This window comes from Tympanuchus pallidicinctus, unplaced genomic scaffold, assembly GCF_026119805.1.
Source record: "Tympanuchus pallidicinctus isolate F22 unplaced genomic scaffold, pur_lepc_1.0 scaffold3, whole genome shotgun sequence".
Taxonomy (NCBI): domain Eukaryota; kingdom Metazoa; phylum Chordata; class Aves; order Galliformes; family Phasianidae; genus Tympanuchus; species Tympanuchus pallidicinctus.
The window spans coordinates 50,833,468-51,116,225 of NW_026294747.1; the positions used below are offsets into that span (position 1 = coordinate 50,833,468).

A 282,758-nucleotide genomic window follows, 5' to 3' on the forward strand; every position below is an offset into this window, starting at 1 on the left:
CTTAACACGGTGCAGGTTTTCCCTGCTCCTCATAAATCCTGATTGATTCAATAATGCGGTATCATTTAGAGGATATTTCAGTATCCCTTCCCACAGCAAGCAGGACTGCCTGGGGACTGGGTAGCAATCCAGGCCGTGAATTTAGATGCTGCATCCCAGCCTCCCTGCTGCTTGCTAGGCTGTTCTGCTCTCAGTACACACATCTCATACAATCACAGAATGGCTCCAGTTGGAGGGGACCTCGAAGTCCACCCAACTCCAACCCCATGCCGTGTGCTGATTGCCCCCTACCAGCTCAGGCTGCCCAGGACCCCATCCAGCCTAGCCTTGGGCACCTCCAGCAATGGGGCACCCAGTGCCAGGGCCTCATTGCTCTCTGAGTGAAGAATTGCTTCCTAACATCTAACTTAAATGTCCCCTCCTTTAGTTTAAAGCCATTCCCAAAATGTTACAGATTGCTGCGGCAACAAGAACTATCGCTTGCAGCAGGGCAGTATTTTGTCAGATTTTAAGAGCTGTTCTGCTCTGAAAAATGATGTTGTGGAAATGGCTTTGAAAGATTTATGATTTCTCTGTGCTTCCAGTATCAAAATTTTCCCTGTTTACTCATTAAGGGATTTTGTTTATTTTCTAATTGACACTGCCATAAAATCTAACTGGGCCGTAAGAGTGATTTGATTTGTTCAGAAGCATATGATCACTGATGATCGTGTTTCTGTAATTGGAAGCTCGTTAGAATTTAGAAAATGGCACATCTTCCCACAGCTTTGCACTGTTAACAAAATAAAGGTGCATAAAAAGCATTTACAGAGTAAAGCTGGGGAACACAGCTCTGCATTTACACAGGCAGCAAATCTATTTGATATACTAAGAGATTTTCCCTTTGTGTCATTGTGTACGTTCTTACTGAAATTCACGTTTTATATCCTTCTTCCATTGTAATCAACTAGGAAGTCTGTCCAAATAATCTTATCTGTCACTAATTTTCTGAGCATTCAGTCGATCATCAGATTGTGTGTACATCAGTGCACTAAAGGAGCTTGAAAGAAAAGACTAAGCCCTTCTTCAGGATGGAGGGAAAAAAACCTCTTTTCCCACCAGCAAACAGGCCAGCTCCTTCTGGCAGAATGCTACACCATAGCTCTCCTTTAGGTTCACTGAGGCTTGTTTCAGCATAATTTAAAAAAATATAACATTCAGGCAACTTGGCAGAATGCACAGATCCCCCTGGTGCAGGCCCAATTGCCTGGCATCGGGTCAGATCTGCATCTGCTGTCAGTGGAAGGATTTATACTGGTATCGGAACAGGATGAAATGGCGGATAACTGTCCACACCCTAACGTAATGGAAAAGAAAAATCATATTTCTACATACTATGCATTAAGTTCAGAATATTAAGCATAGAATAAAATGTAGGTAGGTGTCAGAGATAAATTTAAAAGGAAATTGTCAGCATGCAAAGCTCAGAGCTAACAGGGCACATATAGAACTTACAAGTACAAGAAGAATATCCACTTATGAACTAATTTTGAGTCTTTAGCCTGCAATTATGCCTAGCAATAAAGAGCATGTAAGTACTGGACTTTACTGTCTGTGAGATGCTTCTGTATAGGTGGGGGGATCTCTGGTAATAGATCTGATTGCAGGAGAGCTTCTTGCCTTTTTGCCAAACCCAGTCCTGATTAATAAGCTCCCAGACTGCATGGTGATCGAGGTCATTAGGACTTCCCCCTGCAAATGAAGCAGCAGTTTTAAAAATAAGGTCATACAGTAAACACCGTTTTCAGTCCTGAAGAGAAGAAAATAAACCTCTGTTGTTTGCTGAAAAGGAAGTGCAATTAAAAAAAAACAACACAAAGAGATTGTTTAGATTCGCGGACTGTTGATTCACCATGATGAAAGACAGATCCATACTAAGCAGTTTGGATCCCGATGTGGAGCTGATGTTCCCCAAATTTAAGAGGGAAGTTAGATTCAGAGACAGGAGTAAGGCTTGTCTCACACACAGCAACGTACTGCTGATAAAAATATCCAGGTAAAGTAGGAAGTGCCTAGTCTGCAACAAGAGTGACTTTGTATCAGCAATGAACAAAAGCAGGCCTTTTCTTCAATGGGAACAATGAAATCACTCAATAATTGTTATAAATGCAAACAACGCGTGCTTTATCACTCAGTTATCATCAAGGGGATTATAGTCTATAAACCCTAATTTTGAGGGAAGTCCCTAGATTTCCCTGGGTGCGTCCTCAGATTTCATCTGTTTACTCTCATTTCTTACGTGCTTCAGGATAAGGTGCGTCAGGTCTTCCTTGGTATCATATCACCCTAAAATAATGAACGCAGGGGCTAATGGCAGAGAACAGTTGATGCCACACCAAAAGAATAGTTTCCATCCATTTTTAATAATTTGTCACCTTCCAATACTTGAAGGGAGCATGTAAACAGGGGGAGGGGGATCAGCTGTTTACGATGGTGGATAGTGATAGGACAAGGGGAATGGCTTTAAACTAAGAGGGGAGGTTTAGGTTAGATATTAGGAGGAAGTTTTTCACACAGAGGGTGGTGAGGCACTGGAACAGGTTGCCCAAGGAGGCTGTGGATGTCCCATCCCTGGAGGCATTCAAGGCCAGGCTGGATGTGGCTCTGGGCAGCCTGGTCTGCTGGTTGGTGACCCTGCACACAGCAGGGGGTTGAAACTAGATGACCATTGTGGTCCTTTTCAACCCAGGCCATTCTATGGTTCTATGATTCTATGATAGAATTTGATGTAACTGTTAAAGTCATTTTAAAATGTTGAAATTATTCAGCTTCGGATTAAAAAAAAAAAAGTTTTATACCCAACCAGGCATAAAAAGAAGGAATAGCATATTAAGATGAAATGGAATTACTGAATTAACCACCAGTAGAACAAGTTCTGTTCTATGATGCAAGTAGCGGCAGCACATTTATGGGCCATCAGGAAATGTGTTCCTCCCTTTTTAAAAGGTGGGGTGTACTCAAAAGGAAAGACTATGTGACAGCCCCTGGGGTTTTTGAACTAGGTACTGAAGGTTTTTAAATGACCAAATGAGGTTTGGTCTAGGACAAAAATATAGCTTACTGAATATGAAAATTAAGAATGGGTTTAGTAGTGCCAGAAACAGAGTTGTACTTCTAAAATTGAACAAATCCAATTCTTGAAGGTGTATTTCTCAGCAGCAAAACAATAGCAGGCTATCTAGAAAAGAATAGTAATTATAGTCCTATTGAAACACGGTGACTTTGCTTTTTAGAAATTTGTCTTGTCCATATAAGGCTGAGTGTCAGCTAAACGGGCACCTTAATCAGCAGCGGTCTGAATTATGCTGTTTGCTAGGGTGTTTTGGGGAGCTCTTCCTAATAGCTTGCTAAAACCCCTTCAAGAGGAAGGGCAGGAGACCTTTGTTCAGTTGCCAGCTTCTGTTTCCTGGTCACCAGCATGCTGAAGCTGGGGAGCCCTGGGGAGGCAGTGCGCTTCCTCCAGCTGGGGCAGGAGGAAGAAGGTGCATTTCCCAGTCCTGCAGTGAGCCTGTCTGGCTGAGTCAGGAATGGTGTTGACAAACTCCAAAGTGAGAGCTGAGCAGTCCTCTTCGTTTGGAATAATGATAGCCATAACATAGGATGGCAAACACACTGTGGGAAACATAAACAGGAACTGAATTGGTTTGTATAGAAAATGCACTAGTTAGATATAGAGCATATAAAAATAGTGTATGTATCACTTCTGTCCCATACACCACCACAGCTGTTTTTGTTGTTACAGTGATAACCACAAGTCCCACTCTAGATCAGTCATCATTCGGGTCTGCAGAAGCACATCAGAAGACAGAGTTTCTGATGCTGATGAACTGAATTCTACCTCAAACTGTTGATTTCCCCCCTTGTTCGTGAAGTAACATTTCATGAGTACTTAGTTCTGGGAAAATACTTGAGAATGCTGAAATTCCAGTAACCTGTGTGAGGAAACATCACAATTCTAGCTGTATTCAGAAGGGAAAATCCTATGACACTGAAATAGTGAACTTATATACATATATTGGAAAAACAAACAAACAAACAAACAAACCAGAGTAAAAACAGTCAGGTTCCTGTTGCATTCCCATCTCTCACATATCCATCACTGATTATGCTCTTCACTTAAAATTATGCAGTTAAGCTCAATATAGGCATATTAACTTGAGTGCAGTATTAGTGATTGATTGCCCCTGCAGATCTCCACGTGGAAATGCAGAAGGAGCAGCAGCACAGCTGGGCATGAGCACAGCACTGTTGGAACACTGATGTTGGCTGTGCGATGCTCCAGGTGGAACCTATGCAGAGCCAGTCAATCTTTCTTATGATCTTTACAATTTCCTTGAGATCAAGAGCTTTAACAGAGCCGTTAGGGTTTTAGGCATTAGGGCGACAGAGGCTTCAATCCTTTAACATGTACCTGAGACATTTATCCAGAGAAAAAATTCTGTTATTATTTGTATGTTGATGCTAGAAGAGAAGGGATTTTAATTTCCTCAGTGCAATTTAATGGCATCTGCATGCACACGAGAATCTGCTACAATTTGAATCACTTCATCAAAATTTTATAGTTTGAAAACTTTGAAGGGCAGCATCATTCTGGGCTGACCTCCCAGCTCCCGCAGCCATAAAACTGCACTTAGTGTGTCTTCATCTGTATTCACACTCATGGGTAGAAAAGATCACACTACCATGAACCAAGGATTAGCCAGGAAAGAGGAGAAGGATAAATTCATATCTTCATATCATTTCTTTGAAACAGAGCCCTGCCATGTCCTTGTTTGTGCAGTCAGACGCCAGCCAAAAAAACAATGGTTTTGTGAAGCAACAAGAGAGGTGTTTTGACTGTATTTAGAATACATGAAGCTGTCCTGTGAAAGAGAAGCCCTGGTAATATGATACTATATGGTGCAGTAAGTGCAAAACTCTATTCAGAGCATTTTTTTTCTTTTTTTCTTTTTTTCTTTTTTTCTTTTTTTCTTTTTTTCTTTTTTTCCAGTTTAAGCATTTCTCCTGTATTTCCTCAGTGTCTAACTGAGTTTGACCTTATGAGTCGCAGAAATCATAGAAGCATAGAATGGCCTGGGTTGAAAAGGACCATAATGATCATCTAGTTTCAACCCCCCTGCTATGCGCAGGGTTGCCAACCACCAGACCAGACTGCCCAGAGCCACAGCCAGCCTGGATGATACCCCTTGTCTTCTGTGAGATCACTGAGATCTTCTCTTTGGACTGATTTGTTGCAGTCAGAAAATTCTTGAAAGCTCTGACTAGCCTTTGGCTACGTCTTTGCTGTTTTTGTTAGCTGTGCCTACGTTTAGGTTTGTGGCTGTGGCACTCTGCGGCCAGAGCAAGTTACTCCATCCTGCTTATACGGACAGGGCTCCTCTCCAGGCCTGAACCTCTTCCTCTCCCCCCGGCCTGAAGTTTCCTGTGGGTAAGAAAGCAAGATGAGACGGATCTGCTTGAGCAGTCGTGGTCTTTGAGCTGTCTTCTAGTGCAGTGCAATGGTGTGGAGGTCCTGACTCCACACTGTGCGTTGGTGAAGGGTCACGCTTCAGATTAGGTGTAAATGGGTCTCATGGGCTCAATTCCTGGTGGTGGTCAGAGCTTAGAGAAACCATTCTGGAGGACATCTCTGGATTTACTGGAAGGGAGCCCAGCACACATGTTCCAAGGCTGCTCTGTGATATGAACCGAAGTGCAGTGGATTGGCTTTTAACTAAAAGAGGGGAGATTTAAGTTAGATGTTAGGAAGAAATTCTTAGAGGGAGATGAGGCCCTGGCAGCTGCTTCCCAGAGATCCTTCCCAGCTGCTTCCCAGAGTGGGTGCCCCATTCCTGAAGGTGCTCAAGGCCAGGTTGGATGGCACCTCCCCACTGCAGGCGACTTGATCTGGGTGTGCTTTAGGGTCTCTTCCAACACAAACCATTCCATGATTTTATAATTCTGTGAATTGGCGTGATCAAGGGAGTTGCTTCCAAAGCACATTCCCTAATCCAAGATGTTAATGCAGACACAGCCACTGAAAAGGATGCTGCCTCATGAACTGAAACTGATCACAAATTTAAGAAGATATTAGAGAATCAGGCACGTGCAGAAACTCCACAAAATTCAGGCTGAAAACAACTTACATTTCTGCTGCTATAAAAATTACCTGTTTGGATGTTATCCCCCTTCTCAGCTCTTGCCATATTCAGCACATAATGCTGGTGTTACTCTCACTTTGTCCCTATTTAGGAAATCAGGGCTACCCCAGGACATCCTTCTGGATGCATAGAGCTCCCCTGAAATCATTGGGGATTGCTTGAGGACATGCCTGCAGAGAGTCTCTGCTATTCTATATTTACATGGTATCCTGCATAATAGGACGTGAAACTCGATTAAAGCCTCCAAAAGCTCCTGCCATGGAAATCAGTCTTGTTATTGACTGATGACTCAACACGTCTGAATTTAGATGGAAGAGGGCTACTTTCAATTCCCAGCTGTTTTAAAGGCTCTCTGCATAACCTCGCCAAGTCATTTAATCTCTGTACCTCAGACACTCCTGTATTTAATACAGAGAAAGTCAATAATTGATTAATTCCCTTCCCCCAACCCACTCTCTGGTTTTTGTGATGATAGGTTCTTTGGGGGCAGATGCTGCCTCCTGTGAGGTGCCAGGGCACTGCATAGCACAAGGCAGCTTTGGCAATACCGTAAATGATAAAATAATAATCATGTTCTGTAGCACAGAAGCAGCTGTGATTGCCCTAATATTTGTCCTCGCAGAATCAGTTTTAAATTGAAAGCACACCTGGGATGATTCAGTTCCAGAAGAGGCTCAACGTGATCCTGGGATTATGACAGTCACTGAGTAACTGAGCAACAGCATTTCCTCTAGCAAAGTAAGAACAGGTAAAATGAAAAGAGGCATTGATTTTTTAAAAAACTTAATCCATATGGATCCAAATCTTAAATAAAATACCATCAGCCACACAGCTTTCCCTCTTCATGAGAACAGCTGTGGAAAGCTATTATTGTAATTTGCAAATAATGTTACCCCTTTATATGTGCCATCGGAGACTATTTTTTATGGCATGTCTTCAGCTAGACAGTTTCTTACATAACAGCGTTATTTTTTATTCTTTATTTTTTTTTTAATTTCAGACATTTGTTAGGTGATGGTTTTCCATGTATAGGTTCTATTAATGAATAACCATTAGTTACACAGCTAGTTATCTCCGAAAAAATAGCCAGTATTTTGAAATTGGGAAGATGTTATCCGGGTTAGAATATGTGCCAAGAGGAAAACATAAGAACAAGCACATATCCCTGCAGGTATGCCATACAAGTTGGGCAGACTGCTATTATTAATACAAATCGCTTCAATTAAAATTGACACGTGAGATAATTAATAGCATGTTGATTGATAAACAAGTCCTCGCTCATTCCATCCAGGCATTTGTTAATTACCTGCCCGGTGCTGCAGCTGACTGCTGAGGACACACTCCCACAGGGGAATGCTGTGGGGCTTTTTTTGCAGTGCTTTCCAGCTTGCTGGCACCTTAAAAATGATAGTGTTTTTTGAGCTATGGGATATAAAGTTTTGTTCCTATGTGCATCATGGCCAGCATGCAGTATGCTTTATCTCACACCCAATAGGGTAAATACTATTTGCTATGTGATGCTACAGAAAATTCTCGCTTCATTTCCTTGCCATCTTTTTTTCTTCCCTCCCACACATAAGACAGCACTGGTAGCCTCCACTGCGCTCTGTAGCAGCGAGCACACTGCGACACTGTTGCAGGGGTTCCCTACAGCAGTGCTTCCCAGTGCCATTGATCAAGCCACGAACGCTCGTTAAGCGGTGCAAGGTTGCTCTAATTCCCTGACTCATCTCCTGTTCCCCCTGGAAATCATAAACGTGGTTCTGGGAACCAAATTGCAGTCCTCTGACTGCAGCAGGATGGAGGTGCTTGGATTGCTGAGTCATTACGTTGACCCACACGGCTCAGATTTCTGTTTATAGTTAGCAGGAGTCGAAAATGCTCATTGTAATCTTATCACGGTGGAGGTACTAACTGCACATTCTCTGCAAATGTATTCAGCTTGGCTTTCTGCTCAGGGCTCAGATTCCCCAAGTCACAATATGCGTCATGTTTACAAAACCACATTTCACTTTAAGTAGCCTTGAATTATGATATTCTTGGGGTCCTTTATTTTATGCATATGTCATCTTAGAGCTCATCAGCATTCTGGTCTTGTATTTGCAACTGCTGAGAAAGTCAGATCTTAAAAAGCCGTAATTCCCCAACAATTTCTGCTGTCAATAGCTCATATAAGCTGTTCAGACATAGTAAGTAATGTGGAGAAAAACTAAAGATCAAATTATTTTCAGGTATGAACTAAATCTATTTCTTTGAAGCAGCCAACACGTCTCCTTGCTCTGCAGGATGAGATTCTCCTTGTTATGTATGGCATGCTTTACAAACATTGCTATTTTATGAGCACAATGCCCATTCCTCAGTCAGTACTGCACTAAGGTTACATCTCTATATAGTACTTCTGTTAATGTTAGCTAACGAGCCCTACTGTTTAAGATACTTTTTGTTCCAGTCTGGAACGTGACAAGGAATGTGTCTGTCATGTGCTTGAGTGCAGAGACAAATGGAAATGCAGCACTTGAGAGCTGGTTTGTTTATAAAATTGATCTTGACCAGTCAGCATAAAATGCATCATGTCAATGCAATTGCTGTAATGCTCCTTCATTAGCAGAAATGATTCCTCTTGTATGCAGTGCCAGCAGCAGGGATGCTTCAGCCACCCTCTCATGCTGCTAACAGATAAAAGTCTGCTTACAATGCACAGCAAAATATCAAAATAGATCAATGTAAATAAAGATGAAGGAAAAGGAGTCATGTCAGAGAGGACACGGATGAAAAGGCATGTGACCAGTTTAAAATACGAATGAGCTTCTGTTAAAACAGTTCCCTTCAATGACCTTCTTTCCTGCCATGTGACCAAATTCTTCAATCAGGCATTGTAAAGTAAAGGAATGCCAAAGTTGCCTCTATTTTCATTTCAGATCTGGCAGATCTTAGCATATACTTGCCGTATTCATCTACTGCCCAAATCATTTCACTTTCTGCTGAAGTCAAAGTTCTTCCAGCCGCCCTCCTGGCTCTGCTCCGCACCGCAGTGCTGTGGCTGCCCTTTAAAACCCTAGGGCCTGGGGCCAGCAAGCTCCGTGCCGTTATCTGACCCATCTGGGAAGGCAGCACGTATTCTGCAAGCCAGCAAGTGGCTGAGGAAGAAAGCATGGCTCTGAAAGCTCCTGCTCTGAAGGGCAAACCTTTCTGAAAACAGCCAGCCCAAGCTGCACAGAGGGACCATCTCCTATTTTTTAACCAAATGCCTTGCATCGGGCATAGAGGGGTACCCAGGGAGCTGCCCACCTCTATGCAGCCCCTCTTGTTTCTCAAAACCCTCACTGAATCGCAGCACCAGTGCCAAAGGCAGCAATCTGGCAACTCCTTCCTCACTGCCCCCCCTGCACTCACACTTCCAAGGATTGCAGAAGAATTTCTGACGTGCTCCAACATTGAACAAAGCAATCTCTGATCTTAAGAAAGAAAGAAAAAAAAAAGGGTTCAGTTTAATACAGGCAACTGGCAAAGATTCAAACTGCATCTTGCTGTAGCCAAAGCAGTTCACCAATCCTGAGGAGAGAAGCAAATCTTCAGCTCAAGTCAGATGCCTCGTTATTCATTTCTCCTTATCTCGCTTTTCAAATCTTGCCAAGACTGCACCCATCCCTCTATCTCTAGGCACTTGAACACCACCCCAGCAGCACTGAGCCCTTCGGCAGCAGCCCTGCTCTCAGGTCACCAGGTAACCCGGTGAGGATGGCTGCATGCTGGCAACATGCACCTCACTCAGGAGCAGCACCTGAAAGCACCCCTTGGATGGATCTCACCAGGCAAGCTTGTCCCGTTGCAGGGAATCTGTAAGAAGAGCTATGGCATGTGGCAAATAATGTCATCCTTTTTGCTTTAGGCAAAGCTTGAGATTGAATACTCAATCTGTTGCTGACTGCACAGCAGGGGCTTCCTCAAATTGCTGAGGCCAAAATGAGAGTACACTGGAGGGAGAGTAAAGCATGTAGAGTGTGCAGCATGAAGGTAGGCATTTCAAACACCATTTTGCTTCCAGTTTTGTTTTCCTCTCATATTTTTTCCCAGCACATCTTCTTCATCCTCCCTTGACTCCCCACCCATGTTTCCTTCAAAGATGCCTTTTGGATGCACTTTGTACTTGTTTCCTTCAGAGATGGCTTCAGTCCTGCTGAAGTCCATTGCAGCCCTGAAGGACTCAGACCGTGTTAGAGAAGCTCACATTTGAGCCCTGGAGAACACCTTTGTTTCTAGCAGGGCATCAATTCTAAAAGCAAACCAGATTTTTTATTTTTATTTTTATTTTTATTTATCACTTAGCTTGTTTCACTGCCTGGGAGGAGTGACCTAAATGATGGTTATTATTTTATATGTCTTCCACAGGGCCAGCTTCACCCCAGCTGAGAGTTAGTCCCACTTGCAGAAGGCACTGACAGCTGGTATGGCCTCAGACAAGGGTTGTACAAGGGTTAGGGCTGGCTTCTTGGTATGTCATTATGGTTCCCGCATCATCTCCCACTTATAGATTTTCTTATAGAACCACAGAATCATTTGAGTTGGAAAGAACTATTACAAGCCATCCAGTCCAACTCCCCTGCAGTGAATAGGGACACCCACAGCTCCATCAGGTGCTCAGAATACAGCCTGGCCTTGGGTTTCTAGAGGGACAGGGCATCCGCCACCTCTGGGCAACCTGTACCAGTGCTTCACCACCTTTATTGTAAAAAGTTTCTTCCTTAAATCCAATCTAAAATTCCTCTCTTTTAGTTTGTAACCATTCCTCCTTGTGCTATCACAACAAGTCCTGCTAAAGAGTGTGTCCCCTTCTTTTTTACAGCCTCTCTTTAGATACTGAAAGGCTGCTCTCAGGTCTTTCCAATTTGGAGAGAAGGATGTTGTAGGGTCTATGTAAAAGGCTTTACTGAAGTCCAGATAGATGACAGTGGCTCTGCCCTTGGTGAAGCCATGCTGGTTATCCCTTACCACCTCCCACTCATCCATGTCTTAACATATCTTTCAGAAGGATCTATTCCATGACGTTCCCCAGCACAGAGGTGAGGCTGGTGGGAGTCATCCTTTCTACCGTTCTTAAAAATAAGTGTGACAGTGTCTTTTTTTCCAGTCACCAGGGACTTTACCTGACCACCATGACTTTTCAAATACCATCAAGAGTGGCCAGTTCCCTCAAGACTCTGGGATGCATCTCATAGGGACTTCTGGATGTTCAGGTTCCTCAGGTGGTCATGAACCTGATCTTTTCTTGCACCAGGATGAGCATTACCCTTCCAGGTCCTGCTTTCCAACCCACCTACTTGAGAGGTGTATCACTTATCAAAGTGTTTCTTCATTACCATTGGCTTCAAATGTGGCCGCTTGCAGCTTTGGGGTACAGGACAGGTTGAGGATGAATTTTGTTTCAGCGCTCTCTGTTTTAGCGGTGGCTTTGTGCATGAGCTTCAGGTTTGGGTGAGAAGTGCTTAAATGAAAACTCAGACTGTTAATGCAAAATCAAGTGAATTTTTTTTAAACCTTGCAGACCTTTTTAAACTGCAGCATTTTGTGTGACCCCTGGAGAATGTGTAGCACCAAAGCCTCTCTCTAAACAGCCTGGCTGTGCTTCTCTCACACTGTAGAGAGAACAGGCATCACTGACATTGATACATAATTTAGTCACCACCTTCAGGGTATGTTAATTTAGCAAATTTGCTAGGAATTCACATAGATGAATTGATGATTAAATAGGCGATTGAACCAAAGAGCCCAAACGAAGCAGTTTGTTGCTAATTTAAATGCTCTCTGTGTCTAGACCACTCTCCTTGTTACATTTTAATTGACCTAATTATTTCCAAAAACACTCTTTTTGTCGCTGCTTTAACATTTAGATCATTCTGTATGGGGGCTGGATGTGGGAGGAGAGCTGTTCTGGTGTATTCCAACAGCAGAGAGTATTTTAAGCAACAACTTTGGATAGCAGCAGCAGTCACTGGTTATGAAGCTGCAGAGCTTCCTGTAGGGGAGAAGGCTGTGGGCTACCTGCTAGAGCTTCTTCACTGTACAACCACATCCACTGTTAGCACGTCTTAAGAATGAACGTGTCCTCAAGGAGGTCTTTTCAGCGAGGTTTCACTATTAGTGCTCAGACACTTCACCGAGCTACTGCGATTTGACGAGCTAGCACTTGTCAGCTGAATCAAGCTGTTACAACCATGTGCACGCTGTAAGTGCAGGGGAATGGCACTTCTCGTGGTGGGGAAGGCAGAGCTGAAATTGTGCACACTTGCTGTAAGGAGCTATTGTTATTGCTTGTGGGAGTAAGTACCCATGTAGATACCCCATCTCAGCTGATGTGAGGTAGCTTGTTCACTACCTGGATCCTGCAACTGAGCTCTATAGAGACCTCGCTCCCCCACATCATACTATTAGCTTTAGTTTGTGGTAACAAGGTGGTCAGGTGTTGGATGAAGGAAAACCAAATGTTAAAGCGTGGTTCTAGTCCTCTAGAACCTGTACTTTTTAATGCCGGACTTCCTGTAGATATTCTGCATGGAGAATCCACTGTGGCCAATGATAAGTTCGAGCAAGTGGCCCTCATCTGCCCTGAACACATGCACATGCATTTAGGTTGAACTGTGATAAGTTTCCCCTTCCAGCTCCTAGTCCTATTTTCCCTTTGGCTGTGGGACTGTCACCAAAGCTACAGACAGTCATAAATGGAAGTGGAATGGCTCCATAACTGTGATTAACTTGTCTATATGCACTGACAGATATCAATGTGACCAGAACTGTCTCTTTCCTCATTTTGAGAGAGAAACTGGGGGAAAAAAAAACGACTTGAACCAGAGCCACGCACCAAACCAGTGATGGTACAAACAGGAGAACCTGGATGGGCCAACTGAGTGCTTTGAGCATAAGGCAGTGATGCTTTTACCAACACTCATACTGTCTTTTAGCCTGTCTCTCCCTGACTTTGCCTGAATTACCCTTGGCTTATCTCTAGTGGCTGTGAGAAGAAAATTAGGCCTAAGATGCCTAAGATGGCATTTTGTTATCCCTGGTGGCTGCTTTGATATTTCTCAGTTTTCTGTAGCTGTCAGTCAGATGCTGTGCCAGATGTTTCCCACAAACTGTCACAAAATGCAATAGCTGTAGCAACACAGGGACGAGCTCAGCTACCAGCCTGGCCAACATGCCCATGGAGCCACAACCTGTGGGACAAAACAGCTCAAGCTTTGGGCCATACTACCTCTTCCCTCACTCTCTAGAGATTGGGATGCATTAACAAGAGTGATTGCACAGCCTTCAGCAAGAAGTAGCCCAAAGCTAGTTGGTGCGAATGGTTCTGCACCAAAAAAAACCTTTCCCATATCTTTCTTAGTCGAGTTTCCCTTCCACATCAGGAGTGCAGGACATGTGTCTTCTCCAGACAGGGCTGTACCTGAATCTGGGGCTTTACGGGACTTCTTAATCACACAAAGCACAGGACACTTTTAGTTGCATCAAGCCATCAGAAATTTCTGTCGTGCGCTCACTTCTCAAATTAAGTACATAAAAACATCACACAGGCAGCCAAGTCTCACACAGATCCAGCTACGCACTGCCAAACTGTTGCAGACCGCCACTGACCAACGCAACAGGAGCCAACAGCAGCGTGCTAAATTCAGCAGCCTCCTCCAGAGCTGGAGCACGATCCACAGATGCAGAACTTCTCACCTCTCCCAAGCACCACACGGCCACAGGGCTCTGCAGCCTGACACCCACATTTCCTTAATTCACTGTGTTATGCCAAAGGCAGAGCAATGGGCTTTTTCCTTTCCTTGCTGCCTTCTCTCCCTTCCTGCCCTTGGATGCCCCAATCCTTGTGGATTTCATCCAAGACCTAAACTGTGGCTTAGAGAATTTAAAGAGGAAATTTGGTGTCAAAGCAGCTGTCCTCCCAGTGCTCTGCACATTATTATTCTATACCTTATAACATCCTGTAGAAAGTTTGTGATTTAGAAAATCAGCTGTCACTTGAAACGATATCCCGCGTAAACCTTCTGGCTGCATCTGTGACCTCTGCACTGCCGATTACAAAACCCTCTCCGTCTTTCAGCCCTTTGCTTTCCCACAGATGTTCTGCGTTCGTCCCGTGCTCATCTGCTATGATCAAATTGCCAAAACGATTGCTGGAGGCCTTTGCAGATAACAATTATTGGTTTTTTACTTACAAGATGATTTTTCATTTTTGGTTTTCCTGAACTTTTATGTGTGCACAGTGCTTTTCTCGGAGCAATCCCATTGACACATGGTGCTCCTCAGGGGTTGGTATTGGGACTGGTGCTGTTTTAGCATCTTTGTCACGGGCAGTGCAGCACCTACCCTCTGCAAGTTTGCCAATGGCACCGATCTAATTTTGTTCGGACAGTAAAGATCTGCTACCAGCTATTTCATCAGTAGTGTGTGTAAAGATAAACCAGCAAGATTTCTTACTCGAAAGTTAGGTTTTTAACAAGGAAAAGCATTCCTGGGAAATGTCGGTTTTATTCATTCTGTCACTGTTTTAATTAGGGAACGGCACACTTAAAATCTCTCACAAAAAAACCCTATTCAAACAACACGTAGGGTTTGGGCACATTGAAAAAACATATTTTTTGGTTTCAGTCAAAACCTGCCAACAACAGAGGACATCTTTTAATTAAAAATCAAACATTTGTCTTGCTATTCTTTTGTTTTCGGGCAAAAACTGCTGAAGGATATTTTCTTGGCAGTTCCTGTGAAAATAACCTCTCTCCAGGTTCTGACAACTTCCTTGGGATTATGCTGCTCCATTTCAAGTTCTTGTTTTCTTTCCTTTACCTTAATGCCAGCATTGGCACTGTAGCTTCTCTTAATGATGACATATGTTCCTCACTCATTCAGAATATGATCTAACTCTTTATATAGAGCATCTGTTTATTTATCTGTGGGACATGTGGCTAGAACATAAACTTGAATGAGCTGTGGGAAAGGCCAATTTTAAATATGAAAACAGACTATCATTTGTACAGTTAAGGACGCTTTCAACTCCCTGATTTGGTTAGCAGTCACAGGAATGGCTCGGACATTCTCATGACAATATAAACATTATCCTTTCCATCGCAAAAAAACATTGCCGTAGCTGGAGAAGTAAACTGACCCACAACGTGAAAATGAATGTCACTTCAGAATTGCCTGTGAAAGCGTAATTCAGGAGTGGTACTTAATATTCTCAGCTGTCACCGACGGTGCGCTAATTAGTTTCAGTTCTAATGAATACGTATTAATATGCACAAAGTATAAGCATTGCAAATATCATATGTATTTGACCACAGTTTATGATGATGATATTGTACGATTGCATATATGTATTCATTACTATTGCATGAATATTTTATGGATCGGTGTAAAATGTAATTATACCCTAGTATGTTTGCTTAATGTCAGTGTCAACAGTTGGATCAAGATCAGCATAAGACATTTTGTCAAAGCAAGCTTACATTTCTCGTCTCTGGTATCAGGACCAAGATTTGGGGACCATAAATCACATTCATGTTTTTGAGGCAGTTGACATTTTCTCCAGCTTAAGTCACTCCAATGAAAACTTTTCAGGTCAAACATAGGAGAGGGGGCCAAAAGGACGTTTAGTTTTCTTGAATGCTTAATCCTAGAAGAATCAGTTTCAAAGAGACAGAGCTATTCAGAGTGATGCAAAGACCTGCAGTTCTTTTAAATAGAGAATTCTTGCTGGTTTAGAGTAGAGTTCTAAGTACAAGAAATCTTTGTATCCTGCTGTCAGTAAAAAGAAGATACGATTTCATTGTACGATAACATCTGAACTCTCTATTATTTCACTTCCTTAAAAATCTCCCTTTTGTCTGAAGTGTTGGAAGTTCTCCTTAATCACAAATATCACCAAAATGAAAGATCAGAGAGAAAATAAACCTTGCTTTCTATTTTTATCAGTGTTTACTTTGTTCAGTTGCTCGCATGTAAACCCATTTCTGTTTCCTCTGTCAAGAGTTTCTCTTACAGTTTCGCTGTCTTTCTCATAAAGCAAGAAGCAGAGACAACATGTTTTAAAAATAGGAAAATGTGATTGTGAAACCACAAACTTGTGTTTTGTGCAGGGGAGAGGTGAAGGTGGTCAGAGAAGGGTCCTGCACAGAAATCCCTGTCATCTAAGTTTTGAATTGACAAAGTCTTACTGAATGTGAAACTCTTCACTTTTATGCTCACACCAACTTTGGTATCAGAACCTGTGTACATTTTCGTGTGGGAGATGGCTTCACAATATTATTCAGCTGCATAATTTCCCTTTTTTTCTCGTGTGATTCCCCATTTTCAGCACTTTTCATTTGATGCTTTTGCTGCCCAAAATTGTCAACAATCATTTCTGAAATATTATCTTGAGATTCTAACTTGTGGAGATTTCACTTTGATAATCCTTCTGTGCTGCTTTTGTGTGTTTCTTTATTTTTTAAATGATGATGGGACAGGAGGGAAAGCAAGACAGGATGATGTCACAGACTGGGAGCCTTTCTGAGCCCCTTAATTACAAGCATGTGCTGACATCTTCTGCTGGTTGATCTCATAGAAATTTGACAGTCTCTGATTTATGTATACGGTTTTGCTTTAGGCTTTACACTTCATAGCCTTCCATGTGTGTAATGCAGAATGCTGCGTTCTGCAAGGGGCATAATCCCAATAGCAAAACCTGCCTGTGTTACTCCACGTAACATTGGTCCTTCTGAGCCAATCTCATGAGGCTGAGATGATTCCTAAGTATTTGGACTGAAGTTACCAGTCAAGGCGACGACACAGCATGCACAGAGCCTGGCATACTGCAACACATCGCGGAATCATAGAAACTTAGAATCATTAAGGTTGCCAAGACCTCTAAGATCATCTAGTTCAACCCATCCCCATTCTTGAATACCTCCAGGAGCAGTGACTCCACCACCTCCCTGGACAGCTGTGCCAATACCACACCATGCCTTCTGAGGAGGAATCTTTCCAAATGTGAAACCTGAACCTTCCTTGGTGCAACTTAAAGCTGTTACCTCTTGTCCTATCACTAGTTACCTGGGAAAAGGTCCAATCCCCACCACTGATCTGTGCTAAGAGAGCACCCAAACCCAGTGTCCCCAACACATCCCTCCAACAGGCCAGCAGCTAGCAGAGACTTGAAAAGTGTTTGGCAGAGGGGTGATGAGAGACTTCCAGGCACCACTGGCCTTGGAGTTGTGCTAGCATGCCATGCTTCATGTCGTGTGGGCTGCTTGTCTTGGTGCAACAGGTTGATCTCAGCACTTTGTTACCTTGCTGCTATCAGCTGCAAAACCACTGCGCAGCTAACACCACTGTAACCTCAGTTGCTCAGCACTTGGCTCCTCTTGATTTTAATTTACCCATTCTTTTCCTCATTTCAATCACCAAGTTTTTGTCCTTGGAAAGAACGGCCTTTTTCTCATTGTGAGGCTGTTCGGCAGCTGAATCTTTCTGAGATGTTTCCCTGCTGCTTTACTTCTCAGGCACAATACAAAGAAATGAAATGCAATGTGCTCCCTCCTTATTATTATAGATTGATGTTGAAAGGAGTGCTGCATGTAAGATTTTAATCAAGAAACTGCAGCAAGTTTATGAGCAATATATATCTCTTTTAATTTGGCCAGCAATGAAAATATGGTTGGCAAGGGGAAAAAAGAAAACTCCCTCTCTCTCACCAGTGTACTTTCCAACACGAAAAAAAAGGATTTTGAATAAAGTGGCAATATGGATGCATTTGAAACTGTGAAATGTGATTCTTAATTGTTCTTGATTGTCTCTCAAACAACTGGTAGGTTAACCACGGCAGGCTGACAGCCTGTAAGAACCGACAATCAATATTGTTGAAATGCAGAACCTTTGCCTGCAAGACACAAAAACATTTCATTTTCAAACGCTACAGGACATCTGCTTCTGGAGAGAAAAAGTTGCTTCTCCTCAGCAATATGCACCAACTTGTAACTTATTTTTTCTCCTTGCTTGAAGGAAACAAAAGTCTTCTTTATACCATATCCTTTCCACTAATCTGGCAGCTATCCAGCATGGGTTTAAACAGATGTTCTGGAAAAAAAAAAAAAAAAAATATGGCATATACAAATGAGATGGAATCCAGCAACACAGTCATGGATTATTACAGATATAAAATACTAAGGGCTAAATTCTTCCCAGATACGCGATCTCCATAATATTTGGCACTAGATGTAAGTGCAGCGCACAAACAAATCATTAATATACTCACTATAATAATTATTATATATTTAGCACAAAGACCCCAGGCTGGATCAAACCTTTTGCATTAAATACTATGCAGATGCATGTTCAGGCTGAGGAGTTTACATTCAAATGGCTGCATTCAGCAAAGACTTGGATTGTAAGTAACTTTACTTCATGTGTTTACAGGATTAAGCCTCACGTGATTGTATTATTGGCAACAACGGGCATTTCTTACTTTCCATGCTACAGCCTTTGAATAAATCACACAGTAATGAATGAATGGCTTGATGTTAGAAGGAAAGAATTTGAGTCTTGCTGCATGCAAGTCTACTAAGCCTATGGGCTGCCACAAAGTTATAGACTCATTGGTAGGAAATATATGGACATGTACAATCCCTAAATATATGTAATGCAGTGAAATTGATAAAATTTAGACCTAGGAAGAAACATTTCCTACCAGCTGAAAAACACCTCCTCGCCTTCTGCTCCTCAGCTGTGCCGTATGTGTGCTGCAGCACAGCTTAATCCAGAAGTCAAAGCTGAGATGCATCCCACGGTCTCCTGAATCAACTTCTGGAACCAAGAGCTCTGCTAATGCTGCTGGGTCAACCTGTAAAAGGAGGAGAGCTCGGGCTGCACTGTGGGTCAAGCAGAAGATGGGAATGAAGCGTATGGCTTACCTTGGGAAACACACAAAAATTACTTTCAGCTTCTACTGATATCATAGAACACGATCTCTTGGGTAGAATAACATCTAAAAGCAAGTATATCCACAAGGCCAGTGGAATCTTCCCACAAACTGGATGAGCTCCTTGTCTTTCACACCAGCTCCTGGGGGCTGCAACTGCCCTTGCCAGGATGTCTGTCTGAACACGCTTGTCTCCAGAGCTTTTATTTTTAACTTTTTCAATTTTTCTCCCATTACTGTTCCCCTTCCTTCACCTTATTTCTTCTGAATTTGAAATTTAATTTGCTTCAAGCACTCTGGTGTCTTTTCTGCTGCCAGAAAACAAAACCTATTTTTAATAGTCCTGAGACTGTACAGCAACGAAGGCCAACACACAAATAATCCAAACATTCACTTTTCAAAGCATTGCAAAGGACATCTGGTTACTTGATAAAAACTTCTGTTTCCTATTGTTGCTAGTGCTAAACAAAATAAAGTGAAAGGTACTGGGGAAATGCCAGGTGAGGATTAAAAAGGATCCATTTGTCCCCTTTCTCCCCACTGCTTTTGTTTTCAGTCTCCGACTTGTCATCATTTCATCAGCTTGGGAAAAGTTACAGAGAGTTGAAAGAATGGCCAACTCCAGCTTTTCTACTCCAGTACTTTGTAATAAGGGTTCACATGATGGCTTACAATAGAAAAGTATTGAGAAAGTGTAAATGAGGAACACGAAGAATTGGGCAGGTTTCTTCTTTCCCCTGGAGTCAAGGTGAAATTTGGTAAATCCAACAATAATGGAAAAATAGAAGATGACAGAAAATTCTGTCTAGAAACCATCACAAAAACTCATGGAAAAGCTGCTGCAGCTGGAACACTGTGAAGGAAAACCAGCCTGCACTTCTCCCTCCAGAAACATGACAAGCGTGCTCTTCCCTGTGCTGCTGTCGCCACAAAGTGAATTTTTGCATGATGCTGCAAGGAACCAGCTCCTCTCCAAGTGAGTGCTTGGGTTATTTGACGACATGTGACTCTCCTTATATATGAAGAACATCTGCAAATACGCAGAGAGTCTTTGGAATTGTTTCTGGTTTAAAATAATCTGTTGTTTAGAGCATTTCAACCAGTCACTCCCCTCCTTGCTGTTATGTCTTGTCACGATGTCACGTCCGAGCCTTTGCACTTCTTGCCTCAAAACATATTCTTCTTATAACAATCAGGTGCTTGCATCCCGAAGCCATTCCAAAGGAATGATGATGCTTGGTCTTCTGTGCGTAGCTGCTGACCTTCTTCAGACCAGTTCAGTCACAGGAAGGAGTTATAAGAATGATATGAGAAATATCAGTGACTACCTCACTTACCTCCTTGGACATGATGATCTTTGTGGGTCTCTTCCAATTTGGATTATTCTGTGATTATCTCCACCATATGTCTAGATGGCTTCTCTCACTCCCACCTGGAGCTGAGCGACATCAACCTTTCTTCCTTATCTTTATCCAGAGATAATAATACAACAAAGGCCACCTCAGGTCAGACCAAAGACACACATTACCTAGTATTTTCTCTCTATCAAAGAACAGCAGTGACATGGAGGGCTGAGCACAAAAATAGGGTGATCAAACCGTGACAGTTCCCTAGAACACTCTGCGCTGCCAGCACTGTGTGGCTCTCCCAGTCAAAACCAATGCCTTGTGACATTGCCTTTCAACGAGTTTATTGACTATATTTTTTCTAGCAGCCAGTTTTGGCACCCAGAAGGTATTGTGTCAAGGGAATCTGCAGTCCCATCAGGGATGCTCTCCTTAAGCCATCCTTCTAAGTTTATCTGATTTGTTTTGTTTTTATATCGGAGGAAAGAGGGAGGTGTGCGACCACTCTCTCTGTGCTTAGACAGCAAGCAATGCTTTGTAATAACAATTTTCCCCCAATTCGCCCAGCTGTACTGCCACACTCCCTCACAGGCTTTAAGGAGAGCAGCTCCAGAGGTGTGCAAGGACCAGAGGAGATGTTCCAGAGCAGACATCTGCATAGCACGAGGCAGGAGGGAGGCACACGGCTGTGCGCGCCGTCACCAGGCTGCCTGAGCAGAGAACTAATATCATTTGTGTGGGATTTTCCTCCCCCTCCCGCAGATCAAAAGGACAGCAGCAATGCAATCTGCTGTTTGTGTAGGAAATGTGTCAGAAGAGGGAAGGAGGGGATACACATGGGAACATCTGCTCTAAGAAGCCACTTGGAAATTAACTCTTTAGGTCCCGGGCTAGCCAGCACCTGCCTGGCACTAAGCACAGGAGGGGCTCCCAGCACATCAGGGCCGCATGCACTCACAGCCCTTCTTCAAAATGCTGGAGGGACGTCAGGTGCCGGCTGCTGCTGAGGAGCAATTCCTCCCCTGACTTCCTTGGGGAAGGACTGAGCTATTCCAGTGCTGGTGCTCCAGGGCCATCAGCAGCAGGGTGACTCCACCAGCTACACGGTGTAGGAATTGCTACGCACGGCCAGACCCACACCCATGCAACCCCTGGATGAGTGCGGGATTTGCAGTTTGGCTCCCTCAGTCACTAGCACTAAAAGTGAGTAGGACTTTTTATCGCATTTATCAATCAAGCCCCTGAAAGCTTCGTTCTGTTGCCCTCTCAGAAAGGTTGCTGTAGCCTTTCAACAGCCTGTTGCAGAAAAATAAAAGTTTGGGACACACTCCGTGGGTTTGTTCTGGTGTCCGTGGCTGTTGCAGGTGCCCTGCTCAACCACAGCTGCCTCTTGTGCCCTTTGCGCGTACACTTGTCGCCAGGACAAAATATGTGCTGACCTGGCTTTGTACCAGACCACGCACAGAAATGAGTACAGCAGAGAAAAAAATAACTTAAAAACAAAACAAAACAAAAAAAAAACAACGGTTGTATTCCTTCTTCCTTCTGCGTACAAAACTAAAAACTCTCACATTGTTCCAGCTCAAGAGAGTCAGGCACAAAAGGGAAAAAACAGCCCCGTGTTGTTCTAGGCCAGCCGCCAACCCGACTTGTGTAAGTTTGTGCTGGCAGCGGTGTCCCCGAGCAGAGGGGCTGTGCTGGCGACTGCTGGCCCTGCTCCTGGTGTCACCATCCTGCCACCCCGTGTCCCCACACGCTGAGCTGAGGGGCTTTTGATTTATTTGGCAAAACGCGCCCTGCGACTGCCGAGGTGGCAGACGGAAGTCCCTGCGAACACATCGGCCTCAGCCTGCTCCTGGAGGTGGTCCAACAGATCCTTACCCACAGAAATACTTCCACACAAGTATTTCAGTCAACAGGATTCCTTGCGTGAGTAAGGGATTGTGGGGTTTAGCCTTTACCCATCTTATTTTTCCAGTATGTAAAATATACTTTTTATCAGCCTCTCTTGAGAACTTCACCATTTTTGTCCTGCTTTTCTGCCAGGATTTTCCTATTTATCCAGATTTTCCCATCACTTCAAATACCATCTAACTTATGATTTCTTTGCCATCTCTCCTCTGTATAAATCTCTCCACATTTGTCTGCCTTACCTGTAGAGATGAGTTAAATCAGCAATGTGACCTCCTGGTCAGGAGGCAGATAGAGATTGTTCAGATTTCAGTTTTACTTTTAGCACAGTCTGTTTTTCATTTTCTGCAAATGACCGTAGCATCATAAAATCATATTTTCAGTTGGAAGAGACCCATAAAGATCATTGAGTCCAACTCCTAATCATAGAATCACAGAACGGGTTGGGTTGGAAGGGACCTTAAAGCCCACCCAGCTCCAACCCCCAGGTGTGGGCTGGCTGCCTCCACCAGCTCAGGCTGCCCAGAGCCCCATCCAGCCTGGCCTTGGGCACCTCCAGGGATGGGGCGTCCACAGCTTCTCTAAAACTCTCTGCTAACATCTCCCCCATCCTGTATTTCACTCATATCCCACAGACCCAGCCCTGCAACAAGCTTTGAGTAGCCAACATCCACTGAACTCAGCAACCACCTTCTTAATGCTATTCACATATCTCAGCAATTAATTAGAACAGGAGAGTTCTCTCCTACACTGAGAGTCTAATTAAGACCAAAGTTCCACATTCATTTCCAGAGCAGTAAAAAGCAAGTTATGTAAACTCACAGCAAGTATTTCTTCTTTTACCAGAACAGAAAGATAAAAGCATAAAACATCCATAGGCAAAACAGTAAAGGAGGGGAGTGAAGGATTTGGCAGACAGCACGTAAGAGAAGGAAGTCTAGAAAGATATTTTTATTTGCATTTCTTACATTACATTCTCTGGACTTTCCCTCCACCTGGAATACATTAGAAGGAACTAGAGCGACCAGTGGGATGGCTACTGTAAGACAACAGCAGCTCTTTTCGACTAGGAAAATGGTCAGTCTTCCTCTCCCCATTTGCAGCCCCCAGTTCTCAATTCACAGCCCAGTCTGGATCTGGGCTCACAAAGGAGTTGAGCAGAGTTTGGGAGCACAACAAGCCCAGCTTCCTTCTGCACACAGCTCCCACTCCCCCCAAAACCCTTCTTGTCCAGTGCTGTTTCGTCCCATCCTTATCTCTTCTGACCAGATCAGGGAGAATGAGAGCAAAGAGAGGCTGACACGCTGGTAGGAGATGCCCGTGCAGAAGAAGCCTACTACATTTTAAAACTGGTAGTTTATATATTTAGAGACAAAATAGTGAAGAAACATGGATCCTTGAGTAAGGGACACCCACTGAATAGCATAAAAATGATAAAAGGGTGTGAGAGAATGTCCAGCGTGAGTGGGAAAGGGGCTAGGAAATGATGCCAGTGTAAGCACTCCACAAGCAGAAGGTCTTGAAGGTGGGAGCAAGGAGCTTGGTTGTGATTCAGAACTTGAATAAAAAGGGATAAAGAAATAGTGATTTCTGCAACCATCTGTGTGGCTTAGAGAAGGCAGAAATGGTCATCACTAAGGCCAGCTAAGAGTTTGTAGTAATCATGGTGTGAGCTGTGTAGGGCATGAGTGAAGGATTTAGGATGTGAAATGGAGACAAGTGAGACGTACGCATGTATGTTTATTTGGTTGTTTTAACTTGTATGCTTACACTTGTTTATATTTGCTCTGTCTGGTTTAATACAAAACCGCCTTGGAATAGCAAAAATCAAGAGAAGACTAAAATTATATGCCACGCATTTGGGAAAAGATGGAGTCCTTTCACACCTGAGATGGCAGATGTATCAAACCAGGATGACAGTGCTCATTCTAGTATAGTTGGCCAACCCAACAACCTACAACTCATCGCACTTAACAGACCTTTTGCAGGCAGTGAGATGGGCACATCAATCCTCTGCCTCGCAAAGTTCAGGGTAACAGTTGGAGGTGAGGTTGATTTACCCTGGGACAAAGCACTTTCCAAGGAACTGCTGCTCAACTGGCACCCAAACACCACTTGTACTGAGCCTTTTATTCTAGGTTATATTTTTGCTTAGCAAGCGTTTCCATTGTGAGATTTCCCACTTCCAACATAGCAAAACACGTCTGCAATATTTAGCTCTGCTTTCTTCTGGGAGTTACTAAAATAAAGTGCATTGTTAACAAAGAGTACTATTTGCCTACAAATAGAGCAGCACCAGTTAAGAACTTCTCCTTTAGCACGATATTTGTAACTCCACATTGGACCCTACAATGCTGCTTAGCTTATCTGAGAACATATCAGCTGCTGATTTAAAGAGTTTTGCCTGGGCCTGGTGAATTTTATGCCTGGTCCCAAAGCAGACACCAATTTTGTCTCTTACAATCTGCCGTTATTTACAGCCTTCTCATTGTCACCCTCTATATATCCTGCTACAAACTTCCATCCACCTGTTAATTTATAACATGGGCTCCTGGTTTTGCTTCCTGGGGATTGACGGATGGATAAATAAATAAAGCAAATATCAAAAAGGAAGCAAGTTGCTTAATTGTATTAGATAATTCCAAAGTAAATGTATATTAGATTCTGAATGTAAGCAAGCAAATAAGAGCAACATTGAAGTACGGCTGCTAGGGTGATTAGCAAGGACTAAAGAGAAAAATCCTCCCAAAGAGGAGATCGTGCCTTATCAATCCCACACATATTTCCTCCACCTGTACAAGCCCTGTGCATGAAAAAAAACACCAACAGATTTTTACAGGCTGAAAATGTACCTTCGTTTACACTTTCTAGAAATCCAAAACACAGCAGATTGTAACAAGACCAAGCAGAAGTTGAGGGTTCGGCAGGCAGAGTGAAACTGTGAAGGATGAATAATGAGGAGGAAGAAGCTTTCTCCCAGCTGCTGCTGCTGGAGATGCAGTGCAGGTGCGATGGGAAGTGTCTGATGGCTCAGAACCCGCAGAGCCCATTGCACCTCTAATGCTTGTTCCTATATCAGCCTGTCCTTATTGATGCAACAGAAAATATGAGTTAATATGCGATTTATATACGCAGGTTAAGACTAACAGGACATTCTGTAGGATGGCTTGACAGTGGAAATGCAAGGCACTGCAATATATGCTCACCAACAGTCCAGTGCACAAAGGTCTTGTTATCAGGGATGAATCAGCAGGACAGCCATAGAGCTAATAGGATGTACATAAGCACACGGCTCAGGAGCATGTCTGTGATATATACTCAGAGTAATGCCTGGAATGGCAGTAGGAATGGCAGTTGATGCTTCCTTGAGTCCCACAAGATGTGCTAGGACAGGATCTGTGGAAAGTTCACCCCGCTCGTCTATGGCTTGGATATAAACTGGGCAACCCCTGAAAGCTGACCTTGATTCTGACTGCAGGTAAGTGCTGGAACAGATTGCAAAGTGGGGAAGATCCACGGATGCCAGTGGCAGCTCCTTCTCTTAATAGCATGGGTCTATTTCAGAAGACAAGATGAAGCATTTGGTCCTTCTGATGCATGCAAATGTCTGCATGGGACAAGTCAACGTTTGGAAAAGTTGGGAAGAACTTTTGCAAACCACCCTTGCTATGACCAATAGATCTGAAACATCTCCATTGCCTGCAGTGTTACACAGTTCCTGCCTCTCCCCCTGAAATGTGACTAGACTCCCAGAAAGGAGATGCCATGCTAAAGAAAACAAAACAAAACAAAACATAAAAGCACGGAAATCATGTAGGAACAAACAAAAGAGGCTGCTACCCAATGAGGTGAGAAAGAAAACGATTAAACCGCGTGAAAAACCTGTTGCTACCACTTCTGCATTTGGCCAACGAAGAGGGACGGAGAGGCCCCACTGGGTAAACATGCTCTCTCCTGGGATCAAAGGCGAAGGAATGGAAGCCAGTCCTCAGGCTCCATGGACCCAATCCAGTTGGTTTTCTACTAATTTCTGTGGGCTTTGGCAGCATACAGAACAGGGACTGGGGCTGGCAAAGGAAAGCCCTGCCATTACGGCCAAGTTTCCACTCTGCCCTAAAACTGCAGAAGGGTTTTAGCAGAGCCCAGGAATGCATGTGGCACAAAGAGTGCCCAATATGTCAGCTCCCAGCCTTCTCCATCAGTCCCTGCTCCATGCAGCCATCCCCACATCTGGCAATGGGATGATGGTGATGTCCCCTGCTTAGGCCCTTGTCCAAGTGTTTCCTACAGGATATGAGGGCCAGACAGCTCCTTCCCCTCGGGGTAAGGCTGAAAACCGAGCCTGTTCTGAATGGTACGGGGTCCCCAGCTTGGGGCTGGGGCCGGAACCAGTTGCTTGCTTGTGACTTTGTGCTTTCACAAGGGCTTTCAGAACGGAGCAGTTCACAGAATAAAGCTTCTGGGGCAGTTCTTCCTGTTGCCTTGCCTCGAGTAATCGCTCTGGGCCTGTTTACACTAGCAAGTTGTACTACCAGTATTTTATACAGGCGCAGGTAAATCAGCACAACACCTGCATTGTGTGTCTGCTGCTGCCTGGCGTGAAGGCAAGCACAGGGTTTAGGAGCTACTGGAAAGCAAGCCAGCATCGTGCGGAGCACGAGCTAAGAAGGAACAGGCACGGGTGTACGGCATGGCATTTCAACCTGGGTACTGATCACAGGTTTACTACGGAATTGTAACGAGTTTACTAAAAATAGAGCACTGTTAAATTGCAGACAATTACTTGGTTTGCTCAGCCCAGAGCAGAAGGGGGTGAGGGGAGGCCTGATGGCATCTGCAGCTCCTCACAGGGAGCAGGACAGCGCTGGCCACTGCAGGGCCTGAGGGAACGGCATGGAACTGTTACAGGGGAGGGCCAAGTGGGGGTTAGGGAAAGGCTGTGTCCCAGAGGGCGATGGGCACAGAAAAGGCTGCCCAGGGCAGTGGGAAGCGCCCAGTGCTGGAGTTCAGGGAGCGCTGGGACACTGTTCTCAGGCATAAGGTTTGGATTTGGGTGATGCTGTGTGGAGCCAGGGGTTGGACTCAACGATCCTTGTGGGTTTCTAGCAACTCATGATGTTCTGTGAACCTATGATTCCTAGCTTAAGAATCCAAGCAGGAATTAAATCCTCTGTTCTTTTTTAATGCCCTCGGTTGTGCCGAACAGCAATGGATGCAGCCCCAAGCATCTTTAATTTGTCCACTAGAGTGGGCACCTCCCCATTCTGGGCTGGGGTTTCCCAGTTCAAGCACTGTGCATAACGGCATTACATTATGCAGAGCTTTGGGATCACGCGGTCACTGAAGGTGCTCCAAATAGGCTGGCACTCACTGCCAACCCAATTCAATGGTTGAGGTCTGTAAAGGAATAGTGGCAAAACAGTCACAGCAAAGAAATGGATTAAATTAGTGACAAATATGCCGGTTGGTAAACCTGATGCATGAAGATATATTGGAAAAGACACACCGCAGCGCTCCCAGGGCGCACCGCTCCGCGCTCCTTCCGCGGGGCTGCGTCGGAGTTGGGAGCGGGACGGCCAACGCTGCGGCCGGGCGGGGAGGAAGGGAGGAGGAGGAGGAGGAGGAGGAGAAAGAGCAGGAGGAGGGAGCAGCCGGCAGCACGCACCGGCCGCCGGAGCTGGCCGGGCCGGCGGGGGCTATTGTGTGCACCAGCCGGGGCCGCGCACACACACACAGACACGCTCCCACACACGCACTCACTCACACCCGCGGCTCGGAAGGAAAGTATCGCGAGAGCGGCCGGCGAACAACCTGCTCCGCAGCCCCGCCGGCCCCGCGCCGCGCCCGCGGAGCGCCGCGCACCGCGCACATGCGGCCGCACAGCCCCGCCGCCGCCCGCCGGTGAGTACGGGCCGGCCGAGCCCCGGGAGAGAGAGCCCCGCAAAGTTGCGGAGAGCGGAGCCGAGAAAGAAGGGGAAGGGGGGGGGGGCGGCCGAAAAGCGGCTCCGCGGTGCCCCCCCCCCCCTCCTTCCCTTCTCTCGCTCGCTCCGGCGAAGGTCACCGCGGTTGGTGCGGGGAACGAGCTTTGCGGTGAGGAAGGGGGGGGGGGGGGGTCCTTGGGGGCGGGCTCGGGGCAAGTTTGTGGGATTTAATCGCGGGCTATAAATGGGGTTGCTGGAACTTTAAAAGGCAGCAAGCTGTGGTTGGCTGGTAGCGAGATTTGGAGTAACATATGGCATTAAAAGGCGCACAGCTGGAGGTAGCATTTCCATCGCAGTGAAGTCAGAGCAGCTGACTCTCCAGCTTGCGGTGTAATTAGCAAACCGAGCACTCCTCCTTCCCTCCGCCCGCCCGCCTGCCTCCCTCCCGCCGCGCCGCGCTCGCACCCGCACCGCTCCGCGCTCCTCCTGCACGGCTCCGGCTCCGCGCCCCGGGAAGGTAAGAGCCCGGCGGGCATCGCACCCGGCCCTGCCCTCCTCCCGCCGCTTATCCCCCCTCAGCTTTTAATAACTTCGAGGGAAACTTTTTTTTCCTTTTTTTAAAAAAAAATTAATTTTTTTTTTTTTTTTTTTTCTCTTATTTCCTGCATGCGGAGCTCGAGGGGTGCCGTCTCTCTGCCCACCCCGCGTCCGTCCCTTTTCCCCCCCCTCCTCCCCCCCCACCCGTACCGAGGATTCCGCCCCGTCCCCAGCGCCTCCCGCGGGTTGTGTTGTGGTTCGGTGCATAACGACGAGGGAGAAAGTTTAAATAAGGGCTGCGTACGGGACGGGGATGGGCTGCGTTGGGGGATGCCCCGAGATGGGTGGCCGGGAAGAGCTGTGGAGTTCGGTGGTTGTTCTTTTTTCTTTTTCCCTCCCCGTGTTTTCCTCTTAATTTTATTAAGTGAAAGAAACAAAGGTGGAGGGACTGCTGCTTTTTGTGCTTTTGTTTACTTCTAATCAAGTTTTTCCTGTTTGGAGCAGGTGCGAGGGGATGAGGAGCTGTTGTGCTGTTTTTTCCTCTTTTTTTCTCCTATTTTCTCCCCCTCTTCTCTTTCCCCCCTCCCCCCTTTAATAAAACCATTACACCCAATTAGCAGCAAACGCTATCTCCGCGGCTCTCCTTTCGCCTCGCGTTACCCCAAAGCCGATCTGTTTGCTCCAGCTGCTAGGAGGCTTTAGTTTACAGTAGCATTCAAGTTTTTCCTGTTTTGAACAGGTTATGAAGGAAGAATGGAGTTTCCAGACCATAGCCGCCAGTTGCTGCAGTGTCTGAGTCAGCAGCGTCACCAGGGCTTCCTGTGTGACTGTACTGTGTTGGTTGGAGAAGCTCAGTTCCGAGCGCACAGAGCCGTCCTCGCCTCTTGCAGCATGTACTTCCATCTTTTCTACAGGGACCAGTTAGACAAAAGGGATATTGTGCATCTGAACAGTGACATTGTCACGGCCCCTGCCTTCAGCCTGCTGCTCGAATTCATGTACGAGGGAAAGCTGGAGTTCCACAGCCTCCCGGTGGAAGATGTGCTGGCCGCCGCCAGCTACCTCCACATGTATGACATTGTGAAAGTCTGCAAGGGCAAGTTGAAAGATAAAGAATCGGGCTCGGAGGAGAAGCCAGGCGATGAGGCGGCCGTGCTGGACAAAGCGGAGCGTTTCCTCGATGAGTTCGAGCCGGGGGGCAAAGCGAGATCGGAATACGAGCGGGCTGTGGGCAAGGAGAAGGTGGGATCCCACCCCGCCTGGCCCTGCGGCCCCCCCAGCCTCAGCCCGGCCGAGGCAGAGCCCTGCGCAGCGGCAGCTGGAAAAACAAAGGCGAATGTCAATAGTTGTGTGGGACCTTTGTCCCAAAGGTCTGCCAGCCGTCCCCCGGTGTCGAGCGAGGCCGACTGCGCGCTGGATTTGTCTTTCAAACCCGTGCTGGGGAGAGATTCCTTGCAGCCCTTCTATGCCTTCGGACAGCTGGCTTCCGACAGCCAGCAGCAGGGCACCGAGCCACTGGTGAAGGATGAACAAGAGTCGCTGTCAGAGCGGGAGGACGGCGAAGCCGGCAGTCCGGAGAGTCAGCATTTTGGGAACTCGGCCAAGAGCCTGGTGACAGGGTTAGGACACATGTTCGCAGGGAATGGCAGCTCTCACGGCCGGGAGGAGGACCTAGACCAAGAGCGAGAGGAGAGCGAGGACGACATGGACCCCGCGGACATCTCTGCGGGCGTGCTGGTGCCTCCGGGGCACATCTGCATCTGCCCGCTGTGCAGCAAGGTGTTCCCCAGCCCTCACGTCCTGCAGCTGCACCTCAGCTCCCACTTCCGCGATAAGGACGGCGCCAGGAGCCGCCTCTCCCCCGACGGCGCGGTGCCCACCTGCACCCTCTGCGGGAAGACTTTTTCCTGCATGTACACCCTGAAGCGGCACGAGCGGACGCACTCGGGCGAGAAGCCCTACACCTGTGGGCAGTGCGGGAAGAGCTTCCAGTACTCACACAACCTGAGCCGCCACGCGGTCGTGCACACCCGTGAGAAGCCCCACGGCTGCAAGTGGTGCGAGAGACGCTTCACGCAGTCGGGGGATCTGTACAGACACATCCGCAAGTTCCACTGTGGCCTTGTCAAGTCTTTGGTTGTTTGAGACGTGGGATTCTTATTATTTTCGCACCCCCCCCCCTACCCTCCCTCGCCCTCTTAAAGCAGGGAAAAAAGGCAGCATTTGAATCTTTTTTCCTTTTTTTTTTTTTTTTTTTTTTCCCTTTTTTATTTTGGTGATATTCACTTTTCAGGTATTTGATCTTTAAAAGATGCAGAGGTACACACTCCAGAGGCCTTTCAATGCAATTCCGCCCCCCGTTTCCCCAGCCCTGCCCCTCTCGCCTCTCTGCCCCTCAGATCTTCCCATGTTCCATTATTAATGTGAAACAATCTCACTAATTCTGCAATGATTTAGCACCTGTTCTCGTGCTGGAAGTACTCGCTCTGTGGTTGTGGAGGTTCTATTTATTTATTAAGTTTTATTTTAAGTTGGAAGAAGAATTGATTATCAATTCTGGAGAAGTGCTTGGATCCTGTTAAGCTCCCTGATTCATCTGCATGTTGCCCAGAGATGTTGGGGGAGATGAGCGATACTTTCAGTACATTTCAGTGCAGAGGAAGTTCTCTGTAGTGCTCTCTCCTGAGTAGCTGGCAGCAGCCTTGTGGTGCTGGAGGAAACTCTGGCCCAGAAAGTAAAGGGAGGAGGGTGAGAATTCCTGGGTACATCTTTGGTACTGCTCACTTTTTAAAATTCTCTTCATTATTTTGGAATAGCTCCGCTATTGAATGTGAAGGTTTGCCTTCAGGCCTGACTTATTTCCCTCCTACCTGTCTTCCTCACCTACGGAGCTGTCTGGTGGCCCCAATGGGCATGGATCCATGCTGTTCCCAGCTGCTTTTATCCCCATGTTGACACACAGGGACTGATGTGGTGGGAACAGCTTTGGGCTGGTGCTGCTCCAGAAGGCAGGAGATGCCCTGCTGTCTGCTCTGAGAGGTGCCTGCTGCCTTGCTTGGATCAGCAGCTCAGGATTTAATTTATTTTGATTTTTCATGAAGTTGGTGATCCTTCTGGGCCTGGGTCTGTGCAATCCCTGAGGGCCGAATGAAGGGAAACCACTGGAGGCACAGCCCAGCTCTTCCCCCCCATCCCACCCAGCCACTCACCACCTTTCCAGGGGAGGTTTTAGATTTAGGTTTTTATTATTTTAAATTCCTGTAAGCGGAGGCTGCCTGTAACCACAACCAGCTTTACTCCAAACGCAACTCAAAGCCTCGCCTGGTAGAGCATCCTTTATGTCAGATGATTCCCACCCCACTGAGTTCTCCATTTGAGGTATGTGTGTGTGGGGCTGAGGTACATCAGAGGCTTCCGACTGCTGTTCTCCATTACTGATCTTCACCAGTTTTCCTGACGCTCCTGGAACTGTTCTGTGAAGCACATAAGTTTATTTTTAAATGAACGTGAAGCACTGAGTTTGACTTTTTTTTTTTTTTTAATTTTTTATCTTTTTCTTCTTAAAGTTGTGCTTTAAATACTGTATTTCACCTTATAAAGAGAAGAATTGCCTAAAGCCTTCCCCCTCTGGTCCAAAACCTGAGCACTACCTACATGAGTAATATGGGATTTTGGTTTTTATTTTTTATAGCTAAGTACTTCCTCTTAAAGAAAAAATATGGAGATATACTTGTGGCAGCCTCCTCCCATTCATCTCTTAAACTATGAATGTACATGTAATGTGAAATTTTGCTTCTATTTATAGTTTGGGGTTTTGTTTTCAGTCTGATTTCTCAACTGTAAAATATTTTTGCTGAACCTGTTACATATGGAAGTCGTGGGAGAGTTCATTATCTTAAGTGTCTTTGGTACTGTGGTCTTATTCTACTTAATCAATTTCTGTTCTATTTCTCCTTTTGTTGCTGTGATTGGAAATAGCACTGAACAAAATCTACTAAAATTAAGTTATTTTTTTTCTTTCTACTAAAATTAAGTTATTTTTTTCTCCTGAAGATACTTGATATAGTATTTATTAGCTTTTTTTTTTTTTTGAAGTGGAGTTGTTACTGTTAATCTATTTCAAAACTAGTTACTTTACACTTTAAATTTTATAACGGTGGTTTTGCATGTTGAACAACATGTAAGGAGTTATGTAGAGTCAGCATTACTGGAGCTGGAGATCTTAATTTTGCATCCTTGTTACGCTTTTTGCCTTTCAGTCTTCAGTTTGTTGGTTTTTTTGTTGGTTATTTTTCCTAGGAGCATAAAAGAGGGTGTGCCATAAGACATCCCTGGTCTATGGAGCAGGGAAAGGTTGAACCAAGTTTGTGTTTGACGTTAGTATAGGAATAACTCATTAAACTGATGCTGTGAGCATACTCTGTACTGCAGTGAATACAGGACAAAAGTTGTTTTGTTTTTTTTTTTTTTAAAAAAAGGAAAACACAAAAAAGACTTTTCTCATTCTTTCCTCCATCACAAACACGTTGTTCTCATAGTCTGGTATTTGTGTTCCCACTCGTCATAGCTTGAATTTCTAAAGTAAAGATGTTTGCACTTACTTTTGTTCCTAAGGTGACTTTTTTTTGGCGCTCTCTCTCTCTGTGTCTCCAACTTGGAGCTGCAGTAGCTCTGAGCATCTCTTCCCAGGGGTTCGTGGCTCTACAGAGAAGTACTCAAACCATTGCACACTGGGCTCATCTTTGCAGGAACTCTGTCACTGTGGGGCAGTCTCTGTCTCAGTAGCGGACGGTGCTGCGCTGCATTTTAAACACTGGATTTGTCTTCTACTGCAAACAAATACTGTGAAGTTGATGTAAAATCAAACAAAAAAAAAAAAAGAAAAAAAATCATTGATACTTTTAATTGTTTTTAATCTTTGGTGCAGTTCAGATTAAATATGTATATTTAAAGACACTAATTTTTTTTTGTGGGAGAGTTTTATAGTATACAGTATGTAGAAAAAGCTATTGGAATGGAGTATATTTTATAAGAGCATTCTATCACTGTTTTATAGTGAACTATTTTTCCTTCAGTGTTAGCGTTGTGCTGTTAGCTTAGGTCTGACAATCGCAGGGAGAGTGACTTCAGCTGTTGTTAGTGCTTAGTTTTGCGTGGAGTTCTGTTTGCAACTGTATTGGTATGTGCTGTACAATGTGACAATCGTGGCTAGGATTGTTGTCTTTACAAACTTCCACAAAATAAAATGTGCTAGAGTTGTAAACTTGAGCCTCCTCTTCCCCCTGTAGCGGAAGGGGAGGGTGGTTGGGGTTGTTGTGACGTACAGCTGGTGCTGCTGCTTTTATTGCGTTTGTTGAAGTTGGAAAAGACCTCTAAGGTCATCTAGTCCACCTGCCACCAATATTGCCTACTGAAGTTGATGCTCCACTATTTCTTTTTTTTCAGGGTCGGTGGGAATTGTAGATATGCAAGGTGCTGTGCACGGTTGGATCCTGAGCCCACATGGATGGAGGGAGCTGTGCAGGCACCAAAACCTTGGTGGGTTTGGAAGAGCTGAGCTCTGCCCCGGCTCCTGCTGTCCTGCAGCTGTTTGCCTTCAGCAGGAGCTGGGGTTGGGAGGAGGAAGACATGAGCTGCGCGCACCAGCTGCTGCTTGCGGGGAGGAGAGGAGCCCACGGATGGTTTTGCACCTGCATTATGTCTTTTATTGCTTAATTCTTGTGAGGCAAAGGGCCCTGCTGGAATCGGGCTGCTTTGGGATGGTGCTTCTTAAGGGAGGGGCAAATGAGAGGTGGTTCTGGTGAGCAGGCACAGCTATCTGCCCTCTTGCTGTCAGGTTGTCGCTCCTCTGCAATGCTATCAAAACAGGAATATTTCCTGCATTTAATTGTGCTTGGTGCAGTCTGCGTGTCCATCGCCATCCATAGGGAGCACTGGGCTGTGTGTCATTCCTGCAACATCTGGTTCTGAGGCAAAAATCTTAGAAATACTTACAAGTTTGTATTTCTGCTTTTGGGGAGGGAGAAGGGTGGAAAATCTCCCCGCAGTTGCTTTGTCTGTGGCATGTTCTTTAAATGAGTGGAAGGAGGTATAACTCACCCTGCTCAAATCTGGGTGCTGCACTAGGGAGGCAGCAAGCTTTCTTTGGTGGGGAAAGGGGAGGGTCTGGGGGTGGGAGGGAGAAGAAGCAAGAAGAGCTCCTCCTGGGAGATGGGCAGCTATAAATAACTGCACATAGACTGAGGGGAGCAGCCCACGTCTGTGCTGGTGTGGGCATGCTGTGCCTTTTTTTGTTGTTATTGCTGTTGTTATCAATTGCTAATGTGAATTCTGGCACTCCAGATCCTGATGACTGTTGTTCTGATAACATAATTAAATCTGCGGAATGTGAAAGAAGAAATCCAGCTGCTGAGTTGATGCTGGAGGGGCTGTGTGCACATGGAGGGACCAAAGGAACCTTCAGATGCTTCTGGGCGCAGGTTCCTGACTTGCAGGTACACAGGGAGTGTTGCTGCCCTTAGTTATGAGTGAGGGGTAATAGCATAGAATCATAAAGGTTAGAAAAGACTATTAAAATCACCTAGTCCAAATCCAACCCATCCTCATCATGCCTGCTGACCATGTACCTCAGTGCCACATTTCCATAGTTCTTAATGCCTCCAGGAATGGTCACTCCATCACCTCCCTGGGCAGCTGTGCCAATGCCTCACCACTCCAGAGAAGAAATTTTTCCAACTGCCCAACCTGAAGGGATGTCTGTCCTCCCAGCTGTGAGGATCAGTCCTGGAAGGTGCTGGCAAAGAGGGTTCCCACTGCTCTTGTAAAGCTTGGCTCTTGTTGAGATGAGTCTTACGAGATGTTTTCATTTTTAATTTCTGTTTTCAAGTGACTTCCAGAGATGATTTGGCCTTGGGTATGCATAACAGTTGCAGTGTCTCTATGCCAGTGATAAGGGAATCCTCCATGAGAAACAGTTGGGGTTGGGGAGCGTAGAGAGGATCTCTTGCCCAGCTTGGTGGTGGCACCTCTGCTGTCCAGCTTCTGTGGCTGTCATTGTGTCTGAGCTTCAGTTGCCTTTAAGTATTCTTCTGTGCCTTCTTGCTGAGGTATGTGCACAGAAGAACATGAAGCAGCAGCTGTTATCTGAGGAAATCAATGGCAGGTGTGACCCAGCAAAAACAGCCTATGTAGAACAAAGCTGGGCTTGAGTGAAATGGAGTATGGTGAGGTTGGTGTGTGAAAACGCCTTGCCCTGAGAGGAGAAAGAAGAACTGTGCACACAGTGACCTGCTTGGGGAACATTTTGTCTCAAATTACTTGCTGTTTGGTACTGAGAAGGACTGGACTGGAAGTGCTGTGGATTGAGCAACTTTGCACAGAGAGGTGTCTTTCACCACAGTGCATCCAAGGGCTGCTGCTCTGTTGCCCATGCATGTGACTGAGGTGAGGACGATGGCTGAAAAAGAATGTAGGGCACTTTCCAAGCTTGTACCTCTGCCTTCTTGACTGGTTCTTTTCATCCCGATTAAAAAATAAAAAATATCACTAGCACTGTTGAATAGGAGGAGAAAGAGCAAACAGTTCAGTTATTGTTACCTGTTTCCTGTTTGTTATGCTCTGTCATACAGCTGCACACTTCTGTACACAGCTGCCTCCTGGCTGCCTCCTGTGTCCTTTTAGAAGGAGCTGTTGCAGAAAATAAAAGTGCTTGCTAACCTGACTTTACAAATAAAGACCTATTACTGCAGATGAATACAGGGCCTTGTATGTGCATTGAGACAGCAGTGCTGCCTTCCCTGGTGGGCGGTCAGTTCTCTGTCCCCTTCAACCCCATGGTATAATGCTAGCAACCCTGGCCCCAGTCCCTCTTCCTGAGCTCCTAGTCCATCTCCTCAAGCCCTCTCAAGAAGCCCTGGGGGTAGAGGCTTTTCCCAAGTGGGTTTGGAGCAATATGCTTTTGGGACAACATCACCAAGAAGGGGATGATATTAGACTTGGTAACACAGGAATTTGGGAAAAACAGCAGTTTAAATGATGCCTTTACTCACAGGATGTTCCTCCCTGGGATGGCTCAGCCCACATACTAGGTACTCTCTGTTCCCCAACCTTCCTTATCTCTCCCTTCTTTCCTGAGCTATCCAGGTGGTGTTAGGAACCATCTGCTGCAGTGATTCAGCAGAATCCATTTAGTGCTTTCCCAGTGAGGCCAGCATCTGCCAGGCAAGGGGGAGGCTGTGGGGAAGCCCAGCACATCTGCTGCTGTGGCTGCGAACGAGGCTGGGGTCAGCCCCCGGCCTCATCCCAGATGCCCCCTGGATGGTGTGCAGGTTGCAGCCACCCCATTAAGTGCATGCCATGTCCCTAGTTGTGCCTTGCCTGGCTCAGGCCAAGTGGTTAATTATCAAATGGCCATTTTGGCTCAGGCTGTGCTCAGGAAGAAGCTGTGCCACAATTTGCTGCGGTGTCTGTCTGGTGCTTGGCAGGCACTGGGCGTCCTGGCTGGTACGAGGTAGGAGCCAGACAGGGCTGTCATCCCTCCCCAAGGTCGCAGTGAGGGAGCTCAGGCTGGAAACATGAGCATCACAATGCTTGGTGCACGAGTAAGAGAAAATAAGGCACTAAGTTTCCCTTCCGGGGCAATAAAGCAGCTCCAGAGCAGTAGGAGAGTAGGACAAATGTGAGTATGGACTCTGTGTGAGAGCATGCATGCAGCAGGGAGAAAGGATAATCCCAATTTGCTGTTGGACAGCACAGATCCAGAATTTACTTGGGCTGGGTTCTGGACAATTGCTTGACTCTTGCTCTGGGGTGAGGGGAGGTTGATTGTGCAGATAACAAAATGAATGTTATTTGTGATGCTGACTTCCTGTTGCTGACAGCCCATTGGTGAGACCTAAGCCAGTGCCTGGCAGCAGCTGCCAGCAAATCCTGAGTCAGTACAAAAGGTAACTGCCTGGCAAGGTGTTTTGAAAACACCTGTATGGATTTGAGCCTCTGGCAGGAAACATAATAGATCTTGTGTTCAAAAACCCATCGCATCTGTGCTATAGGTTATGGCAACAAACGCAAGGAAGGGGAATGGGCATCTATATTTTTCACATAGCAGAAAGAATCTTTATTTTACAGCAGGCCACTGACGTTTGGAGGAGCAGAAACTTTTCTCTCCCTTTATTTATAAATTAGTTAAGAAATGTTATTTTTGGTAGACCAGGAGTAGCTACAAAGACTAGGACTTCAACCCTTGTGACGTCTAATCAGCTGTCAGAAGAAGCTGATTTCCTTTTAATCATTTCTTCACAGATCCTTTTACATGGCAAACAGCTTTTTTTTTTTTCTTCAACTGTTTTGTAAGCAAAGCTATTCGTGCTGCTGCTTTCCACACACAAAGTCTTTTGGAGAGGGCTGGAAGAGCTCTTTCTGGGCATCTGCTCTGTCCTCCCGCTCCTGTGCAAGGCTGGCTCAGCTCCTCGTGCTACCTGCAGCGGCATCTGCCTTTCCCTTAGCCTGGAGAGCTTGTTTCTCCCTGCAGTGTCTAATACAGAGTTCATACTCTTATGTTTTTGTTTATCTGAGAGGCTCTGCTGGCAGTGTGAAGGCTGAACTGCTCATGTGGTGAGATTGCTAAACTCACAAACCAAACACGGATGCAGCGTCTTGGACAAATCCACCATACTACAGGACAAACTTAATCTAAAGCCTCCAAATGCCTTATTTTGTGGACAGTAAAGATATGGGGGCTCCAGGGTGTGAGAGATGGGCCATTGAGGCAATGTGTGTAGGAAAGGGAAGGGGCCAGTGGGGCTCTGGTCTTTGAAAGCTGTCTCCAAGCCAAGGGGAAGGCCGGGCAGTGTTCGCTGCTCCCCCCTGATCCCTCTGGGTTGTGTTTTGTTTCCTGGTGCCTATCCTACACCTAGGAGACAAACTGTCAGTTCCATGGCTCTGGGGGAGCGTGGAGAGTTTGCTCAAGCTCGAGGTCACCTGGGGGTTGAATTTTGCTCTGGCCACGAAGCAGGTTGTGAGGAGGTAGAGCTTCGGTCCCTTCACAGCCTTTTGGGATTTGGGATCCCAGCCTAGGTTGTATTGCCCAGAGACAGCCTGCAGGGAGCCAGGATACTTTTGGGAAGGCAGCAATCTGGGATTGCAGACTTGAATGCAGAAAGGGCAGCTTTTTTTTGGAGCAAGGTACAAGCCTCTGGGCATGGTCTTACTCTAAAATGTCAATAGCAGCACTGCTTCCTATCGCTTCAGGTGTTTGTAGGGATGGAGTACCCCCACAGCAATGAACAGGGCAGAGGTACTGCAGTGCTGCTCATAATCAGCAGAATCCAGATTTATTTTTATCTCTAAAATTAATCATAAAAAGTGAATTATTAAGGTTGGAAAAGACCTCTAAGATCATCCAGTCTAACCCCAACCCATCCCATCATGCTCTCTGACCACGTCCCTCAGTGCCACATCTCCATGGTCCTTGAACACTTCCAGGGACGGTGACTCCACCGCCCCTCTGGGCAGCTGAAAAGCCTGAAACTCTCAACAACAAAAGTCACCTGTCACTTTTTTGGGGAGAGGGGACTCAATTTTTTTTAAGCGCTCTTGTAAAACTAGAATTTATGAGATCAGACAGCACTTTGTTCTGCAGTATTTGCAAACATCAAAAGGTGCCAGAACCTATGAATGCTGCTCTGAAGTGCAGTGTGAGTGCAGCAGCTTCCTTGAGGTGTTTTGCTGTGCCTCCAATTGCATGCTGGCAAGTTTCTGCAATGCCTTACTGCTCACCTTCAAATAAAAACTTGTGGCTCTTTGTTTCATTTGTTTCAAACCCCCCAAAAATGTCAGCTGCCTTCAGAATAAGGAAACCTAGGAAATTTATCTTGGAAAATTGTTCTTCTAAATGTGCCTTCTTGTGTGTGTTTTTTTGTTTGTTCATTTGGTCTTCAGGGTGAGTAGCGTGGCTCTGTGTAGTTGATGGAGCACAGGGGAATGCAGGAGGGTATCAAGAATGTAACTACAAAACCTGAATTCATCCCCCAGGATGATCTCATGCACAGCCATGATATCTGGATCTCTTAATTCTGGCCTCAAGTTGACATATCCAAAAGCCTTGTTGCTCAAATGTTAGTGCCGGGAGTTCCCCTTGGAGAGCCATCTTCCACATCATGACCTGGCACAAGCTCCCTCTGCTTTTACAACTGCATTGTGCTAAAGGAGAAAAATAGATGAACAAGTATTCTTACTGCGTTGCTGGCTTTCAGAACTGCAGCCAAAGCTGTCTTAATTTGTGGAGAGGTTTACAAGTCTTTTTTTCTTCTCTTTTTTTTTTTTTTTTTTTTTTTTTTAAATTTTTTATTTTTAGCCTTTTAGATGAAAGTCTTTAAGGTTGCCATCCCCCAAGATTTTTCACATGTGAATGTACCAATCTGCTGAAGATATATGTCTTTACAAGGCGCCTGTTTTACTGCCAGTATCCTACAAAGCTCTGCCCTGGTAAGTGCTGCTGGGGCAAACTCCAGTTCTGCAAAGCCTTTCTCTGTATGTTGCACAACTTTCAGGCAGGCACAGCGGGCTACCTGTAAGTCGCTCCCACTTCCTTGTGTACTTTGAAACCCTGAGGGAGGGAGAGATGAAAATGACTGAGTTATTGAGAACAGATGTTGCACAGTAGCAGAGAAACAAATATTTTGTATTTACGCTGCTTCCATCCAAGGGTAATGTTAACACCGTTAACTTGCCCTTTCCTCAGCATAATCCAGCTGCCAAGCAGAGTTGCCTGCTAATAAAGTTCTTCTTTAGAGAAGGATGAGCAGCAAGCTCATGAATATACCCAGTGTGAGTCCTCCTCCTTCTGCAAGGCTGACTGCTGCACCCCTTCACCTCTGTGTCATCCTTCCCCTTGTCTGACCCATCGCTTGTCCCCTTGTGAGTGGCAGATTACTTTGTACAAACAGGAAAGACAGTAACCAAAGCTTTTTTACAGCTTGTTCCTTCTCTAATTTCTGGGTAAGAAGCAGACCTCATCTTTTTTTTTTTTTTTTTTTTTTCTTTTTGTCTTTTTTCTTTCTGTAAGAAACCTACCTATGCCTCTCTCCAGGTCTTTTCATATTCTTGCTTGCCATCCCCAGGATATAATGGGCATGGGGACCGCAGCTATTCCTCCATCCCCTCTTTGTTAGACCCGAATCATAGAGTCATAGAATTGTTTGAATTGGGAGGGACCTTCAAAGGCCACCGGGTCCATCTCCCCTGCAATGAACAGGGACACCTACAGCTCCATTAGCTTCTTATGTTGCAAAGTGCCACCCTGGCTCTCCAGCCCCACAAGACGACATCCAGCAGCAGCACCTGCCTCCCGATGCATGCTGCAGGCAGTTGCATCGGTGGCACTGGAGTTTCCTTTGGGCTTTGCCGTGCCATCATTTGCCAGTTGGCTCCTTGGGCCCCTTGGTTCTCTCCTTGATGGACCTCTTCATTTGGAGCCAATGCGTGAGGTCTTTGCAAATTGAGCCTTGGGGCTGCTGTCTATGAGGTGTTGCTCTTGGTTTGCTGCAAAGCTCTCGGCAAACCTTTGTTTTGTTACAATAATAGTAAGAGGGAAAAAAGCTGATGAAGTTCCTAGTAGCTCGATGGAGTCTGTTAGTGTCAGCAGACAGGATAATTTACTCAGCCAATTGTACTGGCTCTGATTATTTACAGTAACCCTAAAAGCATTGCCTCCCTCCCAGGAAGGAAGCGCTGGTTGCTTTAAACAGCAAGAAAACACTTTAAACAAACTGAGAGGAAAATGCAAAATGCAAGCTCTGCTGCTTCTCTTGAAAACAAGCATAGATTTGGGACAGAGCCTCTGCTGAAGGAAAGCCTGCCTGTGCCGGGATCGCATCACTGCGCACCATTTCTAAACGTTCCCCCAAGGATATTACTAGTCTCTGTGTATGAATAAGCCACTTAGAGCGCATAGCTGCTATATTACAATTTCCTAAGAGGTGCTGGCATCTGGAGAGATTACATTCCACTGGACCCTGCGACGGAAAGAACGAGTTCAAGAACAAAGAATGAAATCCTCCGTTCTGCACTCAGAAATCTGATCTTCACCAGAGGGTACGGGCGAGCTGGTAGCACGCCCTCGGCTGGGCCTTGAAATTGCCAGCTGAAGGCAGTGCTTCATGCAGCCTTTCCCTTTTCTGCACTGAGCCATCCGTAGAATTAAACTCAGCACCGCTTAGTGGGTGGAAAAATCTCACCGGCGAACTTGGTGACACCGAAACGCATGGGATGAGCAGCCCCGCCATGCTGCCGCCTCTATTTGCAGGATGGGCACGGTTGGCACCACGCTCTTGGCACCTCGCTCTGTCGAGACACCTCTCCGGGTGGGAGGGCGATGCCGAGCGCCTGGCTGCCCGCCAGCCCGCCCAGAGCCGCACGCACATTGCAGCGGAGCTGCAAAATGGAGATCGCCCACTCCCAGCAGCCTGTGCCGGCGGCTGTCTGGCAGGATTGATGGTTGTCACTACTGAACGCTGCTGAGCCGGAGCCAAAAGCAAATGAGTGGATGTCCTCGTGAGCCTGCTTGGGGGAGGGAAAAAAATGGAAAGAGACAAAAAGCACCAAAAACCTAAGAACTTCTTTTTTTTTTTTTTTTTTTTCAGTTTAGAAACTAAAGTAGAGAGCCTCGTTCTACTTTGTGATTGCTTGGCTGGGAAGAGGTGATGAGACTGAGAGGAGTGCCTGCTGCACGCAGAGCTGGGAGGTCAGCAGCTCTCAGCTCCTTGGTACCATTTCGGGATGGAGCAGATTTAGGGGGAAGGAGGAAGTGTCCTCCTCTGCTAAACTGCCCATGGGATGAGAGATGGGCATAGTTTAGTGGGAAACAGTGGTGATGGGCAAATGGTTGGACTAGATGATCCTGGAGGTCTTTTCCAACTTTGGTGATTCTGTGATTCTATGAAAGGGATGCTTAACTGAGGGCAGCCCCGATCCTAACAGCTGTGATGTAACTGATGTGGCAATAGAGGACAGGCTGATGTTCCTTAATGGGTTTCCCTTTTTCCATGTAGAAATCGAGGCCTGCGTCCACTCCAAGTTGTGATCATAGCAGCAGCTAATGCATGACTGCAGTGAGGTAGCTGGTTGTAAAGAGTTTGGTGAAAGTGGGGACTGGATTTTTGGAGCCCGAATGAGAGGCTGTGTGGTTTGATGGTTGGACTAGATGATCTTAGTGGTCTTTCCACCTTTAATGATTCTATGGTGAGCTGAAGTGGGAACACGGTGCTGGAGGCTGGGTTGGGTGTAATGTCTGAACTGAGCTTGAACTGCACCAGCCAAGCTGAGATCGGGCTCTTGCCTCATTTAGTCCTCGTGTGGAGCCCATTCACATGGCAGTCCCCAAATTCTTCACAATAAACAGACAACAAGTATCTAGACCAAATGGTAGGAACAACCTGGAGTATGGTGTGCATCAATCTGTGATCCCTCACCTTTTGAAAAGGGGCATGGTTAGTGAGCATGGTGGTGATGGTTGAACTAGATGATCTTAGTGGTCTTTTTCAACCTTAATGGTTCTATAATTCTATAAAAGGAAGGAAAGAAAGACAGAAAGGAAAGATATGTGTTTCCTTTTCTCTTCTGTGTTGAAAAAAATAGCTTATTCTTCTTGCTGCTTCCTCTTTCCTCCCCTCATGTCATTCTGATAGGATGCTGAGAGAAAAAATGTTTTCCTCGACCATGTGTCCCTGGGCTTGGGAGCAGTTTGGTATGCAGCTTACTTCTATCTGCTCTGTGAGATTTTTCTCTGGGCAGACCTGAACTGGTCAGATGAGATCCTTTCAGACAGACCCTGCTAGAAACACCGTGAGCGAATCCTTGAGTTATGTCAAAGAGTTTGATGCTGAAGGTAGCTTTGTGCTCACATTTGCTGAGAGACAGACTCCTGCTTGGTGATGTAGCCCCTGCAGGATGCATCCTTATGTTTTCTTCCTGTGTGATTTGAGGGGTGGGATTGCCACAGCTGCTGTCTGTACTGGGGGGCTGTGATGGGAAAGGTGCACTCCTCTTATGGCACTCACAGCACCTACATTACTTATTCCTGGGGGTACCGACTTGCAGAGTTGGTATTTGTTGTCTTGGAAGATAGCAAGAGCACAGCTATGCATGCTGCAGAAATTGGTGTGCTTACCCTCTCTCTAGGACACTGAGCACCAGCTGCATGCTCTCACCTGGTACAGAGCTAGCGCAGCAACCAGCTGGAAGGATGCGATCGCAGCAGCAAGGCTGGGACAGATGGTCCCTGTCGTGCAGCCCAGCACTTCTTACACAACAGCTCCTTCCCTGTTTGTCCCACTAGCTCTGCTCTTCAGATGGGCTGTAGATACGTGCAGGAAGAAGCATGGGGAAAACATCAATGTGACCTATAGACTTGAATTACTCAAATAACTTGAGGTCTCAGCTTGGAGGCCACCTAATCAGCTGGTTTGAAACAAATGCTTCTTACCTTGCTGAGCAGGAGCTTCCTCTCCCTATTGGCTTCAGGAAGGTGGAATGTGACGTTTCCTGCCCTCACGCAGCCAGGGTCCTGCCCCAATTTGCAACCTGATGGCCACCTTTAGCCACAGGGATCTTTGCATCACTCCTCTGCTGTAGTGAGAACCAGATCTGAGTGCTGTGTTCATGGAGCATTCACTATTGCTATGGCTATTTGTTTGTATCCTGTCAAAGATTATACTTGCTTCAGCTCCTTCTTCCTCCTTTTTCCTCATTAGGTCAGATGGTATCTTTTTATTAAGCAGCATAAGAAAAGAAGGAAGATTTAAACTCATTTAACCTTGACTATAGCCATTAGTTAAGCAATTAAAATTAAAGGGTGAGTTAATGGGCAGTGTCAAACATTCGGAGAAACATCTGCTGTAATAGAAGTGTGCCTTTTAGCTGATGAATAATTGATCCATCGCTCCTTGGTACCTAGGTCTGGGTGAGGAGGCAGTGCTGGCCCTGCTGGAGCATCACTGTTGTCTCCTCCCCAGTGGCGAGCTCCAGGACAGCGGGAAGACTTGCCAGCACCACTTGAGGATGCATTAAGAAAACCTGCATTGTAGCTCCTCAGTCAAGGTCATTCCTCTCAGTTCTTTTGCTTTCCTGGGTTCAGATGTGTTATTTCAGGTCTAGAGGAACTGAGGGTCTATTTTTACACCTTTATTAATGTGTGCGTGGATGGATGTGGTGTCTGTTTGGACACCAATAGCCAGTGATGTAGATGACTCAAACTGCTTTGGATTGTAACACTGATCTAAATTAACTCGCTTTTTTGGCAGGCAGCAAATGTGAGAGAGTGTCTTTGCTAATGCATCGAGGACAACGCTGTAAATATTGACCAAAGTTTGAGGGGTAAATAGCAGAAAGCATTTGTCTCTTGACAGTGATAAGGCTAATAATGCTAAAGTTGCTTATGTAACGCTATGTGCTTCCATAGAGAGCTGTGTTTGTGCTGGACTGGTCTCTGTGTGGGGTGGATTGATGGATCAAGGTCTCACCAATCACACAGACCCACCTTGCTACCAGGATGGGAGCACTCTGGTGACCCAGACACCGAATTGAGGGCACTGGAGCATTTGTTGCGTGGGATGTGGGAGAGGGAAACCTGGGTCATGGCAGGATCTTGATGTGCTGTTTTCTGCACTGTCTCTTAGTCCTTGAAAAATCGCACCAGATTCCTTGTGCAATACTTCAGACCTCGTGTGTGTACAACCAGCTGAAGTGAGGCAAGCCTGACTCTGTGCTCCTACTTGCTGTTACTGTGGCAAGGGGAGCTCCTCACCTTTGTATCTGAGTGTCAGAGTGCAGGCTTCTTTGTAGAAGGGATTTGGGAAAAAGCACTGGGAAGGAAACAGAAAAAGCAGAATGAAAGTTAATGGGAAGATATCTTTGAAATGAGTGTTAACTGAACGTAGGTTCTTCTCTCTTTCTCAGGCTGCGTCTGGTCAAAGTTTAACCCACAGAGGTACAAAGCAGTGATATTCATTCAGAGAAAAGTAGTAAAATCAATTCCACGCTCCCAAAGAAAACACTTGTATAAATATGTGGTTTTCATATCCTCATCCCTCTTTTCTCAGGACAATTTGAGGAACTTCAATTTATGCAGTTCAGGTTTTATTTAAAATCAAGTCAATATGTGCTTGCAACATAAACATAAAGAAAGGGAAATAAACTGGGATGGGAAAATTATCTGTGTGCCTTCAGCTGGCGTTAGCTGACAGCAAGCAGAACCTGAAGTTCACTTTCTTCCTGTATCTCACCCCCTGCTTTTGCCCTAGCATCTGCTCAAACTTCTGCTGCTGTTTTCAACTTCTTTTTCTGCTTCTTTAGAGTAGAGCAGCTCTTTTCTCAATATAAAATTGTCCCTGGATTATTTTCAAGTGTCTGATGCCTTGCTCCATTTCTACCTTTCACTAGCTCATCAATATTGTCTTTAATGACACACAAATGCAAACAGACCTCGCTTTTAAGGCTGTGTACAGCAGGCAACACACTTGGCTTGCTCTGAAACTCCTTGAACAAGGGTATATTTAAACAAAATTTTAACTGCTGAGGTTATGAACACACATAACTGCCCATCTGAATGTGTGTGGGACGTGTACAAAGAAGTTCATGTTGAACTCGAAGTAGGAGCTTTTTTAAAGCAAAGACAACTGCAGAGATGGATGGAGTAGGATTTTGTTTTTAACCCTGAATAATTTTATTTGAGGAAAATAAAGCAGTTGGACAAGGAGATCATATTCAAATCTAGAATTCAGCCAATTCGTCTCTCACTAATAAAAAAGAATATTTTCAAACCTCAGTAGCAAAAGAACCTGTCAGAAACAGCAAAAAGTCTCTGAAGACTGACTTTTTCAATGTGCTCAATTCCATGTATGGTGATACTACATAGCTAAAAGTGTATGTATTTCGTTTACTTTGCCCCAAAATCCATAGTGATATTTCCATGCCAAACACAACTTCAACAGTGTGCCCATGGTGATGTAGGTGACACATTATAGTAACCTGGTTATGTTTTCTTGGCCATAAACTTGCAGAAATTACCACTATGCTTTTCTCTTACCAAAGGATTTTGAATAAGGGAGCCATGAAGAAATTTCTGCTAAGCATTTTATCTGAGGTTTATCTGAGGTTATTGACTTAAATGAAAGCAAGCATTTTCTTGTGTGGCAGCCACATATCATCTGTACTGACTTTTCAGCCCTCCTGTTTACATCTACGGACAATAAATGGGGAGTTGTCTCAACCCAGAGCATTTTTCCCCCTCATGCCACATCTTCCCAGAGAAAGGCACACAGCAGCAGTGGGTTATCTGAGGATATGGGCTATAGGAACAGCAATGTTAGAATAGTGGAGTTTATGCATGAGATTATAGGATAGCGGGAAGCTGCTGACTAATCTGCCCTAGGATTACCTTGTGCATTGACATAGCAAAAGATTTGGGTGGTAATGCCTAATTTTTCCTTATGTTTTTATTATGATTGCCAGCCAGTCGTCGCATCCCTGTGTGGGGAGGAAGGTGAGCAGAGATTTGTATACAGAGACATCCTCTGCCCTGACTGCTTGCCCAGTGTGGGCTGCATGCATGCATCCTACCATGCGATGCTGGCCTTTCTGCCTGGCACACACAGTCCCAGACTGTCATAGAAGGCAGGTGGAACTGGAAAAGATGGGTTCATTGCCAGGTGCCACATGTGGAAATGAGCAGAAGAAAGCACACTGATGTGACTTAATGGCCTGTCTGTGAGTTTGGCTTTTTTTAAGTTGCCTTATTTCAGGAATGGAAGCAAAAAGGAGGTCTGATATGGTAGGAAGCTCGGTGTTGTTAGTCTGCCTCTTTTCAAGGTGCCTTCAGAGCCAGCAGGCTGCAGGCTCTTGGGAAGAAAAAGACCAGTTAGGGAGGGGGAAGGAAAGAAATCTCTTCTCGTTGCAAATACAGCCTAAAGTTGATGCTGGGGGAATTCTGAGTAACTGTTGCTTCATTCTAAAGTAAAACAGGATAGATTTGGCGTTTTCTTCAGAAAAGCTGTTTGTGATGTTAGCAGCTACTCAGGCAAAATAAAGGAAAACTGCACAACTTCCAAGGGCTTGAATGTTTTCCTTCTGCCAGCAACTGACAGCTCTGCTCTGCCTGTCATCTGCAAACAAGCTGAATTACTCACCGTAACAACAGTTGGAGGAATCTGTTTTTATAGCCCAGAAATGGGTTTTGGCCTTGCCCTTTTTTGGTAATCTGTTTGGAATTTGTTGGTGTTGGTGATCAACAGTTGTTCAAGGCTGCTGGCAGCCCGCTGGTCTTCACAGAATGAATTGGTGGTCTTGGGCCCTTTCCAGCTCTGTGCATTGAGCATTGCTTTCTCATGATGCAAGGGAAAGGGTGCAGTCAACACTAAAAGGCAGAAAATTTAAAACTGATGAAAGGAAATGCTTTTCCACACAATTAGCCTTTGGGATTTGTTACCACATGGAGCTGCTTACACCAAACATTTAGCATGTCTTTGGGGGAGGAAAGGGCATCAGGGTATTTATATGGAAAACAGATTTTCCTAGGAAAAAGGTTCAAGCACATAACAGGATTCTGAGGTCCAGAGCAGAAGTTTCAACTTTGGTTTGAGCAAAGTATGTTCTCTCTGGACCATGGCAAGGTCTTGAATTGCAAACTGAAGTCCCAGGTGAGCATCATGACCACAAGTTACACTGTTCATCTGCTGTTATAATTGTTTTCCCTGCCAGTGGCTCGCTCAGCAGCACGAACTTTCCAGGTGAAGGCATTTCAGCAGTGGCACAGCTAATATTGCTTTCCCTATTCCTGTGCCACAAAGGACTGGTTTCATCTGTGCATTTATTAGGGGAGCAAATGAGTTCATAGAATCATAGCATCATGGAATTGGTTGTGTTGGAAGAGACCTTAGAGCCCAGCCAGCTCCAACCCCTGCCATGGGCTGGTTACCCCCACCAGCTCAGATTGCACAGGGATCCATCCAGCCCAACCTTGAGCACCTCCAGGGATGGGGCACCCACGGCTCTCTGGACAGCAGTGCCAGGGCCTCACTGCCCTCTGAGTGAAGAATTTCTTCCTAACATCCAATCTAAATCTAAATCTAGACTACTTTTTTTTAGGTGTAAACCATTACCCCTTGTCTTCAGATGTCTGGTGGAGGTGAGAAAGCAGCTCCTACCTCAGGCTCCCTGATGACTCTTTGTGCAATTGTTCCAGCCTGAGCAGGCCATGTTGGTTAGATCACCAGTTTGCCCTTGTGTTACTTGAGGAAGGAGATCTGTTTGAGCTCTGTCTCCGTGGAGCTTTGAGAGACAGGTGTGTTGCCCTGGGATGCTTTACCTGTGCATCTCCAGGGATGAGGTACAACCTGTGTGCTCCTGTGCCTTCCTCATGATCTGTCTGTCTCTCATGCAGGTTCCAAGCCCAGCAGGTTTGTGTTTGAAAGGAGTTTTGCTGAATGGAGTATTGAGAGTGAAGGATGAAGCAAGCCTGGCTCCTGAGAGAGTTTTCTTATGGCCTCGCAAGCTCTGTTCTCTCAGGAGCCACCCAGGCTGGAGTTTCAGAGTGGTTATCACAGTTGCAGCCTCCTCATGTCACTTCATGATGAAATCAGCGTGGCATTTTGTGGTGGGTTTTCCTTTGTCTTTTGCTTTGAAAACACCTGATCTGTTTTTTAAAAACAAAAATCCCCCCTGGGTTTTCCAGCTCCCCCCTTCATTTGGAGTCAGTCCTTTTTCTACTCTCAGTTCAATGCTCACCTGACAGCCTGCATTTGCATGCAGGTGTTCCATTACACCAAATTTTTTCCTACGCACTGCAACTGTTTCCATACTGTAAAATTAGGCAGTTTGATGAAAAAGGTACTTTTAGATAAAACAATCAGGTCACTCAGGTGCTCGGTGTGCTCTGACCTCCTGTTGGCCTCCACAAGAGCCATTCCTGTCCTGGCACTGTGGAGAGCCACCCAGATCCCCTCCTGTCCTTTCTTCCTTGCTGTCAGCAATATCAGTGACAGCCAGTCAAGGTTACAAAGGGCCTCTAGCTGATGTTTGCCCTCCATGCTGTAGCCAAAATACAACTCGTCCCATGTAATATATAATCAGTAGGTAATTAGAAGAAAAAAAAACCAAACTGTTGGGCTTGTCCAGGTCCCTGTCTCTGTCTGAATGTAGGCAGACTTTAAACATACACTACTTATATTGAGCAGTAATACAGTTGCACAAGCAAGGAGGAGAAGGTTTTGTCACTACTACATCATTTACATTACACTATGTGAACATCTTTTCTAAGTCTCACGTCACTGTCTAAGCCGTGAAACACTTTCTGAGCCCTGAAAACAACTTGAGCCACTGCAGGTTGAGAGCAGGAGGAAGCAGCTTGTCTCTCACTGATGACCCAAGAGCATCCTCTAGTGCATACTTAAGGTAGTACTTCCACATTCCCTGCCTGTTTGGCTTGCAAAAATAATAATTAACAAGTAGAGTAAAGGACCAAAATCCTTTGTGGAGTTTGTGCTGAGTGGTAACACATGGTGCTAGCTGAGGAAGCAATGCAAACACAGTAAGTGCTTGCTAATGTTGGAGGTTGGTTTCAGTAGGAGTTAGTAGCACCAAAAACCTTGTGGGGCCAAGCCTTTCGATGGTACAGTTGTGTAGCTCTCACCAATGAAACCCTGAGCATCATCCATTTTATAATGGTAAATGTAAGTGTTCAGACGTGTTAAAATGAAAGGCTTATTGCAGAGAAACATCTTAAAATGAGTTAAAATGTGTATTACATATTTACAGATTAATGCCTGTAAGGGGTGCGTTTTGACTACAAATGCATTTTGCTAATTAGCAAAGGTAAAAGTTACACGGCCATTGAGATGGTGAGACTCCTTCTTTTGCCACAAAAAACCTGCTCCACATGTTTGGTAACTGTAAGCCATTTTCCCACACTGGGCCACTTTTATTTTTGTTGCACTACAAAAAACAGAGTGCAGCTAAAGATTCTAAAATAGTCGTTACAAGCAATTATGCATATGTATGTTGTTATGGTATTATATTGCATAAATCTAGTCCACCCCATGCCTTACTTTTTATCCTGTAAAGTGAAAAATGTTAATTTCCCTGCCTCAGAAGGGAATGAGCCTATTACGGGCTGCTGAGTGTTCAGTTAAAAGATGATGGGGAGCTGTATAAATATTTTAAGTGGGCAGATACGTGGCCAATGACAACATCCTGCTCTCCAAGTCGTGGATAAAAATGATGCCGTACTTTCCTTCCTCACCCCACTGTGCTATAGTGCTTTGGCTTTTCTCAGCAAGCAAACTACTCCTCTCTCCAGTGAAGTCATGGATATGGTTTCCTCTGGCCAGCTCCTTTTGCAGAAAGTCATGACTGTGTGTGCTCTTGAGCACTGTATGTTTGCTTCATAGTTATTACTTTCTGCTAAAAGTATGCAGCAAAACACAGCTGAAGACTTCTGCAGAGAAGGTTTAAAGCCCATACGATCAAATCTGGAGCAAATATCATGGCAAATAACACACAGCGTTTGTGCACAAAATTAAAACAGGTAGCGAGGAAAGGTGAGCTCAGGACAGCCACAGGTTAGATTAATCTTACCTCAATGCGATGAAAGGCTTTAAAAGAAACTTTGAAGGAATGAGCAATTATTGCTATGGAAGCAATAGAAGATGAGATAATATTACCCCAAGTCAACCATGCCAGCCTAACCTGTTAGCTTTCTTTGATAGGAGAACTGATCTTCCAGATAAGATGTACAGCATGTATCTACCTTGTTTCCCAGAGCAGTTGATTAAGCGCCAAACAGGAAATTATGCATTAAGGTGGGAATTACTAGGAGTGTTTTGATGGGATAAGGAACTGGCCAGGGTGTTGTGAGCAGTGAGGAAGGCACTAGCACTGGGAGAAAGCTGCTGGAGCTCTTCCTACAGGAGGAAGGTGGAAAATGGCTGTGGAGAGGGAGAGCTTGCATGTCCTAGTGGAGCATGAATGGCAGGAGAAGAAGAAGATCAAATTCAGTTGCTCTGAGCAGGAGCTCACAGAGTAACAGTGGATCTTTGGCCATGAAACAGGTCATTGACACTTGGGAATGACTGGGAAGACCTCAGGGCTTCATCCAAGTGAAGGAGGTCCAAGACTCACCAACATAACATGGTGCTGATGGTGGTGTGTTTACTCTAAGGATGTAAGGAGTGGGGATGTGTTTCCAGTAGGTATGAGGAAGGATGAAGGCCATGAAGGTACATAAGCTGGTGAGACTTCATCTGGGACGCTCTGCTCAATCCGGTTCTGGTTCGTATGTGAAAGGAAGGTGAATGTAGGAGGAGGCAATGAGAGCATTTCTCTCTCAGGAGGCTGGTGTGGCCACCAAAGGGAGCAGTCTTGACATCGAAGGTGTGTGCTTTTTATTTGTGTGTTTTGTGCTGTTGTTGCTGTTGTTGTTTGTATTTCCTAATGAAATGATTTTAGCACTAGCACAAGCAAGGAGTATCCACAGTGTGAAGCAGGGCAGCAGCTCCAGTGAGAAAAGATGACGATTTCCAGTACTTCATAGCGTATGCCCTTCCATCATTGCTTCTTGAGCAAAAGAGATCAGAGACAGTCAGCAGTCAGGCAAACTGACAGGGATGGGGCTGTGTGTCTGACCATGCTGTGCTGTGCGGCTGTCCACTGCAGAGAGGGCAGGCATTGGTTTTGTGCTTCAGTGGTGGCACCAGGGTCAGCAGGGCCAGGTTGTCCCATGAGGAATTTTGGTTCGGAAGGAGACAGCTTCTAACTCTTGGGGCTGCAAGAATGTCCTCCTTGTAGGGATGAGTACTGGAAAGAGAAGCCCAGAGTGATTCTCAAGGAAGAGCCTGAGATGTTTATATTTGGGGTTTTGAGATGTGGTTGCCTGAGGACAGCAGAGCACTAGCCAGAACCTGGGAGGCAGCTAAGCTTTGTAATGCACATAAAGAAGTCTGTAATAAAGGGAAATGGGGAAGGGAAAAGGACCTGAAATTTGAGAGCACTTGGCTTCGAAGAGATGAATGTGAAATACTGAACAGTGAAAAGAATCAAATAAGGTGGTTTTGAGTGATTGATCTGAAAGGAGCTGACCATCTACATGTACACCACAGCAGGTGTGATGGTCACAGGAGGGCCAATCTTAAGTCATTCCCTGCTTTTTTCACCTCTGTATTGCATCCCAGATGCAATCATTCACGTGAAGAAGCAATTTCCACTTCTGCTTCTGCCTCTTTAATTATACTGGCATCACTACAAGAGAAAATTGCTCATCCATCTCCATTCTTCACAAAGGCACTGTTTTAGTACAAAAGAGATTGTAACAATTCTAGTATTCATTTTTGGAAGAAAAGAAAGCCAGACAGGCATAAAACTCCCTATACACCACTTCATACTGGTGAACTGCATTATAGTAAGCTTATTTAGTTTTCAAAACTGAGAGTTCATATTCTTAAAAATTCTCCAAGTGTTTGTTTTTGGGGTTTTATGCTTGTTTGTTTGTTTGCTTGTTTTGTTTTTCGCAGGTTGGTTGTTTTTTAAATTCTATTTTTTTTATTTCACACACATTGATGTATACAATTATTTGTATTTAAAACTAATGATTGTGGTATTCATGTGCTGCTCCGTGCAGGACCAGCATTACAACAGCTGAAGGAATCATAGACAAAGCAGGAACTTAGAACCCACATAATCTACAAGAGTCTTAAAATCCCTTATTTCACTTAGGTACTGTCCAAATGATTCTCTAATTAAGGATATCTCTTGATGTGATCAGGAATATGAAGGAAAAAGCTCACAGCCTATTACAAATCTTGCAGAGGACTAAAACCACAAAATGTTGAGCGTGGTTGACATAATGCCTTCCCGAGGTGAGGTTGGCATTGCTACTTCTAACTTCCTCTCACAAACTCATTTTCCCTTAGTTATGTTTTGTTTAAGGCTTAGTCATTTGGGTTAAAGCCCTCCAACCCATCTCTGTCTCAGGCCCATTAACTGAGGCCAGCTTTCTTTAGCTATTTCTAAGAAAAAGACAGGAAGAGAAAAGGTGTTTTACAGTAAACACTGGTAACCCTCCGTTTTCGGAAACCCTAGCAATGCCATCTGTGTCAACAAGACACAGGAGATCAGCCTGCTTCTCCTGCACACCTGTATGGCCTTCCTCCCCTGGCCAAATGAAGATGGCCAAGATGCCGTCTATGCCTCTGAAGGCAAATATACCAGATTTACTAGGCATATCATACAAGGCAAGGAAGGTGGCTCTGGGAAAAACATGTACAGCTTTTTATAGGCAAGCTATTTTGATACCTTAAAGAGAACTGCTGGGCAAACATCATAATTTTGAGCTTAATTCTTTTGCTGACTTGTGATTTAATCAGATCATGGAGCTAGACGCAGGATAAACAGGTTCAAGCAACACAGATCTTGAAAACCAAAGCAGAAAGGTTCATGTCATCCGCCGCTCTGAGTTTTCCTGCTCCAGCTGTTAACTCAATTGCAGACTGCTCAGTGTGGTGAGGTAATGCATTTCTGTATGCAAAGGGACACTTGAATGTGTTGGGCATGGATGTGAATATTCACTCATGGACTTGTCAGGCTGATCGCTCACCTCCTGCCCTGCCCCACGCACATGTTCTGGGTAACCCATTGCAATCCCACCTTGAGAGAGCACACAGACAGCTTTCAGCCTATACCTGCAGTGGTGTCATTGAGGCACTGAGGATAGCAGGGACATTGCAACAACCATAACTCACAGATGCCCACAGGTGGGGCCCAGTGATGTGTCATTTGCCCAGTAAAACGCCTCTTAATAAATACTTGATCTAGATTGTAGTGCTGCTGCATAACAGTGGGCAAGGGAGGGGCTGTTAGAGTTATCCATCCACACTGATGGAAAATCTTGCAACCCTGTGCCTCTTCCCATCGCACCCTGCTGAGAACAACAGAGCCTTGACTGCCCAGTAAAACCAACATCACATCAAGAATATTTCATTTTCTTTCACTCTGTTCTTCATGGCACTGCCACCTGCACCACCTCTGCTCCCCAAATGTCAAGCAATGCCTCCCCTGCCCTCTTTGCATCTCTGCCTGTCTTCTTTCCAAATGGGCTGTTTCCTATCCCCAGGCCTGTGTTTTTTTCCCCATGGCTGATGCAGCAGGGCAGATTTGGAGTGTCTCTGCTGTTGCTCTTTGCTCCTTGGCTTCTCTGTTTTGTGGAACTCCATGATACCTTCCCAACACCCACGCTGTTCCCAAACCCAGCCTTCTACCTACCTATGACATCTCCCTTCAAGCCTTAGATACCCCAAAGTTATTTTTCTCCAGCAGAGATTTGATTTCTAAAATCCATGGCTGTGATCAGTGCAAGTGACTGCTGAACTCCTTTTAAGCCTCTCCTTTTCCCTAGAAGGCTTAGCAGTTGCAAGATCCTTTGTACTCACCTCCCAGATTTGCTGAGCACAGAGGTTGTAGCGGGAAGCGTTCCAGAGCCACATTGCCTTGTGTGTGACTCAATCCAGGTGAATCATTAGCATCCAGTGCCAAGGAATCACACTAATTTCATAAAGGCCTGCAGGAAAACTCAGTTCTGGACATCACTTACCATTAGATTGCAAAGAAGCAGAGAGGGAAGAGCCCCATACAACTGTCTGCAGCCAGCAAAGCCTCATTTGCAGCAGTTAATTGATGAATTTTCATGATATCTATTAGTAAGCTGCATTCCTTGAAACAGACTTTTTGTTAATTAAGCTTCTAAATATGCTCTTTTTTTCCTAACCAGCGAATGAATCTGGTGTTCAAAGTCTTTCCCACATGCCCCTACTTCTTCTTTTTCTCTTCCTTCCAGGTTAATGGCTATGTAATTCTTTATGGAGAGTAAAATAATTACCAGGAGGCAGTGGTGCTAATTACACAGAGCAGAATAAATGCACACAGTCAGACCCTCTGCTAACATAAATAGATTTCCACAGATTTACTCCATGAGAGTGTTCAAAGCTTTCCTTGCCTTTCTCCCTACCCGAGAAGAGAAATTTGGAGCCTAAGTTCTCAGCGATGTGAAATCTTGCTCTGTAAGGACATTGACATGTCCATGTTTACTTCCCAGCTTTCTATTTTTAAGCTACCCAGCCAAAACTGCGAGAGCTCAGATGAAGCACTCAGCCGTGCTAAATATTCCCAGCATGACTGTTTTGATGACTGAAACTCTGACTCCCAAAATCTGTGCCTTTTGAGCTCTCCCATGGGTCCCTGCAGCTGGGTCACAGCACTCCTCCTTTCTGCCTGAGCTGGGAGAGATCTCATGTATGTGAGCTGCCATCCAGTTATACAGACATGTTTTTCCATTCAGGGCCCAGGCCAAGCCAGTTGCAGAGGAGGCAGTGGTAGAAACTGGCTTTAGCAGTGACTCCTACAATCTGTGACATCGTCCTTTTTTAACTCAAGTCCATTTTACACCAAGTGCACAACGCTCTCACCGTAGAAAAGAAAGCTGAGTGGTGTTGGGTGTAGTGTCAGAACCTGGCTGCACTTTCGATTCCTGCCAACTCCTTACTGGTGGTTGCATTTTACTTTAGATTTGCCAGTTACTCAGTTCTTAATTCACTTACTTATAAAGTTATTAGCTACTGCCTTAACTTAGAATGACAGTACTGCACTATTTAGGTGCTGTTGTCAGCCAAACGGATAGTGTCATGAAAATAGAAAATCAAGCTTCTTTCACAAGACTTTTTTTTTTCCCATAAATCATGTTGACCTCTGTTATTTACACCCTTCATTTCTTGACTTCTATATCAGTATTTCATTACTTTGCCCAGAATTGCTATGCTAACTGGCTTAGAATGACTTAGATGCTCTAGCTATTTTTTTATTAGTTTGTCCAAATGCAGCATTTCTCCGATCCTGTAAAATGTCTGAAGTCCTCCAAGATGAAATGGGAGAGGAGCAGAGATCCCCTGAGCCAATTCACTCTGGTTGTGAGGGTGACAATTGCACGGACCTGTTAAGGTAATAATGTTTATCCCCAGTAATGCTGTTTAATAGCCTCCTTGGTTACTAATGGGATGGAAAGTGCATTGTCTCCTCATGACATCAGTGCATGATTCTTCTTGTTTCCAAAGCCTGAACAAAAATATTTATTGAACACCTCAGTCATCTTCACATCAACATCAACAATTTGACCACTTCCATCTTGTGATGCTCGTGCTTCTGAAACAAGCACCAGCTTACATGTAAACTACAGCCAAAAGGCAGCTTATTGCCTTGCTCTATCTGAAATCCCCGTGACTGACTTAGGACCTAATTGTTCAAGACTGCAGCAATGAAATCCAAAAGGCTGCTCAGGGATGAATGCAGCCTCCCAGGATGCTGCTATCTTTGCTTCTGGACGCCAACACGACTTCAGATTGAAATGGGCAATGGCTGACACCGCGTATGCTCTTACTGATTTTGTTAAAGGTAAAGATGGCTGCAGTTCAAGATTTAAACTAGTGTGAAAGGCAGCACTGTACTCTCCTTAAGCCTCAAATTTGTTTTATAACTGCGGGCATTTTTCATTTGATGTTTTTAAAAGCTGATTTCTAGGCACCATCCATTCTAAGTGCTTCCAATGTAAAAAATTAACCAGCTGCAGCACAGAGATGGAAGAAAATGGATTAACTTTGATAACACAGCTCAGAAATGGCACAGACCTACAAACCTGCAGAGTGAGGCAGTGCCCGATGGCCGCTGACGTCAGTGCTCTCTCAGTTAATGACTATGGTCTGTGACCGGATCTTGTGATTAGGGCTCTGAAGGTGCCGACTTCCATTCATGTGGGTTGGGTTACATCACACAGACTGCTCTCTTCCTGGACACTCCTGGCACTCTGAGGTTCATGTGATGGGAGTGCCCTGGCTGTGCAAGTGCTGTGCACTCCTCCTATTCATTGCGTGCATGGCTCTGCAGTGTGCAAGGAATCACACTGTTGTTCTTGGTCTCCAATTCTGTCCCCTTTAAGGACAAACAAAAAGCATATTTTAAAACATAGGCTTTCTGGACGATGTTCTGCATTTTGGTTTGGTTTTGCCATAAAGCAGGAAATGTCATCTCTTGGAAAGCTATTGTGGGGGAGAGAAAGCATGAACCATGCTTCTGCAAGACATTTGCCCTTCAGGGACAAAGAAACCTGGCAAACGTGGACAGTGCACTCTTCAAAACACTTTCAAGTGTTAACCGGAAATTTCAAAAGTCCTTTTGTCCCACCAGTCCAGTACTGTATTGCTCTTTACCCTCCCTTCAAGTATGTGCAGAATATATTTGCATAAACGTTGCTGAATTCACTGTGGAAAGGCACAGTGAGCTCTGCGCGGTTAACCTCGGCTCCTCTCCCTGTCCAGACGTGTCCCAAGCAATCAGCTTACTGCTGAACAACAGATCACAGGACCAGTCAGGCCACACACTGGAGAATTTCCTGTTCATCTTCTCCTCGTGTTAATAAGAGGGCTTCTTATAAATGTGATTATTGGAGTCAAAGATGTTGCTTAATTTCTTTTTTCTGTGTGTTCAGCTATTACAAGCTGTAACAAAAAAAGAAATTACAGGCAACACAATCAGCCTTAACTATACCATCTCTTGCCCCTCCTCACTTTATTGCCTTTCTTTTTAAAATTCTAGTAAGTTCTCTCCAGTTTACCTAAGATCTTGGTGGGATTTGATTTTCATCTTCTTCGGTATGCATTAGCTTCTACTGAATGATGATTTATACTTCAGCAGTGCTGAGCAGCTCAATGCATAGTACAATGTATGCAGTCCAGACTCAAAGCACACCACTTGGAGTATCTCTTCGTGGCTTCTCTGTGCTGTGTTTGCTCCTCTAATCTCCATCATGTGTTGGAGGTAATGGATATGCAAACTCAGACACTGAGAAACGCCTAACGTTAAAATGGAGAGGGGGGAAGATAACTCTTGAGAATGAATGCGAAATTAAGACAATGCAGAGCTAATGAATGTCTCTGTATTTAAATTCAACTCACAGTGTGTGGGTGGAAAGCTCAAGGACGTTTCTTTAAGATCCCAAGAGGAGAAATCTGGCCTACAGCAGCTAGGGGAAAGACAAAATGCAGCAAGACAAGATGGAGAGAGGAGGTGATGTGCATGGAAAAGGCTCTGCACTGTGATGTGTTGCAAAAGGATTGTCAACCGCCTCCTTAGTGATATTTAGCAGCATAATCCATTCCCATCTTTAAGCAATTGGCTGTTAGGCATGATTGACCAGCAGGGATTGCTGCTTTTTCTCAGAGGCACTATTTGCTGGTGTTATACCTGCCTCCTTGCTGCTCTGGAACTCTCAAACTGGTGCTACAGAAAAGCACAGATCAGTGAAAAAAATGTGCACAAATCTGCTCCACTTCCAGGGAAAGTTTGTTGATGGCTGTACTCTTCTCTGAGAGCTTCTAAACCCTCCACAATATGTGACCTGGCCTGTGAAATACAACGTGGCCCTGCCTGCTTGTGGTAACAAGACACAATAAATTGAGAGCTGCTTCTCCTGAAGATTTTCCTGCAGAAAGTGAAGCTCACCCCCAAACAAACTGATACAACAATGGCAGTCAGACAGTGCTGTTATCTCCTAATGGGCACCCACGCCATATGATAGATATTGGAAGGGTCCAGACAACCGGCAATGTGGTACCTCTGGTTCTTGTTCAGGTGTCTCTTTGCCTTCCTCTGCCCATCGTCTCACGTATCCACAAGTAGTTTTCAGGACTTAGCTTTCTCATGATGAAAATACCCTGCAAAATATGAAAATACCTTGCACTTGTGTCATCTAGACCAGTGTGGATGCACTGAAACAATACCACAATCCATGCCTGTCTTGCCTTAGCTTGTGTCAGTAGGAAATGCTCTGTTTACCTGAAGCAGATGGAGCTTTTTGTGAAAAGCACAGCCCTGAGCATGTGCATGTATTTAGCTGGCACACGTACTTTGCAGGGTTTTAAGATGATTCAATGAATGTGGAGAACATGGGAGTTCATGCACCTGCTGACTAAAGAAGATTATCCCAAAGTATCCTGAATCTTTTAAGAACCTGCTAGTAATCAATCCGCCACTCCTACATCATGAAAATACTGCTCTGCTGGTCTCCTTCTGGTGGCTTCTGCACTCCTATGGTGCTGCTAATCCAACTGTTTCCCCCAAAGAAATAAATATTACTCTGATGACTTCTTTTAAAATGCCTGGCAAGCATATAAATCTCCAGCTGATGGCTTGCATGCTATAAATAATTAAAGCTGCCCCCCCAGTTGACCCTGTGGAAGCAGGCTGGCTCATCCTGACACTGATGACCTTTTCATCCATATTCATATCATTCCCCACTGATCTCAAGTGACTGAAGCACAATGCTGAAGATCAATACAGCAGGATATGGTTTAACTTCCACCAGACAGAAAATGGGTGAATCTCCAAGTAAATTCCCTGCAGGCCAATAAATTAAAAAACTTCCCTCCCTGTAAGACCTTCACCTCTGCAGTGGATATTACTATAGAGATGTTCTTCAGTTTTAAGGAATTGTGATATTTTATGTATGTTAGATATTCCGTCAAAGCTTTCCATCTTACAGGCAAAAAGTATAGTGCAATAGAATGCAAACAAGCCAATAAGATAGTTTCAAGCAGAACTGACCTTTTCATTAAACGTGAATGGTGTGATCTAGTATCAGTTGGCAGAACAAATACTTCTTGCTACAGAATCCTCTAGAGAAGCAGCAATCTACTCTAATCTAAAAATCTCCCTTCTTTATTTGTCTTATTTATAAGGCCAGCAAAGAAATTTCAACAATCCTGGATTTCCTGTGTAATACACTACTTTGATAAAAATGTATAGGAGCGTTTTCTCTTTTTTCATGAGGTCTCATTCACCTGTTGTGTACTCTCTAAGTCTGGTCTCTGAGACAAGGAAGAAATCCGTGCAGTTCATAAATCAGTGATCTGCAGTTGAATGACAGTCTCAGTTTTCCTTAAACTGATGCTTAAATTTGAATCAGGATTTTCATCCTTGACAGAACAAGGGGGAATGGTTTTAAATTGAGACAAGGGAGATTTAGGTTAGATATTATGAGGAAGTTTTTCACACAGAGGGTGTTGAGGCACTGGCACAGGTTGCCCAAGGAGGCTGTGGATGCCCCATCCCTGGAGGCATTCAAGGCCAGGTCTGGATGTGGCTCTGGGCAGCCTGGTCTGCTGGTTGGTGACCCTGCACATAGCAGGGGGGTTGAAACTAGATGACCATTGTGGTCCTTTTCAGCCCAGGCCATTCCATGATTCTATGGTTCTATGATCTCTTTCATAAATATCAATCAAATGGACTCCGTGAGCTAAATATCAAGATTTTCCTGGAAAGGATGTTCCTGATATTTATCCAAGTGATGAAGTGCCATAAAGTATCTTCAGAACAGGCAGACTCCGGAGAGACAGCAGTAGAGGATGTTCTTCCTGAAACAGTCTCCACCATGGATGTGCTGTCAAAGTAAAGCTCAGCCTGGGTCTGAAAGTGCATGAGTGGAGTAAAAGGGGAAAAGGAAGAAAAAGAAAAGCAGAGGTACTGGAGCAAAACAGATTAAGGAAATCTTGCATCTATGGTATTCAACCAAAAGTACATGCCTTACCATTATAATCAAAACCACAGAGGAACGGGAGAAGGAATTTGCTCATGTTTTGGAGGCCAAAATACAGCTTCCTGGCCATGTGTGCTGCACTGGATTCTTCAGGCCATGTAAAGTCATTTTTCTGTTTAAAGATGCACGCAACCTTTCTCATAACAAGCATGCACATACACAAATATTAACTGAATGAATGAAAAGAAACTGAAATGGAGATGATCTGAGGCTGCCCATTGTCCCCATTCTCCCACACAGGAATCCTCAAAACCCTGCTGCTTCTCTTATGAAACCCATCAACTTTCCCTGAGAAGTAATTTCTTTCAATGTGACATCGAAATAGCTCCTACTTACCATAAGGTGGCTCCTATTTAAGATGCCACACCACACAGCCATGTATCATCTGACCTAATCTCATCATGCAGCACGACATCTTCATTGCTGAGCTTTCACTAATTAAAAATGCCAAATATAAGATCACTTAAGCATATTCTTTAAGTCTTTCGATAAAGTTTTATACTGCACGAATCGTAGATGAGACATTCTGACAACACTCACACTCTACCATCTCCACTCTTTTATTGCTCTGATATTTCTTCTTGGCCCCCCGACTCGAGTAACGAGGGTCATAAATTGAACATCGCTCTATGATTTAAGCTACATAATAAAAATTAAATAATTTCTGTGGCATAGTGGGGGAATAAAGCGAGATGACTAGAGAAGGCCATACTGAATATAATTAAGTGTTAATGCACAGAAGGTTTTATTTTAATAAATTCCACTGTACTAAAAGTAAATGTCATGTTGGTACTTGAGACTATGCTGTGGATGAAGAAATACAGGAAAAGCTCTCAAGCTGGTAAAAAGCAAGGAAGCCAAAGTGAAGCCATCTTGAGTGATACTACTATGATCCTGCTAAGAATCTGCCTCTACAGCTCTTTAATAAATGAATTGAAAACATTAGTGTTGTAAAATTCCATCCTTTAGAAGTGTTCAAACAAGAAGTCTGTCCCAGTCAGACTGTATCTCTGCAAACATTTGTCCAAGTGAATAACTGCACACATGAATGGTGCCATTGTCTTCCAGTTGACTGGGCAGCTCTGCAGTCTGTTGCTGGCTGCACAGGAGAAGGGAATGCTGGCAAACAGCACAACCAATACATTAGGCAGAGCAAAAGATTGATACTTAGAGAGGAGGAGCAGAATTGCTTTGCTCTTGCTGATACAAATCAGGATTCAGCAACGTTGTTACGCCAGCGTTACTAAATGGAAGATAAACATCCATGCACTGGCAAATACCTTGCAATTAAAAAATAAATCAATCAATCAGAAATAAACAAGAAAAACCAAGGCAAAGACATTCAAAATGACACTTAAAAGAACATATTCAGAAAGCAGATGGTTTGCGAAGTGCATATTCAGAAGGGAGATGATTTGCATTCTGTGGTGAACCAGCTTGGGTTGATATTCAGAATTAGTGATGAAAGGCATTGGTCCTAAGCCCTACAGGAAGGGCCCAATCCTGTACTCTTTGTTGGCAGGCAATAGCACCATTTGCTGCATGAAGGACATGGGTTAAGACCTGCTTTGTCCTCTTCCAAAAGTCCACAGATCTTTGCAGCTGGCACTAAAAATGAAACTAGGAATTCTGGTCCAGAGGGAGAACACTGCAAGTGTGGAACAGGAGCACATCCAGCTCCCTGCAGCAGGGCCTGAAGAACCAGCCTTGATGCAGTTTTTTGCTTTCTGGGATAGAAAGTCATCACATGGGAGCAGAAATCATCAGAGTGAAGAAGAGCATTAAGGAAGCCTGTGTGACCTACTTATGAACCCTTCCTGATGCATCTCAAGTAAGTTAGTGAAGAGCAAATGAAATAATCCTGTGGAACAGTGCCTGATGACTCCTTCTGCAGTGCCTTTGATGCAAAGCAGCTGGGAATTCACAAGCTGTACACGTGCCTGTGAACGTATGTGCATGCTACTGCACGTACCTGATTTCAGGCAGCGTGTGATGGGTTCCTCAGGCAGAGTTCCTCCAGCAATTCTTACATCTTTACTTACAAGCTAACCACCATGTGAGTACCTAAGCAGTAATATTTTTTTCTTTCACTTATCCCATTTGCATTAAAAATTGCCATTCTGGGGGGGGGAGGGGAGGAGGGTGATCTGCATGGTGTATCTGGATCAGGATATGATCAGCCTGGAACAGAAACATTTTCTGCAGCAAGATGTGGCAAGATGCTTCATGTTTGGGAACTCTGTCAAGACTCCCCTGACATCATAACCTGGCAAAAAGAGCATGATCTAATTCAGCTCCTTTGGAGTGGCAGGATCTTTGTTTTGAAGTAAGGAACTAAAGTTGTTCTGGTCCAAGCCATGATAACCTTGGGCTCAGAGCGTCAAACAAAAGATATTTCAGTAAAGAAGATGATCTTTGTGTCTAGATTCTACAGTTCTGGTTACAGAAAAACTGGCTTTTCAACAGGCCTACGACCCACTGTTATTCTTTCGGTGAGATTTTATCTCACCTTCCCTCTCTTTGTTTTCTGGGAATATGAGCCAAAGCTTCAGGACAGGAACTGCTCCTTACTCTGCACCTGCACAATGTACACTACAGTGAACCTCCTGCAGCTTGGGTTGTGCAGGTTCATACAGCCACAGGCATGCCCCTTGGAGTTGAAGGTGACTGTTCTACAGTAATGTAGAGATTTGCATGATAAGCACCACCTGTTGCAAACATAAGCTGCACTGTGCTGCTGCTGCATCCAACTTCTCCAGGTCTTTCCTGAGCCTTCCCTTCTCATTGCATGCCTGGGTGGCTGCCTCACCACCCTGCAGCAGTACACGTTTCCCCAGTGCAATTGGAGGCAGACTGGGCGCATGGACTGATGAGGTCAGAGCAGGGGCATTTTAATTGTTGAATGTAAGTAATGTTCCCCAGTGTTTAGGGAATAGGGCTGAAAGCACTGTAATAATGATGTCTAGAGAATGTTTAAAACAGACAATATACCTGAGTGGGAACTGCTGGATTTCACGTTGGATGTGCAATTTAGCCCAGTCCTGCCCCTGGGCAGGATACTCAGCATATCCTGTACACAAGCACCCTCAACACTTGCCATCACTTAACTTCATTTTCAATGTATCTTCTGTATTTTCTCCTCTTCACAGTCTTTCTTCCATGCCAACATTTTCTCCTTGAAACTCCCTCCCTCATACTCTTCCTCTTCAAATATATTGTTCTTGTGTTTGCGCTGAACTGCCACACTGAGAAAACCAGGGGTGGTTTTAAGGAAACTATTTACCAGCATCATGCTTCCAAAGGCAGTTGCGTGTTTGGTGAACCCTTGGTGTCAACCAGGTCAGCGCACGTTGCAAAGGCTGCCAACAGAATTCGTTCCAGTGGGGAAAAAAAAAGTGAAAAAGCAAAGAAGCAACAGCTTCTCCTTCCCACAGATGCATTCTTTTGGGTGGGATTTAAAGATAATGGTGTAGCATGAAGCTATTCTGCAGCCCCCAGTGCCCATATGCTTTTTTAGGACCCTTATTATATTTTAATTCCCTCCAGATCACTGGAATAAAACTAGAAGGCTGTACCAAAGCATTCAGAGCCTAGCGCATTGGCCTAAACTGTGTTTTCAATCAGGTCAGAAGACACGTGGCACTATTTTTCTTCTCTATAAATAGTGAAGCACTGGCTGCTCAGATAAATACACGTGTATTGGTTAAACCAAGCTTAAAGAGGAACTAAAGCAATCACTAACCTTTTTATAGTAACTTATAGCAAAGATTTGCCTAGATGGCAGGCTTGTATAAAGAAGTAAATTATCCTACCTCCTTATAGCTGTATAGAGCTGTTCTGTGGATTGGCTGATAGAGCAGCATCTCTGGATGTAGTTCAGAGAGAAGTGAGAAATATTTATAAAATCCTAAACTATGGGGCAACTAAATCAATAATAAGATATGACTCAACAACAGGACAAGACAGAAAACAGTAAGAAGTCTGCTTTTATTTATAAAGCATATACATCAGTTTATGACAGAGCTCAATGCAAAAAACCTTTAAAATGGCCCAGAAGTGACTACTGCTCACCCTGTCCTCCTGCCTGGCACCCCAGGGATGCAGAGAGCAGCAAGGCATGGTGCGTTGCTCCTCTGCAAGGAGATAGCAGGAGTGCTCCAATAAAATACAAATGCTGCAGCCTCAGCCAGCTTTTAGGCCTTTGAAGATAATCACACCTTAAAGTCACCCCCTAGGCAAGATGTATTTGCCAGAGAAGAGCTCAAATGTTGATTAAAGAAGGCAATAATACTAGTCATTAAGCAATAATGAAGTTCTACTGCTCTTTAGAAAGAGGAGGGAGGTGTTCCTAACTCCCTCCTGCTCCTGCTGTTGCTCACTTCACCCTTTCTGTTGCTGGTTCCAGAGGATTGGTCCTACTGCTGTCCATGAGGAGGAGCAAGTCCTTGGAGGGATGCTGCGTGTCATGGAACCATAGGGTCACAGAGCATCCCAAGTTGGAAGGGACCCACAAGGACTGTCCAGTCCAACTCCTGCCTCCACCCAGGACCATGCACCAGACCTGCAGTTTCCATGTAATCAGATGTTGAGACAAAATTTTTGGAAGACAGCATTGATCTTGACATCTTTGTAAGTTTTTCAGCACCCTGTGGAGACAGAGCCAGTGTGTGGCTGTTGCTGTTTCCAGTCGCACTGACTGCTGCTGGAGCTGAGGGGACAAAAAATTTGCATTAGGAAGCAGCCACATGCATTATCGCAATACTCAGCTTTCCTTTGAGCTGGGAAAAAAAGAAAAAAAAAAAGTGGTTATCGCTCTTCACACGCGGAGCTCTTCACTGATTTCCTGGTCACCTGGCCGCAAGGGAACCTGGTGCAGAACGAGGGAGGAAGGGCTGGCGGCTGGGCGGGCATACTGGGGCACACCGGAGGGCTCCGGGACGGAACTGCCACAGCTCCCGAGGCTCGCTGAAGAGAAGGCCCTGTGGCCCTGAGCCGTGGAGCCGCGGCGGGGGGAAGGCGGGCGCGGCCCGGCCGCTGGGGCCGCCTCCTGACGTCGGGAACCTGCCGTGCGCGGGGCGGGGCGGGCGCCGGGAGCGGGCGGGCAGAGCCGGCTGCGGGGCGCGGCGCCCGGCCTGTCCCCGCGCCCAGGGCCGGAGCAGGTAGGGCGGCGGGCGGCTCCCCCGGAGGGAGGGCGCGGGGCCGGGGGGAGGCCGCGCCGCGCAGACAAAGAGCCGGGCCCGGCCCGCGGGGGGCTCCGCGCTGCACCTGGGGTCGAGCTCCGCGCTCCGCCGCTGCTGACGGCCCGCGCGGTTCCTCCCCGGACGCTCGGGCCCGGCCGTGGGCCGCGGGGAGAGAGCGGGGGCCGTTCGCCCCGGGTGCGTGGCCGGGCCGCGTGGGCGAAGCGGCCGGATCAGCGCCGCCGGGAGCCGCGTACGGATGGGGCGTCGCGGAGCCGCCCGGTAGCATCTATCCGTCTGCTCTGCGCCGAGGGGCAGCCCTGCCGCACGCTGCGGGGTAGGGGAGACCCAGCCCTATTCCTAAATGCACCGGGAAACGCAGCTTCGGTCTCGGGAAATAAGAGGAGACGATGCCCTGACGTGCGCTGCTTTTTTCCTTCTGCCTTCAGGCGGAGAGAAGAGAGGAAAATGCGATATTGCGGGAGAGCGAGGAGGAGAGGCAGCAGGGCTGTGCTCTGCGCTGCCGGCCTGTAGCAGCGACAACAAACAGGTGTGGCTTTGCGTTCCCGAGAAGTGCTGCTTTAACCACCCCCCCCCTCGGGTGAGAGCTGCCTCTTTGCCATCCCTTCTGAAAAGGGGATGCTGCTTCCTGCCGGTGGGAATTGCAGCTTGTGATTCCTACCCACTGGTAGCACTTCTATCAGCACCTGTGAGAAGGGAGGAAGCAATTGTGAGTGCCCAGTGTATCTGTCTGGAAGTGGGATGAGCGATAAAGAGGCTGTTTTGCTCTCAGCACTGCTGTCGCTGCTCCTGGGAGTCTGCTGTGGAGCCTGGTTATGTCATCATCCTGATGCTTTGGCCCAGGTCTTGGAGGATGGAGAAACATGAGCTGTGCTTTGTGTGCAGTGAGTTGCTAACTACCAGAAAATGTTTTGGAAAAGTTTTTTGTTTTTTAAACCATATTTTGGTATTTCAGTGGTTGGATTCAGACGCATATTTCATCTTTGAAATCCCTTGCTCAGCCTTACTTTGCTGTGGGAATATGTCCAGGGCTGCAGAGCAGTGGCTCCTACCAGCGGCACATGGAATGCATGCTTCACCAATGCTTGTGGCCAGAAAAAAAATCAATGCAAACGCAGGTTGCAGGCAGCCGCTTTGGCTCCCGTGGCTCAGGAAAGTTTGGGATCTGCAGCTGTGCACTGATGTTCTTCCATACTTCAGTAGCAGCTCACTATGTGTTCCTCTTTTTTGTGTGTTTAGGATGCGTGAAGATTAAGTGCCAAGTGCCAAAATGAGTGTGACTTCGTGGTTCTTGGTGAGCAGCGCTGGCATTCGCCACCGGCTCCCAAGAGAGATGATATTTGTTGGCAGAGATGACTGTGAATTGATGCTCCAGGTAATGTGGCTTTCCTACTCTCTTTAAAAGATGCAGAAGGTGTAATGCTGGGGGTCTATAGAGGTATTGTATGCTCAAAAGACATCTTTTAAAACATGCTTTTATGTTGAGTATGTAGTTCCCACAAAGAGCTCATATATTAATGAAAGTGCAAGTGAGGCTTCTTTCAAACAGCTTTGTCATCAGATGGATGAAGGATAGGAGCATCCAGGATCATACAGATAGGAGCTGTACTGGTAGGAGATTAATCACGTCGAACAGATTAACCGTCTTGATGCAACAGAAGTAGTAAGCAAAGACATACCACTCCATCCTGATCTGCAAGCAATTGAAATACTGGGTTTTGTGGCATGTGATTTGGAGGGGAGCAGGATGTTTTTGCCTGTTTTCCCCACTACTGGAAGTTTGATGAAATTTCAGAGCTTGTATCTCTTGGTTGGTTGGTTTACTCGTTTATTAATTTTTATCATGTTAGGAAATGCTGATCTCTAGCAGAGAAATGCTGGCTATTTTGGTGGGGTGACTAAGGCATTGTCCTCTTGCTCCCAAAGTAATTGTGTTACTTGGGCAAGCTTGCAGCTTGCATTAGTGCGTTCCATGCAAGCATATCTGGACTGACTCCAGCGTGCCTGAAGTGTTGACTGTGGTCTGGTGTTTGACAGTGCAATGTAATGGACGTCACTCCAAATAAATGGAGCTGGAATCTTGCGAATAGCTTTTGACAGGAGCAACTTAGCTCAGGACTTTGTAGAAGCTCACAATTAAATTGATATTTCTGCTAGACTTGTGTGTGAGTATTTGAAGTACAAAAGAAATTTGGTTGCACCTGTCCCCCTTTTGCTCCTTTGCAGAAGTGGCAGAAGATTTTGTGGATCATCTGTAAAGCCTCTGTGGCTGCTGGTGTCACTGTAAGGGAGTTTCCTGAACAACGGGGCCTCCCTCCCCGTTGCTTCCACTGATAACCCAGTAACAGCTATTTCCTAAATGCTTTGCTGACATCCTTCCAGGCAGACTGTGTTTGTAGCTACTGTGCAGATTTTGTATGATATGTTAGCAGGAGGTCTGCTGAGGGGACAGAAGTTCTTTCTTATAGCTGTATTTGGAAGGCAGTTGTTTGTTAAGGTGTTGTCTGGCTCTAATAAAATGATAGTGTCCAGAAAAGGAGAGCTTGCAGTATTTGTGCTGCTCTGCTAGTTGGCAGTGAAGGAAATGGCTTTGCCATTTGGTGTGTCAGCTTGAAGCATACTCTGGTTTGACAGCAGATCATTTGTTTGGGTTTTCCGATGAATCACACTATCTTTTATTTCATTTTTCCACGTCTGACAGGTGAGATGTGTAATGGTGAGACACTTACAATGTCTTAATGTTTTCTGTAAGTCTGCATTTGCTCAGAAACCTGATGGCTGTATTTTCTTGTGACTTAAAGGAAAACAACATGTACAATGGCCTTACTATGGCCTTACTATTCAAAAATGGCCTGAGACTCTGGGTGCACCTTAATTAAGTACCCTCTGAAGGTATTCAAGTTTTCTTTACAGCCAGGGCTTCACACATGGAGAATCACAGTTCTCGAGCTGTGCAGTCCAACGTATAAGTGCCCAAATATCACTAATTGTGAAGATGTGCTGCTTATTTCACTGGTTATTTATGGGGTTAACTGGACAGCATGGACTGTGAAGTTCCCCATACTTCATGGAGTTTTTAATGCTGCTTTAAAAGTCTAAACTGGCTTGTTAATGTTGCATGTGGGCTGGCAACCTTGCAATGCTATAAACTTGTCATGCTCTTCTCTACAAGGTAAATGAAGTGGGATTCTTGGAGGAGCCAGCAGTATCAGTGAGAAGAAGGATGCAGTTGTGTTTGGGGACTGGCAGGTGGTGGGAGGTGGTAGAGGAGATTTTCATAAAAGACATTTCTATTATTTTGCTGGAATGAAGGCTCTGAGCTGTCAGTAAGAGCCAGCTGCTTATGTTCAAGGGCTGAATTATATCTGACCCTTTATAAACGTATTAGTTTACTATATTATATAGTTCATATTATATAATTATATTAGCTTACTATAGTATTATATTAACATACTAGTCCTGAGTAGTATAGCTTTTTCTCAGATCACGTGAATGGTCTTATTTTGAACAGTACATAATTTTCCTAGCCATTTGCTTATAAAGATGTTTTCCCAAGAGCTTTCTTGGGCTCTAGCTGACATGACTGTTGTAACATGATGGGTAGGAGAGAGGCTCAAGTGCACTCTTGATATCCAAGCGAAGTTGCATGTGAGCAGATGGAGGATGAGGTCTAAAAATAGGCTTTTTCCCTACTGTGACTGTCCATGTCACAGAATTATTGTGCAGGTTGGCACAATTGGTTGTCCTGGGGAAAGCTTAAGGAGCTGGGAGGTTATTGGAGCTGATGGACAGAGCTCCTGTGGCAGTGTAACTGTCATATTCCTCTGGTGATGACGCTGAAATTATGTGTTCACTGAATGGTTATTTTGGATATAGACTTCAAGATACGGGCACTCACTACTCCCATGTGCAGAGTTGAGAACAGACTGTCATTGTCTAGGAGGGGGGCTAGATGATCTGGACACTGTTTTTCATCTCTAAGATTATTTCTGCTTAGTGGTTTCATTGTGATATGGTCTGTGGTCCCCTTTCAACAGGGCTCCAACATGCAACACAAGAGATAAGCTCTTCTAGTCCTGAAGATCTAGCAGACTTGCCTTTCTCATCTTACTGTTTCAGGAATGCCTTGTCTTTGGAAGTTTCTTGGCAAAGTTACTTTAAGGTATCAGATCCCTAAACGGCAAAAAATGATGTCTTTGTTACCAAACAATCAAGCCTTAGTTTCACCTGAGTTTACAGGTACTACATTTGCTTTCTAGTTAACAAAGAAATCCATGGTCTTCAAGCTTAAAATTAAGTAGATTTGGTAGTGGGGAAACAATCTGCCTTGGAATCCTCTATACCTACTAAGAGGATTAGAAATATTGTAAAGGTTTTCTCAGCACTGTAAGGATCCTTGTACAAGTAAATGTGAGATTTACATTGGGTTTGAATGTTCATGCATGAGGACAATGCCACGTAGTGTGCTTTGGCATGCAGTGTTGTTATGCATAGTCAAGGGCTCCGTTCTGCTCTCTTTCTGATGATCATAATTTGATTCCTTTTAGAATCCCATTTGCTCCCCTTGGATAAGTCAACCAACAGCAAGAGTGTGGAAATTTAAACCTTTGCTAATTTGCTCTAGCAGGTTTTTCGTAAAGCTTAGTGAAAATGGGAAGTAATTTTCTGAAGATGTTTAATGTTTTCTTTTTCCTTTCTTTTTTCTCCTAAAAGAAAGAGTTGTATTGGTGGCTTATTATGGTGTTTGGGTTTTTCTTTTTGACAATGTAGAGTGAAGTAACTCCCTCCCCCACTGCATTTTTCATGTGAAGTATAATTGCCAGCTTTATCAGCTGTGATCATTTGCTTAATGTGATGGATATTTACTTGCATTAGCAAAATGTTTATGTAGTGTGGAGTTTTTGTTTAACCACTGAAACCTTCTCTCCACCCCTAAACAGAGCATATTTGTCATTTTGGCTAAGTGTAAATATTTAATGGAAAGGAGAGCAGCGTCATGATTTCCCCGTTGTTGTTTAAAAGAGATGTTTATTGGAAAAAATGAGAAAGGAAAACATTGAAGCAGTTCCATTGTGTTTTTGCCTCCCTATAGAGCAGCAGTTGTCCTACACAGTATCAGTTTGTACTCCAGCAGGCAGATGGTGTGGTGCTTCTGTTTCAGGTGTGGCCTTTGTCCTGCTTGTCAGTTAGGACAGCTTGGCACTTCCTGTTACGAGCATCTGCTTTCAGTTGCTTACAACTTTGCTAAACTTTCTAGCCGTTTAAGGTGCAAGTTTATGTTCCAGGCATCTGCTTTAGGCAGAGTATTCTGGAATAGATTGGCTCCATTCTTCGGTCTTAGAGAATGGATCTGAGGAAAACGCTACTTTCTTCATGTAAACTATTTAGAAGTATATTTAACCTGTACTTTGAAGTTCTTGTGCTGCAGAGCTGGAGGTGATGTTTGTCAAGAGGGAATCCCCAGGTGATGGGTTTTCCCATTGATAATGTGTTTGGCTGAGGCGCAGACGTTTGAACAAGGTTGAAGTTCACTTGCAGTCAGTGGGGACAGCTTAGAGACTATTGTTTTTAGTGATGTTTCATCTGAGAGTGAGGTTGGTGAGGTTATGGGTTGGAGGACAGGTTGGGCTAGGTGCAGGGATGCACAAGGCTGATATTTGTGGTCAGCAGCTTTGCGTCCAGGCAGAGGCCAGTCATGAGTAGGGTCCCCCAGGGGTCTGTGTTGGGACCAGTGATCTTCAACAACTTTGTAAATGACACAGGCAGTGGTATGTATCGAGTGTACTCTCAGCAACTTCACTGGTGACTCCAAGCTGAGTGGTGCAGCTGACACAACAGTAGAAAGGGATGCTATCCAGAGAGCCCTGGACAGGCTTGAAAAGTGGCCCCACGTGAACCAAATGAGGTTCAATAAGGACAGGTGCAAGGTGTGTTACACTTGGGTCAGGGCAGTTGCAGATAGGTGAACAGACTGGGGAAAGAACTCATTGTGAGCAGCCCTGCAAAGAACAGCCTGGGGGTCCTGATGGACAAAATGCTGAGTCTGAGGCAGTGTTTGCTCTTGCTACCTGGGAGGTCAATTGCATCCTGGGCTGCATTAAAAGAGGGGTGGCAGCAGAGTGAAGGAAGGCTTGTTCCCCTCTGCTCTGCCCTTGTTTGAGTACTTCTTGAGTACTGCATCCAGGCCTGGGACTTGGAGAAGAAGGGTGTGGGACTGTTAGAGCCAGTCTAGAGGGCCACAAAAATAACCAGAGATCTGGAATACCTTTCCTATGAAGAAAGGTTGAGAGAGCTGGGATTAGTAATTCTGGAAAATAGGGATTAGTAATTCTGGAAAATAGAAAGCTCTGGGGACACCTCGTTTCAGCCTTCCAGTTTTTGAAGGGAGCTTATGAGGAGCGGGACTAACTTTTTACATGGCCTAATAGTGATAGGACAAGGGGGAATTGCTTTAAACTTTGAGGGGAGATTTAGATTAGGTGTCATGAAGAAGTTCTTTACTCAGAGGGCAGTGAGGCCCTGGCACTTCTACCCAAAGAGCTGTGGGTGCCCCATTCTTGGAGGTGCCCAAGGCTGGGCTGGATGGGACCCTGGGCAGCCTGAGCTGGTAGAGGGTGATAGCCCACAGCAGGGGGTTGGAGCTGGGTGGCTTTAAGGTCCCTTCCAGCCTAAGTCATTCTTCTATGTGCGAGTAGCTGCCCTAGATTAGATTAGATCAAGGTTCATCTAGCCCGGTGTCCTCACTGGGGCTGTGGTCAAAGCAGCTCTCGAGAAAGCTGGTACAGTACTTGCTCAACTTCCTACAGTTTATGTTTCAGAAAGCTAATTGCTGGCTCTTTGCTCATTTTGGTCAGTGAGCTTCTATCTCACAGCAGCTAGCCAACAGATTAAGGCTGGGCTGAGCAGGTACGACAGGAAGGTTTGTGTGCATGCATAGAGAAGGAGCACAGAGAGGGGAAGCTGCAGGGCTTAGAACATGGTGAACATAGGGCACAAGCAGCTCAGTTTGAAGAAGGTGGGTGCTGCTGTATGCAGTAGGGAGCAGCATCTCCCTCGGACATGAGGTGGGCTTGAGGCTTGCTGTTGCTCTGGTGTCAGCAAATAGCTGTGGAAGCTACCAGCCAAGTATCTGTCACTGGTCCATATGTGGGATCAAGTGACACTTGTGCTATCAGCCAGTTCAGCTCACAAGCCCCTACCACAGGGTTGTTCTTTGGGCAAATGGCATAAACGCTGACGATGCTGCTTGAATAGACGTTTTCCTTTTTTTAGCTTGTTTTGGTAAAAAGCGAGGCAATTACAAGCATCCTAGGCATTGAAACAGCATTCCTATGGCTGCTATGTCAAGTGTTTATAACTGCAGAGCAGTTAGGATGTCCAGTGTGAAGACTGTCTGTGTGATCCTGCTTCTGTCCCGGGTGCATAGGCATGAAGGTACAATCTGTTCCTGTGCCATTATCCAGTAGTTTTACCTGTACAAGACCTGTCCCGTGCTCAACACATGAAGTGCATGGTGCCCTCTGCAAATAACACAGTGTAGTTATGAGCTTTGTGTGTGTGTGACAAGTAGTCGAATTAAGGCTTCATTGACCTGACGTGTCCTGCATTCCCCAGGCTGTATTTGATAACACAGTGTCTCTCTGATGTAGCTTGATAATCATTTACATAAACAAGTGTGAATAGATGCAGCATGGCTTGTCTGTGCTGGGAGGAAGCAGGTGGTGTGAACTCGGTAGGTGCTTTTCTGATGCTTCTGGGTGAATGCACTGCTGTACAGAAGCCAGACCCTTCCATGACTGGTATCTTCTACACTGGAAACTCTCTCTGGGAGTGATAGGGGACCTCAGGCCTGGTGTCCCAACCTCCCTCCTGCAGGACCAGGGGTGGAGGAGGAAGCTGCAGACACGACAGGCTGTGCAGTTAACTGGAGGGTGTCAACCAGCACCTGTCTGTCCCTGGGTGTTAGGAACTGCAGTGGTTCTGAGATGTTCATCCCTGAGGTGCCACAAAGGAAGGAGGTGTCTTGAAGGCAGAAGGAAAAGGATGTGACCTTCGGAAGCCTCGGATTTCTGCTCAGAAGTTCTTCCAGGTGCTGGGCAACAGCTGTGGCAATTCCAGACCTGTTGCTGTTTGGTTCTTGCCTCTCCTGTTGTTTCCTCTTCGTGTGGAATTGATGGGAGGGCTGTGCCCAGTGAGGGGATGCCGTGTAGGGCAGTCAGCATGGCAGGACCAACAAACCATGAGGGGAGGTCGTTGCTTCCCTGTGACATAAAAGACAGAAGGGCTGCAGGGGACTGGAGGGAGGATTTGTCCCTGCAGAGGACCTGTCCACGTCTGCAACTGACCACAGTCTTGATCCAAACTGTGTTATGCAGCTGTACTGAAAATGTAAAGGCTTCTCTTTCACACCAGAGGTGTTGCTTGCCCATGCCTCCTCTGTGGCCCTGCAAAATGAAGGGAAGGCAACCTATCTGCAAGCTGCTCGCTCCCCGCCTCAGGTGAGGACCAGCGCTTAGATCTCTGGAACCTGTGCTCTGCTTCTAGAAAGGAACTAGCAAGCAAAACCCAATTCTAGCCCAGAATAACAGCTTAAATTGTTATAGAAACTGTGCCAGCCTCCAAATCCCTTTGCCAAGCTGTGGGGATTACGGTTTCATTTTCCTGAGGGATTTCTTTCTTTTGTTCAGTGCCTTATTTTTGCATGAATACTCAGGCCCTGGCCCTGCAGAGGATTCACTAGATAGATCCACAACCTTAGCTGCAGCAAAACTAGCGGCAGGAACCTGCAGCTCAGAAGCTGTAATGTGTTCAGCTCCAAAATGAGGGTGGCTGCTCATGCTGAAGAGAGGTCTGTCTACTTGTGTGGAGTCATGCAGAAGCCAGCCTGTGTCCCTGGAAGCAGTGTCTGCCTTCTGGAGGGACATCTTGTCTGCAGCCAGAATGAGGCAGGATGGAGCATTCACACATCACTGATATACATATATATCCTGGAAAAGTACTGAAGTGGCCAGTATGCAGAACTCCATGAAACACATAGCGATGAAAGAGGGAGACCAGTGTACAGCTATCATTACAAGTTACCGAGATTTTACTTTTAAGGCGAAAGCCTTAAAAGTAAACTTGGCCTGTGTGCCAGGTTATTTTGTTGTTGTTTGTTTGATGTTGGCTCTGTCTCTCTTCTTTCTAAAGTGGGGCACTGGGAGAGGTTTATATTTCCTTACTGGGACGGTCGTGCAGAGCACATCGCTGGCAGAACTGCAACCTGTTCACTGTGGAAAGTATTCAAGCAAGTGTTTATTGCATGCTGCCACCAGAATGCTGCAGATATCCTGTGCCAGACGTGCAGAACAGACTGTGGTTAGGAACAGGGAAACTGCTCTTGTTTGTTTATTTTATCTCCAACACCACGATGCCTTGCAGCATTGGCAGGGCTGAGGTCCAAATCTCAACCCAGGGCAGTAGGCTTTTGCCCATGCTAATTCTGCTGGGGAAAAAAAGCAGCATCTGTATCTGCATAGACAGCTGAGCTGCGTCTGCTCCCCGACCCCGTAGGGAAATGCAGACTGTTTGACTCTATTTTTTTCCTCCTGCCTGCTTTAGCAGGTCTCATTTCTGTGTGCGTTTTGCTTGGTGTCTCTGCAGGTTCTTGCTTCATCCTGCATGTCGTGCTCCATACATCAGAGCCTTCCTCAAACACAGTGCTGTTGATCATCTGCTGTTTGCAGCACACATAAATGATGCGATATTTGCTTCTGTGGAGACTCCTGCATATTTGGAAAGCAGCTTTTGCTGCTTCTATGCTAAGCAGGGGCTTTTGGGGGTGTTCAGGGAAAGACTGGATGTTGTGTTGAGGGACATGGTTTAGTGGGAGCTATTGGGAATAGGTGAATGGTTGGACTGGATGATCTTTTAGGTCTTTTCCAACCTTGGTGATTCTATGATTTGCTGACCTGATGTGTGCAGTTATGAGAATCACAAGCAGGTTGTTGGCTGCATGCCTCATGGGGACTGATGCAAGGTTTTGGTCCAGATTTGAGACTGGCAGATGCTGTTTGAGACCAGAAGATGCTGTTCCTGTCTGGTATTGGAGATAACTCCTCCTTAATGTCATCTTGAAGAAAGGGCAACTGTAAAATACCCCTGTCTTTGGATACGTGCAGCATGTGCATTTCATCTATGAGACATTTAAAACACGGTGCGTTCGTTGTAGGCATTACGTGGGAGAAGCAAGAGAGCCTTACATTAGGAAGTGATTTGAATGTCTGGAAGTGCAAATGGTGCACGAGTTCAGTATGGTGAGAAATCGGAGTCTGTTTTCCCTTCAGAGAAGTTACAATTGTTAACCAGAAAAGCATGCTCTGTGTTTTTCCAAGAGTTGTTCTTATTTGCTAATAGGACTGATGCTGGGACATGGTGAGAAGGCTGTGGCCCTTCTTTATGCCATCTCTCTGAGTGTAGCCTTACTTCTTGCTGCCAGATCACTTGTGCCTAGCAGCAGACCTTCCTTCCCTGCCTTCTTTTCCCCCCTCAGTCTCAACTGAGATTTTGATAGCTTTACTATCTTGTAAATGTGTGCTCTTAAACTAAGGCTTCCTTTGCTTGGTATTCAGTCAGTTGCAGTTTTTTGAGCTTATGAGACTCTGGTTTCCTAACTCACCTTTTGTGATTCAAGGTTCATTCATTAGAAACAGCTGGCTTGCTGAGCTGAAGTGACTTGAGCAAGGCCTTCGATGTGGTCCCCCACCACATCCTCATCTCCAAATTGGAGGGATGTGGATTTGATGGGTGGACCACTTGATGGATAAGAAACTGGTTGAAAGGCTGCAGACAGAGGGTGGTCATCAATGGCTCCATGTCCAGGTGGAGGCCAGTAACGAGCAGCGTCCCCCAGGGGTCTGTCGTGGGACCAGTGCTCTTCAACATCTTTATCAATGACATTGATGTAGGAATCGAGTGCACCCTCAGCAAGTTCGCTGATGACACCAAGCTGAGCAGTGCAGTCAAAGGTTGCATTTCAACACGGTAGAAGGAAGGGATGCCATTCGGAGGGACCTCAAGAGGCTAGAAAGTTGGGCCTGGGTGAACCTGATGAGGTTCAACACGGCAAAGTGCAGAGTTTTGCACCTGGGCCTGAGGAATCCCAGGCATCCGTACAGGCTGGAAGGAGCGGTCCTTGAGAGCAGTCCTGTGGAGAAGGACCTGGGGGTCCTGATAGATGAAAAGCTTAACATGAGCCAGCAGTGTGCTCTTGTGGCTCAGAAAGCAAACGGTATCCTGGGCTCCATCAGAAGAGGGGTGGCCAGCAGGAACAGGGAGGTGGTGTCCCCCTCTACTCTGCTCTTGTGAGGCCCCATCTGGAGTACAGAGTCCAGGTCTGGAGTCCGCAATACAAGAAAGACAGGGAGCTGTTGGAGAGGGTTCAGAGGAGAGCCACTAGGATGATCAGAGGACTGGAGCACCTCCCCTATGAGGACAGGCTGAGGGAGCTGGGCTTGTTCAGCCCGGAGAAAAGATGGCTGTGGGGTGACCTCATTGCAGCCTTTCAATACCCAAAGGGAGCCTACAGAGGGGAGGGGAATCGACTCTTTGAAAGGGTTGATAACTGAAGGACAAGGGGAAATGGTTTTAAGTTGAGGGAGGGGAGATTTAGGCTGGATGTCAGGGGGAAGTTCTTTACAGAGAGAGTGGTGAGGTGCTGGAACAGCTGCCCGGAGAGGTTGTGGATGCCCCATCCCTAAAAGTGCTCAAGGCCAGGTTGGATGGGGCCCTGGGCAGCCTGGTTTAGCATTAAACGTGGAGGTTGGTGGCCCTGCCTGTGGCAGGGGGGTTGGAGATTCATGATCCTTGAGGTCCCTTCCGACCCTGGCCAGTCTGTGATTCTGTGACTTCAGCAGATATGTTCTGGTGCTCTCATCTGTTGCCAGTGTGGAATGTGGCTAGGCTTTGCTTGGAAGTGGGATTGAGGCGTTAATCATAATCAGAGATGATTCTGCTCTTCTCCTAGAACAAAAGCACTATCAGCCTCCGGGCAGCTGCTGTCACTGCAAGAAAGAACAGCTCATGTTGAGTGTGACTGATGTTGAAATAAACCACACCTTGGTTCTCAAGAGTGACCTTTGGCAAATTGCATCAAAATAAACAAGGTGTGCAATTTTAGTTATTTTAGGTTGAGTTTCCTTGGAGACAGGCTCTTAGGAACTTCTGTTGCCAGTTCTTGTGATGTTTGCTGCTGAGAAAACTGAGAAAATTTTTCTCAAAAAAAACCAACAAAAAACCTCATGAAATTTCACAGGACTGTGAGCTGTACAACACTTTGCCATGTCCTAATATGCTCTTTAAAGGGATGCTGAGAAGTTTCAAGACTGTGGGTCAGATATACTATATCACTGCGACTGCTTTTGCAAAGAGTTGTCTTGAACGCAGCTGAAACTTCTGTGGAGGATGGGAAATTCTGGCATAAATAGGTCCCATCAGTGACTTTTGCTTTTATGTAGGGGAATATCATGGTGCTGGAATACATCTCTGCCCTCTGGGTTGATCCTTGTCTGTTTTGGGACCGGGAGTGGCTCTAGTCAGCTGTTGTAAAATACAGCAGTCCAAAGGCTGAGCTGACTTACAGCAGGGTCAGGTCCGGGGCAGACCAAATTTTTAGGAGACAGCTGCTTCCCTGAAGTAAACCCTGTATATTTATTAAATGGCTTGCGACTTGGTGCAAGATAAAATCTGCCTTAACTTTTGTGCCTGGACTGAATTCTTGAGGCAGAAGATATTCAGCCCTTGCACAGAGGCTAAAGGGTTTGTTCTGCCTTTAAATTCTGTTAATCTTTAAATGAATGCTGTAAAAAGCTAAAGCAAACACTGTGACACCAGTTATTCAGCTCTCCTTACCGTCCCACTGGGGACAGTGATAGCCACCCACAGTACTGGGTTGCTGAGGGACGTGGGGATACCTCATGCATGCATCTGTGTTGTGCAGGTGGGATACTTGTGTGTGGTAGTCCTTGGGAAGAACAAAGTCCTGCAGATAGTTTAGTTTGTAAGGATAAAGCCACTGTGTTTTCATCAAGGAATTCCCCTGAAATAGTCTCTGCCTCTGCTTGCCCACAAGGAAATGGGTAATGGCTTAGTGAGAGCGGTGCTGTGGAAACCAGCCTGTTCATGCTTGGGAAAAGGGAAGGACTTATTTTTCAACAAGAGCTTGTTGTTTGGTGCCCAGGAGGAAGGTGTGCTCAGTGTGGCTGGGCTCCCTGCTGGGGCAGCATGCCTTCCCCTGCTCTGAGGTTCAGGGAGGTTTCAGCAGTGGGTGCACCTCCTGATGGATTGAGTGGCTCCAGTGCCTGGCTCATAGTGCAACGCCTGTGGCGTATTTCCAAACTCTTCAGAGGCTTTTCTTTAACGGTTCTGCCTTGAAATGGTCTGACAGTATTTCTCCTGAAGTGTCATGCTCTGTTTTGAAGATAAGACGTTTGGTAATGTGCATTCGGACAGAGCCGCTGGGACAAAATTGCTGTCCTGATCAGTGACCTCAAAGCAGGCTTAACATTTAAATTTTCTAGAGCTGCTTTTTCATCCTCAGTTACCTAACCTTCCTCTAAGCTGGAAAACATCCTAGAGTTTAAATCAACTCCAGCACGTGATTCTGGGAACAGTATGCATTGTAAATGAATTCGGCTTGAACTCAAGAAAATACTTTTTCCCTTTGAAAATTAGGAAGAAATCCTTCCAAATAGAAAGTCCATAAGTGGTGAGGCCACCAGCACCAGATTATGGAAATGAGGTTTTCCAGTTTGCAGTGGATCAGATCCTGCCCCCCAGGCTTTTAATTTGACTGGTTTTGTTTTCAGTGTCTATTGATACAACTTACTGAAATGCTGACATAGCTTTCCATAATATTTTTTTCACATAAATATTGTCTTCAGCGGGCTGTTTAGAACAACCATGGAAGCTTTAACTGTATTCTTTGGTTATTCATAGTAGCAGTAATATTTAATCTTTCCTGTTTTCTCTCCTCTCATCCCATATCAGGTTAGTTTAATGTATAAATGTTGTTGTGAATAACAGTGTCTCTTATGGCTGACTGCTCTCACATTCATTGTGCTTTCATTGCCAGTCCCGCAGTGTCGATAAGCAGCACGCTGTAATCAACTATGACAAGGAGAAAGATGAGCACTGGGTAAAGGATCTTGGGAGCTTAAATGGGGTAAGTAGCAAACCTCTGGGATGAGGGAGGCCAGCACACGGTGCAGAGTCTGTAAGCATTTTATATCCCTCTACTGCTAGGCCCTCTTGGGTTACTCTAGCCGTTGGCATAAATTAATCTAAATGTATATAATTATTTGCAAGGCCTGACACAGAGGTCATGCAGCAGCTCATCTTAGAAGAGGAAAGCTTTGATAAATTAATCTTTTTTTTTTTCTTTCTTCCCTTGCTGGTGCCCTTGCAGAACTCTCCAGCATTCACAAAACCATAGTGTCTTTGAATTTATTTCCTGCTCTTTTCTATCTCATTTTGGGCATGTTAACATTGAACTGGTGAAGCTGGAGCAGCTGTTCAGCATGAGCAGGATGACCTTTAGCAGTTCTGTTGTCAGTGTGTGGAGTGATTTATGGGATGATAAGCCATTTAGTTTCTTTGGGGAGAAACTATTTAAAACCAGCTCTTTTTGGTAATGAAGATTGGTATTTCACCTGTTTTGTGTTAAGACTGAGGAAAAATGCAAACCCAGAACAAGAGCAGAGCCTGCCTCAGTTTTAATCCTTGTTGTGACCCTGACTCAGTCTTGTTAGGCAGCTTGGTGAGGCTTTGCCCCCGAATTCTGTGATTATTTAACACATCGGGAGAATTAAAACTGTCCTCATATCGTGCATGCTTCTCTTTGGCTGCTGCTACACACCAGCAGAGCTATTCAGCTTGGGGAGCAAGCCTCAGCTAGATTCACAGGCCTGTGTTTGCAGTAGTAGTTTTACTGCAGTCACTGTTTTCAGCTTAGAAACAGGAGCTCTCCACCATCACTGCCACAAAAACATGAGACAAACCCAGAAACTCGCACAGTAACTGTTGGTGAAGCAGACATCAACCTTTCTGCCTTCTCTGGCATCTGGCTGTAGCTAGAGTGAGTGATAATCCTTCTCAGCCTAATGGCTGAAGGCAGAGAGCCCTGCTGAAATGTCAGTATTTCTGCTAAGTGCTGTGGGCTCTGCCTGGATCCTTGCTTCAAAACCTCTGATTAAAGAATAGCTCAAAAATCCAGCTTGCAGAAAGGTGAGGTTCCTGTCACTGCTGCTCTTCTTTCTTCATAGGCTCATGAGTAAGAATTTACAGCATTTTGCTAACTTGCACTTACAAAGATGGATTGAAAGAAGTGAGCAATGCCTGTCTTCTCTGGCTGGTCCAACAGACTTCATTGGAGAAGGCTGTTGTGGCCAACTCTGTTTATTTTGTGTGAAGTAAATAGGTCCTTAGTTGGTAATTTTCATGTGGATGTTGCTTCCAGGGAGAAAGTCAAATTTCTTCTGCGGGACTTTGATTTTAATTCAATTTTCAGCATTTGCTTTTATTTTGCATTTATTTTCCACTTTTTCAACAATGCATTATATGACTTCAGGCAATATAGTTCATAATATTATCAGATCTTTTAAAATGTTGTTTTATTATGATGTTCAGGCAGCTGATTCTGCAGTCTGTGCCTTTTGATTTTTGAAGATAGCATTTCTGTCTGCAGTAAGCAGTTTATTGGGGTTATTTAAGTGCCCAGGTAACAATCAAAATGGATTTTCTGGCAGACTCTTCTTTTGCAGAAAATCCAGCAAGTAGTTATTTTTGTTCTACATATGTCTACTGTGGAATTTTCTTCCATGCAAATAGTCTTTTGACCAGCTTCACCGCTTTTATTCTGAAATTACAGACCTCTTCCCTAGCTTTTCTGGCAATTGCCAGGAAGCAAATTACCATTGCCTCCTGTGTTCCAGCTTCCTGCTCTAGAATTCATTTTTCCCTCTTGTTACTGCTTGGTTTTACAGTGTGTGTTTGAGTTGACCAAGGTGAGAAAGTAAAAGGAGAAATCTGTGCCTTGGTGATGAAAGTTTGTCAGTTCATTTTCTAGCACGATTTTGACTCTTCACAGCTTAGCTGATGTTGTAGTGAGGCTGCAGAGACCCGGCAGCAGGCGCCAGGTCTGTGAGGCCGGGTCACTGCCCTGCTGCAAGATCAGGTAACTTCTGGGGTCTGCAGCTGCTGAGTGCCTGAGCCCCACCAGCATGCTGGTGCTGTTTCACTAGAGTTCCTGAGTTATTTTTATATGGCTTGGGTTATTGCAAAAGCACACGGGCTGATCTGTGGAAGATATCTGAGTGCTTGATCTACTGTTCTGTAAGAATTATTCCTTAGGGGTTCCCCTCAGAGTGCAGGCAGCTGAGACATCTGAGGTGCTTGTTCTCAGCTGTGAAGCACATTTTTTGCACCTTACAAGGATAATTCAGTTTCTTCAGGCCTGAGCTAACTGTCTGTAGCGTAGAAAAAAAATGAGCAAGTGCATCTCATGGGTGAGAGGTCTTTTGTACTGATAAATGGTGTCTTGGACAGCATGGGCTTAGATACCACAGTGATTCCACTGAAATACCTGCTTCTCTGTGTGTTTCCATTTCCCTTTCCTATGTTATAGGCTTTGATAAATGACCAGGCCTTGGGGCTGGCACGAGTCTTGTTTGGTATTTGATGGAGAGCTCATTCTCAGCTCAGTAGTTGGAAAAGCTGTAGCAGCTTTTCTCCTATATTTACTGCCCTTGCTGGTTTGGAGAAGACCCAAGAGCACCCAAGGTTCCTGACTTCAGGCACCTCATTTACATATTTAGATCAGGAACTAAAGCTTCATTTGCAGTCGGTGAGAAGAATACCTGGCTTGAAACACACTTGGGGTGCTCAGACCTGCCCGTGGGAGCTCCATGCTGGTGGTCTGCAGGGCTGAGGTGCACCCTGAGCATGTGCAATGCCCTTAGCAGATGGGCATGTGCCCTGGGTCAAAAACCACACCTGTGCTTCCTCTCTGCAGACATTCGTCAATGACGTGAGGATTCCCGACCAGAAGTACATCACCCTGAAGCTGAATGATGTCATTCGCTTTGGTTATGATATCCTTCCTCTCTGAAGATGCGTTTTGTGCTGTTCATTGCATGGAGAGTTAAATGTGCTAATTGTGGCTAATGACTAAGGGTGTTTGTTTTGCCTCCTGCAGCCTTTGGATGGCTCATCAGCTTTTGTTTCTCCTCCTTGGACCTGATTCAGAACATATTAATCAGGATGCCCGCTGCCTCCGTTGGACTTTGAAGCAGGCATTGTGCTGACAGTAGTGTCTGAGGAGGTCTCTGTCAAAGGAAGGGTTGTTTGTTTGTTTTTCTTTTTCATTTGAGGTCTGTGAGTGGCATCTGTAGCTGATAAAAGCCTGGGAGCAGGCATGCTTCATATTGTAAAAAAAAAAAGAACTATTTGTAAAAAAACATTTTAAAATCATCATTCTTTGCTCCCATCTGCTTGCTTGCAGACAGTTTGCAGGTCTTTGGTGCATTTGTCTCAGGGAGCCTGTAGACAGACCCTTTGCTCTGTCAGTTGAAGGTTGCCTCTGCAAATTGCTGTGCCACAAAATGCAAGAACGAAACTCTCTTTAGCAATAGCAAATGTCATCTCTATTGGGGAAGGCCAGGCTGATGTTACTGCTTTGTTTACAGAGGCACAAGTTCTGATGGTGTCTGCTAAAATGCCTTCATCCCTTTCCTTTTTATCCTGATGTGGTTGTTTGACTGCTGTAGATCAACAGAAGACTGCTGCCTTTTTTTAGTGTTATTAAATCTTTTTTTTTTTTTTAGTTTCTTCTAACTGCCAGACATACCCACTCAAGATGGATTATGAGACAGCATCTTCTCCAGGTTTCTTGCTTGCTTTTGCAAGAAAAATTTGTTAAAACAGCTCAGACATTTCTGAGAACAGAGGAGGGTAGGGGGGAAAAAAAAAAAAAAAAAGGTTTCATTGGAAAACTCTTGTGCATCCTTGACCCCAAGGCCACATTCTTGTGTCTTTTGTTGTATCCATGATAAAGTATGTGTGCCTGGCTGTGCTTTAGCCCTTGAAATACTCCAGACCTTGCTAGAGCCCAGCAGAACCTGTAAGGGAAGGCTGAGCCTCTTCTGTGCTCTTGCCAGGCTACAGGTACCTCAGTTCTCAACTGCAACACTTGCAGCAGGGATGCTTAAACAGATTTATGTGCAATTCTGGATCTGGTGGGAACGAAGATTTTTATTTTTTTTTTTAAGACCTTGAGGTTATATTTTAGTGGCTGTGATACAGGTTTAAACTTTTTATAGAAAGTAATTCTGAGCATTAAGCAGCTGAGTTAAGTGCTTAGTCCTGCAGCCCTTACATGGCTATTCACGTGAAATGAATGATTGCATTTATGAATTGTAGAATTTATTACCCTCAAGTGGAAAGCTTTTGAGGATGTAGGTTTTAGACTTGGCTCTTTTTCAGCATGATTGCTGTAGCTATTAAAGTCTCTTCCTCTCCTTTGCTGCTGTGGTGCTGTGCTTTTTAGCAATGTTTTCTGTGTTGACCGTGTTCAGCGCAGTGGCAATGGCAGCATCTCCCATGGCCTCCCAAGTCAGCTGCACTCTATTGCATAAGAGCTGCCTCTTTTTCCATTTACAGCTGCACTCACAGACTGCATGAAGTCTCCATGCTCTGCCAGTATCTCTTGGTTTATTTTTAGTTTAACATTTTCCATCTTTCCGCTTTCATCCCTTTTGTGCTGTGCTGTCCTGATTGAGTTGTTTGTGATGCCATGGTCAGATGCTTCCTTTCTACTTTTTTTTTTTTTTTTTTTTTCTCCTTTTCACAGCGTAGCTGGGGATTTTTGCCTAGGTTCAGACATGTTGAATGCTTCCCTTCCATAGAGGTCACAGCAGCTCATGACCTGATTTACTTTTCAATCACTGCTGTTTCCTGAATGGAAGGCCTTGCCTTGTTTTGACTGTGCAAGTCTGCTCTGTCTTGGCCAGGGTGCTGTGGGGAGCTGGGAGCAAGCTGCAAGCTGAGCCAGGGCTCTGTTTGCTCCCTCATCCTGTACCAAGCTGCTTATGCTCCCCTGAGCTCCTTCACTGCTCCTCTTGCTTGCTACTCTCCAATTGGGTCCTGACAGAAAATACAGTTGCACCCTCTATTCCAAAATACACACATCAAAGACTGTCTTGCTATGCAAGTGAGGCAGCTTTCAGCACCTCTCGTTGTTATTTTATGCTGTTTTCTTTATGACTAAACACTAGATTTCTCTCTGCATCCGATTCCTTTGGTGTTTCCTTAACAAGGTCTGAACATTCAAACATGTATGTCCTGGAGCAAATTCAACACAAGGTCCCAGAAGAAGCGTTAAAGGTAAGGGTGTGTGGGTACAAAGGGTGTGTGGGTGCAGGTGTTGTTCCTTTTGGTGCTCTAGTAATGATCGTGCTGCCTGAAGTTTTAAAATACAGCGACAAAATGTTCCACGTTGTTATGCTGTCCTTGGATTGAGGCTTGCCAAAACCCTGCTTTGATGGCAGATGCATTTCCCAGTTATCTTGTCTCTGATCTCTCTTACTCTGCTGCTAACATTTAGATCAAGTTATGTATGACCTTGTGGCAGCCAACAGAAAGGCTACTAAAGCCATAGTGTGTTAAAGAATAGTCAGTGCATTAACTTCAGGGTGAAGCAGAGCAGAATTAGTTCTGCCCCGGGAGTGGAGAGCAGTTGCCTTTCCTTGAGCATGGTGACATTGACCAGCAGTGTAACACTTCCTCCAGCAGATTGGACTTTGCTTAATTTATTCCCATTATCTCATTTCTGCCTTCAAGCTCCACAGTCTTCCTTACTGACAGTCCTCTTAAGAGTAAAGTGTTCTTTAAACAAAAATTTCAGTATCAGGAATAAAATATACAAGCATCTCCTAATGTAAGGCAGAAAAGCAACCCTCAGAGGCAGGAAGGCTGCCTTTGTTGAGCTGAGTTCAGCTCCCAGAGCCAGGCATCATCTGTTGGCTAGCAGATGCTGTCGTCTTAGCCCTGGTTTCAGATTTAGGACTTAGAGAGGATCAGAAGTGTAACAGCCAGGACTGGGTAAATGAATCACTGACTTTACTCAGGGGGTAATCTGGATGGGTACACCCTCTTATTAATTTGCTTGTAATAAACCCACTTTTAATTAGCCCATTTACTAAGCCGCAAGTTAATATGGAGTCTGCTCTAAGGCAGGCTCATTGCTTTCCTCACTGGTGAGAGAGTTTGGAGAGAAATAATTAAAATATATCTTAATTGCCTTTACTGAAAAATTGAGATAATGCAGTTGGGGCATGGGAAGAACTAATACTGCTTTAAGAACAAAGGGGATTTCAGAATTTGAATTCTGGATGGAAAATGGTATGAGTTCTGATTGTTCTTAGTTTACTCTTTAAGTAATTAGCTACTTTGCAGGGCTACATTACGGTGACCTCACGGACTGTAACTGTCATTTATTGTCTTCCAGATGAGGTATCTGAAAGCCTCTCTGACACTTAGATGTGTTTCCCATTTGTCACAGAGTTTAGCCACAGCATTTGCCTTTGCATTGTCACATTTGTGGGCAAGGGAGGTTATCGTTGCCACAGGCTGCCATGCAGATTGCATGGGCACTCTGCAGCTATCCTTATGTCTCTGCAGCATGAGAAGTACACCAGCCAGCTTCAGATGAATTTCAAAAGCACGACCATGAAGAGGGTGGAGCAGCCCATGGAGCACAGTGTCTACGCTGAGTCCCCACAAACTAAGCTGGAGAAAGGAGAGAGGAAGCCAATTACAGGTAATTGCTCAGGAACCAGTTAGTCAAGATTCACAACAGTCAAAGTGCTGCTTGATCACAGCACTGGATTAGAATCAAGTGTGGTGTGAGTTAAACGGTGTAGAAGCTGGTACTAAAGGATCATCTGTCTAAACCTGTAAGTATTTCACATTCCCAGTTTTAGGAGAAAAAACGTAATTGGCATGGTGGTTCACACATGTTTTGTTGCTGTGAATGCTAGAGAGCCTGTGGGCTGAGCAGGTTTGGTGAGTTCCTTGGCACCTGTCTGGTCTATTTTTATTTTGTTAATCATGAGCTGGTGTTTGAACAGAGGTGGTGAGTCAAAGTGGAAGATTCATGGCTGCTGCAGCGTGGTACTGACAGGCAAGCGAAGTGGCAGCAAGGGATTTGTTGCAAAGAGTCTTGTATAGCCTTAAATTACTGTATTTCCTAACACCTCAATATGCGAGATTGAAACTGACTGCTGAACCTGGGAGGTGTTTGCTTTAGGTTCATTGTTACCTGGCTGCATCACGTCCATTGGAAAAATTTATTCCTTTGCACATTTCTCTACTCACTGCTATCTTCCTTTGAAGACCCTCTTTCATACCTGCATCTCCCTGTTCCCTCCCATGGTGGGCTAAGACATCCCCAGCAGTTTTTTCCCCTCTTCTGAGCTTCCTACCTCCTTTATGTACTGGTATGTCTTCTCCCTGTTTGGCTCAGTTGTCAGTTGGTGGTTTTCTCGATCTTGATGATACATGAAAAGAAGAAATATGGCTCTAAAGCATCCTGACAACTGATGACTGACAGAGGGGAGTCTTGCTTACCAGAATGGCAGTGACTGGGAGCTGTCTGTGTGCAGAATGGATCTGTTTGAGGAAGGGGCAGGGAGAGGAAGGTGATGGGCAAAGACAGGATCTTGGGAAAAGGTGATCTATTCATAGATATGGCAGCTTTCTAGAAATGTGTACAACTTTGGGTAAATCCGTTAAGGCCTGTTTTGATACCTAATTGGAGTGGGTTGGCTGACCTTAATCTCCTATGTATTGTCTTTGTGAAAGTCCCTTTAAGCTGACATCATATACTAAAACAGAGTAATATTTCTCGCTCGTCTGTTTGCCTGTGTTTTTGTTCCCTCCAGCTGTGCAGGGAAATGCACACACCTATGTGTTTGACTGCTATTCTCACACTGTAAAACCTTTGTATGTTGATTTAGATATGTTTGTGGGTTGCCCTCCCCCCACCCCGAGGGGGGAGCATTTGTGACTTTGCCTCACAAGCATGGGCTGAAAGGGATGAAGTCGGTGATTAGCTGTGACACTGTGGAGGGTGAAAGGAGGTGAACCTCGCTGGTGGAGAGCTCTCCAGCTGTGCTGTGAAGGATGCTGTGTTCTGGAAGATGTGGCTTCTCGCTGGTCTGTGAGGTCCAGGTAGAACCAGTTTGTGTTTGCTGCTGCTCTGTTGCGTGAATATTCTCCTTTTTATTCTTGCCACCTTCAAAAATACACACTGGCTGGTTTTTAACCTACATGCCATAAGTGGTTGATATTTTGGAAAATCTTCAAAGTCAGGCATGGAGTGACACTTCATCAGGGTGACCTATTTCTCATCTTGTGGCTCATGGGTATGTATTGTGTATTTGTCATTGGTAGTGAGTGCAGGTCCAAGGCCAAAAAAAAAAAAAGAAAAAAAAGGCTGTGAGCACTTTGTGAGGGCTAGTGATGAAGGATGCCACATGCAGTGGGGCTGACGGCAGATGTGAGAAGTCTGAGGTGCTGCTAACCTGCTGAAAGGTGGGGGAATCCAGGATGTTTTGTTGGAATTATTTTGCTAGTTGGACTGAAGCCTGTGAAGGAGGGGAAAGAGCCTGAGCATTAAATCAGCGCCTTGCTCTCCCATGAGCATTTCTGTCACGTGAGCAGAATGATCAGTGGGTTCCTTTTTCATCTGCGGTGTGACTAATTCACCTTGTCTACTGCTGTACACATGCACAGATTTTCTGTGGTGCTTGGAGGAGTGGCTGCAAGTTAAATGATTAGTGGAAAGAGGAACGTTGTGTTCCTAGGAGGAGAGGGCTTGCTTATGGCAGCAGAAAGAGGCTTTGGGGAGAGAGCTGTTTTGCTAAGCCCGTAGGTATTTAGGAATTTGCATTGACTAATTAAAGTAAGGTCTGGGTGACAAAAGCCTTTAGAAGGATCTCTTCTCAGGGCCTGGCTGGAAAAGAGGTAGAGGCAATGCAGGCTTTCAGGGAAGAGGTTTAACAAAACAATGTGAACAATTAGAGCTGCTTAGAAAGGGGAGGAGGTGTGGGGGTGAGGATAAAGAGATCCAGCAGAGGGAATTGGAAACAGCTCAGCCATTTATTCTTTATGCTGTTGAGCATTCAGCTTCTTGGTGTGTGTTGCCTGTAAGCAGGAAACCATCAGTCTTTGTGAGGTGTTTTTAAGGCAAGAAGCTTGATAGGGCCTGTGGTTGGATATTGCTGTGAGTTAGAAAAGCACCCACAGTTCAGCTAGTTAATACTAAAAATGGCCATCAGCTCTGGTGCTTAAAACCTGAGGTGATGAGGAGACCAAGTACAGCCTTCAGTTGTACCTAACACATGCATTCCCCATCTGTTGCTACCTGGGCCGAGGTGGGGGATGAGATAAGCCACTTTGTGGTCTGCTGTCAGCACAGGCTGATCTAAACTTACTGTAATTTTTTAAGCCCTCACAGGCTGATGGCACTAGATAATGCAGAGGCTGATGACTAACTTCTGAATAACTGCTGCAGGCCTGAGTTTCCAGGCATGGAGGCTGCCCACAGCTTCTGGCTGAGATGGGCATTGCCAGCTGCAGGAGCAGGAATTGAGACTCTCCCGAGATCCATGGAACAGTCTTCCTTGCTGGGTTAGTGGCACCTTTGCCAATCCTGTCCATGTCAATGCTGAAGTCTGCAGGGAGCAGTGGGAGTTGTGCCGGGTTGTGCAGTGTTTCCATGGTCCTTAGCTGCTTTCCCCATGAGATCATGGTTGTAGCTAGTTAGGCACACAGCTTCACCCTTGCCTCTAATGTAGGAGAGCAGTGGTGTATCTGCTTTTCATCTGTGCTAGTTTGGTGGTACCTGCAGCATGCTGAAGGCTTCATTGTGTAATTGGTACAAATAAATTTATGATTATCAGCCAGATTTGAAAGCCTGCGGGATTTTTGTGCGCTCACAGTAGGTACAAAAGTCCTGAATTTAGGTCTGCTGCACGCACGAAATAAGCACTGCAGTGAAGAGCCAAAGAGCTGTTTTGTGTTTGTTCCTGTTGTGTTTCAATTCTGTATTTTGAAGAGGAGGAAAAAAGCAGAGATGTCAGAAATTAGTTTTTAAAATATTTTAAAGCTAGATCATCTTTTTTTTTTTTTTCTCCTTTTTTCTCCCTGAGGCCCTTGCCTTAAGAAGCCCACTCTGCATCTTCCAGAGATGGATGTTTACCTTATTAATAATGAATCAAAAACAGCTTGACTTAGAGCAAGCTGGATTTCTCGTGCTGGTGTTCTGACTTGCTGCAGGCAGCTTCAAAGCTGCGTGTGCTTCTGTCAGCATTGAAATCTGCTGTTGCTGTCTGTCCCTCTAGAGACTGCTTGAAGCTTTGTGTGGACCCAGGCAGAGCGCAGCCCTCATTCTTGTCCTAGCCTGGCAGCCACTTTCAGAGGCCATCAGACTGGTACTGTAGGAGCTGTGCTCATCGTGGATGCTCTTCTGCCCATTTGCTGATGGAGAGCAGCATTAATGCAGACTTTCTGCTTTCCCTTTCATCACCTGAACTCTGTTTTTGGTCCTGCCCTTGTGTTGTTCTCTGTGATTCACTTCTCTCTAAGTACATCCTTTGCATTGAAGCAACTCATTCTCTGTTACTCTGGAGCCTTTTCAGATGATCGATAGTTTTGTATTAGTTTAGAGTTGTAAAAACATGTGGGCATCCATTCATTTTTCCTTCTGAGTGGCTGCTCCTAAGACTGAAATTCAGGAGCAGAATGTGTGCATGTCAGTGCTTTCCCTGTATTACGCTGTCACCCGTAGCTGTGTGTGTGCCTGGCTGAACGCTTGTGCTGACCTCAATTCAGTTATCTAAAAAGATGGTTTTCAGGCTGTCTGCCTGAATTGATGAGCCAAGGAATATATCTAAATGAATTGGCACCATCTGGCCAGCCTGGCACAGGATCGAGAAGAGGTGGTAACGAGCTGCCATCAATTGGAGGAAATCTCATATCATTAACATGACTGTTAGTTCTCATTGGCCTTCCTTGCTTCACTGCTAACTCGATCAAGCCCTGAGCCTCTGTGCATCTAAGAGCTCCCAGCTCACACCGAGATCCATCGGGCAGGCTGAGGCCATGTAGCAGTATGTGGGGCTCAGGACACAGGCAGATGTGCTGCTCTGGGTGCTGCTGGTCCAGGTTAAGGCTGCTACCCAAAACGCATCCCAGCTGGCAGTGGGTAGCCTGCAGCACCACTGCATATGTGGCTGCTACCTGGCCTGCACCTGTCACTGCCATCTGTTTAGCTGCCTTCCTGTGTCTCCTACCCATTCTGTACAGCTCCATGGTGGAGCAGGAGGAAGGCATCAGGGCACTTCTGCTGGAGGATAAGAAGGGGCTGTGGTCTCTGATATGAGCAGGGCAGCAAATTCATGGAGCTCTTCTCCAGTCATGAATATTTTCTTCTGGCTCAGAATCTCATCATGTATAGCAGAAGTTGAGAAAGAGGGTGTCTGCATCACTTAATAATGTTAATCAAAAAGCACATTAACATGAAGGCTTCATAGAAACATTAATTGCTCTTAAAATATTGAAACTGCCCTCCGGTAGCAAGGTACTGACTCCCTGGTTTCCCATCTGTGCTTTTTGCAGTCTTCAAAATGGAGTTTCAGTTTGTTGTGGTGGCTGGGAGAGGGGAGAAAGGGAAAATAACTGATCTGATGGGTTGCACTGAACACACTGCTACAGATTGTTGCTGGTGGGGCTTGGGAGCCTCATGTCGTGGCCCTCAGAGCAGTGTGTGCAGGGCGTGTTCTCAGTGGCTCCTGCCCTGCTGGAACCCTGTGTACTCTGCCCAGCCACAAGCATGCTGGGTTTGGCCTTGTGCTGGCTTTTGTCAGAAAGGGAATTTGGGGAATTTCCAAGCACCTATTAGGGCTTTTTAGGCTAGTGGAGGAAATTTGAGACAGTAGAAAAAGTGGCTTGTTACTCTGTAAATTCTTTTTTTTTTTTAATCATTTTTTGCTTTACATGCAATCCCAAAATTCCCTCAGCAGGAGGGTCTGACCAGAGTTGACCTAATTTCCTAGCTGCCTTCTCCCCTGCAGTAAAAGGCAGTAGTAACACCTGTGTCCCACAGATGTAAGGAGCAGCAACTGGGAAGGTTTGTCCTGGAGTATATAGTGGGCTGTCTTAGCTTCTGCCCGTGTGAAAACTAAGCATTTCCACTAGCAACTGGAAAGAAATCAGTATTGAACTGGTCACATTCGATCATACAAATCTGAGACAAGTGTCCTTTGTTTCTTGGGGGTTAAGCCCCTGGTGGAGATGGTGATCATCCATTGAAGAGTGTGCCTGAAAGCAGTGGGCACAACAGATCCCATGTGGATGTGGGATGTGGGTCTGCTCCATGGGTCTGAAGAGTGGTTGAGAGCTCTCTGTCAGCTTGCAGGACAGATCTTAGCCTAACAGAGCCCAAACCTGCCTTTTGGGTTCCTCTCCTCTCACAGGTTTCTGAATAGGTTGGTTGCTTTTTTCCCCTTCTTCCTGGAGTATTTTACCCATTTTCAGCTATGACACGCATTGCTTGGCAGTTGCAATTTATTCATGGTGAGAAATGCTTCCTGCTTTGAACTTTCAAGGGCTGCCTGCATAATGGGAACACAGTTTATCTTCTGCACATTCTAGGCAGAACAGAGAGTAATACTTCAACTCTTTTGATCCTTGGTGTGAAGGGAAGCAGTGCGTTCAGTTTTGAATTATGAAAATCTCTTGAAAAGGTCCTGTGGACTGGATCTGTACAGCAAAACTTTTGCCTGTGGTCTGATAAAGTACAAGCTTATACATTTCTGGAACTATCCTAGAAAAAAAAAAAAACCTTAGGCAGTGGCCATTGGGTCTGGGCAGCTTTATAAACAGCAACATAAAGTCGGGCTTCTTTTTTTTTTCCTTGACTCTTAATTCCCCTCCCCTCCTCATTTCCTTCATGCCACCAACTGCTGTCTCTGCTAGCCCTATTAAAGCAGGGAATGCAGAGTGGCAGGGTTGTGTGTGAGGCCTGCTTGGCACAGGCAGAAGGTGATTATAAAGCCACGAGCTGAGCAGCAGTTGGTGGTAGGAGCCCAACAGTTGCTTGGGCTGGTGGCTGGGCTTTGGCTTGTTCAGTAAAGTGAGTGCTGATGGAGAGAGTGAGCAAAACTGGGATGTTAATCTCAGTCCCCAACCTGTACTTGCATCTCTATCACCTCTAGTTGAAAGAAGAAAAGCTACTTCATTTGCCTCTCTGAAACTATTATAAATAACAATGACTATTACCACAGGTAAATTGAGCTGTATTCTTTTTTTACTGGAAACATGAACGGAGCAGCCTAAGGCAGTGCCGAAATACAGTGTTTCATGGTAGACAAAGGAAGAAGAGGTGAATCAGTTCTTTCCGGTACCTGTTGGTGCAAAGAACTGCTGATCTTCAGTGAGTGCTATTTGAGTAGAGACAGTGATTGAAGTCTGGCTCTTCTGGAAGAAATAACTCCGTGAGAAAAAAAATCTCTGTCCTGCAGTGACTGTGTGAGCCACTTGACTGACTTTATGCTTTTGAGAGCAAGAGTTTACTTCTGCTTTATGTATGTGTAAGGAGATGGTTTTACTGTTTTCCCTAAATTTGTAACTCTTCAAGAATTTCCTGCTGTGGGATGTGTGTCATTTAGAGTGGGAGGAGTGAATAGCTGGAGAAAATCCCTGGCCTGACAGCATCCTAGTCTGTGGTGGAGCAAAAAAGGGCATAGCTAAAATCTTCCTAATTAAGATCGGGATAAAAGACCGATTTTCACCTGAATTGCAAATAAGTTTGTGGTTGGTATTTTGTAGTCTGTCCTGCTAAAAATCTTCCACTTCCTGTGAATAATGAGTCTGGAGAGGGAGAAAAGCCAGTATTTGGGGATCACAGCTACTAAAGAGTGAAGGGAGGTGGAGTCAGCCTCTTCTGGCTGGAAGTGAAAAAGGAAAGGAATAAAGCTGAACACTCTCATTATTATGTATAATTTGCTGTTGTAATTGCTGCAGTGTAACAGGTACATGATCTTATCTGATCCTGTTATTTTTCCCCTTTTGGCATGTGCTTGACTTCTGTGAATACCTTCTTCCTAGAGACCAATAGTTATCGCACCCCTCTTTATGGGCAACCTTCCTGGTGGGGGGAGGATGATGCAAACAACGAGGACAGAAGGCAAGAAGAGCATTACTCAGGTAATTAAGGTGATTTTGTGAGGAAAAGAATGGGGGTGGAAGGTGACAAAATTTCTGTGCATTTCTTATCTTTCTTGTGTGAAGTCATCCTGCTTTAGGGCTTTAATTACCACTTTTTTTTTTTTTACTTCTTGTATTTGCACGTCTATGCATAGATTGCTGCTGATGAAACCAGGGTAAGGGAAAATTAAGTTGTTTCCACTACAGTAAGTGAAGGTTAAAAACAATTGTGGAGTAATTTAGTATGTATGAGAAAGGCATGCAAAAATCTTGAAATGCCACCAATCATATAGATTCTGCCAACATGTATGTGTGTATGTACACACTTGCATTTAACTCTTTGGGAACAATGGGAGTAAGGGTAAAGTGAATATGAGAAATGCTGGTCATTGGAAATCACTTATTTCAGTGAAGAGGCCAGAGTACAAAACAGAACTGCTGTTTTTTCTTTTAGGTACTTCAGATAATGTTTTTTTTTGTTTTTTTCCTTTTGTAGAAAGATCAAAAGAGATGACCCAGCATGAAGAGGAACTGAATGGAAATATTTCTTCCTATAGAGATTCCCAAGAACAGTCTGTGTTTGCCTTCCGGAGGGAGCCAAGTTACTTTGAGATCCCAACTAAAGAATTTCAGCAGCCATCAAAATCTCCAGAAACACAGGTTCACGAGATCCCAACAAAGGATATTGATGCCATAGTAGCCCCAGTTGTGCAGAGCCATGCCTCTTTCACCATCGAATTTGATGATGGAACCCCTGGTAAAATAAAGATCAAAGATCACGTAACTAAATTTTCGCTCAGGCAGAGAAGACCTTATATCAAGGAACCAGCTCACACAGAGGTGATGTCAGCGGAGAGCAAGGTGGCTGACTGGCTTGTCCAGAATGACCCAAGCTTGATTAGACGGCAGTCTCCAGGGGAAGATGTGTACAGCACCAAGAGTGACCTGCCAGTTCATGTGAAGACACTTAAAGGTGAGTGAATGTCTTGTTATGTGGACAGTGTTCTCTGTTGACTGTGCAAATGCAACATACTAAAGAGGGTAAGTGGCAGTGATTGAGAAAATGAGTTTGTTTTTAAGTGTTCGTAGTCATTTCCATGTGGTCCGGCAGGCTAGTGAACACAGGTATATAGTCAGTTTTCTTTTTTTGGCTTCTCCTGTCTGAAAGACTTTTCTTTTTAGCTGGAGATTCTGAGTGTGATGTATCTTGGAATTATCATGCAATTAGCAGAACCACGTGGTCTGATGACCGGAGGTCTTGACATAGAGATTGGTAATAGACCTGAGATATGCATGATCACCAGTGGAGGAAATTGTGTTTGTGAAAGGTTTCTTCTCTTAAACTAGAACTTCTCTGTTCAAAAATGCCAAGTTTTGTGGACCTAGATGCTGTTAAACTCTAACTACAAGGAATTCTTCGGAGATTTTCAAATGTAGTTTTGAACACAGTTCTTAGTGCAGATGATGGGAGTTGCATGACTCTCAGGTGGCTGTGAATGCATTTGTCGAGATCTGAGTTTGCTTGGATGCCTCTCTTGAGTTGTGCACAGAAAAGTGAAGAAAAGACCATGGTTTCCTGCATTCACACTGCCTTTGTATTCAGCTTTTCCAGCCTTGCCAAGTGCATTACTACAATCTGCAGACTTGGAATGTTGAAGCCGTGTTGAAAGTTACCAGACCTACCTGTGCTTGAGGTCGTTTTATAGAGAACAGTCATGTTTTCCCTCAAAGGAATATTTGTTCAGAGTTGGAGAAATGCTCTCTTTCAATATGGAGAGTTTTATCTATTGTGCTTCCAACTTATTGCTCTTGCGTATGGTTTTTTAGAAGCTCATATAGTTAAGAGGGTCTCAACTATCCAGATGTAATTTGGCATGACATGGGAATTGCACTGTTTTGATATCATTATTTGGGGGTGTCCAAGGAAAGACTGGATGTTGTGTTGAGGGACATGGTTTAGTGGGAGCTATTGGTAATAGGTGAACGGTTGGATTGGATGATCTTCTAGGTCTTTTCCAACCTTGGTGATTCTATAATTCTATGATTTTCTAATATAGGACAATATTGAGGTGGCCTGTCTGAGCTTTCAGCATTGTCTTGAGTGTTTGATGGAAAGTATGGGTTTTGTTTGTTTGTTGATTTGCTGAAGAATAGTCTGGCAGGGATTCAGATGTGCTTCTGTCACTCTACTTTCTCTCTTGGGAGAAACTAGAGAGTTAGGCAGCTCTTCTTAGGATTGTCCTGGGCAATGCATGAGAGGGTATCAGGCTGCCCACGCTTTAAAGTCCATAAGGCATGGAAAGAAGCTGAGGTAATTTAATGCATAATTTGCATTTCAAAAAATTAACTATTTGGACATTTGATTAAAAAATACAGTGTTGGTGGCCTCAGGAGTTTATCTACCTCTGCTTTGTCAGAGGACAGCCTGTCATTTATCTGCGATAGTTGTGTAGCATGTTCTTCTTGTGGGGCTAATTTTGAAGATGTCTTGGAGGCTACAGCTGGCTGCCTACCAGGTTTGCACCTTCTGAATCAGAGACAGACCCTGTTTGGTGTTCTTTAATAACATTTGTTCCATTTATTATCAATGTGATGTATGTAAAGCCTAGTATTGAGGATAGGGAGTTCAGGTCTGAGGGGATGTGCGTGGTATTCTGCTGAGGGGTCTGTAGACACTTTTTGTCTCTTACTTGCATCCTCACAGTTTTGCATTCAGCAGGGTGTTAGCCAAGACCCTTTAATTTAGGAGCTTTGCCATGCAAAGACAAGGCTTATCAACCTCAAGGCACAATGCAAAGTCTGCTGGCTTTCTTCAGGAAGGTGTTAGGAAACTCCTCAGAGGACTGACTCCTGGGTTGCATGGTTCCTGTATTAAATTCTAATCTTTCACAGTTAACTTGAGATAATAAATGGTCTTCATCCTGTGCCTGGAGAACTTGCAAAGTAGGTTTGAGCAGTTTTCCTTTCAAACACATGGTATTTTAGCCAGTATATCTTGCTGCATGTTACAGTCGAGAGCGCAGAGACCTCTTTCCCCATTCTCCCGATGACAGGTTCCCGGTCGTTGACTGAATCAAGTTGTGTGTCTTCACACCCGTTTCCTTCTCCAAAAAAAGGTTTGTGTTCGGTCTTTTTGTTTTGTTTTGTTTTAACATACTCTATGAAGGTCCTAAACTAAGGTGCTGAGGTGCAGAGCATCCCTGATACAAAAGGAAGCTTGTGAAGATGCTGGTCAGTAACATACGTAAAAAGAAGGATAAGCTTAAAGTAAGCTTAGAATGATTTAACGTTTGTGTGGCTGGTGATTGGATGGTGTGATCCCTTTTCTATTAGCTGTTGTTTTATTTCTCCTTGTAGAGAGGGGTAACGTGGCTGCTGGGAGGCACATTCGCTCATAACATGCTGACCTGGTGGCTTTGTCGTCACTGGGATTTGGTTCTGTGGGATGCAGTGCACAGGGTTTATTTACTGATTCTGCAGAGATTTCTGCTCTGTAACTTAAGAGTTCAAGATCACCTCATTTTGTTCTGCAGTAATGGTCAGAAACATGAAACAGCGTCATTGCTTTTACTTAAATGCCAGAAAGAAAAGAAACAACACATTATGTTTCTAAAATAATCTGCTTTACAAAATCAAAATCCCTTGTTACAATGAATTTTTGCAATATTTTGCAACAGTTTGATAGCCAACCAGTGAAAAGTTGATTGGGAGACAGCACCCTTCTCTCTTCTCTCTCTCTCTCTTTTTTTTTCCTCCCTGAAGAATACAAAGCCTGTAGCATAGTAGATGTCCTTGGGAGTTATTTATTCCTATAGGATTTCTTACCTTTTGACTGAAATCAGAAGGTAGTGACAGGGTCACAGAGTCTGAGAGCATGAAAGTCAAATACGCACCACTTGTTCCCAGGCAATCGGCACGAGGACGGGACGCAGAGCGACTCGGAAGACCCCGTGGCACCCAAGGCAGAGAAGGAGCCGACGACGGGTGGTGAGCGGGTGACAGAGCAAGCCAAGCTACAGCGCCAGATGAGGCGCGATCCCCACGAGATGCTGCACAACAAGCAGGCGTTTGTCATTGAGTTCTTTGAGGACACGCCAAGGAAGAAGCGCTCACAGTCCTTCACACACAGTGCTCACTCCTCTCAGAGCGACACCGATCCTGGGCTCAAGACCAAGGTTGAGAAACGCAAGAACGCGGTGCCAACGGAGAAGCAGGGCAGCGCGGTGCCACCATCTCACGCTGGGACGCAAGGGGGCAAAGCCACCAGCAGCTCCTCTGGGACCCAAAGGGCTAGCTCCTTCAAGAGGGAAAAGACAGAGGAGCGAATCAACTCTTCATCCTCCTCTGCCTCCAGAGCATCAGGCAGAGCTTATGGGAGCGTTGGGAGGAAATCTAAAATGGCTCAGGATTTTATGGCTGAGTACCTGAGGGAGACGGCTCAGACTGGGAAGGCAGGCTCTGAGAAACCAGCACCTCAGCCTGTGCCGGCAGCCCCACGTGTGGTCATATCTTCAGAGCCAGAGCCTGCCTCTGCTCCATCTCCAGAGCTAAAGGCTGCCCAGGGCAGGAGGAACGACGAGGAAGACAGTGTGAGTGAGACTGGCACGTACACCATTGAGACAGAGTCACAGGATAAAGAGGTGGAGGAAGCACGAAAAATGATTGATCAGGTAAATGTTGCTTTTCTGTGCTTGGTTTGTGAGCTGAGGGCTTATGCAGCTGTTGCTGATGGGTCCAGCTTTACTAGCAGTTGCCATGAAGGGCTGCTCCCTTTATTGCTTGGGTGCAGAGGGCCTTTATAAAGGGGTGAGAAATCATCTTGGCTGACCTGTGTTAAGGATTGATGTCAACGAACTTTGAAGCTAGTCTTTCAAAAAAAAAACAAAAACAAAAACAACAAAAAAAACCTCACTGGATACAAGAAAGTAAAGTAAGCCATCAGCAAGGAGCTGTCTTGCTTCCAAAAATGAGATTTGAATGCTAAACTGCAAGTGGGCTTGCCATATGTTTAGAGGGAAAGGCACCAGCAGTATTGAGATCAGACTGATCCTGCTGAGTGCTTGGCTGGGAGTAGCTCTGCTCCCAAGGACTCTTTCTTGGCCTTATATCAGCACTGTTGTGATTATGGGAGCTGCAGCCCATTGCTGCCGCTGCAATCTGTAGGCAGAGGAAAGGCAGGCCATGGGCTGATTGTCTTCATGGCTTGTGGTAGGTGATTATGCATTTAGCGTGGCTTCGTTAGGAAAACGTTCCTTCCTTGCAGGGCAAGTGGCAGCTAGTTGAAGTAGCAAAGGGTGTGGTCTAGGGTAGAGGCAATCCTACATGGATCTATACTTGTTTAGATTGTGCAAGGTGAATGATAGCCTTACAAAAAATAATGAGGGTGAGGCTTAATGAAACCCACCCAACTAAGCAACCCCAGGGCAAGCCAAAGTTTGGCTTCAGATTTAACTTTCATCTGCGGTCTATTATGAAAACAAAACTGGCAAGTTGCTGTGAAGAGTTAGTGAAGCGTGGGCAGAAGGATGGAGTGAGGTTTAAAGGGAGCCCTGAACCTGCGTTTAGAGCTTTGTGTGGTGTTCTGTGAGCCTAGATCTGGCCTCCCTCATTTGTTTATTATGCTTCTTCCTTATGTCTTGTTTGAAATGTGATTGAAAGTTTTTGAGGCAGGTTATTTCAGCCACAGGAAGGCTCTAGTCCTGACATGATGGTTAATTGCTCTGAAAAGGAAATACAAAGAAAATAACACAAAAATAGAATTATTTCTGGGTAGTAGCTTGGCAGGCTTGTTCCTTGGGCAGGCGAGCTGGCCGAACTCTGCTCATGACTGCCATGGACTTAATGTGGTGTAGATCTGCTGTTTGGGAAATATCTCATGCCAGACCTCTGTATTTTTGTCCAGGAAGAAAGATGATCAGGATTTTGATTTGCTGAGATTCTGGGGCGACCCACATACATACTTTTTTATTTTTTAAATGGAAGTGAGAATGGAGAATTTTAGTCTGCCCAAACCTGGATACCCTCAATGGTGGCATCTGCCTCTGAATCTATAGTCAGGAGAGAGGAACGAGCCTTTCTGAGGAATAGATCTTGTTTGCCCACATAGGAAAGCTGTTTATCTCCAAAGAGTCTGGCCACCCAGCTTAACTACCTGTCTTGGCAATACATTCATTCCCAGATCCCTTCATGGCTGTGTAAGGCTACTTTTTCTCACCCCAATCTCCACTACAGTCTATGAAAGACCCCGGAGATTTCCATTTTTTCCATTCTTTCCATTTTTTTTCCCCTGATTTTCCATGAATTAGATGGTAAATAGCTTTCCCTCATTCTAAATTTCTCAGGGCTGAAAAGGGGCTCTGTCAGTGAAAGCTACTACTGCTAAATGCAGCGCACCAAAACAATGTGGCAGGTGTGAGTGGGATTCTATGAATAAATGTATTTAAAGCTGCAAAGTAGAGAAGGGAGTAGTTTTCTCACTTTGTATGGAAGGATTGGCAAGTGTTTCTGGCCTTTTGGAATCATGGGTGGCGTGTGGAGAACGCTTTGTGGATTGGAATTTGGGCTAAGATTTCTTTATCTGTTTCAATCTTTCCTATGTAAACATTTTTTCAGGTTTTTGGTGTTCTTGAGTCGCCTGAATTTTCCAGAATATCATCAGCTTTTAGACCAGTAATAAAAGGTGAAAAAGACGACTCTGGTTCTCATCAGCATTTAGTCAGTGAAAATGGCACTTGTCAGAAGTCACCCTTGCTCCAGGCATTTGCCTCAAAAGCTGCGAGTGGGTCTCAGGCTGACATGCAGGTATGGGCAGTCTAGATGGATCTGTTGGCTTGGTGAATATTGATTTTTCTGGATGGATGGATGGAAAGGTGATGCATGAATCGGTTTCCATTTTGAGCAGACTGGGTGGTGTGTGTACGAGAGGAGAGATTGAGTGGCTGTGTTTTGCAGGCAGTCTTTCTGATGCCACATCCCCACCTTGTTGCAGATGTCTGCAGCATCTCAAGGAAGTCAGAAGTGGGTGTCAAGGTGGGCAAGTCTTGCTGACAGCTACTCTGACTCTGGATCTGTTTCAGGACAAGCTGACGGAGCTCCAGGTAAGTCTCATCCTGATGTTACATTTTGGAGGTGGCTGAATCTAAATCAGGATGATAAGAAAAACAGGAATTATGGCCTTCCGTGTGTCTGGCTGCGGTTTATTTTCTGTTTTATGTTGTGTTGATTGAGGGTGGGAAGGACAGAGTGAATCGTTCCCTGTGGACTGAAGATAGAAAGTGCTTTTCGTTTGCATTTCAGAGTCATCCAAGAAGTTCTTAGGTGTTATATTTGGCATGACTAAAAGGCACATGGGAAACAGAAAGGTTGTAAAGGCCTTGGGTGTTAACTAGCCCTGGGTGATTCTTTAAACTGCCTTACGATGCCAGAAAAAAAAAACCAACAGACTTTGCAAGTTGTCCTGGAGCCTAATTGCTGACTGGTTCTTTTTTGGGTGTGTTTCTCCCGTGTCTGGCTATGCTGAGAATTTTAGGTTGTTCTGGGGTTTGTCTAATGGCAGGTTTGAAATGTGGAGATAAGCATAGAATACTCAGAATGGAGAGAAAAAGGTAAACAAGAGGAGGTCAGGTTCTCATTGCAGTTAGGAAGACAGCCTGCAAACCCCCAGGTCCTGTTGATGTGTGAGAAAATGAGAACAGAGCTTTGCTGGCTTCTGTAAATGCTTTCACTTTTTGTTGCTGTTGGGAATATTTGTTGTTACCTTTGTCATCAACAGCTACAGATAGACTGAGTAAAGCTTAGAAGGAACCTTTATTTTGGATGTTACTGTCACTGTTTTCACCCCATGCGAGAACCAGAGCATTTGCAGTATTACCATAGCCATCTAACCAGTCATCCAGGTATTTAAAAGCAGGATAAGATAAGAAGTCCTGCCCAGCATCTGACCAGCATAGGAAAAATTAAGAGTCGTCTTTCTATGAAGTTCTTTTGTGCTGACAAGAGCACCTATGCTGGAGCAGTGAGCTCTTATTCAGAGTTTCTTCATTATTAGCATCTTTCTCCTGAGACTTTGCTGTGAGATATGATCATAGGAGAAACACCACCTATTTCGTCTTATGGTCTACATTGTGTGAAATGGCACTTAAAGCACTATTGGAGTGTTTTGGCTGATAGTGTTTCGTGTCATTCCTGTTTTCCTGATCTTATGGTAGGTCAGTGCCAGCATGCTCTTAGGATGGCCTTTAAACATTTGTGGTTGTACTGAGAGGTAGATGATGGGAAAATATCCAGACAGGATTTCAGACCGAGAGGGAAAGTATTGAGTAGTCTGATCCAGCAAGGAAGTATACCTTTACCTTGAGTATTTTTTAATTGATAAACTTGCAGGGACTGAGCAGAAGCCTGGCCCTATTGGTGTTCATTTTGTACAGCCTTAGTTCTGAGCTCAACTTGTGTGTGCTTTTGTGGCCTTGCACTTTGCAGGATCAAACTCTTAATTAAAGAAAAAAAAGAAACATGTTGTACAGCAGTTGACTTGTGTCCATTTAACTCCCTTCAGAAAATGGTGTAGCCCCAAAATCTGGGGAACCTGAAAATGCTGTGCCCTTGAGAACAAGGCGTCTTCTTCCCCAGCTTCCACCAAGCGATAAATCAGAGAGCCCCACACCCACAGTTTTGGTCTGCCAGGAGTCCTATTCTGAGGTTACGAAGAGAACCATTGTGAAGGATCACTGCGTGGAAGCCTACAGCGATCACAGCAGCCGCCTCTTCATTCAGGAAGACTTAGATCCAGATAGCCTCAGCGATGCCAGCAGATCTGATGATGGCTTCAGCTCAGAAAAAGGCAGAAAGTATAAAGAGAACAATAAAATGCTAGAGCAGATGGGGGAAGACACAAAATCAGAGAGCCGGCAGCCGGGAGCCCCCCGGGTTGCAAATGTGAGAGCTGTGAGTGAGACGGTTTCTACTTCGTTCTACATTGGTGACGACAGCAGCGATGTGGGGATTCCCTCCAAGCTCTCTCTGAGCGTGGCCCATGCTCGAGCTGACAGAGAGGGAAAGGAACAGGAATTTTCCTTCAAGTCTACTGGCACGCCTGTTCCTGGAAAGCCCTTGGGCAAAGATGTCAGCGCTTACATTAACACAGCAGGAAAAATGGTTATTTCCATTCATCAAGATCAGGAAAACATGGCAGGAAAGGAAATATCTTTTGTTAGGCAGGAAAGTTTTACCAAAGATAAATCAAGCAGTGCTGTTCCTCAAAACAAGCTTCCTCATATTTCAAGTCACCCTCTGCTCAAAGATTTAGAGGCTGTTCGGTCAAACCGCATGGACTTTGGACAGGACACTCATCTTCTTCTTAAGGACACTGAAACTGCCTTGGCGGCGCTGGAAGCCAAATTACTTGGTCAAAACCAAAAGCTGGAGCCCTCGGAAACTGCTGGTCAGCTGGAGGACTCCCTGTCCGGTGACTCAGACGTGGACACAGCCAGCACGGTCAGTTTGGTGAGCGGCAAAAACGTCCCCACAAGCGCCCCAAAACGCAAAGCAGTGGCGAGCTTGCAGAAGGAGAAATCTTCTTCCTCACCATCAATCCAGGACCAGTGCGGGCAGCCCAGTGCACGGGACAGGCTGACGGAGAAGCGGAAGGCCAACGTGCCAGAGGCTCCAAGGTCTGTGGAGGCCACCAAGCGCTTCCAAATGAAGCGGAGTGCTGGGACTCGGGGGTCACTTGACTTCACAGATGATGAGAGGAGCTCGAGTCTGCCTTACCTGCCAGTCCCTGATGCAGTGGTGTCTGACCACGAGCACTCGGTGCCCCGACCTGCTCCCAGAAGGAAGCCTTTTACTCAGGCTGCCAAGGAGGATCACAGCAAAGCAACGGCAAATGTGCAGAAGATCCAGCAAGTTCTCACCCGCTCCAACAGCTTATCCACCCCGCGGCCCACGAGGGCCTCAAAGCTGCGTCGTGCCCGGCTGGGAGATGCTTCAGACAACGAGTGTGTTGATGCTGAGAAAACAGCCTCCAACCCTGAAGCTGTTGCACCGGGCTCCAAGCAGTCCACAGAGACAAAAAAGCTGTCCCGGCTTGACATCCTCGCCATGCCGCGGAAGCGGGCAGGTTCATTTACGGTGCCCAGTGACTCTGAGACAGCACAGTCAAGGACGGGGTTTTCTGGCCGGAGTGTGGAGTCCTATCGGAAGGCGACTGTGTCGGAGATCCGAGCTGCAGCGAGGAAAACAGCAGCTGCTGCCTCTGCCAAGCAGCCGTTCAGCAGGACCCGCTCAAGCAGTGTCAAGTATTCCTCCACCTCCAGTAAGTGCCTTTTTGTATTGCCTTTCAGATTTATAGGCTGGACAGTGCAGCGTTTGCAATGCTTCCTGGGCAAAGGGCTTTGGAGTCAACAGAGCAGCTCTATACCCTGGGAGATGTTAATGGGTTGTTGTCCATGAGGGTATTGCAAACAGCGGTTTGGCTTTTTTTGTCCTTGACTTCATTTCTTGAGCAACCAGCTGCGGTCTAGCAGGAGGCTGTTAGCCTTCTGCTGTTGTTGAAAAAGATAGACTTTAATGCCTTTCCAAATCAGTTCTTTGACTTCCAAGATTTGAAATTTGCTGCAAGAATGCTTGTAATGTTGTTCATGACAGTTAATGTCCAAGGTAACAGGTTTGAATGCATCTGAAACAGCAAAACAGATAAATGTCTACGGGTTTTGAAGGTTGTTACCATGTTCTTCCTGTAAAGGCAAATGTGGAATGGGACACTTGACTTAGATTGCTCCAAGAGATTCCCTCTGCTGAGTTCTTTCATGCAGCTTTGCCATAGGTAAGAAAGATGCACAGTTGATAGCCACAGGAATGATGTTTGGGGCTCTCTTGCCCTTTAGCTGTGCACTCAGCAGCATTGTGAACAAACTGACAGTATCAACATTCGTCATATTTAAATCCGCCTTTAATTAAGAGGTGGGAGGGGACAGTGCAAACGACAGCTCTGGCATGGTAATTGGCAATTGGTAACTGTCCCAGATATTGCTTACACCTTTGGTCTAAGCCCTGCTCTGTGCCCAGACTCCTTGACCTACCATAAGTGTGATGATGTGCTCAGGTTTTTAGGAATGACTGGGGTGGGACAGGACAAACCCCACTGGTTGTGTTTCTTAGGCCTGCTGAAAGGAATGCTATTTTGAGCAGATCTGTGTTTTTATAAAGTTTCTTCAGAGTACAGGATGTGTTCTGTTCATTTTCTTTCATACACTTGAAATAAGCATCCTTCTTGCACTGCTTATTTTTATTGCATGCTAAAAATGTTATTTGCTGCTTGTTTTGATTTTGAATTGTTCTGGCACATCCAGCTTCCCTTTATTTTAATAATTTTTTTCTTATACATGTATATATGCATGTAAATCAGAACGTGAGTAAGCTAGTATGTACAGTCTCTCTCCTGCCTTTTCTGAAATGTTTCTACTGTTGACTTTGTGTTAATCAATAACAAACTCAAATCAAGATGACGTGGTCCAAGTTTTCCGAACAGGAGGTACTCTTCACATCTCCCTGCCTTTGGACCACATACTTCAAATCATTTGGAGAAAAATGATAAGAGCTGGCCGGTTTTTGTTTTTTAAATGAATTGGTTTTTGATTTCCGGAGCTTTGTAGCAGCATCCTAACACCTTGTGCACAGTTGCAGCAGATGACGCTAATCTTTCCTTTGAATTAGTTGCTCTTAAAATACTAACCTCCTAATTCCTTGATAGGATTGTGCACCTTGCACAAGCTCTAAGTAGGTGTCCTCGTGCTTTGTAGTGCTGTAGCGGGTGTGTGGTGCATGTTCCTGTCCTTATGTTACAGACACTGTGAATGAACGCCCAGAGCCCCGTTTCTGGGACAAAAACAAAAGGTTGCCCTGTTCTATCAAAAGGTTTTTGAGCATGACACGATAACCCTTGAAAATACCAAATTTCAGGCCTTGGGAGTGAGGAGGCAAATGTAGTTGATTGATTCAAGGGTTTCTTAAAGCATTTAGCTACCTGCTATGGTTTCCAGCTATCCCGGTGGGAGAAAGTTAATCTCACCCACTGAGGAGCAGAATGAAGTATCTGCTGTGGGGACAAGAGATGTCAGTAGGTTGTCAAGCAGTCCAAAGTAACTGTGTGAAAAGCACAGATAATGACTGAACAATCCAACTTACCAGTTCAGAAAGAGAAGGATTGGTTTCCCCCCCCTGCTCCTCTGTGTACCTGGTTTGTTTGCTCAAGGTAATTTGAATGGTACTAAGGGACTTGATTCTGATTTCCCTTGGTGTATAGAGTTGGTAAATCAGGCCGTTAGTGTTTGAAATCTCTGTTCAGTGACAGGTGACCTCTTGATTCTTGTTTTTTAATATATATAAAAGCGGAATACCTTTCTGCTGGTGGAATATGAGCTGATTTATTTTTTTGTATATACATATATTTTTAATCTCAAGCCAAGATCTTTAAATAGCTGAGATAACAATGTCTAGGAACATGTTTTTTCTCTCTATGTGGTAACAGTCTGTAGTTTCTATCTCCATCTTTTATGCCAAATTCATTGTTTTTGTTTGCATGATTAATGATGCTGGCTTCATTCACTTTCAAAGGTTTAGCATTACGATAATCTTTGTAACACAGTGAAGCTTTCAGGTGTTGCAATTTTAAATAACCTGTCTGGCTTTGTGTCTGGTTGGTCTTCATTCTCCAAGGGAAGACAGAAGGGAATGAAGCACTATCTGTGAGGAGTGCAGTGAGATGGGGAAAATCTGGGAGCCACATTTTTAAGCAAGGAGTTTACTGCTGAGCACCTCAATGTTTGCCATGCAGTGAGCACCTGGATCATCTCAGAACTGGCTGGGACAAGTGGGTGCTCTGCTTGGCTGCAGGGCTTGGAGCCAGTCTTGCCTGCCTGCCTATGTGGGCGCTTTTTGTAGGGTGTCATTAACAGGGATGGCAAGGCAGGAGACCAATGTGAGGTGCGGACAAATAGAACCACACATTGCATCTCTCCCTCACTCAAAAAAAAAAAAAAAAAAAAAAAAAAAAAAAAAAGCAAATCTTCTTTTGCTTGTTCTCAGAGTTGGTAAGGTGTCCACAGGCTTGAAAATGGGGCTCCTTCCAGATAATGATTTCTGTGGGATTGTGAGGAGTCTGAACTGTGTGCTGCTTACGTACAGAGCTTCTGTGCACGGAGAACCAAGGCTGTGATACTAATAAAATGCATTGGAGCTATTAGCAGTCATTCTGCTTTTGCACTCGAATTTTCCCTCTCCAAATTAGTATAGTGGATGGGAGCCATTCAAAGTGCTCAGCTTTGAATTAAGCTCTGAGAATGTGCTGTTTGACTTAAAACCTGCACAGAAGCTCTCCTGCCTTTGTGTTCCTGGGCTAGTGTTGTGTTACCTTTGTACCCTTTTGTAGTGATTCTTCACTTTCCTTGGTCTGAAACCAATTCATTTTTTATAAGCATCAAGGCGGAGACCGCAGGGTTCAGATTACACTTCTACTTCGGAGGAAGAATATGGCTCAAATCACAGCTCCCCTAAACACAAACGCTCCCATACTTCAACAGCCACACAGACGCCGAGGATACGTGGCTCTGGGCTGGGCAAGCAGAAACACAATGGCAGAGAGACAGATGACGACGAAGACTTTGATGACCATCCCGACCCCTACAACTTCATGGCACAGACAGCAGAGATAGCAGAAATAGCCAGGTGAGGAGGTGGGACGTCAGGCCACATGCTTTCTGTTGTCTGGGTTTGCGTTAGTGTTCAAAACTAGAAGTGGAGGTAGGAAGAGACACTCAGTCTGTTTGGTTTTTTTATATCTGGGCACTGATATGTCATCACAGAATAAAATCATAGAATCACTGGAATAGAAAGGGACCTGTAAGGTCCATTTAGTCCAACATCCCCTGCAGTGAACAGGGGACACCTACAGCTCAGTCAGGTGCTCAGATCCCTGTCCAGCCATACCTTGGGTGTCTCATCCACCAGCTCTCTGGGCAGTCTGTGCCAGTGCCTCACTGCACTTATTGTAAAACAACTTCTTCCTTATATCACGTCTGAATCTCCCCTCTTTTAGTTTGAAACCTCTTTCCTCTTTTCCTATCTTTCCTGTTGTCCTATCACAACAGACCCCACTATAGAGCCTGTCCTCTTCTTTCTTGCAGTCTCCCTTTAGATACTGAAAGGCTGCTCTCAGCTCTCCCCAGAGCCTGCTCTTCTCCAGGCTGCACAGCCCTGGTTCTCACCCTGCCCTCATAGGGGAGGTTTTCTACCCCTTAGGTCATTTTCATGGAGCTTTACAGCCTGTGCTTGGCAGTGCTCTTTGTGTGTTCTGCCTGGAAAATGCCAAGGTGCAAGGGAATCTTGGTTGTGTCTGAGTTTATTGCTTGTTTGAGCTGTGGACAGGTATCCTCTTTTAGCTTTGAGTCTGTCAAAACATGTATCTGTTATCTGCTTATCGCTGCTATCTGCTGGAAGGCTTCCGTGTGCATGGACCAGTTCATGTGAACTGCCCTAATTCTCTGCAGATGGATTAGCAGAGGCTGAGGATGTAAACTGTTGAAGCTGCTTTGCCTGAAGCCAGTGAGGGAGCAGTAAGCAGTCACTGCAAGGCAGAGACCTCTGTGGTTGGCACAATTGAATCCAGACAAGAAAATCTATCTGTATCTAAATGAGTTGTTGCTTAGCCTGATGTCTGTGCATACGGAGTCATTGTATCCTGGTGGTCCTGTGGTTGCCTGGAGGACATGGGCAGCAAAGCAAATATATGCTTTTTTTAAACAGTGGCGTTTGAGGTTTGACGTCTCTAATATGTGACTGCGTTGTGCCAACTTTCCAGAAATACTGGTCTTCCGTTGCGCTGCCATAGCTGAAATACTTTGCACAAAGGGAGCTGTCTTCTGTCTGCTCTGGGTCAGCATTTCCACATTAGATGTAGTGCATGCTGCATGGATCTCCAAAGGCTTTTCCTTTGCTGAACACTGCAGGCAGCCTGTTCCAAGCTGCCCTACCTGTGCCATAGTGCATGTGCAAAATGTGTCCTTCCCTCGTAGCAGCGTTCCTGACGCGGGCGGGCGCTCCGGGTTGCAGGAGCTATAAATAAGCAGTTGCATCAGACTTGTCTGGCTCAGCACACTGCAGAACTCGGTCACAGTCTGCCTCCTAATTGCCGTTCTGATTTCCGCTGCTGCTCCCAAATTAACTGGGAGGGGTTTAAAGGAGGCAGGGAGAGTTAAAAGGGAAAATGTCACTTGTTTACAGAAGGCGAATCACAGAGCGGATGCAATCAGTGACAGCTCTGTCCGAAACCAGCACAGACAGGGCACCTTAGGCAGAGATCAGACTCCTTTTTCTTACTTCAATTACACATTTTCATTCCAAGGAAATGTTTCCATAGGCTGACAGCTTTATTACATTGCTTGTTCTTTTTCCAATTAAAGGAGAAATCATCTCTCAGCTGAAGCTAGCTAGCTGGAAGACCATCTTTGTAACTACAGACTACTTTGCATCTGAGCATCTTTTTTTTTTTTTTCAGTCTGTGCTTGTAACAATCCAGAGTCTTAAAAACTGGTTTTGAGATCTGGAGCAGAGTGCTGCAGTCACTGAGTGCTCTCTGCACACTTGGCAAGGGACTTGAGGTTTCTGACAGTCACATCACTTTGAGGGTGCATAGCCCTACTAGTCCCTCATCCCTTGTGGAGATCCTGAGGCATGTTTTGAGTTTTAAACTACAGGGGAAAAGGAAATACACTGTGAGGATTTTACTATTTATGTGATAAAGAACAAAGGTTTTCTCTTTCCAGAAGAGTTCTAGCCATGTTGTAGAATGCTGTACTGGGATAATTTGCATAAGGCTGAAGGACTTACTGTTCTTTTGAATGATGGAGAAATGCTTTCATTATTTTTTTTTTTCCTGCTTTAACAGTTTAAGCATGGAAATAAGCCATTAATATAATGGTCACCAATGGCTTTGTTGGTTCTGCTTTCCTTCTGTAAGGGAGAACAAAACTAAGTAAAAGAAGTGACCCTATTCTATTAAAAAAAAGGAATGAGTGGGAAACAGTAATGTAGAACTTCTTCATGGATCATCTCCAACGCTTTTTGCTAATGTGTAGTCACTGAAGTTTGTTTTTCAAGTCTGTGTTGAAACTTGGATACAGGAGAGGATTTATTTTGTTACTCATGTATGCAGACAGTGTTCCTCAGTACTGTGCCAAGGCACCCAAAGCTCTGCAGAGGTTGTAAGTCATGCAAACTTTCTGTGGTTGCCAGTAAAAAAGTCTTTTGTGGCTGCTCTACTGATGTTTTATGAATATGAGGCTTGTATCATGGGTCCTAACTGCTGTGCTGCACGCTGTGCTTCAGGCTTAGCCAGACCTTGGTGAAGGATGTGGCCATCCTTGCTCGAGAGATTCACGATGTTGCTGGAGATGGGGACTCGCAGAGTTCGTCAGGGACAGGACCAAGCACCTCCCTCAGCTCTGTGCCCAACACTCCTGCTTCCACCATATCAGCAAGAGAAGAGGTAAGATCCTCTAGGGCAGAAATCTTGGCTTCTGAATGCACAGCAAGTTATGCAGGACCTGTGAACAGCCAGTGGGGTGAGCAAGGATGAAGGAGGTTAACGGAGGGGGGGCGGGATGGAGGCCACTTCATAATTTGACTCAATCGGTGCAGCTGCTCAGGGATTCAGCTCAAATTCATCTGTAAAGTCACCTAGAGGCTCCAGCTGCTAAAGTAAGATCGCCTTTGTTGCTTTATAAATCCCAATTCCCTCCTGTCTGTCACTAGTGTGGGTTTAAAAATCTTTTTTTTTTTTTTTTTAATTTGCTATTCAGGTGGTCCTCAATTGTCTGTTGTGAGATTAGAGGCCTGACTAAATACGATTCAAAGCAGAGGCCAAACTTGTTACCCTGCTAGGAGAGGAGTTGGGAGCCCTGTGACCCTGCTGAAGGTGCAACACAGAAGTTTGGGGAGATTCCTGTGGGATCACATGTGGAAGGCTGAGCTGTTAAACCCAACCAGCTGCAGCCTTCCCAGGGAGGGTTTTGTCCCCAGGTGTTGTTTAGCTTTGAGCCAGAGTACACAAACATTTCGCAATAAGTTCAGGCTCTGAGACAGTGTTTCATTGCTTTGTTTACATGCAAATGCCACACCCGCAAAACTGCCTTTTGTGTTGCCCTTTTTGAGCAGCCAAGGTGACAAATCTATCTTTCTTCTGATTTGCAAATGAAACCTTTTACTGTGGGTTGGCCATGACCAGCACCCACTTCCTTCCACAAAAGCAGCTTGCCTACATCTTTGCAGGGTGCCACTGAAGGGTGCGGCCCTCAGTCAACACACACAGAGGGTTGTTTCCTGCAGCTAGGTAGCAGTGATACCTGCAGAACTCAGGCTGAGGGTGCTTCTACTCTGTCTCAGCATCAGCAGCCCAGCATCTCACACAAAGAGCTGAATAATCGTGAATAGCTTGGGGTCCTGAACTGTGCTTTTCAGGGTCGTGTTCTGAATGGGAGTGATACAAACTAATGTGGCATTGAATAAATACGCATCACATCTTTGGAACTGGACTACAGTCAGTGGGCATCCTTCCAGATCTGCCTCTGAAAGGTTCTGATGAATTGGTGCTCAAATGATTACTTCAGCTTAATGTAGGGAAGGTAATAGGAAATCTCTGAAGATTGGAGTGTGTTGATGCTAAGCACTGTGAACAACTTCACATTGAATATTCTAGGGAAGGACACAGTGATGAGAAATTACTATACTGTTCTAGTAATATTAGCAATGTTGTACAAAACATCTGGTAATAGAAAATATGTGAATATTCAATGTTTACTGTGTCCTCACCCCTTACAGCTCTAGCTTTTACAGTGTTGTATGCCATTCTGCTAGCCCTTGATTTTCTACTACTAAATACTTGCACCAGCTCTAAGAAACTGGAGGAAAAATCAGAAACAAGTGCTGATACTGGAATAACTTCTGAGGGTTTGGGGTTTTTTTTACCAGCAGCTTCACTTTAGACCTGTGCGTGCTGTGACATTTCTCAGCCTCACACAAATTGCTTTTAGGATTGCTTTTATTACAGAGCTTGATTAAAAGTTAAATTGTGTGTGTTCTCTTAAAAGTTTAAGATGGAGCTTTAGATTTAAAACTTATTCTTCATATTTTGTCCCTTCAGGTCCAGTGTTTGCTTGAATGTTAGACAGGGAGGTTTTCAGTTTCCCCCCTGCATGTTTACGGTGGCTTTGTTTTCAGAGCTGTCAACTGTATAGTACACAGTAATCCAGATTCCAGTGATATTGAGCTGAATTTTGCTACAAATCAAGCAAACCCAAACTAAAATGTGTTCAGCAAGAGTGAAACCTTTGTTATTTTGCCTTCTGAAGCCTTAGGCTGTGTGTGAGTAGGTGTCACAAGACTCAGCTTTCTGCAGAGCTGAGCAGCCAAGCTGAAAGCTTAGCTGCTGCAAGGGTAGTCAAGTGGGTCAGCCCAAAGCAGCACCACTTCATGATAGAGTCCTGCACAATTGTGTTTTTTGAAGTTGATATTGGTTTAGGAGAAAACTGAAGATCCCATTTATGTTTATTATAAACTGTTGCTTAACTTGCTCGGTGTGACTGTTGCTATGATGGGAGGAAACACTTGCAGATGTGCAGTTGAAGTTGTGGATGCCCCCATCCCTGGAAGTGTTCAAAGGCAGGTTGGATGGGGTCCTGGGCAGCCTGAGCTGATGCCTGATTTTAGTGGTTGGCAGCACTGCCCATGACAAAGAGGTTAGAACTAGACAAACTCTGAGGTCCCTGTCAGCCCAAGCAGTTCTAAGATTCTGTGAGACAGAACAGAAAGCATGAGATCAGACCAGCTCCCATATAAAGACCCCTTAGTGGTGGTGAAGCTGGTACTGCTCCTACAGTGTTTTCACGTGCTTGTGCTGAGACCTGCCAGACTGGAGTATCTCATTCCCTTCTGATGCTGTTTCACTGCTGTAACCAACCTAACTCACTGCACTTCACAAAAAGATGCTTAAAAAAGGAAGCTTATTTTTAGCTAACCATTTTGGCTGTTGTATACCTACAGCATAACGTCTTATGCTTTCTGCCTGAGTATAACTCAAGTGCTACTGCACAGAGTTGGGGGAACCTGGGCCTTAGATGGTTTTCCTCATAAGCAGAGTGCTGTTGCCAACCAGAGAGCGTCCTGGGCTATGTGTCTAGTCCATTTTTGGTGCTCAGAGAGCTGCTGGGTTTCTCTCAATGCTGTCCACAAATTGGAGCTGCAAAACTGGTTAGGTGCCCAGGACCTCCGTGGGCTTCAGTGCATGCTGATGGGTTGGGCATTGAGTGCTGGTCCTTTGGAATGCGCTTTTGGGAATGTCACCCCAAGATAACAAGACGTGTTCTATGATACCTGCTGTCACAGTCATTCAGTAGCATTGATCTCTTTGTTTCTGTTTTAACACAGATTGCTCGTAGATCTTTTCGGCTGGCATATCCATCTCAGGTGCACTTTCCATCCCATTATTTTTGTGTTTCTGTCTCGTTGCTCTTGTTTTTCTCATCTTCTTTCAGAGTTTTTTGTCCGTCAGTCAACCAAACATGAGTAGCTGTCTTGCTGTTTCTGTTCTTCGTGTTGTCTGTATTATCAGTGGACTTGTGTTGCTTTTTCATCTCTACCATGTGTTACTGAATGGTTTCTGATTAAGTTTAGTGTCACTTTAATGTTGCATTGATATATTAAAACACAAGATGTGGGAAAACAGGGCCTTTTTCAATTTTAGCCTATATTCCTAAAAGGCAGAGGTGTTCTTTTCGACTGCTTGTTCAAGTCTTAAAAGCATAAAGTGGAACAGCCTACTGAGTTCCATAGAATGACTCCAATTGCTGGAAGTTTGCAGGATTGGGGTCTAGAATTGTGCTTAGGAACCCATACCTGTCTGAACAAGACTTGAATGACTCAGTGTTCCCCTGGGGCTTGCCTGAAAATCTGCGTAACCTGCAGTGAGTGGCTGTGTGCCTCCTTCCCTACTAATTTTAATGACTCATTACTCATTATTTCCAAGTTGGTGCAGCACATTCCAGAAGCAAGTCTGAACTACCAGAAAGTGCCTCCGGGATCAGTGGAACTGAAGAATTTTGACCAAAATATGAATGATAATAGAGAAGATGATCTATCCAAAAAAACAAGGACACGAAACCGTGAGGAGGCAAGCCAACTTTTTCTTTACTTTCTTACTTACTTATGACATTACTTGCAGTATGCATATATGCTCTTCTAAGCTGCGAAAGGCTGCTGACAAAAATGCACATCTTTATCAACAAAAGAGAGCTCTTGAGAGGTCATATTAAAAACAGAATAAAAGGAACAGAAAATCACTCTTAAAAGCTGATACTAACTGGAATTTTGCTTCACTAAGATGTGAGACTGGATCACTGATAAGGAGACATTTAGTGGTAGTGCCCATTTTGGCTCTTTCACTTTTTGTTAGAAAGGAAAACCACAAATGTCTAAACTTTGAAAGGCGCAACATCAGTGTTCTCATGTCATGAATACTCTTCCATAAGCAGTGATGGCACCTTATTTTTCTGCAGAGGGCATGCTGGCCAAGCTGCTCTTGGAACAGCTGTGCCAGAGTCAGGATATGCCTGGCCAAATGCCAGGATATGTGACCATGAGAGTGGCTTGAAATCTGATAAAATCACTTTAGAAGGTTTCATTCCCACTGCTTTTGGGAGTTCTTGGCTTGTGAGTGTTTTTTGTTTCATGTGTGTTTGTGTGTATGCGTACTTGGTTCCTTGCTTGTTTTGGGGGGAGAATCTTTATGTGAGACTTCTAAAGTCTCATAGAAAGCAGTTATGTGTCTTCAAACAGCTCTGTCTTCCTCTATTCTTCTAGATAAGTCTGAACTGTTAATCTTCCTGCCAAAGTGCTGTAACAAAGCTGTACATCATTTAATCTCTCTTGAGCCTTGAATATCATCCCTGTAGCTAAAGATGCTTCAGTGACGATCGTTTACTCTGAAAACTTCCAGGTTTTTTGATGTGTCAGTTCTGCTAAAATTGCTTTATCTGATTTTTCTCTTTTACTTTAGGTCATCTTTGACAACCTGATGCTGAACCCAGTGTCCCAGTTATCGCACACAATCCGTGAAAATACAGAAAACCTAGCTGAAAAAATGAAGTAAGCAACTTTTTGTCCTTGGCCTGAAATGCTGTCAGTCTGCTTGTGAAAGGTAACAAATTGTCATTTTTGAGAGACTTATTATCAAGGTGCAGGGAGTCGATGTGCGAAATGGATTGTATGGTGAAGGAAAGGTAATGTGATTATTTGCCATCTCTTTTTTTCAGATGTGTGGTCTTTGGAATTCTAGTGCTGAATTTGTAATGCCTCTTATTGCATTAACTTTGAAATGTTCCCTGAGGAAAGAAGGGGGGGGGGGGGGGAAATGTCTTCCTGTTGGTGGATTGTCTCCTCTTTTCTCTCAAGGGTCTCAGAAAGCCTGCAGATCGCCTGGACTTGTGCAACAACAAAGCTTCTTGTTGCTCCAGAAGCCATCAGTTACAGACAATCTGAAGTCCTTCCCTAAATCAGCTGAAAGGAGCTTTGTCCTGTCACTAATCCACTAATCTCCTTTGTTGCCACATCTTGTGATAATTAAGTCTTTTAAACAATCAGCTTTTGGATGGCAATTTTAAGACCCATTTCACATTTTTGTGCTGCAGGATTTTGTTTCAAAACTCAGAGAGGACCTGGGAGGAGATGGAGGCCAAAATTAACTCTGAAAACGAAGTGCCAATTCTGAAGACATCAAACAAGGTAGATGTGAACAAGTACACTCCTCAGGGCTTGTGTCCATGGAAGCTTTTTGAAAATGAAAAGAACAAGTCTGAAACCCATTTCTGAAATTGGTAGTACATTTGCATGTGTTCAATTGCTGTTTCTTGGTGGTGTTTTCAGTATGACGAGGTGAGTTCCTCCAGCTGTTCTGCTAATCACTTTCACCAAAATCTTCCCTTCTGCCTTAATTCATATTTGGATACCCAGTCCCTTAGCAGATGTTCAGGGTCATTAGATTCCATTTAAACATCTTCTAAAGCATCACCTGCCATGTGGTTCCCACAGCTTTAATTGCACGTTGGTGCTTGTCCTGTATTTTTTTTTCACCTGTTACAGTTCTGTAATAGGGAAATAAAAATGTGCCTCATCCATAGGGTGTTTGTGCTCTCATAACTTCTTACTCTTATTTATGGGGACTGCAAGCATGGATTTCAGTGCAATAATGGGTCTCAGCAAGCCTGACTAATGCCAAGTGTACATATAACTGTGTGCAGGACCTGTGTCTAAAGGGTCAGTGCTACACTAGTGTACACATGGCCAATTGCTTTGGTTGCAAACATCTTTGTATGCATGGTAGTGAAGGAGTGTGAACGAGCCTAAGCACAGTGTCCAGCTATGTGGACAGTTCATCTGGCTAACATTTCAAATCTACCAAACCACTGAGGCTATGAACTGGGTGGTGTAGTAGCACTTGAGGAAAATAAGGCAGAGCAGAGGTCCCATGCACTGACCAGATACACCTAAATACACATCACAGAATCGCCTAGACTAGAAAAAACATTCAAAATGACCATGTCCAACCATAATGCTATATTTGTCTTTTCTGTTGTATAAGCAGTGTTGGAACTGACTTTGAATATTCTTGATAGGAGAGGGCAGGAAGAGTTAGTGCTAGATTCTTAAATTAGTTGAATAAGTTTTTTTCCTTAACTCTCTTCTCATGCTTTTGTTTCTAGGAAATCAGTTCTATCCTGAAGGAGCTCAGGAGAGTTCAAAAACAGCTTGAAGGTTGGTCATTTGAAATGTGCTTTTTCTTTGTTAGTAAGTTTTACAGAATAAAACAGTGTGCTTTGATTTACCAGTGAAAGCTGGAAAGGGCTGCAAGTATAGTTTGCTCTGTGCTCTTTGAGTGGATATGGAACGAACAGTGTATTTATTTTGTGCTGCCAGTTTTTAGTTTTCCAAAATTGTTGACTTCTGAAATGTGGAAACTGTTGCTGTGGAAATGCTTTGTTTGTGGTAATTAGGATATTCACATGAGATGAACTGGCAAAGGTCTTCTGCTGGAAGAAATATTTAGCAGCTCTTTCTACCAGTAAGTTGTGTTCTGCTTTCTGACTGTGTAAGCATTCACACTGACTTAAATCTTGTACATAGAGCTCTGTACATAGAGGTGACAAGGTGATTTCAGTAGCTGCCTCTTAGATCATCTGGAAGCTTAATAAAGACATACAAAAACACAGAGAAGTAATTTCAGCCTCCTGCCATATGTGGTTTACTGGTGTAGTTTGTCTTTTCCAATTCAACCAGAAAGCTGAGTGTCCTTGTAACTTCAGTTTGGGAGAGGTTTTGCTTATTAAAGCTGCTTAGGCTGAGGAAGAAAACAACATAATTAAATGAACACAGGTACTGCCAGCAGTTCTCTGGCCTTCAAAATGAAGGGAAGCAAATTTCTGTTTGGAAACTGCTGAGTGCTGCTAATATGTTTGTCTCTTTTTTTTCCCCAGTGATAAATGCTATCATTGACCCTACTGGAAACTTGGATGTAGTTGCCAGTAACAAAGCATCTTCTGCTGCTAAACAATCAACAGCCACTAAAGTCAGGACTGCTAACGCTTCTGGATCCACACTGGAGACTTTGTCTCCAGCACAGATGAGAAACTACACACAGAAATCAAACTGTGGGTCTTCTAGCTTGCAAGATACAAATTTCATTCCAGATGGAGAGAAATACGTGATCTGATATTTTGTATTGCTATCATATTGTAATCTACTGTAGTATTGTGTGTGAGTGGTTTGTGGACAGTTTGTGTGGAGCAGTTGTTTAGATTGCTAATACATTGCACAAAAGAAAGGAATCTATGCTGTGAGGGTGAATGGCAAGTCTGCATATGCCTTTGAATCAAGACTAGCACTGTGGAGCAGCACATGTTCAGCATAGAGGCAAACTGATTTCTAACAATTTACTCACTCTTCCAGTGTTGTGCCATAAGCAAACAGGCTTTGCACACCCTCTGTTCAGTACTGCCCAGTGCTTTTGCATCAGCCTGTTCATAATGATTCAGTTGTAATGAGGCTCAATTTAAGAAACACTTTTTTGGGTACTAGATTTGTTTTGGTTTTGCTTTGCTGTTTTGTTTTAATTGTGTAAGCGAGCATTGCAGCTCTGTTGGAATCCAAGTGCAAATCCAGCAGAATGATGGTGCAATACAGTGGGTTTCTAGGAGAAACTCATTACAGTTCTCTAAGTAGTCCTTTTCAGCAGTCTTAAAAAGGCAACCATACTGAAGTTGTACATTTTTATGTTCTTTTTTCAGCCCCAAAACTAAAACAAGACATAATTTCTTTTTTTTTTTTCTTCCCTCTTGGTCAAGTGTAAGAGTTGTTAATTGTGTGAATGTAATGACTACTAATGCAGTTGCTGTTTTTGATGTTTCAGTCCCAAAATTATTTGTAGGTACGAAAAGTCAAATTATGGTTTAGCTTGCCAAATTTTTGATACAGTTCCTGTCTTTACAGGTTCAAAAGATTTGCTGTACAATCTTTCACAGTGAGCTACAAATGCTCCAGTCTGGGCCAAAGACTGAGATGGTTGTGATTTAGCTAATTGTTAAGAGAAACATCTGTTCCAGTGGCTCACGTAATAAACTTAATTGCATAGCTGCTGTGAACTAGTGTTCACTTGATGGCACTCAAAAAAGAATGGCAGCAATGTAGCTCCTCGTTTATGGTTAGTTCTGCTATGAACTTCTTACTCAGTGCAAAAGTGCTTGAAAACTACCATGTTGTGCTGTTCCTTAGGAACTACCTGCCAGTGTCAAGCACTTGGTACATTTGGGATTTTTGTCTGGATTTTGTCTTTTTTTTGTCTGTCTCCTAGACATTGATGAGTATTACGTGCAGTTGCACTAAGCAGTTTCCTGTTGAGAAAGCATTGCGTTTTGTATCCACCCTTTCAGTTACATACAAAACCCAAAGCAATTTTTCTTACTTTAAGAACAAAAGGTTTGTTTTTTGAGGGGACCTCTTCCAGGTGTGTTTGCTCCCAGTTTTCTCCATCCTGTAGTAATTCCTTTGTCATTCATTCCTGGTCCACAAGCAGTAATCAGGTAGAGAAATCCTTCCATATTCATGGAGGAAACATTTGCTGGGAAAGGTGAGCAGATGAGTTCCACTTTGCCCTCATACAGTGTGTAGTTTAACCAGTGAAAATGGAACCCCAAGCTTGACTGCTGCTTCTTGTGTGCTGACTTTATATTTTGGGGTGGTAGTGGATCCCTTAGTTAGCTTCAGTAGTTACCTGAGCTTTTCTGCTACAATGTCGTGAAAGTGGGAGCCAGCTACAATAATTTCAATAAGTAGGGATGCTCACAAAGAGTTTAATCTTACTAGCAAAGAGCATGAGGGCTTTCCTGGTGAAGCCATTGGGAAATTTAAGTCAATTTCAGCAGAAACAGAATCAGTCCTGTGATGGGAGGATGCCAGCAGGCCATTAGCTTCTCTTGTCTCTGCAAGATGCTGGCTGTCAAACAATAAGTTCAGATACCCTTCCAAGATCTCCAGCAGCTTATAAGGCTCATCTGCTTACGTGGAAATGCTCTTCCATGAAGAAATCTGCTGAATTTCACATAAATGAAAGCAGAATAAAAGAAAAGAGAGAAAAAAAATTGCCCTTCATGTTCTTCTGCCTGTAATTTACGCACTGTACCTTCTTCTGCCTGTAGTATACAGAATGTGTTCATTTGGTTGTTTATCTGATCTGTCTTTCCTTGAGATGCCTGACTGTGTCTGTGATGAATATCCTACGTGGTGGTGTTGTTCCTGACATATGACACGTGTGTTCAGGCCCTTCTTTGTTAGGGCTTAGTATGTCCAGGTGCTACCCCAGCTCATTAGGAGTTGAAGGACCTTCACAGATAAGGTGTTGCTGTTAGTTTCAGTTTTGCTATAGAAACACATGAATTACTCAGACATCTGAATTTTATTGTTCACTATGTTTCTGCATCTTCCTGGCTGTGCTCTGGTGGTTTTTGTTTCTTTGCAACACATCCTTGATGTGACTTCTGTTTACTTTCACTTGAAAATTACTTGATTCTTACTTCTTTGGTAAACACATCAGGAATGGATTTTCATCCTTGATTGCTTTGCTCTGAATTTGAGAGAGAGCCTGCAGCCACCTGACATCAACCCACCAAACATGGGACCTCTTCAAGTACGGGATGCAGCAGTCCATGTCTGCTTGCAATTTGGATGTGTTTGTGTAGGGCTGGGAGGAGATGCACAGCTTGACTTATTTGTGACTCAGCCAGAATACACAATGCTTGTGTGCTGACACAGCGTTCATGCTTGGATCTTTGCATTCAAAACACTCTTGTTGGTGATGAAGTGCAACTTGTCTTTCCTCATGTTCGCTGCTTCTGAAATACATACACTCCATTTGCACTTGTCTGCTCGGATAAGCCAAAGAGAGAGCCACACAGCCACAGCTCCTTCATCCTTTGGTCGTTCTTACAGTGTGCATGGCCATGAAAACACGCCTGTGTGTGACTGCAGTGCTACTCTCCAGGTGTATCCTGCTGCCCAGGCTCAGTGTGTAGGAAACCTGATGGCTTTGGCAGGCTGTGTGTGGAGTTTGGAGCGACCCTGACCCCACGGGCAGTTCTCATTACCATTTTGCTTTCGTGTGTTTTGTATTTGACTAAAGAAATGTAACAAAGGGTGGGATTTTTCAAAGCCGCAGGGAAGCAAGTGCTCAGACCCTTTTGGGCTCCCAAGTGAATTTGGGTGCCTGATGTCAGGAGCACCTTTCAAAATCCCAATCCTCCGTTCTGCTATACTTGAAAACCATGTTCTCAGTTCAACGCTTTCAAATGTAAAAACCTGTTCTTTTGTTCTGATGGAATGAATGTAAATTTCTGCAAGAATGTGTGGGAGCTTTGCTAGGGAGGACCTTAACTACAGCCATGTCCTGTTGTGGTTGTGCTCCAGGAGGAAAGAAGTCTGCATCATCTTCAAGTATTTTAGTAAGGGTAAAACTAGTGGAATGTTTACATCCAGACTACTGGGAAGGAAAAAAGAAAAAAAAAAAAAAAGGTGAAAAAGTGTAAATAAGTGCAAGATTCTACTAGTTTTTGTTGTGTTGCAGATCACAGTAGCTATTTTTGAAGCTGGGTAAATGTGTATAACTCTTGCAAGGACCAGACAGAGCTACCTGTTCACGTCAATGTGCCCCGTGCTAAATCGTGCCTATTTCACTATCTGCTGTCGTTATGCTGCTGATTCTGCTCTTCTGAACTGTTCACTGGATCATTCCATTTGCATGCAGCACAAATGCAAGCTGAGCTGTCTGAGAGTAAAGCTGAAACACGTCGGTATAACTTGAACTGATCAATGACTTTCTCTTTCCCACACCCTCTTGAAATGCTGTGTACAATTTTGATTTCTTTATCCTACCCCTGTTTTGTTTTTTGCTTTTTTTTTTTTTTTTTTTTTTTGAATGGTAATTTATTTTTGTTTGGATTATAGGCAGTATCTGTACATTTTGTTCCAAGGTGATATTGTGGACGTCTTTAAGGAAAAAAAAAAATAAATTGTTATTTTATATAATTTTATCATAAAGTTGCTCTAATAAATCATTCTTTTATCATGTGACACTACAGCTCTGCATTTTGGTGTGGTTAATTTGCAGGAGGGGAGTGTTTGTTGGTACAAAATTTTTCAACTGCCTGTTTATATTGGTGTCAGTAAGTACAGGTTAGGGAAAGGATTGTGAGCAGCTGGGGGCTGACGGTGCACCTGGGTCCCTTCTGCTGACACCTGGCTGGCACAGATACATAGAGGCCTATGGTACGTGGGGCTCCTCTCACCTCTGCCCCCAGAGGTACAGGAGTGAAGTCTGCGTGTCCCATGGCTTGAGGGTGGTCTTACTGCTGAGCGTGGTTCAGTGATCATTAATGTCATTAGTTTTGGATTTAGTGCTATTTGATTGTGTTGCCATGATTAACAGTGGTGTTTTTAAAGGTTAAGCCCAGCCTAGGTATGTTCATGCCCCAGTACGAATGATTAAAAAATGGTGGCTTTACCCACTCTTGTGCCTTCAGTTTATACGTATTGGAGTTTATATCTGTGAAATTCTTCTCTGCAGCATCCCTGTCCTCCTTTCTTCCTGGAGTTCTCTCTGACCTTCGCATCCTTCCTGGCACTTCATGAACAATCTTTCCTCCTGCACAGCTTCAGCTGGCTGCAGCTTCACCCACCCTGCTTTGCAAACTAAAGCACAGGGCTGAGTTGCACACACTGTTGCCTCTCCACGGGCTTTCCCAGCAGTGCTGAGAGGTACTTGAGTTTAGATGCCATGCAAAGTAGCCTTTTGAAATCAGCAGTGGCAGCTGGGGGTGGGGTCTTACAGGGAGTGGTTTCTTCTGCCTGCTGGTGGGCTGTAAGAGCTGTAGCATGTCTTCCCCCAGGAAGTGCAACTGCTGTGAATTGGTGAGGCCACCGGGAGCTTTGCAAAACAAAGGGGAGGAATGTAATATTTGGAAAGCAAAGGTAGATCATAATAAAGTTTTTCCTAATATTTGTAGGTCATATTTCCTAGGTGCAGCTGGAGGGGCAGTGAAAGAAAAGTGATGAGACCGAGACTGAAAACCCCCCTCTGAAAGAGCAATCATAGAGCTACACTAGTTGGCGATCTTTTACATTGAAGTCAGCACTTCCTCCAACCAAAATACAGCTAACGAGCCCTGAACGTTGTATTGAAAAGAATTATTTCAGATATGGAACTTGGAGCAGCTTGCCCAGAGAGGTGGTGGATCCCCATCCCTGGGGGCAACCAAGGTCAGGTTGGACAGGGCTGTGAGCACCTGATGGAGCTGTGGGTGTCCCTTTTCATGGCAGGGGAGTTGAACCACACAGTCATTAAGGGTCTCTTCCAACTCCAACGATTCAATGGTTCTATGATATGTGGAGTGCTAAATGTTTCACTGTCTGAGGTTAATGATATTTACTGAATTATTCAAACAGTTGAAATTGAGAAAATCTTTATTTTCAAACAAAAAGCCATGTTTTTCTGTAGACTTTGGAATTTTCTGTAGGCTTGTCAGCTGAACCATTTCAGCGCTCTTGACCTGAAGTGACATTTTCATTCAGCTGATTTTACAGTCCTTTGGCACAGAGCATAAGCAGAGCGTTTTTCCTCTCAGGCATGAGGACCCGGGCTGTTCTGCTTCCATCCTTCTGTTTGGCTGCTGGTGCCCGGATCCAGCGGCTTTGTTCTCGTGCAAACCAGAGTGTGATTTTGTAGTGATCTCTGCAGTGGTAGCAGTGTTCCTCTCCATTAGTAGCTCTCTGAGATAGAGCACGTTAAGCTGGCAGCTTCTTCATAGCAAACCTCCCGCATACGCGTTTAAAGATCTTCCACCATGTACTTTAATACATGTTTCTAACAAACTGGAGACCAAGCGTGGTTTTTAGAAGGAGTCTGCTAACCAGAGTGTACATGGCTGTAAGGTGAGAGATGTATTTACGTTGTGTGTGGGAAGGTGGCAATTGACAGAAGGATCCTTGTCTGCGGAACAGAAGTGGAGATACGAAGCAAGTCACTTGTTTGCCAAGAACCTTGCTGGTCTTCTTTTTTTCCCCCCTCAGATAAAGCATTTTATACTGCTCCTCAAACCCACTTCCATCTTAAATCACAGCTACAGCTGTCAGCTGTAGGGAGCTCAGAATGTGTTGAGACACCACTCTCAGACATAGGGTTGGATTTGGGTGATGCTGCAGGCTTGGACTTGATGATGATCCTTGTGGGTCTCATCCAACTTGGAATATTCTGTGGTTCTGTGATCCAAAACTGAAGAGAGCAGTAAGCACTGGCTCGTCTGCAGAGGACAGCAGGGGAAACATGGGCACATTCCAGAAGCAGGTTGGACCCTTAGCATGGCTGCTTGCTGGAGTTACCACTTCCCTGAGGGCAGACAAAACCTGGCTCCAGCATAACGCTGACTTTAGCTTTCTGCTAACTTGAGCCTAAAAACATTGCAGCAGCCTTCACCTCGACCCAGCCCTGCTTTGATAGTGGGGTGGTCCTGCTGGTGGGTAATCTGTATAAAGCAGTAAATTCAGGAGAGAGCAGGATGGCGAGCAGGCTTCGTGTCTGCTCCACTACTTTCTTTTTGTATCCATTTTCCCCTATTTGAGTATAATTATATCAAGCAGGTGGAGATAAGCATTTAAAAACAGGGTATCAACATCTAGATGGCAATTTGGGACTTTTAACTGTTAGTATGCACCATGAAACTCGGAGGTTAAGGGGAACTAATCTGCAGCTGAAGGAGGAAGAAAGCAGAACCTGAAATGAATCTGCTGGTGTAAGTGTGTGCACCATCTCCTGTGTGCGTGGTTGGACATAACATCTGACTGCAGCAGGACAGCCACGCCGGAGGTCCTCCAGGATGGTGAGTACATGGAAGAGCTCTTGGGAGTGCTGGGGTGGCAAGGAGGGATGCACTTTTTGCATATGAGAACCTCCAATCATCTGCTTGGGAAGATAGTACTGAAAAAGCCTCACCCTTGTCTTTGAAATCCGAGAAAAGAATTGATGCTGATGGAGACAAGAAATAACAAAAAATATCTGGGGAGCTGGGAGAAATCAACCTAACACTAGAAACAGCAGTCGCCTGTGTATGCTGTGCAGGTTGTGGTGCAGACTTGTGTTCCTGCCTGTGGAGCAGCACTAAGCGGTGCTTGTATTTATTGTTCCTGAAATTGGCAGCTGGTAAAGCCCTGAAAGCTTAGAGGGAGCCATCGTTAATTACTGACCTGCTACGGTATTGTTCTTAAGCATCCTGCCTGTCTGCCGTGTTTTCTTTTGTGAAAATTAAACTTCAAGCGGTGCCCTCCCTCCCTGCTTCCCTCCTCCCCCCCATGGATTTAATACAGTTCTCACAAGTTCCTCCTAGCAGCTGGGAACACAGCCCAGCCAAAACCATCATGAAAAGGACTTCATTAAAACCAAATGGCAGATGACTTTATTATGGCACAAACAAGATCAGTTCACTCTCATATTTCGAGAGAAACGCTGCTTTTTTTGAAAGCCATTTTGTGGCTGTTGCTGAAAAAGAGAACTGAAACAGGTTGTTTCTCAAAGCTCGGTCCTTTTAAAGCCATCGCACCTGCAGCCCCGCCGGGCTTCCCCTGGCCTGGACTGAGGGGCTGCTGCCCTTGTTTTGCTGTTCTTCTTCTCCTTCAAAATCCCTTTGCCTCGTTTCCTACCAAACTCCTCGGTCTCTTCAGCCTTAATACCCCCTCATTTTTTTTCCCACTAAGTCTTCTGGCTCAGTATTCAACCCAGACTTGTGGTGTTGTCACAGCTTTCTGCATTTGGACTACAAGCTCTTTGGGGTAGGACAGCATATCTTTCTACTGGGCTTAAAACATGAAATGGGATTTCAAGGTCATGAGGACCAGACAGTCACCACATGACCCTCTGTGTGTGTTCCCCAAGTCAGTATTTCACACCCACCTTCCCCGTCTCCCAGGACATCCTCCATTCTTTTATTCACTCCCCGTCGTTCTTCTGAGTTGGCCCCACAAGAAGACTTTGGGGCTGTGCCCGTGCTGCGTCCAAGGTCATAGAATGGCTTGGGTTGGAAGGGACCTCAAGGATCATCAAGCTCCAGCCCCCTGCTGTAGGCAGGGCTGCCAACCTCCATATATAGTACTAGACCAGATGGATGGGACAAGCCTGGCAAGACAAAACTAGCTACAACTAGCTCAAGTATGACCACCCACACAGCTGTGGGTATCTGGTATCATCACAGCATGTTCATCTTCAGGCTACAAATGCCCAGTGGCTAAGGGATGGGAAGCTATAGTTTGGGGACCTGACAGGTGGTGGTATCATCTGGCATCACTTCCTGAGATTTACCATATCCCAGGATGTGCTGCTTGCTTCTCGGCACGATAAACGACAGCTGACTGACTCCAGTGGGTAAGTTCACCTCTGGTGTGTGTGCAGTGCTATCACGCAGGCATCATTCAAAGGCACATGTGAGGGGTTTGGACATTTGAGAAGGCAGAGCAGGCAGGTGGCTAACTACCCTGCCTTACTGCCTGCTTTGAGTTGGGACGTAGTTTGGGATTTGCTCCTGTGGTTGCCTCTTCTGGTGATAAGAGCAGGAGCAATCCTGCTTGCAAAGGAAGTTAACTAATTTCTTTGCCTCGTGATTATAGAGGGAAGGAGGAGTAGGGAAGGAGTTTCGATTTTACCCTATTTGGTTCATGTCCTATGAACAGAATCCCTTCTGAAAAAGACACCAGCATTGAAGACAACTCATGCGCATTAGGAAGAAAGAAGGAGTCTGTGAGCTGCCCATGGCAGGGAGTAGGACTAGATGGCCTTTCACAGAATCACAGAATGGCCCGGGTAGGAAGGGACCTCAAGGATCACGAAGCTCCAACCCCCTGCCACATGCAGGGCCACCAACCTCCCCGTTTAATACCAGACCAGGCTGCCCAGGGCCCCATCCAATCTGGCTTTGAACACCTCAAGGGATGAGGCATCCACAACCTCTCTGGGCAGCTGTTCCAGCACCTCACCACTCTCTGTAAAGAACTTCCCCCTGACATCCAACCTAAATCTGCCCTCCCTCAACTTAAAACCATTTCCCCTTGTCCTGCTAGGTCCGTTCCCACTCAAACGGTTCTATGATTCTGTAGTAAGTCACACACGCAATGACATTGGTGTCGTACAGCATCACCCAAGGTTTTTGCACTTAGCCATTAATGGTTGTCAAATGTGTTAGCCTACAGCAGGACAAAGGGTGTCAGAGGATAACCTGAAGAGGCAGCGATGCAGTTGTTTAGACATTAATTACTGCAGAGGTTTCTCTGTGTAGGCAGCACAGGGAAAGGCTGCAGGGGACTGTCTCTCTCTCCCCCTTTGGAATCTGTTAATGTCACTCAAGATCCATAACACAGAGAGAACATTGCACACATTTGTACTTTAATCTCAGAGCACTATATAAAGCAATGGCGGTGACCTGCTTTTTCAGTCTGTAACCGGCTTTCTACAAATGCTGCCATAAAGCTTTATTTTCTCCCTCGCATACATTTCTGTTTTTCAGATTGTAAAAAGAGCATTAAAAGCATCCCCGATGGTTAACGAGTCCTCCAACGTGAAATTAAGCGTGAACAATCAAAAAGATGTCAAAATGGTAATTATTGAGATGCACTACATTTGCTCACAAGAGTTGAGATGACGTTGACACTTCTGAAAAGACAGAGCAGATAAAGAAGAATGATTTTATTGGTTCTTGTGGTAATCTGTGTAGATTTTAATCCTACTTGTAAGCAAGTGATGACAAACCCCCCATTGATTTATCCAGTAGGATGATCAAACCTTGCCAAGCAGGAGTAATGTGGACCCCAATCCTGCAGCCCTCAGAACTGTGAGCCTTGCTTGTGCAGAAATAGCCTCACTTCCTTCATTAGCACAGATGCTAAATGAGAGCCAAGTGAGTAAAAGGTGTTGGTATTTCTTCTCCTGATGTAAATAAGCGCTGATTACACGCAGTTCCTCTGAACGTACTGTATTCCATTATAACACAAAGGAATTTGGTCTATATAACCTGCTGAAATTCATTCTAAGGCCTCACTTACCCCTTTTCACCCTACCTTGCAAAGCCTTGTGCTGTCTGATGCTGGGCAGACTGTCCTTCAGGTCTGACCATAAGAAGCTTCTGGAATCATTTGATTAATTCGGAATGCTTGTAGCACCTGGCATTACAGCATCAGAGTATGGTGATTTCAAAACACTCCTCTGGCCTGAGAAATGTCCTAAAACCTGTGCCTTCACTGTTCCCAGGGCGAAATTCACAACCATTAAAAAGTGGTAGGATTCTCTTTGCCGTCAATGAAAAGGAGAACAAGCAGGAAGGCAAAATTTTAAGTTGATAGTTGGTTTAAAAGCATTTTTTCTCTATCTAGGTCAAATCACTGCCTGAAATTGATGGCAGTGCTGTAGATCTTGAAAGAAGCATAGAAAATGAAAAGTAAGAGACTCTATGCACATAGAAACAGAAACAGATGCTTTCAGAGCAAATTGGCTTCCACTCAATTTTCATATGTGCCATTTCAGGAGTTCACATTTACAGCTAGAGCCTCTTGACTTCTCCTTCCCAGACTCACTTCTCCTGCCTGGAAGGGTCCAAACGCTCAGCTCTGAATTGCACATTGCCTTCCATGGGGTGGGGAATTCTCCCAGCTCCATTTTTTCCCCATGTCTTTGTGAATTTCCTCTTTGTGGTCCTACTGCACTTGATCTCACAGTTAGTTTTGTGCTGTGGATTTTCTTGCTTTGTTTTTTTTTTGATGGAGATACTGTTGAACACCCATTTGTCCCTCACTAAACTAAAAATAGCCAATGTCAAACTAATCTGAGGACCTGAGAGGAAAAGCTCATTTTTGACATGCTGGCACACGAAAAATTAAAAGATAACTAAACTCATGGTCCTTACTCAAACCAACCCCTATTTAGGTCATGGTCCTCATCTGAAGCAATACATCTAGGAATGCTGTCTGCCAGCAGCTGAAAGCACTGATGTTCAATGGTTTTAATTTACTCACCTGTGACAGGTAGTTATCCATTAGCTGCTGTATGGGTGACTAAGGTGGGTGCTTAATTCTTATCCTGTTTGGATTCTGTTCCAGTTTCAAATCTCTGGGGTAATTTTGATGCTTGGTTTTGTTGCCCTGATGGCTGTTTACTTCATGAGAGCAGAAAGCACAGTTGATCATAAGGGAGAAGAAACAGGTGTCAGTGTTTACCAGGAGATAAAGGATGAAGAACTCTATGAAGACCTCTGGAGAACCACAGTAACTGAGGAGAACACAAATAGATCCAACGATTCCTGCAGGTAAGCTAGGCCTAATGGCTTGTGGAGAAGTAATCAGCAGGGTGAGAAATAGCTACAACAGCATTATTTGGATGCAGGATCACTATTAGTATTCTTCTGATGGAGGGGTGGTAGGAATAGGAACACAGCTCTATTATGGTCATGTACCTGAAGGTTCAACATATCCCTAACCATCCTGCCTTTGCAGCAGAACGAGAGGCAACAGGGAGAGCAGCAAGTACTGCACATCGTGGCAGGTGCATGTTTTCCTGCTTGGGTCACAGCTGCTAACCTCAAACTATACAATTGCTGTTGCAGCTTTGAACTTGTGGAAAGCGTTCCTTATGACTTAGCTTTTGAGATAAATAGCACTGCAGCCAAACCCTTGTACCGTGCCTGGATGAACCTCCTTGATATAGCCCAGGAAGAAATCCATGTGGCTTCTTACTACTGGTCCCTTACTGGGAAAGACATCAGCGTTAATGACTCATCTTCAAAGCAGGTAGGCTGAAATCAGTGATTGAGGTTGTACATCTCGTGTCTATGGCAGACTGACTGTATGGCTTGCCTTAAGTCACTTAAAATGGGCTCCTATTGTACAGTTGTTCTCTTAGACACTCTGGCTCCTCTGCAGAGAGCAGATACCACAGTCCTGTTTGCTGCTGTGGGCAGAGCTGCTGCCTTCCTCCTGAGGTGTTTCCTTATCATCCTCAGGACCCTGGCCCCTTCTTCCCAGCTGGCCTGGTGGTGTAGGTTGACTCACATCCTGCACTTGAGAAGTGGCAGATGAGGGACTGAGCCCTGCCTCCTTTCAAGGGACAGCCCAGTCCAGCACTGTCTCTGTTACCTATATAATAAAATGCAACAAATAACACACAACGCATTGTGCAGGGTGAAGAAATTCTGAAGAGATTTGAGGAATTACTTGCAGAGAATGTCTCTCTGTACATTGCAGCAAGTATGCCAACTTTGGCTATGAATTCAACTGACCTTGAGCTTTTAGAGAGAAAAGGTAATTATCTCAGCGGTGTCCTCTGAACTTCAGTACTGCTAAAATGCACCTAAGATAAACTGGCTGCTGAGGCCTATGCCAGCAACGTGCTTCCATGGCTCTGAACTTGAAGCCATGCTGTTCATGGAATGTGTGCTGCATATTCACTGCTTCTCAATTTCTGTCTGTGCTGTTGTGCCCTCAAAGTTTTTTTTGGGGTTTTTTTTTTCATGTTTTCTATGTATGTTTTTTCAAGTTACTTTATGCCCAGCAATCTATGCTTGTGAGTTTTGGTTGCAAATGGCTGCAAACGTTAGAGATCCAGATTTGTTGCCTAGAGAAGAGCAGCAGAGCCATGAAGGGTCTGGAGCACAAATCTTATGGGATGTGGCTGAGGGGTGATGGGGTGGTTCAGTCTGGAGAAGAGGAGCTCAGGGGAGACCTTATCGTTCTCTACAGTGGCCTGAAAAATTGTGTTGAGGTGAGGGTCAGCCTCTTCTCTCAGGTAATCCCAATAGGATAAGAGGTAGTGGTCTTAAGTTGCAGCAGGGAAGGTTCAGGTTGGAGATCAGGGAAAATTTCTTCTCGGAGAGTGGTGATGCGCCTGACACAGGCTGCCAGGGGGTGGTGCAGTGGCTTGAACACCCTGGAGGTGTTCAAGAAAAGGGCAGATGTGGCACTGACGTGGTCTAGAGTGATAACAGGTATGGGCTGATGGTTGGGCTAGATGATCTTATTGGTCTTTCCAACCTTAATGATTTTGTGATTCCATGGCTGCACATTCTGGCTGTCAGAGAGACAATGCTGTATGCCACCTCTATCTAAGCTTGCTTCTTTCTTCCCCATCTTTAGGAGCTCATATCAAAAAAATTGACTTTGGACGTTTGACAGGAGGAGTATTGCACAGCAAGTTCTGGATCATAGACATGAAACACACATATATTGGTAGTGCAAATATGGACTGGAGGTCTTTATCTCAGGTAAGCTCTGCTGTTGCATATTCAAACGCTTGGCGGGGAAAATTAACGTCCAAGAACACAACAGAAAATCCTAACAATGTCAAATGTTGACTGAGAGGGACAAACAGCAAAGAACCCACTGCGGGAGGAGGAGGCTCTTTCTGGGGCTGTGACACAGTGTGCTGTCTTTGCAGGTGAAAGAGTTTGGTGCTGTGATATACAACTGCAGCTGCTTAGCCAAAGACCTCTGGAAGACATTTAAAACTTACTGGGATCTTGGACATGATGGTGCTACCATCCCATCTCCTTGGCCTCAAAACTATTCTACCCACATTAACAACTCTCGGCCTCTGGAAGTAGAATTTAATGGAACCTTGACAAAAGTCTATTTTTCTGTAAGTATGTTTTAAAATAACAAGACAGACTATAAGCTATGTTCAAGGTTTGACCAGAAAAGTGTTTTTAGTGCTCCTTAGCTGCTTCTGCTCTAGATGGATAATAATTAAGGATAGGGTGCAGGTCTCCTGTGGGCTCTCACTGTGTATCAGTGAGTATCTGACCCACTGGGGCACAGAAAGCACAAGGAATACTCTGCCTTAAATGCTTTATGGTGTTGCAATGAAAACTGAACAGACTCAAATGTGAATCCATCACAGTTTAACAAAAGAATGAAGTCACTGACCTGCATGTTTTCTTCTGACAGGCTTCTCCTCCTGCATTTTGTCCAGAAGGTCGCACCCATGACCTCTTTGCTATTATCAGTGTTATCAGTGCAGCACATAAATTTGTCTACATTTCTGTTATGGATTATTTCCCTACCAGCCGTTTTGTTCACCCAGAAAGGTATGATTTTAATCCTGACCTGGTTGGCTGCCAAACTTGGGCTATTTAAAGAGAAAATGTATGATTGTCTCCCCAGCACCAACTTGCAATGAAAATAATCCAACTTTTTTTGAGTAGAAAGAACTGAGGCTTTGCTCCACATTCGTGACTGCTTTGTAGACTGTGTAACTTGTGATGTACAGGAAGAATATTTTACCATATTACCCCTGTGCTTTTCTAGCAATTTGAAGCAGCCTCCTCTGCCCTTCAAACAGCAGGAAAACTTCAAAATGCCAGAGGGACAGTCGGGTGTAGCTCTATTAAAAATACAGTACACCAGCTCTTTGAATAGAGGAAGGAATGGGAACAGCAGAAATATATATGTATCAGACTTCTCAGAGAAAATAGTGCTTTGCCCCCTTCTTCTGCTCCTGTCTCTTTCTTTCTGTTCTTCACTTCTGAGGACTCTTGACCTCTTGCTCTACTGCCTGCTCAATACACCTGAATCATGCTGTAGAGCCCAGTTCTTAACTGTTCTTGCTCACCTCTGCAACAGTAGTTTAGGTAGTCCCCGCCAAAAGTTCTGAGCTTTTATTTTCCTTTTCTACTACCTCGTCTTGAACACCTAAGTTTGCTGGGAATGCTGGATGTGTGGAGGCAAAGCTCTCACAGAGGAGGTGCAGTGGTCTAAATTGTTTGGTGGACCACTGAGCTGCCCAAGGTCCCAGCAGAATTGTGCATACTTCCTACATCAGCTCTGATCTAAGTAACAGAAAGCTGTTGTGTCATGGGCCAGCCACAAAGATCCCAAATCCTCTTTGATATGCTTGAATTAGAACACATATGTGCAACAAAGGGCTTTGAGTATTACCTGCTTACAACATCTGCGGGCTTTCCAATCATCTAAATATTCTGACTGAGAAAGTAGCTCAAGCAAACTAATTACATACTAGGTGGCTTGTCAAGAATAGAGCAAGACCTAGCTTACCAGTTTGCCATAATTTTAACATGCATCACGTCCTCTGGAATGACTGTGGTCTGTGCCATTCAGCTGTGAAGCAGAGTGTTAACATGAAGTGTGAAGGTTAACAGGTAGAGATAATTCTGCTGTCCTGGAAATAAAACCTCTAAGGCCAGTTTTCTCCTGGAGGATATTTTTGTAAATCCAACAGCTGAGAGGATTTTCAGTTTCTGTGTTGTTGAACCTGTGGGTTTCTCATTTCCTGCTTTTAACTAAGATTAGGTTCACAGAAACTCTTTTTTTCCCTGTAGGAATGGAAGTGCTAATACTACTCATTCTTCATCTGAAGCCTTAAACCCACCATTTTTGATATCTAGGACCTGATCTGATGTGAATAGGAGTTTGAAAGTCTGAGGGGAAGCAGTGCTGAGCCTCCAGCTATCTCCACAGCAACCAGCTGCAGTGGGGTGAATTGAGGCTGATTAGTTCAGCTTTGGTCTTTCCAGCAGCTGAGGCAGGGAATAAAACTGCTGTCCTAATGCCTGAATGTTAATCAACTAGGAACCAATATGCCAAAAAAGAGGAAGCTGAATTAAAGCTGAAGGGAGCAAGAAGAGATCTTTACAGAAATCCTCTTCTCTCTACCCACCTGCTTTTCTCTAGATACTGGCCAGCCATTGACAATGCTCTGAGACGTGTGGCTTTCAACTACAGAGTACAAATTCGGCTTCTGGTCAGCTGCTGGACCCACACCGACCCATCCATGCTCCACTACCTGAGGTCCCTGCGTGCTCTCAACAACCCTCACACCCACATGAGCGTCAGTGTGGTATGATAAACGACAGTGACCATCTGAACGAGGACTTGGTGGTCTTCTTGCAATCCTTGTCTGTATAGACTATCTCAGGTGGCTCCAGTATCAGTTTTTTGGTAGTTGAGAGCTCTTCTACCTGCCTCTATATATCGAGGCATTTTTTTCTACAATAAATAATTACACACAGGCTGTAGACACAAGCACTGGAATGGAAAGCATGGAGTGAGGAGAGGGTTCAGGTTGGATATTAGGAAACGTTTATTTTCCAAAAGATTGGTGAGGCATTGGCATTGGAGGTGGGGGAGTCACTGTCCCTGGAGGTGTTCAGGAAAAGGGTAAATGTGGCACCAAGGGACGTGGTCAGTGGGCAGGTGAGGGAGGACTGGGGTTGGACAAGATGATCTTAGTGGTCTTTTCCAACCATAATGATTCTATGATATGGAAGCTTCCAGCACAGCACACTTACCAGGACAGAAAGAAATAGCAGAAATGAGGTTTTTACCAAGGGAAAACAAAACAAAACAAAACCCCGAAATCTAGATTTTAGTAAGATTTCACACAAAAAGTTTGGCATTATTGGTATCTGCAGTACTCCCTGTGCATGTGATCAGCCCATTTTAGCACAAAATAAGAGCGGCAATCAGTGGTAAATGCAGATCTATTAAACAGCTGCCTAAAACTGCATTTAATTGTCTGCCCTGTAATGATAATAGCTGTGTCACTAATGGAACATTGTGAAGCAAACGTTATCCTTATCTGATCTCAATTGCTTATCAAATTTTATGTATAGTGGAGATAGCATTTGTTAGTTTTCTTGGATAAGAGTAAAATCTCTTTTATGGGACATTTAATACCAGTGTGAGGATTACTCTCTTATTTCTCTAGCATTCTATTCTATGAAAGCAGAGGGAATCTGCACTGCCCTATTTCTCGTTTGATATTTCTATGTATGTTTTGATTTCTCTCCATCCAGAAACTCTTCATTGTTCCGGTTTTGAATCACACAAATATTCCTCATGGGAGAGTGAATCACAACAAATTTATGGTCACAGATAAAGCAGCCTATATTGGTGCGTATCCTGTGATTACGACAGCTCAAAGCATCTTCAGATCTGCAGGGCTGAGATTGGGATGGGGTGGGCTTCAACGTTAAAAAGAAGGTTGTTTTGCCATAGAAAGTTGATAAACATAACAAAATATTATGTCAGAATGTCAGCTTTGGGTATAGGAGTAGAGGTGGAAAAGCGAGACAATATAATGTATGTTAAGTTCAGGAGGAGATTATCTCATAAGACTGTGAACCATTAAGAACAGAGTATGCTGAGTCTGAGCGTGTAGCTTGTAGCAAGCACAGTGGGAACTTCACAAACGGTGTGCTCAGAATGATGCAGTGATAGCTAATGCTCTGGTATAGAACATCACTGTGCTTTAATAAAAGGGAATTGCTGGGAGGGTTTAATTCCATGCACTATTTGCTGAACAGAATTCTAGGAATGGAAATGAGAAAACTCTAGTGTCAGCTGTTGCTCTATTCCTGAAAATCAGGATGGTGTTATTTTCGTGCTCTTTCATCCAAATGCCTCGAAAATGGAATGCAGAAGGGCTCTGTCATTTCAGTCAGTCCATGCTCCGAGCAGTGAGGCCAGCAGACAGCCTGACCTTCTGACAGGCTGAGGACTTGCAGCTCCAATCACCTTTAATGGCCTTGCTTCTTATTGAGTTGTTTCTTGAAGATAGATGTGCAGATAAGTTGTTTTCATGCCTAAACACCCTCTGCAATTGACAGATTTTTCTGGCAAAGGCGAACACCAGAAGAAATGCTAAGTGCTAAAATGTGTATTTTTTACACAATGTTTGATTATTTTTTTTCTGGATGGTGGCGGTTTTGGAGAGAACCCCACACAATGCTTACAGGTGGATCTTGGCTTTGCCTGGTCTAAAAGCAGGCACTGCATGCGGAGCTCAAAACAGCTGCTGAGGATGTATTGCTCAGGGATCCAAATCCTCTCTTGTTTTCCTTTAACATATAAAGATCCATTTTGAAGCTCATTTTCTGCTAGGCCTTTGTTTCTGATGGAATACGAAGTGCTTGAGGCTACTTTATTGGTCCCATGCAGCCCCACAGATTAAAAAATTAGGTAGATTGAGGATTTTTTGTTTTTAAATGCAGAGCCCCGTATCACACACCAGCTTTTTCCTTCCACATATACAAATAATGGTCCTACGTTTATAATGAGCAGATAACACAGGGTAAGGAATCAGAAGCCTTAGGGCAGCAGTCAACACCGACTTTCTGAAACATGAGACATGCAATAAGAAAGAGCTGACCTTAATTTTTCGCTGCTTGTTGGCCCTCATGAGATTTGCAGTTGTACAGCACCTCAGCAAAGTGAGGCAATGTGTACTTAACAAGTACGGAGATCAAACAAATCACTGTTGGAATGTTTTCTAATTAGCCCCTTTTGCATTACATAGGGACTTCCAATTGGTCAGAAGATTACTTCACAAACACAGCCGGCGTGGGACTGATTATCAAGCAGAGCTCAACCAACCTGCAGAGAAGGCAACAGCCTGTCCAGGAACAATTAAAAAGCATTTTTGAGCGAGACTGGAATTCCAAATATTCAGTGAATGTGGAGGATGTGCAAGGTCAGAAAGACTGCAACTGGAGAGACAGACTCTGAAGTGAACAGGAGAATACATTTTTTAGGAAGAAATACGTAGCTGGATGTTGTTCCCTGTGCAAAAAGAGCAGCTTTCTGCTTTATGGCATTTATCAGAGAAATTTCATCCTGGTGGTGTCCACACTGCCTGACAACGTGGGAACTTCTAGTAATTGAGTTTCCCTTCCTACTCCTCACCCAGCGTGTGATGTTTCCTTTGCTGTGTACCATTAGCCCATCTCAGAGTTAATGAAATGCATACGGTGTTGTAGCACAGTCTGTCTTATATTAAAGAGAACATAGAGGGTATGATCAGATCTGAATACACTGGAGAAGTACATCACTATTGCTGTACTGTGCTTACTCAACCATAATGTTCCATTAACAGTGTTTGCTTACATGTGTTAAACATTTTTCAAATAAAGTCCTGGTCACTGTAAGATTTGAGCAATGCAAGTAATCACAACAGCAAGGTCAGATTTTTTTAAAGCATTTAGGTACTCGTGGCACAAGCAATGTATTTATAAATGCTGAATTTAATCAGGTTGGATGGGGCTCTGAGCACCTGATGGAGCTGTAGGTGTCCCTGTTCACTGCAGGGGGGTGGGACGAGGTGGCCCTTAATTCAAATGATTCTGTGACTGCTCTTCACCAGTTGTACTTCACAGCTTTATTATCCTGCACCAACAAATACATCTGGCCACGAAGTGTAGGAATACGTGCATGCAGGAACAACATCAGCTCAGATCTGACCCACTACAAGGAGCATACATGAACAGTCAGTGATTTTGAAAATCTTTCTGAGACTTTATGTGTTTCAGCCTAACTATTTTCGATAGAGGAGTGCACTCCTCTAGAGGGCACTCGAACCCATGTTTTCACTGCTTTTGAGAGGGTAATTTGCATGAACAGGAAAACTTCTTTCTCCTTTCCTTAAGAGCTCAAACCTGACAGTGCTGGATAAGTTGTGCAGTGGAGCAGTTTCTGGGTAAGATAAGAGAATGGAATGTTGGGATAAGGTTCAACTTACAAAGGAAAATGGATGCTTACTAGAATGACCTTTATTTTCTTGACTGCCATCACCTGTATTGTTTTTTTTCTCCACAGATGAAGGAGAACTTTGCAATTAAGACAATTAACTGGGTCTCAGTGGAACTTGAGTTTGGTTTCTTGGTATCTTCTCTTTGCTTGATCGCTATTAAAAAGGTAGAACATGGTGAAAATTACAACCTGGCTTTGAATCTCTCAGTATTTTCATTTTTCCACTTGCAAAATAGTTTTTATCTTTATCCTCCCATTGCTTGTCTTTCTAGTGATTGTGATTTCTTTAAGGTAAGGTCTTTTCCAAATGTAATTAATTAGTATTTTTAATTACCATTTACTAGTTTCAGATAGATTTCTCTATTTTGGAGGTCAACTAAACTCTGGCTGCAGGCAGTTCAGATATCTTTTTAATACTGATCTACTTGGGTCTAGAGTTTCCCAGTCATCTCATTTCTGAGAGTGCTTGGCTCAGTGAAATGCCTGTAAATGCCTAGCAGGCTCCGCATGTTTGGATAGGACTACTAAGTCACCTGAGTTCATGCATTATCCCAAAGCATTAGCATTATGTTTTTTCAATCCCCCCATCCAAAATTTGCGCTTTGCAGTTGTTCCAGATAAAGCATACCTGAGTTGTTTTCATCCAGGTATTGGGAAAGCCTTTCCTGTGTCAATTATACTACATTAGTGCATATCTAATTTTTTAATAGTATTTCCACATTCCCTGGAATATAGCTCTTCTGCAAGAGGCACTGACTCCCATATATCTGTTTCATTTCATTCAGTATTAACTTTAGCATTTGGAATGAGAGGTGATGGCTTGAAGTTGCTCCAGGGGAAGTTCAGGTGGGATATTAGAAAACATTTCTTCTTAGGAAGAACGGTGAGGCATTGGCACAGGCTGCCCGGGGAGGCGGTGGAGTCGCCGTCTCTGGAGGTGTTTAAGAAAAGGGCAGATGTGGCACTGAGGGACGTGGGCAGTGGGCATGGTGGGGATTGGGCGGTGCTTGGACTGGGTGATTTCAGTGGTCTTCACCAACCTCAATGATTCTAGGATTCTTTGACATCAGAGGTTCTACTTCAAAGATCACCAGGAAATAGTCAACCAAGACGTATTATTATATAGGAAAAGTTCTGCACCAGAAGGTGGTGGGCATAAAAGAGGCTCTGCAGGGCAGTGGGCCTGGCCCCGAGCTGCTGGAGTTCAAAAAATGTCTGGACAATGTTCTTAGACAGGATCTGATTTTAGGGTGGGCCTGAGTGGAGCCAGGGGTTGAACTCAATGAATTTTATGGGTCCCTTCCAACTCAAGATATTCTATCACTCTTTGCATTCATGTCTCAGCAATGTGGGATATCGCAGGGCTGGGGAGGCAAAGTATCTTTCTTTTTAAGGTGTTTACACCTTCCTTTGCGTGTGCAGTTGTACGGCTGTTTGGCTGGAGGCTGGATGCAGATGTTTAGCTGAACAGCCCACTATTCCAGGTGTTAAAAATGAAGTAGCATTAACCAAGGAAACCTAACACAGTTCAAAAACAAACAAACAAACAAACAAAAACCAACCCGATGTTCTCAGACCGGGTAGGTGGAGCCAGAACCACAGGAGCCTGTTGACTGAAGTATGTGTGTTTTGAAGATTTGTCTCTGTGTTCCTTGCACTCTTTTGGGTTCTGTCTTTAGCTATTCCTGTGGCCAGAGCCTTGGGTTACGCCTCATTAACCTGGTTGCTTTTTTTCCTAACTTCTGCTTTCCCTAAAGCTTACAGGAGCCCATTTGGAGGAAGGTTTTACTGCTGCTTTTTTCTCTCCTCTTCCTTCCTCATCTAGTGCATTCATCTTTTAAAAACAGAGTCGTGAGTCTTGCTCTGTGGTTATCACTATCATCTCAGAGCTCAGTTTTAACTGACCATCTCCTTTCTGCAAAGATGAAGAACACCTCAGGTCCCACATGGTTACACACCTAAGTACGTTTCCTTTATAACTTAATTTCTAAACAATTTGCTTTGTCTCTTTTCCCTGTTGTAAATAGAATACAGAGGAAAAAAATACAGGATGAGAAAAGCACCATAAAGAAGCATGACTGCACACTCAGAACTCAGAAATGCAATGGGTGAAAAGTCTCAGATTAGTTTGTATCCATCACCATCATATTTAGAAACCATGCTGCCATTAGGCAGTCATTTCAGCAGAGGGTGGGAGATGATCAAATCTTATGCAAATTTAGGCTGGCATTTCCAGCTGTAGTTTTGAGAGTGAGCCAAGTGGCACTGGCAGTAATTCAGGCTACTCGTGTTATTTTTCATGTAGTGAATTTATTGTGAATTAAGAATGTAGTGTTTTAATGATACATATGAAGGCCGTCATATATGCACTCTGGTTTTGGCTGTGCACTTGAGAGAAGCATTAATATAAACAAAGAGGTAAATAACTATATACATCTCCTTTCCCAGAAAATATCTGAAGCAATTCCACCAAAGCATGGCAGATCATTCTGTGCATTTAACTATTCAGTAGATATACACATAAAAATTTATTTATCCACATTTTTTATAATAGTTTTCACCATTATTTGGATACCTTAAAAATGTGAAATATATATATTTTTTGTCTTGAATTTATTTATTTGTTAATCTTTTAAGGCTAAATATGACCCACCACGATAATAAAAAAACATGAGAAGAGAGGAAGGGGTAAAGCCTCTGTTTGTCTACACTAGTATTTTGTTTTCATTTTGCTTTTTAAAATGATTGTGGAGTATGTGTTTATTTTAGCTGAAATAAAGAAAGATTTAGTAAGAAAGCAAAAATAAGTCAGAGAGATCCAAAATCTAAACAGGTAAATATAATTCTCATAGTACTAGTTTATACTCTGCTCTGCAAATAATATATCATCTAATCCTAACTGGTGTGTTTTTGAGAAGCATATTTAACAAGACATTTTGCTGTCATTGAGTCTTTCAAAGGTTTACTTTCATGGTTCAGGTATCTTTTCAGACCTTATTAGAACTATGAACTCCCCTGTACCTGTTCTTGCCTTTGGAGCAGATTTGGAAAGATCACTATTTTTATTACTACACAGTATAGCACATTCAAGTACAGGAAGGTTTAGATGTGGTAAATTCTCTTCAACAAACTGTTTCTGTAAATATCACCTGTAGGTTTTGTTTAATATTTGGTTACTGGCAAATTAGGATTGGTTTTTTTTCCTTTTCTTTTCTCCTGTATAGATTATTCTCTTTTCTCTGGGTGGTTGGCAGAAGGCAATCTTCATTTGGTTGCATCTCCAGGGATATTAGGTTGACCAGCTTTTTCTTGCTCCAACAAGATTAGTTCAGTCCTTGCTGAAGATGTAACGATAGTTTGAGAAACTGGAATATTAGATGAAGTCCCATCGATTTCTTGTTTTTCACTCTCTGCTATTTCTTTAGGTGATAAGCTTTCCTGTGCATCAAAAAATACATCAGGTTTATCTGAAGGGCTATCTTCATCTGATATTCCTCTCTCTTTATCACCTGTCTCTTCTTTGTCGACAATCTTAGCTTTTTTGGAAGGAGATGTGAAACCTAGTTTGGGAAATCTAAACCATCCAGTTTTTTCAGTTTGCTTAGAAGAATCACTAACTGATGTGTCAGCAGGTTTCATATCTTCTGGCCTTGTTTCTTCTGATTTTTTTACTTCTGTTTTTGAATCTGAGCTTGTTTCATCACCAGAAGATGAAAAGCCAATACTTGGAAGCCAAAATTTGAATCTTCCAGGAGACCTTTTGCTGTCAGCCTTTTCTTTTTCATCAGTTACATCCTTTTCTTCATCTTCTTGTGCTTTGGCTATATCCTCATCTTTAGAGAGAGGAGCTGCAGCTGTTTTCTCTGGTGCCTTATCAGGATGACTCTCTTCAGGTTTACTGGAAGGCTTTACTTCAGCAGCAAATGTTTTTAATGTTGGTAAACCTGTCATTCCGCTAGATTCTTCAGTCTCACTGTGTGGTCTGTCAGATAGTTTAAGTTCAGCAATGACAGTCCTCTGTGCACTTACTACAAAACTTTCATCAGAATGGTCAGATGTGTTCACTGATGATGCATTTTCCATTGAAGGGCTTTGCTGGACTAGCACTTCTAAGTTGCTATGTGATTCAGGCAACTTCGCCTTGAGCAATGAAAATCCCAAGGTAGCAGTTTTAACCTCTGATGAGAGAATCTCTGATTCCTTCAGTATCTGGGTAGAGTAAATTTCACACCTTTCAATAGAAACATGTTCAGGTTCTACTTTCTCTCTCACTTCTTGGCCTTCTACGTATGACCAATGAATGTCTTGCCCTGCATTTGAAAGGCAGGAATCTATGGTAGCAGTCATCTGTGCTGTTTTAATGTCAGGTTCAATCAGTGTTAGAATTTTGCTTTTTGCTTTTTGAATATCACCTTCCAGAGTCTCTGATATTTCTTCAGGGATAGTAGAGCTTGCTTGCAAGTGCACCACTTCGATGTCAGCACTAGTTCCTTTTGGATCTGTTACCACTTTTGACAATGAAACATCAGCTTCACTTGGGAGAACTCTGAAAGTGAATCTTGGTATTTTTAGTTTGGGAATTTTTATATTTACTTCTGGATCACCTTGTGATTTGTCCACTGTAATTCTAGCAGATGATTCTTTGTGATCTGTAGTTGGACTTGTTGGGCCAATGGATCCTTCTGATTTTTGTAACTGCGTTTCCACTCTGCCTGTTTCAGTTTTAGACACTGAAACAGCTCCTGACTTTGGCAAACTGATATCATCTTCAAAACCCTTCACTTCTGAATGTAATATTCCAAACCTTGGAATCTTAAACTTGTATGTTTTAATTTTACTTGTTTCTACTCTGTCTTCCACTTGCGCTTCCACATTTGCAGACATGTCCTTTTCAACACATTTCACTTGACATTCCATTTCAGGATCTACCCTCTCAATTTCAACATCCGTTTTCACTTCTGGAACATCTACCTTTACATCTTTCATCTTAGCTGCAACGTAAACAGCATCTTCTGATCCCTTTGCAGTAGCCCACTCACCTGTAGACCATTTTAATTCACTGTCTTTTCCTATAATTTTCATCTCACTTGTCCTTATCTTTACTGTTTTAATCACTGCCCCTTGATTTTGAAGGTCTAATTCTCCCTTTGCAAGACTTGCATCTGTTTCTTCCTGTGTTCTGTCCAGAGTAACTTCACCTGATAATGTTTTAAATTCTGCACTTGAAGTCTTTACTTCAGTGGAACTTTCTACTTTTGGAGTATCTCTGTCCTGTGATTTGACTTTCTGGTCTTGAAGAGTCAGGGTACCCGTAGGGAACTTACTTTGTGAACTGTTATCTTTGTCAATTATTGAAGCACTTATTTCCATTTTAGATAATTCCACGGAAGACACTGTGAATTCCGAACTGTGCATTTTTTGTCCGTCAGCACCACGCTTAACTATGTCTGCATAAGTTTCATGTTTTTGAATATTTACTCTACTGTCTTTGCTTTTTGCAGATAATGAAATATCTCCTTCTACCTTTGGCAAGCTAGTAACAGAACTCTCCGCAGAATCTCCTAATTTTGGAGTTTCTTCTTTTCCAATAGTAACTTCAGCTTCAGTTTGTACTTTGGCAGAAGGAATGCCTGCCTGAGGTTTTTCTAGACTTCTTTCAACATCTGTATCACCCTTCTTTTCCTTTAAAGACGTGCGGCCAAATGCAGGTATTCTGAATTTTGGCATTTTAAACCATCCCTGATGTTCTTCAGTCTGAGCTTCTTCAGCTTTCACTTCTTCTTCTGTTTTGATTTCTTTATCCTTTAGGCTGTCAGTATCTCCCCCTATCACTGCTTTAGACTCTGACTGGGGGCTTACATCTACCTTTGGAGCTTCAATGACAGCCGTCAGAACTTGGGGTGTTTTTGCCTTTGAAGCAGAAACCTCTAGCCCAGGATCTGACATATCAGATGTAAATGCTGATGCTGGCACTCTCCCAGCAATGTCAGCAACTTCTGCTGTCATTTTTAGCTGAGGTAGCTCAGCTTCTAATTTTGGAGAGCTGATCTCTGGATCTGGGCCTTTCCCTTTTGTCAGGGAGATTCCAAACTTTGGCTTCTGGAATTTGGGCATTTTAATCTGTACATCGTGACCTTCCAATTTCATCTTTCTTCCATCCGTAACTAATGATCCTTCTGTTGCTATTTTGGTGCTTCTCGGTTCAGTTGAAGCTTCTCCTTCAGGGAACTCAGTGCCTGTTTTTTTAATAGAATCTTTATCAGAACTCGATTTTAGGACAACCTGTTGAAAACTCTCCTCTGAGACAGTCAGAGCAGTATCAATCTTGGATGAGCTGACTCCCAAATCAGCTTGGATGGCTTCTGTTTTGGAAAGCTCCAAAGTGGGGATCTTAACTGCAGCTGTTTTTATGCTTATTTGTGCCCCTTCTTCTGTCTGTGTGGAATGACTTCTTTCTATATCAGGTATCTGTATTGAATCAACTCCATCTCTTTCTGTTTTAGTTACAGTATTTCCAGCTTCAATTTTTAATGAATGTCCCTGAGATTTGGGAATCTTGATCTTGGAAAGTGAAATTTTAGGCATTACAAACTGAGGCTTTTTAATTGGACTTTTTTGTTGATCTTTTCCAGCAAGTATTTCCACATCAAGGGCAGGCCTGAGTCCTTGATCATCAGCTACAGTTCCTTCCACTTCTGTGTCTGTTCCACCTGACGTTACAGCAACTTGACTGTCTTCTAAATTTGCTTCAGAATCTGCCTTAACAGTTGCTTCCTTCTTTGGTGACCAACTGAAGGATGGAAGTTTGAATTTTGGCATTTTGAAATGTCCTTCTTTCTCTTCTCCGTCTTCATTCCTGTGCTTTGTTTCCTCTTTAATTTTTAGTGTCATATCTGAATCTTGCATATCACTGTCTGTTTTTGAGATAGAAATCTCACCTGTTGGGAAGTGAGTATCAGCTTCTGATGCCTTCTTGTCAGCTTTGGTTATTCTCAATTTAGAGCTGGAAGATTCTTTTCCTTCAGTACATTCCACCTCCAAATTTGGTGCTTCCACAGCAATATCAGCTATTTCTATCGTAGCTTTTAGCTGGGGAACCTTGGCTTCTGATTTGGTTTGGCCGACCTCCTTTTCTGATCCTTTCCCTTTAGAATTTGTCATTCCAAACTTTGGCACTTGGAATTTTGACGTTTTTGTTTTCCCTTCAGGACCTTCAACTTTTATTTCTACACCACTCATGGCAATTTCACTAGATATTCTTCCAACACTTGCCTCAGGACTCTTCACCTCAAGTGAGGCTTCAGTTGTCATCTTAGTACCTGAGGAAGGAGTATCAGCAGCAGCTGATTTCTGGTTCAGGTCATCTTGTTCACAAGCAGTAAGGATGACCTCACCTGCAGGTATGCTAATGTCCATTTGTATTTTGGGTCCTTCAACTTCAGGTTTGGAAAATTCAGAAGTTGAAACTCTAACTTTTGGCATCTTTACACCCATTTCTGCCCTTTCTTCACTACTCCCTTTGTCAGATTTCTGTACTGAAGCATCTCCACATTTTTCTTGTTTGAGATCACAAACATCAGTTTCTAGTATGGGCAGAGAGCCCTGGACTTTTTGACCCTTCACTTTAGTAAGGGAGATCTTTGGCATGATAAATTGAGACTTCTTGGTTTTGCCTGTTTCACCATCTTTTTCTGTTGCTGTATTTAATTCCACATGAAGGTCTTGATTGTCGGGGGTAATTGGTGCTAATTTAGATTCTGTGTCTTCAGATAAAATAGTGCATTCTTCCAGGTGTCCTTCAGCTTCAGAAGGAGCAATAGCTTCTTTCTTTGGGGACCAATTAAATGACAGTAGTCTGAATTTTGACATTTTAGATTTGCTTTCTTTATCCTCAGTGTCCTTCTCACCAGAAATTAACTCCTGCTCTTTCCTGCACTCTGGACCATGAATATCCATTTCTAGCTTTGGCATGGTAACCTCTGGGGATGGAAGACTAACATCCAACTCTGAAGCACCCGTAACAAATTCAGGTGATGGCTTTGGCATTTTTAGGTCAAACTCAGAATCAGGAATCTGAGCTGGATTTTCAATATCAAACATTTCAGATGTCATCTGTTCCTTGGAAAATTGAGATTCGGATTTGGAACCAACATCAGTTGCTGGTGGTTTTCCTTTTGACCAAGAAAATCCAAACTTTGGTTTTCGGAACTTAGGTATTTTAACCGTATATTCTGAATCACCAACACACCGCTCAGCAGGTGGTGATTTTACTTTTTCTGGCTTCAAACTACCTTGCTCACAAGAACCCTCTAGTTTCATAATCTCAGATTCTGTAAATGAAACGTTCACATCAGCAGAAGATGAAATTTTTGATTCAGATTCTGCTACATTCACCTGATATTTGGTAAGAGTTATATCCCCTTTTGATAATGGGGAATCTTGATCAAATTTAGAAGAACTAATATCAACTTTGGAGAAACCCAAACTAGGAATTCTAAATTTACTGCTTTTAGAAGAGCTGTCTCCCTTAAAGTCACGAACAAGTTTACTTCCGACACTGCCAGAAATAACAGCAGGAGACTCTTCTGTTACTGAATAACAAATAGATTCTGACTCGGAACATTCACTACTAGACTTACTTTGAAGCTCATGCCTTGAACTTTTAGAAAGTGAAACTCTAGGCATACTGAATAAAGAACCTTTAGATTTGCCAGTAGAATCCTCCTTCACAGAGGATGAACTAGAGGTAACAGCAATGACAGGTGATGGTATCTCAGCAGCAGGAAGGGACAAGTCACGTGGAGGCTCCTTGAGGCTCACGTCCACGTCGGCAGCTACGGTGCCCTTGGCCTCTCTGCTGCTGGACCAGCCAAAGGAAGGCATGCCGAACTTGGGCATTTTGAACTTGCCGTCTTTTGCCTTGGTGGCCTCCTTCTCCGGGGCTTTTACCTCCCCCTCGAGGCTGAGAGCCGCCTCGGGCGCCTGCAGGTCGGCACCGGCCTTTGGAAGGGTGATGTCGACGGAGGGCAGGCTGATGTCCACCTTGGGAGCTTTGATGTCAGCTTTGGGCATTTTGAGGGAGGGCTTCTCCAGTTTCCAGCCAGCCCCTTCGGTTTTAGCACCGGCTTTGAGGTCCAGTGAGGGGCCTTCCCCTGAGACCGTCACAGCGCCGGAGGGCAGCTCGACCTCTGCGGCGGGCAGGCTGACCTCGCCTTCGGGCCCTTCCGCCTTGGGTACCGACACTCCGAATTTGGGCTTGTCGAACTTGGGCATCTTAAACTTGCCTTTGAGGCCCGCGGCTTCCAGCTCGGCTCCATCGAGCGAGCCTTCGGCAGAGGGCACTGTCAGGTCTACCTTGGGTGCCTGGAGGTCGAGGGAGCCCTCCACGGAGGGCAGCTTGATGTCGGGGCCCGAGATGCTGACGTCGACGGCGCCGGCCTTGACCTCTGCCTCGGGGAGGCTGGCGTCCGCTTTGGGCACGCTGACGTCCACCTCGACTTTGGGAGCCTTGACGGTCGGCTTGGAGAAGGCCACGCTGGGCACCTTGACTTTTGGCATGTGTAGTTTCATGCCGCCGCCCTCGGCTTTGCCGGCAGCCACGTCCAGGCTGCCTTCGGCATCGGGGCCCTGCAGGGCGAGCTCTCCCTCCGGGATTTCGCCCTGGGCTTTGGGCAGCGAGATCTCGGCCTTGGGCAGGCTGACCTGCACGTGGGGAGCTTTGACTTTGGGCAGCTTGACGCTGGGCATCTTGACGTCGGGCATTTTGAACCGGCCTTTCTCCGCGTCTGCGGCCGCCTCGATGGTCACCTCAGCGCCGGGCGCTTGGATCTCGGCCCCGGGCAGGGTCACGTCAACTTCGGCGGTTCCCGAGGGAGCCGTCACCTGGGGCTCCTTGAGGCTCACGTCCACATCGGCAGCTACGGTGCCCTTGGCCTCTCTGCTGCTGGACCAGCCAAAGGAAGGCATGCCGAACTTGGGCATTTTGAACTTGCCGTCTTTTGCCTTGGTGGCCTCCTTCTCCGGGGCTTTTACCTCCCCCTCGAGGCTGAGAGCCGCCTCGGGCGCCTGCAGGTCGGCACCGGCCTTTGGAAGGGTGATGTCGACGGAGGGCAGGCTGATGTCCACCTTGGGAGCTTTGATGTCAGCTTTGGGCATTTTGAGGGAGGGCTTCTCCAGTTTCCAGCCAGCCCCTTCGGTTTTAGCACCGGCTTTGAGGTCCAGTGAGGGGCCTTCCCCTGAGACCGTCACAGCGCCGGAGGGCAGCTCGACCTCTGCGGCGGGCAGGCTGACCTCGCCTTCGGGCCCTTCCGCCTTGGGTACCGACACTCCGAATTTGGGCTTGTCGAACTTGGGCATCTTAAACTTGCCTTTGAGGCCCGCGGCTTCCAGCTCGGCTCCATCGAGCGAGCCTTCGGCAGAGGGCACTGTCAGGTCTACCTTGGGTGCCTGGAGGTCGAGGGAGCCCTCCACGGAGGGCAGCTTGATGTCGGGGCCCGAGATGCTGACGTCGACGGCGCCGGCCTTGACCTCTGCCTCGGGGAGGCTGGCGTCCGCTTTGGGCACGCTGACGTCCACCTCGACTTTGGGAGCCTTGACGGTCGGCTTGGAGAAGGCCACGCTGGGCACCTTGACTTTTGGCATGTGTAGTTTCATGCCGCTGCCCTCGGCTTTGCCGGCAGCCACGTCCAGGCTGCCTTCGGCATCGGGGCCCTGCAGGGCGAGCTCTCCCTCCGGGATTTCGCCCTGGGCTTTGGGCAGCGAGATCTCGGCCTTGGGCAGGCTGACCTGCACGTGGGGAGCTTTGACTTTGGGCAGCTTGACGCTGGGCATCTTGACGTCGGGCATTTTGAACCGGCCTTTCTCCGCGTCTGCGGCCGCCTCGATGGTCACCTCAGTGCCGGGCGCTTGGATCTCGGCCCCGGGCAGGGTCACGTCAACTTCGGTGGTTCCCGAGGGAGCCGTCACCTGGGGCTCCTTGAGGCTCACGTCCACATCGGCAGCTACGGTGCCCTTGGCCTCTCTGCTGCTGGACCAGCCAAAGGAAGGCATGCCGAACTTGGGCATTTTGAACTTGCCGTCTTTTGCCTTGGTGGCCTCCTTCTCCGGGGCTTTTACCTCCCCCTCGAGGCTGAGAGCCGCCTCGGGCGCCTGCAGGTCGGCACCGGCCTTTGGAAGGGTGATGTCGACGGAGGGCAGGCTGATGTCCACCTTGGGAGCTTTGATGTCAGCTTTGGGCATTTTGAGGGAGGGCTTCTCCAGTTTCCAGCCAGCCCCTTCGGTTTTAGCACCGGCTTTGAGGTCCAGTGAGGGGCCTTCCCCTGAGACCGTCACAGCGCCGGAGGGCAGCTCGACCTCTGCGGCGGGCAGGCTGACCTCGCCTTCGGGCCCTTCCGCCTTGGGTACCGACACTCCGAATTTGGGCTTGTCGAACTTGGGCATCTTAAACTTGCCTTTGAGGCCCGCGGCTTCCAGCTCGGCTCCATCGAGCGAGCCTTCGGCAGAGGGCACTGTCAGGTCTACCTTGGGTGCCTGGAGGTCGAGGGAGCCCTCCACGGAGGGCAGCTTGATGTCGGGGCCCGAGATGCTGACGTCGACGGCGCCGGCCTTGACCTCTGCCTCGGGGAGGCTGGCATCCGCTTTGGGCATGCTGACGTCCACCTCGACTTTGGGAGCCTTGACGGTCGGCTTGGAGAAGGCCACGCTGGGCACCTTGACTTTTGGCATGTGTAGTTTCATGCCGCCGCCCTCGGCTTTGCCGGCAGCCACGTCCAGGCTGCCTTCGGCATCGGGGCCCTGCAGGGCGAGCTCTCCCTCCGGGATTTCGCCCTGGGCTTTGGGCAGCGAGATCTCGGCCTTGGGCAGGCTGACCTGCACGTGGGGAGCTTTGACTTTGGGCAGCTTGACGCTGGGCATCTTGACGTCGGGCATTTTGAACCGGCCTTTCTCCGCATCTGCGGCCGCCTCGATGGTCACCTCAGCGCCGGGCGCTTGGATCTCGGCCCCGGGCAGGGTCACGTCAACTTCGGCGGTTCCCGAGGGAGCCGTCACCTGGGGCTCCTTGAGGCTCACGTCCACATCGGCAGCTACGGTGCCCTTGGCCTCTCTGCTGCTGGACCAGCCAAAGGAAGGCATGCCGAACTTGGGCATTTTGAACTTGCCGTCTTTTGCCTTGGTGGCCTCCTTCTCCGGGGCTTTTACCTCCCCCTCGAGGCTGAGAGCCGCCTCGGGCGCCTGCAGGTCGGCACCGGCCTTTGGAAGGGTGATGTCGACGGAGGGCAGGCTGATGTCCACCTTGGGAGCTTTGATGTCAGCTTTGGGCATTTTGAGGGAGGGCTTCTCCAGTTTCCAGCCAGCCCCTTCGGTTTTAGCACCGGCTTTGAGGTCCAGTGAGGGGCCTTCCCCTGAGACCGTCACAGCGCCGGAGGGCAGCTCGACCTCTGCGGCGGGCAGGCTGACCTCGCCTTCGGGCCCTTCCGCCTTGGGTACCGACACTCCGAATTTGGGCTTGTCGAACTTGGGCATCTTAAACTTGCCTTTGAGGCCCGCGGCTTCCAGCTCGGCTCCATCGAGCGAGCCTTCGGCAGAGGGCACTGTCAGGTCTACCTTGGGTGCCTGGAGGTCGAGGGAGCCCTCCACGGAGGGCAGCTTGATGTCGGGGCCCGAGATGCTGACGTCGACGGCGCCGGCCTTGACCTCTGCCTCGGGGAGGCTGGCGTCCGCTTTGGGCACGCTGACGTCCACCTCGACTTTGGGAGCCTTGACGGTCGGCTTGGAGAAGGCCACGCTGGGCACCTTGACTTTTGGCATGTGTAGTTTCATGCCGCCGCCCTCGGCTTTGCCGGCAGCCACGTCCAGGCTGCCTTCGGCATCGGGGCCCTGCAGGGCGAGCTCTCCCTCCGGGATTTCGCCCTGGGCTTTGGGCAGCGAGATCTCGGCCTTGGGCAGGCTGACCTGCACGTGGGGAGCTTTGACTTTGGGCAGCTTGACGCTGGGCATCTTGACGTCGGGCATTTTGAACCGGCCTTTCTCCGCGTCTGCGGCCGCCTCGATGGTCACCTCAGCGCCGGGCGCTTGGATCTCGGCCCCGGGCAGGGTCACGTCAACTTCGGCGGTTCCCGAGGGAGCCGTCACCTGGGGCTCCTTGAGGCTCACGTCCACATCGGCAGCTACGGTGCCCTTGGCCTCTCTGCTGCTGGACCAGCCAAAGGAAGGCATGCCGAACTTGGGCATTTTGAACTTGCCGTCTTTTGCCTTGGTGGCCTCCTTCTCCGGGGCTTTTACCTCCCCCTCGAGGCTGAGAGCCGCCTCGGGCGCCTGCAGGTCGGCACCGGCCTTTGGAAGGGTGATGTCGACGGAGGGCAGGCTGATGTCCACCTTGGGAGCTTTGATGTCAGCTTTGGGCATTTTGAGGGAGGGCTTCTCCAGTTTCCAGCCAGCCCCTTCGGTTTTAGCACCGGCTTTGAGGTCCAGTGAGGGGCCTTCCCCTGAGACCGTCACAGCGCCGGAGGGCAGCTCGACCTCTGCGGCGGGCAGGCTGACCTCGCCTTCGGGCCCTTCCGCCTTGGGTACCGACACTCCGAATTTGGGCTTGTCGAACTTGGGCATCTTAAACTTGCCTTTGAGGCCCGCGGCTTCCAGCTCGGCTCCATCGAGCGAGCCTTCGGCAGAGGGCACTGTCAGGTCTACCTTGGGTGCCTGGAGGTCGAGGGAGCCCTCCACGGAGGGCAGCTTGATGTCGGGGCCCGAGATGCTGACGTCGACGGCGCCGGCCTTGACCTCTGCCTCGGGGAGGCTGGCGTCCGCTTTGGGCACGTTGACGTCCACCTCGACTTTGGGAGCCTTGACGGTCGGCTTGGAGAAGGCCACGCTGGGCACCTTGACTTTTGGCATGTGTAGTTTCATGCCGCCGCCCTCGGCTTTGCCGGCAGCCACGTCCAGGCTGCCTTCGGCATCGGGGCCCTGCAGGGCGAGCTCTCCCTCCGGGATTTCGCCCTGGGCTTTGGGCAGCGAGATCTCGGCCTTGGGCAGGCTGACCTGCACGTGGGGAGCTTTGACTTTGGGCAGCTTGACGCTGGGCATCTTGACGTCGGGCATTTTGAACCGGCCTTTCTCCGCGTCTGCGGCCGCCTCGATGGTCACCTCAGCGCCGGGCGCTTGGATCTCGGCCCCGGGCAGGGTCACGTCAACTTCGGCGGTTCCCGAGGGAGCCGTCACCTGGGGCTCCTTGAGGCTCACGTCCACATCGGCAGCTACGGTGCCCTTGGCCTCTCTGCTGCTGGACCAGCCAAAGGAAGGCATGCCGAACTTGGGCATTTTGAACTTGCCGTCTTTTGCCTTGGTGGCCTCCTTCTCCGGGGCTTTTACCTCCCCCTCGAGGCTGAGAGCCGCCTCGGGCGCCTGCAGGTCGGCACCGGCCTTTGGAAGGGTGATGTCGACGGAGGGCAGGCTGATGTCCACCTTGGGAGCTTTGATGTCAGCTTTGGGCATTTTGAGGGAGGGCTTCTCCAGTTTCCAGCCAGCCCCTTCGGTTTTAGCACCGGCTTTGAGGTCCAGTGAGGGGCCTTCCCCTGAGACCGTCACAGCGCCGGAGGGCAGCTCGACCTCTGCGGCGGGCAGGCTGACCTCGCCTTCGGGCCCTTCCGCCTTGGGTACCGACACTCCGAATTTGGGCTTGTCGAACTTGGGCATCTTAAACTTGCCTTTGAGGCCCGCGGCTTCCAGCTCGGCTCCATCGAGCGAGCCTTCGGCAGAGGGCACTGTCAGGTCTACCTTGGGTGCCTGGAGGTCGAGGGAGCCCTCCACGGAGGGCAGCTTGATGTCGGGGCCCGAGATGCTGACGTCGACGGCGCCGGCCTTGACCTCTGCCTCGGGGAGGCTGGCATCCGCTTTGGGCATGCTGACGTCCACCTCGACTTTGGGAGCCTTGACGGTCGGCTTGGAGAAGGCCACGCTGGGCACCTTGACTTTTGGCATGTGTAGTTTCATGCCGCCGCCCTCGGCTTTGCCGGCAGCCACGTCCAGGCTGCCTTCGGCATCGGGGCCCTGCAGGGCGAGCTCTCCCTCCGGGATTTCGCCCTGGGCTTTGGGCAGCGAGATCTCGGCCTTGGGCAGGCTGACCTGCACGTGGGGAGCTTTGACTTTGGGCAGCTTGACGCTGGGCATCTTGACGTCGGGCATTTTGAACCGGCCTTTCTCCGCATCTGCGGCCGCCTCGATGGTCACCTCAGCGCCGGGCGCTTGGATCTCGGCCCCGGGCAGGGTCACGTCAACTTCGGCGGTTCCCGAGGGAGCCGTCACCTGGGGCTCCTTGAGGCTCACGTCCACATCGGCAGCTACGGTGCCCTTGGCCTCTCTGCTGCTGGACCAGCCAAAGGAAGGCATGCCGAACTTGGGCATTTTGAACTTGCCGTCTTTTGCCTTGGTGGCCTCCTTCTCCGGGGCTTTTACCTCCCCCTCGAGGCTGAGAGCCGCCTCGGGCGCCTGCAGGTCGGCACCGGCCTTTGGAAGGGTGATGTCGACGGAGGGCAGGCTGATGTCCACCTTGGGAGCTTTGATGTCAGCTTTGGGCATTTTGAGGGAGGGCTTCTCCAGTTTCCAGCCAACCCCTTCGGTTTTAGCACCGGCTTTGAGGTCCAGTGAGGGGCCTTCCCCTGAGACCGTCACAGCGCCGGAGGGCAGCTCGACCTCTGCGGCGGGCAGGCTGACCTCGCCTTCGGGCCCTTCCGCCTTGGGTACCGACACTCCGAATTTGGGCTTGTCGAACTTGGGCATCTTAAACTTGCCTTTGAGGCCCGCGGCTTCCAGCTCGGCTCCATCGAGCGAGCCTTCGGCAGAGGGCACTGTCAGGTCTACCTTGGGTGCCTGGAGGTCGAGGGAGCCCTCCACGGAGGGCAGCTTGATGTCGGGGCCCGAGATGCTGACGTCGACGGCGCCGGCCTTGACCTCTGCCTCGGGGAGGCTGGCGTCCGCTTTGGGCACGTTGACGTCCACCTCGACTTTGGGAGCCTTGACGGTCGGCTTGGAGAAGGCCACGCTGGGCACCTTGACTTTTGGCATGTGTAGTTTCATGCCGCCGCCCTCGGCTTTGCCGGCAGCCACGTCCAGGCTGCCTTCGGCATCGGGGCCCTGCAGGGCGAGCTCTCCCTCCGGGATTTCGCCCTGGGCTTTGGGCAGCGAGATCTCGGCCTTGGGCAGGCTGACCTGCACGTGGGAAGCTTTGACTTTGGGCAGCTTGACGCTGGGCATCTTGACGTCGGGCATTTTGAACCGGCCTTTCTCCGCGTCTGCGGCCGCCTCGATGGTCACCTCAGCGCCGGGCGCTTGGATCTCGGCCCCGGGCAGGGTCACGTCAACTTCGGCGGTTCCCGAGGGAGTCGTCACCTGGGGCTCCTTGAGGCTCACGTCCACATCGGCAGCTACGGTGCCCTTGGCCTCTCTGCTGCTGGACCAGCCAAAGGAAGGCATGCCGAACTTGGGCATTTTGAACTTGCCGTCTTTTGCCTTGGTGGCCTCCTTCTCCGGGGCTTTTACCTCCCCCTCGAGGCTGAGAGCCGCCTCGGGCGCCTGCAGGTCGGCACCGGCCTTTGGAAGGGTGATGTCGACGGAGGGCAGGCTGATGTCCACCTTGGGAGCTTTGATGTCAGCTTTGGGCATTTTGAGGGAGGGCTTCTCCAGTTTCCAGCCAGCCCCTTCGGTTTTAGCACCGGCTTTGAGGTCCAGTGAGGGGCCTTCCCCTGAGACCGTCACAGCGCCGGAGGGCAGCTCGACCTCTGCGGCGGGCAGGCTGACCTCGCCTTCGGGCCCTTCCGCCTTGGGTACCGACACTCCGAATTTGGGCTTGTCGAACTTGGGCATCTTAAACTTGCCTTTGAGGCCCGCGGCTTCCAGCTCGGCTCCATCGAGCGAGCCTTCGGCAGAGGGCACTGTCAGGTCTACCTTGGGTGCCTGGAGGTCGAGGGAGCCCTCCACGGAGGGCAGCTTGATGTCGGGGCCCGAGATGCTGACGTCGACGGCGCCGGCCTTGACCTCTGCCTCGGGGAGGCTGGCGTCCGCTTTGGGCACGCTGACGTCCACCTCGACTTTGGGAGCCTTGACGGTCGGCTTGGAGAAGGCCACGCTGGGCACCTTGACTTTTGGCATGTGTAGTTTCATGCCGCCGCCCTCGGCTTTGCCGGCAGCCACGTCCAGGCTGCCTTCGGCATCGGGGCCCTGCAGGGCGAGCTCTCCCTCCGGGATTTCGCCCTGGGCTTTGGGCAGCGAGATCTCGGCCTTGGGCAGGCTGACCTGCACGTGGGGAGCTTTGACTTTGGGCAGCTTGACGCTGGGCATCTTGACGTCGGGCATTTTGAACCGGCCTTTCTCCGCGTCTGCGGCCGCCTCGATGGTCACCTCAGCGCCGGGCGCTTGGATCTCGGCCCCGGGCAGGGTCACGTCAACTTCGGCGGTTCCCGAGGGAGCCGTCACCTGGGGCTCCTTGAGGCTCACGTCCACATCGGCAGCTACGGTGCCCTTGGCCTCTCTGCTGCTGGACCAGCCAAAGGAAGGCATGCCGAACTTGGGCATTTTGAACTTGCCGTCTTTTGCCTTGGTGGCCTCCTTCTCCGGGGCTTTTACCTCCCCCTCGAGGCTGAGAGCCGCCTCGGGCGCCTGCAGGTCGGCACCGGCCTTTGGAAGGGTGATGTCGACGGAGGGCAGGCTGATGTCCACCTTGGGAGCTTTGATGTCAGCTTTGGGCATTTTGAGGGAGGGCTTCTCCAGTTTCCAGCCAGCCCCTTCGGTTTTAGCACCGGCTTTGAGGTCCAGTGAGGGGCCTTCCCCTGAGACCGTCACAGCGCCGGAGGGCAGCTCGACCTCTGCGGCGGGCAGGCTGACCTCGCCTTCGGGCCCTTCCGCCTTGGGTACCGACACTCCGAATTTGGGCTTGTCGAACTTGGGCATCTTAAACTTGCCTTTGAGGCCCGCGGCTTCCAGCTCGGCTCCATCGAGCGAGCCTTCGGCAGAGGGCACTGTCAGGTCTACCTTGGGTGCCTGGAGGTCGAGGGAGCCCTCCACGGAGGGCAGCTTGATGTCGGGGCCCGAGATGCTGACGTCGACGGCGCCGGCCTTGACCTCTGCCTCGGGGAGGCTGGCGTCCGCTTTGGGCATGCTGACGTCCACCTCGACTTTGGGAGCCTTGACGGTCGGCTTGGAGAAGGCCACGCTGGGCACCTTGACTTTTGGCATGTGTAGTTTCATGCCGCCGCCCTCGGCTTTGCCGGCAGCCACGTCCAGGCTGCCTTCGGCATCGGGGCCCTGCAGGGCGAGCTCTCCCTCCGGGATTTCGCCCTGGGCTTTGGGCAGCGAGATCTCGGCCTTGGGCAGGCTGACCTGCACGTGGGGAGCTTTGACTTTGGGCAGCTTGACGCTGGGCATCTTGACGTCTGGCATTTTGAACCGGCCTTTCTCCGCGTCTGCGGCCGCCTCGATGGTCACCTCAGCGCCGGGCGCTTGGATCTCGGCCCCGGGCAGGGTCACGTCAACTTCGGCGGTTCCCGAGGGAGCCGTCACCTGGGGCTCCTTGAGGCTCACGTCCACATCGGCAGCTACGGTGCCCTTGGCCTCTCTGCTGCTGGACCAGCCAAAGGAAGGCATGCCGAACTTGGGCATTTTGAACTTGCCGTCTTTTGCCTTGGTGGCCTCCTTCTCCGGGGCTTTTACCTCCCCCTCGAGGCTGAGAGCCGCCTCGGGCGCCTGCAGGTCTTCACCGGCCTTTGGAAGGGTGATGTCGACGGAGGGCAGGCTGATGTCCACCTTGGGAGCTTTGATGTCAGCTTTGGGCATTTTGAGGGAGGGCTTCTCCAGTTTCCAGCCAGCCCCTTCGGTTTTAGCACCGGCTTTGAGGTCCAGTGAGGGGCCTTCCCCTGAGACCGTCACAGCGCCGGAGGGCAGCTCGACCTCTGCGGCGGGCAGGCTGACCTCGCCTTCGGGCCCTTCCGCCTTGGGTACCGACACTCCGAATTTGGGCTTGTCGAACTTGGGCATCTTAAACTTGCCTTTGAGGCCCGCGGCTTCCAGCTCGGCTCCATCGAGCGAGCCTTCGGCAGAGGGCACTGTCAGGTCTACCTTGGGTGCCTGGAGGTCGAGGGAGCCCTCCACGGAGGGCAGCTTGATGTCGGGGCCCGAGATGCTGACGTCGACGGCGCCGGCCTTGACCTCTGCCTCGGGGAGGCTGGCGTCCGCTTTGGGCACGCTGACGTCCACCTCGACTTTGGGAGCCTTGACGGTCGGCTTGGAGAAGGCCACGCTGGGCACCTTGACTTTTGGCATGTGTAGTTTCATGCCGCCGCCCTCGGCTTTGCCGGCAGCCACGTCCAGGCTGCCTTCGGCATCGGGGCCCTGCAGGGCGAGCTCTCCCTCCGGGATTTCGCCCTGGGCTTTGGGCAGCGAGATCTCGGCCTTGGGCAGGCTGACCTGCACGTGGGGAGCTTTGACTTTGGGCAGCTTGACGCTGGGCATCTTGACGTCGGGCATTTTGAACCGGCCTTTCTCCGCGTCTGCGGCCGCCTCGATGGTCACCTCAGCGCCGGGCGCTTGGATCTCGGCCCCGGGCAGGGTCACGTCAACTTCGGCGGTTCCCGAGGGAGCCGTCACCTGGGGCTCCTTGAGGCTCACGTCCACATCGGCAGCTACGGTGCCCTTGGCCTCTCTGCTGCTGGACCAGCCAAAGGAAGGCATGCCGAACTTGGGCATTTTGAACTTGCCGTCTTTTGCCTTGGTGGCCTCCTTCTCCGGGGCTTTTACCTCCCCCTCGAGGCTGAGAGCCGCCTCGGGCGCCTGCAGGTCGGCACCGGCCTTTGGAAGGGTGATGTCGACGGAGGGCAGGCTGATGTCCACCTTGGGAGCTTTGATGTCAGCTTTGGGCATTTTGAGGGAGGGCTTCTCCAGTTTCCAGCCAGCCCCTTCGGTTTTAGCACCGGCTTTGAGGTCCAGTGAGGGGCCTTCCCCTGAGACCGTCACAGCGCCGGAGGGCAGCTCAACCTCTGCGGCGGGCAGGCTGACCTCGCCTTCGGGCCCTTCCGCCTTGGGTACCGACACTCCGAATTTGGGCTTGTCGAACTTGGGCATCTTAAACTTGCCTTTGAGGCCCGCGGCTTCCAGCTCGGCTCCATCGAGCGAGCCTTCGGCAGAGGGCACTGTCAGGTCTACCTTGGGTGCCTGGAGGTCGAGGGAGCCCTCCACGGAGGGCAGCTTGATGTCGGGGCCCGAGATGCTGACGTCGACGGCGCCGGCCTTGACCTCTGCCTCGGGGAGGCTGGCGTCCGCTTTGGGCACGCTGACGTCCACCTCGACTTTGGGAGCCTTGACGGTCGGCTTGGAGAAGGCCACGCTGGGCACCTTGACTTTTGGCATGTGTAGTTTCATGCCGCCGCCCTCGGCTTTGCCGGCAGCCACGTCCAGGCTGCCTTCGGCATCGGGGCCCTGCAGGGCGAGCTCTCCCTCCGGGATTTCGCCCTGGGCTTTGGGCAGCGAGATCTCGGCCTTGGGCAGGCTGACCTGCACGTGGGGAGCTTTGACTTTGGGCAGCTTGACGCTGGGCATCTTGACGTCGGGCATTTTGAACCGGCCTTTCTCCGCATCTGCGGCCGCCTCGATGGTCACCTCAGCGCCGGGCGCTTGGATCTCGGCCCCGGGCAGGGTCACGTCAACTTCGGCGGTTCCCGAGGGAGCCGTCACCTGGGGCTCCTTGAGGCTCACGTCCACATCGGCAGCTACGGTGCCCTTGGCCTCTCTGCTGCTGGACCAGCCAAAGGAAGGCATGCCGAACTTGGGCATTTTGAACTTGCCGTCTTTTGCCTTGGTGGCCTCCTTCTCCGGGGCTTTTACCTCCCCCTCGAGGCTGAGAGCCGCCTCGGGCGCCTGCAGGTCGGCACCGGCCTTTGGAAGGGTGATGTCGACGGAGGGCAGGCTGATGTCCACCTTGGGAGCTTTGATGTCAGCTTTGGGCATTTTGAGGGAGGGCTTCTCCAGTTTCCAGCCAGCCCCTTCGGTTTTAGCACCGGCTTTGAGGTCCAGTGAGGGGCCTTCCCCTGAGACCGTCACAGCGCCGGAGGGCAGCTCGACCTCTGCGGCGGGCAGGCTGACCTCGCCTTCGGGCCCTTCCGCCTTGGGTACCGACACTCCGAATTTGGGCTTGTCGAACTTGGGCATCTTAAACTTGCCTTTGAGGCCCGCGGCTTCCAGCTCGGCTCCATCGAGCGAGCCTTCGGCAGAGGGCACTGTCAGGTCTACCTTGGGTGCCTGGAGGTCGAGGGAGCCCTCCACGGAGGGCAGCTTGATGTCGGGGCCCGAGATGCTGACGTCGACGGCGCCGGCCTTGACCTCTGCCTCGGGGAGGCTGGCGTCCGCTTTGGGCACGCTGACGTCCACCTCGACTTTGGGAGCCTTGACGGTCGGCTTGGAGAAGGCCACGCTGGGCACCTTGACTTTTGGCATGTGTAGTTTCATGCCGCCGCCCTCGGCTTTGCCGGCAGCCACGTCCAGGCTGCCTTCGGCATCGGGGCCCTGCAGGGCGAGCTCTCCCTCCGGGATTTCGCCCTGGGCTTTGGGCAGCGAGATCTCGGCCTTGGGCAGGCTGACCTGCACGTGGGAAGCTTTGACTTTGGGCAGCTTGACGCTGGGCATCTTGACGTCGGGCATTTTGAACCGGCCTTTCTCCGCGTCTGCGGCCGCCTCGATGGTCACCTCAGCGCCGGGCGCTTGGATCTCGGCCCCGGGCAGGGTCACGTCAACTTCGGCGGTTCCCGAGGGAGCCGTCACCTGGGGCTCCTTGAGGCTCACGTCCACATCGGCAGCTACGGTGCCCTTGGCCTCTCTGCTGCTGGACCAGCCAAAGGAAGGCATGCCGAACTTGGGCATTTTGAACTTGCCGTCTTTTGCCTTGGTGGCCTCCTTCTCCGGGGCTTTTACCTCCCCCTCGAGGCTGAGAGCCGCCTCGGGCGCCTGCAGGTCGGCACCGGCCTTTGGAAGGGTGATGTCGACGGAGGGCAGGCTGATGTCCACCTTGGGAGCTTTGATGTCAGCTTTGGGCATTTTGAGGGAGGGCTTCTCCAGTTTCCAGCCAGCCCCTTCGGTTTTAGCACCGGCTTTGAGGTCCAGTGAGGGGCCTTCCCCTGAGACCGTCACAGCGCCGGAGGGCAGCTCGACCTCTGCGGCGGGCAGGCTGACCTCGCCTTCGGGCCCTTCCGCCTTGGGTACCGACACTCCGAATTTGGGCTTGTCGAACTTGGGCATCTTAAACTTGCCTTTGAGGCCCGCGGCTTCCAGCTCGGCTCCATCGAGCGAGCCTTCGGCAGAGGGCACTGTCAGGTCTACCTTGGGTGCCTGGAGGTCGAGGGAGCCCTCCACGGAGGGCAGCTTGATGTCGGGGCCCGAGATGCTGACGTCGACAGCGCCGGCCTTGACCTCTGCCTCGGGGAGGCTGGCGTCCGCTTTGGGCACGCTGACGTCCACCTCGACTTTGGGAGCCTTGACGGTCGGCTTGGAGAAGGCCACGCTGGGCACCTTGACTTTTGGCATGTGTAGTTTCATGCCGCCGCCCTCGGCTTTGCCGGCAGCCACGTCCAGGCTGCCTTCGGCATCGGGGCCCTGCAGGGCGAGCTCTCCCTCCGGGATTTCGCCCTGGGCTTTGGGCAGCGAGATCTCGGCCTTGGGCAGGCTGACCTGCACGTGGGGAGCTTTGACTTTGGGCAGCTTGACGCTGGGCATCTTGACGTCGGGCATTTTGAACCGGCCTTTCTCCGCGTCTGCGGCCGCCTCGATGGTCACCTCAGCGCCGGGCGCTTGGATCTCGGCCCCGGGCAGGGTCACGTCAACTTCGGCGGTTCCCGAGGGAGCCGTCACCTGGGGCTCCTTGAGGCTCACGTCCACATCGGCAGCTACGGTGCCCTTGGCCTCTCTGCTGCTGGACCAGCCAAAGGAAGGCATGCCGAACTTGGGCATTTTGAACTTGCCGTCTTTTGCCTTGGTGGCCTCCTTCTCCGGGGCTTTTACCTCCCCCTCGAGGCTGAGAGCCGCCTCGGGCGCCTGCAGGTCGGCACCGGCCTTTGGAAGGGTGATGTCGACGGAGGGCAGGCTGATGTCCACCTTGGGAGCTTTGATGTCAGCTTTGGGCATTTTGAGGGAGGGCTTCTCCAGTTTCCAGCCAGCCCCTTCGGTTTTAGCACCGGCTTTGAGGTCCAGTGAGGGGCCTTCCCCTGAGACCGTCACAGCGCCGGAGGGCAGCTCGACCTCTGCGGCGGGCAGGCTGACCTCGCCTTCGGGCCCTTCCGCCTTGGGTACCGACACTCCGAATTTGGGCTTGTCGAACTTGGGCATCTTAAACTTGCCTTTGAGGCCCGCGGCTTCCAGCTCGGCTCCATCGAGCGAGCCTTCGGCAGAGGGCACTGTCAGGTCTACCTTGGGTGCCTGGAGGTCGAGGGAGCCCTCCACGGAGGGCAGCTTGATGTCGGGGCCCGAGATGCTGACGTCGACGGCGCCGGCCTTGACCTCTGCCTCGGGGAGGCTGGCGTCCGCTTTGGGCACGCTGACGTCCACCTCGACTTTGGGAGCCTTGACGGTCGGCTTGGAGAAGGCCACGCTGGGCACCTTGACTTTTGGCATGTGTAGTTTCATGCCGCCGCCCTCGGCTTTGCCGGCAGCCACGTCCAGGCTGCCTTCGGCATCGGGGCCCTGCAGGGCGAGCTCTCCCTCCGGGATTTCGCCCTGGGCTTTGGGCAGCGAGATCTCGGCCTTGGGCAGGCTGACCTGCACGTGGGGAGCTTTGACTTTGGGCAGCTTGACGCTGGGCATCTTGACGTCGGGCATTTTGAACCGGCCTTTCTCCGCGTCTGCGGCCGCCTCGATGGTCACCTCAGCGCCGGGCGCTTGGATCTCGGCCCCGGGCAGGGTCACGTCAACTTCGGCGGTTCCCGAGGGAGCCGTCACCTGGGGCTCCTTGAGGCTCACGTCCACATCGGCAGCTACGGTGCCCTTGGCCTCTCTGCTGCTGGACCAGCCAAAGGAAGGCATGCCGAACTTGGGCATTTTGAACTTGCCGTCTTTTGCCTTGGTGGCCTCCTTCTCCGGGGCTTTTACCTCCCCCTCGAGGCTGAGAGCCGCCTCGGGCGCCTGCAGGTCGGCACCGGCCTTTGGAAGGGTGATGTCGACGGAGGGCAGGCTGATGTCCACCTTGGGAGCTTTGATGTCAGCTTTGGGCATTTTGAGGGAGGGCTTCTCCAGTTTCCAGCCAGCCCCTTCGGTTTTAGCACCGGCTTTGAGGTCCAGTGAGGGGCCTTCCCCTGAGACCGTCACAGCGCCGGAGGGCAGCTCGACCTCTGCGGCGGGCAGGCTGACCTCGCCTTCGGGCCCTTCCGCCTTGGGTACCGACACTCCGAATTTGGGCTTGTCGAACTTGGGCATCTTAAACTTGCCTTTGAGGCCCGCGGCTTCCAGCTCGGCTCCATCGAGCGAGCCTTCGGCAGAGGGCACTGTCAGGTCTACCTTGGGTGCCTGGAGGTCGAGGGAGCCCTCCACGGAGGGCAGCTTGATGTCGGGGCCCGAGATGCTGACGTCGACGGCGCCGGCCTTGACCTCTGCCTCGGGGAGGCTGGCGTCCGCTTTGGGCACGCTGACGTCCACCTCGACTTTGGGAGCCATTGCAGTCGTCATCTCACTTACTAGAATTTCAGGTTTGTGTGTTTCATCTTTTGTAGTTCCCCAGGTAAATGTAGGTAATTTAAACTTTGGTAATCTCTGTTTGCTTTCTTTTCCATCAACATCCTTTTCTCCTTTCTTTGCAATATTTTCTATCTTTGAACTTCTGTCACCTCTTTGTATGTTTCTTTGTTCTGTCCGATTCTTTTTTACTGTGTATTTGGATTCAACTTTGCTGTCTTCTATGTTAATGTCATCTACAGGTGATGTGGCCATTTCAGTTGGTGGTATTGTTATTTTCCATGTAGATTCTTCTTTTTCTGTAGCGGGTGTCTGAGCTTTGAAATCCATTTTCCCTCCTTTCTCAAATTCTTTCTCAGCTTTTGTTTCTGGTACTGAATCTTTAACATCTATTTCTGGTTTTGTTAATATCTTTTTAGTGTCTGTTTCTTTTCTTTTTGGCCCTGACATCCAAAATTTTGTTTTCTGAATTGTTGGTATCTGTTTGTCATCTTGTGCTTGTTTTTCTCTTTCTTCCAGTTTCTCGGGTGATTGTAATTCAATTCTAGCTCTACCTATTTCTAAACTTCTTTCCTCTATGTTTACTTCCACTGTGTGATCCATTACTTCTTCTTTAATTCCGTTTTCTCCTTCTGTTTTATCTTCTGTTCCTTTTTGCTTCTTTTTTGGGGATTTTGATGAGATTTTTGGTGTTTGTTTTGTTGGGGTTTCTTTCAGATCTGCTTCTAAACTTGGCTTTGATACCTTTCTTGTTATATCTTGCACTTCAGGTACAGTATATTTCAATGTTGATTCCTTTTCCTTTTTTATGCTTATTTCAACTTCAGGGCACTTTTTTGCATATGTAGGAATACCATTTTCCACATCTTTTAAGTCTTTTGTTGAAGTTTCATTTAATTCTTCTGTTTTCATTTCAGAAACAGGAGAAGCAGTATATTCAACAGTCAGTATTTCAGGACCTTCCAGGCTGATATCTTCTTTGTGTATTATTTGTTTTTCATATAACAATGTAGTATTTATTTCTTTTTTTTGCTTGTCTTGATGTTCTGTTTTGGATCTGTGCATTTTGAATCCAATACTAGGGAACTTCAGCTTCTTTTGGCTTCCTTTTTTTTGTTTGATATGAATTTCTTGTTGAGACTCTGTATCTGTGCTTGTAGGGGAAATATCTTGTATAGCAGGCTCATATGCATCTGATGTACTGTGAGATCTTCTGTGTCCCAGTATCTTTTTATTTTTAATTGACTGGAATTTTGGCCATGATAATCTATCTTTTTTAGGTCTTTTGCTTCTTCCAACCCTTTGGTTTACAATTAATGTTTCTCTGTCTTCTTCTGAAGTAGCTTTTCCTGAAACGTGCAGTGTTTCTTCAGGAATGCTTTCACTGAGTTCTTTATCCTGAAAGAACAAATGGTAGTTACTAAATCAAGTGTAAAATAATATGGAAACAACACAGAACAAAACAGCTAATATAAAGTATGTAGAAAATTGAGCTTTGTATTCACATTATCTACCTGTTACATTAAAAAAAATCCTAAAAATGGAGAAGATAATTAAATAGATTACTATTACTGTTAAGTAAATGGATTTCATGAATGTAATATGTAGATTTAAGAAGGTGTACCTTCTTTGCAAAATACTGTAGTAAATAGAATTTTCAATAATTGTCTATATTTATAATCTATATTTATAACAATGTCTGTAAAAATATTATTCATTTTTGTATGATATGAAGAGAAAATTTACAGGAAGAATTTTGAAGTGTTGCAGAGGCATCTGGATGAGGAGCTATGACATATGGTTTAGTGTAGCTTTTATGCCAACAGGTATTAATTTTATTAAGTTTAAACACATAGCTATGTCTTAAGAAGACAGGTGAATATATTTTCTATTCTGTATTTCCACACAGCATGTCACTATAGTGTTATCCAAACTTTGTAAATAAGACAAGTAATGACCTGACTTAATCGTTCCTTTTTGTACTGAGCTGTAGAGTGAAAATGTTCTAGCTCTTCTTTCCCAGCAATTTTTCTTTTCAGGCTGAATTGGACTCTGTATGGCTCTGAATACTGAAGAATCTTGAGTGCATCTTCATATTTGATATTATCAAAAAATATTGTAGCACTTAGAAGCTGATCACCTGCAAGAGGAATCAGATGGATGTTATTTTAATTAGTTTGTATCTTCTTGTGATTCTTCAAATTCTGTTGTGTTCTTGTTCACACGCAGAATAAAATAATCAATACCTACCATTCATTTAAAATTCAAAATAATGTTCACAGTCTAGAGTCAGAGAACAGCAAATCATCTAGTCAAACTGCTCTGTCTGGACAGGGTCTTGCTTGGAGCATGCTCAGCTACAACATGTTGCTCACGTCTGTCAGGTTGTGAACATTCGTAAGCATGGTGACCACAACTTCTGTGGGCAACCTGCTTTGGGTTCTGATCACCCTGACAGTAACGTTATTTTCTTACATTTTTCACTACTTAGAACTCGGAGTTTTGTTCTTAATTAAATCATGATTTATTGTAGTTTTGTTGCATAGTATTTTGCAAAAGAATCAAAGGCAAGTTCTTTGTGAATGGAATACGTTGATCTTTCATTTCAATTATGTGTATACTACTTTCTGCATATTCTTTTCACCATTAGAGTAAAAATAAGATTTTTTACAGTATATAAAACAATTCACATTTCATTACTCTTGAAGAAACCAATTTTAGAACTATTAATATGGAAAGGTTATATTATTAGCTGGTTTGGCATTTATTATTTCAATTATACAAAGAGATGACAGATCAGAAGGTATCCATAGGCAAACACAGCTACGTGTCTCATTATTCTAAGACTAAAAATATATCAGAAAATCAGACTGTACCTTCTCTCAGACTAAACACTTTTGAAGCAGGAGATTCCTTAAATACTTTTTTAATAAATATTCCTTCATTTCCTCCACCAGCCACGCTAAAACCACTAGCACCAGCTTCCACTTCTGTTTTCAAGGTCACTTCCATTGTTTCCTAGGTGTAGAAAAAGATGTGAATTTAAAAGTATTAATTTGTATTGAAGTGTTTGAGATCATAGAATTACTGTCCTCAAGTATATTTTCAGTAGCTCAGGAAAGTATATTTAAAGCAGAGAATGCACCTGTTTGGTGTGGGTGTCCTAAATTAAATTAAGCATATGCATTAGGCCACGCTGCATCGGAGCCACAGGCAAAATAGGTTATAATTTTAAAATGTGAAATATATGGAATTTCTTAGGGCTGAAAGATTGCATTTTCTGTGAAGATGCTAGGCACCTGAATTAGAATTAATCAGTCAGAATAAGAGCTACTGCTGCGCTTACTCAAATCAGAGAAGACTGAAGAGTGTTTAGAAGAATTACAGAAGGACTCCAAGCTAGGAATTAAATGCACAGACCTGTGCCAAATCTGAACAACTTGTTAAGTTCTCGTCCAAAATAAGTCTGAAGTGATTCTTTACCCATTTTTTCTTTCTGTTCACCCATCAACATCTGTGTGTTGTAACAAAATATTTTTTCAAACCACATTCATAAAACAGTTGAGTGCTTTTAGACTGACCTGTGGATGACTCTGTTTTGATTTGTCGGTACTATATTTTTTGTTTTCTTCTTGCAGCTGAAACACAGATTTCCATTATTTAGTGTTCAGAAGTTGTGCTGTCATAACATACAACAAAAGCCCAGCCTCAGTTATAAAGCCTGGTTTAGACATTGAGGCTGACTTTATTAGCAGCAGAGACAAAACAGGAACGTACAAGTATGATGTACACTGGTAGTGATTTAACTATATTATCCCCAGCTGTAGATTAGATGAAATGAAAGAAAGAAAGCCTCTGAAAGAAATGAATGCTGGAGACCAGCTGTATTAAGACATTGATAATTTTTCTCATACAACACCTTTCTCATGCTTTCATCTTTGTGAATAACATACATGTTTTCCATTTATTTGACTTTCAGCACCAATTTCAAAATGTTGCCTACTTAACATGACTGCAATAATTAAATCTTTACTCTTGAAAAATTAATCGATACAAGGTGATTTTGAAATATATACTAGATTCAAGCCAATTAAATATCTTAATTATAGAAAACGTTGCAATTTCTTGATGCTTTCTGTCCCATATTCCTTAAAGAACACAGACAATCGTATTTTTTGCTGAGAAACAAAAAGATGACCAACAACAAATCCAATACAACATCAGTGAACATGGCCTGGATTTTGGTGAGGGTAGGTAGGAAGACAATACAGCTGCAACTACATTATATACATGACACAGGAGTCTTGGCTAGCTATGGGAGCTAAAGCCTTCTGAATCAATTCAATAAAGCCATGCCTGGATAAAACCTCAGTATTCTTACCTTTAAGTATTCTTCTTCTACGGAATATTCATAAACTGGTGAGGATCCCTGTGGCCTTGGACGGATGTCTTCTACTGCCACTTCATTAACCTGTAGGAAAGAAATGAGGGGTGGGACAGACACATCCACCATTAAACGGTGACCCAATTTTTACGAGAGATTTTTTCATCTCCTTCTTTGTAAGCATCTTTCGTTAGTTATGTTTAATGAAGATAAAGCAGTAACTCTTTGGTCAGCAATATGAGGGATGCCCTGAAAATGATGCCTCTGATTTCATTACACTGGCTCACAACATCAGAGAAGATGTGTCATTGAATTCCTCCACGTGGAAAAAATGGCACCTATTGGTAGAAGAGCTGATAGAATTATTTTGATGTTCTTTATGAATTGTATGCATCTGTGGGCTGGACAGACTGAAAGTATTAACAGCTCAATTAGCAACAATTCAAAAAGGCCATCTTTATGCCATCTCTTGCTTCATTTGCAAGGTTAAACTCTGCATCATGTAACTTCAAACTATATTGCCCTCTATAAACAAGCAAACCATATAGGAGTCCCAGAAGGAACTTGGCTGACAAACTCTCAGCATACTTCCTTGTGGAGTCAGTCGATGGTGAACCATAGATAAAGCTTTAAAGAAATGAGCTTGCAATCAGCAGCCATAATTTGCTAGGTTTTGGGACAAAACAACCTAAAAAACTCACAGAATCTTCATCTTCTGCATCAGCATCAGCATCTCCCGGAGGCTCTGCCGGTCTCAGCTGTCGTCCAGAACCTGAAAGCAGCACACAGGTTGTTGGAGTTGATATGAGCTGTGCAAAGCAGACAGCAAAGAGCTGTCAAGCCAACCTCCAAGCGGCACACCTGGGAAATGCGCATGGCTGGCTGCAGAAAGGACTGCTTTTGTTCAAATTCCTTATCTCATCAGGCTGATCTTTCCAAAGTGGTTTTCAGAGAGTAAGCATCATGAATTTTTGATTGTCATACGGACTCTTTTCTCATGGGTTTTAAAAGTATCCAGGGCAGAGAGGGATGGGCTAAAAGAGACAGGCTGTTTGGAAGTAGGATTATTCTGAAATGCCTGAAGTTGTGCCACAAAGAATGAAACTAGAATGGATATATCATCATTTTTAGCGATTCAAGCTTACCCAGTAGCTGACAGTATGGCTGAGATGAACACTCCCTGATGTGCAAGATATTCTACATACATATAGAAATTATTGTCCTGATGATCATACCTCCTTTCTGTCTCCACGATGTGTTATTTTCAAGGCACTGGGCTGTCTCTCTCTCTCTCGGATCCAATTCTGCAACTGCCATTATCATACATAGTTTTGGCTTGCCTAAACACGTCCCCTGGCTTAAAAATATGCTTGAACAGCCACAAGCAACATCGCATGACTCTTTCATTGTCTAGTTTAAACAAAGAATTATTGGGCTGGAAAATAATATTTCTGACTGTGGATATTGCATCCTGTATGTGCAGACAAGCTAGCATGTCTCATATATGCATGCAATCACTCTACAAGTTGCTGAGCTCTTGTTAAAATGGCTTTGATTTTGATAGCTTATTTTCAGACTTTACTGATATTCTACTTTTTTTTTTTTTCCTTATCTTTTATGCGTATGAAAATTGCTTAGTGTTGGCAAGTTCATTAAGATCTTTGCCATGTAATCAGTGGTGGTCTACTTCATTAAGATGAATGGTGATATTGTGCTTCCAATGGATATGTTCCATGTCAGTCCGAGGCCAAGTTCATCATTTAAATCATCTTAACTATCTGTCCTATGACATTTTAGCTCCAAAGAACTAAGATCAACTTAGAAAACTGCTGAAAATGGTCTTCCTGCAGGTCACAATTCGGATTAAATACCAACAGAAATTGGTTTGATTTTTTCAAAAGCTCTGGTACATGCGGTTTTCAGAAGCTGAACAAAATTAGAAAATGAGCGTTCAAATGTGTATCTAGAAACCTGATTTTCGACATTTCTGTTTAAAGTTCTGGAATTCATTCATGAAATTCTTCACCACATCCACATTAATAAGTATCATACTGGGAGAAGACCTGCAGGACTGAGGTTTTACTGTCTAATTTGTTTAGCGCTTCTAAAGATTCAGGTGCCAACAGCAAATTTTATGGCTGTTACTAAAATTCCAAGAAATAGTAAGGACTTAGACTTGTGGCATTGCCATATTTTTCACTTGGGAAAATCCCACCCACAAGATTTGAAGTCCATTAGAATGATTTAACAGAATAGTGCTTGGGTTGCTAGAATGTTTGCTCTTCAGTGCAGCACTTTAAGGCTAATTCTGCATCAATCCCTGGTGGATGCCAATGATTTTACTACTGGAAAAGTGAAAGGAAAGAATTATCTGGAAGGATTCTTGGACTGGTTCACTGCTGTTTCTCTTGTTTTACTCTAGTGATGTTTTATTTGTTTAGAACTAGAGCAGTGCAACTGTGGGGTTCTCCTTTCTTGGGATTTGAATGGTCCTGCACAATTTGCACAGTTGATTTATCTCACCATCCAGTAGGGTATATCCTACAGGTTCTAGCAGAAGTAAAACTTTTAAAACCAGTTGCTTTAAACCAAGGATACTTAGAATGATTAGGCAGCCAATAACTTCAAAATCCTCCTGTTGCTAAGAGCAGGCTACTCATAACCCCAGGATAATTACATCACTTCCCACAGTGAAACTTGAACACTTACTTCCCATCAGGATTACATTTTAAAACAACAAATGACTCTGCCAAGTCTTATTCAGTGTGGATGTGGAAAGGTAGGCTCAGGCTAGATAATATCTCATCTGTGCCTAGATCAGGAGAGATGTTTCTGATTTTTCATCAGCTATTTAACAGGCAAAGCAGTGCTGTATGAGGCACATGGGTGGCTTCAGTTGCTTGGATGCTTGCTGACAGGTGCTTGTTTTCCTTGTCCTTACTAGGGATCAAGGCTTGACAAAATCTCAAATGTCATCAGAAACATCCTGAGCAAATCTGTGAGTTTTCACCCACCTTCTGATTTCCCCAGACTCTACCTATATAAATTCTCTCTCCTACCATAGTCAACCTATGTCAAGAAGGCTTGTACCCCTCATTCCCACTGTAGAGTAGAACCATGACTTGCTTCAGATTTTTTTTCCTTAAAAGCAAATCTGTAAAAGAGAGGAATTACAATGAATTCCATTTTCAGCAAAGCTTCCTTCTGAGTGTATAAGATTGTGCCAGTAAACTACGATTTATATGCATGTCATTCTCACGCCCCAAATAGTAGTGATGCCAACGTTTTATAGGTTTGAGGTTTTTTCTTTTTTTTAATAAATTCTGGACAATTAATGCTTTGTTCAGAATGTTTTCATAAACAAGATGGAATTTACATCAGTGACTGCTTCTAATAGCCAGTGAACTGATTTCAGAACAAAGGAATTTTTTGAAAGTAGGCAGTAGGAGTTATATAGAATGGGGCGTTTTCATATCATATGACTGAAAATTGTGTTTGCTTTTTAAAACACGTTTAAAAAAATAATTTATCTCTAATTTAGCAATCCAGCTGGGCTGTTTGGGCTAAAACTGCAAAAATGTAAAACCAGCTCTATTTTTTTTTTTTTTTTTGGTATGTGCATTCTGTGGGTAACAGTTTCCAAAATCTCATTTGAGATATCACAATCAATTTAAAGTATGACAGTGTCATCTAATTCAAGCAAAAGTGTGTGTTAATGTATTGTATAAACTAAAGAGGAACCCATCCTCAACTGGGACACCAGCATGTAGATTTATCGTAACCTGAATGCTTTAAGATCAGATTAACAGTATAACAGCAAATGATAATACCGGATGTGTTGTTAAAAAAAAGAAACTAAACTATTTTGCTGTTCATTCCATATCAAATTCTTACAGACTGTATTCTCTTCTCTGTTCTTCTTAAGGTTTCATAGTACTGTTATGTTTGCACATGAGTTTAGTGAATTGAAGTAGTCTACTCTTATTTTTAAGTATGCAACTTTTCTTTGCATCAAATCCTTTGGCATTAGATTTCCTGCCAAAAGTGGCTTTGTTTTATTTTATTTGTTTATTTTTGTGGGAGCAAACTAGAATGCCACTTTTGTCTTGTTTTCCCTGGGATTTTAACCCAGACTGGGGAAATCTGAGATCTGAGCAATCATTGCAGTGCACATACTTTTGACGAAGACTAAGCATTGCTCATTCTCAGGTAAGATCCTGATCCAGGAGAAGAGGTTTCATTCTGCTGTGTACTGACTGGCATGAATTATCCAACTTTGCTTCAACACTGGGTTTCTCTTAACAGACAGAACCTGAGCTGTGGTAAACATACAAGACATGTTTATGCTCTGCTCACTCATTTATTATTCTTTGTTAATATATGAAAGAGACAAAACTGTGCCTTTTCTCTACTAGGATTTGGTGTTGTTTAAGAAACTACCATTTCTTAGCTGCGGTAAAACACAAACCTTTCCATTTGTCCAGTGTTGATCTGGCTTTTATGGAAATAACAGCCTCGAGCCCACAGCCAGTTACAGGACTCATGCTTAGACACTGCTTACTCCTGTTTTCTAAATGGAATGCCTTTCTTGAAACAAACACTGTGCCCAAATCTTTAGTCCATGGCTCATTCTCCCCCTCTTTCAGGTATCACAATTGCTTGGATTCCTTCTCTTCCCTCAGAGCCCCACAGTCCCAACTGATTCACTTCTCATATTTGAAATAGAAAATATTTAGAATAATTAGAATATTTAAAATTCTAGCTCCCAGTTCAGAAAAGCACTTGATAACAGGAACACTATGCACATGCTTGGCATTTAACACAGCCTCTCAAGAGTACATTTTCTGATAGGTAAGTTCACCTGACTTGAGTTTGCTAAGAGAAAATCCTCGCTTTGAGGTAAGAAGTAAAAAGGCAGCATTCAAATATTTTACTTTTTCTTTGGTATCCTCGGTGTTTTCCTTACCCAATTCTATTTTTTATCTATCCCAATCCATGGTCTCAATTATTTTGATGGGTTATTTAATTAATGCATGTATCTTGCACTGGGTTCTTTGGATTTCCAAGAATATTCCAGGAGACTGAGGAGTGATGAATAAATGTAAATCAACCAACTAATTAGAATGTTATTTCAGCTAGGCAGCATCATCAAGTATTTAAACTCACGACTGAAAAATAGTCTAAAACTGGATTTTTTAAAAACCTTCACAAGGTTACATTGATTGCAAAAAATCTTTTCTATCTCGGCTACCATTTTCTGAATATGAAAATGAATTCTTGGCACTTAAAAAATGATATTCACTACTTTCCAAACTCAGCTGTACTACAGATCTCTGAACCCACAAGGAGAAATTTGTGTTCTCCTAGCTGCATCAACTGGCTTGATGAGCCATGATTTGCCAAATCCCCCTGCTAAATGAGATGTACGAGCACAAAAATACTCAGTATCAGCAGTGGCCTCAAATGTTTTACTATTTCTCTATGTTTCCCCCGGAGCTTTATTCTACAGCTCAAATTACACATGGAAGTGATGACCTCAAGCTACATTAAAGAAGACTAGAAGCCTTCAAGGGCTGTTGTTAAAAAGAAACCATGGCTGATTTGCTGTCCACAGACTGCTGTCAGCATCTGCCTTAACACCACAGCTTGGATTCAGCTGCAAATTTCCTTACATATATGTGCCAAAGATTAATGTGAGGACCAAAACAAACAACAACAACAAAAAACTACTCCAACAACAACAACAAAAAACACCCAAAACCCCAGCAACTAAGAATGTACAGGGGTATGCTAAGCATGAGGGCCTTGGCTATGGCTGTTCATTCCCACCACACACACCATCCCAGGCAATGTGGAACAGCCACAGCCTTCCAAGTGCTGTCTATGAGACAAACTATCCTGCAAGCAGTGCTTGGTGAAGGTAAGAATCTGAAAGGGACTGCAAGTAAACCATACACATGCACCATGCTCCTTAGGGAAGCTTTCTCAAGGCATTACCAGTAAACAGCTCCAACTATGCTGGGGAGAAGCATCAGCTAAAAATCGAGAGGTCCATTTTCTACAGAAACTTGCAAGCAAGTTTCAGAGAACTGGTTTCATTCCATTGTCCTGCGAGATCCCATGGGCTGAGTTACAGCAACTGCTGGGCAGAGCTGCGGGGCATGGCAGGACCGCAGCAGGAATGCTTTGCCTGTCACTCTATCCGGGCAGCACTGCTGGCAGTGGGGAGGTGCGGGTGCAATGTCACGCAGAGGGCTGCTTCTCCCACCCTCTGCCAGGAATGCTATGTTACTTCATTTGAACCACTGCCAATGAAAGAGCAGGGGCACCCAGTGCTCCACCTTGCTTAACTAACTTGTCAGCTCCCTAATGAACTATTGCCACAGCGGAAAAAACAGCCATTCTGCCTCAGAAAAAAAGTGATACAACGAGGAACAGCAACCCCTGTGTTGGGAGAGGGACCCTCCCCACCAAGCCCTGAAATTCTAGGATTCTGTGGGATGAAGGCCAAAGGTCTAGCCTGTGGAATGGCAATAATGATGATGCATGCAGCTGAAGGGGTTTAACAGGCCTTCCTATCTGCAGGATGCTATCAGAACCAGTTTGGTCTGTGTTTGAGCTCCACTCCCGCCTTTGTTTTGCATTTCGTTTGGTAAAACCCCCTGGCTGCACTCTGTCACTTAGCTGCATACTTGCACTGTGATGAATGTAACTGAGCCTTCGAGCTGAAAGCAGGGGCTTGCAGCAGCGCTAAAGGAGCAGCTACTCCCAAATAACCAACGTGTGAATAGTTTCCTTCCATTCAAGGCATGGACAAGATGTTTCAAATCAAAGCCTTGGTATGTTAAGCTGCCCTTGTCGGCAGTTAGAGTACTTCATTAGAAGCCTTCAAATCATCTCATCTCAAAATCTTCTGAAATCAGAAAATGCACCTATTACAATCATCAGCCTCCTCTCCCAGCCAGAGAGCTGTTTGTGAAGTTAGCTCCTATTTTCATCAGAGTACAAGCCTCTGCTCTGCAAATTAGAGCAGCATTCAGGGAACTAAAGTTTCTTACACCCCAAACTGGGCTGTATAGGATTTTGCAGAGCATTTTCTACAGGTTGATAAATATCAGGGAAGATGTGGAGGAGCACTGGCATCTAAGAACAGATATAAACACTACCATAAAAAGAGAAACTCACAGCCCCCAGATGAAAAGGGGAATGAATGGCTTTCCCATGAGTGTGTGTTTATTGATAAGCTCTGTCCACAGATTTAAAACTATTAAAAGCATGCCTGCTCAGTCTTCACAATGTGAGCAAAACCTTTCATGATAGCAATCAGAAAGGAGCTCTTTATTTTTACAGTCGTACATCTTTCCTCTGATCGTAAAGATAAACTTAATAGAATCCATAGGACATTACAGACCATCAGAACAAAAGCACCCTAACAGGGCTCTGCACAGACTCTCAGCTTGAGTCATATTTAAGCAAGAAAAGTACAGGGGATTTTTTTTTCCCTTTTTTTTCTTTTGCCAAACTGAAATTTCCCAGATCCTGGGTTAGTGGGTTTGATCCTGCTATCACCATTTCCCACTACTTGGGTGAAAATTACTGCAACATGATTTCAGTAGTTCTCGTGATCAATGAAAGCATTTAGCTGGATCCACACAATTCTTCTGGTGCTAGAATAAAATATTTAGTAAAACATTTGAATAGTCCAATATCTCACCTAATACTGAAAAAGAATATTTTACAGGAATGACAGAGTGTTTGAAAAGAAACTCCCTACTCAAGTTTGTTGTGAGAACAGTGCTAGAATGATGTCCAAAACAAACAGCAAAAGTGGGCAGTAGTGGCTGATACCCGAATTTTTCTCTCCTGATTTATCCTTTGTCTTGCTGGTTAAAATACAGCTGAAAATGACTGGGTGAAAAAGACAGCTGGAAAATGCTCTTAGCACCAACAAAACAACCAGGGATGTCTCTGATATTCCTCAGAAATAAACTCCTCCATCTATATAACAAACAAGCCTTATGAAAGTGAGCGCGAAGCTGCCCTCCTCCCATGGGCAGCACTCTTCTTGCTGTCCTCCCCACTAGATAGCTGTGGATTCAGCTCTTATCATGGCTTGCCTAGAAGCAGCGGCAGGTGGGTGCCTATTACAGATAAGGCCCATAAAGCTCACATGAATTCACTTTCCCACATTCCTTCTCTTCACTGATTCATCACCCCAAGAATCTAGGTTTTTCCCACAGCAGACTGCCTGCTACATTGCCAAAACACAGCCCTCCAGAATTAGAAACAATCAGACAAATATATTAAAAACCATCATTCTCCCTGTGTATTCTTGATTGACAGCCCTGGAAACTAAATTTCTCAGTCTTCAGAGAAAGTATTGCTTGAGAAGTAGCAGCCATAGCCCAAGGCTGTCTCTTAAAGTAGCCCGGTGGTGATCTAGAGATCACTAAGGTTGGAAAACATCATCAAGATCATCTATTCCAACCATCAACCACTAAACCATGCCCCTCAGGAAGTAGCAGGATAAGCTGACTACTGCCTGCTCTCTCATTAAAGAAGGATGCTAATTCTAGGTGCTTTTGATAGGATGCACGTTCTTCCCTTAAGAACATGTCTCAGAAGCTCTACTAACATGTAAAAAGCCCAAATCAATGCATACAGGCTTTCTATAAATGCCACTTACCGCTATCCAAGTTAGAAACAGATTTTTCAAAAGGGATCACTCCTCAAAACCACTTAAGAAACATCATAACCAGAATCAATATGTTGTAGAAAATAAAAGATTAGGTTGGATGTTAGGGAATGCTTGTTCTCCAAGACAGTGGTTGGTCAGGCACCGAAACAGGCTGCCCAGGGCGGTGGTTGAGTCACTGTCCATGGAGGTATTCAGGAACTGTTTAGGTGTCGCACTGAGGGACGTGGTTTAGTAGGGAAATACTGATGGTAGGTGAACGACTGGACTGGAAGATCTTAGAGGTCTTTTCCGACCTTGGTGATTCTGTGATTTTATGATTATATTTATATATTGTGTGTTTACACAGTTTAACCTAAAGATTCTTGCTGTCTTGGAAAACTTTTATTTCTCTCGACTGCACTGATAAAATTCAGTCAAAATTAAGTACCCAGATTTAGCAGTATTAATGGAGTGATGTTACTGTGCATGTCTCTCTGGTATGCTGGGTATAGCCCCTCTCAAAACAGGAATGCAGGAAAAAACCCTGTAGCTTTTTCACAACCTTTTATGGGGTCTTTTATATAAATAACAGCCCTTGGAAGCAGGTTTTCTGTTTGAGAAAGAGTTCCCTGGGCAACTTGTTTGGACATAAATCACGACAGAAGAAAATATCTTCTAAGCTTTTAAGTTCCTTAATGTATATGTAATACCAGAGATATGGGGAAAAGGTGACAGAAAATACTTGTGGGAAAATATTTTACATCAAAGATAAAGTTAGCTGTTCCCTCACTTTGTTAAGATAAAAATATTTTCTGTCAATAAACAGTGATGCTAGCAAGGCAGTATTTGGCACCGCCCAATGTCTCTTGTTTTTATGTAGTGTACAGAAGTCTCCCTAAAAACTAAGAATTTCTGGAAACAAACTGAGAGTTCACAAAAGCACAAAAGCTCATTTTCAGGTAAATTCATGTACTGAGTCAATTAATAAATTTATTAATATGGCACTATTCACATCAATGTAGTTCAAATGCGAACTACAGACTGAGTTTTCAGCCCCTAAACAGTCAGTTTTCAAAATGATTCAGCAGGTGACCTGCCAATTCTTCCTAAAAACACAGCCTCTTTGTTTTGGTTACTTGGTGCTCACCTCTGCTTTGGAAGGCTTTCCCTAGCAGAAGTACACCAGAATTTCCTTTTGCCTCAGCATATTCTAAACTTCGATTTGATAGCGGTTTCTCATTTACAAATTCAATTTGTGAACTTAATCAGTACTCTTTGAAATTAGAATTAAAAAGTTGAGGCTGAAAAGCACTGGATTTATGTATTAAGTTATAGAAGGAGAATTATTTGAATAACCTCATTTTCCCCCTCCACACCACTGTGGAGAGGGGACAGCCACTGAGGCACTCAAAAATAAAAAGCAGCATGCTTGCCTAACAGATTAGATGAAAGCATAATTTAGTTAAGGAAGTAGATTCCAGTTTTATGTTTCATGGAGGCTAGTATAAACAACTAGGGGAAAAAAAAAAGCAGTTTTTAAAGACTCATTACTACAATCTTGGATTTCTTTATTATTAAAGGCTGAAATAATGAGAAATTAACTGTGCTGAGTTTCACCCATGTAGTAACTGGGGGAATAATTGAGATGGGTGGAGTTGTTTGAAAGCACCAAGAAAACCATTTTTTGGGTTTGATTATCAACCCTCGGGCTGAATCATAACAGTTGTAAACATTCAGAGCCCTTCTTGTCATAAGAAAATAATGCTGTTTTATGGAAATGAGTAACTTTCTTTATCATAATGGTCTGTTCACACATAGGGTAAATATTTTTTCAATTCATTTAAAACAGGATGTGCTCCTTTTGAAGGCACATTGTAATATTTTTCTTTATGAACAGCTGTTCTAGATTGAGGCTAACATATAAGAGAGTATAAACAGAGTATAAACCACGTAAAGCTCACAGTGAAGCCTGAAAAGGAAGATGATTCCTACCTTGAAATCATAAGCTGGAATAATTTTCAATTTACTGTCAAAAAGCAAAAGCTTCATCATTATCTTACTGTAGTTTTTTTGAATTCTGTGTTCCCAAGGTTCTCTGTGAAGGTAGATGTCAACAACATTTCAGCAATGACTGAACAATTTGCTTTATATAGTACTGTTTGGGGTTGGATTTGACAGAATTCTGCAACTACTCTGAGAGCAGAATTTGTTTTTTCTTTATTACAAGTAATTGGAGCACTACTTCAGAATCATAGAATCACCTGAGTTGAAAGGGATCCTTAAAGACCATCCAGCCCAACTCCCCTACACTGAACAGGGACACTGACAGCTTCAATGGGTGCTCAGAGCCCTGTTCAGCCTCACCTTTAGTGTCTCCAGGGATGGGGCATCCATCACCTCTCTAGGCAACCTGTGCCAGTGCCTCAACACCCTTTGAACGTTCCTATGGGAAACGTCTGTCCCTTTTTGACAAAGGGAAAAAAGGAAACAGAAAAATGGCTAGGCTGATCTTTGAAGAGGACAAGCAACCAGTGCGTACCTGCTTTGAAAGAAATTCTTTGGCATCTCTCAGTGCATGGTTTGATACCCTTGGGCATGGATGGGAAATCAACAAATACAACCCATCCATTGCCTACACTCAGTCCTACTTCAGGAGCTGCTATCTGAACAATAAGTCCTTTTACACTTATGTGCTAGACAAATCCGATACGGTAAGATTATCTCAAAAGATTTTGAAAAGACACCAGTGCTCAGAACTCAGGGCCATTGTGCTAAGCTAAGCACAGTGAGCAGGGCCAGGGTGAAAATGTAAGGTCAGCTGGGACATGTTCTTCCACTGATTGATTCAGTTAGGTAAAAGAGTTCTTTGGTTTTTGGAACACAGCTTGCCAACACTTGGTGCTACATCTTGTTCCTGATCCCTGGATGTCAAAGGCCCATTTTAAGAGTGCCGTGCAAAGCACACGTTGCTGAGGGCTTATCTGCTGCAGCTGGAACCACCAGTCCATTTAAGAACTTCTGGACTGGTATTAGCATCATATAGGGATATAAAGGCTCTGGGACAGTTGTTACTCATTGTTTGGACACATGTGGATAGTACTCATATCTTATTCTGCATACAGCTTAGTGGAGAAGGTCACAAACACTTCTACAGCTAAATGCCTGAAGAGAGAGGTCTGAAAAAGTATCCAAACGGTTTCTAGGGAAGTATAAGCCCTCCTTTCTGAACAATGCCAGCCCAGGGAGACTGGAAAACACATTTCTTGTGCATGTGTTTTGCATTAAATACAGCTGTCAAAAACAAGGAGGGCTCACGTTCCTGAAAAGGTGCAGCGAAGACGAACAGTTGGAATAAAGCATTAACAGGAATGTGCCTGCCCTGCCTAGGCAATAATCAGCACTTCCACAGACCCTCTGAAGCAACCTTTAAACGAGCTGGCTCACGGACTGGTAGCTGTCTAGCTGTGGGATTTCAGCGAATGCTGCACAAACCCAGCCAGCTCCTCAGAGATGCCAGTGCTTGCTGCACAAGCCACTCCTCTCGTCCCCAGAGCCAGATAGACAGTGGCTCTGCACAAACCGCACCTTCCCAGTGCTGCATCAACACATCCGGAGAGAGACTATCTTTAACCAAGCCTCCCCGTCCCTGCCATGCTGCAGATAATGCTTTCCAACTGTGTTGGCAATGAATTGAATCCATCTACTGCAATCTGATAATGCTTACCTCTCATCATTTTGCTGCGGTAAAATTATGGAGTTGAAACAGCAAAGGCAAAGTGCCTTTTTGTTTGCTTGATGATGATTTTCCTCTTATTCGATAGATCCAGGGTGAGATATTGTCCTCTGACCTAAGTATACATGATGAAGGAGTTCAGACTGACTTACAGCAGTGCAATAGCAGAATTCAGTTTACGATCTTCAAATGACAACATCAATCCACTGATTTGATCATTTCACTATAATATACTCTTTGTATTTTTTATAAAGCTCACATTCTACAATAGTAGTGTAACTGGGATTCAGTTGTGTGGCAACAGTGTACCACATAAATTAAGCTAACTCTGGGTAATATCACAAAAAAAAATGTGTTTATATCTTCATGCCAGTTTCTGACTAATGCTTTTGTTTGTTGCTATAGCAAACCACGCATGAATCTGATAGCCAAAAGCAAGTTTATGACTAACCTTAGCTCTCTGGGGATTGAAAATATGGAATAAAAACAAAATCCTCGCAACACAATGCGAGCAGAACATGATAGGAAACACCTTTTTTGGCACAAGCTACTATGAACATTAAAAGTGAAGAACATCAAGAATGGAAAACATTAGGAAATGGGAACTGTGGGAATAACCGGCTTTAACCCTCAGCAACTCAAACACAACTTTGATTTCACATTACAGACTTGTCAGTGTAGCACTGGAGTACACTGCAGGAAGTCCTGGCTGGATGTTAAGGGATGGATTTAAGCCTATGAAGTCTGGAGAAGCTTTGGATCACACTATAAAACATTCAGATCACTTTACTGAAGATAATTTTTACACTTTATCTTGACATCTAAGACAGTGGTATTCACTTAATTAATTTCTAGTACGAGTTATACCTCGGGAGTTTCCAAGAGCCTGTCCCAAGAGTGACACCTCATTGCACTGTACAAATACACAGTGAAAGAACACTGCTATCCCAATGAGCTTTTTCATCAAACTAGTGGGAAGAGCCAAAGGAGAGGACAGTGGACAGAGCATTGTGGAAAACAAAGATGAGAGGCAACGTGACTGTGCTACTACCAAACTAAGGATGAACGCAGGTGTCTTGCACCCCAGTTCACTTGCCTGATTCAGGTTGCCAAGCATGTTACTATGAGAAGAAAAATGCATGTCTACCCTGCACAGGAGAAAAGATCAGTGCAGTTAAAGTGATTCCTAATCTAGAATAGTTTACAGCAAATCTACATTACGCCAGGCAAAATTTGTATCTTTGCTCTGCATCTTCGCAAAATCTGTATCATTGCTCTGTAATTCTTAATAATTTCTCTCCTTCATGGGTGAAAAAAATAAATAAGACTATTGCTGCATAATGAACAGACACAGAAAAGATCGGTGTTTTCTGTTAATTACTCTGGCCCTACACTGCACACTGCATCTTTATTCACAGATTCTACTTTGAATAAAGACAGAATTATCACAATTCATGGCAAGTTCTCCCATCGTCTCTCCCAACACTTAATAGAGAAATGTGTGATTGTATACAGCTCTATGGAGAGGACAGTCTGACCAAGCTGTAGTGTTCCAGGCATTTTCAAAGGGATATTCACAAAAGCTATTCTGACCCATCAGTAGCTAAATGGATAGGAAAATGTCACAGCTGGAAGTCTACAAAACTCTGTAGGACTCAGATGATATCTGCTGGTCGTTTAGTATCACAGGATCAAATCATGAAGCACTCAGATTTCATTCTGTGCATACTCAAGGAAAACATCCATTGGCTTCAAAGAAACTATAGCATGCTCATCTTGTAAGATCATAAGCACAGATGAGAGGCTGCAAATCTGACTCATGCCGTGAATGACCTTTCCATCTGTAGTAACAGAAGGCATTGGTTACTAGTACCTATGGTAGGTATTTACACTGGTGCAGTGCTAAACAGTGCTACACCCTTCACTTTGGGCTCTCCAACAGCCCAGCTCTGGGGTACTGATCACCTAGCCAGCACTGTCTGATATAATGCACATACACATGCTGCAGCATCTAGTCATGGCCACCAAGACAGTCCCTGCACTTGCCCAGAGCACCTCAAGAAGGCGACCAGCTCTGCCTGCCTCACAGAAAGTGAGGTAGCAAAGCAAAAAAGTGACTTGCACAAAGTCACAAAGCAGGTTGGCAGCAAAGCCAGCAATAAATACAACCCAGATGTCCTGGATCCTACCTCCTCCCTGCACCACGCTGCATTCTCTGAGCTCAATGTTGAAAGGAAATGTTTTACATTTACTCATCCCTCCTCTTCCTTTGTCAATAGAAATAAAAGCAGGCATCTGACTGCCTAAGTTTTGAATACTCTAATGGTTTCCAATGCTTGTGATGAAGTCAGCCAACATTTCTATTGAATCCAGCCCTGATGGACAACGAAAACTGATTTCTCTGCCAACTTGCCTATCAGTGCAAAACTTGCCTAAGCACATATTATATAGATATGTATTGCATATACACATATTTGCAAAGAACTGCTAATTGCAAAAACACTGTAGTTGCAACTCAGCCAGCAAACACTTATCTACTATTTAAAAAAGAAGCAGCATCGTTATTTTTATAAGTACAAGTTTAGATGTAGGCTATGTACCTTTGTATTCTGTTGAAAGGTAGAGAATTTGACAGGACAATTCTTGGACTGAATGTTCTGGGTTCTGCTTAAAGATTGGTGGCTCATTAGTATTAATTTTCCATCTGTTTATTTTTTGAACAAAGTATACAACTGTTTAATATCAGGTCGCTGAACTACTTGTGGAGTCTGTGCAGAGGGCCAGTTCCATGTACTTTCTAAAACCAACGTAATCTAATTTCATGAGAACAAGTCGTGCCCTTCCAGCAGAATATCATGACCTCTTTCAGCCCAAGGTGAGTTCAGGTCTCTGAGTAGTTAAAAGCACACTATTTTTCATCCTCAAGGCAAAAGCCACTCTGTTTTTCCTGCCTGTATTTATAAAAGTCTGTCAGAGAGCGGTAAGTGTTGTGTTGCGTTGCCACAACTCTGCTGCCGGTGAGCTGCTGTGGCTACTGGAGGGGACCTCAAAGGAGCTGGACAGACGTCATGAGGAAATGCAGTGTTACATGTTGTGTCTGTCTTTCCTCCAAACACTCACGGGGCACGACTTGATAGTGGGAAGAAAAACTTCAGCAGCTGCAGTCTACCTAAGACATTAAGCTTCTTTTTGCAAGACTCCCTTTATTTCAGAAAACAAATGCACATTTTTGAAGCAAGATTTTGCATTCAGGTGTGCTGTACCAAGCTCACAGCATTCACGTGGCCATTCAGTGTGCCTGCACCACAAGCACTTTGCATGCACCCACTTGCTGGATTACAGCATCCTCAGCTTTGCTCCAACCAGCAGGGATTTATTATGACTGCAAATTTCTCGGATCTTCTAGACAATGAGACAAACCAAAACACAGCCCAAAAAAGCCTCTTTCCTTTCCCTGTAAATCTATTTCCTCATTCCTGCCACCCCTGTTTTGCTTGATTGGCTGGACACAAAGCTTGTAAGTCCTCTGAGACACATCCAGTAGGTGGCTATTTTTCACTTATTGTGGTGGGAACATTAACCTGCCATCAGCCTGCAGCAGCAATAAATGACAAGAATAAATCTCAAGAAACATAACTGGGTTGTGGCTTTTTTGTAAAACAATAGTCATTCTGACAGATTTGACTCTGCCTTCCTCCCAGAGGTGTTTGCTTCTGCAAACCCTCTTCAGAGCACAAAAGCGTCACTCCTCTCCAATGCACGTGCAGGCAGGTTAAGGACATTGCTACTTGCTGCAATTGGTCAGTGCCAGCTTGGCCGGTCCCAGCTCCCTCTGCCTGAGCGTGCAGGCCCTGGCTGTCCATGCCTGTATTTTTCAGGTGTGTCAGAGAGCTAAAAGCTTACCACAGTCCATCTCTGTCTCCTCACAAGAACAGAGCTAGCGAGTAGTTAGCACGTCTGTTTGTGCTGCTCCTGTTTGGGATTAGAGGATGATGGTTTTCCTTCCTTCTCCATCCCTTATCAGGTATTTAAAAAAAGAAGGATTTGTGGGAAGGAGAAAATGCTAATTGTCATGGGGTTTTTTTGTTTGTTTGTTTTTGGGTTTTTTTGTATCTCTTCTTTATTCTCTTTGCTCTGGTGCAAGGGGAAGCCCCTTGGGCTCATGAAGCTGTATCTATGTGTGCCGTCCTGCACTGCAGCACAAAGGTCTGCAGGCACTGGTACTGGCTGTGGCAGAGGAGCACACAGTGGGCTCCCCTGTTCCCAAATATATCTTTTTGCTGCAGTTTAAAGCATACAGTGTTGGTAAAGCATAAGCCTATACATTATAATTATGTAATTTATACCCTGTGTTGAGCTTTCCTGGCATAATCCAGTACAGTTATCCAAAAGCTTTTCTTTAATCTCTAAGGAGGTATAACTACAAAAAGAAATATTTTTTTTTCCTGCTATCTCTACTCAACCTATTCCATTCACAGATTTCGGTGAGACTGACTGAAAGGGTTGCTAAATCCACTGAGGACAGAGAATCCAAATATTGACTTAGATCACTGATTTCTGTGCTATTACTAAATGTGTTCCCCTCATGATAGATCTGTGTGGTTCTGCTTCCATGCAGCTCTGTATATCACAGAATAACTGAAATGTCCTCTTGTAAATACCGGTGTGTGAAATACTTTTCTCAAGTCTGTTTTACATCAAAGTTGATAATTTTCTAGACCAACACTTTCCCCAGAAGTAGTGAGTAATAGCCAGACCTATGAACACATTGCCTTTCACAACACCACCAGCACTCTGGCCATAGCAAGCATGACAAATTAGTTATCCTCATAACTGTGCACAATATTTGCATTGTAGTCATCCATCACCATGAGTACAAACCCTACATGTAGTCATTCTCACGAAGAAATGCCCACTTTGCCTCCAAAATGGGCTCTGAGTGACTGAGTTCACTTTAATTCAACACTGAGTTGTCCAAGCTATTTGTTGCACAAGTCATCTTTTTTCCCACAGTCAAGCCCATCATGTGAAAAAAGCCAACCTTGAGGAGGGTGAGGACACAGTTCGTATAAAAATCAATGCAACCTTTCACTAGAACATAAATCAGACACATTCTGGCATATATGAAAATATTTGGGAAATGTTTAATGACATTTTTGCATTCTTGTAAATTTTCTGCTTTGGGCTGATTTTAGAAATGGTAACAGGGAGAGCTCAGGTCACACCAAGGAATATCACCAATAGAAACCAGTAGCTTTCTCACATTAGTTTCACAGATCTCCAGCTCGTAAGCCTTCTGATAAACACACAGACATTTCAAGCAAACAAAAAGCCCGCAGCTTTTTGGATACTTATCTGACCTGAGGGTGAGCTGTTAACCTCTTTGAGGCTCACCAAAAGCAGTTTTCTAACTAATTCTCAACATTATGTCTAATACCTCTTAGGCATTTTGTCCCCTTCAGAATATAATGCCGACACTGGTTAAAGTAGTTCTTGCTATGTAGCAAGAACATCTTGGAATTCCTTTGAGCTTCTTTTTCGAGCTAAAATTCCCACTTTTCAGTTCATTGTCCCAAAAAATTCTGTCAAAGCTGGATCTTTGGATTACAATGAGAACAACGTGAGGCAAGGAAAAGAAAAGTTCAGGCATGTACTTATTTTGAGGGAAAACGAGAGTTAAGACTGGCTGAGAGTCAAAAGTCTGGGTGCTGTGGCAAACCACACAGCAAGCAAATGAAGAAGAGACCTGTGGAAAGTGGAATGGCATTAACTTTCTAGTGCTGGAGTGTGAGGATACTTAGGAAAAACAGGGATAATTAGACTGGGGAAGTGTGGGAGCTGCTAGGACTCACTGCATGGTGAAGATTTTCTGTCAGTATGCAGAAATGAGAAGAAATGCATGCAGCTTGAACCTTTGCTTTTAGATGCTGGGAGGCTGAGATACAAACATACCACTAATCGAGGGGGGGATTGTCGAGAGGTCAATGGACAGGTAGAAAGATATTTAAAATCCAATGGCAGCAGGGATAACAACTGCTCCCCGACTCTGCAAATATCAGACACAGTCACTACTATCAAAACCAAATGGTGTTTGTTCTCTTAGCTACGGAGGAGAAATAACATTCGTCCAGCAGTGAAGTTACTGTGACTTTGGAGTCTCAAGCATTTATCAGTGGGCTTGGAAATAATATAAACCTTATCTCCTCCTTTAAATTAAAAACAAAACAAAAAAACCAGATAACTTTGCCCCCTGAAGACACTACTATCCTTATTGGGCAGATGGAGTGGACAGGCTACGTGCCTGTTCTTCTTCAGGCACTTGCATCCTTGCTTAGTGGAATTTCACAGGGGCTGTTCCTGCAACCTGGGACTCGCTCCCTGAGGAGCTGCAGTCCCTGGGACGTGGGAGCAGATGCACCCTCCAGTGGTTAGCTTGGCTTATTATGTGCAGTAGGAACCTTAATGTATTTTGCTTCACCCTCTCTAAACGCATTTGGCCAGATTTGGATGGCAAACTCATGGCCCTTCCTTCTCTGACAGCAAACTATAGACCTATGCTCTGCAGTAGGGCAGCACTTCCTTCCAGATATTCAGTTAGCTACCTGTAGCCTCCTCACAGAATACAAAAATGTTGTTAAGGAGTGTTTAGCACACAAAAGGTCCTCCCCTAGCATGCAGTTTTATTTCTCCAGTATAAAACAATGTATTTCAGCCTCTACTTTAACATCCTGAGCACAAGGCATTAGTGAACACACAGATTTAGTGAGTTGCCATTGCTGCAGGTCATCTGAGGGATCCTTCCTTGCCACAGGAGTGTTATGCTATCTACCACCTGCATGGAGACGGCAGCATGGTCCCAGCAGGGTCTAACCTCCACTCAGCACTGCTCTTCTGCTCAGTGTTGGAGGGAAATGCCTGCCAGGCAGATTGGTAGTTACAGCTAAGGGAAGCAGGAAAGGCAGCAGCTGTCAGGTGATGCTATCCGGAAAATAATTTTTACTCAGAATATAAACCAGTAGCTTTCATACTTTTGGAATGCATGGGCTGGTATTCTGGGGTATTTAGAGCTCCTAATTAGAGGAATCCTAGAAAAAAAATTACTTCTGCCCCTTGGTTATTCTACTTGCATAGATTGGCTTCTTTGCCCTAGTAGAAGGCTCAAGGTAAGGTAAAACCAAGTCTCTGTGCATTTTCAGAGGTTGAAACCAAGGCAATATACATTCATATGGCTTCACAGAAAGCACAATAACTCCACACGATCCCAACACCATACATCCTACCCCTTCCACTGACAATTATACCAATATGGAAAGTGTCAGTGAAGTTCCCAGTGTTGTTCCCTGAAGAAGAGTGGCTCCAGCCCAGCCTCCCTGAACTGAGCACAGGGCACTGGACCCACCAAAGTCAGCAGAAGGTTAACTCAGAGCACAGTGATTCCCTGTACTATGGATTACAGACAGTTGGATTTTGTTTCAGTGATGAGCTTCAAGTACAGCCAAAAGTGAAAAGAGGCACGTTGACCTCATAGCTGTGAATGCAGATTGAGCGTCCAAGACAATTAAAAGCATAAAGCACACACCATCTCTAAATCCCTGGCAAATCAGTGCTAGAAGTTACCGCTGCCGCGTCTGCCTGCGAAGACTTTAACACCCTCTTCATAGAGGTTGGAAGGCAGCCATCCCCAATGAATTACTTACAGGCTCTGACTAGAGGCAGGCTGGCTTCAGCTGGAGATTTACACAAGCCTCGTAATCTAATAGTAGAGTTTACTTTATGAGAGTGCCACACCAAAGATAGTAAAATGCAATTTTCACTAACAAATCTACATGCTTCCATGAAAAAGCTCCAGCCATCACAGAACATGTCAGCGCTGCTCAGGGCCTCACGCAGATTTATAGTTTCCAGTTTATGGTTGAAGAGTTATTGTTAACTCCATTGTTATAGAGTTATGGCAATTAAAAGCTCCAGTCACACTTATCATTTTAACCATAACTAATAAAACCTAATAAATTCTGAGACGTGATGTGTTTTCCTGCAATGCTAAACATCTGCAACCATTTCACACTGGACTTTTGAACTGCTAAGCTAGATTTTGGGAATAAATTGGCTGTCGTAAGCTTCTTTTCCTTTAATTTGCTTGGACCTGCACAATTCCTCACAGTTTTTCTTTACTGTAGTAAGATGCAGAGCAAAGCAATGCTTAGAAGTTTTCCCTTGTGTATGCAACAGGTGATTGTAAGCAAAGTCCTCTATCTGTTTAATTAAAGAGTCACCTTTCAACTTTTTGCATTTCTTGTTTTATAAGAACACTGTTTTTGTTGTAGAAGGATAAAATTCTAGGGCTTTCCTATGAGTAATGGCTTTTCTCTTTTCTCTCAAAACTTTAAGAACATTTTCCAGCTTTTCTAGAGGTGGCCACTGACAAAATTCAGAGCATCTGAAGTCATGTGTTCGGAAACAAGGTGCAGAATGAGGCAAAGGACCTAGACAGGTGGACAGAAAATTGTTACCCAGCATATTTACTAGCATTTTGTCACCTGGCCTCCTCAGCCTTGCAATGAAGACATTTGGGATTCCACTTCTATAGACAGCATCACTTATCTCCGTTATTTAATTCTTCAAGGTTGGTCTTAAGACTCAAATACCATTAACATACAGAGATTCTAGTTCCAGGTCAGTCTGTTATCATAATATCTCTCTATATTGCAAATGGTATTTCTTGAGACATAATACCCAGACAGATAAATTCCTCTTGCAGAAGCACTGATATTATAAACATCTGAATATATATACATATATATATACATATGGGGAAAGCACACAAAAACCCCTCATATTCATCAGAAAACAAAATTAGAGTTTGCACCTTGCAACAACTGGAACAATTGGGAATAAAGCTCTGTGTACTACAGAAAGAGTTTTGCTATGTTTGAGATCACACCATGGGTTAAGTGTACAGGGAGAAGAAGTCAGAAAAACAACGCGCGTGATCTGGAATAGAGATTACTGAATGGAGGGGTGTGTGTGGCACTGAGAACCAACATCCCTCGGAAGACTTTGGGAGGCTGAGCACAGAAACTAGAAACTCCTGCAGTACTAAAGGAGCTCAGAAACTTCAGGCAGGCTGAACACATTTCATCCCTGACCGTATATCTTCCCATCCACAAGAAAGAAGCAAAACTATGTGCCAGGTGGGATGCACCTCAGCTGGAGCGCTCACTGTGCCTTCCCCCAGTGGCAATACTTAACCCACAGAGGCTGCAGGTTTCACTTAACCAGCAGCTGGGAACACTATGATTTTATACTTAGAACGCTCAATTTCTGCATGAAAGAACACCAAACGCACACGCCCACATCTCCTCGCAGTACTGAAAGCCCATTGTCTGCTACAAACTTGTGCATCAAAGATAAAAAAGAAAGAGAGTTTTGTTAGGGAAAAAAAAAAAAAAACAACAAAAAACTTACCAAAAATAACTGAAGTTCTCTAAAGTTGCCCTGAAGTTGAAATAGCCCAGAACACCAGTGCAGAGCCTGCCTTAAACTCTCTCTCTTTCTCACTCCCCTCTCTCTCCAGCAATTGGAAGGAGGGCTGTTCTGAAATTCAGCAAACAATTTTCCTTCTATGTCAACCGGGGCGTTCCTCCACGGGCAGAAAGGGGATGGCTAAGCCTGGGTGAGGCTTGTTGCTCTCCCCAAGCCAAAGAGCTCTGTCGCAGATTACACAGGCTGTGAAATCCAATCCCTTTCTCTACTAAAGCAACAGCTGTACTGCTTCAGCTGGGGCAGGAGCGGCGCGCAGACCCAGGGCTTGCTCCCGAGTGAGTTTTCCATGGTGGGGGTAAGCTCTGTGGGTTCTCCCTGCTTGGTGCCTACAGCTGCAGGAGCGAGCACTCGCAGGGTGGAGGTACGGGGCAATTTCCTCGTGACCAAGAGTATATGGGATGTGGGCGCTGGTGCAAAACAAACATCTCTTTTCCTGAAATTCATTCCCAGCCTTGCTTCAGGACATAAGTGGGTAATTAACATTATATGTATTAGTAAACTCTCATGCAAGCATGCACACAGGCAGGATACAGTCTGTCACAAACAGCACAGTACGAATGGGTTTCAAGGCTGCTCCTCTGTCCTCTTCACATTATTTTTTTTCTTCTTCTTCTTTTTTTTTTTTTTCCCCAGCAGTTTAATTCTTTTCCCAAAAGCCTGAACTGAGAGCTGACAGACCTTGCACCACATTCAGTGCTACCATGATTCACAGCTTGGGGTGCCAGCACACTTTGCAACACCATCACACACACAAAGCCACTCAGCACAAACAGAAACTGCTTTACTCAAACTCCCAGCTCTCCTCTCACCTGTTGCTATTTCCCCACCCCCAACAAGGGCAAGGAATTCATAACACAGCTGATTTCTCCCTCCCCATCTGAGGAATTCTTCCCTCTTCAGATTACACTTCCCTGAAGTTTTGAAAAATCACAGCAAGAGGTCTTAGTTGAGGTTTCCTTGTTTTGCAGAAGTGTTTGCCTGTTTGTTTGCATGCTGTCAGACAGATGAGAGGTGAAGGGGTGCGAAACACAAATAATACATAATCAGCCCTGGCTGCTTTGCCAGCACACTGAAGCAGGATATGAACAGGTAAAATCCTATACCAGCTAAAGAAACTTGTGTTTGCTGATGGGCTGCTTTCATCTTTTGGCAGATATGCTGTGGATTTTTGTGCTGTTGCCTGTGAATAGATTTCAGGATCTCAAGTTCTGTAGGTGCTATATTTTCAGACCCAGCTTTAGAAGGGGTGCACCCCATTTCTTCAGTGGGCACACTGAAATTGGTCAGTGAAAGTCAAGGGTATTGCTCAGCTTCCTATCACAAGAGGATGCTTAACATGGGCATTTTGTACAACTGGGTCTTAACAGAGCTACAGCGTTTATATTATAGCCAATTCTGGAAAGAATTTTGTTAATTAATACAGACTATTATATATTAGTTATTTAAGATTACATATATAGGAAAATCAGTATTACATATAATTTTCTTTAATACACAATTTCTCTGCGTTTGAAGTAGACAGTGTTTCATATTATTATACTAATATATAATGTATATAATAATTATATGATTAGTTATGATATAGGATACAAATATATATAGTCTATATAATCTTATACAATTAATCTAAATGTCACGTGAGGCACAACCCAGCTCATATGCAAGCAGTATTTTCGCGTGTGACATCCACATTCATGAAACAGAATAACTCAGTGGGCTGCAGGCAGTGTAGAGAGGCCTGGCAATGAAGGAGGGAAGAGAGGTGAGTGTGGCAGTGCAGGAGACCCAAGGTTCCTCGCTGTATCAGGCATCAAGCAAGACCTCCTGCAGCTGCTCCTGGGATGGAGCCTCCTGAGCTTCAAGACCTCTAGAATTCAGCTCGTTTTTTGGCTTGTTTTTCTAATATCCCCATTTCTACGCTCAGTCATAGAATCGCGGTATCATTAAGGTTGGAAAAGATCTCTCTAAGATCACTCAGTCCAACCATCTCCCCATCTCCACCACGCCCACTGACCACATCCCTCAGTGCCACATCTACACGTTTCATGAGCACCTCCCAGGGTGATGACTCTACCACCTTCCTGGGTGATTACAGTCCATGGAATTATACTAACATTCAAACTTTCTGAACCATCTTTCAACATAATCCTGACAAACAACATACATTTTTAGAAACAGACATGCAAATAAGGAGCCCAGCCTGACACGGTGGTTCGAGGCAGAGACAGTTTGTTTGGATGCAGAAATTTGGCACCCACCTCCAAAACCAGAAGCAGCACTTCAGCAGGCTGCAGACCCGTCAGAATTCAGAAGCACTGTGTTCCATCCCCAATGTGTGCTTTGTTTAAACTCATTGCTGAATATAATATATACCTGACAGCTGCCTTTCAATTTCTGAAGGGGAGCTAAAGGAAAGAAGAGGACAGATTCTTTATCACGGTCTATGGTGATAGAACAAGGGGAAATAAAGAGCTTAAAGAGGGTAGGTTTAATTTGGATATAAAGAAATGTCTCTTACAGTGAGGGTGTTGAGGTACTGCCACAGATTGCCCAGAGGTGGTGGATGCCCATCCCTGGAGACTTTCAAAGTGATGCTGGATCAGGCCTCAGGCAATCTGATCTTGTTGTGCATGTCCTTGTTCATTGCAGGGGAGTTGGACTAGATGACCTTTAAGGATCCCTTCCAACTCTGAGGATTCTGTGATTCTATATTGATGGGTGTTCCTTCAATCTTTCCACTATTTTTAAAGCCCGCATGAGACAAATGCATGGCTAAGTTGACAGAAGCCAACTGTTTTTTCCATAAACGTGGAAGAAATTTTTATGTACTTTTTTTTTTAAGGCATCTACATTCATTGTCCCTGGCTTTTTTCCAGTTTCAGCTCAGGACTGAATGCGTAAGCACTGACATCTGAGCGGTGCCGTGTTGCTATAACTCTACAGAATGAAACTCCTATAGTAGAGATTTATCCCCACATAACTCGAAGCCTAAAATCTTTTCTCTTGCCAATCAGTAGAAGATCCATATGGTGGAGTTTCAAGACTATGTAAGTGTTTTATCTTTATCGACTAATGTGGATACACTATGCTCACTTGATTTATCTGTAAAAAAGCAACAGAGTAGCACAATCTTTATCAAACTTGCCTTCTGAGCTACTAAAAACATTATACCAAGCTGATCATTTTCAGTTCTCCAAACGATCCTACCACAATAGAACCAACTAATTCACCAGGCATACTCCAGGTATCTCTTCTTATTTACTCTTTGTGACAGATATCTAAATATTAAGAGAAACTCTAAATTATGCTGAGGCAATACTGAAAGATCTTTTCTGCTCTGTTGCCTTGCCGGGGAGTACAATTAATACAATTATATCTTGCATTTCTCTGTTCCACCTCTAGCCCTGTTTTACAGCTCCCTGTATTACAAATTTGTTTTCTTTCCTTGGTTCAAAGGTGAGAATACACAATGGAATGATATAAGCTTGCTTTTATTATTGTTATTCACACCCTGACTTGTGAATGGATTGATAATAAGCCTGCACATAAGGGCGTGATGCATTATTAGTAATTGAGAAAGGAGAGGAAAAACAATGAGAATTTTCTTCTTTGTCCTTTGTTCTAAAGAAACGGAGACAGGATGTTCACAGAGACTACAATAAAGCATGCTCTGAAACACAAATTCATGCACTTTTTCATGGAGGATGTAAGGATGATCATTTCCATTCTTCTTCCTCTTTAGCAATTTTGACCATCAAGAAATTTGGGAGAAAAATCGGAGGTCATCAACTTCCTCAAGGGTAGCAGAGACCAGCTACATGAAATGGACTCGTTAACTCAGAAATGATTTAAAAATTTGTGGACCTCATCTTTGAAGGGAAATAGGCTGCAAAGAGGAGAAACTGGAGAAGTAAAAAAAAGGAAGGTAAAACCAAGATCAGTGTGAACAGAAGGTGTAGAAAAGGTGGATGTCAGACAAGCCATGAAAGGAATGAATAGATGTCTGTGGATTGGGCCACCAGCAATCAGATCAGCCCAGAAGAAGATAAATATCACTGTAGTCACTGACTTGTAGACATCTTTGTCACCCATGATTCTACATGTTATTAAGACAAGAGAGTTTATGTATTTTATAATCTTGAGGTTTGAAGGAAAAGGATACATTAGCCAGCCACACAGATTTCCTCTGAATTTCTTCTCTTTTGCAGTACATCACCCATCAATTTGATTGATTTTCTTTAAAACTTTTTTGCATAAATCTCATCCATCTACAGGTAGGCATATAACCTAAATAACCTATATAACCATAAACAGAGAGAGAGCCAGGTATGGAAATGAGATTTCATCACTGCTCCCTTTAAGAAGCCTTGGTGTTGAACTCAAAGACCTCATTCTAGAGCTAGGCAATACAAATTCCCCCCCTCCAAAAAAAAATGAATGGGTGTAATTCACATGTCTTGTAACTTAACTGGAATCTGTCTTTGGAACAGGTTAGTCTTGTGCTTTTTATAATCTTTTCATCTGAGAATTCACCCAAAAGAAGCTCCACTGTCTACCTGCTCTTGGTGGGCTCTACCAGCACTGTGTGTTGCACTGACAGCAGGTTGGAAATGCAAGTATTTCGTGTAGTGACAGGTTTCTCCTCTGTTAAGAAAAACACACGTCAACTCCACAGTATCTGGGGTGGAGAAACTGAATTTGGGCTAAAGGAAAACAAATCCAGGGAAGAATTGTGCATTTTCAGAAAGTCATATGTTTTCTTCTGGGATTCCTAAATGTATATTTTTTAATTGAGTGTTAATATTCTTGCTGATGAGGAGAGAAAAAAATTAAGGAAGCAAAAAATGCTGATCTGCAAGTGTAAATAAAAAACTTTGCCAATAACAGAGAAAGCATTGTTTAGAAATGAAACATGAGACAATTCCAAGACCAATCATTTCATGAATAGGAGAAAATGAAAAAGGAGTAGAAAAGGGAAACCAATTCACTCTAGAAAGCTTCTTTTACTTTGTCCTGGGGCATATGCTCCATCTCCCTTTGTCCTCCAAATGCAGTTTCACCAGCCCTGACAGTGCTGGCATTGACCTCCTACAGACAAAATGGCTTGGACAGAATTAACCATAAAAAAGGAGCCAGCCAGACCAAGGGCCAATGCAGCCATAGATCTGGGGGAAAACTGCTATAATTAGCAAGGCCTGTGCAGGAATTGAAGAAAACCGTAATTCTTGTGCACTTGCTGCCTTCCTGCCCCACCAGCTGTGGATTTGTGCATATGAAGCTGAGGAGAGTCTGGCTGATGGTCCACCTAAAAGCCAGTGTCGTCCTCCTCTTGCATTGGAGACCTGCCTCCAGACTGTGTTGCAAAGGGCTTTAATTAAAAGTTAATATTTATATTGTGTTCTCTCCAACCAGCTCTATTCATTTTCTCTGCTGTGTTTAATTCCCTTCTCAACCACAGTTCAGAGCTGGCTGATCCTGGACATTTATTATTTTAATATTTTAGAACCTGCAATATTGGACAGAAGGCAGAACTAAGAGTGCCCTTGAAAAGTGAAAATTAGCGTCAAACAGCTGACAAGAGAAGAACAAAAGTTCAAGCTGGAGAGAAGGGTGTTATTGCCCATGAATAAACCGATCGTGCCAGGTGGCAATGCTCAAGTATCTGAGAAAGGAATGATTTAAACCAACTTATTTGTTTTCTCTGATGTCATTAGTCTGCCTTAAATCCTTCTCTTTTATTACCAGCTCAGATTGGTCATTTTTCTTCAGTTTGGACATCCATAAAGGAAAAATGTCCTAGAACCTGCCAAACCGTAAATACAACGTTAACAAGTTCTGTATTTTTCAGTGACTGTATACTGAGTTGGATATTTCTGAAGAGAAATGCACCATAAAAATTTTTGTGGGACATTTGTTGTAGTTGAGCAAGACGCATTTTTTCTATCAAATTTGAAGTTACAAGGATGTATCCCTGATGTTTTTAGATCTTATATAAAGAGCAGACACTGATAAAAGTAAACATTCCATGCAATAGTTCAGACCCCACTGGAAAAGAGAAATTTTCAGTTATTGTAAAAAAAAAAAAAAATAATCATAAATGGTTTGTTTCGCTATGGTGTTCTTGGCTCATTTCCTTTCTATCACTCCATAGAGTGGGGGCTTGTATGGACAGGGCTTATGACAAAGGTGATTCTTCTGAGTGAATCTGTGGACATGAGCTGGTCCTTGGGAAGCCCAGGCGAGCAGGAAAATCTAACTGCAAATAACCCAGCCCCAGCTTCCTTCTTCCTTATCACATAAACTGTCCACCTCCAGGCTGTGAATGTTTGCCCTGTTCTGTCCTTCCCTCGCTGGGACTCAATGAGGGTGTTCTGTGGAAAACCAGGGTCACTGCTGCCATTGTGCTCTGGCTTGGTGCGTGTTGTTGGCTGCCACAGGGAAGGGACTCTGGGTGACATGGGAGACACTGTTTGCTGTTGGAGATCAGCAGCGTGTTGGGATTGATTTATTGATGGAGTGAGCTGCTTGGTCGGTATCAAGTATCCATTAAGTCAAGCGATGGGACAGATCCAAGTGTTGGAGGACTTTGTTTTAAATGAACCATTCACCACAGAGTGACAGAATTATTTCATGGGGGGAAAAGCAAGAACAAGATCAGATAACTTGTAAATTTATCTGACATTGGCACCTCAGCTTTTTCAGCTGGAGCAGCTTGCAAGTGCCCCAGAAGGACATTGACTTCCTCTTTGCATCTCGGTGCTTTGTAGATCTGGGCTTCTTTGCTCCATGTTTGCTGTTGTGAAGCTATTGGAAAGGTCCCATCTGAAAGGCACCCTCCTCCTGGAGCTGTATGCTACACAAAGCAGCCCTGGTGTCCATGGTGTACATGCTGCAAAAGTCTTTTCCCCTCACTGCAGTGTTGCCTTTGAGTTCAGCTGCAGATGACCCAAATGACTGAATGAACCCTTATGCACCACAATTATTTCCCCCTAATTTAATAATAATGATGATGGTAAACAAAGTTACTGTTCAGTCTTGCACAAAACATGGGGCCATGCTGGTTCCGGCTGCATTTGTCCATAAATCGGAATCACCAAAATGAGAGCAAATAACTCTTATTGTTTTAAGAGGAGATATTACATATATGGTGGAGTTTGAGCAACAGAAGTGCCCTCAGTTTCTGGTGCAAACTCAGCAAACAGGGGATGAAAAGGAAGATGGCAGAGCCCCAGATGCCCTGGGGGCTGGAAGCAAAGCCTTTCTGTGGGAGCCCAGCAAACCGGGAGCCAGCAGAGGTGAGCCGGGCTCTTCTGTCAGCTGCTAGCTCACATGAGTGTTTGTTTTCTGGTATATCTGCTCATGCAATGCTCCCTGCTCACAGGCTCTGGGGCTCTCTCCAAGTCCCACAGGCAGCTGCAACACAGGCCTCGGTTTGTGCATGGGGTGGTCAGGAGTCAGCACATGTGACAGTGGCTCTGTTCCCACTTCATGCTAAATAAGCACATTTAGCTTATGTTAGCTGAGTATGGAGTGGTTTGGTTAAGCAGTGTTCACCCTATAGATTTCCAAATTCAAAATCCTGGTTTCAGGAAAATATGCCTTTTCCAAATATTGAACAAATTCAGCAGAAAAAGCTGTATGTTAAGGAAATAGAAAGGCAAAACTGTGATAAGAACAAGTTCTGTGCTTAAGCCTCATTTCTTAGTACTTGATGAAGATATTTGATGCAGAGATTGAAGCATGCCACCCTTCAAGTAGCATCCACACAAGATAAGGATGAATGAGCCAGCATCAGCACAGGGCAAGCAGCAAGGCTCAATCCTCAAGGCTGCGTCTGTGCAGAGCCCTGCAGCCACTGCAGTGAGCACAGCAGGAGCAGGCTCAGCCCCTAATGCCACGCAGTAGATTTCAATGGAATTGCCTTGATTATTTGAATTCAGTAAAAGTTTACTCAGACATTTATTTACAGCAATAGAAGGGCACAGCTTGCCTGATGATAAACTGCTGCCTGAAGCCCATTTCCATCTATAATTGTTAGCACAGCTGATGGTTGTCCCTTGGTTCAAAGAATCACCCATTATTATGGATTCTGCTTCATGACTCAGCTTCTGAGAGATATTTAGGGTGGCAGAGGGGACAAATTGCCAGGCTGGCATCTCCTTCTACTGGCTGGGTGGGAGCAGGACGTGGCTCTGCATGATGGGCATTTATCTATCCTGACAGAGAAAGCACATTCGTGCTCTGCGAGCTGTCTGAAGGGATTACACTGACTGAGGCCATAATCGTGTGCTCTGATATTGTTGATGTATTATAAATGGTCCATTATTCATCCACATGAGGAAAGCCAGAGGAATGGAAAATTAAAATGTGAAGCTAGCAAGCACAAAAACCGAGCAAGTGATTCATGCAGTGTGGAAAATGGGCCTCACTGGGTGTAGGTCAGTGGTGCTGTTAAGTACAGCACCGGGGGCTAATAATTCAGCTCATTCATGATAACATTTGTCTCCCTCTCAGCCCTGAAAACAGCACAAAAAGCCTCTATGGGCCTTAGTCCTCCCAGTGGAGAGGGTGGAGAAGGTTTTGTCCAGCAGGTACAAACAACAGAACAACAGTGATGACCCAGATTCGCTCTGACAGTCTTATGTCCCCTCCTCCTTTCACTTCAGGCTGTGCTGAGGCTGTGCTGAGGCTGCAGACTCTCCTTCCTGAGCATCCTCCCTCCTTTCTGGGAAGGCCCTCTCATTCCCCTGCTGAACAGCAGGGAAAAGCAAATGAAATGTGATTTAAATTTGGATACAAAATTGTCACCCAAAATGAAATGGCTATTTTTATCTCTGGACAAAACATTGACTTTCCTCTTCCAGAGCTTAAACTTTATTCCTACTGTAAAGATCTTTTAGAAAGAAGTGAAGAACACTTTCCCACTTCCATTTCCAAGCTGATCAGGTGCCACAGAAAACCAGAAGCCCTTGGAGGTAATGGAAAGTCCTCAGAAAACTGCCTGAAACTTCAAAACTGCAAAGAAACGAAGGAGTGAGATATTCCAAATGACCTATTACTCAGTTTTATTATAGATCACATGTGGCTTCTGTGAAAATCTAGCTGCATCTCACAAGCTCTGAGACCTTCGAGAAGATGCCGTATGTATACACGCTGTAATTAAGTTATTAGAAACTCATGAAGCAATTTCTAACATGAGTCATGCTATCCAGGAAGAGATGAGACAGGGCAGCCAATTCACTGCTAAACAGAAGCACGAATCTAGTGCAAAATCAGCATATCCAGGCAACTGTGGATATTGCAAACGAGTTTGAACAGTGTTTTATTTACAGTCTCAGTATGCCTAAATCTCAGAGAAAACTGCAAATCTAACTCCCCACACTGATCTGAAGAAAGGAGGTGCTTATTTTCACCCCATAGCACCCGCTGACTTTCCAGTTAACTTGGAGAGAGTGGGGCCAAGGGCTGTATGATGGAGGAACACGAGCGTAGCTGGAGAGGTCCTGGGTAACTGCAAGGGAGATCTTAAAGACAGCTTTGAAGAGGGATCAGGTTCAGGTACAGCGTTAATCTTTCATTTTCTTCGTTTACACTTTTTTAATCTGAGGGAGCTTTTCACTTTTAATAGTGGAACAAGTTACAACAGAGCAGCACTGCAGAACAGCCCTTGGGGTGCCTACAAACCAGAACAAGTTTGGGAATCGGCAACACAAGGCCCACTGTCATTACACAGTGGTAACAAAGTAAAGGTCATCCTGCCAGAAGTTACTTACAGCCTTGATAGCCAAGCAATCCTAAATTTTAAGAAACAAATATTTTATGAAAATCAAACAGAATAGGAGAGTGGTGTTGGAGAAGGCACTCCTGACAAAACCAACATGAGACACACAGCAGCCTGAAGCAGTCCTTCCTTCCCAGCTGCTACTGTAACATTTATTTACCTACCTATATTAATTCAGAGGGCAGGTTTTTTTGTTTGCTTGTTTGTTTGTTGTTGTTTTTTCCCCTAATTAATAATTACCAGCTTCTGGTCAGAGCATGTCTCTTTACTGAGCTCCCATCTCCTGGGGAGATGCTATCAAGTCAGCCCCTGCTTGGCACTTGCAGGTTACAGGGACAGAGAGGAGAATGGACAAAAGCCATGGTAGGCATTCCTGCAGTATCTCTAGAGGAAATGGGCTTATAGGTTGGACGGAGGCGAGCCTTGGTGAAGAACAAATATTCACCTGGGCTGAAAACGAAGCATAAAGGAAACCTCCTGAGCCCTTACGAGACATCAGCAGTGCAGAGAAGATGGAATTTATTGTGTGGGGCAATGAGGAAAGAAGTTTAGCTAAGATTCGCCCCTCGCACTGTTTCTGCTCATCACAACTGTATTTTCATCAATTGTTTAGCACACAAATTTAGAGAGGAGAGCCTGGAAGAAAGTTGTGACCATGTATTAATAGTAAGTGTAGACACTGGACTGTAAGATCTCGCAATAACCAAAGAACAGAATTCTAATTTTAGGCACTAAGTGATCACAGAACAATTAAGGCAGACCATAGTGCAGAGGAGCCACAGCAGGAGATACCAAAACTATTGTTACTTCCTTAGAAAGCATGGAAATCTCTGGCTGCTCACAAAAGCTGCTCAGCAAATAATTTTCTATTATGGGAGCTTTAAACCTTCAAGTGGCACTTTGCCAATAGAAAGAAAGGTGCTACACATCAAAAATATTGTTAATTTTGACTGCACCTGTTGACCTTGACCCTCCGGCAGGTGGACTATGTCATACATTTTATAATGTGTAAATACTGTGCAACTCCACGTAGAAGAGACTGCAGGACTTTCCAAAGCAGAATTCACTGAAAGTCTATCCCTTCTCCTGTACCTACAGCCCCACACATCTGACATGGCAGATGAAAGCTGATTTCAAACCCTCCGCTAGGGATCCCACAGCCTTTATATTCTTTTATCTTTGACTTGAATCAGCATTTTAATTTGAGAGGAGGGATATCTATCAGATTTAGGTGCACTCATGAATGTGTACACCTCTGCACATCTCATCAGAGGTTGCAAGCAAAGAAGGATGGAGCACAGCTGGCAGAGATAAGGCTGTATTGTAGGCTTATGCACCAAGTCAGCTTTCCCATAACCCGTGGCTGAGTGAGCTGTGTGTGCTCTAAGACTGGAGAGGGACAGACTGTGTGTGTTTACTGAGAGCCAGTATGAGCAAGTTAAAAAGTTTAGGACTTTTCTGTGGTCCTCTGAAGTACCCACATAAGATACAGCAGCAATAGTTACTAAAGAATTGACACCCTCAAGCCAAAATGGCTTTTATTCTGAAAAAAAAAACCCTACTTAAATCCAATCTGCTGCTGTGTAATGTATATGCCAAAGGGAGAAAATATGGTGTAAAATAAGGTCTCAGCAAGCTGAGATCCAGCTTACATATTTGGCCTGTTTAATCCAAAGATGAAAATAATTACACAAAGTCAGTCTAAGCAGTCCCAGAAGGATCTGAACATATGAAATATAGTCATCATGAGGAGCGGAAGGAAGGGAGAGCTGCACCAGTTTCAGTTCCCCTTGGCTTCCTTAGACTCATGTGTGAATTTGGCCCAGAAAACTGTCTGGCATCGGGGATGGTGATCATTCATCCCTCCTATTTGCACAAGAATGTGGGAAGGGCTTAGAAAAAGCTCCTCTTCTCCCATCTGGGGCCCTGGGTGGGTGCCAGTTAAGTCCAATGATTCATAGCTGCTTCAAGAAGCTCCTTGCCACTCTCTATTTTGCAGAGAAAGCAAACATACATGCTACAGCAGCACGTAGGTTGCTCCATCAGGACGGGGGGATCCTCTTTGCTCATGTTCATCACGAGAGCAGTGCCAGGAGGAGGAAAATTAACCCAGCATATCACCTTAGCACACACCCAGCCAAGTCCTCAAGCCCCAGCAGATGGAGAAAAGAGAGAGGCGCAGCATGCAGGTGGAAGCTCTGGTTGTGCTGCATGCCCAGAGAAGCAAGAAGCTGCATGTGTGAGGGAGCCCCTGTGAGACCTGGCTGGCGGCCGGGCTGGGGAATGTCAGGGCCTACCTGGAAGCAGCGGGCAGCTCTGTCTCAGTCCCCAGTCCAACAGCTGTCCCTGTGTGATGAATGAGGTGCTTTGGGTCATTCACAGACCCGGGGTGGGGCGGTTGCAGCTCCGAACCCCGCCTTGCATCATGTGTGCAGCTCGGTCTGAGTGCTGCCCAAAGCCACCGCCCTTTGCCCACGTTTTTGTCAGCCCTCCTGAGTGAGCTCCTCCGCATGCGGAGCTCCCGCCAGCCCACCTCGCCTTTCAACGTGAGCCAGCACTTCATTTGTTGTTTTTCTTCTCTTTGAAACATTCTTCTTGTCTCTCTGGCTTATTTCATTAGCTCCAATGCTCAGCTTCTCGAGCTTCCCTTGTTCTTAGGTGCTGCCCAAGCGATAGCCGGTCAGATGTAGGGAGATCTTAAAGTCTACGCAGTGTGTATTGCTATGCTGGGAAAAGGAGGTGAAAATGCACCTGCAGACACAGCCATGCTGTGTGACAGATTCATCCAGCCGGTGGGATTAGAGTGGCAGAGAAGATGCAGTGGTTTGGGTTTATGACCATAGCAGGGCTGGTGCCTTGGTTTCTGCACTGCCCTGCAGCCCATCTTCACTCTTAGTGCTTGCAGAGCAAGCTGAATGAAGGTAATACCTGGACAACACCTGCAGCTGCAGGACACAAAGGAAGGGTGATGCTGAAGGCTCGGTCTGCAAGGGGGCAGCTCCAAGGAGTCACCTCTGAGGGGTCTCTGGCATCCAGGAAGGATGGGGAGCCTGAGAAAAGGGCAGCTGGGGCATGGGGGAAACTTCTCTGGGACTGTTTGGGATGGGAGGAAGAAGATGGAAAGGTTGGGCACAGCCAAGACAATCAGAAAGGAGAGTGTCCTCTGGTATTTGGAGCTGCCAGATGGGTCCTCAAGGTGTGTTTTTGCGGTTTGTCTGATCTGAACTAGTCTCATATTTCCGTGACTTGTTTATCTGTACCTACCAGGATGCAGTCTGTCCAGGGGTTAAAACTGCAGTTTTCAAGGATGTGGCAAGCTGTTGTAATCTGTGTCTATTACATAACCCAGCAAATATTCTGCTAAAGTTCAGTCAAATCAAGGATTGATGAGGGCGAGGTGCAAATTATCCTTTACAACTTTTTCCCTTTTGGAAATCAGGATAGTGACCTGCAAATCACAGCTTTTACTCTGCTTGCCTGTTGCAGCAGCCAGGCAAAGCACTGCTGTCCCCTCACATCCATCATGTCTTGCTTACCAAGGAAAAGGTTAGCACTTCTTTCCATTTCACTCCCATTGTGAGACAGGGCAGAGATCAGAGCGTAAGAGAAAAGCATGGCAGAATTTGAGTGTACAAAGGAGGTAAATTATCTTTAGACTGAGTTGTATGTAGTCCAACTGTTATTTGTGCTGTTTTACTAAGGTCACTCTGTTTTAACAGCGAACACAAAGGGAGGGAGAGAAGAACAGAAGTCTTGTTATTTAACTTTTCCTTGAGACAACTTGTAGGCTGCTTGAGATATAATTTCATGATTTTTCATGGCAAAGATTTTCTAGGATGTTTTTTTCCTCCTCCCTTTAATGCTACTGCTGCCTTTCTGGTGATGTGGGACCTATGTAGCACTCCAAGTCTCATATTTTCTCCTGCTCCTCCTCATCTTTGTAGGGACTGGAGCCCAGCCCTGCTTCTCTCTTCTCATTAGGATTCCTGGCCATTCTCTCTAATACAGCGAGCAGCTGCTGGAGGCTCAGAAATTGACCTTTGATCCATATTTTAGAAAAGCTTGGGTTCCAGCTCCTTCTCACTTAGCTGCTGAGACTCATCTTTCCACCTTTTTCCATGCCTTCTGTTTTAATCCTTTTTATTTTTCTAATAATTGCTTCAAATCCCACTCACAAAAGCTTTTTGTGGCCCAGCTACATCTTCCAGTTACACTAGTGTGAATCTAGAGTAAATCTGCTGGTGTAATCAGGATTGAAAGATAGGAGATGACTATGGATTCCATCAGCTGGAGCCAAAACCAATGCCACCATCATCAGCATCTTTCTTGCTGTTGTTCCTAATATCAAAGAGAGAATGTTGCCTGGGAATGGTGATACTAATCATCAGACTTGGAGTTAAGTTGCATAACATCCTTTCTATAACCATCTCCAGATGCTTTAAAGACAGTAATTAAATATAGGAGACCAGTAAGGATGAGGGCTTTCATTTTCAGGGTGAGGCACTGAGAAGACAGCAATATTGTCAAAGGCACATATCAAGGGTCCAACCTTTGTGGTGAAATCCCCTGTTGATTGTATAAACTCAGTCAGTGACATGAGTCAGCAGGAGAGTCCCCGTCTCTCGACCCTGTGCTGCCAGAACACTGATCCCATTGAGAAAATGGGTGCCATAGAAGAGTCCCCTGTATAGCTCAGATGTGTTGAATTTGGGGTCAGTGAAAGGATCCCTTCTTGTATTTACATTAAATAGTGGCAGAGGACACCTTTACAGCATGAAAACTATGCTCTCAACTGTGAATTTCTGAGGCAAACCATCCCATGTAGTAGCACTGGCTTTCATGGGGGGGGCTATTATTTTTCCTTTACCATTGAGTGGCAGCAATTGCATTCCCCCAGGACTCTGAGATTAGTTTCACCCTTTTCCAACTGGTGCTGAGTCTCAGTGGGAGTTGCTGGTACTCCAGACAACTGTGATCACTGCTTCAGTATGGCCACCCCATGAAACCAAGAGAGTAGGGAACCTGTTCCGTATTTACACACATTCTCAGGGCCTCTCCTGAGCAAAGTGTGATCCTGCATTAGCTGCTTCATGCTGCATGTTGTGAACTTTAAAAAAAGTAGAGAGTTTGGAAAAATTCCCAGATTATGCAGTGCAGCTGCCTTCTGTGCCCTCAGAAAATAGTGAAGGATATAAGGCTGCTCTATTTTTTTCTTTTGGTGCATAGCTGCTTCCTCATGAGCTAATCCACCAGTCTGTCCCACCTGTGCACTTCCTTATTGAAATTCTATGTTGAGCTGAGATTGAAAGCTTTGTGTTGGTAAAGGAAAAATGAAGCAGTTTTGTCCTTGTCTTTTATGTATTCTATAAATGCAGCACTGAGTGCAGATTGTGTGTGTGCTATGATTTACAATGTATTTACCAGCATAAATTTCATCCAGGGTAATTTAATCAACTGGGCACATTTTTTTTTCCCGCCTGCTCTGACTGAGGAACTCACACTGATAGAAATCTGATGGTACAGTTGTACCAAGGAGAATCCTGCAAGCACAGCCAGGGCTAATTACACTAACCTCAGACCTGGCTGCTATCCATACGGCTAGGCTTTGTGCAGGCACCAGGGCTGGCAAGGCTCATAGAGAAACAAACTAATGGAGAAACGAAAGTCTACACTTGTGCAGCCCCTATGGCCCCAAAAGATACTTTGGAATGGAATGGAGATGTTATGCCAGTAAGTTTTGGTGCGTAGATATTACCATTTAATAAGTTCATGGGGTTAAGCCTAGAAAAAATCAGGATCTTGAAGGCATTTTAAAAGTCATCTGTATCTTGTAATGAAGTAAAATTATGTAATTGCCTGTGCTGACAAAGACAGAGATGTAACCTGGAGAGATAGCTATTCCTTCAGTGTTTAATAGATTGGTGGCATTCATTCTCCGGAATGAATGGGATCCTTCATGGGCTGACCAGGATGGAGGAAGCTCCCTTGTGTGTGGGAACAGCTTCAGGTGCCTTTTCTTTGGCAGCAGTATTGACAGATATGTCTTCCCCTGCCTCTCCTCAGCACCACCTTGTTCTCAAAGGTGTACTCTACATTGGAGCAGGGTGGCAATAACCCTTCAGCAACCTCACTGTCAACCAAAAATCCATGGGGCTGTCCCATTGCTAAGCATGACAGCCCCAAAGCATTTCAGGGATCCAGGCTAGCAGAGATGACTGTGCTGGAGATGGGATAGTGGTGAGGGCAAGGCGACACAGGATCCAGGCATCTTTGGCAGCCACTCCTCTTTGTAGAAAAGCCCAGCCAGGCTATTTATTTGATTGCTTGTCTTGGCAGTGAGTACTCATGTTGAACTGAGAATGTCCTTTGTCTCTGATAGTGGCAGCCCTCACCAGAGTGAACAGCAAGAGACAGTGAGGGCTCTCCTTGGCTTTTCTTCATGTTCCTCCACCTCTTGCACAGTACCAGGGTCCTACAAAAGACACCACTGCCAGTTCCTCTTCCTTGAAGTTTTGAAATGCAGCGGTCAAGAACAATCACATTTTTCACTTGGTTTTGGTTTGCGTCTAGGGTATGTCTGCTCCTCTTATGAATCAGAAGCAGTGGCAAACACAGTGTGCTGTTCTTCTATTGGGTACATACCATCCCTGTTTCTTTCAGTTAGATGGAGAATAGCAGTTCAGCTTGTTTTGTTGACGGACAAAGAAAGCCTTGTTCTCTGTCATGCTGATGTTTCTTTTCCACTTGTCACTGGTATGTCACCAAAATGGCTGGTGCGCACCCATTGGAATTAGAAGTGTGAACTTAATAACCAAAAATAAAAACTCATGAGATGGCTCTAGGGAGGGAGAACAGAAAGAAGCCAGAGGTATGCAATTTACTGAGCCTGATTCACTGCGCTGGCAGGGAGCTCTCTGCCAGAGCCAAGTGAATCAGACTTCCTTTCAGTCTCCGCTGGCATCGCAGTTATTTTGGTGTCACCATGCGTAGAAGGAGCATATATTTGGGAAGCATGTTTGGACAGACAGTGAGTATAGACACTCAGACGTGTGCACTGAAACTGAAGTAGCTTGTGTCATTTTAACATTATGCTCACTGAAAGGAGTTAAAAATAGGGAAAATGAAATATGATAGCTTGTCAGGTCAGAGCCTCTCCTGAGAGCCAGGGATGTTGCTCCTTGCCTGCACTGGGAGCCTGGCTCCTGCAGGTTTTGTTTATCTGTCTTGTAATAGGGATGGGAGAAATGCTGCTGCAGCACGTAGACAAACATCTTCTGAAAATATTTCTAAGGAAAAAAATGCAGCTTTCTTTTAGATCCTCTTAATTTCTGGGCCGTATTCAGCAGCTCTGAGGACATGCCCAGCCCTCGCCACATCTGCTACAGAGAGTAGCAGAGAAGAAGAGTTATATTAGAGCTGCTAGTGTTTTTTGAATGTCGTAGAATCATAGAACCACCAAGGTTGGAAAAGACCTCCAAGATCTTTCAGTCCAACCATTCACCTACCTCCATGTCCCTTAGTACAACATCTAAACGTTTCTTCAACACCTCCAAGGACATTGATTCAATCAGCTGGCATTGGAGTCCTGCCCATGGATTTTTACAGCTCTGGCCCATCTTATGAATCCATTCATGAGCTGTTCTCACACAATGCAAAGATAAATCTAGCACTTGAGAAGAAACAATTGTGGTCCAAATGCTCATTCAACAAAAACCTAAAATGAGTGTCTCGTTTTGACCCTGTGATCACGTGGCCACTGGGGGACCATAAGGAGGCCATCATAGAATCATAGAATCATTAATGTTAGAAAAGACCACTAAGATCATCCTAACTTGCTCAAGTGTCTCACTGAGCTGAGCATTTTAATGGCTGCCATTAATTTCTGAGGATTTAGTCCAAGCCCCACAGAAGATAAGGAATAAATGTTGAAAACATTTATGCTATGAAGATCTTTATATTTTCAAATTTGGCCAAATGCCACTGTTTGCTGATGGATACGTTCTATTTTCCTGCTTATTTATTATTCTCACTGAAAAATTATCCGTGGCAAACACTGTCTTGGTATTGATCAACAGCTGCAAAATGCTCCCGGCATCCTCCAGACATCAGGCCTGAGTGCAGGCTTGTGCTTGCCTGACTAATAAGGAAAACTGACAAAGTTTTGTTTATCTGTTTCTCACCTCTATCATCATCAGCTAATGCAAGGGCAGATGAGCATAGCCAACAGAGATAGCAACTTACGAAATGAGCCTATTTTTAACAGGTTTTACTTCCATGCTGCAGAGGAAACAAGGGAATTAATATTCCCTTCTTGATGTGGGATTCACCGTGTGGTTTTCCCCACCCTTGCTCGGATGGTCTCGCCTGATTGCAATGCTAACATCCCTTCTCTCTTTCTCTGGTGCTTGGCAGGCTTTCCCAAACACATCACATGCTGTGGGCAGCCAGCCAGCCTACCTGTCTGAGAAAAACAGACCTGAGTCTCCCTGCCCCACCCTGACCTCTCGGGATGATAACCCGCTGGCAAGAAACATCAGCAGTAACTGTTTGGAAAACAGATGCCTGACAACTTCTGCATGCAACTGGCAATCCCTGCTGCCCCTCATCCCAACATGGCCCTCAGTGGTCACCAAGATGCTCCCCTTGCCCGTGACCCACAGCAGCATCCTTTCACACTGCTGGAAAACTGGTTCTGGAGGGATCCAACCCATGGGAGTGTGCTGCTATGCTGCTTCCTGAGCAACAAATACTCAAAGCTTTTTGCTAACTGATGGGGAAAGCCTGCAGGGTGGCAATGTGGAGCGCCTTGCTAGCTTTACACTTCTGTTACTCTTAGGTAGCACCTAGAAATCCCAAAAACACATATCTGATGTGGAATATAGTAAAAGCCATGAAACAACCTTGTTTGCTAAATAGGTAAATCTCCACAGGCAGGGAAGCAACAGGAAAATGATACTGCTGAAAAAGTTACATCTACAAAAGCAAATATTTCCCCAAAACTTACATTGTGTATATTTTGAAAAGATCAGATGGAATTACTGTCTGGGTGTAGCCCTAAATTATTTGCTATAATCTCTCTACACCAATTCAGTTACCTAAGCCAAGCACCAGGTAAGCAGCACAAAGTTGGAACATATCTTTTCAATGGTTGGAGAGAGCGATGACTTACTCTTTGAGTTGGTTACATGATTTCAACAAAGCAATTCAAGCAACTTTGTCTGCTGGGAGCCTAACAAGCAATCTCTGATTTTCCATTGCTGTGGAAAATATAATCCTCAATTATTTACAAAAGAAACCTGAAATAATCAGATGTAGTTAAAAAAAATATACTCTCCACTTTCAGTCTATCAGAATGTTTACAGATTTTTTTTTTTGTAGATTACAACCAGAATAAATAGCAAAGAAATTTATTGCAGAATGTAGATAAACATAGATTTTGTATGTTTTAGGAAAAGAAGATCCTGTAGGAAGTTCAGATTCTTAGCATTTTTGTAGCTACAACCTTAAGTCTACTAGTTGCTTATTTTAAAACACACTAATCCGTGCATAAATTAAAGAGCAGATTTGTGATTTACTGATATGCTTCTGCCAGCTAAAAACTGCTTTTCATTACTCTTTTGACTCATTCTTGCAATCGTCACTGTTCTGTTTCAGCAATATTTTGTATTCAAATAAGTATATTTACCCCTTTAAAAAATAGGTTACATTTCTAATTTCCTTCTGCTGTGCAGCAGGGAAGCACAAGGAAAAAAAGCCCTTCTTCCAGAGCGCTGGATTGTTCAGCCAACAGATTGAATACAGAGCATAGGACACGTTGGATTTGCAAACATACACTATGCAGTGTATGTTTGCTAGCTACTGTAAATGCCAGGTAGATTGTATCATGCACCATACCCTGCCACTCATTTCCGAATCGCTATGAGAAATGAAGGGCAAGCATGTGAATTCAGGCATGCAAGCTGAAGCAGTTAATTTATACACAATTGAATTTAATTTGTATACAGAGTCAAAGGCTTCCTCAAGCTCAGCTTCAACATAATGCAGACATTGAGGAAAGTTTAGAGGAGGCTTTTCTTAACACTATTTTTTCTTATCTGATTCATGCAGCATCAGAAAAAGCCACACCCTAGAAGCTGCAGGGTTTGCCTCGGCAGTTGATTCGCAGCTAGCAGAGCACAGAAAAGCAGAAGCAGAATACAGAAAAGTATAGAAAATGTAAGCCCACCACTGGCTGGAGATCCTGGCCAGTTAGGAAGAACTAGATGAAAGCAGTCACACATCTTGGTAGATTATGGAGGTACAGCAATAACAAGAGAGGAAAACTTTGTCTTTGCAGAGGATCCCAGTGCAGAATCAGTCCCAGTCCAGAAGAGGAGATGGAGACTTTGTGACTCTGTGCTGCAGGAGAAGTGCAGCTAGACTGAAACTAAATGCTAGCACAGTCCTTCTACTCCCGGTGAAAATACATCCACGGATGCCAACCAGATTATTCCGGGCTGCCCTGCATTGCATTATGCCTGGCTGATCACTGCTTGCAGAGCCAGAGCTTCAGGTCATTGCAGAGAGAGAAAAGGAGTGATGTGGATGTTCCAAGCAGAGCCCAAAGGCACTCAGGGAGATTGATGGAGGATACCCGGGCTGTCCGATTGGCTGCTGCTCTCCCCGAGCTCCTGTTGAGAGGGCAAACTGAGAGTGAGCACGGCAGCCTCCGAGATGGAGAGAGCCAGGGAGCCCCTGGGGGACGGGGCTGAGCAGGGTGAGATTCTGCATGCTTCCCTGGGAGGTGGGGAAGGACCTGATCCAAAGCCTTCACTGCCTGCAGAAGCGATCCCATTCATCTGCTAATGGTTAAAAATCAGGCAGTTAATGCCTGGTCTCCCAGCAAAGGAATGGGACACCCAGCCTGAGAATGAGCTTCGGTTCATGGTCAGCTAATTAGAAACAGGGATGGAAAAGAGCAAGATATAAATTACATCAAGACCTTAACGTCGTCCTTGTTAAAATGCTCATACATTAATGCAAATGCACATCAGGCAAAGAAATCCCTAAACCCCTCTGTGCTTTTCAATACTGAATTTTACAAAACTTGGAAATGTGTTGCCCATTCCACATGTCTGAAGCCAGAAACAGCTGCTATTGCAAGAATGGATGCTAGCTCCGATCCAGCGCCCACTGAGATCACTGGGACCAATTTCTCTGATACCAGTCAGACCTGAGGACAAAATGTTGGATATTAGGGATATTAGGGATATTAGGAATAATTGCTTCTCAGGAAGAGTGGCAATGCATTGGCACAGGCTGCCCAGGGAAGTGGTGGAGACACAGTCCCTGGAGGTGTTTAAGAATCATAGCAATGTGGCACTGAGGGACATGGTGGGAATGGATCAATGATTGGAGTAGATCATCTTAGAGGTCTTTCCAATCTTTATGGTTCCATGGAAGCAACCAGCGTGAGCCAATGGGTGACTACTGCTAAAGGCAGGGAATGTACCTCTTTTGTCTCCCCTGATTTGTTTTGACTGCTGCAACTATACTGGTAAGGAAGATGAGTCAGGATGGAGCTCCTGAGCTTGCAGCTGGAGGTAGATGGCTCCAGTAAGTGATGCCCCTGTGACTGGCATTTCATGCCCACGAAAGCACACATAGCTGCACTGCTTCTGGCACCCAGGTTAGCTCATACCCAGCCCTCACGTACCACAGCCTTAATGGGCATAACCCCCAAAAAACAAGTTAGCTGGCCCCAGCCAGGACTATGGGGATTCAGTGTCTCTAAGAGCACTGGTGTGCTAATTCCTACCAGAACTGGGATACATGGGCTTCCGAGGTTAGGGTTCAACTCCTGTGACTTAAGATGTTTACAGAATAAATGCCTGTACCCCATGTCCCATTGTAGTCACCAAACCATATGCTGATGCTAAGAGACTGCTCTTGACTTCAGTATCTTTGCAGACCATGCAGCCTACAGTCTTGACTCCAAGGCTGTAGACCCTTGACTCTTTGGCCTCCCCTAAAGGCCCCAGTGCCAAGCTAGATGTAGAGACCTATGTTCAGTCAGGTGAGAGGAATTCCACCCCAGCTGTTTGTGGGACTGTAGATTGCTTATGAGGATGTGAGCAGCTGCAGAGGATCAAGAGATGGGACTGAAGTTTGTGTTAAATACACCAGCACATCTTAACCAGCTGTTGCCATGCTGGACCAGTTGCTATGAACACTGCAGCTTCTGCTGTAGGAAGGGACAGTGAGATCACAACCACTGTACTTGTGTGAGTCCCTCACACCCACCTGGAGCTCAGAGGGCTTAGGAAGCGGATATTCGTCGCCTCAGCATAGCTTATCGAGGCACCACTTGGATTGAAGCAGTAGTAACAGTTGATAAATACTTTTTTAGAGTGCTATATTTGTAAGCTTTATATTCTGCTATCTATGCCTCATGACATAAACCCATGGATGACAGAGGTTATCCAAAGCCCCACTGCTTGTCGCTGATCAAGTGAGGGGGAGGTGAATCAGAATATAGAGAGAGGTGACTCAGGGATTTTTTCTTGTGCACATAGGATGTGGTTTCTCTGTATTTACAAAACCAGCTAAGCAGGAGAACGGTGTGGCATCTGACAAATGAATTTTTCTTAGTGCAGCTTAGGCATGAAAAATCATTTATTGTTTCTACTGTTGACAGCCTTTTACAAGTTATGTTTTTTAATATAGTAAAATATTTAGTGAAGATGACAACAGTTCCAGTAAAAATGCATGTGCAAGCCCATGCATTCTCACAACACAGCTCAGCTGGAAGATTACCCCTATTTACTCATTTCAGCCTTGAAACTTCACCTACAAAGCCAAAATGCTTCTTGGAGCAGATTTTTTTCTTTTTTTTGTTAGCTTGATTTTTGTAATAACATCCATGAATTCCTGTAGAACACAGAAAATTTGGAGTGGAAGAAATGTCACAATATTTCACCATCCAGCCCAGGAAGCAGCAAGGCAGGACCTGAAAGAGATCCATAGTTGAGAACTAGATTCAAATGAAGTTTTGGAGCTTGAAGCTTGATGTGTGCAGAAATTAATCCAGCATTGTGCTGCTTAACACTCCAACTCTCTACTTGTCTGTTGTCTGCTGCTGAGCATCAATACACTCTGGAGGTACTTCATTTTTGTTACCCAAGAGATTGGCACAGCTGTGGACAAGCTCAGTCTTTCTGGACTCTAGAGTCTCCTCAGCTCCTGGATCTCTGCTAGATCTCCAGAGAAGTTTGGTGCCCTTGAAGCATGTGTAATCCATGCTGGCAGGTTTGGATTTCTCACAGAGTAGTGGTTTAGGGTGTTGCCTGCTTCTAGAATAGCACTCTAGTGTTCGGAGGCTCTCCTGGAACGTGGATGATCTGGGTCCAACTCTCTCTGTTTTGCAAGGGTTTGGATCCATATCTTCCTTATCTCAGAAGAACCTGAGACATGAGCACTAGGTCTGATAAACACTGTCTCTCTGAGGCCATTGTGTCATTGTGTACAATTCTTGCTGAATTAACTCCTTCAGACAGTCTGCCTTTCCTTTGTAAAACCCAAATGTCTCAGGCTCTGAAAATGTGCTCCCTCCACAGTTCATTACATCCAGCCAGGTAGAGAGGCCGTTGGGTCTGGCAGCTGAGGCTGATGGCCTCTGGGCAAGCATGTCATGGAAACACAACAGATGACAGAAGAATGGGAGAAGCAATACCAGTGTGCTAGCGCTCCCCCTGAGGGGTTCTGAAGGAGAATGAGATTAAAAAAAGACAATAACAGACCTTTCTCATGACATTTTGTGTCCAGAATTGTTGTACCAGGGGAAGAGCAGCCTCCGGTGTAAGTGCCCCGTGGACTGTGGTTGGGAAAACTGCCTGTCCTGTGGCCTTTTTCCATCTGCTGCACAGTGTCCCTTTGCTTCAGGCCATGACTTTGATCCACCAGCACAGGCAGAGTTGGCTGTGTTATGATGGAGCTGTGAGGCCCAACCAGGCCACCAAGAGAGTGATGCTGTTGTGAGGATACATCATTGTATGTCAGAAGGAGGTCAATGGTATAATAGTTTTGGACCCTTTGCTTCTCACAGAGTCTATAAAGTCCCTAAAGTGAGGTACTGGGGGGGGTTCCTTTGCTTCACAGTCATGCTGTGTTCACGTCATCACTTTTTGACAATGAACAATTGCCAGGAAGAGTAAAATTTCATCAGAAAATCTCTGATGAACGCTTTGAGACCTCACCAAGAACTGTAGCCAGTGCCATCAAATCAGAGCGATGCATTTGTTTCACAAAAACAGGGTCGAATATCCCACTTGTTTTATTTTTTTGTTCCTCTCTTTCTTCTTTTTTTTTTTTTAATTAATAAAAATATTATAAATTTAAATGTTTTCTTAATTAGATATTATCAATATTGCATATTTTGCAAGGGCTATTCCACAAGCAATGCCTCCTATTTTATTATCTTGATCCACAACATCAGGTGGTATGGCAGTATAGGTCGAACCTTCCCACCAACATCCCTCTACATTTTGCTGACAGATGGCAGCAGAGGGGCAGTCTGACAAAATGGCATCTGACACAGAAGTGTGTATGAAGCAAAGGTGTGTCATTGAATCCCTTTGCGTGGAAAAGAGGGCACCTATTGACATTCCTTGATGATTGCTGAACATTCATGGAGATGAAATAGTGGATGTGAGCACAGTGAGGTGGTGGGTGGTGCATTTCAGCACTGGTGACAGTGAGTCACCTCCGCTGGTGCAGATTTTTATGAGCACAGCATGTAGGTTCTTGTTCATTGCTGGCGAAAATGCATGCCTAATGGTGGTGACTACGTTGAAAAATGGTGTTCTGTGGCTGAGAATTTGCTCTATCACACATATATTGTAATTGTGCTCTTTTGTATCTGCCATAATTTCCATGGAAATAAATAGGAAGCATTACTTTCGGTGCAATAACGTGTTTGTGACCCAAGACAATTCCTCTTCACTCAGCACAGTCCAGGCAAACCAAAAGCTCAAACATCCATGACCTAGTTCAAGTCATGGGTAGGGCACTCCTAGCATGATTTAATAACCTCACCGAGGGCACCACATCTCTCAGCATGGCTCAAGGAGGGCAGCCGTCACAGGAATCAAAGATAGGGCAAGAGCAGAGCATGGCCCAGCTGGAATAGCTTCATCTGCCTGATACCCTCCTGCAGCTGATCAATGGGCAGCTGCACATGAAGCTACAGTTTTGCCAAAAATAGAAGTACTAGCAAAGGGTTTGGGCTGGAAATCTACTTCTTGGAGGTATCCTGAGCAATTTTTTTTTCAAGTTTTGCCTGGGTCAGCCCTCACTGCATCTCAACACAAATGTGTTTGAATGACTTTGGTCACTGATAGTATATACAGGGAAAGGAACTCCAGCTGTCCTCTTTCATGGCAACTCTCATACCACTGAAAGGTTAGCGGGGTCAAATACCTCCCTGATCCTCTAAGATGTGGAGAAAACATGGTGAACACAGTTAGTCCTTTGAAACACACAGCTGGAGGAAGGCTGGTTGGCCATGGCATCTGTTCTTAGTGGGGCGGGCTGGCCGTGTGAGACTTGCAGTGCCTTCTCTAGCACTCCAGCTGCTCTCCAATGGCATGTTTCTTAAGTGGGAGAAGTTCCTTCATTTCCATGGGACCGGATGTCACTGTCACTCTGCACTGTAACTCCCCAAGTTGCACAACTGTCTGACAGCCTCTATTCCAACATTCCTCCCTGCATTTGCACTCTAGAAGCCAAATATCTTTTTTCTTCTTAAAGCTCTGATTCCTCTCTCCTCCTTCACTTCTTCCTTGTTTTCATGGTGAGAGTCCTTAGCAGTGCTTTTAAATGACTATTTAGTGGTCAGATGGGGCTGCCACTGCACATGCAAATACTGAAAATGGCTGGTGTGAGGTTCTTTTCACCAACATCTATTGGGGCCAGCAGGTAGCTCTGTTGTCCTGGGAAACGTTGACACTGCCATGCCCAGCAGAAGATCCAGCAAGTCCTGTTCCAGCCTTCTCTCATCAGTGACCTCCTGAAGTGCATCTATTCATATTTGCTAGGTCTATTTTACTTGGATTCATGGTCTGGCCAGCTCAGTTATTTGAGATGTTGTAAGAAGGCTTGCTGCAACCTCTCCTGATTTACCTGTTGTCTTATTCGTCCCATCTGTGCCTCTCTGCATTTTCCAGGATTTTTTAAATTAACTTTCTAGCCTATAAAGTGTTTTAATCTGTGTCATGGACAAATTCCAGCAACTCTTCCCACCTGACATTTGTGATTTTGGATCTGCTGAGTTATACAGTCTTCTCTGCTGGTAACATCCAGATAGCCACTTCCCCAGGGTAAAAATCTGCTTAGGGAGCTGCTTTGATCTCTTTTATTGGCACAAATGCCATGTGAAAGTAAGGCAACAAAGTTCTCTGGAGCCAAATGAGTGTCATTCATTTCTGTCATCCTGTAGTATTGCTGCTTTAAGCAATATTGCAAGAACAGAACAGATAATTCAGAAGCAAGTTTAGAAGTTGCCTGAAACTGTTCCTACAGTACCTCCAGGCATGCAAAGCTTGTAATTGTGCATGGAAAAATTAGAGACAAAATATTAAAACATTATGTCTGAAAATAAAATAAAAAAAGATCAGCTCAATTTCCTCCTTCCTGCTCCATCCCTTCTTTTTAAATATGTCTGTCATTTGCTCATCTGCTGGAGCTGTGCATATGCAGAATCCAAAATTCTAGTACTCTGAATGCATTTTACAGGAGTTTTCTGTTGTCTGTTTTGGTCTCTTGATAAGCCTCCAGACAGAGATCAAAGCTTAGGCAGAAAAGATTTCACTGCCCTAAAGCATGGAGACAACCTGGGCCAGCTTAGTCCTTTGGACCATCATCAAACTATAGTAACACAGAAGTGCAGTACAGATATTCCTCATAAAACACGTATGAATTCAGCCCTCTTTTTGATCCAGTCAGATGTAAGTGTTTTATCCAGAAGGACTCTCTTTGCTTGTGTTCTAGGAATAAAAACTTTGCAAGGTTCTTTAAAATGTATCTGGATGTTTCTGAGTAAAATCTATCACCCCCAAGTATACCAAACCTTTATAAGAATTTATTTGACACTGACTCGTCCGCTTACGAGCACAACTCATTTTTCTCCTTCTGTCTCAGGTGCTTCAGTCCCAGAAAATCAATAACAGAAATTTCTTCCCTTCTACATGGAGACATTTTACACTGTTATTTTCCTTGGGCTATGAAGATGTGCTGTGAGCTTGGGGAAATGTCCGTGGCCATCAAAATCCTGTCAGTTTTCTCTACATCTATTTTCCAGTCTCTTCCCAGTTGAAGACAAAATATCAGTGCAGAAAGATCTCTGCTCTGAGAGTGGTCAGATCAATGCTGTCCACTAACTGGGATCTAACATGCCTGGGAAAATGCTTTGCCTGGTGGGTGCCTTCTCTTTTTGTGCAAAGCCAGAGCTGCAGGGCTCACTGCTTGGAGGATGCCTGCTTTGTGAAACTCACTGTGACTCTTTTCTGTGAACTCATCTCCCACATGTGAAAAACCTTTTAATCTCAGGGTCTCATGTGTTGTCCCGTTGCTGAAAACTGTCCAGCCCATCTCTGCTAACAGATCTTCTCTGTCAACTGCAGGTGGATTTGTAATGCTTGCCATGCTGTTAGCCTTTGTGGCAGCTGCACTCTCTTTCTCTCATCTCATCCATACCAAGATCATTCCCTTGATCTCCTAAGGTTGGCTTTGTGCAAAAAAAAAAAAAAAACCCCAAAAAAAACAACAACAAAAAAACCCAACCTTTTACAGAAATGGTTTCATTAAAAGTGGTTGATAATCCTGGCCATCTCCCTTCCCCATCACAGAGATGCCCAAGGGGTCCACTTAGGAGGTGACAGTGCATTAAGACCCTTTGGAGTGTCAGCAGATACCCTTGCTCTCACCCTGGCTTGGTGAGTGCAGATTTCATGCAGCTGTGATAACTCCCCTGTGACCAGGCAGGGAAAGCTGATGGCTTTGAATTGTCCTGCATTTGCATTTTATGCTCAGCCCTTGCCTTATGTGAGGTAAGAAGCACTTAGATGAAAAGTGTCCTAACAAGCAAAATGGTGGTGAAAATTCCTATTTGATTTGGGCTGACACCAAATCCAAGCTGGGATGGGATCTCCAGCTGGGCTGGGAGCTTTGCCTATTGCTCCACATGCCAGCACCTGATGAGTGGCACAGGCTGGGAGCTGCTCGTGATTTCCATGCCTCACCTCTGGAAGAGGATCTGACGGCTCTCCAGATGATGCTGCTTCACAAACAAAAGCATTTGCTTGGTTCCTTTATCATTTCCTGAGCAGGCGCATTCATCTGCGTCCCACTTGTGGCTGCCTGCCAGAGCCTGGATCTATGCAGGAAATCTGCCTTGAACAACACATGAAAGCTGCCAAGAAATGCACTGCTGTCCCCACAGGCACCAGCAGACAACATTATAATTACTTATCCTATGGAGATGAACTTGCATGTAATGTTTCTTCTCCAAAAACCCCAGCACTTTCTTACTGCACAGTAGCTCTGTGAGAAGAGGGACAGTGCATGAGACTGTTATCAGACCCAGATAGCAGAGATGTGCTGTGGGATCATTTCAGTGTTGCAACCCTTGTTGTGCCCATGCTGTCCGATCCTGCTTGGATGGAGAGTGGTTGTGGCCACAGGATTTTTGCCCCTCTTGGTCACAAGGAGGGAGACACACAGAAAAGGCAATCCTGCCACCCAGCAGCATTTAACCTGATCCTCAGGAAGGTGGGAACCTTTCAGCAGGGCTGCTGGTGTTTATTTATCTCCTATTTGCTGTACCTCTGCGAAAGGAAAGTATGAGAGTGACTCAGCCACCGCAGCAAAGGATTTATGGCTCCAGGAGCAGCCGTGCTGCCAACGCACACAGATACAGCATCCGCTGCGGCCACTGCTCATCACTGCACTGAGAGCCTGGGGCTGCAGGCACAAGATGGACAGGAAGGCTCACGGAGATGGCTGCTCTCCTCCTTGGTTGGCTCAATGCTGTCTTCTGGAGAAAAGAGAAAAAAATAAGATGTGATGCTCTTGTGTTGATCTCCCTGGGAAAACATTCTGTCTGTATGTGCAAAGTGGTGATTCCAAACACAATAGCAGTCACGTAACTGAAATATGTGGCTGGAGGAGGGAGAGGAGAAGTAATTCCTGTACACTAGAAGGTAACAAAGGACTTTCTGTCTCCCTAAGAACTTATACTCTTCTAATCTGTGAGAAGTGAGGGTGTCTTTGCCCTATGCTCAGCATAGCACTATGCCTGGCAGGGATTGCCAAGCCTTTTGGGCAGATGCTGTGTGCCTGAACAGAGGTCTCTCCAGCAGCCAGCAAGAGGCTGCTGGCCACCGACACTTTGCCCTTCTGCTTTCCATCTGCAGCATCCTATTAAGCACATTGGTTTCTTCGCATTGATCATCACTGGCTGACATTGCCACAAGGATATTACCATCCAGCATAGGACATACACGAGAACTTGTCCCTCTGTGAGACCAGTATCCTTTTCAGGATTGCAAGGAGATGCAAATACCCAGCTGGGATCCACTCCCCCCCCACCCCCCCCCCGCCCCCCCCCAGCCCCCCCCAGCCCCCCCCAGCTGGGATCTATTACCCAGGACACTTTTTTGAAGGCACCTGTAGACACAGTGTCTTTCGCAGAACTCCTCAGATCTTTTCTTTACAAGTGCCAAGGTTTGGTGAATGAATGGATTCAAATCCCTGCTTGCTGACTAGTTAGTTCAATAGAGGCTGCTGGCATTACTCCTGTTGAAAAGTGGTCTGCTGTGCAGCGAAGAACTTCACCTCTGGTCAAGCCAGGACACCAGAGCAAAAATGGCTATTGGCACCTATGCAGGTGGGTGCCAAACCTTTTTGTGTATTTTACATTAATTATTCAGCAGAGAAAATAAGGAAATGGATTTCTGGAGCAGGGTGCCCCTTCTTGTGGGTGAGCAATTTGTCTGCTAAATCATCCAAGTCATTGCTTTCCCTGTGCTTTCCCAGATGCTCTGGGATCTCCTTGCATTTTAGAATGAGAAGAAAAACTGAAAGTTGACAGTGTTCTGCAAGAGGCAACCTGCAAAATATTTCACTGGAGATATCAGATTGCCAACATCATTACATTGCCTGTCAGTGAGCTACAGGACTCTGTCCTGGCTTCAGCTTGATGACTTTTGAGCTATTCTGTGATGCAAAACAAATTAGTGAAATGCTTCTTTTTCTAAGCTGCCCCACCCTCATAGAAAATGAAGTGATAACGTGGCTGTTTTCCACTCTGCCTGACTGCACAGTTTCATTTTGAACCCTGAGCAGCCAAAGCACAAAGAGATTTCACCAGGGGATGTTCAAATTGGATATGTGAAAAAATTCCTTCTCTGAAAGTGTGCTAATTCATCAGAACAGGCTGCCCAGGGAGGTGGGGGAGTCACTGTCCCTGGAGGTGTTCAAGAACCGTGGACATGTGGCACTGAGGGGCACGGTTAGTGGGCATGGTGGGAATGGGTTGGGATTGGACTGGATGATCTTAGTGGTCCTCTCCAACCTTAAGGGTTCTGTGATTCTGTGTTTCAGTACGAGAGGTGGGCAAAACCAATAACATGGGCACTACTTAACAGCAAGTGCATAGGGGTTTTCTGAGAGAGGCTGTGGCATTTCTCCACTGCTTTAGGCTCTTCAGTGACGACTGCTGTCCTTAGGAATCCTGAAAGTTACCTCACAGTTATCACCAAGTCAGTACGTGGATGTGGAGACAAGGAAACAGGACATGGGATGTCCTGGACCAGGAAGGTGGAGAAAAGGAGGAATCGTAGGGGTGAAGCTGTAGTTCAAGGAGGCAAACGTGCAGCCAATGGGAGGGGTCTGGGACTGGCTGCTAAGAGGGAACGCTGCTTGGAAAATAACATAATTTGGCTTTTTGTTTTGTTTTGTTTATTTTAAAGAAAAATGCAGTGCCTTCTGTGGGACGCTCTGTCCGACCTTGCTCTGAACCTGGGTGTGTGACATCCATGGAGCAGCTTGCTGTAGGTACTGTCAGCAGCAGACATTCCCACTACAGACAGAAGGGCTGCGTTAGGAGTAGGGCTGGGTCAAGACCCTGCATCTCTGTACCACATCCACTCAACTCCTGCACTTTCCAGCCTGTGCCCGGCTGCCATCCAGCTGTGTGGTTACCTCCTCACGCTGCATCCCCGGCCTCATGACTCAGCACGCCCAATATAAGCATCAGATGACAACAGAGTCATCTGATTCACAGGAGCCTCTCTTGCAACAGCTCATTATAGAGCCAGCAAAGTGACTGCAAGCCAGGCAGTGGAAAGCAGATTGGAGAGCTTATGAAAGCAGATTTTCAGAAGATTTTCCTAGGCATGCTATGGAACCACCCACTTCCAGCTGATAAGGAATACCATCATGCCTTCCTTTCTGTTTGTATTCTCCTGGTTTCCATTCCCTGAGCCAGGCAGCTCAAGAAGCCAAACTGCAGCTACCAGAGCCACCAAAGCAATGGCCTGCTGGTGGTGTTTAAAGCCAATGTAAAAAGAAATCTGGCTGAGAGCTGGGCACTGGAAGTCATTTCTTCCACCAGCACAGAGTAAGAGCAAGGAGAGCTCCCAGAATTTACAGGTCTGTGTGCCACACCTCAGCCTCTCTGCTCATCCTTTCACAAATCAGTTGGTGGACTGGAGCTCTATAGGATGTAAATTCTTCACACAAAGTCTCTCTCTATATCCTACACAGGGAGAGCAAGGCACCTAACATTTTTTTTTTTTCTTAAAATACACTGCTGTGCTTTGCAGTTCACTCATAAATGTTAGATATGGTCAGTGTCACAGTAAGGGTTGTGACTAATCCAGGCTAAAATAAATTCCTTGAATTACAACAGCTAAAACTGCTATCATGGCTATATCCCAAGCACTAAGTCTGTGTTATATGACTGCAAAGCCCCTCCTTGGTGTCACCTGCCTCTAAGCTCAATTAATAAAGGAAAAGGAGAATCCCTCCACACATGCATTTCTTTCTCCATTCATGCATGACTGCTTGTGCCCTGAAAACAAGAAGTTATAGGCACTGAGCTCTAGCTGCTGCTTGGAGAGCATGTAGGAGACACATGCCCAAACCCACATGATGCTGGCCGCCTCCCTTGGTGGAGTGTGTGATTCCTAGGCTCTATCTGCCCAACTCGCCCTCTCTGCATAGTCAACAGCAGGTTGCCACCTCTCAGAAAAAGCATTAATCCTGGACTGTATGCTAATCCATGGATGTTATTCATAGCCTCTCACCATTTTCATGCAAACACATCATGGGAGATGTGACAGTCAGAAGCTGTCAGCTTTGTCTATGTATGACAGTTGTTTTAATTAAAAAAATAATAATCATCATCCTGCAAATACTGGGCCCAGTTTCTACAAGTCATTGCTTCAGGATCAGACTTTCTGGAATTCCGTGAGCTGCTTCAGGATCAAAGCAGCCAACTGAAGGCATGGTGCTGTTATCAGGATGTCTTCAGTTGTGTTATTTTCCCCATGGGGAGAAGTAATTAGGAGTGGAGTTTGTGTCTGAAGGCAGCATATTCTACAGAAATGTCACTTATTACTGCATTGCATTTCATCTGCAGAGGGAAAGTGATGTGAAAATGCCTGGAAGAGCAGAAATGTGCTAATATGAATCTCATTCTACTGCACCTAGGAGAACTTCATGCAGACAAGGATTTGATAAAAGAGAGTCAATGCTGAATAAAAATTCCCAATTAGGGCCCTCTCAAAAGCAGCACTTACACAGCGAGATGTGTTAGCTCTCGCTGCTTTTAGAGAAGCCTGTGCTACTGTGTGCTTGCTTGACTTTTTTATAATGTCTGCACATCTCCAATCCTAAACTCTCTGATTTCTTCCAGCTGCCTGCAGATTGCTTGAAACATCTGGATGGCCCTAAGCAGCTGGGTGGCCCAGAACAGCTAGATGGCCAAAAGCACTGAGTGTAGTATTGGGCAGTTGGGTAAAGGTACTGCAAAATCATTGCTGCAGAAGAAAGCACTGGAAATTCCAGTCCTAAGATGAAGAAATGTCACCCATGATCAGTGAGTTACCATCGCTTCTAATAAAAATGGCCATTGCTCTGGGGGTCAGTGCTCCTAGGGAGCTGGAGGTGTGAATGACAGACCCTCAAAGGACAGAATAGTCTCGGTCCCTGTCTGACAGGAAGCAATGCTGCTGCCATTGCCCTTTTCTTGTGCATCTGCTCCCACTGGTGTCATGAACTGGGACCTGCTCTAGGGCTTCATTGCACCCCTCCTGTTCTGCTGAGTTCTGGGGAGGGGGAAGGGAGAAGAATAAGACAGGCTGGAGCCTCTTCTGCCCCAAAGATGTCCTAGGACACCTTCATGTACCTTCCTGCATAAGGCGCACACACAGAAACACATGTACACTCTGCCTTTGAGCACTCACAGTTTTAGTGTGCAGAAAGGAGAAGCTCAGGAGTGGGAGCAGGCTGACCAAAATGCTCATCCATAGCTCAGGACATAGACCTCCATCTCTGGATATGAGGCCAAACAGGAGGCAGCAGCATCGAGCCAAAAGGCTCTGTGTGAAGAAATGGGTTTTTAGCAACAACTTTGGTTGCACTCCCCATCAGCTGACATGCTGCAGGCATCTCACCTTCCGTTCAGCAAAGCCACATCATCCACTCTGAATTATTTCTGATTTTACCCAGTGCAAAGCAGATTATTCTGTTGGCCCATTTACACCTGACCTATGAGTGCCATATATCCTGCTGTGAGAGTGACATCAGTGATTAACCAGGTATTCCTCTGATGGGAAATTACTCATTTTCACTTGGCCTGGGTATAAGGGCACAGTCACACACATAACAGGGAAGGTTACCCTGAGGATGCTCTCCTCTCTCCATTTCCACCTGCCCTACAGGACTGCTCTCCTCTGAGTAATGGAGATGCTGCCGCATGGTGATAGCATCAGCAAGAGGTGCCAAGCAAGCCCATCGAGCAACACTGGAAGTCTTCACAAAGGATGTCAGCCTGCTGTGGGCATTCAGGTCTTTGTGTCACTTGAATGGACCCCAACAGAGGATTTGGGGTCCATGGTGCCATTTCCCCTGTGGGCAAGGAATAACAACTCATCCTCCTTCCCAAGGAGATGAAGGTGTTTGAAGCAGGTCACCATGCTCTTCATACCGGGTATTCATTTTTGTTAGAGCCCCCTGGCTTACCAGCAGATGTGTTTTGAAGTTTCTAAAACAGCTGGGTGGGAAGCCACGGGCTGCCAGTATTGCTGCTGCATGAATCCCTTTTCCAGACCTTTGTTTGTTTTCTTTAATGCGTCTTTGCTACTGGTACAGCATAGTGCCAACAAAAGCCTCCAGAAATTTCAGTGCGGGAATATGACCCTACAGTAGTTTGCAGGAAAAGTGAACATTTTTCATTTGGCATTGGAACTTAAAACCTACTCATGATTGACCACAGTGCTTAATTGACAGGGCCCCACAGCCCCCTGTACCATTCCCATATCCTTCCTGGGCACATGGTAATGACAAGACAGACGTTGGAGGCTGTTCGCTCTTCATTTGATTCATGAAGCAAGCAGTTCAGCTTTGAGCAAAAGGTGTTGTTGTTCTCCTACACTTCTGCGGATTCAGGATCCAGAACATTTTTTATCAGCAGTTTAGTATCAGCACAGAGCACTTATCACACTGGTCAGTGTGGTTAGTGCTGGTAACATGCAGCTAAGATGGGAGGCTTTGCAGTCCAAAACACAGTTTGTGAAGTACAAAAGGGGAAAAAAATCTCAGAAGATATCATTTGTGTAATTATGTTCATAAAAATGTAAGTCATTTCTGTACAGTGCACACAAATAGTTTGCAGTCTGTCTTGAACTCTGTGATTTCTAAACAGAATATGATTAATGTTCAAAATAATCCAATAGATGAATTCTGCCTTTTGGATTGTTTTACCAGGTCAAAGGCCATTATTGCAGTAATTGAATAATCCCACAGACCTTTGCTCCAGACATTCACTATGGAAACTAAGCAATGAGGACAGGCTATTCTATTTTCCAATCATCCAGACAGCATTTTAATGGAAGAGAAAAGTCTGATGCAGTTAAAAGCCCTTCTAAAAGCAGATTATGGTGAAAAAATAGATGCTCAGATGAGATGTAGGCTGGTGATTCACTTCAGAGTACCGTAAATGTTAAAGATTCTGATAACCGCTTTGGCAGGAATGCAGAGACATAGAAATGTTTGTTTTTTTTTTTTTTCCCTTAGTTCTCTACTCTGAGAGACAAGGGGGAGGGGTGTTTTATTTCCACCAGACCAGTGAAAAGCACAGATTTTTAAAGCAGAAATCAGAGGACTGCTCTGAGAATGCTTTGAGACTATCGGGGTGAAAATATTCTGCTGTTAGAAGCTTTGAACGGCCTGTTTAGACAACAATGAACATGGTGTTTATTAGTGGTCGGATAGGATCATCTAATGACCCAGCTGAAACCATGACATCCCATGACAAGTATACAAGTCATGCAGTGAGGTACAGCCTTACCTCTAAATAGACCTGTAAACAATCACTGTCTATCTCTCCTCTTTACATCCTTGCAATTACATCAGCTCCAATCGAGATGCTCTCAACTTTCCTCAACTTTGAATGGAGACAAACCATAGGAAAATATTACTGGTATTCTTATTTTATAGGAGAATGGAACAAGAAAAAGATAAGCTACTTGTCTAGAGGCACAGGAGTAATCTGTGGAAAAGACGGCACTGACTCCAGCTACAATATATTAGTGGTGTAGGCTATAAGAAAATATCTTAGCTCATTTCAAGATGAGACAGAGCTTGCCAGAAACACTCAGTGTTGCTGATGGTGGGTCTCCAGCCTTTCTCCAACCTCTGGAGATTTTCCTAGCATCCCAGTGAGTTCACATTCACAGCAATCCTTTCACAGCTGCCAGGAAAGATTCTGTAGATCTAGAGAGATCCAGGGAAAGCAATCACAAATGGAAATGCAGACATGGCCATGCCAATGCAGCACTCCTCAGGTGAGTAACTGAGCCAGCCAGACTTGGATGATGTTGCTAAAAACATAATGAGATTTGCTTGCAGAATTTAACCTTTAGAAGTCCAGCAGCTGCCCCACAGATCCTGTGAGAGGCTAAGCCTTCAGTTTTGAAACACTGCAGATTCATTTTTTTATGCGTCTTCAATAACCTAAAAAAAGCTAGGTCTGCTGAATAGGTACTGCTGCATTACCGGGAGGGAGCCATTTAAGATCTGGCACAGTGAAGACAAAATGTTTAAAAGACAAACGTATCAGTCTTTAATGAGGTTATATGAGGACTGAGTGGCTATCTCATTATTGAGTAATCCTTAATGCAATGTGGACTGAATCTATAATTAAAGCAGCTTCCACCTTTATCTGGCGTGCTAAATCCTGATTTCTCCTAGTTCTTTCAAAACTTGTCTTCATTTTAAAGTGCACATGATGTATGCATGAGCCTTGAAAGTATTCATCCCTATTAGCCTAGCAGCACCACGAAGGGCTCACTTGGAGATGTACAAAAAAATAAAGAGAGGCTCAGATCTAACACCATGTTTCCCACCAACTTGGTTTCAACTAAATAAATTGGGTTTTGACAGAATGAAGTACCTTTATGAACTGTTGCCCACAGTACCTTGACACAGTACATGATCATGTTCCTTCCCTACGGAGAAAATCTTGTTTGCACCTTCTTTAAAAACTTCTCTTTCAGCCTTGGGGTCTTCAGGTCTCCAATGAATCTCCTTGCCTTCTCCCCAGTCACAACTCTCCCAGATACACCATTGTGAAATACTCCAGCAGCACCTGTTGCTGACAAAAGCAACTCAAGTCAAAAATAATTACCTTTATTTCTGTAAATTACAACTGGGAAATGCTTACTCAGGCTTAATGGCTGCCAAGATACCGCAGAGATAAGAAAAAAGAAAGAAAGAATCTTATAGGTCCTAGAGGGCAAATTCTCACAGAGCAAAATCAGCAAGAATCAAGTTATGCCAGTTGGAGCCTTCCGCCTTTCTTTCTTGGGCAAACACGCAACTGTTCTCAAGGCACAATAAAGAATAGTATCAGTTTCCTCGTAGTGCAAGCATGGACTGACTATTTGGGAACTTCCTTCAGTTCCTAACTGTATGCCAGGTTCCGTGTGCGATCTTTAGCATGTCCCATGGACTCCATTTCTACTCAAATATTCAGGTTCCCTATTTCCAGTGAGTTGAGGTCCTCTGCAGCGGCAGCCTTCCCTTTCTCCTGATGACCCTCCTGCTGATTTAGAAGTGGCAGAGCCTATCTCCTCTGCAGCATCCACCAACAGAGAGCTCCAGTTTCGATTTGGGCCTCCAGTTCACATTCATCATCACAGAACAGTTGTCATAACGCACAGATGGTGGCAAAGTTTTCATGTCTAAGCAAGAAATGCACAGAGCACTTTATCTCCTCACAGCAGATAACCTAAATAAAGCCTTCGTTTTCCTCCAGTTATTGAGCCAGAAGTGTGCGCCAGGCGTAGTTTCCACAAAACAGTAATTAATCTAATCACAGTAGCCATAGAGCAGAGCCATGTTGATAGCTGGCTCAGTGCAAAGAGATAAACATGTCAAGAGTTTCTGCTGAAGCAGGAATGACGTTTGGGCTGTGACTGTGGGAACCACGTTGCCATCATCAGGGATGCAGAAGAACTGGTGTGGTCTCCCAGCACCACTTGTGTGCAGAATGAGGGGCTTCTGAAGGCAGGCGAGCAGAGGCCGGCTTTCTAAACACACCAACTCAGTTACAAATAGCTCCCAAGTGCTACAACCAAGTTTGGCAGAACTCTTTGTGCTGTGCCTTCTACTCAATTTTGTTAGGAGACATTCAACAGGAGGGATGGGTTCAGCCCTAGGATTTGGGTGAGATGTAATATAAGCCATGGTCTTGTCAAAGCAAGATCTGAGTGTTGTCATCCTCCTCTTGTCCACTGTTTCCATTTTCCACAAGCATCCTGGACTTGCAGGTTGGAGAGATACCTTAGTATGGTCTGGCAGCAAGGATGACATGCTGCTGGGTGATGGATGGATGGTGTCTTTTTGAGAAGGGAGTTCCATGATCTATAGCCTATTGACCCCAGTCCTCATCCCTGCTCTTCAAAGGCTTGGGAGGAGGCTGAGCAGTAGGAGGTCTGAAAGGACAGCAGGGAATTTGGTGAATATGCTCAAGCAATGAAACAAAAGTTGAATCAAGCACTTCAAGTACACAGTCAAATTTTCATAGAATCAGTCGTACAATCATTAAGATCATTAAGGTTGGAAAAGACCTTTAAGTTCATTTAGTCCAACCATTACCCCTTTTTGTTATGCCCACTGACCACGTCCCACAGTGCCACATCTCCATGGTTCTTGAACGCCTACAGGGACGGTGGCTCCACCACTTCTCTAGACAGCCAGTTCCTCTAACATGTAAAGCCACTAAATGTAAACAGACCTATCCACAGAGATATTTTTGTACCTTACTTTTACTGAAATTAATGGGAATTATGTATTAAGCACCTAAATGCTCTTCTGGCTCTAACCCTAGTTCTCTAATGCGTCCAGTGCCCATTAAGAAGACAAACTCATTAAATGTCACGTAGCCTCTGAAACAAAGACAACTGATGTGTTGGTAAATTGAAAAAGCAATTTATTCCATCTTCAGTTAGAGAACTATGTCCTGCATCTGACAGTGGTTGCATTATATTAATGTTTTTCTGTTTTTGGACTTCACACTCCTGGAGAATTTGAGCCACATATAAATCTACCTGGTTTACATTTAATATTTTTTATTCAGTTGAACAGCTACTGGAAGTCAGAATTTTAGGAGAGAGCTTTCAAATTAATGCAAAACTTGAATTATTATTTTTCTGCAAACCAGTGGGAAGGAGTAAAGTTCCTCTTGAATGGCAGCCAATAGACACTTAAGTTAAAGTGGAATCAAGACTTTTGCCAGTTTTGAAAAAGTCAACATATCCATCTGAGTTATGAATTAGAGATGCAGAGCTTTGACCAAAAATATGGACAAAAACTATATCTTGGAACTTCCCTTTTGATGCAGAAGACTGAGCTCTCTTTCTCCTACTTTTATGTGTTCATCAACGCAGTGTTGAAAAGCACCTCTGCTTAAGCAACTTAGATACTCAATGGAATGCTAACAGTTCCTGAATCCCTTGATACCCTTCTTTAATTTAGGCTTTCCTTTGTTGGCTTGCTTACATTAAAACTCCAGTTTAAAATAAAGGGCAATTTTGGTCTGTACTAAAAGAACTTGGGATCTTCTCCCTCTTTGGGATATGTTGTGTATATTGTGTCAAGTCAGGCAAAAATTAAATTTAAGTGGCAGCTTTAATTATAATTTAATCATAGTGCACATACAAATATCATATACAATTTGATTGCAATTTCATTATAATAACCATCACCAGCCCTATAGGTAACATTTACCATGAGTAGTCTTCAAAGCATTTGGACAAAGAGAATAAACATATAATTAGCACTGTTTTACAAATAGAGAAACTGAGGCAAGAGCTGACTTGTCCAAAACACAGAAGGTTAACAGTAGGTATCACATCTGTCCTCTGAGTGAGACCCAGGGACATCTGAATGCTCTGGCATCCTTCTGGCAGGATAAGCTAAGCTGTTTGCTTGGGATCTGCAGCTTTATTTTCCAAGCCTTCTTCTGATGTCCCAGACATCATCCACAAAAGAAAAAATAAACTAAAAAATGAGGCAGCGCGTGCTAATTATTCTTGTGGCATAACTTTCTACCTTCACCAATTAGTCACACAAGACATAGTCATGGAAGCAGTATGCAGCTGGAGTTATCACTTCATCTGTTAAAAAATACCTTTGCAGTGACTAATCCTGTTTAGACCTCTTGAGGCTTCACTGGTACAAAGCCCTGTCCCACTTGCAAGCATTTTGCTACTGGTCTTCTCAGGCTGTTTCAGATACAGATGCTGCTTCTCCATACAGGTACACCAAGGGTTGACGGTATTTTTTTTTTGGCAGAGCACCGTAGTAAATAGATAAGTAGATCTGTATTGCTGCAAAAAATGTATGGGCAAAGAATGAATCCTTGCTTAATTTGCTACTAATTAGACTGCACGCATCTTTAGATCTTATGGAAGCAGAAACTAATACACTAGCAGCAACTAGCTTAGTTATTAGCAGTAACTAATTCATACTAAGATCCTAACGCTGTAAAAAGAGGTGTTTATTAAACAAATAAGGCTCTAAAAAGGCAGAAGAATCTGACCATGGCAGTAACTGATCTTCCTGACTTGTGAGTTGTTATGACAATTTCTGTCATCATCATACCGACAAAAGATTGAATTAGGACTCTTTTTCATTACTTTTTAACAAATTCTCTTTTTTTTTCTTTTTGTTTTTCCTCTGCACTGATGAAATGATAGCAAACTCTCCAGGAAAGAAAAGATAAAAATGTAGTACAAATAAATTGGAAAAAGAATGGCAAAAGTATGAAATAATGTCTGAATGAATTGTGCATACACTGCTGTGAGAGGTGAATTCATACAAGAAAGTTGGCATATTTTTAAAATTTCCTGCCCAGATTCTGTCAGCAGAACTCACATATGGCTTTTGAACCTGCAACAACCCTCGTGTGTCCAAGCCAGTGGGTTTTGTTCATTCAGTAATCCCTCCTGCTCTGAATGGCCTTCCTGGTCCCAGTGCACTGGGGTAGGTGGATGCAGGCAGTCATTGCAGGCAGTGTGTGGAACGTGACCCAGGCCCTCAAAGTGGGAGATGGCACAAAGCTGGGTCAGGTGAAGGAGATAGGTGGGGAACGCAGGCAGGAACTTGAGCATGGGTATGTATATGGGGGAGTGTGCTAAAGGGAAAACACAGCCTAGAGATAAGAGAATCCAGAGAAAGGGGTAAAAAGAAATGTCAGGGAGCAGGAGTGTTCAAGAGCAGAGAGAACAGAAAATCCCCATTATAAGATTAAGTAGTTAAGCAAGTGTAAACATTGCATCCCATTATTGCTGGCTTGCTTTCATTGTAGCAATTACGGACTCCTGAATTTATTAAGCACACACAGACATACAAAAGAACAGCCTATAAAGACCACGCCAGCTTACCATCATGGGGTGATTCTCACTAGCAGTCATCCATGGGTTAATGGGCTCTGGGATACAACTTTATTATATGCCCTTGGACCAAGTGAGCTGGAAGCAGCGTTGGCCCACTCCCATCATTGCTGTTGGGTGCTGCTTTCACCCCAGGCCTTCTGGACTGAGCACAGCAAAGGGAAGAGAACAAATAATGCATGAAACAAAGAGAACACATAAAGGTATTAGGAGCAATACAACCTGCTGTTTTAGGAGCTCTTTAGGGCTTAGCCAAGCTAGTTACATGAATGGTGTTGGCAGCTTGCCCTCCCTGCACCAATCAGAGGCTCAGGAGCCTCCAGGCAGAGAGAAACAACAACAAAACACTCTCAGCATTTCCCAGGTGCAACTTGCAGGGTCAGGACAAGAGGTCAGAAACCCCTTGCTGTTGCTCTCAACTCTGCCCACCCCGAGGCCATTCAGTGAATCACCTGAAGGAGACTAAACCTATGTAAATGCTTCAACTCCCTGGTTTGGGTGGTGAAAGGGATCACTGATCTGAACCAGTTGGGGATGTCTGAGCCCAGATTGTTTTGAGCTGAGAAGAAAAAAGTGCCATGGCAAACTGGAATGTGCCAGGGTGATGTGGAGGGAGCTGAGCAGCCTAAGAGGTGAAAGCTGCTTCAGAAAACTGATGCTCCTGCAGATGTTACACCACCTGTCTTTGTTATTCTTCATCCATTCCTGACATCTAGGTTCCAAGATGCCTTTGTGCTATTGCTAGCTAGTGGGAAGTCTGTATATCTCACTCTGATGTGATTAATTCCAGGCAAATACACTTGTTAGCTTTCACTGCTCACCCTCCTCATGTTCTCACATAAAAATGACTCAAAAGAAAAAAAAAGTATTTCCTGGAACAGCCCTTGACAGACTGTTTACCATCTAAAATTGATCACCCATCACAGACTCTTTCTCTGCCATAACCACTCAATATTTCAGGGCCAGGCCAAGTGCTCACATTAAGCAGGGAAGATTTGTACGCTGTGTTTCCAAGACAGAGGAGTCCTTTGAGAGGTTAAATGCTGGAGCCTGCAGCGCTCCCTGAATTGGCTGGAGGCTGACACACTGCAGGTAGGAGGGGAAGGCATGGGGACTGTATGCTCAGAGCTGAGATCTGGTGGAAATGGGAGCAACTGACCTACTGCTGAAGGTGATAGGAGCAATTTCTTGTGGTTTAAGTGTGGATAAAAACAAAAAGTGGGTCACAGTTTTCTTTGTTGTTTTTTTTTTCCTCTCCTTTTCCTCCCCCCCCACCCATTCCAGTTCTGTTATTGTCAGATAGGAGAGGTCAGGATGGAAAAGCAAAGAGGAAAGAGAGACAGCTACACAGAACCCAATTGAGTGAACAAAAAAGAACATGGAAATACCAATGCATTTTTCATTTTACATCAAAACAAAAAAAAAAGTTTTGCTTAAAATTACGAGTTTTGAACACGTAGATAAACAACCACAGCTCTCTTGCTATTTAAGAAGTCATCTCTTATTTCCAGAACATGCTCACTGACAATATTTCATCTCCCACTCTTATCCAAATCTGCCACCCAGGTTCCAGTAACACAGAAGGTCTATGGGGGTCGAAGGAGCCGAAGTGAGGTTGATGGGGTGATACGGGATATTTGGAAATCCAAAGTCGTGCCTCAGCCTGAGGCAAGGATGCATGGCTGGCAGGCGTGATGCTGCCTTCGTGCTGGGGAGCTGTGCTGAGTTAGTCTGGGGCTGCCACACAATCATGTTATTTCTGTAGAGTCATTAAAACATGGGTGAGCAGCAGGAGTTTCACATCAACCCATTTCTGGGTGGGCTGGTGACATCCTTTGTTTCAAGCAGCATTAATTATCCATGGCTGGCTGTGAGAGAGTGGCATAAAAGCCAGCTTGGGGAGGGAGGGCCTGATTCTGAGGAGGGGATTTGGGGCATTCTGTGCAGTGAGGTGTGAGTGTGAGCAGCAGGCAGCCCAGGGACACACGCAGTCCTTGCCCAGGCCTCCTTCTTCATTGCAGCAGCGTGGTGCGGCTCTGAGCCTGAGTCCTGCAAAACCACTAGTTTGGCCTCTTGTCATTTGGATGGATCCTCTCTGGGTCTTGCAGAGCTGGACAGTGCTTGGGTTCCTCATGTTTCTGCTCTTCAGCAATATACTGGGAACTGTGGAGCATCTACCCTGAGGATAAATCCATCAAAACCTTGGGGTGCTGCCCAAGGGAGGCTGTGGAAGTCCCACCCATTGCTGCTGAATTAACACCATTCAGACCTCGTGTAACTATGACATTGTTTTCAGAGAAAAGCCAGTATAATGGAAGACATTTCCTAGTAAGGACAAACTCCTACTGCTACCCCTATCTGCCCTGTCCTGAGGACTGTTTTGTTCCAGTGGTACAAACAATACAAATATTTTCACAGTGGGGCTAGCAGATTCCTCCCAAGATCCATATGGATTCATTGTAGAAGTGGAGGCAGTCATCCCTGGTTGCCACCTCATGGGATGGTGAAATGAGCCCTTTGCCAGAGACCCTGTGCAAGTCCATCAGTAATTTACATCCCCCCTTACACTGTGAATTCAGCACAGCTGTCTGATCCAGATTCTGTAGCACCTACCCTTGGTTTTTCAGTGGTTCTCATAGAACAGCCAGGCCATGCTGAGCACCAGTCTAGTCACCCCAGTTCTCATCACCCCTTAACCAGCATACATCCAGGCAGATTAACCCACCTCTGCCTTTGTCCCTCACCCACCCTATGCTTCCCCACACAAACAGCTTCCAAGCAGCTGACTTTAGCATAATGCAGTGATCCAAACACAAGTAGGCACAGCAGGATTTACTGGAAAAAGTCATCTCTCACAATTCATTATTTATAAGTCCTTCATGGTTAAAAATGAAGCCATTAGAATGGCAAAAGCTCAGGCTAGAACAGTGTCAGCTTACTCAGAAACACATGGGCACAACTACTCCCAATGTGAGTATGAGTATCCCAATGTGAGGTGTAAAGGGAAAGATTAAGCAAGAAAACAAGATCAGCGTAAGACTGAAGGTGCTGATTCCAATCTTGTGGGAAGGCAAATGTCTGTTGCGCAGAAGAAGGCACCACAATGTGTGTGGGTGGCACAGGGGCTGTCTGCTGGGGCCAGCTTGTCTGCAGAGACCTGGCTGGGGATGTGGCTGTGTCCACACCCTGGTGTCCCCTGCAGCCCTCAGCCCCAGCAGTATGCTCTGCAACCCTCCATCCCTCCACCTGTTATTTATGGAGGCGTGCAAAATCCTAATGCTCGTTCCTGCAGCTGCTGCTGTGTCTTCAGAGTGCTCTTCCCACCTATGGAGCCATTGTTCATAGATGCCAAGTGCAGCAAGTATTCAGTCATCACTATTGGTATTACAAAAAGCACATAGGGTGGAAGGCCTGCACCTGCAGCCCTCATATCTCTAGGCACACTGAGGACCACCTGTATGTCTTCATACTAACTGTGCTCTTCAGACTTCATGCTCAGGTCAGTTCAGTGCAGTGCAATGGAGGTCTGGGTATGGCAGCTGCTGGTGGAAAGCTGGAGGGGGACTTATGTTTCCCCAGAAAATACTGCCTGAGCAAGAGCACAAAGAAAAACATGCCTACCAAAGCACCTCCAAATGGTCATTGCCCCATTGCCTCTATGCCATCTTCTGCACTAAGGTGGATCGAGGTATCTGTGTCCAAAAACCCACCCTGTGCTGACCATTCAGGGACTGTTTGTTAGAGTTTTCTTCTCCCAGATAGACCTTTTTCCTGCAGCACCACCACCAAGATTGTGCGGGCAAACAGCTGCTCACAAGCAAGAAATTACTCTTATTGTAGATGGGTGGATGCTCCTCTACCCCACTTAGTCCAGGGTCTCAGTTCCCAGTGGAGCAGGGCTTTCAGCCAGCATTCATTTCATTTAGATGAGGCTGTGAAAGTCACAGGGGATACTTAAAAATAAACCTCCCAAGACTTCTTCATGCATGGCTGCTCCAAGCACCAGCAACTCACAGGCGCAGGACGCTATCTCCCATCCTCCCTGTCAGTGAGATGGAGACAAGATGCTGAGACCTGCTGGGAGAGCCAGAGGAGGTATGGGAATTCAGAGGGAGGGGAGGAATTGTTGTTTTTCGCTTTCTCTCCCCGTCTCCAGCATTTAATCTCAGTGAATGAGGAGAGACAGCCCAGGAGAGCAGAAAGGAGGAATAAAGGAGGAGGCCTCTTTTTCTTCTCAGAGATCACAAGAGTTCATGTCTGTAGGGCAGTTATCAGATGGCTGGCTGCCATACCAAGGCTCTAGCAGGCAGGCAGGTTTATCTATCATTGGCTGCAACGGCTCCACGCAAGATGTAGCAAGAACAGTTTTTCAGCATCCTTCAAAAATATTTGTAGTGATGCTCTCCAGAGCCATTCTTCTGATATTCCTTGCTTTGACCCCTTCCTTACCCAGGAGCTGACTGAACAGCTTCATGTACAGCTGAAGGCCAAAAGCCAGAAGTTTCCAAACGAGGAGAGGAGAAAAATTAAGCAGAGGGGAAAAAAAATTAAAAGGACGCTGGTAGCTGTTTGCCAGTGCAGCAAAATAAGGAATCTTTCTACAGCATGGCATCCTTATGCCTTCCTAAATAATAGTACTGTGAGTCCTTTGCGTATTTCTCATAGCCAGCTTCACAGCTTAGGCTGTGGGGTCAGATTTTATCTCCACCACTTTCAGTTCAGATCAGAGGCTATTTCAGTTATCCTTGCTAGAAACACTTTGCTTGGTGAGCCTTTACTCTTCTCCACTGGATTCACCCAGAATAAAATCAGAACTGAGAAATACGCAAGGTCCCAGCACTGCACAAAGACTGTTTTTGCTTTTTGGTTAATTAAAGAAGTTCCCCTTCCTTTGCACAGAGCAACAGGCTAACAATGCTTAGAAAGGCTTAGAAAAACCAAAAAGACTAGAGAGCACAAAGTGCAAAATTAATGCATTTCAGAGAACATTCTCATTACCCTACATAAGAAACCATCTGAGCACTAGCCCCTAGCTCCCCTCTCTGTTCCCAGTCACTGTTGCCCTCTGTGTTAAGGAAAAACAAGAGGTTTTCAAGTATCTCTATCTTCCCCATTTCCACAGCATCTGAGCTTACTTAGTCCCTTCCAGCCAGGCCCAGAGGAAATCCCACCCTTGCCAGAACCAGGCTCATCAGGTGTCACTGGCCACAGATGCCAGGAGCAGCTTCTTAACAAGGATTTCAGCAGCAGCTTGCTGACTGGGTAACACCACTTGCGAGCTGCAGGTAAGCCTGGGAAGAAGCTCTGAGACCAGGGTTGTGTCCAGGCCATGCCACAGCTCTATGGCTCTACACCATCACAGCCCATGTTGCTCAGAGCACTAGACCTGTATGAGCTCCACAGAGCTCTTCCAGAGCCCTTCTGACCATGTAACCAACTTTCCATCCTGGAGAACTGGCCTAATGAATGAGGTTCTGAATGCTGGCATAGCTGGTGAGACACATCACATTTTATTTACACAGGCACTCACACAACACGGAATCCATTCAGCCCACCTTTGCACTGGTGCAAATTGGGAATGACAACTGCAGTTCAGTGAGATTAAGTCTTTGATGAGTAGCAGATTTGTTGTCCCACTGCTGTGACACTGCTGCTGAAGTATAACCTCAGTCCATTGTTTCTGGAGAACAAACACTTTTATCAGACTTCAGACCTTGAGTCTCCCAGTGCCTGGTCATCAGGGTCAGGAGACTGTTTTATGCTGCCAGACCTCTGACAACATTTTAAGGGCCCATCTGCAGCTATTAATATTCATAATTTTTAATATTTTCATACTCTTATCTGTGTGCTTTAATCTGCCTGGCTCTAATATTACTAACCCTGAAAATATCCCAACAGTGTCTACACGGCTGCCTCACGGTTGCATGTTGGATGTAGGGGACAGACATGTTTTCTGGGTTCCTGTCACATCCATTTGGTATAACTCTAGGGTCAGTCTCATGACTCAGATTCTTTGCAAATTGTGCAGTCAGATTGTTTTGAAATAAACGTTCCTTGTTAAAAGCTTGTTAATCAGTCATGAGATACCAGCAAATGTGGCAAACATTTTCTTGTTTGCGAATCTTCTCCCAAAGTTGGATAATTAGCTAATTTTCTATAACTCTAAACAATTTCTAGTGTTTGAGGATCATTCTGTTCTCCCAGCAAATCCCCAAGCCAAACAATGTTGGAGTTATAGCCCAAAGCGGTGTGTGGTTTCAATTGCATTTCTACTTTTTAAACTTCCAAAAATATACATTTATGGAGCTCATAGGAAAGCAGAGCCAATAACTGCGCATTCATGATCTCCTCTGAACTCTTTTGAGCTGTACTTAGAACTGGTTTATCAAAAAATGCATTACTGAACAATAAGAAAAGTCGTGGTGGGTTTGGTTTTAGCCAGGAGACACAGTTCTATCCACAGTATTGGTTCAGACATCTGTGTATGATCCTCATTAAACACAAGAGTGGGAGAGTGGCAGGTCCTATTTGTTACAGCAAACACTGAGAGCAAGCTCGTATCTTATGCCATAGAAGCCTCATCTATCTATCTCCACCTAATCCCAAGTAGGCTAGTCTTTATGGATGATATGTTTTGCCCCTGTGTTACCACAGAAAATATTGGATTGTATTTGACCCTGATCTTGTTGGGTTCTTGGTACAAAGGGAATGGCAGTATATGGGAAGGATGTGAGAAATGGTGATTAGAGGGTGTCATGAAAGAAGGTTTTACAGTCACAAATGGTGTGGAGAAGGTGGCTGAGGAACAATTGCACATTAGTTGTTATACATGAGAATTGAAGGCTGCTCAGAGAAAGAAGCAAGTAGCAGATTTATTTTAAAATAAACAAGGGGAAGTACTTGTTCTCACAATGCATAGCTGAATTGTGACTCATCACTGCAGGATGTTGTGGAGGCCAAAAGCCTACACAGGTTTAGACAAACTCGAGGAAAAGAAGTCCACAGAGAGCTATTAAATAGGATAGCTCAGGTGCTACCTATAGTTCACAGTCCCTAAAGCACTGGTCGCTGGGAATTAGGCTGAGATGGCATAAGCAGGAAATAGGCAACGGAATACCTGCACTGTTTCCTACCTCTTCACCCAGTAATCTGCTTCTTTTTGGTGTCAGAGAGAAGACTTTGCTAGATGGACTTTCTGCCAGTGTGTATTTATGCTTTGCAACACAAGTTTATTTGTGAAACAAATTGTGGTCAAATTGATGACACGTCAACTGGAAGATTGCCAGGAGTGGGTCTGCTGTGTGTGTGGGATGTGCACAGCATGCCTCTGGAGCTGGATAAATCGATGGTCAATTACGCATCTGAGTGTGGGAGGGTCATTATTCATTTGCTTTGCTTCCAGGCTGTGTGATAGACTCCTGTGAGCAAGTCACATCTGCAGCAGACTGGGCAGAGCACTCACCAGTCTCTCATCATGATTTTGGATGGCCTGGTTTTCCTACAGCATCTCTGCTGGTGGGTGCTCTGAAACCCTTCCGTCAGGGATTAAAATGATTAGACCACAAACTGGCTAGGAGGTTCTTGTTCCCATCTACCACTCAGCCTCTCAGGAAGATTGCTGCAGATTACATCTTTGCGTGTATTTAACCTACCTAATTCCCTATAGGGTTTTTCCATCTAAAGATGGATCTGCCTGCATAAGAGGAAAGATTAGTAACTGACTTGAGAAACAGAGATTTTGAAATTGCTGCTTTTAATGTCCTAAAGCAACTGCATATTACTGTATCCAACGCCCCACTGTAAGTTGTAAATACGTAACACCAGGAAATGGCTCTCTGGCTATCTATGTCTATCTAAAGAATATCATAATCAGAAAGGAGAACAAGTCTGTAACATTGCACAAGACGCTGCACAAACACACATCCCTACTGAGCAGATGGATGCTCAGCTATGGCAAAGTATTTTATTTCTGAGTTTCAGGTAGAGTGTGATGTAGAGATCTAAATGTAAAGATGTGAGCAGGTAAATCCTAGGAGCCAAGCTTGGAAAAATGAACAAATACCACAGTGAGGTGACTCTTCTCTCTCAGAATAATTCTTTGTGATTATATTGGTGATCTGTAGTAAAACATTTTCTCCACAGTCTTTGTTTTGACTCATTAAGATTTGCTGAACCATCCAGTTTTGAAAACAAGGAAAATTCATGTTTTTTCCTGTGGTTTATGCTCTCCTGGCCTTATGTGCAGAGAAAGGATGTGCCCATGTTTGATCTGGCTTGGTTCTGAAGTGGATTCTCTGAGAGTTTTACAGATACTGAATCTGGTTGTGTTCTCCTCCTACAGCTTTAAAAAGTTACTGGATCGGTCAGATGAAAGCAGCTGTACAAATTAGCTATCAGCTGCTAAATGTTTGTCAGCCTGGTAAGTGCCAAGATCAACCGAATCAACAGTTTGGTGTTTTGTTCCTTCTGCTAAATTAACAACAACAAAAAAGAATCTCTCTGCTTGTAAAGAAAGCAACCAGAATTCATCTTCTCACTACCAGCATTGCTCTGCAGTTAAGGAGACCTCACTAGCATTTTATTTGCCAGTGCTTTGTTGTGGAATTACACCTTATCTCCCTACAGTATTTGAGAAGGTGATTTGTTGTGCAGTATTTTAGTGAGATGGAACAAATTGCAGGGAATGGAGTTTGGGTGACTGAGAACTTTGGCTGACACTGAGTGCCACTGGATCCACACCGAATCCCTGAGGTTTTAACTAAGGGACCTTTCTGCTTTCTTATTCAATTTCCCTGCTTTAAACTGTATGGAATTAACTGTCCTTGGACAACAGTGGGATGAGGTGCAGAAATTCCAGCAGCATTGTGTTTTCCTTGCCCTGCCAGAGCTGACCCTTGAAAGCAATCATGAATTTGATGTCTCTCGAGGCATTATGAAGTGTCCCGAGTCCCAGCCATTCCCTTTAAGTCCTTTAAGACAAGAAAATCATTAAAGAAAATCTCTGTGACAACAACAAATAGAAGCAAAATATTTTCTTCAGCAATTCCTATTCAAAAAGGAACCCCACTCCCTTTCAGTCATAAACTGAGGACCACAGCAGAAGACCTGGGTCTTGTAGAACCAATCAAGGAGACTGGGCTTGTCCTGCCTAGGCACTGCTGTGTGCTCCACATACTGCCTCTGACAGCTGGTCACCATGGCAAGGGCACCAGCACATCCACCAGCTTTTAGTAGAAGGGCCATCCAGAGGGAGATGAAAAAATGAAACTAGTTATTCCACAACTCAAAGGATGTTTGAGTTTAAGACGAATGACTTAGGCCACTCAGGAGACACATTTATGGAGTAAAAGGATGGGGAGTCATGAGCTGCTCCTACATCCCTCTTACAACATGTAAACTCCAGAGCCTGCTGAGCACATAAAAACCACAGAAAAGAGTTTCATTGACTGGAACATCAGATGTTGGCATGCGAGAGCTGTGCAGTGCCTGCAGAGATGCCCTCTTTTGCCACCTTTCATTGTACCCAACTGTCCCATGACAGCTCCGCACTGTGGGATGTGCACGATATTTCATCCTATGAAATCTTCATGCTTCTCTCCTTAAGCTGCAGCAAGACCCTGTTAGACTGAGTCTGTGTGGCTGTCCTTTCTCCATGGAAAATGAAGGTACTTTTTTGTTTGTTTGTTTGTTTTTAAAATATGGATATTTTCTCCAAGTTCACAGAAAGTATAATTTGTTCTGCTCAGCCACACAAAATTTCACCAACGTGAACTAGCTTCATTGCTTATCCAATTGCATAATTGTTTCGACTACAGAAAGCTAAATAAAGCGTTTCCAGAGATTTTGTTGTTGTTTTTTGAATAGGTTTGAAGCATTAGAATTTAACTCAGCCTTTAAAAAAAAAAAAAAGCTTTATACTTTGGAAGATGTTAACTTTGGCTCCTCAAAGGGATTAGCTGTAATACTAAACACATGCTATCATAACTCAGGAAAACAGAGACACACAGACTCTTTTTTTCAGTGATTTTGGACATTGTCTCCCCGTGTAACTTTATACATAAATAACAATTCTTTCTCCCTCACCCCACCCATGTATTTTTAATATTGTCTCTGGAAAGGCTTTTCTTAAACACTTTAAGGAAGTTTCTTCCCTTCCAAAGATTTTTTTACTGCCTCTCTCCTTATTCAAGAACTTGGGTGGCCTCTTTTCTGATAAAAGGGTGTCAGCCCTGTGAACCTTGGGCTTTCAGCTCTTTCCCAAAGCATCTGTCCTGGCTTATGTTTGCACACGTGGTGAACGGAGCAGGTGCTCCAGGAGAGAATGTCATGCCAGCAATGTTCCTGTAGCTGCAGTGAGCAGAGATGTAGAACTACCTTGGCAGCAACATTCACGAGCACTTTTGATTCAGACTGCTGCATTTTGGGAACCTGCAGCTTTAAGAAGGTTGTGGAGCCTGGATAGCCCTGACGCTACCCCAGCAACCTCTGTGCCCACTGTAGAAGGGCAGGAATTCTACCATGGATCACAGTACCTCCCAGTTGTACTGACCTGTTCCTGATCAAAAATTCTGAGAGAGGGTTTAGCAGATAGGATAGGTACGGGTCTGGAGCACGTAATATACAGAGATGGACTGGGGATGCTAGGCTTGTACAGCCTTAAAGTGAGAAGGCTGAGTGGATTTTACCAGTGTCTTCAAGTATCGTATAGGAGGGTATTGGAAGACACAGCCAGACTCTTCTTGGAGGTGTACAGCAATGGAACAAAAAGCAACAGACACAAGTAGGTGAGCGAGAAACTCTGGTCATATGTCAGGGAAAAAGAAATTACTATGAGGATATGCAAGCACTGGCCAAGCAGGTTGCCCAGAGGATGGGAAACTGCCATTCTGAGAAACAGTAAAAATCTAGTAAAAACCTAGAAGAGGCCATGAGCAAGTCATTCAGCTGGTCCTGCTGTGAGTGGAGAGCTGGATTAGATGACAGTTAAAGGTGCCTTCCAAACAGAATTTATCAACGTTTCTCTGATTTCTCATGTACTGTTCCTTTCTCTTCTGTCTTCTACGCTGATACATTTGAATCACAGCACTGAGTCCCTCTACTCCAACCCCTCCTTATACAAGGACAACCAGAGCAAGGTGTCCAGGCCTAGTCCAGGTGGAGGCTTTAGAAGAACATCAAGGATGAAAGTCCGCAGCATCTCTGGGCATCCTGCGCCAGTGCTGCATCACCTGCATAGCACAGAATTGCTTCCTGTTGTTCAGATGGAACCTCCTGTATTCCAGTTTGTGCCCACTGCCTCTCATCCTGCCACTGGGCATCACTGAAAAAAGCCTTGCTCTCTTCTCTTTGCACTTTTTTCAGGTATTTATGGACATTGATGAGATCCTCTCAGCCTCCTCTTTTTCAGGCTGAACAGACTCAGCCTCTCCTCGCAGAAGAGGTACTCCAGTCTTTCAACCATCATGGTGACTCTCTGCTGGACTCTTTCCAATATGCCCAGCTTTCTCTTGTACTGAGGAATCTGGAACTGTACACAGCACTCCAGGTGCAGCCTCACCAGTGCTGAATTAAGCAGAAAGATCACCTCTCTTGACCTGCTGGTGATATGTTGCCTAATGAAGCCAAGAATACCATTAGCCTTCTTAGTGGCAAGGGCACATTGCTGACTCATATTCACAATCTGTGCTTGATCATTTTCTCTGAAACCTGATTGAAAAACAATTTTGACTGGCCCAGATTTGAGGATTGACTGAATAACTATTTCAGGATCAAGAAAAAGTGGTCTTTCTTTCACTTTCACAAATGTCTCATTTATAAGTCATAGCCTGCTTGTTTCATTTGCCTTGCAGACCCTAAGACCTTCTACTTTGATTCTACATTAGCAAAATAATATCTGAGTGTGGGTATTGCATAGGTTGATGAGAGAAAAGGAGACCATGCCTCACACTAGTAGAGGGTGACTGGAGGAATTTCATTAACCTTGCCTTCAGAGACTTCTTTCTATGGTAGTATAGTTCTTCCTTCCAATTACTCCAGCACACTGGCAAATATAAAGATAGGGATTTTGAATTACTCTTCATTTCTACTGACTTAGCAAAAACAGGGCTCAAATCCAGCAGGATATCAAAAGCACTGGAACATAGACCTGAGGAGGAGCCTTTGTCTAACAGAATTTAAAGAGGATAAACATGAATTGACCATATTGCAGCCAGCCAAACTGGGAATGCCAGGTCCTTTCTGAAAAGAAACTATACGAGATTCACTCACCTTTCTGCTTTCATTGGTGTGAAGTAGCTGAATGTTCCTTTCTGCACAAACACTTCCACTGAAGTCAATAGGGCTATATAAAAAAAGCATGAATTAGCCTCATGCTTGCCAAGTGCTTTGACATCTTTGGAAAACCGATCTGTATAAGTTTTAACCATTATTTATTAACATGGGTATTGATTGTTTTTTTTTCAATGTCACTCTTCAACTGCTATGGTATTGCAACGTATAATTGCAAATAAGTCAGAAATGGTCTCTGTTTGCCAGTCCAAGCATATATTCACACATATTAGACCAACAGTATATACATGCTAGGGGCCACCCTGCTGGATGAAGCTCTTCAGAAAAGGACCTAGGAGTCCCAGTGGACACCAAGTTGAATCTGAGTCAGCAATGTGCTCTTGCCACTAAGAAGGCTAATGGTATTCTTGGCTGCATTAGGCAAAATATCACCAGCAGGTCAAGAGAGGTAATCCTTCTGCATTACTTGGGAATAGTGAGGCTGCATCTGGAGTTCTGTGGCCAGTTCTGGGCCCCTCAGTATAAGGGAGAGCTGGGCATAATGCAGAGTCCAACAGGTGGCCACTGAGATGCTGAAGGGCCCAGTGTGCCTCTGCTGTGAGGCTGAGTGAGACTGTTCAGCCTGGAAAAGAAGGTCAGTGGGGACCTTATCAATGTCTACAAATACAGACACAGTCTCCTCAGTGTTTTCTTGTATCTAGGTTGTAAGATGTGCATGGCAAGTGCTGCATCTGTAGATCTGCAGGCCCAGAGCATATCAGTTGAAAGTCAGAGAAGTGTTAAGATCGGGAAGTGGAGAATCTTTAATGTTTAGATCCTCTGGATCTTATCTGCTGAAGGAGGATTTTCAGAGCCACAGCTGCCCATTTAAATGCTATAACCCACACAAACGTCACTGATATATTTCCTTATGAAGTCTTCGATGGCAGACAGCATCTCCTTTGTGGGTGAAACGGTATCTTCTGACAAAACCAGTCCAAATCCTTGCCAACTAAGTGCTATCTATTTGTTCTCTCTATCTTCATCTCTTCAGTTGGGGTTTGCTAAGTAACATTTTTGTACTTGTGGTTCTACCTCTGCTGCCAAAAAGTGAGTGGTTTGAACCAATCCTTGTACTTAAAATCCTGCTGAGGCACATCTCATAGGAAAAAGCAGGTTAGTCCACATATAATGTCATGGCTGAAAGTGAAGAGACCCAGAAAACATTATTCAGGTTGTGAATGGGAATAACAATGATTTATGTGTATCCTCTGATCTGATCTGATTGCTCAGTGCAGAGTCTGCACCTCCAGAGTCCGCACCAATGCAGGGAACTGCTCATGCAGAGCTCTTGGGCCATCAGGGCCTTGGTCAAGTACATCTCTGGAGCACAGATGTCAGCTGCGAAATCACTGAAACTGTCTTGTAAACAACCTGGAGGGTAATTAATGACCCCATTATAAAGACACAGATATTGAAACAATTCAAGACGAACTTCTGGCAGACTTCTCTGGCAGAGTGGATCTGAAATAGCAGAGAGAATCTCATCGGATCTGGATCTGTTTCCTGCACACAATATTTGCATCCATCAGCTCCTGAGGATCTATACAGATTACTTCTGACCCAAAAAGATAGCTGGCTTGGAGCTTACCACTTATTTACTTGTCCTTCTCCAAAGGTATTAAAATTTTTTGCATCTTATGTGGAGCATGATCCTTAAACTACACTTATCTCTTCCACGGGCAAAACTTGGACACTGACCTACAAACGGGCACTTGTACAGACTTCAGCTAACAGGCTGCAGGGATCTGCACCATGTTCACATCACTGCTGGATCAGGTCTTAGACTTGGTTTCTTTGGACAAGTGTATAATGGCAGACTATTCATTAATGTTCTCAAGAATACAGGAAGAGAAGGATGGTATTCAATCAGTAGTTACATTCATGGCTTTCTCAATCTGTACTTTGAAGCCTGAGTCCAGAAGAAGACCCATTAAAGGAACGTGCACCTTTCAGTCTTTTCATTGTGGGTACTTATGATCTTGCTATGCAGTTTGCATTGCACTGTTGGTCCCAAACCGTTTGCTATCACATAAAAATAACTGTAAAAAATAAAATAAAATAAAAGGGAAAACGAAGCCTTATTTGTCTACATGAGGAAGTGACACACATCCTCTTCCTTTCTCAGGCACGGAAACAGTCTGAGTTTGCTTGAGTCACAGCTGCGTGAAGATGATTATGAGCTCTGGACTTGCTAAACTAGGACACAGAGAGATGCTTTGTCAAAAATAGCGAGCAGAGCTGAATCAACCACCACTGTCAATTTGGCCCCAGGAAGATACACATCAGCCTGTCACTTCATTCTGCATAAGCCCATTTTTAAACAAATATACACAGAAGTCACTGCAGCCAGAGCAACATTTTTAAACAAACTGTTCCTCAGCATTGTTTTTATAGGTTGATGTAAGTACGTAAGTATTTAAATATGCATATTTACATTTATGCATCTAATTCTGTGTGTGTACGGGTAGATTTGTGTACGTACAATACTGAATGAACAGTGTTGATGCCATGCAAAGCACAGAGCTCTTTGAACATGCTCAGTGGTTTAAAGCATTGCCCGCCAACTTGCACTTCAACGTGTGGCAGTTCAGCCACCAGCCTGGCAGCAGGTTAACCTGACAGAAAAAACATCTAGCACAGTTTTCAGCAGTGCTAGAGCTGATTGGGCTGATGGGAAGCCTGGTGAGTACCAGAGCTGGCTGCAGGAATAAAAAGGACTGGAGGAAGGGACACTGATCTTTCAGCACCTTTTCATGAAATCACTTCAGTGAATTCACAGCCATAGTTTTCTCCTAAATAAAGCTTATGATTGTAGAAAGAGCCTCGGGAAAAGAATCCTCCTTGTGTTGGCCTTGCTAAATATCCCTCCTAGTGCATGCACTAGGATTTACAACTGCTTAACAAAACAGATCATAGGGCTGATTAAAGTGAACCCATGGAATTCAAGACGCATGAGTTTTCACAGTTCAGCCACATCTGTTAGTTTTAACTTCTTGTCTTTTCTCTTCCACTTTTGCAACGTGAATACAGCAGCATGATATGGCCCTGAAGATTAGTGGTTCTTTGAGCTGTTTCTGTTGTTTGCAGGCTACTTGTAATGGGAGGGTTTCTGTGGACAGCAGTGGAACAGCTCAAAAAGAGCATTAACATACTTCAAAGTGGTATTATGTAGCTATGACATCTAGAACAGCTTGGACATTTCCCTTCGTGCCTCTTGCATGTCAAAAAATAAGAACACAATCTCCCTAAGGCAAAATATTGTAATATTTCTTACTTAACACTATGTATATATGAAAAATGCCTCTCAAAATTACTCAAATAATGGGAGAATAAGCATTAAGCATTCATCAAACATATGCTTTCCTCAAGATGAGTATTTTACGACTTTACGTGTACTCAGTGAATCACTTAATCTGATTATTTAAGTTGCTCCATATGCCTCTTTTATTGCTATGAATCCTCTTCAGAAATATAAAATTCTGGATGCATTCATTCAAAAGCTCAGGCTGCAAGTCTGTAAAATGGCTCAACTCATTTTTATATTATGGAAAAACTGTTATTAATTGGAAAAAGCTGTTGGATCAATTGGAACAACCAAAGCATAGCACAAATTTTATCACACCATACAATCATTTCATATATGAAATTAGGGTAAACTGGTATTTAAGAAAATAGAAGAATCTTTTAGTATGGTCTTCACAAATCTACTTCCTTAATTTATCTACTAGAAAATTGTGCTAAAATGGTAGAAAAACTGAGCAAATTAAGGAATAATTGTTAAAGAAACAAGCAAACAGGTTTATTCCACTGTACCAGCAGCTGAGGCCTTAGGGAAGAGCTCTGTCAGCACAAAATATACCTGGCATAGGCAATTGGGATGAGCTAACCAGCTGTGGTAACTTATGTTTATTGGAAAGGGTGTGGGTCAACACCAGAAGCTATTAAGCTGCCACAAGTCTGATCACAGTCTTGCATGTGTTCTTTCTATCTTATAGGGCTACAGAGGTGGTGAATGGTCTAAAAGGGAAGATGGGAATTGGACTGTGCATAGCCAGGAGCTGAACTTGACAATCTTTATGCGTCCCTTCCAACCCAACATATTCTACAATTCTATCTGCTTCACCTGAGAAGCAAAACACACTTGTTAACTTAGCAGCAAATGTGTATGGGGTGAGCAAGAAGGGCTCAGCTGATAGGATTTTACTCCTTATAGAATGGAGGTTTCCTTCCTCATGGGAGAGATTTAAGAAATTTGGTGCTTTGCGGTGTGATCCACTGATGGCTGGAAATGCCTGAAGTTGCAATTGCAGCTACCAGTTACACCTTGTGTGGTTTTATTCATAGTGATTCTAGAGACTTCCAGCTGCTAGGAAGCCAACTGCCATTTCATGAAGAAAATTTCGGAAAATCACATCCCCAAGATTTTCCTCATGCAAGATGTATGCTCCAAAAGAGACACTCAGTTTTCTTGCTGAGACTTGTTTGAGCGCCAGGAACTTTGGGGTGCAGTCAGCAAAACTGTCTTTAGAAAGTATGGTTCTAAAATTCAGACTCCATACTGTACAGAAGCACAGAAATGGAAAGGGGTAAAATGGTACAGCCAATCTGCATTTCAGTATGCACGTCAGTTCTGCTAGATTTAATTGTTTCAAGACTCTATCCATGCTATAGATTAGACATTTGAAATTGGTAATTTGGTCTGGCTGGTTGAATATTGAAATTGTTTCAGTAAATGAAGCCAAACTAGCTAAGGCATTGCAGATTTTCATTTATTTATTTGTTTGTTTGTTGACATGCAGCATAAGAAATGAGTAAAAATAGCAACAAAACCGAGATGGGACAGACAATTCTTACTTAGAGTGCTGTGATCTGCAGACTGCTGTCAAGGCTGTCTGGGGGATGAGGTGTAAATCATGCATTTTATCCCTTGGCTGAACCACCAACCCATGGGTAGCTAAGATTCAGTAGGAGAACAAGTAACAGGCAATCATATTTTTTCCTCCTGCTCATTGGTGAGAACGGGAAGATCTTCAGCTGTACCACCCACAGTGCAGCAGTGCAAGGGATACAGCACATACCTGAGGTCTGTAGCATCCTCGCACATGGCTTGGTAGAAACTGGGGCAGATGCAGCCCTGTGCACAAGGGGTGATCAACCAGCAGCCACATGCTGTTCCAAGCAGATGAAGTCCAGCTCCCCTCCAGGCCTGTGGCTCATGTTCTACTGCATTATCCAGATTCCCAGCATGGAGACGAATCAACAAGGCTGTCCAGCTACCACACCAAACCTTGGTCTCCCTATTAGTAGGAACACTGGGTCTGAAGATTGTTTTCAACATGTAGAACCCCTTCAGATGCTTTTGCCCGTGTTACAGGTGCTGCTTTTCTGCTTTTCTCTTGCCACTTCATTAACAGCCTTTTAAATAATCTTGAAATAAGAATTTTTAGCCCCATTAGGGGACTATGGAGAGCAGGGTAGCACAACATCCCATTATACCAACCTGAGAAAATTACACTGCAGTCCTTCATGAGGCTTCTGCCTAAAAAATGGCAGCCTGAATGCTACCAGGGCTTGGAAGAGTCCCTAGCAGCACCTACTCTCCTGGTACATCGAGCCCAATGTGCTGACCACACGCATTTGCCATCTGGTGTCAGTGACTTCTGAGTATCCAGTATTTGGAACATTCTGCAGGAAGGTACTTTGTACTGTTACAATCCTTTGTAAACATGCTGTCAAACGCTTTCATGGCCCTTATTTATTCGGTGGAGACTGCAGTAATGGGCATTAAATTTAGCTTTATATTTTTATATTGAAAGACTTTGTGTAGAAATGCAAAATTAATGCATTACAATTAAAAAAGGACAAGATCTGAAATACTGAATTTACCCCTCTGTATTACTTCGAGCATTTCTTTATTCAGTGTATTTTTGCTTGCCATGAATTGATTGAAACCTTGGTTCCATTATTTCAAAAGAGAGATCTCAGGCTTTTCTCAGGTGGTAGCTGATGGCCCAATCTCACCTGTAGGGAGAATCACATCCTGGTGTTAGCTATAAGTTCAAAACTGTGAGGCTTCAGAAGCTTTTAAGTCACCTTATTCGGCAAGTTCCTGCTCATAAACAGGATATGCAACATGAATAGCTGGTGAGTAGAAAGCAGATGGTGAATATTTAGAGGTCTTGTACATGGTTAAGTATTTTATAAAAGTTAGTAGCTCAGTATATTTGTTTTTAAGTACAGTTTTAGTCAGCAAAATGACTTTCCCTGGCATGTTCATATCCATATAACTCATGTATTTCCCTGACCTGTAGATATCAAAATAAACATATCTGTCTGCAAGCTAGTAATAAATCAATGCTCTTTTATAAAATATCCCAAAATGGAAAATTAATATCAAGTGTGGCCATCCTTCTCAAGCAAGAGTTTTTTCAGAAACAAGTTATTGGTGTGCCTATGCATTCAAAGCTTACACTTTGCTGTATTATTGATTTATACGAACTGCAGGCTTTGATGTTTGTGGAATTTAACATTGGACTTTTGCTACAACTGTTTTCTTTAACGTAAAATGTCTGTGGCATAATTCTCATTGCTAATTGCAACCTTATGATGGAGCTCTGTGAAGCACTGCTTACCTCATTCACAGTAGTATAAGAAGCCCAGGACTGCTGCTAATGCATGCTAAGCCTTTTCAGTCTTGTTTTCTTTTCTTTTCTTCCTTTTAACCATAATAGAGATTATCACAACCTTAAGTAGTTGGGCATGTGGGGAGAGTTTGAACCTAGATCCAGACTTCAAGACCCAGGCCAGACCCAGCTGTGGCAGCAGAGGTTCCCTAATTTTCTGGCTGAATTGTTTAGCTCTCAGAATTGAGCCCTCAGCAGTGAGGCAAATAATCCATTAAACAAAACCTGTGCTGCCCTCTTGCAGCTTTGGCTGTGATAGCACTGGTAGCACAAGAGCAATACTCCTATACCTCGTGGTTCACCTGAAGCTCACTTGGGGAATGTAGAGCCGAGGTCCTTGTAATCTCTTGCATCTTCTTCAGAGATGCTAATAATAGAATTCAGTATTCTTTCAAATGTTACTTGCATTAAGCATTCAAGTTTTTTAAACTGTTCTTGTGCTAATGGTATGTTTGATTTTATTTTATTTTTCTAGAGGTTTGTTAACGCTGAAGCACAGCAGTGCTAATGGAATACCTGACCTTTCAGCATCTTCGCTGAACAGCACTAATTAAATTTCCTGGCAAGCTAATTAATACACGGGTAAGGCACAAGTCAGGTACCTTTAGCAGCTTAACTCTTAGCCAAGAGGATGAAGTCCTCCTGCCTGCCCTGCACTGACATCTCACTAACAATAATGGATTTGGGACCTAATCAGGCATTAAAACAGAGGATTAGTGAGCTGCAAACTGCAGGGCTCAATTTGCAGTGCATGCAGGGCACTGGTAGAAGTTACAAGGCATGCTTTCAACAAATGAGTATCTAGATATCTAACAAAACTATGTGAGCAGTAAAGCCTGTTGGATTTATGGAGCTGCTCAATGATGATTTTAGATCATCAGCAGAAAAGAGACACAGAGCAGGAGCTTAACATGAAATTATAGTAGAGCAAGGAGCAGTGAATGTTAAGCATGGGTACTACAACTGCCTGAAAGAAGGTTGCAGTGGGTCTGTTTTCTCAGATCACAGGTGATAAGATGTGAGAAAATGGCCTCAAATTGCTCTAGGGAAGGTTTAGAATTGACAGCAGGAAGAATTCCTTCATGGGAAGAGTGGTGGGAAAAGCTGTCCAGGGAAGTGAAGGATTTGCCATCCCTGGAAGTATGTAAGAGATGTGTGGATGTGACACTTACGGACAAAGTTTAGTGGTGGATTTGTGGTGGTTGAATTTGGTAATCTTAAGGGTCTTTTCTGACCTAGATGATCCTGTGATGACAGTGTTAGTTGTGTGGTTATGAGGCAAAGCCATCCATAGTGGGTGGGCCATTCATAGCATTTTGTAAGGTTTTATGATGGTTGTAGTGCAGTGGGACTTCAAGAAGGTCACTTTTATTCTCCTGAAATCTATGGACTATTGCTTGCCAGTGGTCTCATAACAGCAACTGCCACACAGTTACCATTATACAGCAGCCTCCTGTTTCTGCCATTAGATTTCTGCTACACAAGAGACTGGCACACAGATTAACAAGCACTACCACTTCCTTAGTGCCCCAAGATGCAACTCTCTAAGGAGGCTCAAGGAAGAAGGGCTGAGAGATGGATAGTGGAAAAAAATGAGATCTGATAAAAAGAAAAGAGGGGTTCAGCAGGTGGGATTGACAACAGAAGGGAAAGCAGCTTAAGACAGGAAAGGATTTCCATCTAGAAGTGTTAGTGGGTGATGGAGTGGTAGAAGAGGGTTGAAGGCTTCGTATATGGCACAATAACCACCGCAGGATATTGCAGGAACTCCGAATGGTTTGAGTCTTCTTTTGACACGTGTGTTAGGTAGGTAACATCCTGGAGGTTCATAAAGTAGTGCAGCCCACATCTAGGTTTGGAAGATGGTGTATCCATGAGCTTCCAGAATATAATTGCATTTTACTGCCTTTCCCAAGAAGACATTTAGTTTGAGCTCTTCAAAATCACTCTAAAAAGCCACAGGAGCATCTACAAGGTTTGATTCAAAATGACACTGCCAGGCTGGACAAAACTGCTAAACACAGCCATTAAAGCCAGGGCACATACATCTCTTGCATGTCTAGTGTCTTTGGGAGGTGTATTACTGTTCATCTTTTATGCCCAGAGTACCTTTCTACACTAAGTGACTTTTCTGCTGTCAGCACATAAAGCAGGTGGTCCAATACCTCCAACACAGTGTGTAGAGGGAATGAATTACTTCCCTTACTCGGAAGGAGTATCAGTGTATTGCTACATGCATGCAAGAGACAATAAGGGAGAGCTGCCACCTGCTGTTGAAAACATTCTGGTTGATCTTTTAGCACAGATACTGGAGTTGCTGTAGGTGCCTCATTAATGCCAGCTCGTTCCATCCCACAAAGCAATATTTTGCAGGGGTTGCAGGAAACCCAGGCCCATCTGGCACTGGGGAGAAGTAAAATTTGCCCTGAAGTGTTGCTGTTCTTGTTACTCAATCAGGAAAAAGCCAAAGCATTTTACTTATGTTTTGAAGTGGTGCAAAGCTGGAAGGTATGGTAATGTCACTGTTTCTCTAGGAAGGAGTTCAGTGGAGTTATGAACTGTACTTCCAAATGAAGCTACAGCTGATTGATTAAAACAGTGCTTAGAACTCATCTCTGTGAAATAGCTATTTTTCAGAGATTCTATTGAGGTTCTTTGTTTCTGCAATTTTTTTTTTTTTTTTCTAAAGAGCAAAATGAGGGAAAGAAAAAGTACATATACTGTAGAATTATTCTAAACTCAAATTTCCAGTAGGAATTGTGGCAGCAGAAGCTGCAGCTGAGTATTCAGTTAACTCAGCCATTCGTAGTGGTGAAGTTTTGAATAGTGAGGTTCTGATTTACTTGCTGTATATGTTGAAAAGTGTAAATATAAGCTTACAGTCCATGTTTGAAGCATTTAGCATACTGGCAGTTTATATAAAGACTGTTGGTTTGTTTGATTTTTGGAGGAGGTATGGGGTAAATCCCAAGGACTGTAGTATGTCAGACAAAATCACGAGCCTTAACCACCAAACACAACGTGAATTTTAACACCAGTTCAGCTCAGTTGGGCTGATACTAATTCAGATGGATTGAATAGAATCGACTTTGTAGGCGGCCATGCTTCAGATTTTAATCTCTGCCCAAAACAAACCTGAGATTTTTTTTTTTTGGAGAGGGGGTGGGGGGGGGTGAGTTCATGTGTTTCGGCTGCCTTTGCTGGTGAGCAGAGGCTGGGTTAGGTTGTCCAGCAGATGGTGCAGCTGGCTATATCCCAAAGCACTGCAGGTTTCTGGGACTTGGGGCAGCTTCTGATGCTCAACTGCTCTTCCACTGGGCTGTTCATGTAACTACAGGCAGCTTGAGCTTGGCAAGGCAGAGGCAGGTTTGCAAAACCCATGAGTCCCTTCCCCTCCAGGTGCAAAGTGTGGTACAAAGGGAGCATCACTGTCTTCACACAGTCTGCCTGCTGCCTTTTGCCGTGAGAAGACAAAAGTGGATATATAAAGCTGTGCTAAACAATCTCAGCAGCTGGGGGAAAGAAAAAAAAAGAAGAGCTGAGCTCCCCTAAAAACTTAAGAGATCTGGAACCACTGAGGCCTGTAAAGCACAAACTTACTGCAGTAGGATAACGATGCTATCCTAACAAGTATCAGATGCTTTGAGTCTGAATCACTTGCTGAGCCAGTCAGATTTCCTCAGGCTGCCACAGGATGGCCACGGAGGGTAAGAAATGGCTCCAAAGCAGAAAGAAAATAAAGAAAAAAAAGTCTTTGAGACCTGCCAGTAAAGTTCTTTTGGCTTTGAGTCTGGGCATCGCTCCCAAACTCAGCCTCTCACTCTCAGATAAAGCGCTACAGCCTGAAATGAGAGTCAGATGTGTAGGAGGGGAGCGTGCATATCTGTGCCTGTGCTGAAAAACACACGCACTGTAATGCCTAGAAAATGCTTTTTATTTTGGGCCTTGCTCCAGAAAACCTTTTTCCTTGCTTTTACAAATCCCCTGTTGCTTGGGATTGCCCAGATTTTAAACCCAGCCGAGTGGACAGAGAGTGCCAACACCCTGAGGGATTTTCTCTGTGTTCTCCCCCCTGGAAAAACCTCCATCCCCCTGCCAATGCTCTTCAAGATATGGGCAAGAAGGGATGGTCCCCTCAGGCTGTGGGGTAGGATGGCCACAGCCACTTGACCCACAGCTTCCAGCTTTATCTGACACAATGGGCAGGTGGAGTCCCAACTACACAAGTGCCTGACAGGGCAAAATGGGGAGGGAGGTGAGGGGAGAAAAGATCCCGACAGTCTGCACTTGGGTTATTCCTATCATTTTATCATGGGTTCATATTCCTTTGTGAGGGTGAAGGTTTTGCTTTGTTTGTGTTTCTCCCTAAGTTAAAATCTTGGAATTTTGTGATTATGTGGGCATTTTAGCTTGAAAACAAACACAAATCACCACCATCAATCTGTATGTTCTTAGCTGGCCAGCTTGGAGGAAGAAACTAGAAACATAAACTTTTCTTCTTCATGCCAATCTACCTCATGGCCCTTTCTAGGAGGTGAGAGCTGACTCCTGGCTGCAGGACAGCTGGTGGTCCCAACCCAGGGTGATGAAGGGGGAGGCGATGGCAATAGCAAAGGACCAGGAACACTGTGAGTGAAGAACTTGTTAATCCAGAGAAATGAGAAGGAGCCATTTTTGGGCTGGATGGGACCTTAGAAATTGCCCGGTTCCAAGCCCTGCCATGAGCTCCACCAGCTCAGGCTGCCCATGGCCCCATCCAACCCAGTCCTGGGCACATCCAGGGTACCTGCAGCTCACTGGGCAGCCTGTGCCAGGGCCTCAGAGCTCTCTGGGTGAAACATTTCTTCCTTATATTACAATAAGGAGTAATGGGGATTTCTCAAGGCAACTGTGCTTGGGATGGCTGCAGGGAGCTGAGGAAGGAGGAGAGCTCAGAGTGGACATGGAGGATAGTTTGGACAGGAAGGAGGAAGTTGGGCAGGTCCCTGCCAGCCAGCTCAGCCCCTCACGTAACCCTGGATCTCCAGTGTTACATTGCCCCATAGCCTGGTCCATTTGCATCTGGGGCTGGTCATTTGTGCCTTGTGTTGGGGTAAACTTGGGAAAAACCTCTGTTATTTTTCCATCTGAGGACCATCTAACATCTAATAGTGACTGCATCTCTTCACTGCAGCTTAGCAATGGAAGGGTGCTGGAGGAGATGCGATCTACCCACAGCAATAAATGCAGCATTGTGTGCGTAACTCACAGATGTTAAATCAATCTTCTTAAATCAGCCTTAATTGCTTAAATAGTTGGAGTGCTGTTGCTTTTCACAGAACTGAGCTGCTGGTGCCTGTGGTGCCGCAGGTCACATTTGCCTCTTGGGTAATCTTTGGGACCTGGAAAGCCCACGCAGACAAAAAGAGCTCTGTTTGCAGCCAGCACCAGCTGGGTGGCAGAACTACAGGGCTGGGTAGTGCCTAGGAGGTGTTCTTTGTGACTCCTGCACCCACTCCAGCACTCCCTGAACATCCAGCAAATTCTGTTTAACACTTCCTGAAATATTGCTGCTACCATAATGCTTTTTTTGTGCTATCAAAAATTTACTCCAAACTGCTGTGCAGGGCTGGAATGTGCTTTTTTTTAACCTGAGCATTCTTTCTGCTGCCTTATCGGCTTGCGGTGGTCATTCCTACGCAGCCCTAATCACAGAAGTATTTATTTGCTATTTTTTTTCCTTGCAGGCCAACAGCTTGCACAGGACTGAGACTGAACAACACACGCCTGCCAATGCTGCAGGAGAGGCTGAAGGATGTCCTGCTGTGATTTAGGGGACACTTAAGAGGTAACATGAAGAATTTGGTCGTGTTTTAGAAACGTTCAGAGTTCCAATGCAATCGAACTTAACTGCTGGTTTTGTTTTGTTTTGTTTCTCAGCACAGATTTCACCAAATGATGCCTGAGCGGGGGTGGTTTTCCAAGCACGATGCAGAACCTGTTGCAGTCGGGAAGTCGCAGTAGCACAGACGCGTCGCGCCGGGTGCGTGTGACAGAGCTGGAGGTGGGCGGAATGTCTGGCGGTGAGAATGGCTGGAACTCAAACGCAGGGACTGATAATGAAGGAATTACTCACCTCGAGGTATCGCAGCAGAGCCTCCCGGTACTGAAGAGCGACAGGCGGAGCTGTGAGGGGTCTGGTGAGAGCTGCTGTACCTCAGCGCCCAGCGGTTCCTGGGGGGAGTTTGAGGGCTTCAAGGAACCCTTGGGCAAATGGCATCCCAGAGCTGATATTTTGCTGAAGTCAAAAAACACTTCTGATGGTGGTACAGGCGTGAGCAGAGGACACTGCAGTGCTGCTGCCGGTCACTTCTGTTCCGAGCCATCTCTACTCAGTGAGGCTTCCAGCTCTCTGAATGAGGTAAGTGTTCACAGTAAGCCAAAGACCAGAAGTGTTTGTGTTACTGCTTCCTGCATCTTAAGATTTGTATCTGAATGTCTTCTCTGTAGAGAATAACTCTGTCCAGGGAGAGAAACTGTCAGTTTTAGTTAACTTGAGTGGAACAAAATGCAACTTCTTTCCAATGTTTGACAAATACTTCAGTTGTCCTGCTGGAGAGCTTTGAAGAACATAACGCACTGCTTTTCTTCTGGGCACCAGGAATGGATTATAGCCCTTCAGAAACAATGGGCCCTGAAGCACGTGAGAGTTAAAAGCCAGGCGAAATGAGCGTAGGAAGCAAAGAGCTGGGAAGGCAGGTAACAAAAATAGAGTGGGCAAGTTGCCTGCAAGCTTCTTGAAATAAACCAACATAAAATTGAGTTAGAGACTGACAAAAACATTAGCTTCTGCTGTGGAGTATGCTGCCTGAATAACCCAGCAGTCTTTCTGGCATTTTGGACTGATCTGTAGAAGTTAATATGATACAAGCAAATGAATAGCAAGTAATTTAATACCATTCCCCTCCTATCATGGGATACAATGTTGGAACTAAAATCTGAATGCTTAATAAGCTGTTTGTTCAGCATAAGGGTTCTACCTTGCTGAAATTGGTGTGTTTTCATGTTTACCAGGCACAGGTAAGCACACTAACAAAAGAAAAATGAAATGAAATACTAACAAAATAGCAAGACTTCATTATTACTACTTTTATGAATTAAATCATGAGAAAAAGGACATCAGTCAACTCAGGCTTTCACTGAGCTAATAGCACTTCATAGCTCACAGCTAATAGTTGTAAGATCAGCTTTTATATGGAGGGAACAGAGTTTTGTGGAGCCAGGCTTCCCTGTCTGTTTGGAGCTTTGCCTTTTGCAGAGGCTTTGCTCAGGAAAGCTCAGTGCTGAGCATGGGGTGAGCTGTCTAACATTGGTAGAACAGAGATCACAACATAACCAGCGATGAGTTGCTGGTATGCATAAACCAAAGTTAAATTCTAGGGTTGGAATTTCAGACATGCAGTCTTATGCTGAAAAAGCAGAGTATGTGATGACCAGGGCAGAAATATAACAGATTGTATGGCTTCTTTCTTAGAAGTTGTACACATTAATCTAATTGTAGCCTTTGCTTTATTATTTTTTTTTTGTGTTTATTAAAGTCAGAAGGAAATATCCAACATGAGCTGAAACTTTAGGCAGAGCTAACATACTTAAGGTGTCCTTTTCTTAGGATAGAGAAGCAGCTGCATTGCTGCTGGAGATTTCTCTGGGAGTAGAACACACATGTAGTTTGTCGTTCATTCCTGTGCTTTTTATATTGTTTGTTTGAGATCATAAACTCCTCAGGTTGGGATGCAGCCCTTCTGTATGGTCAATAGAAGAAGGTTGGAAGGGATCTAGAGATCATCTGAGGTCAGAGGTCTGACCTCCATTATCTATTGCATCAGTTAATTAAATTATAACAGTCAGGAGCAGAGTCCCCCACTTAAAAATGAAAACAATCACCGTTTCCTTGCAGCAGCAGGATGCTCTGCCTACAGTCATAGGACCACCAAGGTCGGAAAAAATCTCTGAGATCATCCAGTCCAACCATCCACCTACCACCAATATTCCCCACTAAACCATGACCCTCCCTACAGCATCTAAATGTTTCTTTCACTTGGCAACTTGGCGACTTCACTACCTCCCTGGGCAGCCCATTCCAATGCCTGGCCACTCTTTCAGAGAAGAAATATTTCCTGATGTCCAACCCTTGGTGCAACTTGAGGCCATTCCCTCTCATTCTATTGCTAGTTATATGGGAGAAAAGGCTGAACCCCAGGACTCAGAGAATTTTTCTTGTGTTCTTTAAATTCAGGCCATTGTAAGAGGAATGATTGTTCTTGCTTAAGAAAGTGCTCTGAGATAATATAGAGGATTTTTTCAGAGAGCAGATTTGAAATTTTCGCATTTGTATTTTTATCATCAGTACAAAGCTGCAAGTTAAACGAAAATTACCTGCATTTTGTGTTAAAACACGCTGAAATAGACAGTAATAAAAACAAAATTAATGCCAGAAAAGATCTTGTGGTTTTCCTGTACATTGAGCTCTTCATCTGGCTTGATAAGCTGTACTCCAGTGGCTTGTGTGCAACATCACAGGCTGCAGGAAGAAATGACAAACAAGGCAGATCTCTGCTTTCCTTTGTTAGTTCTTCTGCAATTGTTCTGTCATGGAATTCTGCTTTTCAAACGCTTTTCTCCTCCACATAGTATAAGTTAACTAAAGCAATTTACAAATCAGTTTAAAGTTTTGTGATATTTTGGGAGAGTTTTGGATGGTTTTATCCAGGAGTTTTTGAGAGTCTCTGCAGTCACCCATGAAGAAAGGCAGTTCAGTAAGGGCTGAATTTCAGGGATGGCAGTGTGGGCTACGCTGCACTTCTGGGAGCATGCTCAGAAACACAGAATCCTCTGCCAGCTCTGCTGGCTGCGCACGCCCTCAGGACTTCCACTATTCACTGCATTTGTCTGAGTTCAGTATAATGAAACTGCAAATATCTCAATTTATTTCAGTCATTTGAATTGCGATTAAACTAACCTGTCAAAGTATCCACACTTACGTTTTTCAGATCAGGTTGTTGATTGCCAGGCAGGAAAAACAAGCTGGCTGGGTTCACTCTCCGGTTTTCACACAGCATCTCTGCTCCTGGACTGCAGTCACGCTGCAGATTAAGTACTGCAATTAAGTACCTTGATTTAGAAAACTTGACTAACTCCTTATTTGAAGAAATAAAGCTTCTGGATGAGATGGCACAACAACATCCCCTTAGGATAGGATGTCAGTTACGCACGTTTTCCCTTCCTGCTCCTTGGATAACCCTGTTACTTCCACTTGTCCTGTTTACATGAGGTTAGATTACTCACGGCCGTGTCTGTCCTGCAAACCTCCTTATCACTGCTGGAAGAGGAATGAGTTTATAAATCAGACCAAACTTCTTAATGTAAGCTGAAAAATGTTTGGTGCAAATGCAAGCATCCAGATACACAGTGACCTCAGCTTTTATGTGGACTTGTGCAGTGCAAGTATTTATAGGTAACTACAAGTTATGTTACACTTGGTTGCATCAGATGTGGTAAAAATATTGTTAATGCAAAGCAAAATAAGCTTTGAGTTGATGTGTGAGCATGTGTTGTTTTTGGCCTGGACTGAATTTCTTGAGGAGGAGACTTGACTACTAGTAGGCAAAGCAGTCTGTAATGTAGCATGTAGCAGTTGTGACATTACAGAGGAAGGTTCATCAGAAACTCTCGGATTTTTCCTTTTTCTCCTCTAATCATAAGTAAATACTCAAAGCATTGAACTATGGGCTCAGTCCCCCTGTGTTATTAATATTAATTCAGATTTTAAATGCAGTTAATAATACAATCGGTGGAAACATTGTTCTGTCATGAGCTGTGAAGTTGCCAATCTGTAGCATGTGAAATGAAACTCTCTTTTTTTCTAGGCAGACCACTGCTATGAGGGTATATTTAAGTCTGGCTTTCCAGAAGTCCTTGTATCGCAGTCCAGCGAGAGCATAAGAAGCCTGGATCAAGTAGTTGATGTGAATAATGAAGATGTTGGGATTCCTGAACTTACAAATAATCAACTTTGGTAATGAGTTTAGTCATAATAATAATAATAAAAAAAGTTCCTCAGTAATCAAACAATTATGTTGTTTATAATTTAAATATTTGTGGTATTGGTAACAAACTTAAGAACCATTTTAATCACTGTGCTCCTTCAGTGTGTAGATCTTACCAATTCCGTATTGTGTTGGTCAAGGAAATGGATTATGTTTTAGCCATGGGAAAGCAAGCTAGAGAATATATCAGAAGTACAAATTTCTGCTCAGTTTTTCCTGTTGTCGGTGCTCCTTCTTATGACTCAGCTTCTGGAATGCCAGAGCAGCCAGCAGGCAGCCTGTTCTTCCTGTTTGCTTGTCCTTTCTTTACAACACATCTGACTCAATTCTCCATCATCTGAAGCAGAAGCTCTGCTGCTCCTTCTGCTGACAACCCACGCCTGTTTTCCCTCCCCGCTTTTCCCAGGTGGTGACCACTTTTCACATTAAAGCAGATTTTCTTCAGAAGCTGTGGCGCATCCAACTTCTTTCCTGGGGTTGTGTTAATGCAGTTAGTATCACTGAACTTACTCTCAGGACAGCTGGAATGGTCTCTGTTTCGTAGTATGTATGTGTCCAGATCAGGTACCAGCAAGTTAAATAGCAGCAAGTTGCAGCAGTGAAGTATGATTGACATGGAAGAGAGAGGTCTGAGGGACGGATCATGAAAAGTAGAAAATTAATAGGGCTGAACTCTGTACCCACCTTACAGAAGCAATTGATTAGTATGAACTGTGGGCATGTAACAAACTCTGACGTGCTTCTAATGCACTTCTCTGAGAAGCCTCAACATACAGTTATGTTGGCTGTTTCCATTGATTATCATGGAAATTTATTAGTGTGTTGGGTTGATACTTTGAACGAATGTGGAAATAGCTTTAAGATAAAGGTAGGCTAGTACACAACTGTATGTACAGAAAGAATTACATATGTCTTCTGGAAACTTTGTATGCCATCTAACCTCAACTTGTGTTTTCTTTCCTAGCATCGATTCTGGAAACATATGGAGAACTCTTAGAGACTTAGATAATACCTCCAGATTAAGACATCCCTGGAGTAAATCTCATTGCCAAGAAAACCTCCTGAGTGTCCTTGGAATAGATACAAATCGAATGGTAATTGAACAAAGGTCTGCCAGTATGCCAGTATAAACTTTCGGTTGCAGGTTGGATTTTATGTAAGCTATACATGCAAACACACGAGGAACGAGATCTGGATGAGTCATAAGTTTCTTAAAGAGAGCCTTTTCAAATGATGGTCTCACGTTTTCTCATCACTGTGTGTCAGTAAGAATGAAATTGTGTGGGGATCAAATTTTGATCACCTTTACGCTGAGGTCTCAGCTCTGTGGCACCCTGTTGCATTAGATAGTATGTTCAGCTTCAGGCATGAATGTAGAAATAGCTTTCAGATGTGTGTGTACTGGATGGCTTTCTTTTTTTCCTCAGAGCATGAAAAAGATGTCGGTCTCTAATATCTTTCTGTTAAGTGAAAATTGGATTTGAATCAGTGAGGCTGCTAAAGTAATCGCTGGGTGCTTTTATTGCATATGAACTGGAAGTGTGTTTCACTTCCCTCTTCCTCAGAAGATTCCATCTGTTTGTGCAAGACTTGAGAGGAATATGTTTTAAATTGAAACGAGAACAAACTATCAATATTGAAAATCTCAAATGTCTCTGATTAATCTCTTGTTTTGGGAAGATAAAGGCATGGGGGATGGTTCAGTGTTCAACCTGGTTATTTAGATGGCATGAATCAGTTGTTTGTGCTTCTCAGAGTAACTATTCCAGTTGATGATTTCATTCCATGATGCAGTGCTGTGTGCAATTCCGAATTGCAGGAGCTGTCATCTAGCAGGAGGAAATGGGAGACATTTCTCCAACATCTAACTTCCCCTTCTGTCCTTTTCTCACCCACAGAGACGTTTGCATTGCGTTGCTTTTAACAATACTGACTTCTCAGATATTTTCCAGTTTAAGCCAGGGCTGATTTTATTCAGAAATAGTTTAATTTTGAAATTGCAATTTTTAAATTTCAAGTCGTGATTTGGTTCGCATGTATGGGTATCTTTTTTGCCAATGAATTGTTTCAGTGCCAGGGAAACATGACAGATACAGCTTCGGAAAGTAGAATTTGATGTTGTTGTTTGAGAGGAAACTTCTCTTCAGATTAAGATCAGATAGTCATTAGTAAAGAAAATGTAAATTTGCTTTCTTAGGACTTTCTGGAGAGCCAGAATGACATTACTGAGGAATCAAATGCTAAAGATAATGAAGACTTCAGATTTGACGGATTCAGTATTAATAACTGCAAAGCACTGATCCAGACCAAGGTAAGAACTGCTCTAAACATAAGTACTGGAGGGAAACATACAGCATATTTTACGTGTTCATCTGTGCTGCAGTCAGCTGTTAGAGCATATGTGCTGGCTTAACAGCTTGGTCCTGATAGGACTGTATGTATGTACTGTTGTATTTCACCCACCAAAACCCATTTGACTGCTTCAGAAAAGGTAAAACACGACATTCCAAATGCAAAACAATACAATGTGGAGGATGCTGAGACGCAAGGTTATTTGCTAAGCAACTTGGTCTGCTGGTCAAACTATTTACTGGGTGGGAGGGAGCAACAATACCTAAGATACTGTCAGGGTGTATGTCAGAAAATGACAGAAGAAAATAATTGTGTTAAAGGATAGATGTGATGAACAGAGAGATGCTTGTGGCTTGCTCCTAAGGTGCATTGTAAGGGAGACACAAGGAACAAGGTTCATTATAAAGAAATTGCATTTCAGCTTGCGTTTCACATATTCAGAAAGAGTCAGATTTGGTTTCTCCACTATAGGAGAAAACAGGAACTATCTAAAGAGGAACGTAGAACTGATATTAACAATTGCAGGGATATTTTTGTTTTGTTACAGAACGTACAGAGAAACAAAAGTGGGAATTGTTATCTGTGCATTTGCCTTCAGTCAAGCAGGCATTTATAAAATCAGTTTCCTTCATGTAATGCAACCTGGAGGACAATTCTGTCATTCTGCATTGCTTTAAAAAAAATCAAATGAATCAGTTGCATTCTGTTTTCACCAAAGTGTTTGGGATTAGCATTCGAACCTAAAATCCCATCTTCAACAGAGAATTAACTTAAGCAATTACTGTTGCTGTGGGATTATGCACTTTGAGGCACATTTTCATTGCAGTGTTTTATTCCATTTTACTGTACTGGATGCTGTATGATGTATGTTCTGTACTTAGGAGATAGGTTGTAGGATTCAGAAAGGAAATCAGAAGAGACCTTTGAGTGTATTCCTTCCTAATTCAGTTCTGCAGAGACATATGCTTGGAATTTTGTTAAATACAGAGGGAGAACTTATGAAAAGAAGTGGCTCAAGGTGAATTCAGGAAGAGTAAAAGTAGAAAGATTCATAATACAGCGTTAAGGTAAACAGACAAATTATTCTGGAGTGGCTTCTGAAGGGAAAGAACAAGAATTGCTGCATGGTGTCTCACTGAGGCTTATTAGAAAACATAAGTTGGTCACCCTAATTTGGAAGCAAGTGAATTCATACAGTGAGATCTTTTCCATTTACTTTCCTAGTTGTGTCCTTTTTAAAAATGTGTTTGTTTTTTTTTTTCTCCCTTATGCTGATTTTATGAAGTCTGTCTTAAAATCAGATTGAAATATGCTACGTGATTAAGTTAATGTAGCATAGAAAATATTAACTTGCTTTTAATTTTTCACTCAGCTTTCTGTATCGCAAGATTCCCGACAGGATCAGCTCTTCACCTGTAACCTCTTTCTGAAAACCACATCATCAAATGGGAACATGCAGTATATAACAATCCCAAGGAAGAAGCACATTTTCAGTACACTCAACCTAAACGTGAAATTTTTCAACAGCGATGTTTGTTGAACCAAATGCACTTGTTAATTGTTTTCCTTCTTTTTGAACTGAATGCATTTTCTTACTGGCTTTGTACTGGTGACTGCAGATGATCGTTAGGAAAGTTACTGTTACTGTACAGGAGATACCTAAAGCTACATTATTAGAAGGAATTTATCTCATGTAGTTATGAAGTCAAGGGTGTAATTTTGTCCTGAGAAGTTTTGCTGCTGATTCATCTTTCTTACAGTAAATCCAGCTGCAATCATACTTCAAAAATCCTCTGGACTGTTCTTTGGAATTACTGACCTTTCAAGCCTCTGAAAAACCTGGTTTCCATGCCAAAACCTGAACACACCTCAAGTGTGTTGTGAAGTGACACCATCTCTTCTGTTTGGTCCAATCTGAATCTGCTGAGATCTGCTGCTTTGCCACTGCGTAGCACGATGAAGTGAGCCTTCTGCAGCCTGTGGCTTTCATTGGGGTTGAGGAAGGTAGAGCTTCTGTGTGTTGTGAGAGCCTGCTGTGGTAATACAGGTAGTCAGTGGAACGATTGGATTGAAAATGTTTTGTCCTGGCGTTGGTTGCTAACTGAAATAAATTGCATCTCTGAAGCTGATTGTGTCAGGATTCATTCAGCAGACTTACACACATAGGCCTGCTTGGCACAGCTTAACAGCAGGATTTGTACCACACAGTGCTGTAAACCACGGCCCTAAACCTGTTGAAGCTTGCTGTTCTAGCCACTCTCAATATGGGAACTTTGTACAACTTTTATTTTTAAAGAAGTTGTTAACTCATGCAAGCTCATCCTAAAGAAAATACTGAAGCACTGCAACACGGAGCAAACTGATATTCCTGAACTAAGTTGGTTCATTAATGATGTGTCTTCTCTACTCTTGGAATTAAGAATACCACACAACTCCGCCAGACTCAGATTCTTCATGCAGCAAACTGTTCAGCAGGGCAATTGCAGTTGCTCTATCTTAGTAATGCATATGATACCTCAATGCTACTAGCATGAAACAAACTGTACGGTGGTCCTCTTAAACAGTTAACAGAGCCTTTGGAAAAGTGCTGTTTGAAAGCAGGCAGCTCAGCAGTTTCCCACCCTCTCAGGAGTTCTGCAGGGCTGGGCTGAGGACTCCAACTGCATTCAGTAGCAGGGTGAACTTCTGCACCTAGCACTGGATTCAAAATCAGCTTGAATTTCCCCTGTCAGTCTTTCAGAAACATAAAGGTGCCGTCAGTAGTCTGTAGTAACAAACTCAGTAAATGCTAGCAAATTGCCAATAAGTTAAGAATAGAAATTTGAGGTTGGTATTGAAAACAATTATAAGAATAAAATCTCATTTTTATTATTTCAGGGAAGCACAGCCCTAAAGAGGGTCCTTGAGAGGGCATTTTTTAGTGTGTTACTGTTATCTTTTTGCAGGTTTTGCTTTCACTGACATTAGATCAATGTATCAAAGAATTTTTGCACCATTCCCCCAGGGGAAGAGTGAATACATAAACCTCAGTCACAGAAGCAGTCTTGCAGCCCTGTCTAAGGGACAGGGAAAGGGAAATTTCAGCCCTGTGTAATACAATTCAGCATGGAAAAAACTGCTGGCCTTCCAAAGATGATGGTCTCTGTGTTTCAGCTCTTCTTTCTTTTTTTTTGTGGACAGATGCTCTGGGCTACCTGAGTGCTGCAGCACATGGTAGGTGAGAGAAGATCTGTGACTCCTGTCTTCAGTCTGAGCTCATTTATTCAAAGAAAAGGACTCACAGATAGGAAATTGTAAAGCAATTCAATTCAGCATCAAGTCTGTGGAGTCCCAGCTGCCTGCCTCAGAACTAGGACACGAGCTGTTTGGGGGATACTCACACAGAAAGGGAGACAGGCCTCTCCAAACTTGTTAGTAGATCATTTTCAGCTGTAGAGCAGCCTTGCCTTCTATTCTTATCTTTGGAAACAAGGGGTGACGGAAAACCCTATGATGCGCTTTGCACAAATACTCTCTGTTCATTTCCTTTTGTCATTTCCTTGTTGCCTTCCTGGGCACGAAGCCAAGCCTGCTAACAATCACCACTCACCAACTCCTGAAATACACAATTGTATGAAGTCGGAGCAGGTGTTCGTTCTGTGAAAATGATACAGGGAGGAGAAGCTTCAAAACTTAGCGTGTTTTAAGCTACGAATTTCATCACTTCCAATCTTACTTTTGAGCTCCCAGCTGTGAAATACTCTAGTTTTGATAAACTTGTCGCTCTACTCTGCGTTTGTGAAAGGTAAATACCACAGAGCTTGGCGTTTGCTCATGGTTTTGAAAAGATGAAAACTAAAGCAAGGTGAGAGTTTTACATTGCAGAGCTGGACAGAAATGCATTTTTCCTCCTGTTTGAAACTAGAGGGAAAATATATCCATAGAACAAAGTTCTACAAAGTTCAAATCAGAGATGTGGTTACAAAAATGGTTCCTCTATAGGAGGAACGTTGTCTACAGTTTTGAGTAAAATAGAACAAAAAAAAACCCCCAAACAATCCCATCGTGAAAGACTGAAAACATTTCAATGATATTCTGTTCAAAGCTGCAATCTCTTAGGGACCCTTATTCCAACAATCAATCCTTAGAGTTGAACAGAGCAGAGAGGCACGGTTTGGGGAGGTTCTGTCTTTGAAGCATCACATTCCTACTGCTAGAGCTTATTTTTAGAAGTCCAAATTAAAATACATATAATTTGATAACATAAACAGCAATCCAGACCCCAGTATGAGCACACCTGTGAGTATACACTCTAAGTATTCCTCAGTATACTGTAGACCCTCTATTTCTTAGGTATATGAATTTTAAAAAAGCTTTAGATGCTGGCGTTGATCCCTATAGATTTGTCTCCACATGAGGGGTGCTCCTGTCTACAGGCAAGAGGCCCTGCTCTAACTCACTCCAAAGTGCTGTAGTCAGAGGTGAACACAGATTACAGCACTTATAAGATACAGCATTTATAGACTGACCTTAAGAGTGAACTTGGGAGTAGCCCACCAATACTTATTCCTAGTCCAGTTAAAACAGCAGAGAAAATCTAACTAAAAACAAGCTGCATTCAAATTAAATGTTAAATCCACAAAGCCACTTAGATTTGAGTTTACCTTCATTGAGTGAAGGGGAAAAAAAAAAGCAAAAAACCCCACAACCATCCAGCTCACCTTAAGTGCCAAAGCACAGCCAGTCTAGAACAGTTCTATCTGGGTTCTAATGAGGGAAAAATGTATGGAATGAAGGTTACAGATTTTTCTTTTTCTTTTTTCACTAAAGGCAAGATAATGATGAATACTAGGATATTAGATAAATACCTGAAAGCCAAACAACTGCCCACTTCCACGAATGCTTGATTTAATAATACGTACCTCACTGATGCATCTTAATAGCTTAACTCTCCTAATACTGGTTTTTAATAACTCAAAATTGGTTTGGGAACTAATTATAATTCATTTTCCTCGCAGAACTCATGCATAGGTTACCTTCTTGTGTGTACTTCCCTGTTGTGTGAGCTGGAAATTACTCTTGCTCCATCTCCCAGTACACAGAACATTGATCCAACCAGAGCGTTCCAAGTGCTGCCTACACCTCCCCTGCCAGCCATGCTATACCAGCACTGTGCATCATGTTGAAGCTAGAGCCTTCAGAGTGGCTAAAACTGAGGTAAGCAAATAGAGAAACCTCTCACTACATTTGAAGTCTCAGCATGATCTGATTCCCTCATTTTCTTAATATGCTGCACTACTGTATCTTCACGAAGGCAGCTTTCCTATTAGTGAGTTCCAGGACCCATCACGTGAGCGGCTCTGTGCTGCTGCAATGCCCTCACAGCCAAAAGCACGTTTCTGGGGAGTCACCTCCAGACTCACATTGATCAGGCTGTGCTCAGCAGCCTCTGTGGCAACAGGCAGGAGGAGTGCCTCACATACAAGCTGCAGTCAGTAGCTCTACCATTAAGATGAGGGATTCCCACTCTTCTGCAGTGAACTTCATTTTAGTGGTTGACAACAGGAAGAGAGCAGAGAACTTTAAACTTGAAGCCATCAGTGTAATCTCCAGTAGGGACCTATGGAAAAACATCACATCTTTGAAAGGAGAGAGATGACTGAAGAGTGGCAAAGGTCATTTGTTTATGAAAGAAATACTGAAGACTTCGAAATATAAATGGTTAAACTGCAAAACTGTGGCTTTTATTTCCAAACATACAATAAATAGGTCCACCACAACTAGCCTCTAACTTCATTTTACATGGAAGGATTTTAAAATTAGTTTGTGCATATTTAAAAAAAAATAATAAAACTTCCCTTTGCACATAATTCCATACATAACCCAACTGCATTACATACCAGCTTACGGTCTTGGCACTGTGATGCAAGCAACCAATTGGAAATGGAGCTTTGTGGCAAGAGATTGAACAGAAATCACATTTTGTACTGTTGATGAAACGTACCAACAATTTAATCTATGTCTGAAGTGTACAAAAAACTTTTAGCATGTAAATGCTGAAAAGCAAGTCTCCTTGTGGGGGCTGCAAGGTAAGTGGATTTATTAACTGTTTGCTATTTGCTACATGATATAATTTTCATACCAAAATACCTTTACTGCATAGTAACATTCCATATTTTCAAATGCAAGAAGAAATTAAATGCAGTCTTTTTGCTCTATTCCTCGTCGCTGAATTTAAAGACATTTTTAACCATAACTCTGCTTCATCACAGTGCAGAAGGCCCTTAATATTTCAAGGATTTATTCAGGCATATCTTTAATACAAAAGTAGAGGCTGAGGAAAAGCCAGAGTAGTCTATACACAATGCACAATCTGTGTACATTCTGAAGCTGTACCTCTTCAAGAACTACTTATACACTCTTCAAACAAATCCCTTTATCCAGCAATTCAAAATACTTTAGATCAGAAGTTTTATATTAGAATCAATACATTATATGCATATAAATACATTTATACCCTTCGGTTGCTGAACAACCCAGATGGCTGTGAGGATGTGACCTGAACTGGTTCTCCACTGGTCTGGGATACCAAACTGTATTGGCAGCTCACTGTTAACACAGTCACAGTAAGAAATGGAGATCTTTGCACAAGGTAGGTGTGCTACAGCATCAGTTAAGACTAGAAATAGTAGGTGACATCCTGGCACCTTCAGCAGGGCCAGGGCTCCAACTTTTGAGATGCAACACCTGGGCAGTGTTTTCTTTCTCTGCATATGCCCCGTTCATTTAGAGTCCCAGCAGAACAAAAACAAAACGAACAAAAAATAAAACCAAAGCAAAGCTTTTACCACTACAAATTTTCTTATGAGACAGGTGCTGCAGCTTTCAAGAGCAAAGTAGAATTCTGTCATTAAAAAAACAAAACAAAACTCTCCCCCCCCCAAAAAAAAAAAAACCAAAAAAACAAAAAACCAACCACTAGTGTGCAAGTGTGTACTTCAGAAGACAACAGCAAGGATCAAATACAGACCTCAGTTCAATCTGAAACACGGTAGCCAAACTGCTTGACAGAGAAATAGCTCTCACTGCAAATCTCATCTTCAGTTAACGAGTGCGCTTATATATACTGGTAGACACACCTGCCACACGCACACAAACCCCTCCTTCCCCCATCCTTCAGTACAATCTGCAGCATAATCATCATTAGCAACCACCAGAACGCTTTGGAAGCACGCAGGCAGCCCCTGAGCTCCCACAGCACCGCTTCCTCGTGAGCGTTTCAGGAGCATTCAGAACTGCACCGGTGCAGCGAGAAGCGTTCTCAACTTTGTCTCTCAAAGGATACAGCAACGCTGACTCTTTGAGTATCCTCCAAAGGTGCTAGAAGCTTTAAGTTTGAAGCGTTTCTTTCTACAATGCCAGGCATACAAACGTGGATCTCTTTTAAATAATATTGCACATAAAAATCATCTTAAACTTCGTAGTGAAAGCAAGGTTGGAGGACAGTGTTTCCCAAAACAGATTAAAAAGCTACCTGTACATATTAAGTTTTAATTTAAAGAACGCCAAGATTATTCAAAATCTAAGCACATAATACTGACAGAAAAATGTTAAATTGCACAATCTACATATAAATTACATTTGTAAATACTTAAAAGTTTTTAAACATCGAATACCCTTGATTTCACCAATCAGCTGGGTCACTGGCAGAGGATCAGCTCGATGAGTTAGAAGTACTTTCCCCCAGAAAAAAAACAGAAACAAAAAGATCTGCAGTCTTAGACGAAGCACTGGAAAGAGTTAAAGCATTTCAGCTCAGAGGTAGTGCTAAACACATCCAACTAGAAGTCCATTATATCTGAACTATGATGAAATAACGTAGTAAAATGTAGAAAGACTATAAAATTTACAAAAATAAATAGTTCTGAATGCTTTAGAAAATGCAAGAGACTTTGTTGACAAGTGTCTTGATCTGCTTTTCCGACCAAAAGAAAGCAAAGCGTTGTCTCATTTTTAAAATATACCCATCTCTAGTAATGTGTCTGCATCCATTCAATCCAACTACGCAACTCGACGTATGCTGACGTGGCATAGACTCTGATATTAAAAATAAAGTGGAGGCTTTGTAAAAGATCATCTCATATGAAATTTGTTTTGCATGTAAATTCTTCTGACAAATTAAAAATTGCACATAAAAAAGTTTATTGAAAGAGGCATGAGGGGTGAGAAGGGTATGTGCCTAATGTTCCACATGTACCCTGGAGGGAAAAAAAGATGATTGCACAGTTCTGATAAATAAATATTTCTTAAAAAAAAAAGAAAAAAAAAAGAAAAAAGGACCACCACCTTCCAGGTTTAAAAGTTTTGGAATTATTTAGGAAACCTCACTACAGACAAGTTATTTTTAGCTGTGTTTTAAATAATTCTTTACAACGTTTCCAGTGGCTTTTATCCTGAAACCAAATGAAAGCGGCAGTCAAAAAGTATCTTTGGGTAAAACAAATATCAGGACCCAACCAGAATCTCCATGATGTGGTCCAACTCACTCAGATCTGTTCTACATATTTGAATGTTGTTTGCCGAAGAAGAATTACAAGTTGGAAAGCTCTTCAACGGTTCTTCTGTAGCAAGAGGTGGTGGCCTGGGCGGCATCAGCGGGGGGCAACAGAAGTCTGAATCGTACATTGAAGTATCGATATCTTCAAAAATGTCATCTATTGCCAGATCCTTCAAGTAGCTGGTTGAATTGGAAATCTCAAAGGAACCAAACACGCATTCGGCTCCTTTCAAATCCTGTCTGTCGTCTTCTAGCTTTAGACCGGGATTTTCTGGAAACTTTGGCTGCTCATCTCCAGCAGGAACCAGACAAGTAGGTGGGCTTATATCTTCTACAAAGTCTAAATCCTTCAGAATAGACGAAATAGCAGACGACATATCATCATCTGAAACTATCAGCAGGCTATTTTCAATCGGGTCCTCCGCAGACCTCAAGTCACAACAGTTAGACTCTTGCTGACTAATACCTGAAGGCAGCTGTAGGGAAATCCCAGATGACTCCATCCCTGTGTAGCTGGGAGAACTAGGAGTAATGCCAGTGCAGACAGTAATTGCCTGCTGATTACTCTCTTGTCTCATTTCCTCTTGAATTTGCCGCACTGTGTTGGCTATGAGGACAGAGCGGTGCAAGTTCGGTTCCACCAGCATTTTGTAAGTCTGTAGCTTGGTGAGGCACATGTTAAGCACCAGCTGCCTCTTAACTGGATATGGCAGATTTCGACTGGAATCGAAGGCACTAGAGAGACCAGCCATGTTCTCCTCATAGTCACTCAGTTTGCGTTTTAGGCCTCTCCCCAACATGAACCTGAAAGAGAAGAACTCTGAATTAACCTTGGCCAACACGGTCACTTCTGTAAGATCTCAACAGGCACCTTCAGAAGTCCACAGCAACTGGCTGACTTAAAATTCTAATGCTGTAGAACACTGAAAGACAGTACAAAATCCCATACAAGAGAATTTAATTCAGAAGATGCACCTTCCACCTGCACTGTTTCACAACATTTTTTCAAAGGAGAAAACACTAGAAATAGAGTAACTGCTGTCCAAAAAAGCAGCTTAAGAACTTCCAATTCCCATTTTTAATGTTTACTTTCAACTCTACTATGAGAATAAGAACTTTATAGGTTATCTGTGTTTTTTAACCTCTGTCATTAAAATTACACAGCATATGAGATTCATTAATGAAGTTTAAAGTCTTACATCCATATGAAAGGAAATAGTTGCTTAGCAGTTTAACTAAGGGACGAGAGGAAATCTGGCAGTGTCTCAGAGCTCAAAGAATCATTACCAGTACCAGCGACCACCAGTTCACAACTTGCTAGTAACCTAACTCTATGGATATCCAGCAGGAGTCTTTCACACAGAAGTTCAGTAGTGAACAGTAAACACTGGTAAATACTGATTACACACATCTTGATGTGCTCGAGGAATACAGGGACCTCACTCCCAAACAATTTAAAAAATTAAGCAATTGTACATTAGACACTCAGTGGCAGATCAAGGGCAGATCCTGAACGTACAAAGATCCAGACACTGCACAGGGCCTCCCAGCTTCCTTTTCATGTGAGCACTGGGCACTGCCAGCAGCAGCTCAGCTGATGGCCGCAGCTGCCAGCTGCTAGACTTTTGGGAACAAGGAGATGGCAGCAGGATAAAGCCTCTTTTACTTCTGGGATTTCTCCAGATTTGCAGGAAGCAACGCAGGGCTCCATGGCTACGTTCACGTGCCTGGACAAGGCTGCTGGAGAACTCAGCTCCTCTGGAGGAACAGAAAATGAGCAGGCATTCTTCTCAGTTAGAAATGCATGAAAAACAGACAGCAAGTAGAGCAGTTTATGTTTTCAACTTCTAAATCATACCCACAGTTTCTGGGACACACCTACATAAGTTAAGCCTGTTGTAAGAATGTGTTTTTGCTTAATGGGTAAGTAGCTTGAAAAATAAACACAATTAGCTATCCCTTTTGCTATTAAAATAAAAGATTAAGTGAATCTTTCATTTCTCACAATTCTACCAAAGCTGCAATTTTTCTAAGCTTCAAATATAAGTTTAAACTTTGTAAGCTTAAGAATGTGTTCTACTCTGATTTTTTTCTGCCAAACTACCAGAGCAGCAGCTGAACCTCTTGATAAAAATGAGGTGTCTGAATGCTGCGTGCCTCCTCATGTGCCCACACTGCCCCCAGCCCTGCACCCCATCTGAAGCAAACAGAGCCAGGCAGTACTGAGCACTCGGCTACAACAAAATCAGCACCAATCCACGTACAAAGTTCAAGTGCCAATATTAAAAGGGGATGTGCACGTACACGATAGGCACTGCCTGTGAAACTATCAGCAATACTGCCTGCAACTGGTAACATCGCACACAAACCAGGGGAAACTACAAGTTACACAGGCCCTTACAATAAAGTTGTTGCTAGATATGCCAGTGCGTGGCATACTGTGAAGAAACAGTATCAGTGACAAATCACACGGAAATCACTAACTCTCCATCTTAAATAGCATTTAAGGTTGTGCAACCTAAGGCATGCCCACATACCCTTCCTGTAAGGAACAAAAGTACACATCAAACCAGCTCTGTGTCTGCTAAGCACCATCAGTTCCCACACACCACATACTAGCTGTGTTGGATTTTTCCCCCCCATTCTCTACTCAAGCAGACCAAAATTCCTATTCCCAAAGGAACAAAATACAAAGCACACACGGAACAGCAATTCTGATGGTTCATACATTCAGAATGCTTGGTTTTGCCACTTTACAGCTGTTAGCAATCTTAACCTCTGACATCTCAAACGTGCTAGTGTTTCAATTCTGTAAGCAAGCTTAAAGAGCATGCAAACGTGCACGAGGACACATCATTTCACAGAACAACTCAAACCCAAATGTTTAACATTTCAAGTCATACAGTAGGCTAGACTAAGTATTTTATGCTCCCATAGGAGACACCCTCCTTTCCTCTCATAAAGAAGTGTCCTACAGTATTCCTGACATACGTAACAAAGCTCGGGTCTGACAGTACTTGGAACTGTAAGAACTAAGTGCAAGAAACAATTTCAAGTGCTTCTATTTTACAGACTCCTCATTCTCCACATGTTGCAAAAGCCTTTTGTGTGTGTGGGGGGGAGTTTTCTGATTATTATGATTTAAACATACTCCTATCTTACATTTCATTAATTCTGCCTGATCATTTTGATTTTTGCCTAATTGCAAGGCTGCTCAAGTCTCTGGCAAATAAAAAACAGTGCCACCAGTACAGCGGATTTAGAAGTGACCAGTGGCATGGTTGCTACAGGAGACATGAAATTTCTTGTCAAACATACTCAGCTGCTGACCTACAAAAGATACAGAGTCCCTTTGTTACCAGCTAATCCACATTTTATCAGGTCTTTTGCTTTACTTTTGAGCATAAGAATTTCTGACAGGGTCATATTCTTAACAAACTGCTCTGTACTCACATGCAATTTGTCCTCTTGCAGCACTGCCCAAACCAAAAATCACAACCAACACCCTTTTATGATAGCACTGTAAGCCACTCTTTCCCTCAACATTAAGAAAAAGTTCAAAGATCCAACTTTTATAATCTTTTGTTATGGGGAAAAAAAACACAAAAGCATAATAAGGAATGTAGCATCTCAACAAGTTTTCTGGTGTTTTCTCATCCTCTCTCATTACAGTAATGCAAACAGAGTCACAGCCCATTTAGGACTAAACACTCTTTAATTGAAGTTATTTTGTGGAAAAAAAAAACCAACAGAGTGAATTTAATGTTTAGGAGTGCCAAACTCTCCATCTATGGCACGCATAGAAATTCTGCCCCTGCCAGCAGGCTCCTCAGTTACTTTCAGTTCCACAGAGTCCATTTAATAGAAACTCCTCCCTGCTAAGAAGAGCAGAAGCCTCCATGCTCTGTAACCCTACACTGTACCCAAGTTGGAAAAAAACTTGGAGGGAAGAGGCACGTTATGGGTTGGCAGATCTGCAGAGAACAGCAAACACACAGGCCTGCTCAGAGCTTGCAGTTACTCAGAAGAAACATTCCAGGCTACCAAGAAAAATTCACATTGCAACGTGTCGCAGACAATGCAGGACTCGTGCCACCATTTCAGATGAAAAACACAGCTCCATCTGTCACGGGGTCTGAGAGTGCAGTGCAGCTGCCACTGACACATGGTTAGGAAGTGCAGCTGGAAACAGCCACAAAGAACACAGCACGTGAAAACTCTCCATTACTTCTATTTAAGCAAACTACCACTACATTTCTTCTTCCTCACCTCCCCACAACATTTTAAGAGAGAGGTGAGCAACAGGTAGAATGTGGAACTGCCCGGAACTTTCATTTTTAGACAAGAGAAGAAAAGTTTCAAAAAATAAGTACATAAAAGCTGGCTGGCAAGTCAAAATTGCATGAACACAAACTTGACATGCAGAAAAGCAGCACTGCAGTTAACTACACAAGAATTACTGTTACCACTAAGTAGGTTTAAATGCCTAGATCACCAATAGAGTGCTTGGCCCGCACCATGCAGGAGGTCCAAATTATTTCCTCTCACCAGTCCCTTCTGGCTTCTCTTCTGAGGTTATCTTTAAATTCAAACTTGCTTAATTCTTCACATGCAGTGTTAAGTTTTTCAGCCTTAATCTGTCTCTGGTGATAAATGACTGTTTCTTGTGAGAGCAATATTAGATTTGAACAGATGTAAGCACCTCCTAAGTGAAAGCTGCCTGCCTAGTTTCCAGTAGGACAACTGTACTACCTTGAATTCACATCAATATTAGAGACTCCTCACTATTTATAATACAGGTAATTCTCTTTAAAAGTCTCCTTAGGCACATAACCATCCAAAACACCAAACGTAGAGCCAGCCTGACTGCAGACTTCTGATAGCAACTGACTAAAGCTGGCTGATAACCTGATTTCCTGCCCTCCTTCCACAGGCACACGCCACAAGCATGCATCCATCTGCAGGAAACACAAAGGACGACAAACATCCCCACAGCCAATGGAAATCTCCCAGAACTATCCAACGTACGCTGCATGCTGGTTCTAATGATACCTTTCCCCTACCACACATGTGTTTGAGCACAGGCAACACAACTTCATTAAGTTTTAATTAAGTGGTGGGTGGAGTCTTGGCTAGTATTGCATCTATCAGAAGCTGCAAAGGAAAAAGGTACGACTGAAGGTAGAGTTAAAAGTGTAAATCCTTTCCCTCCATCTGGACTTAACACTGATCACTTCAACACGACTTACATAACACAGTAAGCTGTCAACAGACCTCACAGGGCAGCCTATCTGAGCTGCTGGAGATCCCCACACAGCCACATCCCGGCTGCGACTGAAAATTAAGGGGAAGTAGGGGCAGGAGGATTAAATGCCTGAAAAGACTGGAGAGTAAGAAAGTAACCCAGACGAGAATACACTGTAAAACACACAAAGATGTATTTAAGTCCCCTCCTCCCCGCCCTGCCCCGTTTTAGCCAAGATGAGTAACTGCTAGAGGTGGCTAAAAATGTACATATAGGGAGGAGTGCAGTCCTACCAGCTTACTCCCATACCTAAAGTCCTATGTAACAGTCTCTTTACAGGAGTTAGAGATGGTCAGAACAGAGCTGCTCAAAGAAGGGAGAACTGAGGTCAACGTTGGGTCACGAAATCCTGATCTATTAACACCAAAGTCTTTCCTGCTACTTCTCCGCTAACCAGAACACAGACCCAAGACATGCCACTGTTCAGACTTAAAAAAAACAACCAAACAAATAACAAAAATAGAACACTCCACACATGGATGCACCTAGCATCTTTTCCTGCATTCAGAAAATAAAAATAGGCTGAAAAGTATTCATTAATTAAGAACAGGAAAGAAGTGAGAGGAAGACTGAGCTAAGCACAGAATTACTTTGTGGAATTCATAACCTTCCCACTGTCCCTTCAGTATTTGTGGAAACGGAACAAATATCTACCATACAGTAATATTTTAGGGACTGAAATTATGTTTACGAAGCACTTATGAGCAAGTTTTACTTCTATTTAGAATTTAGATGAAGGCAACCTCCCATCTATTTATATTATGTCTAATACTAATTCCTACATTTGGAGGACATCTTCCTAAGTTCCCTACTCCCTTCTTTGGTGCTGATAAGAGCTTTGCTTTAAAAGCTACACCACACTAAGTTTCAGGGCACAACATCTCACTCTGGACAAGACGACCCTCAACTGTGAAGTACATTTTCCACAAGGTACAAACATGCAGCTCTGGGCAATTTACAACTGTAAACAAAACACATTCTTAGCAACTGCTATCTATCACTACAGGCTGATAATATAGATGTACTCAGGCATTACTACTGTTAAGCAAATACAATTCTTCATACTTAGGGAAAACCCAACAACTAAACAAAAGAGCCACCAGCATTACTCTCCTCTTCCCTTGTGACTGTAGCTCCACACACACAAGCAAAGCTCACAGGTGTGTATTTTTAACGAGGAAGCATCTAGCAGATATTTTTCAGGAGCGTGGAGTGTGGGTTTTTTTTGTTTGGCTGGCTTTTCAGGTTCTTTTTTAAGCAGGAAGACAGGAATCATTTAAACTGGAGATCAATAGTAGATGGTAAGAGCTAACACCTGATCAAGAGTTACTAAATCAACGAACTCCCATAATAAAACCAGAACATAATTGAGAACACACGAAACCAAACAAGAGACAAACAACCACGGTTCCACCTAAGGAAAAAGGACTGGAGAGGCAAATGATCCTTAGAACTTTCAAAGTGAGGACAAACCAGTAATCAAGTGAATAATTATCAATCCTCTTTTCTTACATGATCTTTAACTTCAAACAGAGATACTGAATGTATTCACCTACTCAATACTGACATATTCTGGGGTTACAGTGATCTAGATGTAGATCACAAAACAAACAAAATTTACAGCTTATTACCTGTGTCAAATCTGGACACCTAAACAAAGCCTAAAGCACTTCACTTTATACTATATCATCACAGAATCATAAAATCACAGAATGGCCTGGGTTGAAAAAGACCACAATGATCATCTAATTGCAACCCCCCTGCTATGTGCAGGGTCACTAACCACCAGACCAGGCTGCCCAGAGCCACATCCAGCCTGGCCTTGAAATATATATACCGCAATTTTTAACGTTATTATTCAGTTTACCATTCTAGCCCACAAAAATAACACCTACAGCTGATTATGAGAACATAGAATATGCTCAGAAGATTTAAAAATATACAAGCAGATACCCTTAGAAAAGAGAGAGGAGTCCAGGCAGGAAGATTCCGGATTTTGCATAAAGTGTGGTCATCCAAAGAGCCTCCAGCTACTCAGGGGTCCAGGCCATCCACAGAGGTAGGATGATGTGACTTAAAGGGAAAAACATGAAAAAAAAATAAAATTAATTGATATGATATTTTTAAACAGGAAAGATTAAGCTTGCAAATCAATAGAGCTATTCGAACGACTGTGCTAAATCCTACTAAAGCAGTGAAACTGGAATACGAAAAAACAAGAGTTCATCAATGCACTGCAGTACGAGGACCTGGTAGTTCCACCTACAAAGACATGAAACGTGAAAATTACGTATTCTTCCCCAAAATGACAGAAGAGCACTGATCCTCCACATGTTGGGCTTTTGGGTAAGAACATGCACTGGTACTTCTTCAGGTTACTGAATGCTGACTTCCAATTGCAGTAATATCAGAAATCACACATCAGGAGAATTGTGAAGTACATTTCAGAATTAACTCCTAACTTTTAGAGGCTGCAAAACGAGATCAGTTTTTATGGAATGCCCTGATTCCTCTCATTTTCAGCACAAGTGGAACCACTGCAAGTAGATAACAGGCAGGATGCCCCAGGACTGCATGTAATCAGCACAGCATCATTTTCATCAGAACTCTGATAAAGCAACATCTGCAGTGTGCCAACAGACCACACGGATTAAATTGTGGATTAGACCAAAGACTGGAAACACAGGGGGACATGAAAAGGCTGAAGTGACAATGATCTGAGGAAGAGGCTGGGACGTGCAGATGGAATTGTATGATCCGTGTTCTTGTGGTCTCAGCTGCACCTGGAGAACCCAAGTTCCTTAGTTGCAAGATGTAATGCCCTTATGAAGGCTGGCAGCCTACCCTCTGCATTATACTTAATGTGCTTGTGTGTATGCACACATACGTACAGATGCCCACCCACAGCATTCTAACCATTTCACAGTTACCAAAAGATCCAAGATCAGTTTTATCCTGATGATCATTGGGGACTGTATTTAAAGAACAACAGTTCATATGCTACTTAACTCTGCTTAAAATAATACGCAGTGAAAGCTGGTATCGTATTTAGCCAGACAGAACAGTAAATGAATACATGTGATTTTAGACAGCAACTCCCAGCCTAATCCTATCAAAAGGCTCTTCCATTCACAGGTTCTTGGAACTGAAAAGGTGCAGTGAAACAGCACAGAGGTGCTCATGGCTGATAATGCTCCATGTAACCTCAGTAATAGGTACAGCAATACTGCCCTCCCACTTCTAGAAGCTGACTTCCTTATGAAGGAACGTTTGGGCCGGAAGGGACCATTAAGATCATGCAGTTCCAACCCCCACTATGGGCAGAGACACCTCCCTCTAGAGCAGGTTGCTCACAGCCCCATCCAGCCTGGCCTTGAATGCTTCCAGGGATGGGGCATCCACAGCCTCTCTTGGCAACCTGTGCCAGCAAATCATGAGAAGACCAATGTTATAAGTAACCAAAAAAATGAGACAAATAACTCATAGTCCTTTTCTTGTTTCGCTGCAAGCACAGCAGCTTAAAAGGTCAACGTGGTGATCTTCTGAGGTGTAGCTGCTAAGTCATGAGGGGGGGGGAAACATTCACTGGCCGCATTTTCTACACACTAAAGATGAAAGGACAAACGTTTCAGAGTGCTAATTCTTTTCAGTATTAAATACTCCTCTAAAAAAAACCCTAACAAATAAGCCGCAGCAATTAAAAGTTTTGGATTCGGGATAAGAAAGGCCCAGAGTTCTGCCCACTGTATTTCAGAAGCCCAACCTTTTGCTGGAAGGAGCTGGAGTCCAAGGAGTTATGAAACTTAACTCTTTTATTCCGCACTTTAACAAATCCCTTTAGCATCAACCGTTGAGGTTACAGCGTTTCCCCTGCACGATCTCACGGAGCGGCAGCGCAGAGGGAAGGTTGGCGGGCTCAGATCTTACAACCCACGTAGCGAACGAGCGGTACGCAGCGCACACAGAAGCCGCACGGCAGGCACTCCTCGCCGGGCGCAGAGCGCTGAGGGCGCCGCACGGCCCGGGCCCCGCCACCATTCGGCCTTTGTGGCAGCAGGCGGGAGCCGCGCCGTTACTTCCTGCACCTCCCCCCGGCCGTAACCGGAGCCGCCCCCGGGCTCCCCGAGCTGCGAAAAGTTGCACTCCTCCCCCTTCCTGCCGCCGGCGGACCTCGAGCGGCTAATTATAACTGCGCGGCCAACTTCCAGCCCCGGGCCCGGCGGCGGCCCGCTCCGACCCCTCGCCCCGCGCCCGCCCGGCTTCCCTCCGGGCCCGCCGCGCCCCGCCGCCCGTTCCTCGCGCTCCCCTCGTGGGGCTAAGACCGAGCGCCCCAGCCCCCCGCCCCCCCCCCGCGCGGCCGTTACGCCCCCTCACGGCGCCTCCCCCAGCCCCTCGGGCCGCCGCCCGGCCTGGCCCTACCCTGCGCCTCACCTGGCAGCGGAGCGGCCGTCCCCGTTCCGTCGCCGCCTGCTTGCCTGCCTGCCTGCCTGCCTGCCTGCCTGCCTGCCTGCTTGCTTGCCTGCCGTGCCCTCCCGCGCCTACCGGCCGGGCTCCCTTCGGCGGGGCTGGGACTCCGACCGGGAGGAGGCACCACCCCCGCCGGGCCCCGGCAGCCTCCGCTCCGCCCTTCCCTCCGCCCGCGGCACCCACAGCGGTGGCGGCGGGGAGGGGTATGTGCGTGTGTGTGTGTGTGTGTGTGTGTGTTGGGGGGGGGGGAGGAGTGGAACGCCGCGCGCACGGCGCCCGCCAGCTGGCCGCGTCCCTATTGGCCAGCGACCGTCACAACCTGCCCAGCAACCATTTTCTCACTGGTCCGCGAGCCCGGGGGGGTTGGGCTCCGGCTGGCCCCGCGGCGCCGCCCAATGAGACAGCCGGAAGAGCTGAAGTGGGCGGGGCTCTCCGCAGGCTTCGCCCAATCGCGAGGCGGGCGCCACTGAGTCCCCCCCACCCACCCGTCTCCCGGCACGGCGCTCCGGGTGCCGCGGGCGGAGGGCGGGGGGCAGGCAGGCACGGGGCGGCACGCGGCACGGCTGCACGCCTCGCTACCCGCGGGGAGCACCCGGCTCCGCCCGCAGCGCTAGGACCCGGCCGGAGCAGCAACGCGCCGCCAGGCTTCGCGCGGAACCCGCATCTCTGCCCTCCTTTTATTGCTGTTATTAAACCTAAATAAAGTGAAATTAAAGTCGCTGACCGAAATCGCCCTGTTTAAAGGAGGGGCTCCCACAACTGCGTCCTGCCGTGCGGGCGCACGCGCCTCGGCCCGCTGATAACGCCGCGTCAAACGCTCCGAAAAGCGTTTTCACTTCAATTTCTTTCTCCCTTTACAGATGAGAGCTTTTTGGCCGCGCTCGCAGCCGTTTCCTATTTGCTCTCCGTGAGCGTTTGGGTAATCAAGTGACAGCGGCACGATGCTTGTGCAAGGCCGATTTCAACACCTGACTTCCACGTAGTGATCGGTCGGAGCCGTCGTCAGCCCCAGCAGGGCCACCTGAAACCCCAACGGCCCGGCCTAGGCCAACCCCACAGGGCCGCGGGCCTTCTTCCATCCCCCACCCCCATTCACGACCTAACGCTGACAGAAGCCCATATTTTCTCTAGGGATAGCGCGTCTTCCAAGTCCTCCGCGCTCTCCCATTTTGCTTGAAATCCAAAGGCAAACAGAAGACTTAAGAACATGAATTTTTTATGATTCAAACATGGCCTTTCAGTCTGACTCCTCTCCCAGCACACGGCAGGACACCGATCTCACAAGCAGCGTTGTGGCTTTCACACTCAATTCTGCAGGAGGCAGAAAAACCACACCCCAAACCCGGGCTCTGTATGTAACCGGCTGAAAGGAGCGCTGGGCTCTGCTCCCCCACTTGCCTTAGCGCTAGGCTGCTAGTTGGTAACAGCCCCAGAAGGCAGGAACTGATGCAGACTGCTTTCCTATGGATTTACGTCTGTGATTAATTGACTCTGCATCTAATGCTCTAATTGAAGCTGGTCTTCTGCCTGGAAATTGAAAAATGTCTCTATTTTATCCCAGTTACTAGACTCAGCACAATAGTTTTCTTCTGGTCTTTCACCCGCACACTTCTCCATGTGGCAACAAGACCTGGTTGCAATTAATGAGCTAATTGAAGCGGAATTGCACAACAATCACGATGTGCCACACTTCCATGGCAAAGTGAGGAAGAAGAGTGCACCAAGCCTCATGAGTTTCACCATCTACTTCTGTTGGTTACGCCTCTATGAGCTACTGATTAACCATATATTTAATGCCAGTCCAAAAAAAAATCAAAAAAAAAAAAAAAAAAAAAAAATCCCAGAACGGTAGAAAGTTGTGCTTGAAAACACACATTACACATTACTGAAGATTTTAAGTAAACCATGATTCTGTTTTGCCACAAAGAACAGCTAGAAGTGCCTTCTCCCTTTCAAGCAAAGCAGAGGCACGGAAGCAAACATTTCTCAGCACAAAAGTGAATTTGCTCTAAGTGCTGTTTTTCTCCTGTGAGTATTAAACTCTTTTGGTATCTTTCTTAGTCTTGTTTTGGAAGCTTGCACAGTCAGAGACTGAAATTACATTTTCTTGATCTCCAAAATTTGTCTGTGAGGGGCACATGAGAATTGCAATACACTGCTCCTTTGCTGTAACACTTACTCCTGCAGTACTTACTTGCTACTTCCCACATGGTGCTCCTAGGGGACTTCCAAGTACAGCCCACATGTTCTTACAATTTCTTTTTAATTCTGTTTTTGCAAGAAGTCATGTAATCACCTGTATCTTCAATTATTCCTCCCTAAAAAGATGACAGCTGGAATTACTGCCTGTTTCCCCTGCAGTGGAAAGCTGCCCCAAGCTATATATTTTCCCGTTGACAAGTCGGTCGTGCATCAACATTTACCACAGTAATTTTTCAGGTCATAAAGCACTCATTTTTAGCAGAATCTTAGTTAAGCAAAGGAATAATTGTATTTAAAAAAAAAAAAAAAAAGAAAAAAAAAAGAAAAAAAAAAAGCTACAATTCAGACAAAATATTCCTTATTTTCCACTGACTATATAAAGAAGTCAAGCCACTACATGCAACTGAATTATATCTTCCTTGGTAACTTGAACTATCCAGTGATTTCAGCTCTTTGTGGAACTTCCTTGAAAAAAAATAGCAAAAAAAAAAAAAAAAAAAATTAACTGTCAGTTTTGTAAGAGACACCTAAAGGAGCTGGA

General features: G+C 44.8%; 6 protein-coding genes and 1 long non-coding RNA gene across 22 annotated transcripts; 4 read left to right on the top strand and 3 right to left on the bottom strand.

The window, feature by feature from the left end:
- The first annotated feature begins 27,850 nt into the window (after window positions 1-27,850).
- On the top strand, window positions 27,851-36,596 carry ZBTB42 (zinc finger and BTB domain containing 42). Of its 4 annotated transcripts, none has more exons than XM_052693842.1 (2): window positions 27,851-28,286; window positions 29,583-36,596. In XM_052693842.1, the coding sequence occupies exons 1-2, from the start codon at window positions 27,866-27,868 to the stop codon at window positions 30,986-30,988; spliced, it is 1,827 nt and encodes a 608-aa protein (XP_052549802.1). In that variant the 5' UTR covers window positions 27,851-27,865; the 3' UTR covers window positions 30,989-36,596. The 4 variants fall into 4 exon arrangements, with proteins under 4 accessions (XP_052549802.1, XP_052549806.1, XP_052549805.1 ...); XM_052693846.1 differs by lacking the exon at window positions 27,851-28,286 and adding an exon at window positions 28,305-28,475; XM_052693845.1 differs by lacking the exon at window positions 27,851-28,286 and adding an exon at window positions 28,510-28,823.
- A 29,992-nt stretch (window positions 36,597-66,588) lies between these two features.
- Window positions 66,589-122,747, top strand: CEP170B (centrosomal protein 170B). Of its 9 annotated transcripts, none has more exons than XM_052693821.1 (22): window positions 66,589-66,679; window positions 67,147-67,247; window positions 67,958-68,093; window positions 80,829-80,918; window positions 83,766-83,844; window positions 86,076-86,134; window positions 87,431-87,569; window positions 94,922-95,020; window positions 95,517-95,993; window positions 98,074-98,136; window positions 98,927-99,690; window positions 101,633-101,821; window positions 102,009-102,117; window positions 103,575-105,332; window positions 108,493-108,742; window positions 111,401-111,560; window positions 114,497-114,535; window positions 115,095-115,238; window positions 116,124-116,212; window positions 116,755-116,848; window positions 117,826-117,877; window positions 118,597-122,747. In XM_052693821.1, exons 3-22 carry the CDS (start codon window positions 67,989-67,991, stop codon window positions 118,830-118,832), a joined length of 4,995 nt encoding a protein of 1,664 aa, XP_052549781.1. In that variant the 5' UTR covers window positions 66,589-66,679; window positions 67,147-67,247; window positions 67,958-67,988; the 3' UTR covers window positions 118,833-122,747. The 9 variants fall into 9 exon arrangements, with proteins under 9 accessions (XP_052549781.1, XP_052549784.1, XP_052549786.1 ...); XM_052693824.1 differs by having other exon boundaries at window positions 108,598-108,742; XM_052693826.1 differs by lacking the exon at window positions 115,095-115,238.
- A 2,486-nt stretch (window positions 122,748-125,233) lies between these two features.
- PLD4 (phospholipase D family member 4) lies at window positions 125,234-137,631 on the top strand. Of its 3 annotated transcripts, none has more exons than XM_052693852.1 (11): window positions 125,234-125,541; window positions 128,476-128,601; window positions 129,797-130,002; window positions 130,300-130,483; window positions 130,873-130,993; window positions 131,825-131,952; window positions 132,126-132,326; window positions 132,635-132,774; window positions 134,378-134,543; window positions 135,502-135,598; window positions 137,004-137,631. In XM_052693852.1, exons 1-11 carry the CDS (start codon window positions 125,539-125,541, stop codon window positions 137,210-137,212), a joined length of 1,581 nt encoding a protein of 526 aa, XP_052549812.1. In that variant the 5' UTR covers window positions 125,234-125,538; the 3' UTR covers window positions 137,213-137,631. The 3 variants fall into 3 exon arrangements, with proteins under 3 accessions (XP_052549812.1, XP_052549813.1, XP_052549814.1); XM_052693853.1 differs by lacking the exon at window positions 128,476-128,601 and adding an exon at window positions 128,212-128,301 and having other exon boundaries at window positions 125,241-125,541; XM_052693854.1 differs by lacking the exon at window positions 128,476-128,601 and having other exon boundaries at window positions 125,243-125,541.
- Window positions 137,632-140,522: 2,891 nt separating this feature from the next.
- AHNAK2 (AHNAK nucleoprotein 2) lies at window positions 140,523-189,275 on the bottom strand. Its single transcript, XM_052693866.1, has 10 exons — window positions 189,182-189,275; window positions 179,708-179,831; window positions 168,008-168,078; window positions 167,304-167,393; window positions 166,504-166,560; window positions 165,799-165,940; window positions 164,881-165,062; window positions 154,520-164,320; window positions 148,040-153,442; window positions 140,523-147,004 (listed from the first exon to the last, which is right to left on the bottom strand). Exons 2-10 carry the CDS (start codon window positions 179,715-179,717, stop codon window positions 141,497-141,499), a joined length of 21,264 nt encoding a protein of 7,087 aa, XP_052549826.1. The 5' UTR covers window positions 179,718-179,831; window positions 189,182-189,275; the 3' UTR covers window positions 140,523-141,496.
- Window positions 189,276-215,641: 26,366 nt separating this feature from the next.
- On the bottom strand, window positions 215,642-242,621 carry LOC128086701 (uncharacterized). 2 transcript variants are annotated; one of them, XR_008209484.1, is made up of 3 exons: window positions 242,525-242,621; window positions 225,779-225,954; window positions 215,642-218,109 (listed from the first exon to the last, which is right to left on the bottom strand). It is a non-coding gene; the product is annotated as an uncharacterized LOC128086701 (long non-coding RNA). The 2 variants fall into 2 exon arrangements; XR_008209483.1 differs by having other exon boundaries at window positions 225,779-225,948; window positions 242,525-242,620.
- A 5,995-nt stretch (window positions 242,622-248,616) lies between these two features.
- CLBA1 (clathrin binding box of aftiphilin containing 1) lies at window positions 248,617-263,836 on the top strand. 2 transcript variants are annotated; one of them, XM_052694085.1, is made up of 7 exons: window positions 248,617-248,731; window positions 254,997-255,097; window positions 255,190-255,670; window positions 259,176-259,324; window positions 260,320-260,449; window positions 261,553-261,666; window positions 263,080-263,836. In XM_052694085.1, the coding sequence occupies exons 3-7, from the start codon at window positions 255,239-255,241 to the stop codon at window positions 263,245-263,247; spliced, it is 993 nt and encodes a 330-aa protein (XP_052550045.1). In that variant the 5' UTR covers window positions 248,617-248,731; window positions 254,997-255,097; window positions 255,190-255,238; the 3' UTR covers window positions 263,248-263,836. The 2 variants fall into 2 exon arrangements, with proteins under 2 accessions (XP_052550045.1, XP_052550046.1); XM_052694086.1 differs by having other exon boundaries at window positions 255,195-255,670.
- Window positions 263,837-267,401: 3,565 nt separating this feature from the next.
- LOC128086009 (SERTA domain-containing protein 2-like) lies at window positions 267,402-280,209 on the bottom strand. Its single transcript, XM_052694087.1, has 3 exons — window positions 279,980-280,209; window positions 277,502-277,621; window positions 267,402-271,047 (listed from the first exon to the last, which is right to left on the bottom strand). Exon 3 carries the CDS (start codon window positions 271,041-271,043, stop codon window positions 270,192-270,194), a length of 852 nt encoding a protein of 283 aa, XP_052550047.1. The 5' UTR covers window positions 271,044-271,047; window positions 277,502-277,621; window positions 279,980-280,209; the 3' UTR covers window positions 267,402-270,191.
- Window positions 280,210-282,758: the final 2,549 nt, after the last annotated feature.

Bases quoted from the DNA above. Each gene is read 5' to 3' on its own strand.
- CEP170B (XM_052693821.1), top strand. From the start codon at position 67,989: ATGAGTGTGACTTCGTGGTTCTTGGTGAGCAGCGCTGGCATTCGCCAC. The intron at 68,094-80,828 runs GTAATGTGGCTT...TTTCATTGCCAG, and splicing joins ACTGTGAATTGATGCTCCAG to TCCCGCAGTGTCGATAAGCA. The intron at 99,691-101,632 runs GTAAATGTTGCT...ACATTTTTTCAG, and splicing joins CACGAAAAATGATTGATCAG to GTTTTTGGTGTTCTTGAGTC.
- AHNAK2 (XM_052693866.1), bottom strand. The intron at 166,561-167,303 runs GTAAGAATACTG...TCTGTGTTTCAG, and splicing joins TAGAAGAAGAATACTTAAAG to CTGCAAGAAGAAAACAAAAA. The intron at 165,941-166,503 runs GTCAGTCTAAAA...TTCTACACCTAG, and splicing joins CAAAACAGAGTCATCCACAG to GAAACAATGGAAGTGACCTT.
- PLD4 (XM_052693852.1), top strand. The intron at 128,602-129,796 runs GTGAGTAAAAGG...ATTCTGTTCCAG, and splicing joins AGATGCTAAATGAGAGCCAA to TTTCAAATCTCTGGGGTAAT. The intron at 131,953-132,125 runs GTAAGCTCTGCT...CTGTCTTTGCAG, and splicing joins ACTGGAGGTCTTTATCTCAG to GTGAAAGAGTTTGGTGCTGT.
- CLBA1 (XM_052694085.1), top strand. From the start codon at position 255,239: ATGCAGAACCTGTTGCAGTCGGGAAGTCGCAGTAGCACAGACGCGTCG. The intron at 255,671-259,175 runs GTAAGTGTTCAC...CTTTTTTTCTAG, and splicing joins CTTCCAGCTCTCTGAATGAG to GCAGACCACTGCTATGAGGG. The intron at 260,450-261,552 runs GTAATTGAACAA...TTGCTTTCTTAG, and splicing joins GAATAGATACAAATCGAATG to GACTTTCTGGAGAGCCAGAA.
- LOC128086009 (XM_052694087.1), bottom strand. From the start codon at position 271,043: ATGTTGGGGAGAGGCCTAAAACGCAAACTGAGTGACTATGAGGAGAAC.
- ZBTB42 (XM_052693842.1), top strand. From the start codon at position 27,866: ATGAAGATATATTGGAAAAGACACACCGCAGCGCTCCCAGGGCGCACC. The intron at 28,287-29,582 runs GTGAGTACGGGC...TGTTTTGAACAG, and splicing joins AGCCCCGCCGCCGCCCGCCG to GTTATGAAGGAAGAATGGAG.